Genomic DNA, 288,358 nt, shown 5'->3' with positions numbered 1-288,358 from the left:
GCATGCAAAATCAAAAGATATTCCAAATGCAAACTGTTACGTAAGTTTACCCTCACAATAACTCAGTTATATTAAATATTCGTAAACTGTCCGATTACAATTCCACAATACACTGCTTTGCCAATTAACTATAACAATATATTCCTAAATTAGCATTTATACGCAACAGTCCACAGTAAAATAATTGATTAAAATTAGTTGAATAGATACATAATCGTGAATAAAAATAAAGCGGGTAGAACGTACCAGTTTGCTGCCGTAGAACCTCCTCGTTCACAATGTTGCGTCAGCCACTGTAACGCTAGGTCACGCTAGGGTAGGGTCGCGGGTCAATGAAACCTCAAGTTACTTAATAAATAACTATATTGTCCGTTCCTCACAGCACTGGGTAGATGAGCGCACTGAGAATAACACTGGCCTGACTAGAGTCCGGTAACGGAGGCGCCAAGTAAGAGGTTGCAGTGACCAGGTAGCACCACGTCAGCTAGGCATGGCTCCAGCGAGTTCCGTGACTGTCTGTAGTACGGCAACTCCAGCCCTTACGCTGGTACTTCGGTGTCGTGTAAATGATCCCCAGCGGGAAAACACTCGACACTAAAATTAATAAAATAAGTATACGCGACACCACATGCAACGTGTCGAATAACGGAATTTTTAATTGCAAGTAACACGCGCTCCCCGTTCGATGGCTAGGAGCGGTCTGAAGCCAGAGAAAACCGAATGCCGCTCGCCGGCGGCGCTCGCGCATCATCGGAGTAGCTCGTTAGCGTTAGGGATCCGCTCTCGTCCGCGTACTGCAGCGCGCGGCGATTAAAACCTTTAGCGCTTTAAGTAAATAACGTGGTTCCGTATTAAGATTAAGTTAACGCGTACTCTGAGAGTGCGACGTTACAACACCTAGTTTAAATCTATTAAATCATTGGTTATGACTGGAACCAATTCCATGTTCATACTGGGCTGCTCAATAGGAGCAGAATTGTCTGCCAAATTCTTGGCAGAAATGTCAAGTAAATATGATAGCGATAAAGCTATTTGTCTTTTGTAATAATTTGAAAGGCAACACTTGCCTTTAGTCAAAAACACCATAGGCATATGGTATTTACTAACAAAATTGTTAGTGTCAATTATGCTAAACTTACTACTATATGTACAAAGATTATATAGAGATATATTTAACTTATGGCTAGTGGTATTTTCTGCCTCTGACATTTGCTCACAATAGGGGAATGTGAAAAAAATAATTTCATGCACTGCAAGCGAGTTTAACTGTTCAAAGTATTTAATTAAATTATTTTTGTTCACATTACCCCTATTCCCCATAAGAATAAGCAGTGTTGTCTTAGAATTAATATTACTGTCATTTAAAATTTGTTTTAAGATATTTTCAAAGCTACTGTGAGGCAGACAATTGCTGATTGTACTAAGTCCCTTTAGGTAAAAGCTTAAAAATGAGCTCATATTGCTTCCAATTTCATCAGAATACATAATAACATTAGGTTTAGGTGTGCTTTGTTGTGTAGTGTGGAAGGAGCTATTATCATTTACATGCTGTTGTGGTAAACCGTCACACAGGCTTAGGTCGAGTAAACTGGTCGACGAATGTTCAGTCACTGCACATGACTGGGCATTGGTCAGTGACTCAAACCGTTCTGAATTAAGCTTAATCTGGGATATTAAATCATCCATGGCCAAAGAATATTCATTAATCACCTTTTTAGAACTCTCATTTATTTTTTCTAAGGATTCTATGGAATCCTCCAAACTCTGAATTTTTAATTTTAAAGTCTGTGTGTCGGTTTCATATTGCAATTGACTATTTTCTAACTGGGCAGAATATAAATCTAACTTATCCACTAAATTAACATTAATTTTACAAAATCTCAATTTTTTAAAAAACAATTTATTTATTTTTGACAAGTTTCGGTTTTTTTTTATTAGTCTATTTAATTTAATATATTTCTTTAGTTTGTTCCCGCTGCAATTTACTAACCTTGGTGTGGTAGTATCATAGGCTAAATCTGTAGGGGCCACAAGGTTTTCAATTGGTGCGGCAACCAACTGAGAGTCGGGCCGGACCAGTTCTTCGAACAAGCTCTGAGAGTGTGCCACTGCTGCATTGTGTTGGGCCTCCTGTAGCTCATAGATTTGTTCGTGGGCGTCGTGCAGTGCTCTCTCCAATGAGTTGATGTCCTTCAGGGCCTGCTCATACGCAGCACTACACTCAGTGAACCTGTCAACCGTCTCCTGAAGCCGGGCCCGCTCTGAATTTACATTATTGTAGTCAGTTTCTAATGAGCAAAGTTCCTTTTTAAGCTTATCATTGCTATTAAGTACTAATAATAGTTCCTTCTCACTGTCTTCCCTTTCACTGAGCAATTGAGCACAAGATTCCTTGGATATTTTCAACTCCAGCAAGGTAAGTTGGAGTTTATCAGTCTCCTGCTGGCGAGCCGCTGCGGCTGCTCTGCGGGTAAGCATTGTAGACAGTTTTGCAATTGAAATTAAACCCAAAAATAAACAAGGAATCGCTCACTCAAGCTAAGTGATATTTAGGTACGTACTTACGTGAAATAGTGACGATTGACTGTATCTACACTGCGTTCTAACCCTGTACAATGATCAACGCTTTATTATAAACACACTTAGTAAATATTTGTGATAAAAAAAAACCCAGAAAGGAATCCTAGGCGAAAGCAGGTTTCAAATTTATAACCTGTAACGGCTACAAATCTGAGATATTACAAGACACTAGTAAACGACACTAAAGCACTTCACTTATTATGTATACATAAAACTTAATGTTAAAACTATTTGATTCACACTTTTAATGCTTAATATTACATGAAATATCATTAAAATTAAAATAATTACAAGGGACCTAGCAAAATCAGCTGCTTATCGTTTGACGGCCGGGGTTGCCATCAATTTTTTTATCAGGTAGGGTTTCATGCAGTTGGCCACCGGACTATATTGAAATGACGACATGGCTGACTTGTGCTGTTAATGTAGTTCAAAACTCTTTAAAGGTACTCTAAGCTGAATAAATTTTGAATAAAACCTGTAAATATACTTCAGCTCCTGAAACAGCGGTTTGAACCCCATTACCCGAATTATGATATAAGCGCGCTGTTACAGCAGCATTGTTGCCAAATGGTTATTGGATTGCTTTACTAGGCTTTTATAGCAACAGAGAAGAGAGTTGAGTAACAGTTGCATTAAAGCGCCTTATTCAGACAATTAGCTATTCTATAGCTGTTATATGATTTTTATAGAACAATTATGCTGAGTAAAAGTGATTAAGTAGCACTAACTCAGCATTTATTAAAAGGTGGAATAAAAGTGCTAAAATATAGTGCTATAAACGTTAATACGACATGATTATAGCACTAATTAGCGAAAATTGCTAAATAGTCGAGTTAACTGCTATTATACGATATATTGGTGTTTCAACAACCGTAACTCGGCTGTTATACGATTACAGGCTGAGTAAATCAATTCTTATACGACTATTTTGCTAGTTGGTACGTAGGGTTAATAGGTGCTTGTTAAATGAGGCGTGTCCAGTTATTGCCCCAGCTATAAGCCGGAGCTGTGGTCTCTTCAGCTGTCGAAGCCTCCGCGACAGATTGGGGTTGAGTGTCGGGAGGGCTTCCTTCGCCTGCCTGCAGGTGCCTAGGTTAGACCAGTATTGTTGGTGTTTTACCTTGGTGTTGTGTCGCAGCGTGTTCCGGAGCCAGGCATATGGCAGAGGGAGGATTGGCTCAGGTCCTGCCACCTTCAGTTCCGAGCCTCCTCTCGCCAAGATGTCGGCTGCATCGTTACCTCGTGAGTTGCTGTGTCCTTTGATCCACTGCAGAGTTACGCCATTGGTGGTACATACCTCTGACAGAGCTTTGTGACATTCGTAAATTAGCCCTGAAGTGAAAGTGTAACTTTGTAGAGCTTGTAGTACTGATCGACTATCAGCACCTCTAGCACAACTGGCCGCGACAGGCGCGAGAAGAGACAGGTCGGCGCGACTTGGCGGCTTGTCGCGTGTTGGCAGCACAACTCACGCGCGAGAGCCGCGACAATCTCGCGATCAGGTGTCACTGTCAGAAAATGACAACGATCGCGACTTTGAACTAAAATCCGTAGCACAACTGCCTATTTTGAGACAAAATATTCTCTCGGCTTTATGTCAATCCGCGAGTCGAAGTCTACGCGACTTTATAACGCGACTCGCTCTCGCGGGTGGTTTGCTTATACTTTTTTAACTGAACTCATGATAATTATAACTTAAAAACAAGTTTCATATATTATGTAATAATATAATTTGTATAATTACTTATTGCCCTAAGGGATAAGGAAGTATGGAACAATCACTAAATGCGCTTTACGCACTCTTATATCGATTATGCACGGTGATACCTACAAGTACCACAACACACCCATCATGTTTACAACTTTAATTTCAAACAGCTAGCTTGTAGGTACTCAATTAAGTAAATAGGTACATATGTAGGATTTTTTAAATTTCAATTCAGGTTCGTAAGTTTGTAAAAGTAATCCTAAGACTTCCTTACACAAAACTTTCATCAACCTAACAACGGAGCCCGCTTGCTTGTACATAAACGAAGCCGATGAGGTGGGTAGGTACAAATGTTCAAAACAAACTATCCAACTTATTAAGTAAGCCATAGTCTTAGTAGTAGTATTTAGGATCACGGTTAGATGTCTAATTTCAACAATCTCTTACTATTTAGGTACCGTTTGGAACCTTCCTCGACTTCAACAAAACATACCTACATGTGGCCTGTGCCCGCTGCATCGTACTGTAACAGAATGATGTAATACGTGGCTGTAACAGGATCATGTCCGGCTCAAAATCATGCTTTGTATGAAATATTATCAGTCATCACCCACTAAACCATTCCGTCCCCTGCCAACACCATACCGTATGACGTGACTGGACCGACCCGACCAACAATATTTTGAAGGAGTCGTTACGCTCATGTCATAGTCTGCGTAGCATAGGTACGGTTATCATATGGTCTACCATATTGAAACTCCTCTAGATCATACCCGCGTTCTAGATGTTTCACTTCATGTTTGACAGGGCCTGATACGATCATGCTATGATACGTTGCTGTCAGCATTAGGTATGAAGTGGGCCTTGGGGAGCTAATCATGGCTTCTAGGAGTTGTAGGTACCTACCTACTTTATGTTTGTTTAATTTCAGTTAAAAAATACAGGAGTGAAAAAAAAAGCAATATTTAAATTAATAGTATATTGCTTTGCCTTATATATTCTTGCAATATTCGACTTCTTATTATTAAACCTAATATATTATTAACATCTAGAACCACAATAGAGAAATTGTAAGAATCTTCTTTATTACCCTTGAAAAGTATTTTCTCTCTTCCTTTTTATTCGACATGCGGCGTAGGACAATTAAATAAATATCACCCTGGAAAGAAAATTGGTTTGTAAACAAAAAAATTTAATATGGTCGTGACTTCATCGAGGACTATGAAATAAGCTTTTCATATCAATTTGTCAAATCATAAACAGTTACACAGTACACACACATGCCATCCATTATTGGATGTTTAACACAATAAACATTTTTCATTTTCATTTTCATTTTCATTGGCACAATATTTGCTTATGAAAGCAGAAAAATATAAATGATCGTATTAGATTCATAATTGTTACATATTTGCTGTAACTTATTTTTAAAATGTGTTTTTCATTTAAAAGACACATCAAGATTGTTTACCTTATTTCTAATGCTAAAAAAAATGAACTATAGATAGGTACGCCATAACCATTATGGTTATTATAATAGTTCACTTCCTCGGTGGTGTTCTTAAAGCTAAAGCGCTTCTCACATCTTAGTGACTTTAGAAACGGACAGCTCCGCGTTTGAAACCTACAAGCTTGCCTAGTGTGTTTCTTTTCCTGACTCTCCACTTCGGGTCCCGTTGGCACATTCCTGTTAACAATATTTTCCTTTGGGTGCTGGGATATCAATCGTGTCTAGGATAATGCTGGACTTATTCTGAAAAAAAAACACAATTTACAACAGGAATATGAGAACCAAACCAATAATAGCAATTCCATTAATTATAGTTATTTACAAAAATATTTTATTTAAAAGGTTTATTAAACAGAAATTAATAAACTATATATTATATATTTTAAGGAATATTATCAAAATTTAGTATATAAGGCTCTATTACTTACATTTTTTTCATATTTTTTCTCGTAATTAAATGTTGACAAAATTTGAAAGTTCCTTGACTTTGACAGGAAAAACTTAACCATCGACAATAAACTAGATTTTTTACCACCAAAGAACGAATGAAATAGCGCAACCCTGTTTCCGATTCAGTGTTGTCACATGTAAATAGCATTTATGTTTAGACTTTGATTCCATCGGGGAACACTGATGAGTCGCGCCGCGACTTTGAGTTCTCTACGCGGCTGTTGCAGTCGCGGGTACAAGTTGTGCTACGGAAATCGACAGATTTGACAGCCGCGGGAATGTCGACTCGAGTCGCGGTCTAAGTCGCGGATGCAAGATGTGCTAGAGGTGCAGAGTGTATGCGGATGGGGTAGTCCATTACTTCCCTTGAGACGATTGCGTGTGCTGCCATTATAATGCCCATACATTCCGCCTGGAAGACTGTGTTATGGGCACCAAGTGGTGTCGAGATGTGTATGTTTAGGTCTTCTGAGAAAACCCCAGCGCCAGTGCCTGACCTTGTTTTTGATCCGTCCGTGAAGATTCTCAGCTCCCTTGGGTTGAGTCCTTCATGGGGTTCTTCGTGTAATTGTATTTCGTATTTCTTGTCGAAGACGAACTGCTTGGGTATCCTGTCAGTCACCGCTTCTATAAACGGTTCCTTACCTATGGCCTCGTAGAGGATTTCGGTGTGTGGCAGCCTAGGCGGTCTCCAGAGATTAGATTTTTTGAGACGTACCGCCGCAGCCAGCGCTTTTTGTTGTATAAAGAGGTGCAGCGGCGGGAGGCCCAGTAAGGCTTCCAGGGCCGCGGTTGGTGTTGTCCTCATGCAGCCCGTTGTCGCCATACAGGCCAACCTCTGGAGTCGTTGTAGTCTAGCCTCAACAATGGATAGTTTGGTGCGTGGCCACCATACTATCGCACCGTAGCTTATTATTGGTTAAAGTGAACTGTTGCTCGTTGGTGTCCTGAATATGACGCGTAGGAGAACTCAGACCTTTCCTCAAGACAAGACAACCATTTATAGTTGGATTGAACCCTACCCTGAATTGATGTACGAGTCGACGCGACGTTTGATATACTGTACGAAATGTGGAAATAACTTTGGATGTAGACAAAGTTCAGTTAAAAGACACATTGAAGGGCCTTTGCACAACAGATCATCCGACAATGACCCTAAACACTTTTACAATGATTTGATAGAATTTCTTATTCTCTGCAACATACCATGGCAACAAATAGAAAATCCGGCATTTGTAAATTTTTTACAAAAGTATATATGCTGCACTTGTGCTAAGATGCCTTTTTCAAAATTACCTAGCGAGAGAACAATCAGAAGAAATCTCGACAAGTTTTATGAAGGCAAGATGACTATTATACACAGTGAAGTGAAAAATGAAAAATTGTGGATATCACTGGATGAAACCACGGACTTTCTTGGAAGATACATTGTTCATTTTATAGTAAAGCCTCTGAATTCAAGTACTTCAAAGAAGACATACTTGCTAGCGTGTAAAATGTTGGATGTGGTAAATGGTGAAAGCATTGCAAATTTTGTAACTGATTGTTTAAAAAACTTATGGGGCGAATCTTATGAAAATAACATTCATATTCATATTCATATTCAATTCTTTATTGCAGATAACAGATGATCCATATTAAATTAAAATAATTAAAATTACGTACACAATAATAAAACAATAAATAGGTACACTTAAAAATGATTAAAATAATAAAATTAAAAATTAAAGTATTCAGTCTTACACAAAAAATAAAAGGTACATTTTGGAATTACAAACACAAAATAAATAATAATAATAGTTAAAATTCAGTCAATTATTTACATGCAAACTATTCCAGTGTCTCGCTATGGGGGAGTCCAAACAGCTAGCGATCACACTCAGAATGCCGTTGTTACTCCCACGCACACGGCGCATGATGGAGGCGACCCGCTTTCGAACAATGGCATGGAAGCCGTCTACTCGCATTTCCGCAAACATGCCCGATGCGCTGCAGCACCTGGGCAGTCCCAACAGCATCCTGAGCGTGTTATTATATTGCACCCTTAAGGCACTGACTGCCCGCTGAGTATAGTTCACCCACAGGCAGCACGAATAAAAAGACTGGCAAAACGCCTTAAACAAAGTAATTTTAACTTCATTACTGCATCGCGCAAACCTGCGGGCCAACATATTCCCCCGAACAGCCAGCGCCCTACGCTCCCTCTCAATGTCCAGGTCATCCGAGAGACACTCCGTGACCCAGTGACCCAAGTACTTAAATTTAGCGGTTCTTTTTAGTGGTACTCCATTCAACATAATATTCGGGACCCTATCCACTTTAAAACCGCGCGACTGAAATACGAGTACCTCACTCTTCGTCGTGTTGTACTTAAATCCATGAGCCACCGCGTACCTCTCACATTTTCCAAGCAGCCTACTAACTGCACACGCAGAGGGCCCCAACAGCACCATATCGTCGGCATAGCTAATATTGTTCACCATTTTACCTGCCACACAACAGCCAACCCTGGTGCTGCTGAGATCCCCTATCAAGGCGTTCACATACAGATTGAAGAGTCGAGGAGATGATAATCCACCCTGCCTCACTCCACACTTCAAACTGTACTCCTCCGATAATGCATCTGCCCATCTTACGACATTCACCTGGTTCTTGTACCAATAATCAAAAATACCGATCACTTCATCTGGCAGGTTTGTTTCTGATCTTAGTTTATGCCACAGAAGCTCATAGGACACCATATCAAAAGCTTTAGATAAGTCCAAGAAACACGCGTATACTGGAGTTTTTCTCTCAGTATAGTACCGGACAGTATGCTTGAGACTTAAAATAGCTGCATCAGTCGACAGCCCAGGCTGAAAACCAAACTGAGCATCATGCAATTTAACATATTTACTAAGCTGTCGATCAAGCAGACCGTCCAGTACCTTGGCAATGGTAGTAGCTAGTGATATGGGCCTATAGTTGGAACTATCCGAATAGTCACCGGTTTTATTTTTGATTATTGGCACCACCACCGTTTTCATACACTCGTCCGGTAAGTAAGAGTGCCGTATACACAACGTATAAAACATGGACAATACGCGCGGCAGATGTACACCGGCATGTTTAAGGTGCTCAATACTTATGCTATCGTGACCCGGTGATCTCCCCTTCGACATACTACGTATGACAGAGGCGACCTCACCAGCTGAAAAGGCAATAAGTGGGCCCGACGTGCACCTCAAACCTGTCCGAACGGTAGGAGACGTGATATGCAGTGGTTCAACTTTAAAGCTATCTTTAAACATATTAGCTATTTCCACCGGCCCACTGATACCATTAACATTGAGCGGGGCGCGCGGCTTAGGGTTGAGGCTATTAGTCTGCTTCCAGAAATTGCGGAAGTCCTTTTTAGCGTGTTGCTCTGCCAGAATATCCATCCTTATCTGTTCGGCATTGTCCTGGCACCACTTCAGCCTTGATTTAAATATACGCTTTGACTCCACCATGCGAGCGTAAAAAGGCCCACAAGACGGTTTCCCATACATCAACCAACACTGAAAATGGTGCCTGGCATCCCTATGAGCCAGATAAACATGTTTATTCCAGCCAACCACACCACGCTTCCGTCTAGGCGTCCCGCAACTACTCTCCACAGCCGCAAACCTCAGAGACTCAACAATATCCAAATAGAGACGATCAATTATGGCTCTGTGATTAACGTCACTACACAACCTATCGCAACAGTTAGACAGTTCATGCGGAAAGTCAATCTCGCGAAGTTTTGCGTTACACAGGCCAATATACTTTTCGATTTGCGCAGCATTCCTAACCCCCCACCGCACCTTATCAAACACAGGTATCCTAGGAGCAAGATGGGGTCTCAAGACATCTATGTCGCACTCAACCTGCAACGCTAGGTGATCAGACCACGTCGTGCCATAATGCACCCGTACTCCAGTTACCGATTGCTCCGCTGCCTGGGTAACCAGACAGTGATCGAGCCAGCGAGTACTGCCATGGGCATCGCTAATAAACGTAAACGTACCAGAGCTTACTCCTAGTCTGTCTATATCCGCACAAAGCCACAATTGATCATCACAAAATTTTAACATTTCACGGCCGAACAAACTGTCTGGATGCGCATTATAATCTCCCAACATGTATACAGATGAAACCTGACTATTCTCCACAATGGCATTCATCTCACTTAAACAATCCGTAAATTCTATTAAATTCTCTGCCGAGTTTACTGGCATATAAACAGAGAATACTAGGAAAGACCGGTTTCGAACTTTTACATTAATAGCCGCAAGACGAGAACTCACACAGTGGACGACCGAAACAGAGTCAAACGCACTCTTTCTCCATAGAAGTGCGACCCCTCCAAACGGCCTCCCTTGTATTAAGCCAACGGAGGTGTCCATGGCCGACGAACCTATGTAACCAAAATCATCATCAATGGTTCCTAGAAATGGTAAACTGTGAGAAAAAAGCCAGGTCTCTTGCAATGCCAAAATATCCACCTTCTGACATAACAATCTGATGTAGTCCACCGAGCGAGTAACCGACTTACAGTTATAACTAACTAAGGTACATATTGACTTATTCATAATAAAAACTTAAAAAATAATAATATTCACTATCGATTTATCTTAACAAATGTCTTGTTATATTCTCACTACATTGAAAATGTCCTTTGCATTTGTTCAGATAGTGTCGCGTATATGCTGAAAGCGGGGCGAATTTTAAAATCAGTTTATCCCAAAATGAAGCATGTGACGTGTTTGGCTCATGCTCTCCATCGGGTTGCGGAACAAAACTTTGATCGCAAACATAAAAAAATATTTTTGAAATCCCCAAGTAGGGTGAAACTATTAAAAGAAATGTACCCAGACCTTCCTTTGCCTCCTGCACCTGTCATAACCAGATGGGGCACTTGGCTTTCCGCAGTGTCGTACTTTGTCAAATATTTCAATGAGATAAATAATGTTTTACAACGTTTAAACGCTCGTGATGCAGTATCGATAAAAAAAGCAAAAGATATCTTAAAGAAGCAGAACACAAGAAGGGATTTAATTTATATTCATGAAAATTTTCAAATAATCGAAATTGCCTTAACAAGACTACAACATCGCGATACCACAATTGTTGATACCTTAGAAATATTTGACGAAGTTCGCACATTAGTTAATTGGAGTTCCAACTTAATTATACAAGCCAAATTAGAGGCGGTCATGATGCGTAATCCTGATTTAGATAAAGTTAGTAATTATGCAGATAATATTTCGAATGAATCCGCAACCATTGAAGAATATTTGTATAAATTCGCTCCACTTACATCAGTAGAAGTAGAAAGAAGTTTTTCAGCATATAAGTGGATTTTAGATGTTAAGAGAAACAGATTAAAAATAGAAAACATAGAAAAAATTATGATCTGTTATTATAATTTTATACGAACAAATGAAAAATAAATAGTAAAGTACTGTTGATTTATACATTATATATTAATGTTAATTCTTGTTAAATTATTGCATTCGTTTATAATTTAAATACATTATAAGTTTTTATTGTACGAACATTTGATAAAAATTATGATCATTTTACTATGTGATTATATACCTATTTTGAACTTGATGTCGTTTTATTTAATGGTAAAAATCATTCATCTTCCTGTGTGGAATACCTTTATGTACTACAATCGGAAATACTGACTTCCTAAAAAGACCGAAATCTCGGGGCATATCCATGTTAACATAATGATTGAGGTCATTGACACCGTGCGACACGGGTCGTGCCGATCACTGGTAATGAGCAAATAACGTCAAGCTTGCAATAAAATAGGAATTATTATCATCTTTCGAAATCCTCATAAAAAATAAGCTAAAACTAGGAAATCTGCAATCCGTTGCTACTTAGTAAAAATAACGATTTATGTAACTCTGGATACAGAAATAAAAAAACGCCTATTCAGTATTTGCTGAAGGCCTAAAAGAAAGAGATGGAAAATGGTTATCTCCCTTTTTAAGGATATCATTGAGTTGATAAAGGTTCAAAGAAAATAAAATATTGCAGGTTGAAGTTTAATCAATTTATTAAAATAATTTTGTTTTACAATAGGAGCTCGAATTCTTTTTCCCCGGCTCGTATGCACGCCCAACTAGCAAATCTATGTGCTATAAAAGTTGAGAGCACGTTTTTATTTTCGCTTTTTGGTGCTATAAACGGTGTAAAAACAGTCGAGTAAAAGTCCTGTAAGCGTTTACTCAACGCGAAAAGGCGCACTTATACAGACTAAAAGTGTTATAAAAATCGAGTAAGCGCTGTATAAGAAGCAAATCGATGCTGTAAGAGTTGAGTAAAAGTGGATAAAAGCACTTCTAGTGTTTTAATAGCAACGATAGTGCTTTTACTCGACTATTTGTTCTATAAACATTAGCAATTTACTATTACTCAGTAAAAGTGTTCTATAAAAGCAGCCGCACTGCTTTTTCTCAGCAAAAATGTTTCGTAAAGGTAGCCGGATTGCTTTTACTCGGCATTTTAAATGTGTAAGAGTGCAGTAAATGCTTTTATTCAACTAATATGTGCTAAAAACGATCTCAGGTAAGCGATTATATTTCAATTATTTGATTAAGTTTGAGGCCTAATCGTCTTCACGTGTCTAATAAAACAAAAAGGTACTAAAGTATTTTTTACTGCTGTCATCCATGACATTTATTTTTACCGTGATTGTGTACATAAGTTTTTACTGTCTGTAAGTACACGTAATACAGTAAAACCCAGCGCGAAAAATACTTTATTGATAAAACCAAAGGCACTGGTTCATATATATTCATGAGCCGCCTATATTCTTAAATTTCAATAAAAAAATATTAATAAAAATAAGTAAAAATTTGCTTACACGATCTAGTTTCTGTTATATCTCATTAATTCGACTATAAGTCGAGTAACTGCGTTTACTGCTACACTTATAGCACATGATGTCGCCATGTTTATGGATTTATAGTCTGATGGCCGACTGCATGAAACCCTACCTGATAAAAAAATTGAAAAATCCTACTCTGTAGGGGTAGCTGACTTTTAGCAGCTTCAACTGCTCTTGGTCGGCCGTGGCTTAACTTGGCAAATTTTGCGCAAATGGCAAAAAAGTGGTACAAATATTCATCAAAAAAACAAAAGTGGTCAGCTACATCCTGTGTTGGCAGGTTCCTGTGTCCGACCGAATTTGTGGTACCAAGTGAGCTACAATTTACCTCATCGAAAAATAGAATGTCACTTGTATGGTAGGATAGCTGCCATTGACTTTTTTTTTAATGCGGACGGACTGAAAACGCTGTCAGGCTAAGGTGAGGCCGACCAAGACATATGTCAACAAATTTATTGTAGGTATTACAATCTGTTGTTTTGATTCTATTTTTCGATGAGGTAAATTGTAGCTGTCACGTGGTACCACAAATTCGGTCGGACACAAGAACCTGCCAACACAGGATGTAGCTGACCAGTTTTGTTTTGCTGTCCTCAAAGGCAGCTATCCTACCATGCAAGTTTCATTCTATTATACGATGGGGTTTTTTTTATGAATTTTTGACCACTATTTTGCCATTAGCGCAAAATTTTCCAAATTAAGCCGCGGCCGACCAAGAACAGTTGATGCTACTAAAAGTCAGCTACCCCTACAGAGTAGGATTATTCTATTTTTTTGTCAGGTAGGGTTTCATGCAGTTGGCCACCGGACTATATTGAAACGTCAACATGGCTGACTTGTGCTGTTAATGTAGTTCAAAACTCTTTAAAAGTACTCTAAGCTGAATACATTTTGAATAAAACCTGTAAATAACACTTCAGCTCCTATAACAGCGGTTTGAACCCCATTACCCGAATTATGATATAAGCGCGCTGTTACAGCAGCATTGTTGCCAAATGGTTATTTGATTGCTTTTAATAGGCTTTTATAACAACAGAGAAGACAGTTAAGTAACAGTTGTATTAAAGCGCCTTATTCAGACAATTAGCTAATCTATAGCTGTTATATGATTTTAATAGAACAATTATGCTGAATAAAAGTGATTTAGTAGCGCTAACTCAGCATTTATTAAAAGGTGGAATAAAAGTGCTAAAAGATAGTGCTATAAACGTTTATACGACATGATTATAGCACTAATTAGCGAAAATTGCTAAATAGTCGAGTTAACCGCTATTATACGATATATTGGTGCTTCAACAACCGTAACTCGGCTGTTATACGATTACAGGCTGAGTAAATCAATTCTTATACGACTATTTTGCTAGTTGGGCGCTTGGCACCGTCTTGTAAAACTTCAAGTTAATTTTCTTAAATAAATTTCGGATATGTTTCGTGCTGCCTCGAACATGCCGCCGTAGTTCCTCTTGGGACGCTATTGGCTTGGAGTAAAATTTATCTTTTAAGTATCCCCAATAATGGGTTTATAATTTTTTTCATTGGGGATGCTTAAAATGCTTAAAAGATAAAGTTTACTCCAAGCCAATAAGGTCCCAAGAGGAACTACAGCGGCGTATGTTCGAGGCAGCACGAAACATATCCGAAATTAACTTGAAGTTTTACAAGACGGTGCCAAGCGTGCATACGAGCCGGGGAAAAACAATTCGAGCTCCTATTGTAAAATAAAATTATTTTAATAAATTGATTATACTACAACCTGCAGTATTTTATTTTCTTTGAACCTTTATCAAATCAATGATATCCTTAAAAAGGGAGATAACCATTTTCCATCTCTTTCTTTTAGGCATTCGGCAAATACTGAATAGGCATTTTTTAGGGTTCCGTACCTCAAAAGGAAAAAACGGAACCCTTATAGGATCACTCGTGCGTCTGTCTGTCTGTCTGTCTGTCTGTCTGTCTGTCCGTCTGTCACAGCCGATTTTCTCCGGAACTACTGGACCAATCAAGTTGAAATTTGGTACACATATGTAAGTTTGTGACCCGAATACGGACATGTAACGTAAACAAATGAATTTTAAACATGGGGGCCACTTTTGGGGGGTAAATGAAAAAATGAAAAAAAAAATTTTTCAAACTATATCATGTTACATATCAAATGAAAGAGCTTATTGTAAGGATTTTTATAATTTTCGAATCAACAGTTTAGAAGTTATTCAAGAAAATAGGCAAAAAATGACCATTCCCCCCCCCTTATCTCCGAAACTACTAGGTCTAAAATTTTGAAAAAAATACATAAAATAGGTCTATACCTATAAATGACAGGAAAACCTATTAGAAATGTACAGTCAAGCGTGAGTCGGACTTAATTACAGTTTTTAATCCGACCCCTACGGATTTTTTAAAGAGATTTCACTCACGTTTCACATAAAAAATACATTGTTAACAGTGCCGGATTACTTAGAGTAGTAGTTTTCTTAGAGTAATTGGTGATAATTTTTTGATAAGATAATCATTTTAAATATTTAACGGTCTTACCTACTTACGAGTAATTGTAAGGTCAAATTAAAAAAAAATTTAAATTGAGAGCTAGCTTAAAGTTTTTTATACTCGTCGACTTTAATGGTTGAATTAATAAAGACTTTGTAACCAATAAGCAAAACAAGCACGTGCTTAGGGCACCACGTTCAGGAGGGGCACCAAAATGCCAGGTTGAAAAAGGTGAACAAATTTTAAAATTAGGGACAGACACATCGTTTTTACCACACGATTTTTTTTAGCTGTCCAAAAGCTAATTTGCAAAAATAATGGCGCGTAATTCTTTGGGAAACAATCGGTAGCAGTAGAAGAGTCGTGATTACATGTATAGATTCGATTTCAACCCACTCTTTTGCGGTTCGGCGTTAGGTCTTATGCGAGGCCTTCTGCCTTAATTACACTTGGGCGTGGATCCAAATCCAAGCTTTCCTCTTTCGCAGCTAGGCCTACTGCCTTTCTCACACTTCGCCAATTCAATTCCAAGCTCTGCTTTCTTGCATATTTTATGCATGAAAACAACCTCGAATATCGAAGCCTAAGAAATATCGAGCCCTATGCGAAGCTAGGCTGATAGAAAACTGTCCCATCCCTTCTCTGTATGAAATCCTGGATTCGCGCCTGGTTGGGACTAAAAGTAAAATTGCGTTTGTATATCGAAAAATTTTCGCGCTCGCTTCGCTCGCGTTTTCAATAACTTTATAAGGTATGATAAAGGTGACATTCGGGTGGCGACTGCAGCAACATTACTCTGTTGCAACGTTACTGCTGCAGTACTGTCAACTTCCGTGATAAAATGATGTGACTGATTTCCATACTAAAAGTAAAAATTTACAACTGTCTATCATATTGCGTTTTTATATCGAAAAATTTCCGCGCTCGCTTCGCTCGCGTTTCTGTTACTTTCTAAGCTATGATAAAGGTGACATTCGGGTGGCGACTGCAACAGCATTAGGTACTCTGTTGCAACATTACTGCTGCGGCACTGTCAATTTTCGTGATAAAATGATGTGACTGATTTCCATTCTCAGCTGTAACGCGGCAATGAACTTCTCTCAATTTACCAAAAAATTAATGTAATCTTGATGACCCGAGGGAGAGGGGGCACCTAGAAAACCTTAGGGCATCAACATATCTTAATCCGGCACTGATTGTTAAAAATTGTGTAATATACGGAACCCTTGGAACGCGAGTCCGACTCGCACTTGGCCGGTTTTTTTATTTCTGTAAGTATCCAGAGTTACATAAATCGTTATTTTTACTAAGTAGCAACGGATTGCAGATTTCCTAGTTTTAGCTTATTTTTTATGAGGATTTCGAAAGATGATAATAATTCCTATTTTATTGCAGGAAGGTACATGTGTCATACCAGTTTTGAATCTGCATAACATACTCAATAGCTTGAAGTTATTTGCTCATTACTTTACTAGTAATTTTTTTTCACGACAGGTGGTCAAATTCGAAATTAATGTTTCGCTGTGAATTTAATTCAAGATTAAATAAGTACTTTTTTGCATTTTACATTGTTTATCGATAAAATACCTATTCTGTTATCTTAATTAACTATTCATGATGCCGTACACATAAAAAAAATTAACTTTGAGGCCTTTCCGAGTGCACACTGGCACTAACAATGTTAAAAACGGTCAAAATTCATGAAAAACCTTAATTTGGCAATAACTCGAAAACCGTGCCACTTTTATGGGGTCATGTTAAGTTGGTTTGGGTCCTCTTGATCTACCTGCTCTACCTCCAGTGTCACTGTGACGTGTCACTTATGGGACACCCTGTATAATTTTTTGGAAACCTAATAATTTAACTAAATTGTCCCCTCATGGCTTGTGGTATGTAATCATGAGAAATTCTTTGTACTAGAAAAACAAAGTTTGTAAAGTTTTGTGCTTAAAATAAAAATTATATCTTTAGAATAAAACCCAGCTAAAAAAGGAATCCCACATAAAGCCATATTAGAAATATTTAAACATAAAGAAGTAAAAGGTAAATAATATCTAATTCCCCCCATATAACGAATATCTTGAATATTATTCATTATATGAATAACTACACCAGCACATATAAATAATAAAGCCTTAAATATAGCATGAGTTAATAAATGAAAAAATGCTAAATCTGGTAAACCTATTCTTAAAATTCTTATTATTAACCCTAATTGTCTTAATGTAGATAATGCAATTTTTTTTTTTAATCAAACTCATAGTTTGCTGTGATTCCAGCTATAAATATAGTTAAACCAGATAATAATAATAAAATTTTAATATAAATAAATCTAATAATAAATTATTAAACCGAATTAATAAATAAATCCCAGCTGTAACTAATGTAGATGAATGAACTAAAGCTGAAACAGGAGTAGGAGCAGCTATAGCTGCAGGTAATCAAGATCTAAAAGGAATTTGAGATCTTTTAGTTATAGCAGCTAAAATAATCATAATCCCAACTATTTTTATAGAAAAATCATTAGATATAAAATTTAAATAAAAAATATAACTCAACTCCCATAATTTATTATTCCAGAAATATAAATTTAAATACAAACATCACCAACTCGATTAGAGAGAGCTGTTAACATACCAGCATTATAGGATTTTACATTTTGATAATAAATAACTAAACAATAAGATACTAATCCTAAACCATCCCACCCTAAAAAACTTCTAATTATATTTGGACTTATAATTAATAAAATTATAGAAAATACAAATAATAAAACTAAAATAATAAAACGATTTAAATTTTTCTCAGAAGATATATATCTCTTTCTATAAAAAATTACAACAGAAGAAATTAAAGAAACAAATATCATAAATAATAAAGATATTCAATCTAATAAAATTGATATAACAATCATATTAGAATTAAAAGAAATAACCTCCCACTCTAAAAAAGAATTATATTATTATAAATAAACTATAAATAAAAAATTTATTATACTAAAAAAATAAAAAAAATAAAAATTAAAAAACAATTTTTTTTTTGAATAACTTAAAATTAATATGTTCATATTTTTGATACCACAAATCAATATTTTATTTAAAATATTTAAGTAAAATCAAATTATACTGTAATCAATTTTTATAATTTAAATATTTAAAGGTAATCAATGTAAAAGTAATATTAAATATTCCCGAGATACCCCCGTATAAAAACTATAAATTCCACAATAATATTTACCATGTTGAGTATAAGAATATAAATATAATCTATATCCGGCTCTAAAAAAAGAAATTAATATCAAAAAAATTATGGAAAATTAACATCATCTAACTAATCTATTAATTAATATAATTTCCCCATTAAATTTAATGATGGGGGAGCAGCTATATTACTCGATATTAATAAAAATCACCATAATCTTATTGAAGGAATAAAATTTATTATCCCCTTATTAATAAATAATCTTCGTCTATGTAAGCGCTCATAATTAATATTATTAGCTAAACAAAATATCCCAGAGGAACATAAACCATGCCCAATTATTAACACATAAGAACCTATAAATCCTCAATAACTTATTGTTATAATCCCGCCGATAACTATTCTTATATGAGCTACTGATGAACACGCAATTAAGGATTTAATCAAATCAACCTGACAAAAACAATTTAATCTAACATAAAATCCCCCTAATAAACTAATAATAACTCAAATAAAATTAAACTTTAAACCTACTTGTTGTAAAAAAACTATAACTCGTAATAATCCATAACCACCCAATTTTAATATAATCCCAGCTAAAATTATTGATCCAGATACAGGAGCTTCTACATGAGCTTTTGGTAATCATAAATGAACAAAATATATGGGTGTTTTAACTAAAAAAGCCATAATCATTCTAAAATAAAGTAAATATATGTTTAAATTTTAAAATTTTAAAAAATTAATTATAATATAATTTTCCCTATTAAAAATAAAAAAAAATCCCTAATAATAAAGGTAATGAAGCAAATAAAGTATAAAATAATAAATAAAAACCAGCTTGAATCCGTTCAGGTTGATAGCCCCATCCCATAATTAATAATAATGTTGGAATACTTGGAATTAATCTCCCCTCAAAAAATAAATAAAATATAAATAAATTTATCACTGAAAAAGTTATATATAATATAATTAATAAAAAAATAATATTAAATAAAAAAAAATAACATAAAATTTTACCTTAAATAAATTTTCTCTTGCTATTAATATTAAACCACAAATTCAAATTCTTAATTAAATAAAACCAAAAGAAATTATATCACATCCAAATATATAACTTAAATTTCTGTAATTATATAATCTTATTGTTAAATTTATAAATAAAAATATTATAACAAATAAAAATATTTGAACCAATCAAAATATATTTTTTATAAAACATAAAGGAATCATAAAAATTATTATAAATAAATTTTTTTACCATTTTTATAATAAATTAAATCTTTGAAAATAATCATTTCCATGAGTTCGAATTATAGAAACTAAAATCGATAGACCTAAAGCCCCCTCACAAACTGCAAAAACTAAAAATACTATTAATATATATAAATTATAATTTATAAATCTTAAAACTATTAATATAAATAAAAAAATTCTTAAAACTATAAATTCTAAACTTAATAAATGTTTATGTTTAGACACAAAAATTAAATTCCCAATAACAAACATAAAAATAATTACTAATAAAATATTATATATTTTCATTAGTAAGTTTTGTTTTTATAGTTTAAAAAAAACATTGGTCTTGTAAATCAAAAATAAGATTTTTCTTTGAAAACTTCAAAGAAAAAGAAAACTCTTTATCAATAATCTCCAAAATTATTATTTTAATTAAACTACTCTTTGAAATCATATTTTTATCCCTATCAATAATATTATTATCATTATTTATATTTTTTTTAATACATCCATTATCTATAGGATTATTAATCTTAATCAAAACAGTACTTACTTGTTTGTTAACAGGAATATTAATTAACACTTATTGATTTTCCTATATCTTATTTTTAACTTTTTTAGGGGGATTATTAGTACTATTTATTTATGTTTCAAGAATTGCCTCTAATGAACTTTTTAAAAATATATTTTTTCTTATTAAACTTATTTTTATTAGTTTAATCTTAATTTTAATAATTAGTTTTTTTGTCATTAAAATTAAATTGAATAAATATTTCCTTTAATGATGAAATAAATAACTTCTTTAATAACAATTTATTTTTTAATAATGAAAATAAAATTAGATTATCTAAACTATATAATAATCAAACATTTTTAATAATAATAATATTAATTATTTATCTTTTTATTACCCTAGTAGCAGTTGTAAAGATCACTAAAATTTTTTTTGGGCCTTTACGATCCTCAATATAATATTTCAACTAATGATAAGTAATTATAAGCCTTTACGAAAAACTCACCCCATTCTTAAAATTATTAATGGATCACTAATTGATTTACCATCACCATCTAATATTTCAACATGATGAAATTTTGGATCTTTACTAGGATTATGCTTAATAATTCAAATTTTAACTGGATTATTTTTAACAATATATTATACTGCTAATATTGAAATAGCATTTTTTAGTGTAAACTATATTTGTCGAAATGTAAATTATGGTTAATTAATCCGAACTTTACATGCTAATGGAGCATCATTTTTTTTATTTGCGTTTATCTCCATATCGGACGAGGAATTTACTATGAATCATTTAACTTAAAATATACTTGAATGGTAGGGGTAATTATCTTATTTTTATTAATAGGAACAGCTTTTATAGGTTATGTACTACCTTGGGGACAAATATCATTCTGAGGAGCAACAGTTATTACAAATTTACAATCAGCAATTCCATACTTAGGGAATATATTAGTAAATTGAATTTGAGGTGGATTTGCTGTTGATAATGCAACATTAACACATTCCCCGATTCTGGCCCCACCTCTCAGTGGTCCCCCATCCTGACCCCAAGGCCGATCCACCGCCCCTGCTGAACCAAAAAAAAAATTAGCCCCCCATTTGAATTGATTGCGCTAGGTCTCAGCAGCGCCCGGCGCCTCCTTCGAGTACTTACGAAATACGCTAATTAAACAATACACCTTGCTCACCACGGTAACAATAGGCTTATCGACCCTTTTCTATTCTTAGATCTCGACTCGGGCGCGTTATTATGTTACCGGGCATACTACCTGGCTGGACCCTCCTTACCTTCACCCACCGACGTCTCCATTCATGGCTTCTGTATGTGTGTAATAGTGTGTATACTGTAGGTGTTTGTGATACGTATTAGCGATAGGTATTTGCAATAGGTGTTAGCGATAGGTATTTGCAAAAGGTACTTATTTGCGATGCATTATCTTATTATCTTACAACCTCTTGGAGCTATTTCGATTTAGAAGGAATACAGTTCTAACCTAACCTAACCTAATTAGAATTTACACAAGTAATCCGTCGGTAGCCTAAACTAACCTAAACCTTCTTTTACCAAACCTAACTTGACCAAACCTAACTAAAATCAACCTAACTTCTCATTTCAAACTAACCTGCTTTCACCTAGTCTTCGTTCAAGTTATGTTTTAACCTAAATACCTAAACTTACCTATCCAAACTAAAGCATCCTACATACTTACATATCGTATACATACTTACCTATATTGTGCATATTGTATTGTGTTATTTTATTTAGTTTTACCTATTTCTAACTCATTATTTTTGTCTGCGATAAATGCAATTCAACCTAATGTAGCCTTTTTTATTCTTAAACTATTCTATCTTCTTAAACTTAGTATGTAATTATACTTCGCGCCTCGTCCTCGAGATTAGTAACTGAAGATATATATATACATGTAGTTACGCCGGTAGGTGTCACCACTCTGCACTTAGTTTGGAGTTATTTTTTAAATTTTTATTTTTTAATAAGTGGGTATGCCTAGAATCCACCTCCTGACCGCCAGCGCTCCGTCCCTTCATACGCTTTCTAGTGCTCGACCACTCAAGTCACTTCTTAAATTAAATAAGTTTCTTGTTCGTGGAGTCTCGCAAAATGCCGAAACGTAAACGTGTTAAGAAATACGAAGACGACATTGATCATCTACTGCGTAAAGTTCGAAAATTAAAACGTAAAATACGACATAGTGAAAGTGATTCGTCACACAGTGGTTCCAATGAGGAATTTATACCACAAGAAACAGGTAAGTCTTTTTAATTTTCGCTTGTGCAAGGTTATTAAACCTAGGTATATGTGCACTCAGATTTATCCATTGGGGATAAATCAAAGTACAAATTGCATCGGTTGGCGTTCAGTTCATTGAATAGAATAGAATAGAATAGATTTATTCGTAAGCACAAACAATCGGAACAGTACATAGTATAAAAGAAAACACAAAATAAGATTAAAGTGCCACGAAATGGCCCCATCTCAGCATGTTGCTGGTGGCTTCCAGCGCTGATCTTCCGATGAGACCATCAAGTGAGAAGAATCACGGAAGGTAACAGACAAGAAGAAAAAAGACAGAAATAACATACAGTAAACAGTTAGTTAAATAAGAAAAAAGTTACACAGCAAGAAGATACAACATAACGACTATTTACAATTAAGATTAATTAATACAAAAACAAGCATCGTGCTCTAAATCGCTGTATCGATCCGGTCCGACCATATCTTGGCTGAGCATTACAGCTGTATATACTACTAGCGCCAACGGTGGCTACACTAACTAAAAAGCAATGTCAGACCAAACCAATATCGAGCGTTCATGAAATCTACGTTAAAAAATCTTGTAAGATTAGCTTATTAGCAAAACAGCATTGTAGGATGACGAATTTACGAAAATGTACGAAATACTAACATAACAGCACTCTACTAAGTATGGCGTAAAGGAATGATGAACCCTTGTCAGGCCAAAGGAACAAAACACTTGAGGTAAGCATAAGTAAAATTACAAACTACAGGCAGCTGGTATCAAGTCTGTAGGCTTCTTGGCTACGTTGGTGATTAAGTAAATACAGTTTAATCTTTGACTTAAAGCTATGAATACTTTGCAGGTTTCTCAAAGGCGGAGGTATATTGTTCCAGACTTTCGACGCGGCATAGCGAAAACTTCCCCGAAACGCTGCTGTGGCATGGCGTGGCATTAACAATTGAATTCCACAGTTACGGCGTTCGCGGAGCTTAATACAAGAAAGCTTATTGAAGAGATAAGGCGGAGTACCATATTTAAGCACACCAAAGAGCAGACAAGCCAAATGAAGTTTACGACGGTGTTGCATCTTGAGGATCTTATGGCTGTTCAGAAATGGTGTCACGTGAGCTCTCAACGGAATATTGAAACAGAAGCGAGCACAGGCATTTTGAACACGTTGAATGAGTCTCTTTGTCTTTGCAAGAAGTCTAGGCCCAAACACTACATCCACATAGTTTAATTTTGATAGGACAAGTGATTCAACTAGTTGACAGCGGAGGTTTTCGCTTAAATATGGCCGAATTTTATATAAAACTTTAAGCTTGTAAAAACAACTCCTAATGGCCTCGGAGACATGCTTCTCATAACGTAGTCCACAATCCATTATGAGACCTAAATTACGCGCTTCATACACCCTCTCAACCGGTGTATTCATTAGCGTAACATCCGTTGATATACTGACACCAGCCAGTTGTTGCCTGCTGCCAAATACTAGGTATTTAGTTTTATTTGGATTAAGCAACAGGCAGTTTTCTGTGGCCCATGATGCTATTGAGGTGAGATCTTGGTTTAATTTCTCTATAGCACTGTCAATGTCAGCTGGCTTACATGATATATACACTTGTATGTCGTCTGCATATATATGGTATTTGCAATGTGTGATGTGGGACCCTATATCTGCGGAGTATAATATGAACAGGAGTGGGCCGATCACCGATCCCTGCGGAACTCCTCTTGTTATATCAGCTTTTTCGGATAAAAATGAAGATCCGTCACTGCAACATACTTTCACAATTTGTGATCGATTATGTAAATAGCTTTCAAACCACTTTACAGTTTTGTGATCAAATCCGTAAAAACTCAATTTGGAAAGAAGCAGATTTATATTCAGACAATCAAATGCTCTTGAGAAATCGAGGAGGACTAAAATAGTGCACATTCCTTTGTCTTGAGCATCCAAAATGTTATCAGAGACATCGAGTAATGCGGTCACAGTGCTACGTCCCTTCCGAAAACCTGATTGGACATCTGGTAGGATGTTATTGTTTTCTAAGTAGGCGGTTAGCTGTAAGCATACTACTTTTTCCATTATTTTGGACAGACAAGGTAGTATACTTATAGGCCTAAGGTCTGAAAGCACAGATGGGTTCGATACTTTAGGCAAGGGAGTCACGACTGCTAACTTCCAGATATCTGGAAAGGTAGATGTAAGAATGGAGGTATTTATTAGGCTTGTAATGAAATCAATTGTGTGTGGAAAAGTCATAGTAAGCATGTTTAGATTTATCCCGTCAATTTATCCCATTGGGGACTGATACCTAACTAAATATATGATCTATTAAAAAATTAAGATATTGACTGTATAAAACCACAATACGAGTTCATACTTGTACATACATCAATGCACTCCGATTAGCCGTTGGGGCTAAGTCGACGCATGGTATGACGGTTGGCGTACAATTCATTGGGAATTGTTACCTAACTTTAAGAAGGGATAACATGCGTTATCTGGTTCAGTTCAGATGATTAGAATATTAATAAGTAATAACATTTTTGAGTTTTATGAGTAAAAAATAAAGTCATAGATTTTGTAGGTACTTACTTACTTAATTATAGTACTTAGGTAATAGTTTATATATTTATAATATACCAGTACAGTTTACCTTAATTGTAGTCGTGAAGAGGTTCATAATTTGTTTTTAAAAAGTTTTAAATCAAGTATATGAATATGAAAGCAAACTAAGTAGGTATTGCTTTTGTTCTCAGCATCACCGGTTTTACGACCAGATGATTGGTTTCCGGAATACCCGGATTATGAACTGAACTACGGTCCATACAGTCAGAATGACCAATATAATGGCGCTGAGTATCAGGGAGACCCTATTGAGGCCAATAATAGTCCTATAGAGGAACCTCAGAATTCTGTTGGAAATTTGATAAAGCCTACTGAGGCTCAGCAAGGCGCTATACAGACCAACACACAGGCCGTGACAAATACAAGCGACAACGCCGTACCCGGCACGAGCTCCAACGCCATAGCCGGCACCAACTCCAGCGCCATAGCCGGCGCAAGCGCCATAGCCATACCAGGCACAAGCACGTCCACTGTTGAGCATGCCGATGATAATAAGGTCGCTGACATCAATGACATAATCGATTTGGACGATGATGTATTACAAATTCTGGGAGATGACCCCTCGTCGGCCACAATATATGGCAAAGAGGTACGTGCAGAAATAGCTACCCGTTTTACACATGTAGCCATAGAAGGGATAACTAAAGAAATCCGTAAAGACCTCCTTAGTAAATACCTAATACCTGCTAATTGCGTGAAAATAGGCGCGCCAAAGTTAAACCCTGAGATCAAAGCTGCCATCTCAGAAAATTTTGCTAAACGAGACAAAGGCATCGAGTCCAAGCAAAAGGAAATGGCTTGCGCAATATCTTGCCTTAGCGAAATAATTACATCGCAATTAAATTCGAAAGAGAAAAATAACGACCTGTTACAAAAACTTATAGACCTCGGTCGTATTTTGTGCGATTTACAATACGCAGACAGCGTAACCAGACGCAATTTTATACTTTTCTCATTGAAAAAAGATCTCAAAGACCATCTGGTGAATACCAAGATAGACACTTGCCTATTTGGCGAAAACTTGACGGAAACGCTTAAATCAGCGAAAGCCATGATTAAATCCGGCGGAGAGATAAAAGCTCCTGTTCCTAAGCAACCCGTAGCGCAATACAGGAGGGTGAAATCCAGTGTGTCGCGGCCTTTAAACCGCCGAGGCCCAGCGCCGCGCAGGCCGCCGCCGGGCCCGCCGCCGTCGGTTCCGACTCCGAGGGGTCGCGCGCCTGCTCCCCGCGCGCCGCCGCCCCAGCTCCCCCCGGCGCCGCCCGCGCGCTACTACAGGCCGTCGTACGCGCACCAGCCCCCGCCGCGTCACTACTACTAGAAACAGTTAAGTACGCCGGCCGTTTATCACTATTTTATAAACAGTGGGCGCTTATTACTAATGACCGCACCATACTTTCATGGATAGCGGGCTATAAAATCAATTTCTCAAGTACTGTTGTTCAACATTCTTTGCCCTCACTGCCAGAATATTCTGATGTAGAGAAGTCACATTTTGTAGATGCCATTAATAATCTCTTGCAAATAGGTGCTATATCCGAGTGTAATCCTTGTGACGGCCAATTTGTGTCCAGTATTTTTCTTGTGCCGAAGCCGAACGGAAAAATGCGTTTTATACTCAATCTAAAACAGTTAAATACATTTATTAAAACTGATCATTTCAAGCTCGAGGATTTGCGAACAGCTGTTAAGCTTTTAACTCCGGATTGCTTTATGGCTACGCTCGACTTGAAAGATGCGTATTTTTTAATAAAAATTCACGAGGAATCAAGAAAATACCTACGTTTTATCTATGAAAATAAGATGTACGAGTTCAACGTTTTACCGTTCGGCCTCAACACTGCGCCTTATATTTTTACAAAAATCACAAAACCTATTGTAAAACTACTACGTTCCGCAGGCCTCCTCTCTACCCTGTATCTCGATGATTGGTTACTTTTTGGTCAAAGTTACGAACAATGTCTAGAAAACATAAAATTAACAGCACAATTATTGACTTCTTTAGGCTTTATTATCAATCAAGAGAAAAGTATGCTTACGCCTATGACGTCGTGCAAATTCCTAGGAATGATTATCGACTCGCGTCGTTTGCGACTTAGCTTACCTTCTGAAAAACGAGCGCGCATAAAATCTGAGTTAGAACTGTTTTTAAGAATTAAACGTTGCAAGATTAGACAGCTAGCAAAACTCACCGGCCTACTAGTCTCCGCATGCCCGGCTATCGAGTACGGATGGTTGTACACGAAGGAACTGGAACGATGCAAGTTCCTTAACCTACAAGGCCACGATAATTATAATCGTACAATGAGTATACCCGAGTCAATCCTACCTGACATACATTGGTGGTTAATGAATATCGACAATTCCCATAGTTGCATTCGCACAGATAATTACCGAATTCAAATATTTTCTGACGCCTCAACTACGGGGTGGGGGGCAGCCTGTGGGGGTGATACGGCAAGCGGCCAATGGTCTAGTACTGAACGAGAAAATCATATCAACTATTTAGAGCTGCTTGCCGCATTTATTGCTTTAAAAATTTACGCACGTGATTTGTACAATTGCCAGATACTCCTTCGACTAGATAATACTACCGCGATAGCGTACATTAACCGAATGGGTGGTATACAATACCCTCACCTTACCCAGGTTACGAGGGAGTTCTGGCAATGGTGCGAACAAAGAAAGTTGTTTGTGTTTGCATCCTATATAAGATCCCGCGATAATATCATAGCCGATTACGAATCAAGGAGATCACATCCGGATATAGAATGGGAATTAGCCGATTGGGCTTTTAATCGGATAGTGTACAATTTCGGTTTACCGTTCATTGATTTATTCGCAAGTCGTATAAATAAGAAATGCGCAAAATACATTTCCTGGCACAAAGACCCTGATGCCTATGCGGTAGACTCGTTTACCGTAGCCTGGACAGACATGTTCTTTTACGCTTTCCCACCTTTTTCGGTTGTACTGAAAGCTCTTCGGAAGATTATTTCAGATAAAGCTACGGGTATCATGGTCGTACCTTTGTGGCCAACACAACCATGGTACCCTGTCTTTCAAAGTCTCCTTGCTAGCGAAGTCATAACATTTCAGCCATGTAGCAATGCTTTAATTTCTCATTCCAGTTCCCAACGAATACACAACTCGATTACCCTGGCTGCAGGGATATTGTGCGGGTCGCGCTATCGAGAAGAAGCCTACCACCATCCTCATTAGACATTATGATAGCTTCCCTATCCCCAAACACGATAAAACAATATGATGTTTGTCTTAAAAAGTGGTGGCAGTTTTGTAATAATAATTCAGTCGACCTATATGACGCGTCTATTCCGACAGTAGTCTATTTTTTGACCAATCTGTTTAATGAAGGTAGTCAATATGGTACATTAAACTCCTGTAGATCGGCCTTATCTTTAGTCTTAGGTCCGACATTATCAAATGATGACAGGCTTCAGAGATTCTTTAAAGGCGTTTTTCGTCTACGACCTCCGACGCCCAAGTACAATGCAACTTGGGATACCAATCTTGTATTAAATCATTTGAGCGATTGGTTTCCTAACGATAAACTAAACCTTGAAAGGCTTTCAAACAAAACGGTTACATTGCTGGCTCTCACTACTGCTCACAGAGTCCAAACAATCTCAAAAATTAATGTTAAAAACATTGAAATAACTTCTGAATGTATATCTATTAAAATTCCAGATATTTTAAAAACATCAAGACTTGGTTGTAAACAACCTATTATATATCTACCCTTTTTCCGCGAAAACCCTTCCATATGTCCAGCGGAAGCGCTTTCTTGCTACATGAATAAAACAAAGTCCTTACGAAAATCTGACAGCCTGTTCATCGCTACTAAAAAGCCACACAAGCCAGTAGGCTGCCAAACGCTCAGCCGATGGATCAAACCATGGTATAATAATATACTCCGCCTGGTACTCCATTCCCGTCTTTTCTAGGTCACCTAACTGACACGGGCCTACGTCATCATGCGACAGCGCTATATGATAATATGCGATAGCGCTATATATAGCGGCCATGTTGTTGTGACGAAGGCCCGTGTCACTCTGGGAATGGAAGACCATGTTTTATTAGACTATGGATCAAACGCACGCTGAGCGAGTGCGGGGGCGACACGGCGGCGTTCAGCGGGCACAGCACGCGGCACGCCGCCGTGTCGCACGCGCAAGCGCGAGGCGTCAGCGTCGACGCCATTCGAAACACCGCAGGGTGGAGCGGACAGTCCAATACTTTTGCAAAGTTTTACCAAAGGCCCATTTTAAATAGCGAAGACTGTCTGTCTCTGGCGCTTTCTGTATTAAATAAATAAATTATGAAAAAGATATCAAATCAAACTTATCCCGTATCGGTTGATTGTATAAAACTGCTAAGCTATTAGGAATATGTTTAGCAAAAAAGGATACTTGATTTTTCAAGGTTAATTACCTTTTTAATTGCCGAATAATTGTAGTAGCTAATAGTTATAGGATGAAAATTTTGTATAATTTAATAAACAACTTCTACGTCCTACAATATCTTATGTAGGCGTTTAATGTGATAATTGTACCAATTAGTATAATGACTAATTGCGACTTCAGTTTACACTTATGTGATTTATTTCTCGTTTATGTAATAAATGATTGCAATATAATGGTACTAAAAGTGTTTAAGATTAACATCCTGCCTATATTAGTACCTGATCCTATAGTTATAGTAACATATCTACAAATCTGTAGAATTTTTGGGTATCACATAAATACAATGACATTTTATAGTACTTATAAATTGTCTAATAATTATAATTATAAATATGTATATGTCATTGATTGATGATTTTTCGAAAAATATTACTCTCAAAGTCTACATGTATATATATCTTCAGTTACTAATCTCGAGGACGAGGCGCGAAGTATAATTAATGATTAAACGAACTTACCTGAAGTGAAGTTCTATCATAATTATACGAAGCGCCTCGTCCGAAGAGATTAGTAACATAGCTCCCTCCCACCCATCGCTTTGCTCATCCCCTTACTATCTTATATAAAATACATCAATCAATGTATGTACTACTATATATGAAAAATATTTCTCTCAACTTAATGAAGGGACGGAGCGCTGGCGGTCAGGAGGTGGATTCTAGTCATACCCACTTATTAAAAAATAAAAATTTAAAAAATAACTCCAAACTAAGTGCAGAGTGGTGACACCTACCGGCGTAACTACATGTATATATATCTTCAGTTACTAATCTCTTCGGACGAGGCGCTTCGTATAATTATGATAGAACTTCACTTCAGGTAAGTTCGTTTAATCATTAAGTATGTCTCATTATCTAATACTATATAGTTTGTTTTCACATACATTTTTATGTTCTTTGTAACACGATAGAAAGTAAACTCGTAGCTACTTGTTTCTTTGTATTATTAAAATAATAACGAGGCGTGTGAGGCATTTCTTGTGCACTTGTTTTCATTGTTATAACAGCTTAATTGCTTTAATGATAGACGTCTATTATATTTTATGCTGACAATGGATTATTATGTGGATATAATTTGGGTTTGAGTACAGGGAGCGTCTGTTTAGATGAACTTGTTGAGACATGTTACTTTGTATGATTTAAAAAAATAACGAGACGTGTCAACTGGTTTCAACATGATTTAGTCTAATACGTCGGCAATTCTTGTGTGTTGGTAATGTTGGTATTCATTGTTATAACAGCATAATTGCTTTATTGGTAGACATCTATTATATTTTATACTGACAATGGTTTTATTGTTTCCTATTATGCTTTTGAATTTGGGTTTTAGTAAAGAGAGCGTCTGTATTAGATGAACCTGTTGAGACATGATTTGAACGATACTGTATCCTGCTCACTATCACAGTATAAAAGCCGAAGAGAAATGGGTTTGAGTAAGTATTACTGTCGTGGCAGTCCTCTGTATCAGAGCTCCTTGTATCTACTGCAGTATATAGAAATATAGTGTTAATTCAACAGTGAAGTGTTTAAGTGTTTATAGAAAGACCCAACAATGGATGTAAGTATGTCTTTTATTACCGTAACTTACTTTGTTTTGTTTTCACTTGTGTTCTTTGTGTTTTAATTATCAAGATTGTAGACAGTGTGTAAATTATTGTTTTATATTGTTTCAGTTCACTGAAAATACTTTCAAGAACTATTACTACCCGGATGATAATAAAGAAGAATCAAGCGATGAAGAGGGTAGGCTTGGTTTCAAAGTTAAACAAGCCATCGCAAAGAAACGTTCAGGAAACAATATCGATAGCTTCTTTGAACGACCTAAAAAGCAGTCAAAAGTTGTGAAACGGTCTTCGAATGTGAGCAAAAGTTCACCAGACGGTGTTGCAAACTTGTCATACGGACAAGACGACGGGGCCTATGCATCACATTTGATTAAAATCGAGATATGCATAAAATCAAAAACGTCCCACCCATGGAACACTGGAAGCATGCGGACTTCAGATTGAAATATTTTGCGTTGGAAGACGATTTGGATCTACAAAATACGCGAAATATTATTTATAACATAACAAAGTAATTAGCTTCTAAGGACAGTAGTGTGAAATATTTTATAGATAATAAGAAACAGTGATAGTTATAATTATTAATGATAGTAGTAGCTTAATGATTGTGTTAACGTATTTCTCATTTTTTACCTCTCCTTAAGTACATTTTCCATGTAACAGATTATTTTTATTGTATCACATTACAACAAGTTTTAATTTAATACTTCTCATTTGTAAAGATTACAGTCCCCACTCTTAGAAATCTTATACCTGTAGTCAATTATTTAAATGAAAGAAAGCACTGTATGATTTCTCATTTCATAATGGACTCTTTGAGCAGTGATGTCTACGATCTTGAACTTATCAGACTCTGTGAAGAAATAGAAGAAAATGAAGATCTATGCGAGGCTGCCCGTCTTGTGAGCCAACCACATCGAGAGGCGTAAGTAAAAATATTCCTGTTCATACATGTTTATAACTCTTAACCAGTACCTGTTTAACAAAGGATGGGTTCCTAACTTGTTGTGACCTGAACTTATTGTTAGGATAAACGTGGGGTGGGAGAGTGCTGGTTATATAAGCGGGGTATCTCGAGTTCATATCATTCAGTGTTTTGGTGCCGTGCTTGTACTGTGATATCCTTTTCCATAATGGTGTTTACTTACTATCATATTGGTCTCACTTTGCCTCGTGATAAGATTGAGGAATTAAGTAAAGAATTTATTTTAGCATATTTTCATAGAAATATAAGAATGTGGTACATATCAAACAAATTACCTCACTCGTTACTGGAAGATTCTGATATTATACCGTATTATACACTATGTGATGGGCATATCAAAAATTCCAAGGGGAATACTCAGTCATCAGATGTGATTGATGGAGTTTTGATGATGCAGGCCTATTGTCAGCAGTGTCGAAAAGACTTACGTTAGTATATACAACCAACCATTTTAGTAATTATTTTTATTTTATCTGACATTAAGATATTTATGTTTATTATGTATTGTTATAGATCTTCTCAAATAGAACGGGGAGTAAAAAGGACAGCTGCAGTTTTGGAGACCGAAGAATTCTTGGTGAAGAAAAACCGTCCAGCAGCTGCTGAACCTGTAGCATCAACATCATCCGAACCAGTTCCCGATGTCATTGTGAGTACAAATAATAATCATGAAATTGAATGTTCTGTGTGTAATAAGTTTGTCTCTAAAAGATATTTTAAAAATCATTTAAATAGTAATCGTCACAAAAATAATGTTTTAAGGGCTGACATTGAATGGGTTAGTGTTCAGTTAATTGAAAATGCTTTTAAGAATAGGGTGGCCACTTACAGAATACCATTAAATGAAAATGTTCACCAACCATTTACTCTCGAATCCATTTTACTAGGAAATAAAGATAAAATCTTTGCATTATTGGATCGTTCCCTCACTGATCACCATGCTTTAAAAGTAAACTTTATTTTAAATGCGGATTTTACTCAAGAGAGCAAAGAAGTAAATAATACGTTTGATTTCCAATTATGTAACAATGTAGTTGATGTTAGCAGCGACAAAGATGAGATTTTCGAGTCAGTTGTGAAAGATATTGTGACGATTACACAATAAACAGTACGACGCAACTACCCGCTAGCTTCACTCCGTGGAGAAGTGTCATGGCAGGCGGGTGGCTGGCGGAGTGCACGAGCAATAACAGTTGTTTCATTTGATCACCCAGTACACAACGGAGCCTGGACGTCACAGATGGCGACGAGGGTAAAATACTACAAAAAAAAATTAAGGAAAGGAAAGGTAACGGTGGCGGAAAAAAAAAAAACAAACCTAAGGTATAGAAATCCTAACCTAATAGCTACCGTATTTGTCCATTTCCTCCCGAGCTGCCGATTGTATTCAGGTAATACAAAATTTTGGGCGAGGTGATATTCAGTGTAACGAGTGACGTACGGTTGTACATAATGCGAAAATATTAAAACCGCAACGATTTTGTTGGGCGGTACTTACGTAAGTAGGTTATGAAATTCCAAACTCACGTAAGAGGAGTATTAAAGGAACTAATGCAGAATTTAAATATTACTGTAAAAACTTAGATCTAGTACCTATACCTAATTTTATAGTTTTGTTTACAATCAATGTTAATAAAAACAATTATGTATATGCACAGTTGATTTTGTCGACTGTTTACATAAGAACAGTGGTTAACTTTACAACTATTATTGAGTAAATAATTGATGGTATGTAGCTCGGGAGGAATGTTTACTAAGCAAAGAAGAAATATACGCGTGCTTATTACACTAACTCTTTGACAATGGCTACTGTGCGTGAGCCTGGTTGCCAAATGTAAATCCAAAAGTGTAATCAATGCAAGATAGATCAATAATTGGGGTCACTACAAAAAATAATGTACTCATGTTACATTATTCCTATGATGTGGCACCGACGTATTAGCCATGAAATGACAGAAACGAATATGCTGATGGTTTGCGTGTTACAAATACAGATGGTACATGGTTTATTTTCTGACTCAAAATTGTATATTAGAATTCATATGATATAAAGGGTAAATAATCAAACTACCTTCGCGGAAATCATGATTATTATGAGTTGTGTATTTACCGTTCATACTTAAAATATACCGACCTATTTAGTCGTGTAATTAAATACTAAGATATTTTTACATGAGGGAACGTATAGAGAAACCTGCATATTAAGTCGGTATAGTTGTATACATTTTATGGACCTTATGTCCTAAAAGAAATATTGTTCGGTTAAAATAACCAGTTATAATCAATTGAAATGCTATTTATAGCACGATATGGGTATGAATCGATGTTAACTTAGTGTCGACTTAACATGTATTTATATATTCATAGGTATGTGCTGTTTATGATAATAAACAATGCTAGCAGGTAACGGACCAGTTAAATTATCAAGGACCGTTACGATGTCAAGTGAGTCAAGAACTATAGATAGCGTACTTAGACTGATGAATGCCGAGGGCTTTGTTATTGTTTTACTGTAGGAGTAGACACGTAAACTCAGCATCAAATGAATTGAGTAGTAAGTCGGAGTCGGACTAACAAGAAAATAAATTGCAAGAAGTAAACTGTACATCACATCTATGCTGCAGTAAGTAATAATTAGTAGGTTGAAACGTTCAACCGGTACTAACAAAACAAATAATTAGTAGGTTGAAACTTTCAACCAGTACTAGCAAAACAAATAATTAGTAGGTTGAAATGTTCAACTGGTACTAGCAAAACAAATAATTAGTAGGTTGAAACTTTCAACCAGTACTAGCAAAACAAATAATTAGTAGGTTGCAACTTTCAACCGGTACTAGCAAAACAAATAATTAGTAGGTTGAAACGTTCAACTGGTACTAGCAAAACAAATAATTAGTAGGTTGAAACGTTCAACTGGTACTAGCAAAACAAATAATTAGTAGGTTGCAACTTTCAACCGGTACTAGCAAAACAAATAATTAGTAGGTTGAAATGTTCAACTGGTACTAGCAAAACAAATAATTAGTAGGTTGAATCTTTCAACCGGTACTAGCAAAACAAATAATTAGTAGGTTGAAACGTTCAACTGGTACTAGCAAAACAAATAATGAGTAGGTTGAAACGTTCAACTGGTACTAGCAAAACAAATAAGTAGTAGGTTGAATCTTTCAACCGGTACTAGCAAAACAAATAATTAGTAGGTTGAAACGTTCAACTGGTACTAGCAAAACAAATAATTAGTAGGTTGAAATGTTCAACTGGTACTAGCAAAACAAATAATTAGTAGGTTGATTGTTCAACTGGTACTAGCAAAACAAATAATTAGTAGGTTGATTGTTCAACTGTTGCTAGCAAATCAAATAATTAGTAGGTTGGAACTTTCAACTGGTACTAGCAAAACAAATAATAAGTAGGTTGGAACTTTCAACTGGTACTAGCAAAACAAATAATTAGTAGGTTGGAACTTTCAACTGGTACTAGCAAAACAAATAATTAGTGGGTTGGAACTTTCAACTGGTACTAGCAAAACAAATAATCAGTAGGTTGGAACTTTCAACTGGTACTAGCAAAATAAATAAGTAGTAGGTTGAATGTTCAACTAGTACTAGCAAAACAAAAGAAATTATAAGCGAAATCATAACACTTACCTACGATACAAACAGAGAATAATTAGTAAGTTGAATGTTCAACTGGTACTAACAAACCAAAAGAGTCAAATGTACCTAGTAACTAGTCTAGTAGACGCGATAGTGGTGGTTGGTACTAACGATAGGACCTTTTGTTATAGGTCGTCCAAATTAGTACGACATAGTACTTAAAAGTAAACTGACGCGATATAGTGTTGGTTGGTACTAACGATAGTATCTTGTTTTAGGTCATCCAAAATGTCCTAGATACCACCATTAGACGGATTCTTTAGCCCACCAAAACTTAATAGGGAGGCAAAATAGTCATAAATTGACATTATGTTAGTATAGAGTGACCTCCTATTATGTAATGTATTTATTGAATTCGAAATTATATAATAAGCAGTTTAGTGCCTCTGCCTACTGTTCCAGTTAACTTAAGGCGTAGGTATAGATGGATGGCCTCGGGAATAGGCATATCTACTAATGTAGATTCAGGATAGATTTCAATTATACAAAAAAAAAATACGCCGGTTGGAAAACATTTCCTGTAAAGTATTACAATTTAATCTTCTTCTAACCTATACCCGTATCATAAATTTACTGCATTTTGCAGATGTTCGTATGGGTAAGAACTTACTGTATCAGCTTAAATAAAAACGAACAAAGTATATATAAAAATATATTATACGACGACTTAGACGGTATTCCGGTTAAAGATTGTTGTAGCAATCCTGTTGGAACAGTTAGAAGACAGGTTAAATTATAGTTTAAGAGAAACAAGCAGGTGACCAGGATAAGAGTAATAATGCATTCTGCGTAAGTAGCCGTGGAAATTGTGGAACACAGAGGCATGCCTAAACTGCCCAAATAAAACCTATAAATAGATGAGGATATACAATTCTTCAAAATCGTATATGACCCAGATTTCATATAATAAATCCCAATTCCTATCTATTTTAGAGCCGGAATACATGATTCTATAGAATAATAATCAGGGCAAAGCTCAATTACAAACCCAAGTACAACAGGTACAGGTATAGACGCTGGGCCTGTCATAATACATCATGTCATGTAGTACCTAAAGTCAATGCTGTAAAAACTGAAGTGGCGATGCGGGGAGCCTTACACGGTGAGGAAGCACTGCTTACTTAACTAAACTACGAAACTATACCCAAGGCAACCATGACTAAGGTACTAACAGAAAAAACTCTAGTGACCAGCAGTTAACCTAATGTCTTGTAAATAGACATACGATTTTTGTCGGTTAACAGTGTAGATGACGAAGTCCCTTTTTAACTACCTAGGTAGTAGGTACACCTACTCAGATGAAGACGAGTGATGTGTGTGATGTGATGACTAATTATAATTAAGTGTAATTAAAAAGGCATTTTACCGGAAAATATATTTCCATATTTCAGTCACATGCATAAACTTACAATAATTAAGGATGCCAAAACGCTTAGGTATGCGGTTGAGACAATACATACATTAGAAATTATACATAGTCTCAGAACCGATACATTAAATCAAAACAGAAACAAATAACTAACTGTAGCTTGAATCACTTCATTGATCTACCCAAGAGTACACATTTATTGTACTAATTGAGCACTAAGACTCAAAAGACCAAAAACCTAGGTCTTATCATTTAGAAACGTTAAACGTAACGATAAAATGGTAAAGGACCTAAACATTCGAACTGTACTCTGATGTACTCAGTATTTCATGGGATCATGGTTAGAATAATGGAATTCCATTGGTTCGTTGGAAGATGTTTATTGAAATTAAATGACATACTTACCAATGGCAGGATATAGGAAGCAGACATACAAGGTGTATACCTATGTTTCAGGTTTATAAAATATGTTGCAAGTAATTGAAATAAACCGAAGAAAAGTGTATAAGTACAAATAATAATATTTATGTGACAGTCTGACAGTAATTATTGTGGAAATAATAATACAATACTTACTGGTCACAATTCAATTGAAAAATCAGCTTTCAATTAGTAAAGTGTTACGTTATTTTCATAACATAAATTGTAATTATGATTCTTCCCATAAGTAAGTTGCTAGAATAATATTACATTCGATATTATATTTGCTGTGTTACTTTTTGAGCAATAAAATGAATAAAATAAATATTTGGATTAATTGATGTCAAGATTATATTATTCAAGTATTATAATTAAAGAACGATAATTAGATATGTATGCAATGGGTGTGTAATGCTTAATATAATTATTAAAAAACTATCATACATTTGTTATAACGCCACTTGATATATTATTGTATGTTATAATGTAATTTTTATTATACGTTTCCTTTATTATATTGTGATTTCATCTGAACTGTCATTGATATAATGCCTAATGTAATATAATTTTCAAATAGTATATAGACATATTTTATAATGACATTTGTTATATTATATTTTTGTATAACGTAATACTTCATACAATGTTATCAAGTATAAATACATATATTGTATAAAATTTTTTGTCATATTTCATTTACTGATAACGTAAAGTTGTACATACTTTTTATAACTAGTACGCAGACTACTGCTTTTGCTAGCTATTTCATTCTAGGGAGGCCGCAGTTCTAACCTACCTAACCAACTTTTTCACGGTTTTCGTTCTGCGGGGGCCGCAGTTCAAACCTAACCTAAACCACTTTTTTTCCTAGAGTATTTTATTGTACGGAGGGTCAAAGTTCTAACCTAACCTAACCCTCCTTTTCTTAGGTAGTTATTCGTTTATGCGGAGTCGCTGTTCCAACCTAACCTAACCCATTTATGTCATGCAACTATTATGCCACATAAATAATTATGTGATGTCACTTGTTATAACAAATAATATGCTTTAGAGTATGTAATAATTATGGCATTGTATATTAGACGAAGTGTAAATATACCTTATGACCATTATACCAATAATAACATTATGTATACCGTTAATTAGGTATTACGGTAGTATGCCATTTATTACGTTATTCTAAATAACGATATATCAAACTATAATATATCAAAAGTAATTATAACAAATGTAATGCACCCGTATGCAATGCAATTAATAATAATAATGGTCAAATAGGCAGGTAAATCTTAGTAGGTACCTAACAAATTAATAATATATAAATTTATTTATATAGATTATTGTTTGCTTAACCTATTCACAAGTAAAACTAATCATACTTGACGTGGTACCTCTACAACGAATGTAACATTCCTACTTTATTTGACCTTGGATTATCTTCAAGTATTTTAAATTGCATTATAATTATATATTAACATCATACAAGACTAGTAAAACAGAGTCAATCAGTTATTGCCAATAAGTAACTAATGCCCAAGACGCTTGGCAAGCTTACAATGTTATTGTACCTAAATCATGAAATAGGTATTAATTAGGCAAATATTATATTGTATGCTAATGAAAATACCTGGAAATATGTAAGCATCAAAAGGAAAATGTAGTAATTAAGGCGTTTAAAGTAAATCTTTGAGTTATAAGCAATTGAATAAAAAACTCAAAACTGCAAATAGGAGAAGGAGAGGGACTGACACCTAAGAAGAAATTGTAAAAGTAAAATAATAGTTTTACAGATTTAAAGGCTTGCTAGTGTTGGAAAATATTTATTATTTAACTGTTGTAAAATGAATACATCCACACCTCGCCGAGTTTCTTACGCCGGTTCTTCTCGGGTCTGAGGTTAACCTTTCCGAACCGGTGGTAGTATACCTAGATTGGAAAAATAAATTAACCTAGCGAGTATAAGATAATACGATAAACTGAACTATTGTTGCATGATAAATATATAAGTAAAATAAATAAATCATTATAAAAAGGGAGAGATGTGACGATTACACAATAAACAGTACGACGCAACTACCCGCTAGCTTCACTCCGTGGAGAAGTGTCATGGCAGGCGGGTGGCTGGCGGAGTGCACGAGCAATAACAGTTGTTTCATTTGATCACCCAGTACACAACGGAGCCTGGACGTCACAGATATATTAACAAAATTATTTAACTTTGAGAGAAAAGACAGTGGATGGAGTTTAGTAAAATTTAACTATCTAGATGTCAATGTAAACAAATTTAATCCATTGCGTGGTTTTTCCTATATCGAATTACCAAGTGATGTTCAGAACAGAAAAGCAGTTATTAATGTAAATAAAAACTTTTTACAAAAAAAAGTAAACAGACTTCAAAAAGGATGAAATAAAATATTATCCTTTTTTAAGTCTATGCGTTACTACTGATATGTTTGAAGTCGGTACCAAGCCAAATTTTGAAGCATACCATGATTTTGGTGCGTTTCGATAAGGATGTACCTACGTTGGATTGCTTTACACGACGACAATGAACGTACTTTCTGTAGGTACAGTCGACGTTAAAAATATGCTTACACTTTTCGCCTTATTACAAAGGAGTAAGGTCATCATCATCATCAGCCAGAGGACGTCCACTGCTGGACATAGGCCTCCCCCAAAGAGTGCCACAATGACCGGTCTTGCGCCACCCGCATCCAGCGGAAAGGAGTAAGGTGCAAAAGTGTAAACATATCATTGACAACGACTGTACCTAAGAACACACCTCAGAACACACGATCAAACCTTCTTGGCGCATTCCGTACCATGTTTGTCGGCACATTAGTGTAAATCCAATGCATTTTTTCCCCGTCGTATTGTTTAAAGAGCATTTCTTACTAATGCTTGAACAGTCTATAGCACGCAAGTGTGGAATTGGGACTGAGTTATTTCCCGTTCCTTATCCAGAGGATCGACACCCACCATCTTTTCGTTGACTTCAAGGCTGCTTATGACAATGTGCACAGAGGTTTCCTGTACCAGGCCATGACAGAGATCGGCATCCCAACAAAGCTCGTGCGCCTGACAGAGATGACTCTAAGAAACTCTCAGAGCGTAATTAGAGTCCAAACAGAGTTATCAGAACCCTTCAGAACCAACGATGGCTTAAGACAAGGGGATGCGCTCTCATGCTTACTCTTTAACATTGCTCTCGACAAATGTATCCGCGACTCAAAGATCGAGACCAGTGGCACTATCTACCACAAATCCGTCCAAATTTTAGGGTACGCGGATGACCTCGACGTCATAGGAAGATCTCTACCTGCAATGGAGAGTGCATACCTTGCTCTTGAAAAATCAGCTGCGGAGGCCGGTCTCCAAGTGAACATGACCAAGACGAAGTACCTGAAAGCGTCAAAAGCGACAAAAGACCAACAAGCACTACTGCAAGGAATTAACATTGGCAATAACACCTTCGCTAGCGTCAATGAATTCGTATACCTGGGGTCCTTAGTAACCGATAACAACGATGTATCTTCAGAAATCAGCAGGAGAATAATGGCCGCTAACAAGTGCTACTTCGGCCTGCTAAGATACTTTCGCTCGAAACTTCTTTCAAGAAGCATAAAACTTCTTTTGTACAAAACCTTACTAAGGCCCATACTCACCTACGGTTCTGAATGTTGGGTGCTGAGCAAAAAAGACGAGAATTCCTTGTTGGTATTTGAGCGTAAAATACTAAGACGCATTTTCGGAGCTGTGATGGAGGATGAGATATGGCGAACGCGTTATAACCACAAGCTATACCAAATGTATAATGAGCCTAACGTCATTAAGACGATAAAGATCGGACGCCTGCGATGGGCAGGGCACGCCCAAGTAACACACAAGCAGGATAATAGAGTAAAATTATCATCTTATTCAAATTAAGATTGTATAAATTTTGTGTATAAGCGGTGGAAATTACTAAATTCGGAATAAGAAAATATGTGGGCCTAGTGGGGCCATAAATGCTGAATAAATTTTGCATAGTATTGATTTTGTATATTAAAGATGAATAATACTTATTTCTTACACAGTTAGTCAGACATTATTCAGCTTTAAGCATTTGTGGTTACTAAAAGCTGCATAATAGCAGCATTAGCAGTAATTAGCTGAATATATTCTGTGTTGTGAGATATTAAGCAGACAATATTAAGAAAAATGTGATAGTGGCTACTAAATGCTGAAAGAAAGCGTCGGTGGAGACTTTGAACTGTATAAAAGCGGTTGCAGTTTCTGTTTTAATGCTACTTTTTGAATAAAGGTGGACGCTATTACTGGAAGCTGTAATGAAATCCACATATTATGTGTTATCCAGCAGCTGCATATATGGGTTAATATGGCCTTTTATAGACATAAGACATTATTCAGAATAAAGCATTTGTGGTTACTAAAAGCTGCATAATAGCAGCATTAGCAGCAATTAGCTGTAATATATTCTGTGTTGTGAGATATTAAGCAGACAATATTAAGAAAAATGTGATAGTGGCTACTAAATGCTGAAAAGAAGCGTCGGTGGAGACTTTCAACTGTATAAAATCGGTTGCAGTTTCTGTTTTAATGCTAGTTTTTGAATAAAAGGTGGACGCTATTACTGGAAGCTGTAATGAAATCCACATATTATTTGTTATCCAGCAGCTGCATATATGGGTTAATATGGCTTTTTATAGACATAACGTCTGAATAATAAATACTAGAACAACACTTATACCTAAGTTATAGCGATTTTAGTACACATGTACTATCTTTTCTTGCTGAAACCTGAAAAATGAACGCATTGAGAAGTGTTATTCAAACTACTGCTTAACAACAAGTGCGCGGTGGTCATTTATTTCATTTATAACCAAAAAGCGTGATCAAAAACTGTGTCGTACAGACTTGTGTGATTTAAAAATAGTATAAAATGAATCCATTAAAATGGCAAAAAAAAAGAAGAACAGGAGGAATACGACGAAAATGCTTAAAAGAATATAATAAAATAATGACAACTTCAGTAGTACACTGTACACTACACACAAGTAGCCTAGCACAAGGTCAAGGTAATAGTTCTACTACAAGTGTCGAAGAGGGTTCCGTAGCTTTTTATAAAAAATGTGTTGACGGCAAGTGTGAAGCAAGTAGATGTGATTGTGAAAAGATTTGTCCGACTATGAGTGAAGCGCCATCATGCAGTGTTGAAGAGGGTTCCCTGATTTCAGAAAATGGATGTTGTATTGACGGCGAAAGTGTTTCTAGTAGTTATGATGAAAGTCAAGACAATATAACAGAATGGACGAAAAATACCATTTTATGCGATGATCTCCGACAATGGGCATTGAGCAAAAATATATCACATGTTGCTCTAAAGGACTTGTTATGTATCGTCAACAAAAGACTTCCCGGGGCTATCCCAAAAGATCCCAGAACTTTATTGCAAACGCCTCGAAAAATCGCCATTAAGAGTATAGAAGATGGAGAGTACTGGCATAATGGGCTCACTGAATCTTTAAAAAAATATGTTTGTTCACTGGCAGAAGTTCCAGAGGTCATTCAAATAAATTTAAATTTTGACGGCTTACCGATATTTAAGAGTTCAAAAAATGAATTTTGGCCAATCCTGTGCAACATATATGATAAACCAGAAATAGAACCTTTTGTAATTGGCCTTTATTACGGCCCCGGAAAGCCCAAGTGCTTAAATGAATATTTGGAGGATTTTGTGTCAGAGATGAATAATTTATTCCAAAATGGTGTTGAAATTCGTCAAAATGGCCGGGAGCATGTGGTACTTATAAAAATTAGATGCTTCATCTGTGACTCACCTGCAAGAGCTTTCATAACAGGTAAGTACGATTTTAGGATTATTCCCACTAATTACCACCAAGTTCTTACCAGTGGTAACTACTGGGAATTTTACTGGTAAAAGGTGGGAATTTTGATTCCCAGTAGTTACCACCAAAATATTGTTAGAATTCAATACTAATAAAAACAGTATAAATAGTATAGTATAAATGTAGCGTGCTGTAATAAATAATTATGTGTCAGTTAGTGATTCAGTAAACTGCTTTAAAAGTGATCAAAAATATTAAAACAGTTTTACCGGTATAAGTGTCAATACCCACCCACATACATACTGGTCAAAATCATAACCCTCCGCGTTGCCGTAGTCGGGTAAAAAACTAAAATAGAAGAGTCTCATTCTAGTTAAGTAGAAATTAACTTATTATCCGGACTAAATTTATCTTATTAACTGTAAATTGAATTACATATTTATACAAACGTACAAACAAATCAGTCAAAAACCGACAGAATTGATTTTGTTTTATTATTTACCGCTACTTCATTTCGTTCTATTATAGCACGACGCAACCTGGAATATGTAGGTATTCATAATTTGTACTCAGGCTAAATAACTAAAGGGCATGGTTGTTATTAAAACCGCTTAGGGCGCGCTTCGGATGGGCTAATTGCTCGGACTAACCAGCATAGGCTCGCATTCCAATTACGCTCGGGTAGTACATCGCTCGGTCATGTTACGCTGGTTGGCTCGAATGCTTAACACCCACGCTAGCGGGATGGTAATAACACTCTACCAGAGGGGCGTCAGGTACTATTCGTATACTTCTTTTTTTGTATTTAACTTTTATTCTTTTGGAAAATATATAATTATTTACACGTTCTTCCAATAAACATATTTTCCAAAACAATAAAAGTTCAATGCAAAAAAGAAGTGTACGAATAGTACCTGATGCCCCTCTGGTAGAGTGTTATTACCATCCCGCTAGCGTGGGTGTTTTAGCAAGCGAGCCAACCAGCGTAACATGACCGAGCGATGTACTACCCGAGCGTAATTGGAATGCGAGCCTATGCTGGTTAGTCCGAGCAATTAGCCTATCCGAAGCGCGCCCTAAGCGGTTTTAATAACAACCAAGCCCTTTAGTTATTTAGCCTGAGTACAAATTATGAATACCTACATATTCCAGGTTTGCGTCGTGTTATAATAGAACGAAATGAAGTAGCGGTAAATAATAAAACGAAATCAGTTCTGTCGGTTTTTGACTGATTTGTTTGTTCGTTTGTATAAATATGTATGACGGAGGCACGGGCGACGGCAGTGGGCATAGTACCTCAATGTATTACTTCACAGCTAAATCAGTATGCTACCTTTGGAGTACGTCCGACTTCTAGCGCGGTCCGATCAAGACTCCCCACCAGCGGCGGAGCCTCGCTGCTCCAGTCCTCCCGCCTCAACGTCAAGTTGGTCAACCTGCTTGACCAGTCTACCAACATAACGACAAAAATGCCAACTCGTGCCTACCTTCACCCAAGAGAAACCTCTTGACGTTCCAAAGCCTTCTACCTGTCATCTTAGTTCAACAATACGCCAATAGACGGCGTTACTCTCTACGTTATGAATTTCGTTACAACTTCCAAACAGCAAACATTGCTAGTAGTCAAACATTGCTAATCAATTGTATACAGGCGTCTAAAATAATGAACTATAATGCTGCAATACGTCCTTCTGGAGTCACGCCCCGACACGGCCGTCCTGCGGTTCACACGTCCCCGTGTGAGCGAGCCGTATCTGAAAAGGAAAATAAATTTGCAACAGTAATTGCTCTAAAACTCGGCCAACCTGACCATGTGAATAATAATAAAGAGTTGACCATGTCACAAAGTATTGTCTTTATTTTATGAAAGTAATGAACAAAAAGTATTCACATGAAAATAACGGACAACAGATAGTTCATTAACCTTAAAGTCCTTAAACATGATACAAAATTACAAGTCTATTTTCTCTCAAACTCTTTGCTTAACTGACCGATAATCCTGGGCAATACTCCAGGGTGACCGAACCACATGGACAACCCCGGAAGACGACCGACATTCCTGGACAATCCTGGGGTAACCGACAGCTACCTTGCCTTAGCTGGGTAACTCCGAGGACAACCCCAGGACGACCGACTTTCCTGGACAATCCTCAAGAACGACCGAAATCCATGGACAGTTCCTGAGGATGACCGACATTCCTGGACAATCTCTAAGGGTGACCGAACTCCATGGACAACCCCTGAAGACGACCGATATTCCTGGACAATCCTCCAGGGCGACCGAACCACATGGACAACCCCGGAAGACGACCGACATTCCTGGACAATCCTGGGGTAACCGACAGCCACCTTGCCTTAACCAGGTAACTCCGAGGATAACCCCAGGACGACTGACTTTCCTGGACAATCCTCAAGAACGACCGAAATCCATGGACAGTTCCTGAGGATGACCGATATTCCTGATCAATTCTCAAGGGCGACCGAAATCCATGGACAGCCCCTAAGAAAGACCAACACACATGAACAATCCTCAAGGACGACCGAACCTCCTGGTCAGCCCCTGAGTACAACAACAACTACAGAAACTCGCTCAGAAGTAAAGTTCTAAACAGAAGTAAAACATCTCAAAATAATCCCAACGAAATGTGAACTGCTCACCAGATTAATAAAGTATGATGCACGCGTCCAAAGGAAGTCCAACCCAAGCACGACGGCTGATGCTTTCCGCCTTGCAGTTGGCGTTGCTGCAGCAGATGGCGAGATGCACGATGTGGTTTATCGTAGCTGGCTGATACTGAAATCATCATTTGCACGGTATCAGTTCCATCGTGTAAGTAGATTAAAATTCAAGGATTACGAGCGTGCTCTAGAAGAGGATACTAAAACATGTTATCAATGGATACAGGACTTAATTCTTTTATTTCAAATTAAAAGTTAAACTTCATTGAGTGTGTTTTGTTTTACTCTATGTATAAACACGTGTTCCAAAAGTTAATAAAACTCTTAAAAAAAAATAACACGAAAAGTGACAGCTAATTAGTTTAGCAATTACACTCAAAATAAAAATCACTAATAAACAATTAGAACGAAACCTGTCCTTTTATTTCCAAATCTCCAGCACAGAAGATACTGCACAGCTGCTTCTGTGTCAGGGGCGTAATGGTGTCTGCAAGTTCGCTCGGCTCTGGCTGCAGGACACATTACCACGTGTCCAGATTATAGCATGTAGGTCCCCGAAACAAACCGGAAATACACCGCACTCCCAGCGCGTGGCTGTGTAAGCAATACACGAGACACGGGATCCCAACTTCTGATGACGGAGGCACGGGCGACGGCAGTGGGCATAGTACCTCAATGTATTACTTCACAGCTAAATCAGTATGCTACCTTTGGAGTACGTCCGACTTCTAGCGCGGTCCGATCAAGACTCCCCACCAGCGGCGGAGCCTCGCTGCTCCAGTCCTCCCGCCTCAACGTCAAGTTGGTCAACCTGCTTGACCAGTCTACCAACATAACGACAAAAATGCCAACTCGTGCCTACCTTCACCCAAGAGAAACCTCTTGACGTTCCAAAGCCTTCTACCTGTCATCTTAGTTCAACAATATGCCAATAGACGGCGTTACTCTCTACGTTATGAATTTCGTTACAACTTCCAAACAGCAAACATTGCTAGTAGTCAAACATTGCTAATCAATTGTATACAGGCGTCTAAAATAATGAACTATAATGCTGCAATACGTCCTTCTGGAGTCACGCCCCGACATGTAATTCAATTTACAGTTAATAAGATAAATTTAGTCCGGATGATAAGTTAATTTCTACTTTACTAGAAGGGTTATTCCCACTAGTTACCACCAAGTTGTTACCAGTGGTAACTACTGGGATTTTTTTTCCCACCTTTTACCACTGGTAACTACTGGGAATAAAAATTCCCAGTAGTTACCACCAAAATTTTGTTAGAGTTAAATACTAATAAAAACACTATAAATAGTGTAGTATACATATATAGAGTAATTTAATTAATAATTATAAGTCGATTAGTGTTTAGTAAACTCCCTTAAAAGTGACCAAAAATATTGAAACAGTTTAACCGGTACTAGTACAAAAACTATGATATATGTACTTAAGGATAAATTTAATAATCCATTTAGATGATTTTTCAAGTGATTTTATTAGGTAATTCAAAATAACTCTATTTATACTATTCATACCTACTGTTTTTATTAGAGTTTAACACTAACAAAGTGTTGGTGGTAACTACTGGGAATTTTTAGTTACCACTGGTAAAAGGTGGGAATTTTTATTCCCAGTAGTTACCACCAAAATATTGTTAAAATTCAATATTAATAAAAACAGTATAAATAGTATAGTATAAATGTAGCGTGCTGTAATAAATAATTATGTGTCAGTTAGTGATTCAGTAAACTGCTTTAAAAGTGATCAAAAATATTAAAACAGTTTTACCGGTATAAGTGTAAAAACTAAAATAGAAGAGTCTCATTCTAGTTGGGTTATTCCCACTAGTTACCACCAAGTTTTTATCAGTGGTAACTACTGGGAATTTTTTTCCCACCTTTTACCACTGGTAACTACTGGGAATAAAAATTCCCAGTAGTTACCACCAACACTTTGTTAGTGTTAAACACTAATAAAAAGAGTAGGTATGAATAGTATAAATAGAGTTATTTTGAATTACCTAATAAAATCACTTGAAAAATCATCTAAATGGATTATTAAATTTATCCTTAAGTACATATATCATAGTTTTTGTACTAGTACCGGTTAAACTGTTTCAATATTTTTGGTCACTTTTAAGGGAGTTTACTAAACACTAATCGACTTATAATTATTAATTAAATTACTCTATATATGTATACTACACTATTTATAATGTTTTTATTAGTATTTAACTCTAACAAAATTTTGGTGGTAACTACTGGGAATAAAAATTCCCAGTAGTTACCACTAACTCGGTTTAGTGGTAACTACTGGGAATTTTTATTCCCAGTAGTTACCAGTGGTAAAAGGTGGGAAAAAAATTCCCAGTAGTTACCACTAAACCGAGTTAGTGGTAACTACTGGGAATTTTTATTCCCAGTAGTTACCACCAAAATTTTGTTAGAGTTAAATACTAATAAAAACATTATAAATAGTGTAGTATACATATATAGAGTAATTTAATTAATAATTATAAGTCGATTAGTGTTTAGTAAACTCCCTTAAAAGTGACCAAAAATATTGAAACAGTTTAACCGGTACTAGTACAAAAACTATGATATATGTACTTAAGGATAAATTTAATAATCCATTTAGATGATTTTTCAAGTGATTTTATTAGGTAATTCAAAATAACTCTATTTATACTATTCATACCTACTCTTTTTATTAGTGTTTAACACTAACAAAGTGTTGGTGGTAACTACTGGGAATTTTTATTCCCAGTAGTTACCAGTGGTAAAAGGTGGGAAAAAAATTCCCAGTAGTTACCACTGATAAAAACTTGGTGGTAACTAGTGGGAATAACCCAACTAGAATGAGACTCTTCTATTTTAGTTTTTACACTTATACCGGTAAAACTGTTTTAATATTTTTGATCACTTTTAAAGCAGTTTACTGAATCACTAACTGACACATAATTATTTATTACAGCACGCTACATTTATACTATACTATTTATACTGTTTTTATTAATATTGAATTTTAACAATATTTTGGTGGTAACTACTGGGAATAAAAATTCCCACCTTTTACCAGTGGTAACTAAAAATTCCCAGTAGTTACCACCAACACTTTGTTAGTGTTAAACTCTAATAAAAACAGTAGGTATGAATAGTATAAATAGAGTTATTTTGAATTACCTAATAAAATCACTTGAAAAATCATCTAAATGGATTATTAAATTTATCCTTAAGTACATATATCATAGTTTTTGTACTAGTACCGGTTAAACTGTTTCAATATTTTTGGTCACTTTTAAGGGAGTTTACTAAACACTAATCGACTTATAATTATTAATTAAATTACTCTATATATGTATACTACACTATTTATAGTGTTTTTATTAGTATTTAACTCTAACAAAATTTTGGTGGTAACTACTGGGAATTTTTATTCCCAGTAGTTACCAGTGGTAAAAGGTGGGAAAAAAAATCCCAGTAGTTACCACTGGTAACAACTTGGTGGTAACTAGTGGGAATAACCCTTCTAGTAAAGTAGAAATTAACTTATCATCCGGACTAAATTTATCTTATTAACTGTAAATTGAATTACATGTCGGGGCGTGACTCCAGAAGGACGTATTGCAGCATTATAGTTCATTATTTTAGACGCCTGTATACAATTGATTAGCAATGTTTGACTACTAGCAATGTTTGCTGTTTGGAAGTTGTAACGAAATTCATAACGTAGAGAGTAACGCCGTCTATTGGCATATTGTTGAACTAAGATGACAGGTAGAAGGCTTTGGAACGTCAAGAGGTTTCTCTTGGGTGAAGGTAGGCACGAGTTGGCATTTTTGTCGTTATGTTGGTAGACTGGTCAAGCAGGTTGACCAACTTGACGTTGAGGCGGGAGGACTGGAGCAGCGAGGCTCCGCCGCTGGTGGGGAGTCTTGATCGGACCGCGCTAGAAGTCGGACGTACTCCAAAGGTAGCATACTGATTTAGCTGTGAAGTAATACATTGAGGTACTATGCCCACTGCCGTCGCCCGTGCCTCCGTCATCAGAAGTTGGGATCCCGTGTCTCGTGTATTGCTTACACAGCCACGCGCTGGGAGTGCGGTGTATTTCCGGTTTGTTTCGGGGACCTACATGCTATAATCTGGACACGTGGTAATGTGTCCTGCAGCCAGAGCCGAGCGAACTTGCAGACACCATTACGCCCCTGACACAGAAGCAGCTGTGCAGTATCTTCTGTGCTGGAGATTTGGAAATAAAAGGACAGGTTTCGTTCTAATTGTTTATTAGTGATTTTTATTTTGAGTGTAATTGCTAAACTAATTAGCTGTCACTTTTCGTGTTATTTTTTTTTAAGAGTTTTATTAACTTTTGGAACACGTGTTTATACATAGAGTAAAACAAAACACACTCAATGAAGTTTAACTTTTAATTTGAAATAAAAGAATTAAGTCCTGTATCCATTGATAACATGTTTTAGTATCCTCTTCTAGAGCACGCTCGTAATCCTTGAATTTTAATCTACTTACACGATGGAACTGATACCGTGCAAATGATGATTTCAGTATCAGCCAGCTACGATAAACCACATCGTGCATCTCGCCATCTGCTGCAGCAACGCCAACTGCAAGGCGGAAAGCATCAGCCGTCGTGCATGGGTTGGACTTCCTTTGGACGCGTGCATCATACTTTATTAATCTGGTGAGCAGTTCACATTTCGTTGGGATTATTTTGAGATGTTTTACTTCTGTTTAGAACTTTACTTCTGAGCGAGTTTCTGTAGTTGTTGTTGTACTCAGGGGCTGACCAGGAGGTTCGGTCGTCCTTGAGGATTGTTCATGTGTGTTGGTCTTTCTTAGGGGCTGTCCATGGATTTCGGTCGCCCTTGAGAATTGATCAGGAATATCGGTCATCCTCAGGAACTGTCCATGGATTTCGGTCGTTCTTGAGGATTGTCCAGGAAAGTCGGTCGTCCTGGGGTTATCCTCGGAGTTACCTGGTTAAGGCAAGGTGGCTGTCGGTTACCCCAGGATTGTCCAGGAATGTCGGTCGTCTTCCGGGGTTGTCCATGTGGTTCGGTCGCCCTGGAGGATTGTCCAGGAATATCGGTCGTCTTCAGGGGTTGTCCATGGAGTTCGGTCACCCTTAGAGATTGTCCAGGAATGTCGGTCATCCTCAGGAACTGTCCATGGATTTCGGTCGTTCTTGAGGATTGTCCAGGAAAGTCGGTCGTCCTGGGGTTGTCCTCGGAGTTACCTAGCTAAGGCAAGGTAGCTGTCGGTTACCCCAGGATTGTCCAGGAATGTCGGTCGTCTTCCGGGGTTGTCCATGTGGTTCGGTCACCCTGGAGTATTGCCCAGGATTATCGGTCAGTTAAGCAAAGAGTTTGAGAGAAAATAGACTTGTAATTTTGTATCATGTTTAAGGACTTTAAGGTTAATGAACTATCTGTTGTCCGTTATTTTCATGTGAATACTTTTTGTTCATTACTTTCATAAAATAAAGACAATACTTTGTGACATGGTCAACTCTTTATTATTATTCACATGGTCAGGTTGGCCGAGTTTTAGAGCAATTACTGTTGCAAATTTATTTTCCTTTTCAGATACGGCTCGCTCACACGGGGACGTGTGAACCGCAGGACGGCCGTGTCGGGGCGTGACTCCAGAAGGACGTATTGCAGCATTATAGTTCATTATTTTAGACGCCTGTATACAATTGATTAGCAATGTTTGACTACTAGCAATGTTTGCTGTTTGGAAGTTGTAACGAAATTCATAACGTAGAGAGTAACGCCGTCTATTGGCGTATTGTTGAACTAAGATGACAGGTAGAAGGCTTTGGAACGTCAAGAGGTTTCTCTTGGGTGAAGGTAGGCACGAGTTGGCATTTTTGTCGTTATGTTGGTAGACTGGTCAAGCAGGTTGACCAACTTGACGTTGAGGCGGGAGGACTGGAGCAGCGAGGCTCCGCCGCTGGTGGGGAGTCTTGATCGGACCGCGCTAGAAGTCGGACGTACTCCAAAGGTAGCATACTGATTTAGCTGTGAAGTAATACATTGAGGTACTATGCCCACTGCCGTCGCCCGTGCCTCCGTCATACATATTTATACAAACGAACAAACAAATCAGTCAAAAACCGACAGAACTGATTTCGTTTTATTATTTACCGCTACTTCATTTCGTTCTATTATAACACGACGCAAACCTGGAATATGTAGGTATTCATAATTTGTACTCAGGCTAAATAACTAAAGGGCTTGGTTGTTATTAAAACCGCTTAGGGCGCGCTTCGGATAGGCTAATTGCTCGGACTAACCAGCATAGGCTCGCATTCCAATTACGCTCGGGTAGTACATCGCTCGGTCATGTTACGCTGGTTGGCTCGCTTGCTAAAACACCCACGCTAGCGGGATGGTAATAACACTCTACCAGAGGGGCATCAGGTACTATTCGTACACTTCTTTTTTGCATTGAACTTTTATTGTTTTGGAAAATATGTTTATTGGAAGAACGTGTAAATAATTATATATTTTCCAAAAGAATAAAAGTTAAATACAAAAAAAGAAGTATACGAATAGTACCTGACGCCCCTCTGGTAGAGTGTTATTACCATCCCGCTAGCGTGGGTGTTAAGCATTCGAGCCAACCAGCGTAACATGACCGAGCGATGTACTACCCGAGCGTAATTGGAATGCGAGCCTATGCTGGTTAGTCCGAGCAATTAGCCCATCCGAAGCGCGCCCTAAGCGGTTTTAATAACAACCATGCCCTTTAGTTATTTAGCCTGAGTACAAATTATGAATACCTACATATTCCAGGTTGCGTCGTGCTATAATAGAACGAAATGAAGTAGCGGTAAATAATAAAACAAAATCAATTCTGTCGGTTTTTGACTGATTTGTTTGTACGTTTGTATAAATATGTAATTCAATTTACAGTTAATAAGATAAATTTAGTCCGGATAATAAGTTAATTTCTACTTAACTAGAATGAGACTCTTCTATTTTAGTTTTTTACCCGACTACGGCAACGCGGAGGGTTATGATTTTGACCAGTATGTATGTGGGTGGGTATTGACACTTATACCGGTAAAACTGTTTTAATATTTTTGATCACTTTTAAAGCAGTTTACTGAATCACTAACTGACACATAATTATTTATTACAGCACGCTACATTTATACTATACTATTTATACTGTTTTTATTAGTATTGAATTCTAACAATATTTTGGTGGTAACTACTGGGAATCAAAATTCCCACCTTTTACCAGTAAAATTCCCAGTAGTTACCACTGGTAAGAACTTGGTGGTAATTAGTGGGAATAATCCTAAAATCGTACTTACCTGTTATGAAAGCTCTTGCAGGTGAGTCACAGATGAAGCATCTAATTTTTATAAGTACCACATGCTCCCGGCCATTTTGACGAATTTCAACACCATTTTGGATTAAATTATTCATCTCTGACACAAAATCCTCCAAATATTCATTTAAGCACTTGGGCTTTCCGGGGCCGTAATAAAGGCCAATTACAAAAGGTTCTATTTCTGGTTTATCATATATGTTGCACAGGATTGGCCAAAATTCATTTTTTGAACTCTTAAATATCGGTAAGCCGTCAAAATTTAAATTTATTTGAATGACCTCTGGAACTTCTGCCAGTGAACAAACATATTTTTTTAAAGATTCAGTGAGCCCATTATGCCAGTACTCTCCATCTTCTATACTCTTAATGGCGATTTTTCGAGGCGTTTGCAATAAAGTTCTGGGATCTTTTGGGATAGCCCCGGGAAGTCTTTTGTTGACGATACATAACAAGTCCTTTAGAGCAACATGTGATATATTTTTGCTCAATGCCCATTGTCGGAGATCATCGCATAAAATGGTATTTTTCGTCCATTCTGTTATATTGTCTTGACTTTCATCATAACTACTAGAAACACTTTCGCCGTCAATACAACATCCATTTTCTGAAATCAGGGAACCCTCTTCAACACTGCATGATGGCGCTTCACTCATAGTCGGACAAATCTTTTCACAATCACATCTACTTGCTTCACACTTGCCGTCAACACATTTTTTATAAAAAGCTACGGAACCCTCTTCGACACTTGTAGTAGAACTATTACCTTGACCTTGTGCTAGGCTACTTGTGTGTAGTGTACTTAGGGCTTGCAAATATTCGAAACTTTCAGGTATTCGAATATTCGACTTTTTCTGACGACATATTCGAATATTCGAATAATTATTCGAATATTATAAAAAATAAGAAAAAGAACGAGAAATCGGTTTATTATCGTTTTATTCAAAAGCTTATTTCACATATTGCTAAAACTAATGATATTTTGCAGAAATCCACTTAATTGACTAGATTTTATCATCCTACTATGAGATGCCCACATTTATAAAAACAAGTAAAACGCCAAAATAAGACGTATTCAATATTTCTAGATAAAACTTTTATTATAAATGCGCCGTTGAGTGAAATAATATAACTTTAATCATCTAAACCAAACCTAGGTATGTAAGATATTTTTTAATACAGTTGCTCACAAAGTGCTACTTTACGTAGCTGTTTAGCGTGCGGAAAGTTGGTTATGTCGAACTAGTGCTTTTTACTTTTCCAATTTTTTAAATTTATACTTGTTCCAATTCACGACTACTTATTGATGAGTGTTAATATTAGTTTCCTTTAAACGTCGTAATCAGCATAAAAACCTACTGTTAATGTAAGAATATGAAAAATATACATATTTCATATTTTAATACTTACCTCTTCATCATTATAACACGTTTATTTTTTAATATTGAATATTGAAAATTCCGTTCTTAATAAGGTGTCTGAATGGAACGGAATAGCTGTATATTTAACTCTAACAAAATTTTGGTGGTAACTACTGGGAATAAAAATTCCCAGTAGTTACCACTAACTCGGTTTAGTGGTAACTACTGGGAATTTTTATTCCCAGTAGTTACCAGTGGTAAAAGGTGGGAAAAAAATTCCCAGTAGTTACCACTGGTAACAACTTGGTGGTAACTAGTGGGAATAACCCGAAGTTAAGAACCTATTATTAGAAAACTAAAACTTCAGCGTAGGAAGTAACTCAATTTAGTATTGTTTTCAATCTGACTCCACAAGACAGGCGTAGCCTAGTGTGGCAGTCATAGGTTAAGAATATCTTGTAAACTTTTTGGCAAATAAAACTATTTTTATTTTATATTTTATTTTATTTATTTATTATTAAATTAAAAAAAAAAACAACATGTAGGCCAAGCAATAAGAAGGTATAGAGGGAAATGCTAGGAACACAATTTTTGACTCCGTAACTTTGTTTGAACTATGTAGTTAGGCGGTGAAACGAATGTTTTCGTCCCTAAAAATTATAAATACTTAGCCCCCTAAGAAGTAACTTGGATTCGTCTTTTCTGCAACAAATGTGTTCCAATAACAGCCTTTTCAATGAATGCTTATAGATATACCCTATTTGAAATGTAATCAAAAAACCACGTGACTTGGTCATTCAACCAATCATTGCAACCTTTTGTGTCTGTAGTATTAATATTTTATTGGCTGAATGATCAAGTCACGTGTTTTTCTTGTTTACATTTATACCTATCCAAAAAGGGTCTATATATATTAAATGGAGGGGACAAGAATTGGCTTCATGCATTAAAAATATTTTTCAACTTTCAACGTTCAATAACAATACGAAATTAATCTATAAATATAAAATCCGAAATGTTTGCAACATTTTTGAAAATATATTCGAGCTTGAAACTGTTTACTAATTATTTTATTACAGGTTGTGCATTTAAGTTCTTTAAATAAAACAAATACTTATTTTCAAGATGTATTTTCATTTAATAACAAAGCCCGGTTGCTGAACCAAAACAAATTAACTCATTAACTTATCTCTTTTAGATTTGAAATGAATAAACTATCCCATTTTTTTTATTTGCTCAAAAATACTGTAAAACTAATACTTAATATGCCTTGCTGAGAATTAAAACGAATTTCTGGAATCAAACAGAACCATGCTCAAAAATTCTAATAATTTGCCACATTATTTGGCGTCTTTGAATAAGCGGTACATTGGAAAGTTCATGAGCCACAAACAAACCAAATGATGTATTTGCTTCTTTAAGGTAATCCGCGGATTCCAAAAATTCAATTTGAGTACCTACAGACATACAGCTTACAGATTTTTCTTTGGTGATTTCATTTTCACCATTTTTTGTTTGAATGTCTATATTTGTATTTTCTTCATTCTCGTTAGAGCTTGATTTATGTTGAGAATATAACTCATGGACATCCCAGTCTTGAGTATATTGTGTAAAAGGATCAATCGAATTTTCGGCACCACCTGAAAATATCATAAAAATATTATAATGCTTAAGATTATCAATAAACAGAATAACCTAGTACTGTATTTGTTTAATACATGATACCTGAGAGTTTTAGCATTCTAGGCACGTCTAATGCTAAAACTCTCAGGTCAAATAAACAAAAAAAAAGTTTATTAAACAAATACAGTTATTAGAAAGAAAGAAAATACATTTATTCACTGACGTGTTACAAAACCAGTTAAATTAAAACAAGATACAGGACAGATGGACGTTAAAAGGACCTCCCCAATCAGCGTAATGATATACGGTAAGCCAGCCGCAGCGCTGATTTTCAGTGGGGACCTACCTTATAATTAACTTAAAGCTAATAGGGTATACAAACAATAATAAAATTAAAAACAGACAACACATAGAGAGGAAAAAATAAACATAACAGTAACTAAATAAGTTTTTAGCAAAAATTTCATTTTTGGGTCAAGCTTTTATCGCTGACTGTACTTTTCTTACGACAGACAACTAATACTAATCGAGACAATTCTAAAAACCCCTAACACAATTAGCTTGCGTTATGTCATCACAGAGTTCCCATGGCCACCTCCCGTCTCCATCATCAGATCAGCTCGATGGTACCATAATATTGCATTGTCATCCGATTTATACATGCATGCAAAACTTTAGTTCAATCGGAAACCGGAAAGTGGATCAAATTTAATTTGCAAGATTTGATTACAGACAGACAGACAACGGTCAGGTGAAAGTAAATAAAAGCTTGTAAAAATTATGAGGCCTACCGCAATAAAACAAAACATAAAGTTGAAGATAGTAAAAATAAGAAAAAAAACAGCCGTATTCGAACAATGTGATACGTCAAATACTAGATATTGAAACGATATGGATTGGATATATCAGTGTCAAACAAGTGTCAAAAGTGACGTTTTTGTTTGAAGAAACGTGTATTTTGACACTCGTTTGACACTGACATATCCAATCCATATCGTTTCAATATCTAGTATTTGATGTATCTCATTGTTCGAATACGGCTGACAGTTATTAATTAAACGATAGAAGGTTGATTACTAAGAAGAATGACCAATAAAACATCAGTTTAACTGCCGTGTGTCTAGATTATTTACTTACCATCGTAAGATTTCTCCTTAATTGCTGGAACTGCATACAGGAGAGACTGTGATTCTTCTTTAATTTCTTTATTAGTAGTTAATACCGCATCTGCAAAATTATTTAAATAATAGTTTATAAACAGGCAGTCAAAAACTATAATATTTCTCCCCGACATTTAGCAATACAAGAGACTAAAAACTCTAAAATGAAATAATCACTGAAATGTCATTCTGGTCGAAATGGTTACAAGCATAAATATACATATAGATACAAATATAATTTATTACAATATGACGAGTATAATATAACATACAAAAATAGAATAGGTACAAAATAATATATAAACACACACACACAGGTCCCTGAACACGTGCCTATGGCGAAAATTTAAAGAATTAATGTAATGTAAAGCGTTTTACAATACATATTTTACTAATATCATGTAACTTAAATATGATACCTATCGCGTTTAGGTATAATATAAGTAAAAAGTAGGATTTAATATCGCCCGTGTAACATACCTACAATGTTTCTCATCAAACTAAGTGAGGATCGATGGTTTTTACTATTTGTATATAGAACCCTAATAGGCGTTAAGATTGAGAAAACAATAATATGTTAGTAGTACTAACATATTATTGCGAGCGAGATGCATAAAAAGTAAGTTACGGAGACGTTAGCGAATATGTCAATGTCAAGCTCGTGGTAAGGCTACTGATCGGGGGTAGTGTCAAACTCATGGTAAGGCTGTAGTTGCACTACATCAAATTGGTGGTTTTCGGAAGCAAATGCTCGAGTTACTTTAGAAAACACCGAAATCACTTTACACGTGCCTTTAAAAATTGAGGAGTTCCCTCAATTCCTCATGGATTCCATCATCAGACCAGAACTAAAAATAATACGGAAACACCTTGGAGGTAACTTCTTCCAAACAAAAAAAGAATTACTCAAATCGGATCACAGGTGCCGGAGTAATCGCTGAACATAGGTACTACATTAAAAATCATCATCATTATCATCAAAACAATCATCGTCATCAGGTCTACTTTATCAAATTGGTGGTTTTCGGAAGAAAATGCTCGAGTCGCTTAAGAAATCACCCAAATCACCATGCATTGAGGAGTTCCCTCAATTCCTCATGGATCCCATCATCAGAACAGAACCAAATTAATATGGGACCAACTTGGAGGTAGCTCCTTTCAAACAAAAAAGAATTACTCAAATCAGACTACGGATGTCGGAGTAATCGGTGAACGTACATAGAAAAAAAAAAAAAAAAGATAGCCACAACCGAATACAGAACCTCCTCCTTCTATGAAATTGAAGTCGGTTAAAAATAATGATCATGAATGTTTTAGATGGGCTGTATTGTCAGGCTTGTATCCACCTACAAGTCATCGTTCAAACACTGCGAAATCGTATATAGCGCATAAAAATAAATTAAATTTTAGAAATGTAACTTTCCCACTTAAGGTTGGAGATATTCAGAAATTTGAAAAAATGAATGATATAAGTATAAACGTTTTTGGTCTTGAATACAATTCGAAAAGTAAAAAACATGACGTAGTAGGCCCATTACACTTAACAAAGTGCAAAAAAGCTACCCACTTGAACTTATTGTACATATCCAAAGACAGTAAGGGGCATTATTGCTATATTAAAAATTTATCTAGGTTAGTATCTAAACAATTATCAAATACACAGCATGCTGCACATATTTGTGATGGTTGTTTGTCGAACTTTACAACTCGCGACAATTTAATGAATCATCAAAGAAACGATTGTTTCCATGTTTGTACACATTTACCTTCAGAACAGGATAAAAAGAAAAACTGGTTCAATGAAAACGTTTCCTCCAATATACTTACTTTCGATAATTATGAACGTAAATTAAGGGTACCTTTTGTTATTTATGCTGATTTCGAGGCCTTTCTAAGCCCGATTCAAACAGGTACAATTAATCCTACTACATCCTCAACAACAAATGTACAAAAACATGAGGTATATAGTTTTGGATACTACATTAAATGTTCTTATAATGATAAATTGTCAGTGTACAGAACATATAAAGGCAAAAATTGCACCCAGGAATTTATGAAGTATATGGAACAAGACTTAAAGGCCATTTGTAGGAGAAATACTTTTGTAAAAACTCCATTGCCTTTATCTAATGCAAATAATGTGCATATTGCTCAGAGTAGTACATGTTATATTTGTGATAAAAATTTAAACGAGGATTCAGTCATTTCCTATAATTACCATACTGGTCTTTATGAAGGAGTGGCACATACATTTTGTTCTGAAAAATACAGGGCACCTAATTTTGTACCTGTATTTTTCCATAATTTGTGTAACTATGATAGTCATTTTATAGTGCATGGGCTTGGTTTGGCGGAAGGCGACATTGAACTGATTCCAGAGAACAAAGAGAAATACATTTCATTTTCTAAGAGCTTACAAATAATCGCACAATTAAATTGAGATTTGTCGATTCACTTAAATTTATGTCCAGTAGTCTTGACAAATTGGCAAAAAACTTGTTGCCTGAACAATTTCATGAATTAAAATTGAATTTTTCATGCGAGGAGGATTTTAAACGCTTATTACGAAAGGGTGTCTATCCCTATGAACACATGTCATCATAAGATTCTTTAAACTTAACAGCTCTTCCCTCTAAAGATGATTTCTTTAGTTCCTTGTCTGATAGTCACATCTCAGAAGAGGATTATGATCACGCAAAAGATGTTTGGTCTCATTTTCAATGCAAAAATATGGGTGATTATTCTGATTTATATTTAAAAACTGATGTTCTATTACTAACTGATATATTTGAAAATTTTAGAAACCTTTGTCTTAACACGTATGGATTAGACCCCGCTCATTATTATACTGCTCCGGGATTAAGTTGGGATGCAATGTTAAGAACTACAAAAATAAAACTAGAACTCCTAACTTATTATCGATAAAATAGCTTTTATATCATAAAATATTCGAGGTGGCATATCACAATGTACGTATAGATACGCGAAGGCTAATAATATTTTTTTGGAAGATTATAATCAAAATATCCCATCGTCATTTCTTATGTATTTTGATGCAAATAACCTTTACGGGTGGGCTATGTCTCAATGTCTTCCTACCGGTAAATTTGAATGGGTAAATACAGATACTGACTTTAATATATCTTATGACGCTGATCATGGTTTAATTTTAGAAGTTGATCTCGAATACCCTAACGAGTTGCATGACTCTCATTCAGATTTGCCATTTTGTCCTGAAAACGTTTGTTTGGGTAATTCCAAAGAAAAAAAATTAATTCCTAATTTAAATAAAAAAACGAATTATGTCATTAATTATAGAAATCTAAAACAGTGTTTGAAGAATGGTTTGAAATTGAGTAAAATCCATCGCATTCTTAAATTTCAGCAGTCTATGTGGTTAAAAAGTTACATAGATTTGAACACCCACATGCGATCACAGGCATCATCCGATTTTGAAAAAGATTTCTTTAAATTCAGTGTTCGGTAAGACCATGGAAAATGTTGCAAAACGCGTAAATGTCAAATTATTAAATAACTGGGAAAATCGAGGAAAAACGCAGGGGGTTCAATCTTTGATAGCGAAACCTGAGTTCCATAGTTGATCCATATTCTCTGAGAATTTAGTGGCAGTTCAATTGAATAAAACTAAAATATTTTATAATAAACCGATTTATCTGGGATTTTGCGTATTAGATATATCGAAAACTTTGATGTATGACTTTCACTACAGCTACATGAAAACCAAATATCCAGACAATCTTAAGCTTCTTTATACAGATACTGATAGCTTAGTATATCAAATTTTCACGGAAAATTATTACGCAGATATAAAATCAGATCTTAATTTATATTTTGATACATCTGACTATCCTCCTAACAATAAATATGATTTGCCGTAAATAAATAAAAATCGATTAGGGTTTTTCAAAGATGAAAATAATGGTAGAATTTTAAAAGAGTTCGTAGGTCTGAGATCTAAAATGTATACTATAGATGTTGAAAAATATGACGAGAATGATGAGAAAACTGAAAAATACGGTGTTTTATCAAAAGCCAAAGGAGTCAATAAATGTGTTACAAAAAAATTTACTCTTGACAATTACAAAACGTGTATATTTAATAAAAATTTGCAACGCGCTCAAATGCTAAGATTTAAGTCTATAAAACATATAATATTCACTCAAAAAATAAATAAAATATCATTATCGCATGAAGATACAAAACGGTAATTATTAGAAAACCCTTCTGACACTCTAGCGTGGGGTCATTATAAAATACCGCAATAATGAAAAAGTTTCAAAGTTGTAATATAATCACACAGAACATTAGAATTCCAAATTATTGTTTGTACATTGTATATTTTTAAGGTATTACTTGTAAACATGTAAAAAAATTTTACGTAATCATTTTGTTTTTTTTTTGTGTACTATATCTGAGTTGTTTTAATAGTAATCATCTTTCTGAATATTACCATTTAAAGTCCATCCGTTAACATATCAACACTCACCCACACACATACACACATACACATAGATTACGATATTTAATAATGATTCATTTTTATCATCCTTTCACCACCATTGTCGCAGGTCCTAGTGGGTGTGGTAAAACGCAATTTGTTACAAACTTTTTGAATAACTCCAAAGAGATATGTAATGTTGAATTTGATGAAATTATTTGGTGTTTTAATGAAATGCAACCTCTCTACAATCTGGAAAATGTAAATTATAGTCAAGGAATACCAGATTTTTAAATTTTTGATGGGAAGAAACCTAAACTTCTTATTATAGATGATTTGATGAGAGAATCAGATGGACGAATCGTTAACATTTTTACGAAAGGTAGTCATCATATAAACTTAAGTGTTTTTTATATTACACAAAACGTATTTCATCAAGGTAGAGGTCAACGTGATATTTCATTGAATACAAGCTACATTGTATTTTTAAAAAATCCCAGGGATAAAACTCAAATACGCTACCTGTCACGACAAGTTTACCCAGAAAACTCAAAGTTTGTGGACGAAGCCTACAAAGATGCTACAAAGGAGGCTCATGGTTACCTCATGATTGACCTGAAACAAAATACAAATGACATATGCCGTTTTAAAACAAAAATATTTCCGTTTGATGGGCATTGCACAGTGTATGTACCTAAAAAGGTGTTTAAGTATGATAAAAATCACCATATTTTAGTCAGTTCTACATGATGCATGCAAGAGTAAACACATATAAACATTTACTTGAAGCATTGCAGTTGCTTAAACCCAAATATCGTACTGCGTTACTTAAATCTTGTGACGATGAAGAGATCAACATTATTTGTGAGTGCATTTATAACGTCCTAAATGGGAAAATTCGATTACAAAAAAAAGAAAAGACGAAACTAAAAAAATATAAAGATATTTTAAGAAAATTAGTTTCGAAAGGGAAACATAAAATAAGAAAAACTTTTATAGTTCAAAAAGGAGGTGCATTTCTACCTATTATTTTAGGTGCAGTTTTAAGTGCTTTAGTGAACTCTTTATCATAAACAAAATGGAAAACACAAAAAAATGTTATTAGTTGAATCAGATTTTATTGAAAGGCTGAAACGGAATGAGAGTCCACCCGAAAATTCCTCATCTCGGCTAGATGGAGAAATGCAAAAAATCCTTAAAAGTAAAATGAATGATCGCGAAAAGTGGACGTTATATTCTCAAGCATTACAAAGATTTCTACATTTTATTGAAACAGATCGAAAACCGTTTAGAATACCCATCGTGGTAGATCAAGTCATCAACGAAAGTAATGATATCATAAAAACAAAAGTGAACAAAAAGGAGGAGATTGAAAATAATGAGTCAGTTACAGATAATGTAACTGAAGCAGCCACACCGTCATCGTTTAATACACCACCTGGCGAAATAAATCAAGAACTAATGCCAATTAAATGAAAATGTGGCGTTACTTCACTCATAAGAATACATATAAATACACAAATATATTACAAGATCTTCTACATTCTTACAACCATAGCTATCATTCTAGCATTAAAATGCGCCCAGTTGATGTTAGCTCTAATAATATTATGACTGTTTGGTGTAATTTATATGATCGCAAAAAAGATAGGCAAATTTCATTAGAAACTAAAAAACTAAATGTAGGTGATCATGTTAGAATCACTAAATATAAGCATGTGTTTCAAAAAGGTTATGAAAGTAATTGGAGTGATGAAATATTTATTATTGATTCGATTATTAACAGATCGCCACGAGTTGTTCATACAATAAAGGATTTAGAAGGTGAACCCATCATTGGTACATTTTATTCTAAAGAATTACAAAAGGTAACTTACCTCCCCTCCAACGAGTATAAAATAGATAAAATAATACGCTCGCGTCGAGTTGCTGGCAGAAAGGAAATACTAGTTAAGTGGCAAGGTTATCCTAATAAATTTAATTCTTGGATACCTGAATCAAACTTAAAGAAAATATGAGTGAAAATATTTTTTATCTAACTTTGTTAAGTAATAGTTCATCAGATTACTACACGGATAACACGACTGCACATTTCTTAACTAAATTACCAAAGACCATTAAATTGGATGGAGAATGGGTGGTTGGAAGAATTTCAATATCCTTGTTCCATGTATAATGTTCAAGAGCACGAAAACATCATTTATTTAAAGAAACAGGTGTTATCACCCACCGATAAAACTACAAAAATAGTGGATATAAAAACTCATATACCAGCCACTACATATGATAATATAGATCATTTTCTTCAAGCGTTTAATGAAAACCCACAGTTAAAAAATAACGTAAAATTTCTATATGATGGATTAACAAAACTGGTTGGAATAGCAACAACAAATAAAGAAATAACATCTATCATTACAACTCCGATACTAAGTCTGCAATTGGGTTTTAAACCGAAAACAAATTTAAAACAAAATACATTAGGAAAAAGCCCTGCAAATTTATATTTAGGTTTACCATCTCAAATATTTGTTTATACTGATATAATACATCCACAAGTAGTCGGAGATGTTATTACTTCATTACTCAGAATAATACCTTTAGATCCAACTAAGTTCATTTATGGAGCTTATAAAACTCACATCTTCTCACCCGCTCATTATGTACCAGTTTTACGAAGAGAGTTCGATACCATTGAAATAGATATAAGAACAACGACTGGTGTCAGAGTACCATTTCAATTTGGATCTTCTTGCGTGAAGCTACACTTTCAACGAGTAAAATGATTTACAACAGATCGTCAGTCTCTTGTCCTTACGAACATTATTATTCACACCAAGCCGGCTCTGGGATAGGTATTGTCTATAAGGGAGTTCCATATCAACGAGGACATGGTATAGGCAGTTTTTTGGGTGGACTATTTAGAGCAGTTTAAAAACTATTGGAAAAGAAACCTTAGGGGCAGGGGTTGGTTTGTTATATGATATGGTAAATTCTCGTCCTATGGATAGTTCCATTCGATCACGATTTAAGGAAGCGAGCGATAACCTAAAAAGAAAGGCTGATGAAAAAATTGATTCTCTCATGTCAGGATCTGGGTATAAAATGTCGAATAAAAGAAGAGAACCGCTCATTACTCGAAAAGCATCGCGACGAAGAGGAAGTAGAAATAATAATAAAAATAACGATATATTTTCAAGTTAAATAATGTCATTTCTACACAGTCATTCATGTGAATGTGCAAAATCTGAATTAGATATATTTGCCCTTCCATCAACTCAAACAAGTATTGAAAGCGGACATTGGATTCATTACAAACCAATTTCATCTTTAAGTGATGATGGCCCCATTGAATTTCAAGTACCTGGATCAGGAGATGACTACATTGATCTATCACACACAATGTTACATATTACTGCTAAAGTATTGAATCAAGATGGGACAAAATTAAAAGCAGATGCCGGAGTTGGACCCACCAATAACTGGCTACATTCCCTTTTCAACCAACTTGATGTATATTTAAATCAAAAACTCATATCACCCCCAAACAATACATATGCTTACCGTGCTTATATGGAAAATCTTCTCAACTATGGACCGGCAGCCAAAAAAACCCATCTTACTTGTGGGTTATGGTATGAGGATACCCCAGATTTTATGGATACCTTTGACGCCAACAACAAAGGATTTCAGAAAAGACTAGAATTTATCAAAGAGAGTAAGGAAGTGGAAATGATTGGACATTTGCATGGCGATATATTTAACCAAGAGAAATTCTTGATAAATGGTGTTGAATTGTGTATTAAGTTAGTCCGATCAAAAGAATCGTTTAATTTAATTTGTCATCAAGATAAAAAACTTAAAGTACAAATAACAGATGCTAGTCTCATTGTTAGAAGAACAAAAATCAATCCTAGCGTTTTGTTAGCCCATCAAAAAGTATTGGCAACAACGACTGCGAAGTACCCCATTACGAGAGCAGAAGTTAAGGTTCTCACAATACCAATAGGGGTCCAGGGTAAAACATTGGATAATATATTTCTCGGACAAATTCCTAAACGGTGTATTATTGGATTTGTATCAAATTCATGTTTTAATGGAAATTTAGCTTTGAATCCATTTAATTTTCAAAATTATAATATGAATTCATTTAGTTTTGGTTGCAGCATCATCAAGACATAAATTGTTATTAATTAAGTAATTATGGATACTAATGAGATTCAATTTTGTATGAAGAAATTAAACCCACTTTTTGAATCAAATGTTTTTGCTGCTAACAAAATACCTATTTGGGTCGATCTACCTGTCTTTATTGTTAGTAATTTGGACCCTGACACGAAACCAGGCTCCAACTGAGTTGCCATACACATTGATGTTACTGGTATAGGAGAATATTTTGATTCCTTCGGACGGAAGCCTTCAGGTTACCATAACTTATTTTTAAAAAGAAACACCAGACAGTGGTTTTATAAAAATAAACCTCTTCAAAACCATTTTACTTCAGTTTGTGGTGAATATTGTCTAGTTTATTTGTATTTTAAATATCATGGAAAAACTATGACAGATATGCTAAGTTTGTTTTCTGATAATTCTGTATGTAATGACCTTATATTAAGGAATATGTTTAAAACATTTTTTGTGAAATAAAATAATACGTGTACTTAAATAAGATTTTTTATTTTTTCATATAATACAAAGACCTTTCTAAACCACACATTTTTTTTAAATTTTATTATTTACAAAATATTTCTTAACATTCTTTGTTACTTTAACGAGAAACGAGACGACCCAAAAAAATCTGTTACATGGAAAATGTACTTAAGGAGAGGTAAAAAATGAAAAATACGTTAACACAATCATTAAGCTACTACTATTATTTATAATTATAACTATCACTGTTTCTTATTATCTATAAAATATTTCACACTACTGTCCTTAGAAGCTAATTGATTTGTTATGTTATAAATAATATTTCGCGTATTTTGTAGCTCCAAATCGTCTTCCAACGCAAAATATTTCAATCTGAAGTCCGCATGCTTCCAGTGTTCCATGGGTGCGACGTTTTTGATTTTATGCATATCATATATCTCGATTTTAATCAAATGTGATGCATAGGCCCCGTCGTCTTGTCCGGATGACAAGTTTGCAACACCGTCTGGTGAACTTTTGCTCACATTTGAAGACCGTTTCACAACTTTAGACTGCTTTTTAGGTCGTTCAAAGAAGCTATCGATATTGTTTCCTGAACGTTTCTTTGCGATGGCTTGTTTAACTTTGAGACCAAGCGTACCCTCTTCATCGCTTGATTCGTCTTTATTATCATCCGGGTAGTAATAGTTCTTGAAAGTATTTGCAGTGAACTGAAACAATATAAAACAATAATTTACACACTGTCTACAATCTTGATAATTAAAACACAAAGAACACAAGTGAAAACAAAACAAAGTAAGTTACGGTAATAAAAGACATACTTACATCCATTGTTGGGTCTTTCTATAAACACTTAAACACTTCACTGTTGAATTAACACTATATTTCTATATACTGCAGTAGATACAAGGAGCTCTGATACAGGGGACTGCCACGGCAGTAACACTTACTCAAACCTATTTTTCTTCGGCTTTTATACTGTGATAGTGAGCAGGATACAGTATCGTTCAAATCATGTTTCAACAGGTTCATCTAATACAGACGCTCTCTTTACTAAAACCCAAATTCAAAAGCATAATAGGAAACAATAAATCCATTGTCAGTATAAAATATAATAGATGTTTACCAATAAAGCAATTATGCTGTTATAACAATGAATACCAACACACAAGAAATGCCGACGTATTAGACTAAATCATGTTGAAACCAGTTGACACGTCTCGTTATTTTTTTTAAATCATACAAAGTAACATGTCAGTATCAGTATCAGTATCAGTATATTTATTGCATCATCATGTTGTTTTTACAAGGTGTTCAGGTATTTTATATCTGGATCAAACATGAACCCTGTTAGGGCATAGCAATCTTATAACTATATCTTATATCTAATAATTTACATAATACCATTCTTGCATAAAAAAAATAAAAAATTCAACATATAGCATTAAAAATTGGTGCAAATCATATTTAAAAATTAATTTTCAATAATACATGTCTCAACAAGTTCATCTAAACAGACGCTCCCTGTACTCAAACCCAAATTATATCCACATAATAATCCATTGTCAGCATAAAATATAATAGACGTCTATCAATAAAGCAATTAAGCTGTTATACTTATAACAATGAAAACAAGTGCACAAGAAATGCCTCACACGCCTTGTTATTATTTTTATAATACAAAGAAACAAGTAGCTACGAGTTTACTTTCTATCGTGTTACAAAGAACATAAAAATGTATGTGAAAACAAACTATATAGTATTAGATAATGAGACATACTTACATACTAAGTTTAAGAAGATAGAATAGTTTAAGAATAAAAAAGGCTACATTAGGTTGAATTGCATTTATCGCAGACAAAAATAATGAGTTAGAAATAGGTAAAACTAAATAAAATAACACAATACAATATGCACAATATAGGTAAGTATGTATACGATATGTAGGATGCTTTAGTTTGGATAGGTAAGTTTAGGTATTTAGGTTAAAACATAACTTGAACGAAGACTAGGTGAAAGCAGGTTAGTTTGAAATGAGAAGTTAGGTTGATTTTAGTTAGGTTTGGTCAAGTTAGGTTTGGTAAAAGAAGGTTTAGGTTAGTTTAGGCTACCGACGGATTACTTGTGTAAATTCTAATTAGGTTAGGTTAGGTTAGAACTGTATTCCTTCTAAATCGAAATAGCTCCAAGAGGTTGTAAGATAATAAGATAATGCATCGCAAATAAGTACCTTTTGCAAATACCTATCGCTAATACCTATTGCAAATACCTATCGCTAATACGTATCACAAACACCTACAGTATACACACATACAGAAGCCATGAATGGAGACGTCGGTGGGTGAAGGTAAGGAGGGTCCAGCCAGGTAGTATGCCCGGTAACATAATAACGCGCCCGAGTCGAGATCTAAGAATAGAAAAGGGTCGATAAGCCTATTGTTACCGTGGTGAGCAAGGTGTATTGTTTAATTAGCGTATTTCGTAAGTACTCGAAGGAGGCGCCGGGCGATGCTGAGACCTAGCGCAATCAATTCAAATGGGGGGCTATTTGTTTTTTTTTTTAGGTTCAGCAGGGGCGGTGGATTGGCCCTGGGGTCAGGATTGGGGACCACTGAGAGGTGGGGCCAGAATCAGGGAATAGTTTCTACTCTCATACCTTCGAAAGTTAAATATGTTAGATTTAAAATTCATATCCAGGCTTTGACTAATCTACAGCCCCTACCTTTGCGGTCAGCTATCAATATTGGGCCTGCGTAGTCCGTGCCCGTGTTCAAAAACGGGTGATATAATTGGGCACGCGTTGCAGGCAAATTTCCCATTAGTTTGACATTTGACCCTGCAACACGTCACACAACTATCCACCGTTTTTCGCGCCAAGTTCCTACCGCCTAGAGGCCAATAAAGCTGCTTGACGCTATTGAGCAATAATTGAGGACCTGCGTGCAAAAATTGTAAGTGAAAAAATACAAATATTAATTTTGTGAGCCTATGCTTGCTACATAATATGATTGGAAATGCTTGACGTCATCGCTGTAATATGTGTTATCAAGTCTCCCGCCTACTCTTAACAGCTGATCCGTATCAACGTAAGGACTGAGAGGAAGCAGTCTATTTTTTGCGGGAAGACTTTTGCCTGATTTTAATGTGGCATATTCCTCTTCGATTCTTCATCGATTTTCGGGCCGAAGTTAATTCTGAACTTTGTAGAAAACCTGTCATTTTAGCCTTATTTTTTGAACAATTATTAATAAATCTCACGACATATGCTACGACTCGAACCAATTTAGAGAATTTGGAACCTCGATCGAGGAGGAGAGAAATGGAGACTTTTGAATGTCTATTGCCATACAATGTACCATTTCAGGTAAATCTGTAGGCAATGCAGGCTGCGACTTGGGCAAGGAAGGTGAATCCTGTTTAAGAAATTCGGGACCTGTCCACCAAAGGTCAGAGGTCGCAAGAAGCCTAGCATTTAAGCCTCGTGACGCTAAATCAGCGGGGTTTTCTTTTCAGGGCACGTAATGCCACGTGTGACCGGCAGTAACATCCTGTACCTCGCTCACTCGGTTGCGTACAAAAGGTTTAAGATTGGCGTGTGATGACGCTAACCACCCTAGGACTATCATTGAATCGCACCAAAATGTGCATTTATTAAATTTTATGGTGAGTGAGCTCAGTATCTTTGTAAACAGTCTTGCACCGAGCAACGCCCCAGATTATTCTAATCGGGGAATGGTCGTGGCTTTAATTGGGGCTATTTTATTTTTAGAGGCTAAAAGACGGACCGTAACTGTCCCTGTGCTATCCCTCGTCCTCACATACGCACAAGCACCGTACGCGGCTTCAGATGCGTCTGTGAATATATTTAATTCTATCTCTTCACTAGAATCGCCTAAAACCCAGCGCGGAACTCTAATTTCATTAAGAAATGGTAAAGTGGTTTCGAATTTACCCCATTGTGCTTTAAGGGTGGGCGGTATTTCCTGATCCCACGAGCACCGTTCTTGCCACAATTTTTGCAGCAATATTTTTGCTTCTAAGACACAAGGCCCTACTAAGCCTATCGGGTCAAATACCTGCGCGATTGACGAAAGTACGTGACGCTTTGTGACATTGTTACAAGTTTTTAAATTAATCGTAAAGAAAAGGGTGTCGGTGTCACATTGCCAATTTAGCCCTAATGTTTTAGATGGCACAGAAATGCTCACAAGTTTTAAATATTTAAATTATCTTTTGTACTATTTTGCGAACAATTATTTGTTTGTATGTGACCTTGCAACGCTTGCAATATTTCAACATTATTGGAACGCAATTTTCGCAAATTTAACTGACCTGATTTTAATGTGTCGATTACTCCCTTTCCCAACTGTATAGCATCATCGATGTTCGTGCTGCCGCTCAAGTAATCGTCCACATAAAAGTCATGTACGATCGATTGCTGTATGACTGAATCTGACGCGTCTAAACCTAACTGCTTTAAGCAGCGGCAAGCTAGAAAGGCAGCCGAAGCTGTGCCATATGTCACTGTGTTGAGAGAGTAACACTCAAGACGATCGGTCGGATTAAAACGCCATAAAATCTGCTGAAGGCATCTTTGTTCATGTGCAATTAGCATGTGACGGTACATCTTTTCGATGTCACCTGAAATTACATACTTATGTTGCCTATATCGTAACAAAATTGAAATTAAGTCATCCTGAATGGTGGGACCGACTCTCTATATTCCGTTCAAAGACACCCCTGATTTGGTGGGGGCTGACGCGTCAAAAACTACCCTTAATTTTGTGGTGAGACTATTCTCCCTTACCACCCTAAAATGTGCCAAGAAACACTCTACGCGGCTGTCGCTCGACTCGCGCGCAGTGCGGGACATGGGACCTAATTCGAGATATTCATTCATGAATGCGTTGTAATTCTGCCTAACATCGTGATCATGTTTTAACTTTCATTCTAAGGATAAGAAACGGCACTTAGCCATTTCATAAGAGTCGCCTAGAACCTCTGGCGATTCTTTAAGTGGCATGGTAACAACGAACCGCCCATCGTCAGTCCGCGTCGTGGTTTTATTAAAATGTTACTCGCAAATCCGCTCTTCAGGGGTGAAATTATGTATTGGTGAAACACTATCGAGCTCCGTGAAGCGCGCGAGCTGCTTGTTAATGTGATGAATCAAAGTCCTTCGTACAATCAATTGCCTTTATTTTACTCTAAGTTCCTACTTCAACACTTTCGACATTCTTAACTTAACAAGCAGTAAGCCTTCCTACTCAATGTTACCGGTTCAAGCGCCAAAGCGAGAATGCCCCTTCCATCTCATGGTAAGTTACATTTATACTTTTTCATCATTTGAATTGGCGGGTAGGAGAGTAGGGTCATTTTCGCGACTACCGACATATTAATTAACAAATATTCGGGTAAACACAAATCACATTTCTAATCACTACCCACTGAATGCCATAAGTTTAACATAACGCACACAAAATAATTATAATTTATTCTTGAAATCTTATGAAATATCACACTCGGCCATCCGACTGCGTGCTACCTCCGGTGCACGATCAACAATAATATCACACTCGGCCGTGTTGCCCGATGCCTTTTCAATCCTATTATAGTTAGACTAGTCTGTTTATACAATACCAATACTCTTCATTGTACACCAGAATACAATAAAATAATACAAAGAATTACAGCAACTCTAGTAGAGGTAAACTTCAAATTATTTAATTTACTCATGGTATCCGGTATTGCAGATGTAAACGGTATTCATTCTTCAGACTAGTATTACTATTACATAAAAAGGGATACCTATTTAAATACCTACTTATACTACTGATCATGTTAACGTTCACGAAATACATCGTCCACACTGTCAACCCCATACGATTAGTTATTTTAGCTTTACACGCAGGATTACAGACATTATTATCGGCACGTACTTATAGAATAAGCCCAAATTTCATTGCATTGATTTTAGTACTGTAACATACTTATAACAAACATGGCACGAGCAATACAATTTAGCCTGATATATCAGAATAAGAAGAAAGAGACAACTACCACAGTATGAGCCATAATAACCGACATCAATAATCAAATTTTTAGACCTTTTATGGTAAATGTAAGAACTGTTTATGGGTATAATGTTTTTGGGGAAGCTACGTAATTACATTAATGGCTTAATCAGGTTTGTAATTAACAGTTGCAATTATCTAATATTTTCTCTCTGAAATCAAACATTTTTTTTTTCAAATTACAATACTAGTTACATGCTTGATGACGTCCTCTACTGTAGGTCCTTCTTGAGCGTCGCCTTGACTCCCGCGGTCCTTCTTCGTGCGAGTCATCTGAGAGAGGCCCTCGTCGTCAGCGCCTGCTGTGGTGACGACATCTGTATTCAGGCTGTTCTCACGCTCGGCTGTCGCAGTCCACAGCGTCCTCTGTGGTAGATTCACCGTCGCTAACCTCCAGCGTCTACCGCGACTCTGCATCAGTCTTGCTCGTGACGGCAGTCTAGGTGATCTCGGGGTGTCAATATTGGAATCCATTTTACCCTGTAATTAAATTTCAGTGCGCTGCATGATTGGTTGTTAAACTTTCTTCTCACCCTACACTTATTTAAACTCATAATAAACTCTTTAAACTCAAATTATTTACACTCAAAATAAACTCTTTAAACTCAAAATAAACTCTTTAAACTCAAAATAAACTCTTTAAACTCAAAATAAACTCTTTAAACTCAAAAGAAACTCTTTAAACTCAAAAGAAACTCTTTAAACTCAAAATAAACTCTTTAAACTCAAAATAAACTCTTTAAACTCAAAATAAACTCTTTAAACTCAAAATAAACTCTTTAAACTCAAAATAAACTCTTTAAACTCAAAATAAACTCTTTAAACTGAAAATAAACTCTTTAAACTGAAAATAAACGCTTAAACTCTTTAAACTCAAAATAAACTCTTTAAACCCAAAATAAACTCTTTAACTCTTTAAACTCAAGATAAACTCTTTAAATTTTTAAACTCTTTAAGATCTCTGGCAGCACACTACATGGCCGCACTCATAAACAGCACACCTACATGGCTGTAGACTCTAGCAGCGCACTACATGGCCACATTCATAAACAGCTCTAGACTATTCAGACAATTCGTACTATATACTCGTATTAAACTCAAAATCGTATTAAGCTCAAACTCAAAATCGTATTAAGCTCAAACTCAAAATCGTATTAAGCTCAACCTCAAAATCGTATTAAGCTCAACCTCAAAATCGTATTAAGCTCAACCTCAAAATCGTATTAAGCTCAAACTCAAAATCGTATTAAGCTCAAACTCAAAATCGTATTAAACTCAAAATCGTATTAAACTCAAAATCGTATTAAACTCAAAATCGTATTAAACTCAAAATCGTATTAAACTCAAAATCGTATTAAACTCAAAATCGTATTAAACTCAAAATCGTATTAAACTCAAAATCGTATTAAACTCAAAATCGTATTAAACTCAAAATCGTATTAAACTCAAAATCGTATTAAACTCAAAATCGTATTAAACTCAAAATCGTATTAAACTCAAAATCGTATTAAACTCAAAATCGTATTAAACTCAAAATCGTATTAAACTCAAAATCGTATTGAACTCAAAATCGTGTTGAACTCAAAATCGTATTGAACTCAAAATCGTATTGAACTCAAAATCGTATTGAACTCAAAATCGTATTGAACTCAAAATCGTATTGAACTCAAAATCGTATTGAACTCAAAATCGTATTGAACTCAAAATCGTATTGAACTCAAAATCGTATTGAACTCAAAATCGTATTGAACTCAAAATCGTATTGAACTCAAAATCGTATTGAACTCAAAATCGTATTGAACTCAAAATCGTATTGAACTCAAAATCGTATTGAACTCAAAATAGTATTGAACTCAAAATAGTATTGAACTCAAAATCGTATTAGACTCAAAATCGTATTAGACTCAAAATCGTATTAGACTCAAAATCGTATCAGACTCAAAATCGTATCAGACTCAAAATCGTATTAGACTCAAAATCGTATTAGACTCAAACTCGTATTAGACGCAAACTCGTATTAGACTCAAAATCGTATTAGACTCAAAATCGTATTAGACTCAAAATCGTATTAGACTCATAATCGTATTAGACTCAAAATCGTATTAGACTCAAAATCGGATTAGACTCAAAATCGTATTAGACTCAAAATCGTATTAGACTCAAAATCGTATTAGACTCAAAATCGTATTAGACTCAAACTCGTATTAGACTCAAACTCGTATTAAATTCTCTGGTAGCACACTACATGGCTACACTCACAAACAGCACATCTACATGGCTGTAGACTCTAGCAGCACACTACATGGCCGCACTCATAAACAGCACATCTACATGGCTGTAAACATTAGACCCGGTTATATGATACCACCTACATGATATCTAGAACCCTAAGAGTCTGACTATTAGTACACCACATACATGGTGACTAACTACATGCTAACTACACCTTTACCCACCTACATATATAACTAAACATTAGACCCGGTTATATGATACCACCTATATGATATCTAGAACCATTAATGTCGGACTATAGTACACCACATACATGGTGACTAACTACACTTTTACCTACATACATAGGTAACTAAACATTAGACCCGGTTATATGATACCACCTACATGATATCTAGAACCATTAATGTCTGACTATAGTACATCACATACATGGTGACTAACTACATGCTAACTACACTTTTACCTACATACATAGGTAACTAAACATTAGACCCGGTTATATGATACCACCTACATGATATCTAGAACCATTAGTCTGACTATAGTACACCACATACATGGTGACATTGGTGACTAACTACATGCTAACTATACTTTTACCCACCTACATAGGTAACTAAACATTAGACCCGGTTATATTACCTACATGGTACACATACATAATAGCCAAATCAATATTGAAAGTTTAATTGTTGTTACCAAACCACGTAATTGTCGTTACACGGCACTTAAGAGCGCTCTTACAAGAAAAGTCGAAATAATGCAAAATTGATGATACTAGTCGACGAAATTCAGGACTTTGCGCTCATTATTAGAAACAATGAGTACTTGTTCCAGTAAAAGCGTCTTCTTATCTTTATAAATATCGTTGTAAATATTAGAAAAAGGACTTATTAAATTAGTAATGATTTTTTTTCTGATGGTCGTTTCCGAAAAACCCCGTGAAGCACTGAATGGCGAGCTCTTATTTGGAAATGTTGAGAATTTTACTCTGCTAAACCTGGCTATTTTGTGTTACTAATACCCTGTACTTTAGGCATATCAAACTATATTTTTCCTACATACCTTTGAGAAAGAGAAAATCAAAGTAAAACGAACTCGATTTTCTCTCCGAAACAAGTGTCAATTCCTACGAAAATCTACTTAATATCGAAGTCATTTTCATACTCAAGCAATCTGCAACGTTTGCTTATGCTGTTGGTATACATTAGTGTTTATGAAATTCTACTATAATTTTTTGGCAATTTTTTGAAAACTACTCTATATTACCGATGACGCGCGCTGCGCCAGCTCAGTGCCGCGGCAGAGCTTGTAGAGGCAGGACGTGTGTCGGTCGGCTCCGCACATTTTCAACGGCGACGACGAGGTTTTTTATCATTGTGTGCGGCGGGCGCCGTGTAAAACGCTATACTGTGTGCGTGTAAACCGCAACGAGAGACTTTGATCCTAGCACTGTTTTTATAGTATTATAATTTATAATGGTACAGTTTAATAAACTTCTATATGTATTTATTTGACTCAAGATAGTACTCAGGGTCTGATGATGGAGCCGGAAGGTGGTCACCGGTACCAATCAACCATGCAACTAAACCACTTCGTGTTTAGGCTCGTTTTATTCATCTCAACAAGATCTTTGACACAAGATAGTACTCAGGGTCTGATGATGGAGCCGGAAGGTGGTCACCGGTACCAATCAAACATGCAACTAAACCACTTCGTGTTTGGGCTCGTTTAATTCGGCTCAACAAGATCTTTGACTTAAGATAGTACTCAGGGTCTGATGATGGAGCCGGAAGGTGGTCACCAGTACCAATCAACAATGCAACTAAACCACTTCGTGTTTAGGCTCGTTTTATTCGTCTCAACAAGATCTTTGACTTAAGATAGTACTCAGGGTCTGATGATGGAGCCGGAAGGTGGTCACCGGTACCAATCAACCATGCAACTAAACCACTTCGTGTTTGGGCTCGTTTGATTCGTCTCAACAAGATCTTTGGCACAAGATAATACTCTGGGTCTGATGATGGAGCCGGAAGGTGGTCACCGGTACCAATCAACCATGCAACTAAACCACTTCGTGTTTAGGCTCGTTTGATTCGTCTCAACAAGATCTTTTGACACAAGATAGTACTCAGGGTCTGATGATGGAGCCGGCAGGTGGTCACCGGTACCAATCAACCATGCAACTAAACCACTTCGTGTTTAGGCTCGTTTGATTCGTCTCAACAAGACCTTGGACACAAGATAGTACTCAGGATCTGATGATGGAGCTGGAAGGTGGCCACGGGTACCAGTCTACCATGTAACTGAACCACTTCGTGTTTGGGCTCGTTTGATTTGTCGCAACAAGATCTTTGACACAAGGTAGTACTGAGGGTCTGATGATGGATCCGGAAGGTGGTGACCGGTACCAATCAACCATGCAACTAAACCACTTCGTGTTTGGCTTCGTTCGATTCGTCGCAACAAGATCTTTGACACAAGTTAGTACTCAGGGTCTGATGATGGAGCTGGACTGTGGCCACGGGTACCAGTCTACCATGTAACTGAACCACTTCGTGTTTGGGCTCGTTTGATTTGTCGCAACAAGATCTTTGACACAAGGTAGTACTGAGGGTATGATGATGGATCCGGAAGGTGGTCACCGGTACCAATCAACCATGCAACTACACCACTTCGTGTTTGGCTTCGTTCGATTCGTCGCAACAAGATCTTTGACACAAGTTAGTACTCAGGGTCTGATGATGGAGCTGGACTGTGGCCACGGGTACCAGTCTACCATGTAACTGAACCACTTCGTGTTTGGGCTCGTTTGATTCGTCGCAATAAGATGTTTGACACAAGATACTACTCAGGGTCTGATGATGGAGCTGATGATGATAGACAGGTACCCGTCGCCACCTTCGCGCTCCATCATCAGACCCTGAGTACTACCTTGTGTCAAAGATCTTGTTGAGATGAATAAAACGTGCCTAAACACGAAGTGGTTTAGTTGCATGGTTGATTGGTACCGGTGACCACCTTCCGGCTCCAACATCAGACCCTGAGTACTATCTTGTGTCAAAGATCTTATAGAAACGAATAAAACGAGCCTAAACACGAAGTGGTTTAGTGGCATGGTTGATTGGTACCGGTGACCACCTGCCGGCTCCATCATCAAACCCTGAGTACTATCTTGTGTCAAAGATCTTGTTGAGACGAATCAAACGAGCCTAAACACGAAGTGGTTTAGTTGCATGGTTGATTGGTACCGGTGACCACCTTCCGGCTCCATCATCAGACCCTGAGTATTATCTTGTGCCAAAGATCTTGTTGAGACGAATCAAACGAGCCCAAACACGAAGTTGTTTAGTTACATGATAGACTGGTACCCGTGGCCACCTTCCAGCTCCATCATCAGACCCTGTGTATCTTCAGTGTCAAATATCTTGTTGAGACGAATCAAACGAGCCTAATCATGTTACTACATGGTGGATTGGTATCCGTGACCACCTTAATCATCATCAGATCCTCAGTACCAGTTCGTTTTTAAACCCTCGTTGATACAAACTTTACAACCTATAGGTACCAAATGCAATGACGAAACATGTAAATAAGCGAGTAGGTAACTAGGTACCTATAATTTCTTTCGAGTAATATACCTTCATAAGTACGAGTATGGGGCTATTCATAAATTACGTCGTTTCAAATGGGAGGAGTGGGGGGGGGGGGTCTGGACATCGGATGATGGTAACATGACGTAGGAGGAAACAGATTCATCCGAAGCTTGATTTTTGGATGATTTGAGGGGTGGGGGGGGGGGTCAAAAATCGTCAAAAATAGATGACGTAATTTATGAACAGCCCCTATGTACATTTGCACTGCATTTAGTATTTTCGTACTTACCAAATAACAGTTTTAGAACTTTAAAAGTTAAGTACAGTTAGTGTTGTTGTGGTTGATTTCAATATGCTTCGCGAAGGATCAAGAATGTTTAATCCATCATTGTAGTGCGAGTGTGGTAGAAGGGATCGGCATACTGAGCTCGCACGGCCTGCCGCAGCGCGTAAAATACCTAAACTCGCTCAACGCCGAAATGTAATAGCGCTCTTAAGGTACATAGTAATCACTTAAGACACTCTTCATTCATTTCAAAACTAACCAGAGGCGGTTATCAAGCATGACTTGCTATTGGATCATTTAGCTCATACTAAATATACCTACTATTTAATAGATTAGGTTCAGTATTCGAAACTCAAATATAGGATGCACATATATGTAAACACTTTCATTTAACGACAGTACGTATTTCAACTAGATCTGCATAACAACCGAGAACTTCTGCATGTCTCTTCACAATATGGGCATATTAAAATTTAAAATCAGTTAAATAAAATTGTTCCTTTAACGACAATAAACGTACTTGCCTTTAATGGTACACGTACAGTACTTGTTTGTTTTGTAATTGCTAACGGATTCATTAAATATTTATCCAAATCGTATCCATTGTATTCAACTTTGCTAAACATTGATACTACACAAAAATAAAAATAACATCTTATGTACAGTGCAGTAGTAACTGCACTGTACATAATCGTAACATGACTCTTGTAAAAAGTTACCCGCAGAGTTATAAATTACGTAACAAGTCTACTTCGTTACTTCAACTTGACTATGATCGCGTATCTGCATATTATTAATCAGGTTTTGAGATTATAAGCATTACACAACTTAAAACTTACTACCATAACGTCAGAGTAAGTATATAAAATATGTATGTATATAAAATATGTATAATATATGTAGATATACTAGGTACTCACACGTTCTGGTCCTTTTATGGGCGCCGTGATCCCACTTCTGACTTGTGATGAATCAAAGTCCTTCGTACAATCAATTGCCTTTATTTTACTCTAAGTTCCTACTTCAACACTTTCGACATTCTTAACTTAACAAGCAGTAAGCCTTCCTACTCAATGTTACCGGTTCAAGCGCCAAAGCGAGAATGCCCCTTCCATCTCATGGTAAGTTACATTTATACTTTTTCATCATTTGAATTGGCGGGTAGGAGAGTAGGGTCATTTTCGCGACTACCGACATATTAATTAACAAATATTCGGGTAAACACAAATCACATTTCTAATCACTACCCACTGAATGCCATAAGTTTAACATAACGCACACAAAATAATTATAATTTATTCTTGAAATCTTATGAAATATCACATTAATATCAGTATCAAGTAATTCTGAAGCATGACAGAGAATGTGATGATTTTGATTGTTATTAAGGACCGCACCGGAAATTAACCAGCCTAATTTTGAGTCGTACAGCTTGGGTTGACGTTTCCCTAAATCGATTTTATTAGTACCTAGCACTTCCCAGAATACTTCCGCGCCTACCAACATGTCTATGACTGACGGAATGTTGAAAGTAGGATCGCATAGTTGAATATGCGACGGTAGTTGCAGGTTCTTTATGTCTATGTATGACATTGGTAACAAATCCTTTATGTGAGGAAGCACACGACAGCTAAGCTCCAACTCAAAGTCTCCTGCCATTGACTTTATGGTAACGTTGCAAGACTGTTTACTTTTAGATAGTAAGGTATTGTTAATACCTGTCACAGTGGAGCCCGTGTAGGAAACCGGAAGCTGCAGCTTATTGCGCAGCCTCTCGCTGATGAAGTTGGTCGAGCTGCAGTTGTCCAGCATGATCCGGACGACGTGCAGAGCGCCCTTGGCATCGCTGACCAAAGCTGTGGAAAGCAATGCAGAGGATTGTTGAGTCAAATTCATTTTTTCAGTAGTCAGAGCAGCTACCTCTACTGCGTCGCTATTAGTTTCGCTGTGAAGCAAAGTATTATGCCGCTCACTGCAATATTTACAACTAGACAGACGGCATTTGGATAACTGATGACCTGGTCTTAAGCATAACTGGCATACGCCTAGCTCATTGACTTTCTTTTGACGAAGGTCAATTGACAATTTTCGAAACGAGTCGCATGAAAACAGAAAATGATTCTGCGCACACATGGGGCAACTGTATTTTGTTTTATTTGCCTTATTATGAGTCTCAGCTGTGACAAAAAAAATCTTTTGTTTATCAGGGTGGCGATTAACCTTAACTGAACCCGATTTTGACTCCTCGAGCGTCTCCAATAAATCAGATCTATTCGAAATAAACGTGGTAAATTGTTCTAACGTCGGAGGATTGTCCAACGTATTTCTAAATTCTTCCCACTCGCGGCTGGTTACCGAATCTAATTTTGACGACATCATAAAAATAATGTTGTCGCCACGGCATTTTGGCAACACCACGTCGACGATCCTGGTAACGCTGCGCGTGACGTACATCCGGAGCTGTCAAACCCAACGTCATAAAAGGACAAGCACAAGGCGGGAGCGACCACTTGCCATCTAGCAGCCACCAGCGACGGAGTACTTGGTTACAAATGTATTGCTGATCTGAGTATAATTGTGTCATACCTATTTGCGATATCATTCACGGTCGTATTAAGTGTAATATGGTCTGCATATTATACTTAATACGATCAGTTTGTTTCTGTATTATTGTTAATTGGGTAAATAAATAAATGTATTAATGTTGTTTGGGTGTTTATTTCATCAGAAGTGAAGAGTAGCACCACGCCATGCCACGCCATCGGAAGAGGTCGAGGCGCCACGCAAAGAAGCGTGACACCAGCTCCAGCTCATCGACATCAAGCATATCGTCCAGCTCGTCATCTCGCTCTGCAAGTTCGAGCTCCAGCAGCGACCATGCCTCAAGAAAAAGAAGAAAACGTGGCCGTAAGGGATCGCCAACTGTGAGTCAAAACGTTGTCCTATCATCAGTTATTCCCGAATATGACCCTCTGGTAGACGACATAGACATGTGGCTAGGGCTTCCAATACCGGGATCCCGGGATCCCGAAATACCGGGATCCCGTCTGTTTAAACAGATTTTTCAATACCGGTATTTTTTAATGAAATACCGGGATCCCGGTATTTTCAAAAACAAGGAAAATGTGCCTATTATAACGTTTAAAATCTATTAAAATGGTCAAATTCGGCTGTATCAAGAAGATAACTTGCCAATTTAATTAAAAAAGATCATTTAATTGAAACAAGATCTGTGCATATGCGTTAGATAAATATTTGGTGATGAATTCTGATGTTCAGGATATATTAAGGGGCTACCCCACGCGAATGACCTTCGATCTGAATCCCTTAGTTTTCTAATGTTTTTTGTAGCTTATTATATTAACAACAACAGCTTGAAGCAATATATACTGCAAAACGTAATTCAAGACCAATAAAAGTAAGAAAATGTTGCCACTTTTTACTAGGTCGTCTTGTATTTATGCAAAAATAAGTATATAAAAGTACTTTTTTAAATCGCAGGAGTAAAATTACTAATAAATAAATTATCTCAGCGTGATTATTTATCAAAAGGAATTTACTATTTTACAAACAAATTTTTGCAGTGGCAACATTGTCTTACTTTTTTTGGTCTTGAATTACGTTTTGCAGTTTAGTATCCTATATTTACTTCAAAGTTCATCGCCTTCGAGATATTTGGCATCAAAGTTGAACAATTTTAGGCTAAAAACTGGTTTTCTGGCCAGAACTTTTGTGTTAATTAGTTTAAAATAAAAACCCTGGACACGTTTCTCGAGACGTCAAATACGAACCCAAATATTTAGATTTCGTACATGTAATTGTAAGATTCTTCACTGCAAACTAGATACGAAAAAAGTGTTTTTTTTTAGAAAAAATAGGAGATTCGATTCAAAACTTGTCAAAAATGTCGGGTAGCCCCTTAATATAATTAGTTCTTAAAATTTTATCAAAAAGTAGAAAGAAATTAATTGTAATGGCATACGAATTATTGGTGCCAAAGAATATTTATTGGCTGATTATTAGGTTGAACTAAAAATGTGACTTGTGAGTCAACAAGGCGGATAAAATGATTGCCAACCTGGAAGGATTCACATAATTATTGCAGATGGCGATTATTGTTTAATATCCTAAGCTAAGGACATACATATCTGGTGTAAAAGTGAGCCTTTAAAAAAAAACTCAAATTTTTTAAGCCATTTATAGTCAATACCGGGATCCCGGGATCCCGGTATTGATAAAGACAGTTTCGGTATTAATACCGGTATTGAAAGAAGTCCGGTATTTGGAAGCCCTACATGTGGCTAAATGTGGTTCAGGCTAACGCTCGTGCATTCGGTTGGTCGGATAATATGATTAAATACCAAGCGTTGCAAAAATTACGTAACTCTGCGAAAACGTGGTTAGATTCTCTTCAAAAAAATGAGACTCGGTGGACGTCATGGAAATGGCGACAATGGCGTAATACATTGTCGGATACATTTCAAACGAAACGGTGTATGTACAACTTGATTAAACAATTAGTTGACACAAAGCCCTTGCCTAATCAGTCTCTTTACGAGTTTTTTTTTTCAATAAAAGGGTAAAATTGACAGATTACAGCTAAGATTCAGTGAAAGAGATATTAATTCAATCATTGTCGGTTCGATTGGCGATAGCAGTATAAGTACGGCAGTTGAAGCAGGGAGCTTTAGATACTGTGAACATTTAGCTGCATTTTTGCACGGTAGAACGCACACCGCGACTGATAAGCCCCCTATTCAAAAGACCCATTCGTATACAGCACCTAAGCCTTCGTACCGTAACAGTGGCTCGTCAAGCCTTAATAGCAATGATAGGTCGGATCCTGCCGTCAAAATTGAGGCATCTTCTAGCAGTGGCAACCATTCAAATAACATAGCTTGTTATCGTTGCGGTGAATCAGGGCATAAAAGAAATACGTGTACTGTGAAAGATACTAGTCGTTGTAATTTGTGCAGTAAAATAGGTCATTTAGAAGCTGCATGCAAGTCTAAATTGAAACCTAAATCTGAAAAAGAAGTTGAGGTTAAAATGATTCATTCCGGTTCGCACTCAAAACACGGCAGATGTAATAAAACGATCCAAATTACAACCATTCAAAAATAAAACCTATTAGTTTAGTAGGGTTTAGAGATGAGGTTTCTTTCCAAGTCACCGAAGCAGTCGCGGCTAACTTGAAGGTAGACAATGTATGTAATTTCACGGAGAACAAAAGCATCATGTACACGCGTTCGGGAGATACTTTAACGTTTGATCCTGCACAGGTCTTAAGCGTAAATAGTGTAGACATTAGTTCGATTAGTGATCTATCTAGCGAGCATCAAACTATAGTAAATAATATTTTTTCAAGGTACCCTCAGTGTACATCGCAAGACATGACTAGCTTGGGCAAAACATCTTGTGTAGAATTGTCAATTGAACTGACGTCAAATAAGCCTGTTTGTCAACGGACATATAGGATGTCAGAAGCCGAGAAGGAAAAAACACGGGAACTTACAGACGAACTCTTAAAAAACGGTATCATTCGCCACAGCTGTTCTGCCTACGCTAGCCCGGCTTTGTTAGTAGATAAACCATCGGGAGAAAAACGGTTGTGTATTAGGGTGGGTCGATTTTGTAAAAATAATATTTTTAATGCTGGGTACGTTTAAAAAGTTGCGTTTTGGTCTGTTTAGCATCAGAAAAATAATCAAAAAAAAACCTATATAACTTTTAGCCCTCTACCATGGCTTCAATATTTCTAAATTATATATTTTTCGACGTTTTTATTTTTGTATCTAAAATGTGTCCGAAAGCTTTTTTATTTAATTTTATAGTTTATTCATTCATTGCGAGTATCGGAACGTACATTACAATGGTCTTTTTTTTAAATCATAGACAAAAGTAAGCTTTCTTGCGTCAAAACTGTCAACTCAATTTTCGCGTTACCCGCCAATTTGTTCATAAATTTGTCAAATAGTTGTTTTCATAACTCATTAATAGTTTTTAAGTAAAAATAAATAAAACCAAGTGAAAATCTTATTAAACATTTAGAAAACCCTATAATAATTCAACTTTATTCAAGTTTTGTTCATAAATATGAGTGCTAAGCAATCTACCGTCAAAACACGAAGTGAAGTTACTTGCCCTTTGTTTGGACCACCTTCAGATCTTAACGTGAAACTTTTACCGACGATATCAGACACTATTAAGTATATACTTATCGTAAGACACCGTATGCAAGATCTTAATTCCGGAAAACAACCGTCAATAACCCATGTTTTTGCTTGTGTGAGCTGCGACATCGAGAAGATCTGGGCTTCCGCTTCTATTCCTACTGTAAGTCCCAAGAGAATAAAGGAGTTGTTAAAAAAGTATTACGACGAATACTTAAAGGTAATACGGTACCCTAAAAGTAAAATAAACGACAACTATAGGGATAAGTTGACGAGCTTTAAAAACGGCTGTTTAACGCAACTTTTCGACATTGCAGCTTGCAAGTGCACGATTGTACTGAGGACCGATTATTGTTCCTGTGCTAAACAAAATAAAGTACCAGTCATCGAACAAAAATTTCTACTAGATCAACGATCTCACAGACAAATGATTATAGCTGGTGTAGACAAAATTCAGACTCAAAAAAATTGCTCAAAAATTGAAAGACAGCAAAAGTTGCAGAACCGTATGATGGATTTTTATAACTCTCAACCAGGTCTAAGCTCCAACCGAAAAATAGCACGTACTTCGCTTGCTTCACATACTGATTCGAATGCCATCATAGATACTCCATCTGTAATATCACTGCCGAAGACTGATACACCTTATAACACCCTAAGATTGCCAGAACTGGCGAAGACGTGTGATCGGTACGGAATTTCAAATCGATCCGGAGCTGCAATCGCAACTGCTGTGCTGCAAGACGTAGGACTTATATCTCACGACGACAAAAACTTAGTAGTGGATAAAAACAAACTATGGCGGGCTCGAAATAACGAAAGATGTAACTTGCAGGAGAATATGAGTCATGATCAATTGGAAGCGATTTATTTTGACGGCAGGAAGGACAAAACCTTGCTTATCGAAAATTCGAATGGTCGCTCCTATCGTAGACTTACTGTGGAAGAACATATATCGCTTATAAGTGAACCAGGCTCTTTATACTTAGGACACACGACACCACGAACAGGAACTGGCAAAGAAATTTGCAATTCAATCGTTGAATACTGTCAAAGCCACGAAATCGACTTAAATGAATTAAAATGTATAGGTTGTGATGGGACTGCCACGAATACTGGGTGGAAAGCAGGAGTTATTAGATTAACTGAGTTGAAGTTGCAAAAACCATTACAGTGGCTTGTATGCCAACTCCATGCCAATGAGTTGCCTTTACGACACTTATTTTGTCAGCTGGATGGAGGCACAAGTGGACCTAGAGAGTACTCGGGGCCCATAGGAAAAGCTCTAGAAACCTGTGATAAACTGCGTGTAAAAAAGTACGCAGCTATTACTAGTGGTATTACTGATATAGACCAAAATGTCCTAAAATCTTTAAGTACGGACCAAAAGTATTTGTACGAAATGTGTTGTGCTGTGTCGACGGGAACTTGTAGTGCAGAACTCGCAAATAGACAATCTGGAAAGATGGCTCATTCTCGTTGGCTTACCACAGCAAATCGTATATTACGATATTATATTGGATGTGAGAAACCGTCGAATAAATTGAAAATTCTAACAGAATACATTGTCAAAGTGTACGCACCGGTCTGGTTTGAAATAAAGAAAAAATCGTCGTGTATTTATGGAGCCCACCACGTATTTAATTTAATACGTTTAACTAGATCATTCGGTGACGATGTGAGGTCTATTATTGATCCAGTAATCCAGAGGAATGCTTTTTTTGCTCACCCTGAAAACATACTGGTGGCTATGATATCGGATGAGAGAAAATCTGTGAGAGAACTTGCTCTAAGAAAAATTTTACAAGCAAGACGACAGCCAATCACTGGTTCTGTCAGAGTGTTTAAATTGCCTCAGCTCAATTTTAATGCAACTGATTATATAGACATGATAATCTGGGCTGAGTGTCAAGTTACACCTCCGCCGATTATGAGCCATGTGTCTGAGGAGGATTTGCAGAAGATGATAGATGACGTCTCGCTAGCTCGAGATGTCGTTTTCTCTAAGTTTCCCTGTCACACGCAAGCAGTAGAACGGTGCATAAAACTTGTAACGGAAGCATCGATTACGGTGGCTTCAAAAAATGCACGGGATGGACTTATTCGGACCAAACTGAAATCCAGATCTGTAATGCCATCTTTTGACAATAAGGCACAATACAACTGCTAATTTAGTTAAAATTCAAGTTTTTCAACACTAAAACTTTCGACATTATGCATTTATTTTGTAACAAAAATGGCTTATTTATAAATAATTAGACTATGTTTTATACAATACATGTGGTTTTTATTATTTAGTACTACAAAAAAATATAAATAATCATACACGAAACTGACGTCGAATATTTCAATAATTTAAAACTTTGAGCAGCTGTAGAGGGCTAAATCATATAACGAATCAACATTTTTTTAACTGAATATAAGAGCTTAAACAAAATAGCAACTTTTTAGACCCCCCCAGGTACGATTTACGCAAAAAAATATTTTTTCATACAATATCGGCCCACCCTATTGTGTATAGATTATCGGCAATTAAATAAAATAACTGTTAAAGAAAAATATCCAATGCCTATGATAGATGATCTTATAGATCGGTTACGAGGATGTTAGTTTTACACATCCCTTGATTTAAAAAACGGGTATTATCAAATTGGGGTAAAACCAGAGGATGCGCATGTTAATTAATATTAATATTAATAGATAAAAAATAAAATGAATCATAAATCATGTTGTTTTATTTCAATAAACAAATGACTTCCATTAAATAAAAAGTATAGGATTTAAGGTAAGTAATTATATATTTTTTACACCTGTTTAAAAATAATTGTTCCATATAACTTTATACATCATCAATATTTAGCTAAATGGGGTTTTATGTCTATACACCTGGTTTTAAAACAACTTAAAAACAAAATTATTCATAGCTATTTTAAAACATAGAAAGAGTACGGAAGTATAATTTGTTTAAAAGAAGGAATATGATGAGAAGTTCAGAACCAGGTTTATACATATTAAAAAGTGGTTAATGGTTTAGGCATATAATCCCATAACTATATTTTTAACGGCTAATATGCTTAGCCCGTTTATTCGTAAATAGCACAGTACTGACAACTACAGAAAATAGCAATTTAAATTATTTACAGAAATAAGACAATTGCATAATAAAATAAGGCAGAATCATACCTGTTGTTTACTGGTAGCTTGCTGGGAGCGAACTGAACTGAAAGTGAGCTCTCTGGCCTTTTTATAACATTCAGAACAAAGAGCAACCAAGCTAGTTATCAGTAAAGCAACTATTTAGAAAACATTCTCTAAAACTTGACCGTAAATATTATTGTTCTCTTTCAAATCACATTAAATAATAATTTCCTTAGTTTTTATTATTTTACAATATCATAAACTTATACTTCGATTAATAATGACACTAAACCGAATATCAAAAGTTGACTATCAGTCGTTCTATTTACTATTATAAAAATAGGTTACATTTTGAAATGCAATTAGCACAACAATAATTTATTTTAGACATAGAAATTCGATAATTTATTTACATCCAGGAATCATAAGTATTCATAAAAACGTATTTTAAAAATAGTGTTTGTATTGTACAGATTCGAAATGTCAGGTAAAAAAATATCTATTTACCCACTTTTAATCATAACGTAATTTTGATAGAAAGTTATTGCTAATATAATCTATCACGGCCATACTGACAAGTACTTCGTTCTCGAAGTACACAATTAATCAATAATCTTAAACAAAAAAATATACCATCATAGGAGAGCGATTGATTAAAGATTAAAATATATTAACTTTGACCACTTGCCAGATATCTAGACATGTTTGTCCTTTTCACCCGCTGCTAATGAAATGGACAAACACCAAACAAATGGCCGACCAGCGGAGTGCTTTAACTGACTTAACACTTGCCAATCATCTCGACATGTCAATCTCATTCACTCGCTGCTAGTGAGACAGAAAAACATCGAATGAAAGGCCGACCAGCGAGTGTTAGATTTTTTTTACCACTCAATTACTTAATTAAATTTAATCAATCCTTTTAAATAATAGTGATTATGACTAGTCAACATTAATCTACACACACACAGATCAATATTTTATACATGTATCTTATTTATCTTGGTCATAGAAAGATAAATTACGTTGTTGCCTCATCGTCCAAGATTTTTTTTTTACCACTCAATTACTTAATTAACTTTAATCAATCCTTTTAAATAATAGCGATTATGACCAATCAACATTAATCTACACACACACAGATCAATATTTTATACATGTATCTTATTTATCTTGGTCATAGAAAGATAAATTACGTTGTTGCCTCATTGTCCAAAAATTCTCCTGGCCAATAACGTAATTTTTCTTTTGCAATTACAATATTTCTTAAAATTCCCAGACCTCTCAGAGCATAGCGATCATTAGGTAAAAGTGCAGTTATTTCATACGGTCCTTTAAAATTTAGGCATTAATTTATTATTACGTCTATGATCTTGATTAACATAAACCAAATCACCTACAGATAAAGTCAAATTGTTACGTCTAGTGGCATCGAACCTGTCTTTAAATTTTTTTGATATTTCTTCAAGACGTTGTGCTGCTAAAGCTCTATCGGCCTGTGTGTTAATAAGGGAAGCTGAGGGGTTCCCTTCTAATATATCATCTAAACGAGCTTGCAATGATGGGATATTGGCATCAATTCCTATGAGTAAATGAAGTGGGGAAAATCCAGTAGATTTTTGAACGGTAGTGTTTATTGATTGCTGGACTTTCCACAATTCGTTAGGCCAATCTGACAAATCGTTACAAATAGTACTTAGCATATCGGTTGCTGTAAAGACATATCGCTCAACCTGGCCATTACTCCTGGGAATTCCCGTAGCAATTAAATGATGCTCAATACGTAAATCTCTGAAAAGTGCTTGAATTTCACCAGATGTAAAATTTGTGCCGCGATCTGTTATTACAAAGGTAGGTGTCCTAAGAGTTGTGACTATTTCACGTATGATTGGTACTAATTCGCGAGCACTTAATGATTTTATGGGTTTCAGTAAACAAAATTTCGTAAATCCGTCAACAAGTAATAAAATATATTTATATCCTTCATTTGATTGTGGAAACGGACCTGTGCAGTCTAGGTGGACAGTGTGAAAAGGAATGGCAGTTTTTTTGATTGGGTGTAAAAAACCTTGCTTTGGGCCATGATGGCTTTTTCGTTCAACACAAACCAAACAATGTAGATATTTTCTAACAAAAGCTGCCATCCCTGGAAACCAAAAGTGCTCCCGAATTTTACCAATAGTCTTATCATATCCTAACCTGGCAGTGTTCATCGTGAAATAAACGAAGAATATTAAGAAGACTTCCTTTTGGTATATATAGTTTAGGTTCTTCATTTGGGCTATTTTTATAATGTAGCAGATTTCGTCTAACGATATATTGGGTTTGGTCTAGGTCGCCTGTTTGTACTCTATCTATTAAAGCTTGAGTATCGGGGTCTCTGTGCTGTGCTGTGCTGCCTCTAACCAAGACTCTGGATTATTGTTGGGGATTACATTAACAGTATTATTGAAGTCTAAATGTGAAGTGGGTTCATTAACAGGATTTCTGCTCAGAAAATCAACATGGCTAATAAATTTTCCTTTTTTGTACATAATTTCAAAATCAAAATCTTGTAAATATGTCCACCAACGTGCAATTCTAGGCGATAAATCTTTTTTGGACATGGTTGCTTTAATAGCATTACAGTCTGTAATTATTTTAAATTTGATTCCGAGAAGATAAACACGAAAATGTTTAAGGGCGTTATAGATCGCAAGGGTCTCTAAATCGTAGGAACAGTATTTTGACTCTACCGGTGTCGTTCGTTTACTAAAATAGGCAACAATTCTTGATTCTTTGTCAAGCTTTTGTATTAATATGGCTCCATATCCTAAAGAACTAGCATCAGTATAAAGTTCAGTGCATAAATTAGGGTCAAAAATAGATAATGGAGGAGATGATGTCAGTTGATCTATAACATATTTTCTAGCAGAATCCTGTTCAGGCCCCCAAAACCATTTTTGATTCTTTTTTGTCAACATAGTAATACAAGATGTCCGGCTAGCAAAATCGGGAATGAACTTCCGAAAATAACTTGCAAGCCCCATAAACTGGCGTACTTGCTTGACTGTACGAGGGATCGGAGAGTTCACTAACGCAGATATTTTCGCGTCACTCGGTCTAACTCCATGTTGCGATGACCCAAGTATTCAATATTATCAACGAAAAATTTACATTTTTCAGCGTTTATGGTAAATCCAGCCGAACTAAGGGTTGCTACTGTCTGCTCTAAATATTCTAGACCTTCTTCAATAGTCGTGAATGGTATAAGAATGTCGTCCATATATACAAGTAGGAAGTCCAAATGTTTCACTGCTTTTGATATTGCCCTTTGGAACACGGACGGACCATTACAAATTCCAAATGGCATTTTTAAGTACTCGCAATGTCCGTCCGGTGTTACAAATGCTGTGTATTTGACTGAATCAGGTGAGACTGGAATTTGATGAAACCCATTCTTCATATCTATCGAAATGAAATATTTGGCCTTCCCAAGCCTATTGATTTGATCCTCTATTAAAGGAAGAGGGTACCTGTCCTTATCAATAATTTTATTTAATGACCTATAATCAATACAAAGTCTATCACTTCCATCTTTTTTTCGTACCAAAAGAACTGGACTGGCATATGAGGAGTCACTTTCGCGAATGATTCCATTATCTAGCAAATTTTGTACTATCGCCTTAACTTTTTCTCGTTCGTGAGGGGACAATCGATATGGTCTATAATATACGTTAGTATTATTTTTTAATTGTATTTAGGTCTCCGTGCCTTCGCTTGAACCACATTATGAGATAACACCCTTGTAACTCAGCCCTAATCAAGCGAATTCATCAACTAGTAGCGCCATCTATCGCGCTACCCAAGTACTAATGTCACCCGGTTGCCAGCGCGCGGCTGCTTTCTCTTCAGTACGCTTTTGTAACTCAGCCGAGCAACACGTTTACAAAGCAAGTTTAAAAAGATCAAGAAATTTAAACCGTAAAAATATTTTGAAAACCTCCGACTTCGTGACATTCCGCTCGGTGCCCATGGCCCAGCGACGAGACGCAGTGACCTTCCTACAGGCACCGTCACAAAAAGTACACGGGTACTTACGCCTCATGGCCTCGTCCTGTGGGACAACAAGCGTCGTCCCGTGAGACGACATGGCGTCGTCCTGTGAGACGACATGGCGTCGTCCCGTGAGACGACATGGCGTCGTCCCGTGAGACGACATGGCGTCGTCCCGTGAGACGACATGGCGTCGTCCCGTGAGACGACATGGCGTCGTCCCGTGAGACGACAAGCGTCGCCCCGTGAAATGACATGGCGTCGTCCCATGAGACGACATGGCGTCGACCCGTGAGACGACGAGGCGTCGTCCCGTGAGACGACAAGGCGTTTTCCCGTGACATGACATGGCGTCGTCCTGTGGTATCGTCCTGACAGACGACATGGTATTGTCCTGACTGACGACATGGCAGCGTCTTGTAAGACGACGAGCATCGTCTCGTTAAAAGACCTTGTGACATTCCGCTCAGTGCCCGTGGCCCAGCGATGAGACTAAGTGAGCTCTTATAGCCATCACCATAAATAGAATACCTACGGGTATAAATGGCACACGGCGTCGTCCCGTTGGACGACAAGCGTCGTTGCGTGAGACGACATAGCGTAGTCCCGTGAGATGACATGACATCGTCCTGTGGGACATCAGGCGTCGTCCTGTAAAACGATAAGGCGTCATCCTGTGATACGACAGGCATCGCGATGAGTTACGTCATCATGTGAGAAGACATTGCGCCATCCTGTGGTATCGTCCCGTGAGAGGATATTGCGTCCCATAGGACTACATCGCATTGTTCCATAAGACTACATTTTGTCGTATCGTGAGACATTAATGCGTCGTCCTATGAGACGATATCGCATCGTCCTATGAAATGACATTGAAATGACGTTGTCTTGTTAAACAAAAACCGTTGTCTCATGGTCTACCATTAATACGGTAGCGGACATCTTATTGGTCGCTTTATCGTTCGATGTCTGCACGGTGGGCCTCGCATTTAAGATCTGCATGGTCATGAACCAATGCACGACTTAGTTAGTGGCGTGATCATCATTGTAGCCGACCAAATGGTGTGTCACCTTTTAGAACGACGAGCAGCAGAATTTCTATTAGCGGGTTTGGCGCGAAATTGATAACGAAATGCAGTTACAGTTATTGTCTCAACCTGCCAGGAAAAAGGAAGGTTTCCGTCTTGGTCGTGTACAAATGTTGGTCTGGGTCGATAACAAACAATTGCCGTGAGATAGCAAACAAATCAAAAATATACATTCTGAGGATCCTAAACTGTATGACTAACCGGCATGAAAAATAGCAGTTAAGAAACTGTGAAAAGGGAAAAGTACAAAGTGAAAAACCTTGTGTTATACTTTGCCCAACTAGATCCTATACCAAAAAGAGAGAGGGGGAGGCAAGAAAAATTGACGTTAGCCTTAAAGAAGGAAAGAAAACTAAAACTCTCTCTTCTGAATAGGAATGCCAATTCATTAACGGCTCTGTCATAGGCTAACAAGAGATATCTCTTTATTGCGGCTCTAAACCTGAAAAGAATAGAGTTTATGATACTCATATATATTAGTGAAAAATCATCGCACTAAATCCCTCTTTTGAATGATGAATGACTAGTCAGGTTGATAGTGTCTTTGGGAATACTGAAGCATCTCCTGTATACTCGCTAAATATTGACCATTAGCTAAAAAATTGCGGCCTGTTACAAAGAGAAATCTTTTACTTACTTTAAATCGTCTACTATGTAGCTGTGAAACCGAGACCACTGAACTAAGAGTAACACGTAGAAAACAGCAAGTACCTTCCATCGCATTCCGTCCAATAGACCGAACTGACAAAGGCATTTATAATGTAATTAGTGCTCTATTCACATCAGTCAGGTAGAAACTTGTGAAATTAGGTTCAAAATTCAAATAACAAGCTCCACTTCGGAAGATTATCTAAGCAGCGGGTTGTCAATCGACCTGCCGTTGGTATAACAATCATACATAATAAAACGTTGACCATAAACGTTACATAGTTCAATTTCAAAGGAAATTAACTCTTACTGGTAATATAGCTATCGGAAACAGACGGTATTTGTAGGAGGTGCTTTCACAGAATATCTAAAAGGACCAACTAGTAAAATATTAAATTAGTATGACAATCCGCATAGTTACCCATGATTGTTCAATAGGTGAAACATCGGTTTCTTTAGTGGTAAATGTTATGCCTATGTAGAAGATGAAGCTCCCCTTCAAGTTATGTAAATAAATAAAGAATTTATGAAAAGATTTTTCGGTAGTTTAGTTAGAGTGGAGTTACTGATTCTGTTTCGAAAAATCGCGAATTGAATTAGAGGTGAAGCCGCCTAAGAGAACTAAGCTGTCGAACCAATAGCCACGGTCCACGGCTTAGATCTAAACGATGATTGTTCAATTTCTCCAAATAGACAAATTAAAATGAAGTCACTTCAGAAACTTTGAAACCATGTGGACTGCGGGGCAAGCCAACGTACATACAAACGTACAACGTACGGAAACGTACACACATGCGTAATATGTAGAAAATATTTGCAGGCAGTCACCGATAGCAGATATCGGATTGTGAAAGAACACGGATCAGAAATATCCTTCTTTCGATTTCCAGATGAGAGGTTTCCTTTGCAGATAAGGAAGTACTCACGTGATTTTATAAAAGAACAACAACATACGGTGGTTCAGGAAAAAATGCAAGATCTAAGTGAAATATGATCCCAGTAGTGACTCATGACTACAAATATGTTCGCTGGTTAAATAGAGCCTGCAATTTACTCTGAAAATCAACACTAGTTCTGCTGTCATTGCCAGATCTAAGTACAATAAGCTTAGCTGAAAGGTAGTAGTCCAGGGTTTACAGCATACTGTTGTAACAGGTCTCGTAGGGCATGTAATTGGAAACGTCATCGTCAATGCAATCAATTAGAGTTCCAGGTGTAGTACCCTACAAAATCATCGTGTCTTGGTTATAGGGCAGATGCGCTGCTAATAGAATTACAGCATTAGTTGTGAAGACAACTACAATTCATATATTTATATATTCATTATAATATGCTTATATCATTAAATACAGTAAATATGAGATGTCAGTAGATATATATCAACGTTACGTCAGGCGTAGCTCACTCCGCGATTTCGTCGCGTCGCTACAAGTACATGCGGCCCACACCAATTTTGGTGTCTAGCACTAGTAGTTGCCGCGCACCGCTATGGAACGGACGCCTGCTCGCGCTTGCGCCACCTTGCGGTCATAATCTGTCGTAATAGTACATACTATTATTTATTGTATGGTTACGTCAAGGTAGTGACATGAATATAATATGTCGCAGAAAGGCCTAGATCATCAAATAATTGTTTATTTGTGGGCATCATGATGCCTAATTAACCCTAGGGTTCCCTCAAGGTCATCAAATGATACACAACTTGATTGCACGAAAGCCAATAAACAACATACAACGTCCTTGTATTGCTAAATTTCTAATCAAAAGTACCTACAAATTAATAATAATAATAATTCAGCCTATATACGTCCCACTACTGGGCACAGGCCTCTTCTCACTCGCGAGAGGGCTTGGGCTATAGTCCCCACTCTGGCCTAATGCGGATTGGGGCTTCAAAGTACAAATTAAGTAATCAAATTAATATTTGGTAATGAACGCGTCTACACGTGTTAAGGTTTGACAGGAATTGTGCCACAGCATATCCCGCGCGCGCCGGTGCTGGCGCAGCACTTGAGATTAGATGACATCATGAGACACCCGTGGTTTGTGCCACTGCAATGGTATAATGCCAAGAACTTACTGGTTCGGACCAATATACAAATAATAATGTTTTAATTTGTCTGGGTGTTACGAAAGTTCCGCAATTGGTTTGAAAAGGTTGCACTACAATTTAAAGTAGATAGGTCCACCTCCTCTACTCTTACTCAAAGAGTCTTTCATCGTCAGTCAAGAGGTTCTTACACTCTTATTAGAAGATCGTATGTATACGAAAGCATTAAAAACTCACAAATCGTGCTAAGTCTAACAATAAAGCACAATCCAGCGCACAAGCACAAGCGCGAACCATAAAATCTTCAATTTGGGAATCAGCTTGCCACCAGAAAGAAAGAACATTAAACAACCTACAATTACAAGCCTTTATTATAATTAGCCTAAAAATTATGGGTGAAGGCATTGGAATTATTCAAAGATTAAAAAATCTTCTAAAATATCCTACTTGGTAGACGGATCTTCAGTCTACGCACAACATCATGGTGAGATGCCATCCACAATAACTGGAGTTGTCAGCATCACTTTAAATTCATAATCATCGCCTCCATACGATTGTCACCTTCGTGTCAGTGATTCTGTTCATTCTTTACATTCGTTTGCATGACTGACAAGCATATAATATAAGCTTGGTTGACCCGGCACCAGCCTAATTGGCAAGTTTTCAGTTATCTGTGGGGAGTAATAAATTTAGCAGCATAATTGACACTTAAAATAGGTAGGAGCCCACTATTTCATATAAGAATTAATATCTATTCATGGCTTACTATTAATATGGTTGTTTTTAAAGCAACCCTCACCTAAAACTAATCAGTAAGGAAGGATGTATTATCGCCTCAGTTGAAACTACTGCTAGGTTGTTGAGAGTTGTTACTTGTTAGTAACGCATACATTAAATCATGAAGTGTTGTATTTTCTTCTTCACTTTCTGACGCTACTTTCAGGCAGAGGAGTACTTGATTCGAAATAAATCTCAATTGCTTCCACAAATAAGAACATCATGTTTATAATTTTTAACACATTTACGGAATAAGTTGTCCTTATGTAATGATAGCCCATTAAAAAATAAACCTGGTATACCTAGTCAATAACTATGTATTAATATCTAAATAATGTCAATATCGTATTGTAGTGGGTACCTATACAAACCTTTGGTTATTTGTCCACATTAAAAGTCATATTACATTACATCTGGCCTATGATGCAACTTACCAATTTACATTAAATTGTTGGAAAATACGATAAATCAGAGAGGACCCAAGCTTTTCCAATTAGTTACAAAATTTTTAAACAGTGGATGGGCCGGCAGTGCTTTATTTGTGTTAAGCAGTAGATAAGCAGTAGTAATATCATGACATCATACAACAAAACCTTTTTATCACCTAGTGGGCTATTGTAATGAAAGAATCAGGTAATTTGGACGGGTTTAATGTAAAACTCACTCGATGAGGTTCACGTTACCTGCATCAGAGCTACTACTTCAGATAGTGGTTACACTTAAATTTGTACGACCTACAAGTACCTTCTTGTCTTTAATTATGATTTTAGGGACAGTCTTTCAACTAATAGTCACACAGTTTTGTTTTATATAAAAAGTTAAGTAGTTTTATAGTCGCAATGGATAACTTATGTTGCCATTCAGTGCTAACAATTGTGTCGTCTATCGGTAATTACAAATAAGGAAAATCTAGTCAAGGTTTGACGTAAACAATCCTTTAATATATCAATACGGAATAAATTTCAAGCCCATATTCTTATCAAGTGATTTTTGCATAAATTTAAATATTATCTATCAGTCACAGTACGCCCGGGCCAGCGCCGGCAGAGGTTTAAACACGTCTCATAATGTGGTTCAAGCGAAGGCACGGAGACCTAAATAGAACCGTTTTTCCCCCGAAGGGTAAAAAACGGATATTTAGGTTCCTGCCGAAGCTTGAACCACACCTAAGGGCCTTGCCGGCTTATGTGGTACTGAAGAGAAAGCAGCCGCGCGCTGGCAACCGGGTGACATTAGTACTTGGGTAGCGCGATAGATGGCGCTACTAGTTGATGAATTCGCTTGATTAGGGCTGAGTTACAAGGGTGTTATCTCATAATGTGGTTCAAGCTTCGGCAGGAACCTAAATATCCGTTTTTTACCCTTCGGGGGAAAAACGGTTCTATTTTTAACTCGCCTGTATTAACACATCCATTATTATTTAAAATATTAGGGTACTTCGCAAAAATGCTTAAAATTCGTGTTTGTAATGTTATGTCTAAATTCTCGATTTTTGTCTTTAGTTCACTAATTCCACTATCGGAAATATTCTCAATAAAATTAACCTCTGGATTTGAACAACATCTACGGACAACTTTACTGTCATCAATATCTGCGATTATTTTAATGACAGAATATAGTAAAATATTTCTACGAATCAAAAAATCAAAACTTAAACTGTGATCCTGTACAACATAAGCGTCAAGTTCAAGACACAGATCTTCAAACTTTACAGGAATAGTAACTGTATCTACAGTCTCAACATTGCCATCACCAAGTCCGCTTATTATTGAGACGTGTGGTTTTATTTTTATTTTAAGATTCTCTGCAATAGAATGTTTAATAATGCTACAAGCTGCTCCTGTATCAATTAAAGTCTGCACAATTGTATCATAAATTGACGCTTTTGTTAACTTTAATTCTGCTCTAAAAAATTAATCTGACTAGTTTTTGAATCGGCAGTCTGGCTAGGATTTGATGTACTGGCATTACTGGCAAGAGAGGTACTGGTACGTTGATTTGGGTTTGTCGAAGCACGTGCTTTGAAAAAACATGTAGTTTCTGTGTGACCGATTTTCTTACAAAATTCACAAGATTTTTGTACTATTTTACTGCCTGAGGGCTCAGTTTTTACTTTTACATCAGGAATTTGATTTGTGTTTTTGTGGCACTGAGATTTTACATGACCGAACTTGCCACATGAGTAACATTGGACTATCGAATCACCACGAGAATCTAATTTGGGCCGTTTAAATCTATTGGGGCTGTTATTATTAGCATTGGACACGCTTTGCTCTAAGGGTCTTTTCTTGGGTTTAACATAAGCAGTGAAAAGGGAGATAAGCTCCGCTGTCGTTTTTGCGCCGCTATTGAGGGATGCCATTTTCACGTTAACGTCACTGATACCTCCGCAAACAATATCAATTATCTGACTCTCGGTAAACGCTATCTTGGTATTTCGCAGCAACCTAACCTTTTCTCTAGCATATTCACAGTAAGAATCTGCAACATCTGATGTATAAGCAACAGCTTTCGATAGTTTTTCAGCGAGGTTACGTTTTTCAGGATACAGATCAGTAAGGTCATTTTTGAAATTTTCCCAAGTACGTCCACCAGTCGGATTCCACGATTCAAACCAAGTTAAAGCAGAGCCCTTCAGGGCCTTACCGGCTTTTGCGACAGTCGCGATGCTACTCCATCCAAACTCCTTGGTGAGCTCAGCTATGTTGTTGCACCAGGTCTCTGCGCCATTGTCGGTTGTAGCTGGGTCGAAGACGGGTAGAGCCACGTCGTCATCTGGGCGGCGTTTGGAGACAGCATCCGCGATAGCTTTGATGAAAGATTTCAATTCTTCCGATTTCATCCTGAAACTTGTTTCAAAGTGTATTAGTACAAGGGTTCATTTTTCCAACACTTCTGATGTTAATTAATATTAATATTAATAGATAAAAAATAAAATGAATCATAAATCATGTTGTTTTATTTCAATAAACAAATGACTTCCATTAAATAAAAAGTATAGGATTTAAGGTAAATAATTATATATTTTTTAATATTTAGCTAAATGGGGTTTTATGTCTATACACCTGGTTTTAAAACAACTTAAAAACAAAATTATTCATAGCTATTTTAAAACATAGAAAGAGTACGGAAGTATAATTTGTTTAAAAGAAGGAATATGATGAGAAGTTCAGAACCAGGTTTATACATATTAAAAAGTGGTTAATGGTTTAGGCATATAATCCCATAACTATATTTTTAACGGCTAATATGCTTAGCCCGTTTATTCGTAAATAGCACAGTACTGACAACTACAGAAAATAGCAATTTAAATTATTTACAGAAATAAGACAATTGCATAATAAAATAAGGCAGAATCATACCTGTTGTTTACTGGTAGCTTGCTGGGAGCGAACTGAACTGAAAGTGAGCTCTCTGGCCTTTTTATAACATTCAGAACAAAGAGCAACCAAGCTAGTTATCAGTAAAGCAACTATTTAAAAAACATTCTCTAAAACTTGACCGTGAATATTATTGTTCTCTTTCAAATCACATTAAATAATAATTTCCTTAGTTTTTATTATTTTACAATATCATAAACTTATACTTCGATTAATAATGACACTAAACCGAATACCAAAAGTTGACTATCAGTCGTTCTATTTACTATTATAAAAATAGGTTACATTTTGAAATGCAATTAGCACAACAATAATTTATTTTAGACATAGAAATTCGATAATTTATTTACATCCAGGAATCATAAGTATTCATAAAAACGTATTTTAAAAATAGTATTTGTATTCATATTTAATTACACAAACGGGTCTACCGCGATATAATTTCATTGTTTTTACCTTTAATTCCGACGTTTCAGCTGAGTTGCACCAGCTGTGGTCACGGAAAGACTGACGTCCCAACAAATGTCAACGGAGATATTAATAAAACACCACTAAACTACCCGAAATTAGTTTATAAAAATGTTCGGGGTAGACAAAGAAATTGCAGCTACCCGTTAAAGTTTAATGTTTATTGTCCACGGCACGACACGCGACACTCACAGTATCCGTACACTAGTCCGAAGATATATCCGCTGGTTTCAACATTTGAATCACTGGTCCCCAAGTAGACGATAATTTGTACCCGTCCTCACGATTGAAAGTTTTAGGGTGTTTTTTAATTTCAATCGCCTCTCTCACGATCCGCGGATAATAGTGTCGCTCGTTGGAGAGGACTTTGGGTTTATGTAGCTCAATCCAGTGATTCGTTCCTGTTGTCAGCAAGTACTCAGCTATTGCGGATTTGTTTACATGGCGATTTTTAACAGCTGCTATGTGTTCCTTCACCCTCTCTTGAACGCTGCGCTTAGTTTGGCCAATGTACGCACTTCCACAACTGCATTCTATCTTGTAGACACCCGGATTCTGGTACGGAATGACAAAATGATAAAATGCAGATCGCCATGTAAACAAATCCGCAATAGCTGAGCACTTGCTGACAACAGGAACGAATCACTGGATTGAGCTACATAAACCCAAAGTCCTCTCCAACGAGCGACACTATTATCCGCGGATCGTGAGAGAGGCGATTGAAATTAAAAAACACCCTAAAAATTTCAATCGTGAGGACGGGTACAAATTATCGTCTACGTGGGGACCAGTGATTCAAATGTTGAAACCAGCGGATATATCTTCGGACCAGTGTACGGATACTGTGAGTGTTGCGTGTCGTACCGTGGACAATAAACATTAAACTTTAACGGGTAGCTGCAATTTATTTGCCTACCCCGAACATTTTTATATACTAATTTCGGGTAGTTTAGTGGTGTTTTATTAATATCTCCGTTGACATTTGTTGGGACGTCAGTCTTTCCGTGACCACAGCTTGTGCAACTCAGCTGAAACGTCGGAATTAAAGGTAAAAACAATGAAATTATATCGCGGTAGACCCGTTTGTGTAATTAAATATGTGTACAAAACGCGAGAGTTTAAAGTGTTATAGTATTTGTATTGTACAGATTCGAAATGTCAGGTAAAAAAATATCTATTTACCCACTTTTAATCATAACGTAATTTTGATAAAAAGTTATTGCTAATATAATCTATATTTAATTACACAAACGGGTCTACCGCGATATAATTTCATTGTTTTTACCTTTAATTCCGACGTTTCAGCTGAGTTGCACCAGCTGTGGTCACGGAAAGACTGACGTCCCAACAAATGTCAACGGAGATATTAATAAAACACCACTAAACTACCCGAAATTAGACCCGTTTGTGTAATTAAATATGTGTACAAAACGCGAGAGTTTAAAGTGTTATAATATAATCTATCACGCACAAACTTGCGTTTGTTACTAGTGACTCTCATTTTGAGTTTATTAGAATGCCGTTCGGGGTCTGCAATGGGCCTGCGGTATTTCAAAGGCTAATGAATACAATTTTGGGCGATTTGCGATTTGGAAAGGTTATATGTTATATGGAGGATCTACTAATAGCCACAGAAACGTTGGAGGAAAACATAGCTTGCCTAGAACACGTACTAGATTTGTTAGTAACTAACGGGTTAACTTTAAATTTAAAAAAGTGCTCATGTTTTCGTAATAATATTACATTTCTCGGATACGAAATATCTGAACATGGCATTCGGCCGAGTTCAAAAAAATTAAAGGCGTTAGGGTACTACCGAGGCGAATCGGATCATTTTTTGTTTGACGGTCAATAATTTTTTTTTTTAAGGTGATACTGTTTTTATTAATATTCAGTTGGATAAATTGTTTATTAATGAACGGAATCCAAGGTTCAGACATAAAATAAAACTTAAATATGATTTATGAAAAATAAAATACAAAACCTCGTAAAAAATCCGATTCGCCCCATTTTAAGGGGTAAAACGGATCAAAACAACTCTGTCCTGAAATCTTAATTAATAATGGTTAACAATGTTGATCATATGATTAAGAATCACAAAGGTCAAATAATTGAGATCAACTATCATTGGTATCTTTAATGTTGCATTTGACCATTATTTTGATTCCTCTTTTCCAGTTAAATTTTTTATCACGCCACCTACAGAAAGTGCAACATAATATCACTCCTATATGCCATTATATATATTAACAATAAATCCAAAACATGCTAATGGCCATTTACCAACAAAATCGAATAACTTAAATGAAAAAAAAAACAAAAACTGTAAACTTTTGCAAACCAAAACATGAAAAATCACACATATCCGATTCACCCCATATGAGAAAATTAGTTGTTGGTAACAAAAGACTACGTAGGGACAGCGGTCTCGTTAAAACCTTATTAGCAGCTGTAGTCATATTTTCTCCCGACCATTCCCCCTGATACCTCTTCTTTTTATACGTACGCACCATCTAAAACATGCGAACATAAAATAAGCCAAAAAAACGTCCAAAAACCTTGTTTTCTAATGTGATCCGAATCGCCCCCAATCAGATGATCCGAATAACCCCATATCATATGTTTTAATTATTTTCGTGTAACGGAAATATACCTTTAAATACAATAAAAACAAAATCAAATCAGGAAACACTATGCGCCATTAACAATAAGTAACAACAATTACAAACCTTTATCCTTTTGCGTTTACTTTTATCACGGACTGTATTTGCACATTTTTTACATCGGCGGTAAAATCACAATACACCTGTACGAGCCACTCATCGGGAAGTGTCACCGTGACCGACGCATGAGTCTTTTACAATGACTTTAACTGTGACGACATGCGTTAGGAACAGAGCAAACGCGGGACGCTGATTGACTGGCTGTAACTAACCGTGATCTTTCAAATTTTACAGAAATGCTTATTTTGATCCGATTTCCCCAGTGATCCGATTCGCCTCGGTCTACAAAGTAACACTTTTTTGCTAGTTTTTGTTAGATTTGTAACTAAGCTTGTTAGCCATTATAGTAATCAGTATTTATTTAGTTTAGTTTCTAAGATATTTGAATTAAAAGAAAATGATAATGTCACTTTTCCGTTTATTTTTGCTTAATGTCACATGACATCTTCGTAACATTGATTCAATATATGGAAAAGTGACACTATATCCAGTTATTTGAAATAACTTAACCTTTATTTCAATTAAAAAGCGCAAATAGAACCATTTTATATGGATGTCAATTAATATTAATTAAAGTAAACAACTTTCAGTCTCAAAAATTTTGCAAATTAGTCTGATATTTCTTTAAACTAGAGTACTCTTAGCTTGTTTGGCCATTTCGGCCATATTTTTACGATCAAAAATGGGGGGTGGGATGTAAGGGGTCCGAATGGCATGTTACGGATTCCAAGCCAGCCCAGGAGAAGCAGGTGGTTGCCCTGCTGAATACTGTACGAGCCTCTGGGGATCCATCAACCTACACTGGACCAGCAAGGCAGGCTTATGGCCAAAATCCCATGTCCAATCCAATGACATGTACGACTCATCGTTACGGCCCCACGTGCCCTGTAAAAGTGATGGTGCTAAGAATCCCCGGGCGAAGGATACCCACAAAATGATTTCAATGACCTATGCAAGAAAAAAGGACTCCAATACCAAGGACGAGCGTGTTACTAATCTGGAACACGCCGTGAATAAGTGGGGCGTTGTGGGATTGCCAGAAGTCCGACGAGAAGGTGTGAACCGTTTTCCATTTCAGAACAGCCGGCGGACCGTACGGAGTAGGCTTTCTCGTCAAAAATAAGTAGAAAGACAACATGTCGGGTTATGAAATTACTCCGACTGGGTGGCTGATTGTGTTGACACAAAGTCATACGTTAACCGCAATCAAAACCGTAGGTATTAGGAGATTATGACCTCCTAAACAATTCTTGCGATGGAAATTGAGAAACATGGACCGATGTCCTTGGTGATTTCAACGCTAAAGTCGAAGCAAGCACAGATTGGATAATGCCGACATAAGTAGGACCTCATGGCCTTGGCAGCAGAAACTGCCGTAGTTCTAGGCTTATTCTATTTGCCTTTGGCCAAAACATGAGCATAAGTAATTCTTTCTTTCTCAAAAAACCTTTAGATCGCTGGACCTGGACTTCACCTTGCCGAATATCACACATGAAAATGACTACTTACATCCCTTCATCTGAAAAAAGTTTAATTAGAGATTTAGGTACGTCCTATTAATAGGTTAAAATTCATTCCGACCACAAACCCGTGAGAGCATAAATAAAGTTTAAGACTAAAATCCACTATAAGCAAAAATATATTTCAGAAAAAGATGAAACATCTAAACAGAGACATTCTTATTTGTAACCGCGATCAGCCTGCCGGCCTAGCCAAGGTGACAATCGCTATCGCTTCGACAACGAAACGCTTTGTGTCTCTCTATCACTCTTTCATATTAGCGCAACAGTGACAGTTGCGTTTCGATCGCTACGAAGCGTAAGCGATTGGCATGTTGGCTACGCGGCCTGCCTAGCCAAGATGACAATCGCTATCGCCTCGACAACGAAACGCTTTATGTCTCTCTATCACTCTTCCATATTAGTGCGACAGTGACAGTTGCGTTAATCAGAAGTTCAAATTCAATAAAACAACATTATAAATAGTTTAGAAACAGCCAGAAACAAAATTAAAGCAACCCGGAAAAGCAACAAAAAAACTCACAAGCGACACATTAAATGTTTAGAATGTTCTAAAAATTGAATGTGTCAACGCTCTTCTGAAGGGGTACGAATTCTTCGTCATCATCTGAGGCAGGAGATAAATCTTTGTGGGATAATAATGTTCTATTACGGTGTACGTAAAGTATTACCTATGCATGCAATTTAAAGAGGAAATCACAAATCGAGATTATTTCGTGTATACAACATGTAAAAATCACTATCATTTAAAATGCACCAATAGATCACAATAACTTTTTGATCTGATGACAGCCGAGAGTAAATCCAGTTACCAATGTCTTTCCTGTAAAGTTAGACTCGTGTAACACAGCACTTACGCGGCACAGAAGTCCTCAACCGCACTGCGCGCGGGACTGTATAACAAAGCGAAAGCGTAAAGTGACACTGAATATATCAACTGAACACTCATCCGAGGAGCTGACCGAAGACGACGACTGTTTAGAGTCTACCTTGGCAAAGAATGAGCTAAACAGGAGCTTTAAAGAACTACGACTAAAACTATGTGATAAACGAACTTAAATAAAAAATAAACATACTAATCGTGAAACTGAACTCCGCGGAAATGGAGATAGAGCGGCTACTATTGGAAAATTTTATCCAGAGATAAATGATAATAATAATTAATATGTATTTTAAGTGTCACCTTATTAGAAATAAAATTGGAACATAAGTAGACAATCTCAAAAATAACATCTTATTTTTAAATGAAAAAGTATCGTAGGTTCTACACAGCACAGAAATAATATTATATTACAATAAATAAATACGTATTGGAGAATCTTACACATAGGTACCAACCTAGTTCCACAGTTAGTTCAATAGGGCTCGTGATGTGGCTATTAAGTATAATTATTATCTAATTAAAAATAGTGTTCTAGTATGTACCTACCCATAATACAAACCTTCATCATTCTCTTGCCCTTTTCCCATTTACTTGGGGTCGGCGCAGCATGTCTTTCTCTTCCACACCTCTCTGTCACCCGTCATCTCATCATTCACTTGCGTTCGTTTCATATCATCTCTCACACAGTCCATCCACCTTTTCCTCGGTTTTCCTTTCCTCGTACTTCCCTCCACATTCATTCGTAATACCTTTCTCGTCACATGACTTTCATCCCTCCGCATCACATGCCCGTACCACGCTAGGCGATTTGCCCTTACTTTTTCTGTTATGGGTGCAACTTTCAGGCTTCCTCTTATATACTCATTCCTTATCCTATCCATTCTCGTCACGCCACACATCCATCTTAACATTCTCATCTCCGCTACATGCAATCTCTTTTCATCCGTCACCTTTAGGGCCCAACACTCTGATCCATACATGACGACAGGTCTTATGATGGTTTTATAAATTTTACCCTTCAACCGAAGAGGCATTCGGGCGTCGCAAATGGTTCCCGTGACCTGTCGCCATTTCATCCATCCTGAGCTAATCCGGTTTTCACGTCACGGTCAATGTCGCCATCGCACTGTACGAGCGAACCGAGGTACTTAAATTCGGAGCAGACCGGCAATGTAACGCCATCGAGTTCAATGGCAGCAAAACCGGAGAGACCGCCAAAATCGCAGAACATGTGTTCTGTTTTAGATCTGCTGATCTTAAGGCCGTTCCCGTTCCCAAATGAAATATACAATCGAGCCTCCCCTCACGCAACCCGTCCCGCCCCTAGATACAATGACGATACAACAGCGCCACGCAAGAAGTAGCGACTTAAATTAACTAACAGGACACTGATTTGTAAAACGTATTACTAAATACTGAAAAAAAGCATGCTGCATCTCATAGATGGCGTTAAAGTTAAATTGGAAAAATAAATGAAACATAGTGCAAATTAAATATTCATTTTAATGAAGTCAACTCTTATTTCAATAATATTTAATTATAAGGGTAAATACAGTTTATATTTAAACAAATTAATGACTGCAAGTTTTCTATAATATCATTATTTATTAGGTATACTGTGCAGGTATATCATCGATATTTATTAAAAAATTAGGGCATACCGATACAAGTGCGAAAAATAGGTAATTCGCACATGTATCATACAACGTTTTACAGTACATAATATGGCCCTTTAAATTTTCGACATAGTTACGTAATGTGCTAATTATCGCACTAATGCTGTAAAGTAGCACCATATTGTAATAGTACTTACCTACATTACGTTTACAAGTGCGGCAAATAGGAAATTGAAACGAGTGGCGATAAATTCGAACACGACCGAAGGGAGTGTTTTGAATCGACACGAGTTGCGAATTACCTATTGGCACATGTATCGTACAACGTTTTACAGTACCTACAGTCCTACATACTAGGGTTTGCTCCCGGGAAATACCGGTACCGAAAGTACCGGGAATTCCCGGGAATTAGAGCCAAGCAAAGAACCGGGATTTCAAAATTAAATTCCCGGTACTTTCGGGATTTTCGGGACTAATATTTCCGGTACAATATTTGACTGTTTTCTGTTACTTAGCATGAAATATCATGTTTTTTAAAGAAATACATTATATAAATCCATTGCTGACGCTAATAATTTTACGACTGACCATATATTAAAGCAAAACAAAAATAGTCAATGGGTTTGACAATGCCAACAAAATAAAATAGCTTATTTTGAAACTATACGAGTGTTTCTACGATAAATAATTTTATACGAATAATTAGTTAGTTGTATACTAAATACGAGCAAAAACTAGAGAGAATTGTGTAATTAATAAAATATTTCTTTTAATTCGAATACGGTATAAGAAACTCTTATTGATAATATGAATGACATTTTAAAATTAATTAAAATATTATAGTGACATGTCCTCTCCTTGGTAAATTCTTAATTCTGGCTGCTACAACTTCTTGATCCTTCCTATTGATAATTTTATTACCACTTTTACCTACTCACATGCAATTTTGCACATTTATTCAAACCCCTTATCTTGTCTAGAATACAAAATTTTGTAAACGTAGCTCTAACAGTTATTCATAAATTAACGTTTTAAAACCGGCATTTTTGTGACTGACTGACTAATAGATCAAAAACCTAACCCACTTCGAGCTGACCTAGAAACTTGAAATTTGGCACCAAGGTAGACTATTAGGAGTTTATAGAGGGAACAATCTAAAAAATGAAAATTATTGATAATTTGATGAAGAAAAACATATATACTTATCGATAATAGGCTAGATGCCTAATTTTCATTTATGGTATCAATCGATCAGGTTTGTCTTTAGGATCAAAAGTCTATATGGGATCCATTGCATTAGAGGAATACAAAAGTCAGAAATGATAGTCAAAGTCCGACAGTCGTACTTCACTCGCGAAACGCCCCGAACAAAACGATATGTGACCGTGACGTCAAGGTCACAGAATCCATCTTGAAGTATGAACAAAACAAGAAAATTGCGATTTTGTCGGTGAAATATTGCGTTTATGTATATAGTTTCCATACAATCTTTTATTGGATAAAATGTGAGGAATCGAATCGAATGGTAACTAACTGCGACAATTCTTCGACCGACGGTTTTGTCAGGAAGCTCTTCTTCCACATTGAACGATATTTGTAACTGAAAATAAAATATATTGTATGTGTTAGCATTTACAATTTGTCACATCATGTACAGTCGACGTCAAAGATATGTACCTATTGCAGCTTACTCCTTAATAAGCTTTTGTAATAAGGTGAAAAATGAATACATATATTTGACGTCGACTGTACATATAAAGCACCGGTGGTAAAGAACCAACGAGAGAAATAGAAGTAAGACCCTGTATAATAGACTACGAATCCTGTGATAAATCAATTTACGATGGAATTCTGGCACACGAAGTTGAAACAATGTTATTCTAGCTAGGTAGTTAGTACAAAAGGTAAAATTGTTCTCTGCTCTACAATCAATAAGCATAATTAGCATGAATCACCTACCTCATGGGTATCTTCTTCCTCTAATATACTAGGAACCCGATAAGTGTCATCCACCTGTGCAATGCGTGGGTTCAAAATGTTTGAGCCGGTCGCCTCACTGTCAAAACCAAAATTAAATAAATGTATGATGTTTTACAGCACATATGGACTTTACCGCACTACCGCGATAATGCACACACACATTACGTAACTATGTCAAATATTTAAAGGGCTAGTAGTAGTAGTAAACTCTTTATTGTACAAAAAGACATATTAAAAATAACATACAATTAGCAAGAAGTACAAAGGCGAACTTATCCCTTTGAGGGATCTCTTCCAGTTAACCTATAGGGCTATATGTACTGTAAAACGTTGTACGATACATGTGAGAACAGGTAATACGCAACTCATGTCAACTATTTTTCGCACTATTTTTTATCATCAAGTGATGATGAACAATAACAGCCACATTTTGCCTCTCATTAAGCATCCGGACAAATCTGTCGGTCGAAGAATTGTAGCAGCCAGTCATTTCTTTACAACATCACTCAATTTATAAATTAGTCCATTATAATAAATAATAAATAAAAAAACCTTTTATTTCCCGTAAGGGGTCATCCATTAATTACGTCACACGAATTTCTAGGTTTTTTTACCCCTCCCCCCCCCCCTTGTCACATTTGGTCACATTTGGCAAACCCCTCCCCCCTAGTGTGACGTCACATTTTTTCTACGAAATCGCCAAATCGAATTAAGTAAGTACCTAAGTATTATTAATATTTTATCAAAATATTTTTGACGATATAAATATTAGTAATTTTATAACCCAAAACTGCTTAGGAAAGAAAATTAAAAGAATAAAAACGATTATCGTTTTAAAAACTTGTTATTTAAATGTACAGCGAATAAAATAATAAAAAAAAAATCGGTTACTGATGAAGTTAAAGTGACGTCACAAAGTTTGTGTCTCCCCCCTCCCCCATGTCACAATATGTCACATTTTCTTGACCCCCTCCCTCCCCCTAAACGTGTGACGTAATTAATGGATGACCCCTAATAGTACTAATAATTTATAAATTTGTTTCATTAGCGACTAACTAATAAAGAAAAGTATATATATATATATATATATATATATATATATATATATATATATATATATATATGTATTTAAATCTAATAGTTTTTTATGTCCTCTCTCTCTGTTTAGTTTTTTTTTTTAATATTTTTTTTTATTGGGATCCCTTTGGCAGGGTATAGGTCTCCTCCAATTTCTTCCACTTATCTCTGTTGTGTGCCACTTTAAGCCAGTTGTTTCCTGCTACCGTTTTTATTTCGTCCTCCCAGCGCTGCTGAGGTCGTCAATCAATCAATCAATCAATCAATTTATTTTGCTATAATAAGGGTTGGTTTACAGGTGTTATTACAATATTTTTATGCACATTCCTTAATTAGCCATAATCTATAGCATGCAAAATATTCACAATTATTTACATATGTACAATTTCAATTGAAACTTTACTAAATATTAAATAACATTATTTACCCAAATAATATTTTTCTAACATTACATTCAAATAATTATAGTTTACATTAATTTTGCAAGAAATCATTTAATTTATAAAATCTGCGTTCTAAAAGCCACTCACGCATTTTTTTATTAAATTGGCCATCGGGCACTTCTTTGAGCTGTTGTGGTATTTTATTGTAAATGTTTACACACATCACCGTACAATTCTTCCTAAATCGGCTTGTTTTTTGTTGTTTGTCCACCACAAGTCGGCTACCGTTTCTTGTGTTCCGTGGATATAAATCACTAGCAGTTTTAAAAAGTGTTCTGTGCTTTCTTACAAATTTAGACACTTCTTCAATATATAAACATGCAAGAGGTAGTATACCCAATTTAAAGAATAAAGGTTTACAAGTTTCCAACGGGCTAACTCCACACATAGCACGAATACATCTTTTTTGGGCAACAAAAGCTCTCTGGATGTCACCACTATTGCCCCAAAGAATCAAGCCATATCTTAATACAGATTCAACATATCCATTGTAGGCGGCCATAACTGTTTTGTGATCTGTAGTTTTTCTTAATCTACGAAGGACATATACAAATCTATTTATTTTATTACACACATTATTTATCTGGTCATTCCAATTTAAATTACTGTCAACAATTAATCCTAAAAATGTTGTAATGTCATTTTCTTTTAATTTATGTCCATTATAAAGTATGTCTAAATGCTGATTAGTATTATTAAAATTAATGAAATTGGTTTTATCTAAGTTAGTCTTTAAGTCGTCCCACGCTTCGTTTTCCATAAGGACCGGTCCATTTGGTACGTATGAGGGTAATTAGTCCATTACTATTTCATAAATTGATCATGGACCCGCGAAACGCAGCATTCCAGAAATGCAGTTATTTCGAAAAGTGAGACAGACTAATTTCAAAATTTTTATTTAGGTACCTATATTATAACAAGTGATGACAATGGAGAAAACTACTTGAAAGTAAATAAACCATTGTGCTGGTTACAGGTACAGTCGGCGTCAAATACTTTGTAGCAACAAAGTAGCCAAATAGTAACATCTAGCAAGTAACATAATAAAATTGCGGTTTATGACGTAAGTATTAAAAAAACTGCTTACTAGATCTCGTTCAAACCAATTTTCGGTGGAAGTTTGCATGGTAATGTACATCATATATATATTTTTTTGTTTTATCATTCTCTTATTTTAGAAGTTAAAGGACACACATTTTACCACTTTGGAGGTGGTCTCTCGCGCAAACTATTGAGTTTAGAAAAAAATTATATCAAAAACCTCAATATATTTTTTGAAGACCTATCCATAAATACCCCACACGTATGGGATTGATTAAAAAAAAAAATTTTGAGTTTCAGTTCTAAGTATGGGGAACCCCCAAAATGTATTGTTTTTTTCTATTTTTGTTGGAAAATCCAAGTTTCAACAGTACCTATAGTTCTTATAGTTTCAGAAAAAAGTGGCTGTATATACGGACGGACAGACAGACAGACATGACGAATCCTTAAGGGTTCCGTTTTTTGCCATTTGGCTACAGAACCCTAAAAATGCTCTATCACAGGTAAATGAGAAATTGAAAATGGAAATAATTGCCCAAGATTATTAGTTTTATTAAAATAAAAAATCGGTCAACACGCTCAAGAAAAGGAAATCATTTACTATTGTGTAGGGTAGGTATAATATAAAATAACTATCAGTTCATTAAAAAATACGTAAAAGAATAACGAAAGTACGGACAATCGGTAAATCCCGGGATTTTAATTTCCGGGACTTACTCAGGCAACCCTATTACATTCTATCAGTGTACATTTTTAGGGTTCCATACCCAAAGGGTAAAAACGGGACCCTATTACTAAGACTTCTCTGTCCGTCCGTCCGTCTGTCCGTCTGTCATCAGGCTGTATCTCATGAACCGTGGTAGCTAGACAGTTTAAATTTTCACAGATGATTGAATTTCTATCGCCGCTATAACAACAAATACTAAAAACAGAATAAAATAAATAGTTATGCAACAAACGTGATTTTTGCCATTTTTTGCATAATGGTACGGAACCCTGCGTGTGCGAGTCCAACTTGCACTTGGCCGGTTTTTTTAAATTAAGTACCTCTTGGAGAATATCAAATAACTGATGAGGGCAATGTATCTCGTACGATATTATTGATTGGCGACATTTTATTTAGTTTTCGGCGAACATTTGCTAAGTAGGTAGTACTAATAGCCATCTAGGAAAATAAGTACAAAATATGTCCAAATAATTGAGAATATCAATTCAAAGCATAAAAAGATATAAGCATCTGCACTGATAGGAAAACAGTAGGTATCTAAATCTAACTAAGGTCTTTTCGTACGCCGCCGCTGTGAGTAGGTAGGTATTTATCGCAACGCACGAAGTTACGCGCGACATAGGTACCTACATATGTGACGTTATCTATGAAAAGGGACCTTATTGTCGATGGCGCTTCCGCCATTATTAACGATGCTCTGATATAAATACCACGCCGTGCGACGCAGTGCGTCGTAAGCGCCATAGACAATAAAGTCCCTTTTCATAGATAATGCCACAATTAGAATTAGAACTTACTCGTTACTTTGAATGTCAGTGGTTGATGAAATCGGAGATTCCATTTCCATATTTTGCAGTCTGTAAATAAAGATAAATTGTAGTAGTGTATTGTGTTACGTAGGTAGGGCTAAAAAGCACAAGTCAAATAATTATACTCACTCGATAAAGATATCATGTTCGGCTGTGAAATTATCCAATTTTCTTCTTTTCCTAGAAAGACAAGAAAGAGTAAAAAGTTTAGACGCATGACAAATCACGAGCTGAGGTTCGAACCCTCGATAGGTGGATGGATTGCTAAAAGAACGCTTTATGCGTCTAATTGTGTGCGTTACATGTATCACTGTGTGCTCGTATTTATAGGAAGGCCCACTACACCGCAACCGCGTAACTACGACTCACGGAGACGCACACATAGACGGCAATGTTTTCTGTCTTTGCCGTGCAAGGCAGCGGCGCTAGTGCCGCGTGGTGTAAACGTCGCGAATCGCAATATCCTTTTAAGCTATTTAGATGATGAATTGATGACAATGTTTAACCGGTAGATGGAGCGATTATTAAATTCTAGAATGTTTTAAGTTATATGGATTACTAATTAGTACGATCAAGTATATATTAAATTAAGTAATAATTACGTATTTCACTGTGTAATAAATATACATTTTTACTTACGTTAGTTCCATTGTTTGTTGGAATCTTCCGAGTTGTCTTCTTTTTATTCAATTGCTTGTTAGCCATTATAACTTAAAGGTTTTGGTGCACACGGTATATCACTAGGACACACAACACAGCACAGTTTTTATAAGTAAATCTTATATTTGTTTTGGGGACACCTAGTACAGGTCCGTCTGGCACGAGCGCTCAGCCATCACTGTCTCATTTCGAAAGACGGACGGAGATAGAGCATGCAGGCCGGAGTCGATATTTTGTTACGATAGAATTAGTTGATGTTTATTTATTTTAAAAATATTGCCTCTAATTATCGTTTTTCTAAAGCTGTCAAATTACTGTTATAGTTATGATTGATTTTTCTCCTTTTTTTTTGTTTCATAGTGTAACATAGTAAAGAAACAAGTAAAGTTGGAGTATAAATTCGAATTGGAGGTTACTTTGGGAATAAATTGTATCGAGCGAAGTGTTATGAATCGTGTATCGAAAGCTGTGTTATTAAAGATAATATAATCAAGAATTATATTTATTTTTCCCACGTCTACAAATATCACCGTTTCTTAGAAAAATAGGATAATTATTGGGGTATTTTTACATTTCTGGCTCAGGGAACGGCCTTAAGGCCAACATTCTCCAATTTTTGCCGCCATTTCTCAAGTCTGCTCTGCACCTCGAGTTCGTTTTCACCAACAAGCACAATGTCATCGGCAAACAGCATACACCAGGGTGCCTCCTCCTGTATGTCCGACGTCAGAGCGTCCATAACAAGCAGGAAGAGGTAAGGGCTTAAAGCCGATCCCTGGTGCAAGCCTACCGTGACACTGAACTTGTCGGTGGTGCCAGCAGCTGACCGGACGCGTGTACAACATCGGTTGTACATTGACCGGATTAGCTCCACATACTTCCCAGGCACGCATTTCTCTTTCAGAGCCCACCACAAAACCTCTCGGGGTACTCGATCGTATGCTTTTTCGAGGTCAACAAACACCATATGCAGGTTCTTTTTGGCATGTCTGTATTTTTCGCACAGATGGCGAAGTGCAAAAATGGCGTCTGTTGTACCTCTCCCCGGCATAAACCCGAACTGGTTTTGTGTTATATCACTCTCATCTCTCAGGCGTCTCTCTATCACTTTTTCCCATATTTTCATGCTATGTGACATGAGCTTTATTCCTCTATAGTTGTTGCATTCCTGTACATCCCCTTTGTTTTTAAAAATGGGCACAAACCTTATTGAACAAATACAATAAGAACAGTGACATTCATTAACCACACCGTTATAAGTCTTATATACTTACCCGTTGTAGTGACTTTATGCTTAAAACGACATTTTTCATTTAAGGCGATATGATTCGACTCATCAACGAATCTGAGGGGGTGAGGTGCGCGGCAAACCGTGAAGCCCCGCCCGCGCGTCCCGCGACCCTCTCGCCGAGCTTGTGAGCGCGCGCCGCGCACGGTAAACATTGCAGACGGGTCACAGTATAATGATCTTATGATGGCAGTATTTTAACTAGACCGGGAAATGGTCACGTTTTAGAGTTTTTATTGTATATGTACGTATGTATTTTTTGCATTACGTATTTCTGATCATTTCATGTAGAATTATTATTTTTATATAGACATGTGTACTTATTATTGATCAGTAAGAACGTTTTAATTTCATGGCAGCGTGTTCGAGTTAAAGTACCTAAAGGAAAGTAACAATTTTAAAGGAGACGGTCAATTAAGGGTTCTATTTATAAAGGTTATTAACCTTAATCAACAATTTTACTTTACAGATTCCTTTAACTCAATAACGCTGCCGTGAAATTAAAACGTTGTTACTGATCAGTAGTACTTATTTATAAGCTCTAAAAACAAAAAAAAAAACAGTTTCAAAGTAAATTTCTGATAACTTTTTGGTCAGTGCAAGCCTTATGGTTTCGTCTTGGCAACATTTTACATGAAAATGTTTTTGGTGGGTCTCATTATCACAATTTCCAATAACCTAACTTAATAAATTATTGTTTACAATACCTATCGACTTTATACCTACTTTAATGATCACACAATTTTAACGAAACAATGTTTTCAAGAAAATAATTCAATTAAGTGCGAGTCAAACTCGCGCACCGATGGTACCTACATTTTATTAAGTACATTATATATATATTTTTTTTATTAAGTTGTAACTGACTCATCATCATCATCTCAGCCATAAGACGTCCACTGCTGAACATAGGCCTTCCCCTTGGACCTCCATTCCGGTCGGAAGCGACCCGCATCCAGCGTCTTCCGACGGCCTTAACAAGGTCGTCTGTCCATCTTGTGGGTGGACGTCCTACGCTGCGCTTGCTAGTCCGTGGTCTCCACTCGAGCACTTTTCGACACCATCGGCCATCTTCTCTGCGCGCAATGTGGCCTGCCCATATATATATATATATATATATATATATATATATATATACACGCTGAAATTTTTATCGTTTTGTTCCCGAAGCATAGAGGTTAGGTATCGATTATACAGTCAAATAAAATTGTCAAAAAAAATCTAGCTCTTCAAATGAAAAAAATAAGCAAGTGAAAAATCAGTTTCACGAAATGAGTAAAACACGTAGTAACACCGCTGACGTCACGTCGAAAAAGTCATAACCACCGCGTTGCCGCCTGCGCTAGGAACCGGCTATGTACCTAATCGTGGCGCCGCCGTACGAATGTTTAGTGGTATGTACGTAAGATTAAGGGTTACTGTTAGACTTGCTTTCAATCTTTCCTTCATACTTTTATGGGCTTAGGACCATCATAACCTAACCTACTTACCCTGTTGTATCGGTATTTTAACGTTTTAATAAAATAATACAATTAGAATCGGCTAGGCAGGTATAAGGTATTATGGCGTATTTAAAAGATTGAAATCAACGCGTATTTACAATAATTTTAATAATCAAGTACCTTCTTGGATTCGGTCGGTGAGTACCCTTAGTTTTTAGCTATGTACACAAATCACACTTCACGGTAACGCAATAATTGTTCAAAATGTTGTCCATTACGCTGAATGCAAATGTGTGCACGTCTTACTAAATTGTCTTTAAGCTTACGTAAAGTGTCTCTGTCACGTTTCACAGTCTCGAAAGCACGAATTATTTTTTGTCTCAGTTCATCGCGAGTTTGAGCTTCCTCGGTAAAAACCAGTCTTTGCACTTGCGACCACAAAAAAAAATCCATTGGCGTTAAATCCGGACTACGTGGAGGCCAGGCCACTGGTCCGCCGCGCCCAATCCAATGGTCTCCAAACTCTTCGTCCAGGTGCCTCCGCACTTCCAGCCGATAATGGGCCGGGCATCCATCGTGCTGATAAAAAATATCGCGTAAATAAGCGATGGGCACATCCTCCATTAGATTTGGATTATTTGGAATCACCTCCCTCAGCATTTCCAAATAATTGAGGCCATTCAAATTACCTTCAATGAAATAGGGTCCGATGATTGAATCGTTAATTATCCCAGCCCATACGTTAACACTGAATCTCACTTGATGGCACGATTCACGAATGCAGTGCGGATTATTAAACGCCCAAAAGTGTTCATTGTGTTGATTGTAGAGCCCCACACGTGTAAACGTAGATTCGTCCGTCCACAATACGTTTACGTTTTGATGCTCTAAAATCCACTGACAAAACGCTATCCTAGCAGACCCGTCTTTCTCGTACAAAGCATGCACTTTGCGAAAGTGAAACGGGTGCAGCCCTTCGGAGTTTAATATCTTCCAGACATAATACTGACTGACAGCAAATCTCCGAGCGGCCATACGTGTGCTTCTCATAGGGTGCCGCTCGAAGTATTCAATTATGTCTTCCTCGAGCTCCGCCGCGTAGTGTGGTCGACCGCGTGCCTGCGCGTGTGCAGGAGTACGGAGTTGGCCATGGTTCAGGAGCCGCTGCCTGACAGCCAAAAACGTATTAGGGGCCGGAATTTGTGGTTCGGCAATCCCCTGCGCACGTAAATGGTTCAAATTTTCAGGCTGCGCATACAGTATCCGGGCTTGGTTCATGTTGAAACCAGAACGTACGTAGGCATCCAGCATGGCAACGTATTCCACGTTGGAATACTCATAATTACGATCCATTTTTTTACACACAGAATCTTATACGAGTGAAATTCGTTAGCATTCGCTTGTAACAATAACATTTGACATTGACACCAAACATTGACTTATCAACTATTAGACCGATGACATCAAGTTGATTGGTGTCATCTCGTTACCTTATGGGCGTACTTCTTGAGATTAAAAAGGTAAGCATTACTTTTTACAAGTCCTGCTCAATTACCTCCATCTAGCTCTATCTGTGACACCAACCCTGGACAAAACCTCAACCGTTTTTCAAGTCTGATGACTCACACGACAGCTAATTTATGAATTAACATGGCGGTCATCGTTTTTGGGCGATTACGAAAAGTAAAGTTTTAAAAATTTTTTTGCGGTTTTTTAGGTCGAGGAAAAATAAGGTGATATTTTTTTTCCTCTAATCTGATAATTAGTTGATAATTTGAGATGAATTTTAAAAATGAGTCAAGTAGCCTATTGGTGACTAATTGCATCGCGACTGGTGTTTCGTGGGCGACGGGGCCGTGCAGGGGTGAACTGCGCAGGTGACGGCGGGACGTGCGGGGTGCGGGAGGGATAGCTCCTTAGAAAATCAGCACGAATGAAATCGCGGCGGCGGCGACGGTTTGAGGCGGCATTTTTCTGTGTTACTATTTATTCTCACGGCTTCGAGTTCTGTATTATTTTTTATTTATTTGGCAATTTTGAAACTAAGAGCTAGATTTTTTTTGACAATTTTATTTGGCTGTGTAATCGATACCTAACCACTACGCTTCGGGAACAAAACGATAAAAATTTCAGCGTGTATAACATTTTCAAGAAGTCTGGTCGCTTGTGGTGAAAAAAAAAATGTATGGAGAACAGAGTGGCCAACTTTCTTAAAAATAGTTTATCTAATACTGATTCTAAAATGGTATCACACATGCTATTTACATTTCTACAAATAAAGATATGGCCTAGATGGTGTTTAAAGTGAAGTATGGTGCTAACTAGTAAAAAAGACATAAAAGTGCGATTATCTCGAAAACCACGAAACTTTTACTAGACCTATAAGTGCATTTTCTGGACCAGCCTAAGCTGCCCTGTCGATGGTTAGAAGGTTGTCCATTAATTACTGGACACTCTGTATAGAGATGTAACTAACCCAACTGGCACTTGGCACTTTTTTTATCTGATAGTCAGCAAATGAGCCGCCTGATGGGAAGCGGTCATCTGATACTACTTTAAACACTAAAACGTCCATGCGTTATTGATTTAGTGTAATTTCCCCACAACAAATTAGCCTTTTGGCTGCACTTGGGCCGAGCACAAGCATAAACAGTAGCAGTAGGTACTAGGTACAAAGAAATCACGGAGCGACATAACCTCCTCGTTCAAAGCTACCACGATAGGCTCAGCTAGAAAGTCGTAGAGTAACTGACTGCAAATAAATATGGGAGCGATAGCTTGCACTCCGTGGTCCATAACAATCAAACAGATGGCGATGGCGTCGCATTCTTACGCCGCTAAGGATCCGATACAAGATAATTTTAGATATTAGACAAAACAAAAAACCTAAGGTAGGGAATAAACACATTAAAAAATGTTGGCTAACGGCGTATTGCATAGAGTATCATTCTATGGAACTTGCTAACTATGTAAACAAAAGTTACTAGTAAATTCATTCATTCATCAAGTTTGATTACATAGTTAGCAAGTTTCATAGAACGGTTACCGATACGACGGTTATGTCAATTACACAAACGTGCACGGTGCGTAACGGAATGGGTAAGTAATATATAATAATAATATAATTTTACACTAAACAAAATATCTGCAAACAAAAGATTATACGAGTATAGCGCCAACTGCGCGCCTCTGGGCTGTATCTTATTCTTTGAACCTCGTGGCGGTGCAGCGATACAAAATTCACGTACGATCGCAGTGAGCGGGGTAAGCGGGTGGTGCGGGTACAGAGCGCTTAGCTCCACCCAGACGCTCAAGGGCATTGGGCCTACCAATCGTCTTAATAATATTAACTAGATTTTGCCCTGTGCGCAGGGCCCTCAGGGCCCCGCGGTACGCGTGTTGTTTGCTGTTGGTGCTGTTGTTGACGTGTTGTTGTTGCTGTTGTTTGCGCTGTTGTAATTGCGTAGTAGCTTGTTTTCCAAAGGGAAAAGAAACAAAGTTGTACTTTTGCTAGGACAAACAGATCCGCGTGCGAGCACTTCATTCCTGTAGCTCGGTAGCAGTCCGGTTATGTGAGGGTCGCAGTTCTAACCTAACCTAACCCACTTTTCTGGTAGCAGTCCGTTTCTGTGAGGGTCGCAGTTCTAACCTAACCTAACCCACTTTTCTGGTAGCAGCCCGTTTCTGTGGGGTTCGCAGTTCTAACCTAACCTAACCCACTTTTCTGGTAGCAGTCTGTTCCTGTGAGGGTCGCAGTTCTAACCTAACTTAACCCACTTTTCTGGTAGCAGTCCGTTTCTGTGGGGTTCGCAGTTCTAACCTAACCTAACCCACTTTTCTGGTAGCAGTCCGTTCCTGTGAGGGTCGCAGTTCTAACCTAACCTAACCCACTTTTCTGGTAGCAGTCCGTTTCTGTGAGGGTCGCATTTCTAACCTAACCTAACCCACTTTTCTGGTAGCAGTCTGTTCCTGTGAGGGTCGCAGTTCTAACCTAACCTAACCCACATTGTTGGTAGCAGTCCATTCCTGCTGTTGTTATTGTTGTGTAGTAGTTTGTTTTCCAAAGGGAGAAATAAATAAAGTTGTACTTTTGATAGAAAGAAAAGATCCGCATGCGAGAACTTCATTCCCGCAGCTCGGCCTTCGGCCTCGCGTGCTTGGGAAATCGTAACTTTTCCTATTGGGTCGTGTTGCAGCTCCAACTTCCTCCTCACGTGTGACGCTTCGAACAAGACTAAAATACAACCAAGCGCAAGATGAACTGCCTGTAGGCACCTTGAACTCTCAATTATATTTAATTCATGTCGACCGTGGTCAAATATTAAAATTAGTGATATGTATTTAGTTCTTAAATAATTGGATTGCGATATGCCTATTAGGGTATTTTTTTCAATTATTTCAATTTGACATTTTATATTTATTTAAATTTATGATTATGATGATGAATTTGCACGCTTGACGGGCGTGGCGCGTTGCATGCGATCCAAAGCCGGGCGCCTTCGGCACCCTCATACTAAAAGCGTAACACTCTACATATATTGTAACATCCCCATACTGTATCAATCCAAATAAATAATTTGTGATTTTCAAAGGAGTCAAAGAGCACGAAGGAATATAATCATTTTACAGATCGGACGTAGGTATATCAGTAAAGGTGAAATACTGTAAATATATCATACTTACATACTCACAATTATATTATCTAGGAATATAATATTATTTACCTACATTGAAATTGGTTGCTGACCTAGTGAAAATACTGAAATATTTTAACTGTTGATGTAGGAAAGCTAGGCGCTTTCAAGCACCTCGTAAAGTATTAGATGCTTCTGTTATCAGAAAGTGTGTTTTTATAGCACTTAGTGACTTTTTTTTACGTTTCATATGCTTTGATTCCCATTGTTTGTAAATGGTAAAATCACGTGACCGCGCGGAACACACTGACGCAGGTCCGTCCTCTACAAGCGCTGCCGCGCGACTGAAGAGGGCGTAAGTGCGTTCGCGAGTGATGGCGGTTGCGGATTTAGTAGGTATTGAAACATAGAAATTATTTTAATGATGTTACCGAGACAAAGTGATCCAAACCATCTAGATTATCTTATTACCTATACATTTATGTAAAAAACAAGCCAATAAAGTTTGTATTGTAGCTCTGAGATTGATTTATTGTTAAAAAAAGGCGTAACTTTGGAATTTTTTTCTATCGAGCAAAGTTTATCTAATCATGTTTTTGAGATCCAAAACATATCTGCCAGATCCTTAAGTATAAGATATATTTTTTTCACAATTTTAAAACATTGTTTCTTATATTTCCGATGGATTCAAAAAACTGGTTCGCTTAGCTCCTACGGGAAAAGCACGCCTTAAGCACGCCAAGTGTCGCTATGGTAATAAGGTAATAAGAATAAAATAAGCTAGTAAATTGACACTACACAGATAATGACGATCGATCTGCTAAAACTCCTGTCAGCTAATTGAAACCACAATGTCACTTAAAGTAAAAAATCAGTACGTTTTTATTTTTATCCTGCATTATGGCTTCGAGTTTTAAGCAAAATCGTCATTACAGGTATAATGTCACTTTACTTATATAAAAACTTTAAAAAATGCAAAAGTACAAGTGTCATAAAAGGCAAAAGTACACAATTAATTTAAATTAAATTTCGATTTGGTTACCACATTGTAAGTTCAAAGTGACACTATAGGTAAAATGTCACTTTACTTATTTCAAAACGTTAAAAAATGCAAAAGTACAAGTGTCATTAAAAAGAAAAGTACACTATTGCTTTAAATTGAGTTTCGATTTTGATACCATATTATAAGTTCAAAGTGACATGGTACGTATAGGTACACTATGCCTTATGAAGATTGACGCACTTACCATTGAAACTCATAGAACACCGTCACTAAGCAAAAAATTACTACTTACTTCCCTTAAATGACATTATTCCAATGAGACACGCGCCTATTCCCTCTATTCGCCGTAACGACATTAGCGCCCTCTGGCGCTTCTAATAGAGCTAGGGCGATAGGTGTCTTCGTATTGCGTGCGTAACGATTATATGAGCTAGATGGCTCAAAAACCCCGTTTTTTGGATAATGACGTTATGTTTCTCAAGGAGCGAATAGTTCTAATTTTGCGTAAACAATAAATAAATATTGTACAATAAAAATACATGCAGTACCTACATAAACGAGCGGATCTATTAGTTTGTATGCATTTATTGGAATTTAGTGTGTTCGTGTGTGGATGTGTGTGTGTGGGTGTATGTGTGTAAGTGGGTGTGTCTGTGCGTGACTACCAGGAAAGTTGCTTTGCAATTTACGATTTGAAAACACGTCTGGAGGAGAAGAAAGGGTCAATGTTTTGGAACGATTTGTTATAGGTACGTGCGATTCTACTCAGGATAGAATTTTGGCCATAATTGGTACGATGACAGGGAATGTGCATAATATAATATGAATATGTAGTAAGACAGGATGGAAACACTAGAAACATACGCTATCTCGAGGAGGTAAACAATCTGTACCTGGTCCGCTTGATGGTTTCGAAGTTGTGCAGGGTAATTTGTGTTCAAAGATCTAGTTTTTAAAGTCGACAATCGCTTGGACACAGGGCCTAATAGGTACGTGACATCTAGGGTTGCCATATATTAGTCGGAACTGATCATGGGGGGGGGGGGTGTATCTGGTTGCTGCTGATTGGAGCTGGGGGTTTGGAGAGAGCCCTGTTCTAGAGCGCTATTAATTAATAAATAAATATTATAGGACATTTTTACACAATATATATAATATATAAATAAATACGGGACCGGGTTTACTAATATGTGGCCGAAAATTGTATGGCAAATTATCACTACCCAAACTATTTTTCCCATAGTATCATTTGGCAAAACTATCAGACGGCAGACCAATGTTTCGCATATATAACATGTCGCAAATGATTATTTACAATATTATTGTATGGCAAAATATTTAGTTGGTCATGTTTCAAAATGTCTTTTATTGTTATGTCGAATGTATTGATAGGCATAAATTATTTTTCGCCTAATATTGTGAATAACCTACCTATCTCTGGGAGCAGATTCGTTTTTAGGGTCACCAAAAAAAAATAACCCTAACCTACCTATCTCTGGGAGCAGATTCGTTTTTAGGGTCATCAAAAAAAAAATAACCCTAACCTACCTATCTCTGGGAGCAGATTCGTTTTTAGGGTCGCCAAAAAAAATAACCCTAACCGACCTATCTCTGGGAGCAGTTTCGTATTTAGGGTCATCAAAAAAAAAATAACCCTAACCTACCTATCTCTGGGAGCAGTTTCGTTTTACGGGTCATAAAAAAAAATAACCATAACCTACCTATCTCTGGGAGCAATTTAGTTTTTAGGGTCTTAAAAAAAATAACCATAACCTACCTATCTCTGGGAGCAGTTTCGTTTTACGGGTCATAAAAAAAATGCTAAATATAGTTGTGATCCAATAATAAGTATGCGAAATTTCAATTTGGGCAAACGTTATTTAACAATAAATAGTTAGGTATAATAAAACATTTGCTTAGTAACTATTTTTCTAAATAAATCGTGGTAAAATGAACATCTGCTAAATAAAATTGTGTTGAAATAAAAATTATGCTAAATAATAATATGCTAAGCATTGGTTTGCCAACTAAAAGTACTGCAATAAGTTGGTTGGGAAGTGAAATTAGGCGAAAAATATTTCGGCGAGATGGCAGTACACCACGGGACCGGTTGACAAAATACGGGACAAAAACGGGACCAGTAAAAATACGGGACGTGATACTCAAATACGGTGACAGTCCCGTATATACGGGACGTATGGCAACCCTAGTGATATCGGTATTCTGGCTAAAACAGACTTTCGTTAAGATTCGAGTCGAAGATGGGTACAGACGGCCTACCGCGAGCTTCCAAATTCGGTATTTCCCTATCTGCGTTCCTGTCATTCGATTCATGCAAGTGCAACTGAGATGAACATAGGTTTTCCTCAAATTTGGACTCACGCGGCATCCGGCCGGTATATGCAATCATTGTAAAAATGTACCGTTTTAGCATCGAGTGTCAACTATACTACTTATGTGGTTATTCAGTTGGCATACTAAACTCGTTAGCTATGTAAGGGTACTTACGCTCGAAGCATAAACATAACGCGTATTATCGACTGTTAATAAAGCAGACTTTGAGATATGATAATCGAACGAGCGAGCGAAGCGAAGTGAAGTTCTTACATTCAACTTGGAACACACGGCTGGCTAGGGGCACGTCCCGGCATTTCGATGTTTTTAAGCTGAACTATCAGAGGATAGTTTGATACACATAACTTAAGTAAATTTGTTCTAATCGAACGAGCGAGCGAAGCGAAGTGAAGTTCTTACATTCGAATTCGAACACGCGGCTGGCTAGGGGCACGTCCCGGCATTTCGATGTTTTTAAGCTGAACTATCAGAGGATAGTTTGATACACAATAACTTAAGTAAATTTGTTCTGATTTAAATGAAATTGGGTGAACGTATAGTTGAGGGCATTATATTTTAGTCATTAAATTTTGACCAGGCTCGAACAAGAGGTTATTGAGCTAGAAGAGCTTAAAATGTTAAAAAGCTATTTGTGAGGGGTCTTGCTATTCTGGTCTTTTTAATTGCAAGAAAGTATGGTCGAGTTTGGTATCAAATGAAAGTGCTCGGTTTACACATTTATAATATTGTTTTTTTAATTTAACATTTTAAAATAATTAGCAAGATAAAAAGCGGCTAAGTGCGAGTCGGACTCGCCCATGAAGGGTTCCGTAGCAGCAAGTAACATAATAAAATTGCGGTTTACGATTTATGACGTATTAAAAAAAAACTACTTACTAGATCTCGTTCAAACCAATTTTCGATGGAAGTTTGCATGGTATTTATCATTCTCTTATTTTAGAAGTTACAGGGGGGGGGGGACGACGACGACACACATTTTACGACGTTGGAAGTGTCTCTCGCGCACACTATTTAGTTTAGAAAAAAATTATATTAGAAACCTCAATATCATTTTTGAAGACCTATCCATCGATACCCCACACGTATGGGTTTGATAAAAAAATTTTTTTGAGTTTCAGTTCTAAGTATGAGAAACCCCCAAAATGTATTGTTTTTTTTTCTATTTTTGTGTGAAAATCTTAATGCGGTTCACAGAATACATCTACTTGCCAAGTTTCAACAGTATAGTTCTTATTGTTTCGGAAAAAAGTGGCTGTGACATACGGACGGACAGACAGACAGACATGACGAATCCATAAGGGTTCCGTTTTTTGCCATTTGGCTACGGAACCCTAAAAACGAAATAAAATTACTCAATGTCAAAATACTTTTGATCGTTCTTATCCCAGACATAAATACACTTTTTGTCTGAAACTGTATAATCACTGTAAAAGGTATACACCCACTTGCCAGAATTTCATTTGCCATAATTTCATTTGCCATAATAGTCAACAGTGTAGTGTGTGCTACGCCTTACCCTCACACGTAACATAGCCTAGACTATATAAGCTCGTACCCATGTTATTCTAGACATTATAGACGGTGTACTGCCATCTCGCCGAAATATTTTTCGCCTAATTTCACTTCCCAACCAACTTATTGCAGTACTTTTAGTTGGCAAACCAATGCTTAGCATATTATTATTTAGCATAATTTTTATTTCAACACAATTTTATTTAGCAGATGTTCATTTTACCACGATTTATTTAGAAAAATAGTTACTAAGCAATTGTTTTATTATACCTAACTATTTATTGTTAAATAACGTTTGCCCAAATTGAAATTTCGCATACTTATTATTGGATCACAACTATATTTAGCATTTTTTTTATGACCCGTAAAACGAAACTGCTCCCAGAGATAGGTAGGTTATGGTTATTTTTTTTAAGACCCTAAAAACTAAATTGCTCCCAGAGATAGGTAGGTTATGGTTATTTTTTTTTATGACCCGTAAAACGAAACTGCTCCCAGAGATAGGTAGGTTAGGGTTATTTTTTTTTGACGACCCTAAATACGAAACTGCTCCCAGAGATAGGTCGGTTAGGGTTATTTTTTTTGGCGACCCTAAAAACGAATCTGCTCCCAGAGATAGGTAGGTTAGGGTTATTTTTTTTTTGATGACCCTAAAAACGAATCTGCTCCCAGAGATAGGTAGGTTAGGGTTATTTTTTTTTGGTGACCCTAAAAACGAATCTGCTCCCAGAGATAGGTAGGTTATTCACAATATTAGGCGAAAAATAATTTATGCCTATCAATACATTCGACATAACAATAAAAGACATTTTGAAACATGACCAACTAAATATTTTGCCATACAATAATATTGTAAATAATCATTTGCGACATGTTATATATGCGAAACATTGGTCTGCCGTCTGATAGTTTTGCCAAATGATACTATGGGAAAAATAGTTTGGGTAGTGATAATTTGCCATACAATTTTCGGCCACATATTAGTAAACCATTATAGACCTATACTCCAACCAAATAGTTTCATTTAACGTCCAACACTACATGGCGACCCTGCCAGTGCGGCCTTGCGCTACACTGGCGGCGCGCCGCGCCAGCCAGTACACGTCGGGAAGAAAAGTAATAATATAAGTGATATAAAGGACATAATTATGTGAAAAATACTATAAGTAATAAAAAATTTAACATTCACAGTGAATGAGTTTGGCGGACTGCTAGAACTTTATTTTGTTATTGGTGTTATTAAAATTAGTGACTAAAGGACGCATTAAATAATATGAAGAAAAAAGTGATGACTATGTACTTAAATCAAAACATGTGAAAAAGTAAACAACTATTAGTGACTGAAAATAGTGAACATTTCTAACTAGTGAAAATATTGACGAGAACAACGTGACTTAAAATGGACAAAAAACAACCATTAAAAAAAGCGGGAAGCGTTAACGATGGCTGCAGCAGGGAGTTGATGGTGTCCTTGGCCTAGGGTGGCGCCAGGAGGACCAGAGACGCGTTTGATAGGTGTTGATTGGTAGATTGGTTGCGCCGTGTGAAAACAATAAAGTGACATTATGAAGTTTAGTGCCTTGCCGTGCTAAAGGGACATTTTATTACCTATTTTATTTGCTAATTCCTTTTTTTCCAGTAGTTAGTATCAATTGTTTTTTAACCTTGTGTTCGATTTTATACTCGTATTATATCAGAAGTTCGTAATGTCCGTATGTTAGTTTTTTTTTATGTCACGATAGGATAAATAACTGTTGTGGTAAGTAAGTAGGTATAACAAGCCGTATGATGACGAAACAATAATATATGTGCTTAAAAGATTGGTCTAGAATTATTCTAAAACAGAATTTAACTATGAATCTATATTTCATTACAGACTTGTTCATTTTAATTATATACAAATATAAGTATTGCATTTAATTTTATTCAATTTCATATTATAGTTAGAGACGTGACATACTTTTATCCCTTACAAATATGGCACGAGGCGGTGGCGCGTGCATTCCTTATAGAGAATGGCATGCGTCGTCTGTCATTACATCTCAAATTTCGTAGTCTTTCGTTTTCAGATTTAAAAATATAATAGTATGTCACAATAATAATATGTTCCGACTTTTAACCATATAAGCTCGTACCCATGTTATTCTAGACATTATATACCTATACTCCAACCAAATAGTTTCATTTAACGTCCAACACTACAACAGCCATTATATTGTTTCCCGTAATTACATATGCAATACTTATTGTTTACTATATTAGTCACGTGCCAGAAACTTTGTTTCCCATAAAATCAATTTCAATAATATCATTTGTCATCATCATTGTAAGCCATAATTATCACTAGCCATAGTATAATTTTTTTACAGAAACCAAATGCTACTAGAAAAATGGGTTAGGTTAGGTTTGAACTGCGACCCTTACAGAAAAATAATGCTACTGGAAAAGTGGGTTAGGTTAGGTTTGAACTGCGACCCTTACAGAAAAGAAATGCTACTGAAAAAGTGGGTTAGGTTAGGTTTGAACTGCGACCCTTACAAAAAAGAAATGCTACTGGAAAAGTGGGTTAGCTTAGGTTTGAACTGCGACCCTTACAGAAAAAAAATGCTATCAGAAAAGTGAGTTAGGTTAGGTTTGAATTGCGACCCTTACAGAAATCAAATGCTACTAGAAAAATGGGTTAGGTTAGGTTTGAACTGCGACCCTTACAGAAAAGAAATACTACTGGAAAAGTGGGTAAGGTGAGGTTAAATATTCTATTAAATAATATTATTACAATTAATAATATGGACAACAACACGTATGGCACTCGTACGTTCTGGAATCTAATAATCGGGTAAACAAAGAGTATGTCACATCATTTTTATGGTAAACAAACAATTCGGGCAAATGAAATTCGGGCAACTAAAATTCGGGCAAATAAAATTCGGGCATATGAATATTATTTTATATAATGTTCGGACAAACAATAGACAACCACTGTAAAATAATGCCTATTGTGCAATCCAAGATGGCAGCCATGCACTATGTCATAAAAGTCGTCATGGATGTCGTTTTGTAGGTTTTAGGGGGCCCCGATTTCGAAAATGATGACCATTTTGGATTCCAAAATGGCGGCCATGCACTATGTCATAAAAGTCGACATGGATATCGTTTTATAGGTTTTAGGGAGTGCGGATTTCGAAAATGATGACAATTTTGGAATCCAAGATGGCGGCTATGCACTATGACATAAAAGTCGTCATGGATGTTGTTTTATAGCTTTACGGGGGCCCCGATTTCGAAAATGATGACCATTTTGGAATCTAAAATAGCGGCAATGAAGTATGTCATAAAAGTCGTCATGGGTTGTCTATTGTTTGTCCGAAAATTATATAAAATAATACTCATATGCCCGAATTTTATTTTCCCGAATTTCATTTGCCCGAATTGTTTGTTTACCATAAAAATGATGTGACATACTCTTTGTTTACCCGATTATTAGATTCCAGAACGTACGAGTGCCATACGTGTTGTTGTCCATATTATTAATTGTAATAATATTATTTAATAGAATATTTAAACCTCACCTAACCCACTTTTCCAGTAGTATTTCTTTTCTGTAAGGGTCGCAGTTCAAACCTAACCTAACCCATTTTTCTAGTAGCATTTGGTTTCTGTAAGGGTCGCAATTCAAACCTAACCTAACCCACTTTTCTGATAGCATTTCTTTTCTGTAAGGGTCGCAGTTCAAACCTAACCTAACCTACTTTTCTAGTAGCATTTATTTTCTGTGTGGGGTGCAGTTCAAACCTAACCTAACCCACTTTTCCAATAGCATTTCTTTTCTGTAAGGGTCGCAGTTCAAACCTAACCTAACCCACTTTTCCAGTAGCATTACTTTTCTGTAAGGGTCGCAGTTCAAACCTAACCTAACCTACTTTTCTAGTAGCATTTATTTTCTGTGTGGGGTGCAGTTCAAACCTAACCTAACCCACTTTTCCAGTAGTATTTCTTTTCTGTAAGGGTCGCAGTTCAAACCTAACCTAACCCATTTTTCTAGTAGCATTTGGTTTCTGTAAGGGTCGCAATTCAAACCTAACCTAACCCACTTTTCTGATAGCATTTCTTTTCTGTAAGGGTCGCAGTTCAAACCTAACCTAACCTACTTTTCTAGTAGCATTTATTTTCTGTGTGGGGTGCAGTTCAAACCTAACCTAACCCACTTTTCCAATAGCATTTCTTTTCTGTAAGGGTCGCAGTTCAAACCTAACCTAACCCACTTTTCCAGTAGCATTACTTTTCTGTAAGGGTCGCAGTTCAAACCTAACCTAACCTACTTTTCTAGTAGCATTTATTTTCTGTGTGGGGTGCAGTTCAAACCTAACCTAACCCACTTTTCCAGTAGTATTTCTTTTCTGTAAGGGTCGCAGTTCAAACCTAACCTAACCCATTTTTCTAGTAGCATTTGGTTTCTGTAAGGGTCGCAGTTCAAACCTAACCTAACCCACTTTTCCAGTAGCATTACTTTTCTGTAAGGGTCGCAGTTCAAACCTAACCTAACCTACTTTTCTAGTAGCATTTATTTTCTGTGTGGGGTGCAGTTCAAACCTAACCTAACCCACTTTTCCAATAGCATTTCTTTTCTGTAAGGGTCGCAGTTCAAACCTTTTTTTTTTTTTTTTTTTTTTTTTGACGCAGGGGAAATGCATTTATGCATCCACCCCGGGCTGGAGAGGCCCATTGTGGGGGTGGTATGTGGGACTCGCTCCTCCCGTAACTCCCTCTGCTAATCAGAGGGAGGGGAGGAGAATACCCACTAAAACCCCTGCGGCGTTACCCTCTCTGCCGTTATAGGGGAGCACCGTGAGGTCACTAATATTCTACCACGATGCTCCCCCGGCCGCCCCGGCTGTTCACCGGGGGCACCCTCAGATTGGAGGAGGAGGGATTGTGTAACGCTACAACCCCTCCTCGAGCGTGTAGAGCTTTATTTACGGGTCCCCAGCCCGCAGCTCTACTGGGGAATCAAGGCATTGACGAATTGCCGCCGCCTGACTCCCCTCCGTCTTTGTCGTAGCGGATGCGCATCGGCTCTGTCCTCGCGCGCCCGCTCCGCTTCTTCCTTCTTTCTCATTACTTTTTCGGAAAAGTTATGGAACGCCGCCCAGGATCTCTCGCTGACTAGGATTCTTGCTACTATATTGTGCAGCGAGAGATCATCCACGTTCAGGGCCATTTCCAGCTCCCATCTCTCAGGAGCCCAGGTTGGGCATTCCACCATCGTGTGATAAGCAGTGTCATCATCGTACCCGCAATGGTGACAAACCGGCGAAGGTTCCCTCCTTATTGTGTACAGGTAATGACCGAAGCAGCCGTGTCCAGTCATTACCTGCACTTGTCTATACGTAAGAGTACCACTTTTTCGGTCTAGCCAGCTGTCAAAAGATGTGAGGAGCGCCGCTATGGTATACGTACCATAGGGCTCGTCCTCCAGCTGGCTTTTCCAACGATCCCTCGCTCTCTTCTTTTCCGCATCAAGCCGAGCCTCCAACTCCCTGGGAGCCAGACGCTCATCGGCGATGCGTAACTCCGTCCGCTGGTTGTACCTCTCGGCCAGGAGTCGGGCGTCAAGCTCCCACGGTATGGTGCCGGCGAGGGCGCAAGCGGCTGCGTGCCCTATTGTCTTGTACCCTCTTATGATGCGTTGCGCAATCACTCTCTGCGGCCTTCGGAGGAGGGCCCTCGTTTTGCTGTTAAGCCTCCCGGCCCATATAGGTGCCCCGTATAGTGCCATGCTGCGAACGACGTTCGCATATAGGCGTCGGCATGGAGCTTGGGGGCCTCCTACATTGGGCAATAGACGGCTCAGCGCCGAGGCGGCACCAACGAGCCGAGGAACCAGGTTGGCAAAATGTTCCTCGAACTCCCACTTGCTATCCAAGACTAGGCCCAAGTATTTGATGTGGGCCCTCAGGGGGACCGCCTCACCCCCTACTGGGATCACATCGTTGGGCCGCAGTTTCCAGCCTCTTCTTTTGAAGACCACGGCGTCAGTTTTATTGAGGGACACAGCAAGCCCTAGGAGGTTGATGCGTCCCACCGTGAGTTCGGTTGCGACAGCGGCTCTCCTCAAGGTTTCCTGGAACTGCTTTCCCCTCACGGCCACCATTGTGTCATCGGCATAACAAATGGTGACCATGCGGGGAAGCTGCTCTCCTCGTATTGCCCAGTCGAATCCGATGTTCCAGAGCAGGGGCCCCAGAACCGACCCCTGTGGAACACCACATTCCATCCGTCTTTCAAAGCGGTCGCCTCCCGATTCATAGAGCACTACCCTATCAGTAAGGTAGTGCTCCACGATCGTCCTTAGATAGAGAGGGACGCCGTGGTACCGGAGCGCCTCTTTTATAACTCCGTAAGGGAGAGAGCCAAATGCATTGGCAATGTCTAGAGACACTGCTATTGCTCCCTCCTTTTTCTCTGCTGCCAGATCGCTGAATTTCTTCAACGTGCCTACTGCGTCTATTGTAGACCGCCCCTCGCGGAACCCAAATTGCCGTTCACTAATGTTTGGGCCCGTGTCCTCCAGATGCTTAGTGATACGCTTTGCTATGATGCGCTCCAACATCTTTCCAGTTTCATCTAGGAGGACGATGGGGCGGTATCCCGAAGGAGAGTCAGCTGGACGACCCTCCTTTCGCAGCAGGCACAGCCTACCCTCCTTCCAGCAACGAGGGAAAATTCCCTCTTTGAGGCAGTCATCGAATAGCCCGCGAAGTCGGACTCCGAGGTGTTTCAATGCCAGGGAGAGGACTCTCCCTGACACACCATCCGGCCCAGGAGCCTTTTTGCCGGCTCTCATTCTGAAGACTGCTCCCATGATTTCCACGTCCGAGATTAAAGGGACATCCGGGAGGCCCTCCGGTTGTTCCACTGGGAGAGCCATGACGGGAGGCGTAAAGTCCGGTGCCACCGGGAAGAGGCCCTCAACAACTCTTCTTAGTAGTTCCGGCTCTAAGGAATCCATGGGTGGAGCATGTTTCATTTTGTTCCTCACAATTTTATAGGGTCGCCCCCATGGGTCCCTGTCTAAGGTTCTCAGGAATTCCTCTCGAGCCTCATCCTTCCGTTTGGCTATGGCCGTTCTTAATGCCCCTTTTGCAGCTACTAGGGCCTCCCGGAGTATCTCTTCCTCTGCCGCTGTGTGTTGTCGGCGCCTGCACCTTATGAATTTACGGCGTGCAGCATTGGCGGTTACTCTGAGGGCCGCAATTTCCTCCGACCACCAGTAGACCTGTTTTTTGCCAGTTGGTTTCTTTGCCCTCGACATGCCAGCATCGCACACCGTGGTGAGCGAGGTACGGAAGCAGGCTGCCCGTTCTTCAACCCCGAGGTCTACTGGCGGGGGAGCGCACCAAGCCTGTATCAATGCAGCCTCCTCAATCATCTCTTTATCTAGGCTAGCCAAGGACCACCTAGGGAAGCGGCCATTGGGACGACGCCTACCCGCTGTATGCGGTAGACCCTGTGGTGGAGCCGCTGGAGATGGAGAAATCCTCATCCTGATGTAGACGTGATCGGAGAGGGTCTCCACATTCTCTAGTACACGCCAGTCCTCAATTCGATTGGCGATAACAGGGGTTGCAAGAGTGACGTCCACAATGGACCCTCCCTGGTGTCGCACACATGTGTAAGCGTGACCTTGGTTTGAAACCACAAGCCCCATCGCTAGCACCCAATCCCTAAGGGTTTCGCCCCTCACGTCTGTAACAGGGGAACCCCAGGCTGCGCTTTTAGCATTGAGATCTCCCATTACGAGTACCGGGGTTGGCGCTAACCTCCTTATCAGCCCCCCCAGATCGTCTAAGTAACCCTCGAATTGCCATAGTGGCCTATTGGGGGAAAAATAAGTGCCGATTATTATAATATTTCCCCATTTGGCTGCCGCAATTCCTGGACCTTTATGAACGGCGATCAGGGGAGGATAGTCCCCGATAGCCGGTACCATAATGGCCACTTTCCGATCAGTTGCTCCTACCCAGTTGGGCTGAGGAGGAACACAATATGGTTCCGCTGCCACAGCCGCGCCAATGCCCCACTCTGCTATTACCTGCATAAGCAGGTCTTGGGCACGGGCGCAGTTGTTCAAGTTGGTCTGTAGGAGTTCGTAAGGGCGTGGCAACATTACACATCCATGTCTTGTCCCTCGTCAGCCCCATGGGCGGATCTCTGATCAGGCCCCTGGGGCCGGATGGGGTCTTTTCTACCCTTAGTCGGTGGGGGGCAGCACGCTTGGCCTCCCATGTAGTGTCCGGCTGGTTTTTTGGCCTGATGACATACCGCGCAGAATGGCGCCTCGGTACAGCCGGATGCCTTATGTCCCGGCTTGCTGCACCGGAAGCACGTGTTGCCTCTGTCTATTTGTGAGGGGCAAGTAGCGCGAGTGTGTCCCGTCCCCATGCACTTATAACAGCGGAACGGTGCTGGATCTAGGATCTGTACTTGTGCACTCGACCACCCCACAAGCAAACGCCCTCCCTCTACTATCTTTTTGGCGGCTGTCACCGGGCATTTAATGAGGGTCGATCCTGCCCCATTCAATCCGGTACGGATTGCACCGACCTTCACTTCGTCAAGTCTACAACCACCCTTCGTTGTTATTGCCTCGGCTACTGCCTCCGTGGTTGCAGATTCCATGAGTCCTGATATCCTCAAGCCAGCCATTTTAGTTGGCCGGTACACCCTCGCGTCGTCGCCAATAAGGCCCTCCAATTTCTCGCGCAGGATATCGGCCGCCCTGCCATTGTCGGTACCAGAAACCTCGATGATACGCGCCCCATCGGCCGTTTTTCTAACTTTGACATGGTCTATCCCCACCTCGGCTAGACCAAACGAGGTCGTCACCTTGGTTAGGATTCCCGCATATGTAGCCTCAGATTCTGGTTTGAGAGCCACTACTATGCCCGCCGTTGATGGAGCCACCAGTTTACGTGGCTTCGGCTTTGGTTTAACAGCCGGTTGGCCTGCTGCAGCTGTTGGTTTTTTAGCTTTCCTCTTTGCCTTACGGCCTACTACTTCCGTCCACGTCGGAGCAGCAGTCGTCGGTGATGGGGGCGGCACCGTCTGAGGGACCCTCTTCGCTCGGGGAGCGGGGGTGGGTTTTGTCGACCTTTCCGCAGGAAGGGGAGGTGCCACCCGGGGTACTACCTGCTTGGTAGCCGCTTGTTTCTTCCGCGGCAATTTGGTCCCTGGTGCAGCTCTGGCAGGGGGCATTAGCGTTGACCCCGACGATGCTACAGATTTATCTGCCGTTTTCCTGGGCCTTGCGGCAGGAACAGGGGCAGGGGCAGGCAACGGGGTCCAGGGATCATCCGGCAAATCAACCACGGGGGCTGTTGGAGAATCCGTCGCATCGGCAGCCTCAGATGCCTTTCTTCGGTCCGCCGCCAGTGGCGGGCGGACGATCGGCGCCGGAGGGAGGCGGCTCTTTATGTCGTCTAAGCGGGCATTAACCATATCCCCAATCGACTTGAATAGACTCGCCTCATATGCCCGAATTTTATTTTCCCGAATTTCATTTGCCCGAATTGTTTGTTTACCATAAAAATGATGTGACATACTCTTTGTTTACCCGATTATTAGATTCCAGAACGTACGAGTGCCATACGTGTTGTTGTCCATATTATTAATTGTAATAATATTATTTAATAGAATATTTAAACCTCACCTAACCCACTTTTCCAGTAGTATTTCTTTTCTGTAAGGGTCGCAGTTCAAACCTAACCTAACCCATTTTTCTAGTAGCATTTGATTTCTGTAAGGGTCGCAGTTCAAACCTAACCTAACCCACTTTTCCAGTAGCATTACTTTTCTGTAAGGGTCGCAGTTCAAACCTAACCTAACCTACTTTTCTAGTAGCATTTATTTTCTGTGTGGGGTGCAGTTCAAACCTAACCTAACCCACTTTTCCAGTAGTATTTCTTTTCTGTAAGGGTCGCAGTTCAAACCTAACCTAACCCATTTTTCTAGTAGCATTTGGTTTCTGTAAGGGTCGCAACTCGCAATTCAAACCTAACCTAACCCACTTTTCTGAAAGCATTTCTTTTCTGTAAGGGTCGCAGTTCTAACCTAACCTAACCTACTTTTCTAGTAGCATTTCTTTTCTGTGTGGGGTGCAGTTCAAACCTAACCTAACCCACTTTTCCAATAGCATTTCTTTTCTGTAAGGGTCGCAGTTCAAACCTAACCTAACCCACTTTTCCAGTAGCATTACTTTTCTGTAAGGGTCGCAGTTCAAACCTAACCTAACCCATATGGTTTCTGTAAAAAAAATATATTATGGCTAGTGATAATTATGGCTTACAATGACGATGACAAATGATATTATTGAAATTGATTTTATGGGAAACAAAGTTTCTGGCACGTGACTAATATAGTAAACAATAAGTATTGCATATGTAATTATGGGAAACAATATAATGGCTGTTGACTATTATGGCAAATGAAATTCTGGCAAGTGGGTGTATACCGTCGTCATGGATGTCGTTTTATAGGTTTTAGGGGGCGCAGATTTCGAAAATGATGACCATTTTGGAATCCAAGATGGCGGCCACGCATGTCATAAAAGTCGCCATGGATGTTGTTTTATAGGTTTTTGGAGGCGCAGATTTCGAAAATGATGACCATTTTGGAATCCAAAATGGCGGCCATGCAGTATGTCATAAAAGTCGTCATGGATGTCGTTTTATAGGCCATGGTCATCATTTTCGAAATCTGCACACCTGTTTCAAATAAGGTATAGATGCGTCCTAGTAAGTCAACGACATCTATATCTACTCGATACCTTTGGGTTCAATTGGCATAAAGGACATTCTGGCGAAAATGAGTTACATATACAGTTTTGTTCAGAATTCCAAGCGCTTTCGTTCTGTATAGTTAAAATTTCGATATCTCTTAAAAAATTGCCTTTACGACCCAATTTTTTACTACGATTTTGCAAACAGCTTAGCTCAGGGGGCGTAAATGACCAGTTATAAATTACATGTTCAAAGATGTTATCGTAAAGGTTACCGCTAAATATAATTATACTTCCTATCCAAATCCAAGACAACAATATAATTTACTGAGCAGCAGTACATGGAATCATGCCGTCCTTGTCACACATTTTAGAGATATAATATTTAAAAAACAAGTTCGCACTGTCCCTCTCACTCGCTACACTATCATCCCCCGCCATCCCACTCCGACACCGCTCCTCAGATACCCGTCATTACATGTTTTTGTGTTAGTCCGAGTCACACGTATTTTCGCCAAAATAGTTGTCGTGAATAGCTAGGAGTCTTGTTATGTTTCAGTTTTAATCTTTTAGTATTTTAAGTTTTACTATTTGTACTTTTGTGCGTATATCATGTTTTACTTGTGTTCGTATATTATGTTAATGAATTGCGTGGAATGTATGTATCTAGTTATAAGTCTAGGATCCATGTTCTTTTCATACGTGTTAATTATTAATGAGATTGGCAAAAATATACATTACTGACTCTGCATGATACACCCACTAGTTGAAAAAGGTACCAAACGGCCTTGTGTTTTACTATATAAGCCGGAGCCGTTTGTAGCTTATTCAGAGATATCAGAGACATCAAGAGAGCTACCTGCCTGAACACTCTCCAGTAAATAAACAAATATATGTGTTTTCATTTCACACAACACATATACCGGTAAATGGAGGTATAGCGGACTTCGAGACAACAGCGGCCAGCAGCGTTCCAGTTTGCCGAGTTTCTACACTTCACCCCCTACCCCCTCATCACGTCAAGTTACAGTCTACGCTCCACAGTTTGGTCCTTTTGAAGCCGGATGAAGATAGAAACACGTACGCGCTGAGTTTCAAGCAAACATAGCTTAACTCAGACAGCAAGAAAGAAAAACGTACGCGCTGAGTTTCAAGCGAACGTTGCTTAACTCAGACGGCAAGAAAGAATAAAGTACGCGCTGAGTTTCAAGCGAACGTTGCTTAACTCAGACGGCAAGACAGAATAAAGGACGCGCTGAGCCTAGAAGTTCGCTTCGGTTTAGACCCAAACCCTATACCTTTCCGTAACCCATTTACCGGCTTGCCGGACGGATCGTGCAGCGTTGTAGGTTTACCTCCGCTCACGTGTCCTGGCAACTTTCGTTGCATGTGTCACATGGTTGATACCCACACACTGCTTTCGAACGTTCTAGGCATTGCACTTTGCCATTGCGGGAGATTCAGTGCCACGAGGGATCCACGCTTCCGTCCGGCACTGACGTTGCGCTCGGTAACGTCAGACATAGGCGTAGGCAGGTATATAGTTAGGGACCCGCCGCGTGTGTAAAGTGAAGTGGTTCCAGCCAGAAAGATGTCCGAAAAGGAAGCAAGGAGCCTTCGCCCACGCACCAAGGGCCCGCCTGCGCCCGCACCAAACATGGACACCCCTACCCCCTCGTCCGGTAAGATTACGTCCGGCGAGAAAAATACATGGAGCAAGGGCACCAGTGGCAACCCGAATACTACCGGTGGAAACGAGTCGGTACACTCGGAAGCGTTAAATGACACGGTAGTAGTTCGTAGTAGGTCGAATACGCTAGTGAATAAAGACACCGATGCGCCGCCGCCGCCGTCGCGGGCGCCGTCTAATCGCGAATTAAAGAATCGCAAATCGGTTAGGGAACGCGATAAGAAATTGTCCTTGCTAATGGCCGAGCTCGAGGTTCATGAAGCCCGTCTAGCCGTTGCTAAGACCGAGTCCGACACTGCAAATTTACGGCTACAGGTTGCGCAATTGAAGGCGCAGTCTCGCGGCAGCAGTGACGTGACCGTCGAAGCTACTAAGACAGAGTCCGACACTGCAAATTTACGGCCGCAGGTTGCGCAACTGAAGGCGCAGTCTGTTGGCAGCAGTGACGCGACCGTCGAAGAACGGACTAGAAGTTGGGTAGAACGACAAGCTAGGTTACAGCGCGAGGTCGCGAAAGAAAACGTTAAATTCCCGCCGCCGAAAGAGACCGCGCAGCCGCCGCCGCGTGCAGCCGCCGACAGGGCTAGCAGACCGCCCCCGCGCGTTTTAGAGGTACCGCACGGTACCTACGCGCCAATGTACCATAAACCGCCGGAATTACCTACATTCGGCGGAGATATCACCGAGTGGATATCATTTAGGGCAGAGTTCGAGGATACGGCGCCCATGTTTAGTGACGTCAATAACGTGAGTCGGATTAGACGCGCACTTAAGGGCGAGGCTCGGACAGCCGTAAAATCAATAATGTACACGGTTCAGGATCCGTACGAAATAATGGAAGCGCTAGAACGGCAGTTCGGCGACCCTGAGGAGATTGTGCTTACGGAAATTTATAACGTCAAACGCATGCCGCGTTTATTCGAAGACAATTCGAATATAGCCTCATTCGCCGCGCACGTTGCGAATGTCGTCGCCACCATTCGATCGTTGCGTCAAGAACAGTATTTGCACGCGCCTGAACTCGTGAATAAAATCGTGGATAAGTTGAATCTGATAGTGCGCTATGAATGGGCCAAATATAGGCAGTCTAACGTAGAATCACCCGGGTTAGTTGCGATATCCGAGTTTCTTAACGAAATTAGCACTGCGGCCAAGCGCGTAAACCGACATAAGCCGTCTAACCGATCACGGAATGCAGTGAATGCGGTTTCCTCTGCGCACGAACCGAGAAGATCGAGCCAAGCTCTCTCTGAGTCTCGTGCCCCCGCGTTCTACCGTGATACGTCTAATAGATCGCGAAACGCAGTAAACGCTGTGCGCGAACCCGGTCGATTGAGCAACGCTCTCGCTAGGTCCGGCGCCCCCGCGTACTCTCGCGACGTTAGTTCGGATTCGGAGTCAGATTACCACGAAACGTACACGCGTGATACGGGAAATAGATCGCGTACTAGTAAATCAACTATAGCTCAAGTAAAGCGCCGCGATGGTAATTTAAAAAAGCCAGCGTCAACCGGAGCTAAGCCCAAGCGACAGATATCGTCTGTCTCTGTCTCGCGCGATGCGTGCGCCATATGTAAGAACGGCAAAGAACACAAAGTTAGTGAGTGTTCGAAATTTTTGGCCGCGACTATATCTGAGCGATGGGACTTGGCAAAGGTTGCTAAATTGTGCTTTAGATGTTTAGGCGCGAATCACCCTGTGCGTTTTAAATGTAAATATGTCGCGTGTGGCATGAGTCAGTGCGAAGCCGGACATAATAAACTATTACACGGATTAAGCGCGGCCGCATCCGCGAACGGTAATAGTGTCCCGGCGGCACCTGCAGTACTCAATGTTAGGCTGCCGCAGACGTGTCTTAAAGTCATCCCTGAAGAGGTGTCGGAACCGTTAGGTACCGTCCAAACCCTCGCGCTATTTGACGAAGGCGCGGCAATGGCTTTGATGATACACGAAACTGCGGACAGCATCGCACCTGCGGTACAGTTTGAAGGGCACGCAAAGCCTAATACCGCGGAAGACGAGGCCTTACAACTTGCGAAACGACATTCTGAGATAGAATCATTAGGCGTTTCGCAGAAGTCACCTCGGGCCGACCCCGGCCAACGTGCGCTAGATTTGTTAGAAGCCACCTGAGAAGATACCGGGGGAGCAAAGGTATCACTCGGGCTTACTGTGGCGATCAGATGACGAGAAACTCCCCGATAACCGAGCGCAAGCATTGTAACAGCCGTACAGTCTAGAACGAAAGCTAGACCACGATGCGAAACTTAAAGCCGAATACGCAAAGCATATGTTGCTTGACAAAGGTTACGCGGAGAAAATGGACTCGCCGCCGCCCCCCGAGGCACCCCGGACGTGGCCTCTGGCGCACTTCCCAACTTTTCAGCCGCAAAGCGGGAAAGCGCGATTAGTTTGGGACACGGCAGCCACAGCTTACGGACGTTCGTTTAACAGCGCGCTGTTGGCTGGCCCCGACCTGTTAGAGTCTTTACAGATCGAAATAATTGAGCAAGATCGCGATACGTTACGTTTCGTTTGGTGGACAGGGATCGATTGGGACTCGCCTATACCCGTCTCACTCGCACCCGCGTGGCGATCGTTCATTATTAATAACGTACGATTAGTTCGCGCCACCGCTAGTGTTCTGGTTGCCGCCGAGGTTTTCAAAGCCGCATTGCTAGCTAAGAAAACAGATATAGAGATAAATAAGGGGCATTTAGATTTAGCAGAGATATTGCTAATCCGACGGAGTCAACATGCTGCACTTCCAGAGGAAATCAAGCTTCTGGAAACTGGGCGGCCACTCCTGAAGAAATCTCCGCTACATAAAATAGCTGTACAACTTGACAAAAACGGAATCATCGTACTAAATGCTAGAATCGATAAAGACACGCACATGCCTGTCTTGCATGCGAAAGAAGATTTCGTCAAGTTACTAGTACACCATTTTCATGCTTTTTTTAATCACGGCAACCACGCAACCGTCATCAACGAGTTGAAACAAAGGTACTACATTATCGGGCTGCGCGGTAGCATTCGCTACATAACGAATAAATGCCAATGGTGCAGAACTTATGGCGGAACGCCAATCAAGGTTCCCATAGGCGACCTGCCGCCCGAAAGGCTAAAAGCGAATCAACAGCCGTTTACCGCTGCAGCCGTAGACCTGTTTGGCCCTATGCATATAACTATAGGCCGCCGCCGCGAGAAAAGATGGGGTGTATTATACACATGCCTCACGACTCGCGCTGTACATCTGGAGCTTGCCGCCTCACTTTCGGCATCCTCCATGATACTGTCGCTACGCCGAATGATAGCGCCACGCGGCACGCCTACAGTTCTCTATTCCGACAACGCCACCAACTTCCACGGCGCGGAACGAGAACTGGCAGAGGCCAAAAAGACGCTGCCCGACAGTCTCAAGCCCTTTTTGACCGAGCGAGCCATACAATGGAAGAAAATTCCACCCGGCAACCCCTCCGCTGGCGGTGCCTGGGAACGGCTCGTGGGCAGCGTAAAAACCGCACTAAAAGTAGTACTGAAAGAAAGAGCACCCCACGAAGAAGTTCTACATACTTTATTGTTAGAATCAGAGCACATAGTTAATTCCAGACCACTGACACCAGTGAATCCAGACTTAGACATCGAAGCCCTGACGCCGAATCACTTTCTTATCGGTCGATCAAGCTCCATGTCACCACTGGGCGTCTTCACAGACGCAACTATGTCACTCTCTTCGTGGAAAACAGCGCAAACGCTAGCCGACCAATTTTGGAGGCGCTGGCAGCGTGAATACTGACCCAGCCTCCTCCCTAGGCCCGGTGCTCATCAAGATATAAAGAAACTGCATGAAGGCGACGTAGTCATCGTAGCGGATAGCTCCATGCCACGAGGAACGTGGCCCAGAGGCGTAATCGCCCAGCTATTTCCTGGCCCAGATGGCTATGTGAGAGTGGCCATTGTTCGCACACGCGCAGGTGACGTCCGCCGCCCAGTTTCTAGGCTAATACTCATACACTCCTCCCATGCAGACGGTGTTGACACACGTGGGGGAGACTGTCGTGAATAGCTAGGTGTCTTGTTATGTTTCAGTTTTAATCTTTTAGTATTTTAAGTTTTACTATTTGTACTTTTGTGCGTATATCATGTTTTACTTGTGTTCGTATATTATGTTAATGAATTGCGTGGAATGTATGTATCTAGTTATAAGTCTAGGATCCATGTTATTTTCATACGTGTTAATTATTAATGAGATTGGCAAAAATATATGTGATATTTCATAAGATTTCAAGAATAAATTATAATTATTTTGTGTGCGTTATGTTAAACTTATGGCATTCAGTGGGTAGTGATTAGAAATGTGATTTGTGTTTACCCGAATATTTGTTAATTAATATGTCGGTAGTCGCGAAAATGACCCTACTCTCCTACCCGCCAATTCAAATGATGAAAAAGTATAAATGTAACTTACCATGAGATGGAAGGGGCATTCTCGCTTTGGCGCTTGAACCGGTAACATTGAGTAGGAAGGCTTACTGCTTGTTAAGTTAAGAATGTCGAAAGTGTTGAAGTAGGAACTTAGAGTAAAATAAAGGCAATTGATTGTACGAAGGACTTTGATTCATCACAAGTCAGAAGTGGTAACACGGCGCCCATAAAAGGACCAGAACGTGTGAGTACCTAGTATACATACATATTTTATATACTTACTCTGACGTTATGGTAGTAAGTTTTAAGTTGTGTAATGCTTATAATCTCAAAACCTGATTAATAATATGCAGATACGCGATCATAGTCAAGTTGAAGTAACGAAGTAGACTTGTTACGTAATTTATAACTCTGCGGGTAACTTTTTACAAGAGTCATGTTACGATTATGTACAGTGCAGTTACTACTGCACTGTACATAAGATGTTATTTTTATTTTTGTGTAGTATCAATGTTTAGCAAAGTTGAATACAATGGATACGATTTGGATAAATATTTAATGAATCCGTTAGCAATTACAAAACAAACAAGTACTGTACGTGTACCATTAAAGGCAAGTACGTTTATTGTCGTTAAAGGAACAATTTTATTTAACTGATTTTAAATTTTAGTGGTTTTAAATTTTAATATGCCCATATTGTGAAGAGACATGCAGAAGTTCTCGGTTGTTATGCAGATCTAGTTGAAATACGTACTGTCGTTAAATGAAAGTGTTTACATATATGTGCATCCTATATTTGAGTTTCGAATACTGAACCTAATCTATTAAATAGTAGGTATATTTAGTATGAGCTAAATGATCCAATAGCAAGTCATGCTTGATAACCGCCTCTGGTTAGTTTTGAAATGAATGAAGAGTGTCTTAAGTGATTACTATGTACCTTAAGTGCCGTGTAACGACAATTACGTGGTTTGGTAACAACAATTAAACTTTCAATATTGATTTGGCTATTATGTATGTGTACCATGTAGGTAATATAACCGGGTCTAATGTTTAGTTACCTATGTAGGTGGGTAAAAGTATAGTTAGCATGTAGTTAGTCACCAATGTCACCATGTATGTGGTGTACTATAGTCAGACTCTAATGGTTCTAGATATCATGTAGGTGGTATCATATAACCGGGTCTAATGTTTAGTTACCTATGTATGTAGGTAAAAGTGTAGTTAGCATGTAGTTAGTCACCATGTATGTGATGTACTATAGTCAGACATTAATGGTTCTAGATATCATGTAGGTGGTATCATATAACCGGGTCTAATGTTTAGTTACCTATGTATGTAGGTAAAAGTGTAGTTAGTCACCATGTATGTGGTGTACTATAGTCCGACATTAATGGTTCTAGATATCATATAGGTGGTATCATATAACCGGGTCTAATGTTTAGTTATATATGTAGGTGGGTAAAGGTGTAGTTAGCATGTAGTTAGTCACCATGTATGTGGTGTACTAATAGTCAGACTCTTAGGGTTCTAGATATCATGTAGGTGGTATCATATAACCGGGTCTAATGTTTACAGCCATGTAGATGTGCTGTTTATGAGTGCGGCCATGTAGTGTGCTGCTAGAGTCTACAGCCATGTAGATGTGCTGTTTGTGAGTGTAGCCATGTAGTGTGCTACCAGAGAATTTAATACGAGTTTGAGTCTAATACGAGTTTGAGTCAAATACGAGTTTGAGTCTTATACGAGTTTGAGTCTAATACGATTTTGAGTCTAATACGATTTTGAGTCTAATACGATTTTGAGTCTAATCCGATTTTGAGTCTAATACGATTTTGAGTCTAATACGATTATGAGTCTAATACGATTATGAGTCTAATACGATTTTGAGTCTAATACGATTTTGAGTCTAATACGATTTTGAGTCTAATACGAGTTTGCGTCTAATACGAGTTTGAGTCTAATACGATTTTGAGTCTAATACGATTTTGAGTCTGATACGATTTTGAGTTCAATACGATTTTGAGTTCAATACGATTTTGAGTTCAATACGATTTTGAGTTCAATACGATTTTGAGTTCAATACGATTTTGAGTTCAATACGATTTTGAGTTCAATACGATTTTGAGTTCAATACGATTTTGAGTTCAATACGATTTTGAGTTCAATACGATTTTGAGTTCAATACGATTTTGAGTTTAATACGATTTTGAGTTTAATACGATTTTGAGTTTAATACGATTTTGAGTTTAATACGATTTTGAGTTTAATACGATTTTGAGTTTAATACGATTTTGAGTTTAATACGATTTTGAGTTTAATACGATTTTGAGTTTAATACGATTTTGAGTTTAATACGATTTTGAGTTTAATACGATTTTGAGTTTAATACGATTTTGAGTTTAATACGATTTTGAGTTTAATACGATTTTGAGTTTAATACGATTTTGAGTTTAATACGATTTTGAGTTTAATACGATTTTGAGTTTAATACGATTTTGAGTTTGAGCTTAATACGATTTTGAGTTTGAGCTTAATACGATTTTGAGGTTGAGCTTAATACGATTTTGAGGTTGAGCTTAATACGATTTTGAGGTTGAGCTTAATACGATTTTGAGGTTGAGCTTAATACGATTTTGAGTTTGAGCTTAATACGATTTTGAGTTTGAGCTTAATACGATTTTGAGTTTGAGCTTAATATGAGTTTGAGTTTAATACGAGTATATACTTAGTACGAATTGTCTGAATAGTCTAGAGCTGTTTATGAATGTGGCCATGTAGTGCGCTGCTAGAGTCTACAGCCATGTAGGTGTGCTGTTTATGAGTGCGGCCATGTAGTGTGCTGCCAGAGATCTTAAAGAGTTTAAAAATTTAAAGAGTTTATCTTGAGTTTAAAGAGTTAAAGAGTTTATTTTGGGTTTAAAGAGTTTATTTTGAGTTTAAAGAGTTTAAGTGTTTATTTTCAGTTTAAAGAGTTTATTTTGGGTTTAAAGAGTTTATTTTGGGTTTAAAGAGTTTATTTTGAGTTTAAAGAGTTTATTTTGAGTTTAAAGAGTTTATTTTGAGTTTAAAGAGTTTATTTTGAGTTTAAAGAGTTTCTTTTGAGTTTAAAGAGTTTATTTTGAGTTTAAAGAGTTTATTTTGAGTTTAAAGAGTTTATTTTGAGTTTAAAGAGTTTATTTTGAGTTTAAAGAGTTTATTTTGAGTTTAAAGAGTTTATTTTGAGTTTAAAGAGTTTATTTTGAGTTTAAAGAGTTTATTTTGAGTTTAAAGAGTTTATTTTGAGTTTAAAGAGTTTATTTTGAGTTTAAAGAGTTTATTTTGAGTGTAAATAATTTGAGTTTAAAGAGTTTATTATGAGTTTAAATAAGTGTAGGGTAAGAAGAAAGTTTAACAACCAATCATGCAGCGCACTGAAATTTAATTACAGGGTAAAATGGATTCCAATATTGACACCCCGAGATCACCTAGACTGCCGTCACGAGCAAGACTGATGCAGAGTCGCGGTAGACGCTGGAGGTTAGCGACGGTGAATCTACCACAGAGGACGCTGTGGACTGCGACAGCCGAGCGTGAGAACAGCCTGAATACAGATGTCGTCACCACAGCAGGCGCTGACGACGAGGGCCTCTCTCAGATGACTCGCACGAAGAAGGACCGCGGGAGTCAAGGCGACGCTCAAGAAGGACCTACAGTAGAGGACGTCATCAAGCATGTAACTAGTATTGTAATTTGAAAAAAAAAATGTTTGATTTCAGAGAGAAAATATTAGATAATTGCAACTGTTAATCACAAACCTGATTAAGCCATTAATGTAATTACGTAGCTTCCCCAAAAACATTATACCCATAAACAGTTCTTACATTTACCATAAAAGGTCTAAAAATTTGATTATTGATGTCGGTTATTATGGCTCATACTGTGGTAGTTGTCTCTTTCTTCTTATTCTGATATATCAGGCTAAATTGTATTGCTCGTGCCATGTTTGTTATAAGTATGTTACAGTACTAAAATCAATGCAATGAAATTTGTGCTTATTCTATAAGTACGTGCCGATAATAATGTCTGTAATCCTGCGTGTAAAGCTAAAATAACTAATCGTATGGGGTTGACAGTGTGGACGATGTATTTCGTGAACGTTAACATGATCAGTAGTATAAGTAGGTATTTAAATAGGTATCCCTTTTTATGTAATAGTAATACTAGTCTGAAGAATGAATACCGTTTACATCTGCAATACCGGATACCATGAGTAAATTAAATAATTTGAAGTTTACCTCTACTAGAGTTGCTGTAATTTTTTGTATTATTTTATTGTATTCTGGTGTACAATGAAGAGTATTGGTATTGTATAAACAGACTAGTCTAACTATAATAGGATTGAAAAGGCATCGGGCAACACGGCCGAGTGTGATATTATTGTTGATCGTGCACCGGAGGTAGCACGCAGTCGGATGGCCGAGTGTGATATTTCATAAGATTTCAAGAATAAATTATAATTATTTTGTGTGCGTTATGTTAAACTTATGGCATTCAGTGGGTAGTGATTAGAAATGTGATTTGTGTTTACCCGAATATTTGTTAATTAATATGTCGGTAGTCGCGAAAATGACCCTACTCTCCTACCCGCCAATTCAAATGATGAAAAAGTATAAATGTAACTTACCATGAGATGGAAGGGGCATTCTCGCTTTGGCGCTTGAACCGGTAACATTGAGTAGGAAGGCTTACTGCTTGTTAAGTTAAGAATGTCGAAAGTGTTGAAGTAGGAACTTAGAGTAAAATAAAGGCAATTGATTGTACGAAGGACTTTGATTCATCACATATACATTACTGACTCTGCATGATACACCCACTAGTTGAAAAAGGTACCAAACGGCCTTGTGTTTTACTATATAAGCCGGAGCCGTTATGTCAGCCGTCGCAGCCGGAAGGCGGGCACGGCCACTCATACCTCTCTATTAATATAGAGGTATCGAATGATATCCGGAGCCGTTTGTAGCTTATTCAGAGATATCAGAGACATCAAGAGAGCTACCTGCCTGAACACTCTCCAGTAAATAAACAAATATATGTGTTTTCATTTCACACAACACATATACCGGTAAATGGAGGTATAGCGGACTTCGAGACAACAGCGGCCAGCAGCGTTCCAGTTTGCCGAGTTTCTACACTTCACCCCCTACCCCCTCATCACGTCAAGTTACAGTCTACGCTCCACAATAGTGTTCCTCTAAATATCTGTGTGTGTGTTTCGATTGATGAAGTTAGGGTGAGTAATTTTAATATGTCTATTGAGCGCTGAATGATAATAATTATAGAATTAAAACATTATTTGTACTGCCGGCCGCCGCCGTACCCCCGAGCGAAAAATGAATGTTTTTTCGGCACGGCAAGTCTAGTCTCGTTTACAATTCTTGACATGGCTGGTATACTTTAATTTGTAATCGTATTTTCATTTAGCCTGATAAACTCATTACCTAAGAAATCAACTAAGTAAGTAATCTTTGCGTTCGTACGAAATCACTTGTTACAACTACCTTCTTTTTAGAATAAAATAAGTACGGAGCTATAAATAAATCACAAAATGACCTTTAACCCAGTTATATGACTAATCCAAAATCCAAAGGTTATAGTAATATGTAGATATTACTTACATTTCATGTTTTGAATAAATAAAAAATCGTGCAAGTGCGAGTCGGACTCGCGCACGAAGGGTTCCGTACCATATAAAAAAAAACAAAAAAAAAGCAAAAAAAAAACGGTCACCCATCCAAGTACTGACCACTCCCGACGTTGCTTAACTTTGGTCAAAAATCACGTTTGTTGTAGTATACAAAACCATATCTGAATTGAATAAACTTTATATAGGTATTTATACGTACTACGTATAGATAAAATTTTTTGAACTGATCTTGTTCACTTACCTGTACTAACAATGGAATTGTTCTATTACAATCCTATTATCTGCTTTTGTTCTCGTAGGCGCCAACCAATTTACTTACAAAATAAGTTAGAAGTACATTGCATGTATATTGAATTCTAAACCTTATTTCTTGTTGAATGGGGTTAAAATGGTCTAAAAAGATAATATCATATTCAATCTTTTGGAAAGTCACATGCACCTTAGCCACGACAGGGACGTATTCTGGTGTTAAATAAAATATGTAGAAAGATAAAAATGTATAATTATTATACATATTAGTTAATGTCCACTTGCACTCGCATTGACCCACGGTCGCCACATAATTATTAGCAAGTCCAGTAAAACGTAGCCAGGGTCGTTAAAATCACAAGGTCATATCATAATGTGTCCCACAATTTGATAACGGGCAAGTTATTTTTTTTTTTTATTGGTGTCTCGCTCGCTCTTTTATTACAATAGTAGTTAGGTATACGTCAGAAAAAATTACCACTAAATAACATTCCGACATAAACAGATAAAATGCGAGTACGACCCTGGCGGTACATCTGTTATCTCTAAATGCAAAACGTGTGAAGTGTTATTCTTACCTTCAAAGCATTTTTATCCTTATGATAAGACTATAGAGCCGATAATATAATGAAATTTTATGGAATCTCATAGCTGTTTTTCTACTGAGTGCATTTTTTTGAGTGTCGATGGTTGTTAAATGCAAAAAAAGTTAGGTTAGCCATTATTTAGTTAGTGTATTTTGTAATCTATTGTTTAAAGAAATAGAGTAGTTAATCTATACTAACATTTTAAGGCGGTTATAATCTGCTTTTACTACGAGGTGATTATCCTAATTTGTGGTTTACCACTCAATGGTATTGTATTCTTGAGACTCTTTGAGTAAACTAGATCAGATCGTTTGATTCACACTTATAATCGTTTCAAGAAAACGGCCCTTACCATGTCCGATCTACCCTACCGTGTAATAAAAAAGATAGGTAACAATATTAATCCTTGCCGATTGGTAATAAGTGCTTTTGATGCTTTTGAACGGTAGCAAATGTGTCTTTTTCTACTAATCGACTATAATTCTTGAATTAAGATTTCTTATACCAAACTGCAATTGAGTATTTTTAATGTATGGGCTCCCAACTCAACTATAATATTCATTTCGATACAGTTTAGTCAACTATAATGAAATTGACCAATCACAGCCCGCCGCGATCAAGAGGACGAAAATAAACCATAGCTCAAATTAATAATGGGTTCCGTCTATTTGGCATAACTTCCGTGACCCGAAACGCATCTGGCATAACCTATTTGGCAGAAATATTTTTCGACGAATGTTAAATTTGCAGAAAGCTTCAGTTTGTATAATATGCAATAGCCCGAATGTTTCCAAGTCCGAATCTTAAATAGACTACTACTATCATGGCCGAATTTTGATACGAATAATTTTATTTTGCATTTGTTTAAATGTCCGAAATGTGATTTTCATAATCTATTTAGCATAATAGGATTTAGGCGAATATTTACATCGAAGAAAACGTATTTAGATTCTTTCTATTTGGTTTAACTTGTATGACCTAAAACCCATCTGTCATAAGCTACATTTGGCAGAATGTTTTTCGACGAATGTTAAAATTAAAGAAAGCGTCAGATTGTATAAAATCCAAGTCTAATTTATATTTAACAATGCATAAAACACCTAAATATGTAGCTGACTGACTTATTAACGCAGAGCCGTAACTAAAAGCTCTGCCTACGGTTATAATTCGTAAAAAAAAAAAACATTATTATTGTATTGTATTGTAACTTTGGGTGGGAACATATTATTGGCATTTTGGATGTATACATATTTTTAGCTCACAAAACAAACGAAAACAAACTGTTGCCAGAAAAGTGGGTTAGGTTAGGTTAAAACTGCGTCCCCCAAGAAAACGAACTGTTGTCTGAAAAGTGGGTTAGGTTAGGTTAGAACTGCGACCCCAAGAAAACGAACTGTTGCCAGAAAAGTGGGTTAGGTTAGGTTAGAACTGCGACCCCACGAAAACAAACTGTTGCCTGAAAAGTGGGTTAGCTTAGGTTAGAACTGGAACCACACGAAAACGATCTGTTGCCTGAAAAGTGGGTTAGGTTAGGTTAGAACTGCGACCCCACGAAAAAAAACTGTTGCCAGAAAAGTGGGTTAGGTTAGGTTAGAACTGCGACCCCACGAAAACAAACTGTTGCCAGAAAAGTGGGTTAGGTTAGGTTAGAACTGCGACCCCACGAAAACAAACTGTTGCCAGAAATGAAATTATGAGAAAATAATAGTTGCGAATTGGGAAAAATTTGGCGAATTAATTTCCGCCAAAAAATATTCGGCCTACAACATATATGATTCTTGCAAGTATGCAAAACATTTCTATGCCATAAGATTTTATGCTTGTAGTACTTTATGCTTAATGGCGAATTATGCAAAAAACAAATGATTACAATAGTACATTATTGTCGAGGTTCGGAAGTAGCTACTTGCAGGCTGAGGATTCGTTTTAAACGGACGACCTTGGGAGTCCGTTTAATTGAATCCGAAGCCAGCAAGTAGCCTTCCAGCCGAGTCATATATAGTGCTTTTCTCAAAAATGGTGCAAGAAATATAAATATCATAGAAATATTTTACAAAAGCAACTTTCTTACGTATATATTTTCACAGAAAAAAGTAGAAACAATTGAAAAAATTAGCTTTGCCGCCTTTTTATTTTTTTAATAAAAAACAGAAGTGTATTTTTCTGCCGAAAATACGCCAACCTATTTGAGACAGCTAAATAGTCGCGGTACTAATCATCTGTTTGGCTGTTTAATGGGCCTGTGCCTTCATTTGATATGGCCATTTCAACTTTTAAAAAGTTTGGAACTCGACAAATAATGGAATTTGTATGCAACATTGCAGTCCCAAAATCGAGACTGCAATGTTTTTAACTTTTTAATTTTTGACTGACCATAAACTACGCGCTTCGCAACCTATTTTTTAAACGGCAAAGTCGACTTTGCCGTCCATTTTTGAGAAAATAAAATTATGCGAAATGAAACAGATACCAGGTCTCGATTCGGACATTAAATTTATGCCAAAAGATACTTCGATCAATAAAAAATATGCGTAGAGTATGTATGCGCAACAATCCAGTACCAAGTGAGTTTATGCTAACAGTATGTTATGCTTAAAGGTATTATGCACAATAGAATTATTACAAAAAAAAATATGCCAAAGATAGGGGAACCATTAATAATTTTAGGTTGTATAGTAGAAACAATTGGTTCATAAGTCAGAAACGCGCATGTGACACCCTTAATATAGCAACATCCATAGACTACGAAAACCACTTAGGGCCACTTGCACCATTCACTAACCCGGGGTTAACCGGTTAAACCTGGAGTTACCATGGTTAGCAGTACAATTTGGCACTGGGTTAACGGTTTAACCGGTTAACCCCGGGTTACAGGGATGGTGCAAGTGGCGCTTAGTGTTGCTTGTTAGTCTCCATAGGCTACGGTGGCCAAAATCGAGAAAACAACTGTCTAAAAATTGAATTTAGCGCGGAGCAAGTACCAGGGCCTCATGAGTTACGACAAGGTGTCGTTGACCAGCCCGCCGTAGGGCGCGGGGCGCGGCGGCCGGGTCGCGTACCAGTATGAAGGTATCGCAGCTGCTCGCGAATCTTAGCTGTATACTTTTGGCTTGGTTTATTTGTATGATTCTACTAGTTTAAAGTATTATTTTTGTTGACTAGTAGAAAATAGTAGATTGTACAACAAGGGCATAAAGTGACCCATTTTTACCCGAGGCAATTTTTTGGTCTGAGCGAAGCGAAGACCAAACTAGTAGACGAGGGTAAAAATGGACATTTATGCCCTTGTTGTACACTCTGCTTTTCACTTCGATTGCGAGGAAAATATACAAAAAATCAAATATTTTAGGTTATTTTAACGTATTTATTCAAGACTAAATAGTACATTGTAGGAGAGGACGGAAAACCGCTAAAAGATGGACGAGTGAGTTTGAGGGCCGACACGTTAGTGGAGGCCCTCGAATAATACGAGTCCATCTTTAGCGTTTCCGGCTGAGGCATTACATAGTGCTTTTCACGACTACTGCGAGGAAATAAGAAAACATTTGCATAACTATAAGTACTAGCCCGCCATTTCTCTGGTAGCAAATTACTAGCCACTGCCTGTGCTGTCTCTTGAATTTCGGTAGGCGTCAGCGTAAGAATATCATTTTTTTCACTAGAAGAACTCATTTTTATAGCGAGCGTAGATACGTGTTTCTTACATTTTTTAGTCAAACACCATTTACACTATCCAATTCAGTGAGTATTTTCCGATCCCGCCTTTTTTACTTTTTTATCACTTTTAAGAGGCGTTTTTCTGTTGTTTGCTTCAAACCGACTCTAAACTTAGAAGCATTTTTGCTAAAAAACCACAAACAGCTACAAAAGTAAAAAACGCCTTAAGCGTGAATCGAATGAACTGACTGAATGAATGAATGGTTTGACATTTCGTTTTTTTTTTAACAAGAAATTGGTCCTATAAATAACCTAATTTTATTTTTGAAGGAAAAAGTTGCGCCAAAAAAATACCTTTTATTGATTTTTATGTTTTAAATGATATTCATTGCTGTAGCGAACTGTCACCAATGACAGATGATGATAACAATGAAACATTGTAGTAGTGGTGGTTCAGGTGCTACAGCTATTGCCTACTTTCCAGCTTGGTTTTAGACCATCTATTGCCACATTTCCGAACAGTGGCGTGAAAAAGAAAATTGTTCTTGGGCCGGTCGGAGGCGCGGGGCACGCCGATCGGGAGAGCGCCGGTCGGGGGCGCGCCGGCAGGGCTGGCAGTTTGTATGGCAGAATTTGGACTTTATTGCTAAGTCCATAAGGGTCGTATTAGATGATTTTACTTTATGCTCTAGAGCATAAAATGCGATTTTATGTCGTCTACGCACGACATAAAGGTGCACTTTTTGAGCATGAGAAGTGAAAAGTATTGTATACAATAGTGATATAATCAAGCTTTTCAATCTCGTACCTTACTTAGGCAACTCAGCAAGCTTCGTTGCCTAAACACGGTACTCGACTGAAAAACTCTCTATTATATCACGATTGTATAAAATACTATTGTGCAAATATACATATTCTGTAACCAACAAGTTTAATTACCATCTTATGAATCATTTCATTTCATCATTTTACATTTATATGTAAAATGAAAAATTTCATTAAATACACAATATACAAGATACTTGAAGAATAGTTTGACCGACTGTTTAAAGTGTTTAATGCCAGTAACCGATGTATACAACCAGCACGCGCTATGCGTGCTCCAATACCGACATAGTGAATGGATCGTAAGGATTAAAACGGATTAGGTACTTCCTTTAATCGCACATCGCGGTATCGTCGAGTCTTGGGTCCAGTCGGTGTGGTCGCCTCCCTTTGCTCATCAGTTAATCTCCTGCTTTGTGATGACTAGACATTCTTGATTGACAGTATTAAGTACCAATGCTATAATATGCTAAACATCACATAGCCAGTTATTAGTTACTTTCTACAATAGTACCTACTCTATAACGGAGGCGTACCAAGTGTGAAAAAGTTTATCTTTGTACGTGTAAACCTCATGAATGTGCTTACATATTTTTTTTTTTATACACTTGCACATAGAGATGGGTAGTGAGTAAATACTCACGGGTAAATAGTGTAAATACCGAGTAAATACTCAGTATTTACTCAATATACCCGTATTTACTCGTTTATACCCAAATTGGTGGGTATAAACTATTTAGAGTGCTGAAAGGGGCATATAAATTTGAAATATGGAATATTATGTATGGAATATTATTATTTTTGTATTATGGAAGCCGCTACTGGATTAAGTACTCAAAATTGTAAGAAATGTATTTTTAAGAGGGGCTCTCCATACATGTAACTAATTGTCACGAAAAAAAAATCAGAAGCCACCAACGTATTGCACATCATTAAATTGGTCTTTAAAAATAACTGGAATGATTCTAAGAACATTTTTGGATAAATTGAATATTTTTGGAAAAAAACCGTTTCGAAAGGCCAAAATAATGTTTATCTCTCTATAATTTTAGAACCAAAGTTCAGAAAAAATATGAAAATATATCGGGAGATTAGCCGTATAATAGAGTACAAAAAACAATATTTTGAACATCATCGGTTGAGCATTTTTGAGTTTTCTTTAAAAAAACCCTTAATAAAAGGTCGTAAGTGCCGCGTAAACACGAAATTTGCGCGTCATGCAGTTATCTAGAACATCGATAGAATTGAAGTACCATAGTTTTAAAGTTCTTCTAACCTTCTTATTTAAAACAAAATTGTTAACTATGCATTATCACAATTTGCCTCTCACTAATAATTACCTTTTTTTCCTAAATTAAGCGTAGTATATGCTTTTTATTTTATAGATATTGTTAATACTCGTTAGCACTCTTCAATAAAAGACAATTTTGTTCTTAAATCTCACTTTTTGAATATTTTATAAGCAATCGCTTTGACCCACCTAAATGAGTATATACGGGTATTTATCGGGTGCTTTGAGTAAATACCGAGTAAATACTCAGTATTTACTCACCCCTACCCATCTCTACTTGCACATTATCAACTCAATGTAATTTTAGAATGAAATAAATCATGGACAGAGTATAGGTACTTGATTAGTGTAATATTATGGACTACGTCCAATAATAATACTGCGCTAGTACAATAGCGTCGAGGATCGTTAATCCATGCGTAAATCGTATCGGAAATATAAGTAAAACCTTCTAATGACAACTGGGATTCAGAATTTGGTAGTTTAAGTAGAGTGAGTACTTTACAAGCTTAGGTATACCGTATACTATGCAACAAGATGATCATCAAACAGGTAGGTACTCGGTATTAAACGTGTTACCAAATAAAAGTCAATGACAAAAGGAGAGTTTATAATATTGCACATTAATTTACACGTATATATTAAAATTCATATCACATAAATATTTAGTTAAAAACGACAAAATTTATCCCACTTTAATAGTGAAAAGGCTATCATTACTCCACAATCATTGTGTTGAGAGCTCCGCCTTCACAGCGTTGAGGTTATATTTGCCCCACTTTAATAGTGAAGAGGCTATCTTTACTCCACATTAATTGTGTCGAGAACTCCGCTTCCAGAGCGTTGAGGGTAAATTTGCCCCACTTTAATAGTGAAGAAGCCATCATTACTCCACAATAATTGTGTCGAGAGCTCCGCTTTAACAGCGTTGAGGCTAAATTTGCCCAACTTTAATAGTGAAGTGGCTATCTTTACTCCACATTATTTGTGTCGAGAACTCCGCTTTAACAGCGTTGAGGGTAACTTTGCCCCGCTTTAATAGTGAAGAGGCCATCATTACTCCACAATAATTGTGTCGAGAGCTCCGCTTTAACAGCGTTGAGGCTAAATTTGCCCCACTTTAATAGTGAAGTGGCTATCTTTACTCCACATTAATTGTGTCGAGAACTCCGCTTTAACAGCGTTGAGGGTAACTTTGCCCCACTTTAATAGTGAGGAGGCTATATTTACTCCACAGTAATTGTGTCGAGAGCTCTGCTTTCACAGCGTCGAGGTTAAATTTGCCCCGCATTAATAGTGACGAGGCTATCTTTACTCCACATTTATTGTGTTGAAGATTTATGATGATTATTGCGTAATATCGAAAACTACATAATAATGATTGACTCGCTCTTCGATAGCTTCGGTCATTTGGCTCATCGGTCGCTTCGCTCTTCGGTCGCTTCGCTCTTCGGATGCTACGCTCTTCGGTCGCTTCGCCCTTCGGATGCTACGATCTTCAGCCGCTACGCTCTTCGACCACTTCGTTCTTCAGTCACTTCGTTCTTCAGTCACTTCGTTCTTCGGTCTTTACGCTCTTCGATATGTTTGGTCTGCAGACGCTTTGCTCGTTGTAAACTGAGTCAAAGATATATAACGTTGCTCCACTGTAACAGTGTTGATGCCAATGTAATGTACTTGTCATAGTCTGTATCCAGATATTTATGTTGACTCCACTTTAATAGTGATGATGTGGCTTTACGTATGTGAAATACAGAGGAGATTTTAGTTATGTTGAAGTAATTTAATTGGTATTAATGCAGCCTTAAATCCTGTTAACAAAATGTACACAAACAGTGCTGTATGACGAGTGAACAATATATGGAAAGAGATATATGTAACCCTTTAAACGATTTTGCATTCAATATTTGACCTGCAGTCAAATATATACCATCTCAACGAGCCCGATTTACCTACTCGTAGCAAATCCAGTACGATTTGCTTACTGGTTATCTCGGCTCTAAACTTCAGGGGACCGTCGTTGCCGCAACTAACAAGGGCTGCGCCGTGGTTGATGCATACATCCCACGACGCGAAATCAACGCTGGAAACCTCAGCTGAAAACCAATATGCACAATTGTACAACCATGGAACCAGAGTTAAATGCTGTAACCTGTTACATGAATCGCTTTCGCTAAATAGCTAGATTGACAATCGCAATAAAGGATTGATATCCACAAAAATAAACAATAATAAAATTAAATATTGTCATTAATTTAAATGCTCTAGGTTGTCATATTGTCTATATTTCTACCGATTTATTAAATAGAACTTGTGTTTAAAAATAACTCCTATCTGTGTTTTTCTAATTATTGTTGGTTGTGTAGGTATCACAAGAATACTGTGCACGCTGCACAGTCTTATTGTAACGTTAAAAAATGTTACTATAAGTCATGGTCTAATAAAACATATATTATTATACCATGCTATAAGTTACTCCTTGAAAGTTAAATTTCAAGTAAATGCCTTATATTTCGTCCACAAATATAATACCATAATTTAACACCTACCTACACTACAATCTACCAAAGTTTACTTACCACTTGTATCACGTGTAGTCGTCATCGGTCAGATACGTAAGATACGTAAAGAAAGACGACTTATTTATTAATAAAGGTAGTCTATCTATATATATTATTTAGTTATTTACATATTGTTTGAGAATGTGACTGTCTCATTTCAATCAAGGACAGAGAGAATCATACTTACTATCTTTGTCTTACACTAGTACTAGTACCCAAGAGAAAAGGATGAGTATAGTTTTCCTGGTTGTTACTGACTGACAAATTGGTTTGACCAACTATATAAATCTATATTTTAAAGCTGAATTATAATTGAAAATTTGAAAATGATAAGTTTCAAAACAACACCTACAGGATTTTCTACTACTCGTTGTCCGGACTTAGTCTAAAAGTATAGAAACTTGATTTCAATGACAACCTTGCAATGAAGAAAAATCTCCTTTACCCACATTTATAAGCTGTGTATAGAAGAGGGTATTTATTGTTGTATTGAATATTAATTGCAAAGTGTCATAAAGTTATATTTTAGTGTCTATACTTAAAAAGACACGCATTCATAGTTAAATCATAACGCATAAAATAATTACATCCAGTGAGTGGTTGGAAAAATCTAAATGATACAAAACGGCTTATTTATAAGTATAGTGTCTGACAGAAAGCACACATCCTCAACCGTTGAAGTTATTATAATCTTGAAAATTAAAATATTGTATACTCGTATTTTAATGAAATTGAAATATCAATAAATGGGTGCAATATTGATTCAGAGCTAACTAAAGATTGAACACACCTTTCAATGGCGTCATGGTTTAAGTACATAAAAATTAAAATTAAAATTCATTTATTTCGAGTAACGAGGACTCATAATCACAATAATATACAATTACATTAAAATTACATTAAACAAAATAAATAACATTAACATACACTATATATTCTAAATACTACTCACAGCACAACAAAAATTATTTTAAAACATGCCGGTCGCAACAATGCCGCATGTAGGGGCAGTCGACTCTGTCGGCAATCATGGCCAGGACGGCATTGGGGCTAGCTCGCACCCTACGGACCAAGGCGGCACCGCGCGCGCGCATGCTCGCGGAGAAACACGCCGTGCGCGCCTCCGCGAACATGCTCGACGCGCTGCAGTAGCGAGGCAGCCCCATCAGCGCCCTGAACGCATTGTTAAACTGCACACGGAGGGTGTTGTAGGCTTTCTGAGTGTAGTTCGCCCACAGGCTGCACGTGTACAGAGACGTGCAGTATGCTCTAAAAAGCGTTACTTTCACGTCCCAGGAACACCTTGCAAACCTCCGGGCGATCATGTTAGCTCTAACACATAAAGCCCTCCGCTCACGCTCGATGTCAGCACTGTCCTTGAGGTCGGTCGTAACGATATGGCCAAGATATTTAAATTGTTGTACTCTTTCCAGAGGTACGCCATTCAGATATATAGGGGGCACGTCCAATACTCGTTTAGACCCAACCTCAAAGACCATATACTGGCTTTTAACGGCATTGTACATTAAACCGTGGTCACTAACGTACTCCTCACAGGTTTTAAGTAAGGTGCGAAGGCCACACATTGACGCGCTCAGCAGGACCATATCGTCTGCATAACTCAAGTTATTTACGCAAATACCATCCACATGACAGCCGATATGCCGACTGCTGAGCTCGACAATAAGTGCATTCATGTACAAGTTGAAGAGTGAGGGAGACGTTAGACCTCCCTGTCTCACACCACACTCCAGCCTGTACTCCTCCGACATCTCTCCTGCCCATCTGACGCTGTTGACCTGGTGTCCGTACCAGTGCCTGAAAATGTTAACTAGTTCCTGAGGCAAATTAATGCTCTCAAGCTTTCTCCATAAACGCTCGTAGGACACCATGTCAAACGCTTTGGATAAATCCAAAAAACAAGCGTAGACAGGGGTTTTACGGTCCGTGTAGTATCTGATGACATGCTTAAGCGACAGTATTGCACTTTCAGTAGACAACCGAGGTCTGAAACCAAATTGGTTATCATGGAGAGAAAGGTGTACATAAGCAATGGCAAAATTACATTTAAACAACTTACCAATAGGTATTACAATGTAACCAAAGTAAGTTTTATACCTACTTTTTTGTTTTTTACTTTCACCACAAAGGAATATTGATTCAAGTAATTTAAGAATAATAATTAAAGTTAATTAATGACGCCCATCATTATAATATAATATTATTATGATATATATATGTCGGGGCTTAATGTAGGTTTAGGTATTCAGGAATGGCTAGATGCACTAGGTGGTACATCCGTAGGGCGTAGATATTTAACGCGAGTACAAGTACGCGAGGCGTAATGCAGTCTCTATTGCTACTGTCCGACCAGATTGAGATTCAATCCCAGAGTGACGCCAGCCTGCAGCCTGGCGATCCCACTTACTCTAGTCCACAAAAACCATAAGCTAATTAATTATCAAACAGAGCAATTTCCGAGAACACATTCAGACGTTACAAAAACCCCTGACGCCTTTAATATGCTCTCAAGCCTCTTGAAGAGACATCTTTATTACCCACGTCGCTTACAAGTGTTTTTGATAAATCGTAAGTATGTCATGTAAGCGCTCATTATTTGAATTTACCAATTATAACGCCTGCGCGTCGACACGGCGATCCTGACTGTCACACGTCCTCGTGTGCAATGAGCCATTTAATAGTCATCATGACAACTCAGCAAATTTTAATCCAACTTTACCGTTCGGCTATTCTGCCACTAATATCACTACAGATCACTAAGATCCATTCGGCTATTAACATCACTACAGATCACTATGATCCATTCGGCTATTAATATCACTACAGATCCGACCTAACTTTCGACGAACGATCGGCGAAGATTCGACCTAACTAAGTAACGAAGGTTATTCTGCCACGAATATCGTTAAGAGTACAAACATAAATAATCAATAAAATGCTCGAATCGAATGAACTCTATCACAAATACAAAGCAACAAGCAACAAAGAATAGTTTGAGTATACTTATTTTCTTATGATATGATATGATATGATATTTATTTATTTCATAATATTACATTGCATTATAAATTATTATGTTAATATATAAGAATTAATATTATGATCGTCAAAAGTACATTATTAAATACGGGATATTCTAACAAACAATACATAGTTTAAGGTCTCATGAATTCGTCCATACAATATATTGTATTTCCTAGCAGTATTTGCTTTAGTTGGGACTGAAATTCCGACACACTGGCTATGTCTTTCACACGTTTAGGTAACTTTTCATAAAGGGATGGTCCCATCACCCTTGGATCTTTTGTACATAGGGCCAGCCTTTTACGAATATTCGTGAGGCGATGAGCGTTTCGTGTGTTATAATTGTGGACTTCATCGGCTCGTTTGAATGTTTTCAAGTTTCGCTTCACATTCATCACTGTATCATGTATATACATCGAGCATACAGTTAATATTCTTTTTGATTTAAACAAATCTCGGCAAGACGTATTTCTGGGAACACCCGCTACGATACGAAGAGCTTTTTTTTGTAAAATTAGCACTCTTTTACTATCCGATGAGTTACCCCAAAGGATAACGCCGTAGGATATAATGGAATGTATATAGGCATAATACACCTGCAGGAGTGTTTTTGGCGACACCAGTCTGCTAAGCTCACGCAGTGCATATATAGAGGTAGCCAACTTGTTGCATACTAGCTCGACGTGAGGCTTCCATGAAAGCGTGTTATCAAGTTGGAAACCCAAGAACCTTACGAGCCTAACAACCTGGATGTCTCCACACAAAGTCAGTTGTGGGTAGTTGACGGTGCGACCACTCAAGAGGATGCATTTTGTTTTCTCAGTGTTCAATTTGAGACCGTTTGAGTTAAACCAAGCTTGCAACTGTTCAATGACTAGATTTAGCTTAAACTCAAGTTCAATGTATGTCTTGCCAGTCACCACGACACTTGTGTCATCGGCAAATTGTATTATTTGGCCTTCTGTGACAGCTCTAGGCAAGTCGTTGACAAAAATTAGGAAGAGAACATTTCCCAGGGCTGAGCCTTGGGGCACTCCTACGGTGACACAAGCCGGTGAAGACCTAAATTTTTCATTTGGACTTTGTACCTCTACGACTTGCGACCTACCCTCTAAAAATGTAGATAGCAGATTGTATGCTTTGTTTTTTATGCCCAGCTTGTCTAGTTTAATTTTAAGTAGGCTATGGTTGACTGAATCGAAAGCTTTCGATAGATCACACAGTAATCCGGCCACTTTTAATCCCTCATTCATAGATGCCACCACCTTATTGACTAGCTGCAGAGAGGCTGAGGTTGTAGATTGCTCCTTCCTGTAGGCGTATTGTTGGGGCGAAAGAATGGAATTATTCTCGAGATAGCGAGTTATAGAAGATGCTAATATCGACTCGATAATTTTAGAAATTGTCGGCACTATCGTAATTGGGCGGTAGTTATTAGGCAAACGCGCATCACCTGAACCTTTATATATAGGACATACCCGTGATCTTTTTAGTATTTCGGGATAGTGGCCAGACGAAAACATTTCTTGTATTAGGCAACATATAACTGGTAACAAAGGTTCCCAGTATTCTGCGATCAGACTCCCGGTAATTCCAAACAGGTCAGGGCTATTTTTATTGGATAGTTTTGTTCTGATCGTATTAATAATCAAGGTAGGGCTAATGTGTGGTAATTCGTAACGGCAACTTGTTTCATCACCCATGTATTTTAATGCGCTACTTTCATTCGGCGGAAATAATGCTGAAAATTGCTGTCCGACGCCTAGAAAATATTGGTTAAACGTATCGGGTACTTCTTTTTCGTCTATAGGGCCCAAATCATTTTTAAGTTGAATACGTTTATAGTTATGAGTTAACTTATTAGACTCTTCCTTAATTATTGTCCAAACCTCTTTTTTAATATTTTTGCTTTTTTGTAATCTAGTTGACATTACTTCTTTTTTGGTGTTGATGACAAGATTTTGAAATTTAATTTTGTGATTTTTGATGCATTCTTTTAATAAGGTTTCATGTGGGTAATTTTTCAACAACTCACAGTACCCTATTATTTCTTGTTGACAATTTGCAATTTCACGTGTAAGCCACCTACATTGATTGTTTTTCGGTTTAACTTTTTTAATCTTCATCGGAAAATGTGTGTCATATTTGTTAAAGATTGTTGAAATTACTTTAGTTATTTTGCCATTCAAATCCATGGAACCCTTGTGAATTAGCTTGTTCCAATCATGGTATTCGAGTGACTGACGGAATAGTCTCTTAGTTTCGTTGTTTATAATTCTTGTTCGAATAGTTAAGTAGGGAGTTTTACTAACGAAATTTGGTACATGACAAGTTACCAGTTGCGCGAGGTGGTCGCCGATGCCAGTGGTGAGGGAGGCGGCGGACACCGTGCCGGGGGCGAGCGAGGTCGCGGCGGCGTCTATGGACGAGCTCGACCCACCGCAGATGCGAGTGGGGAAATCTATAATGTTACGTAATCGGAAACAATTTAGAACATCACAAAGTCTTTTATACTTAGAACATGGTGCCAGCGCGTCGAGATTCCAGTCACCCACTAATAATATGTTACAATATTTCTTTGTCACAAACGTCAGAATACTATTTATAATTCGTAAAAATATATCGAAGTCACCATTATTGGTTCTGTATAACCCTATGACTAAAATATTACATGAGGTCAATAAAACCGCAGTACAATCACAATGAAATTCCTGTGTGAGCGAAGATATGTCTACGCGTTTAAAAGGTACGTCATCTCGGACAAAAGTTATCACTCCGCCATGTAGGCGCTTTTTACGGCAAAAACTATCGGCCAGCGAGTAACCGTCAAGGCGCACACACGGTATTTCATTGTTTTTCAACCAAGTCTCTGAACATACTATAAGTTCGGGGTTTGTATTTTTTACACTGCAAGTTAATGTAGGTAATTTGTTTTTTATGCATTGCACATTTTGGTGCATTATTTTTATAACATTGCTACTCGAAGTATTTGTATTTACGTATTTGCGCTGCGGAATCAAAACATTAGCGCGCAGTGACGTATCTTGCATTTTACGTTGTGGCCACGAAGTTGGCGGCATTACTCGGCGAACGCGTCGTTCGCCCGGAGCTGTGACGAAACCACTCGCTTATTTGAGTACCTGGCGGCCATATTTCGGAGTTCATAAAGTAGTCATATTTTGTAGACGGTACTGCGATGGAGAAGGACGCGTAATGATTATGCTTCAGTTTTATTTGATCAACAATGTAATCATCTGAAGGGTTTTTCTTCTTCATGAATCGCAATAAACTGTCGGCAGTAGTATCGGCTCGAAAGAAACATGCGTGGAGACGTTTTATTTGCTCCACAGTTTTAAGATCTGGATCTACAGAACCATTGCCTTTTATGACAGTCCTCGTTGATCGGGTTCTTTTCTTTTTGCGGTTAGTATGTTTTTTCCATTCGGATTTGGCGCCATTCTTTTCCTTCTGAGCTGTTTCCATATCGGATGTTGCATATGTTTCTGCATCCGAGTCAAGGTTCATGTTTTCCGGTGTTTTCGTGGCCACACCGGGCGTCAGTTGTTGTTCGTCGGGAGTATTCGGTGACGAGTCAGCGGCTGGCATCGCTAACGGCGAGCCTGCGGGCGCGACGTCGTTGTTTAGTTTGCGCTGAGCGCTTGATAAAGCGGCCGCTTTAAGACGGGCTTGGCGCACAGGGCGCTGCAGCGCTTTAGGCTCCGGCGCTTGCGCACTAATCGTTGTAACTTCACTGTATGTCCGCGATGTGGGGGTAGACGGAGTGTTAACTTTTACAATGGATGTCAACTCACTAATTCGCTTTGTTTGTAGCAAAATTGTATCATTTTGTGCACTAATTCGTTGTTCCAAGCCGCTGATTCTTTCTGTCAACACTTTAACTTGCTTGAGCGTTTCTTGGATGTGTTTTTCCACTGTGTTTGGTGCCATTGTAAATTTTAAAACGAGTTAACAACACGGAGTGATTTATGTCCGTCTACCTCAACCCGCGGGGGGAGGTCATACTTATAAGAACATCATCAATATCATTTAAATTACGTTGATCAAAACAACACCTCGTTGTTACAACATTTATGTGACTTCTCAAATAGCACTATGGCCCACACCTGAGCACCACCACTGCAAGTCTACAGGCACCAAGGCTTGTACTTAATGTCACTGTCTCTCATAGTCATTGTCACACGGCACACGTGCCGTAACCACATGGTCCACCGACCACGTCCGTCACAAAGCTGTCATGTCTCACTGTCTCAATACCTGTGGCACTACGGCCACAACATATGTGACACACCTTGTCACGTCACAACACGTGTGGTACACCGACCACGTCCATCGCAAGTCACAAAGAGGTCATGTCTCAACTATCACATATCAGCTCTCAACAGTCTTAATACCTGTAGCACATTGGCCACAACACACGTGACACACATTGTCACATCACAACACTAATGGTCCACTGACCACAGCAGCACTCAGGCCACTTCCAAAGTGATACACCGATCACTCCAACGGTTCCACACAGGAACCCAAACCATGCCACACAAGGCATCAACACCACCACGGGTGTCATCATCATCCCTAACACTATGTACCATCACCTGTGGTCGCCGCGCAGCCTCCTTTACCAAACACATTTTCACTAAATATGCGTGAGAATATATCTGATTCGGGTATGTGACCTACGATCGACCGACAAGCTAAACACAAAGTGATGCACCTACATAAGTCACTAAAGTCATCAATACTCAAATTACTCTTAGTTCTCACTTTCTAAAATAACTTTGCATTGAAGTCACATAAACCAACTGAATTTCAGTTCCAATATTCAGCCATCCAAATTATTCAAAGAATATACATTCTTATGCGTCGACAACGGCTATAACTGACTATTCTTTGTTACTTGGTCTCAGCAAAAAAAAAAAATACAGAGCATTTACTAGCAGCTCAAACCAGGAATCGAACCTGTAATATTCACTTTAGATTAGCATTTTCAATGTCTCGAAAACTTTATTTCCGTACCATTAAAAATGTAACCAGAAAACGCAAAAAGTTCATTGTCTCAAAAAAATTAACAGCTATTCATATTATTGGAAAGTGCTGATTTAGAAGTTTTTAGAACCTAAATAAAGAAATATCACGGCATTTCATTCGTTGTTAAAATTCACAAAGTTTTTTTTTAATAGTTAGGTATTGATTAAATGTACCTACCACTTATAATGTTTTTAACATTTTTATACTAACAACGTTATTGATTAATGATCTGAAAGTAACGATGTTTTTGTTCATGTTTTTGCCGTCTCTCCAAAAGCGTATTCTGTAATTTTTTTTTTGTTGCCAAACAACGTTATCAAACAACGTCAATTGGTGTCATCTTGACGACCAAAAAAAAAACTCGACCCAAATCATTGGGTACTTTAAAAGACAAACAACACTTGTACAAGTTGTGCAACATTCGGCCATAAACAAAAAAAAATCATCAGGTAGGCACCCGGAATGGACCCATTTAACTAGGAGTTCAACGCTGTATTTCACTGATTCATCGCCAAAATACTTTAGACTTTATTTTAATCGATAATAAGACTTGTATTCTTCACAGAAATGGGCGTAAATCTTACGTCTCGTAATTTATCGGTTGTAATACTTTGACTATACGTCGATAAGTAATGTGTTGTAACAGTTGTAAGACATGCCTAGACCAAAATAATCAGATTGAAGGCTTCAATCTCAATTTACGTACTTACATCTTTCATTGAAAACCAGGTGACTAAGTAGCAGATTATTATTTATGAATTCTCCAGTCGCCATAAAAACAATTACCTTACAAAGGTTACTAATCGAATAACTTAAATCCATACATTGACATTACAAGATCGCATTGCTCTTGCATCATGCTTCCGTATTATTCGAGTTTATCAAAACCAAAATACCAGTCAGATACTTAAGAATGGACCAAACTCTTTTTATCGATAACTATGCAAGCTAAAGTCCATAAAATGATGGATGGGTGGACAATCAACTGTTCAGTCGAAACATTCAAAACAATATCAAACTAAGTAAGCTCTATTTCCTTTAAAAATCAATTTTCAACCAATATCCGTTAATTTAAACAACAACTAAATCATTATTTAGTTTGCTACGAAATGTCTCTTTATACCGTAGTAACTAGGTATTACTCGCTTAAAATTAAGCATTGCATTATGAATTAATGGATTAAACGAGAAACTAACTTTAATGTTTCTTTTAGTTTTTAAAGTAGGTATACTAAAAACGGATTCCACAACAGGCTATAAAAAGCAACAATTTCGTAATTTGAAAATACTCGCTTTTAAATACCTCATTCAAAATTCTAGTTTAGAAATAGACAAAATATTAGTAGGTAATCAGGGATCTCATATTATCTCGATAGTGTTAGCCCAACTACTAGTATCTAATAAAAACAATAAAAATGTTTCATCGTTCACTACAAAAAATGGTACAGGATCGAGGACAAATAGAAACCGGTAGGTACGTAACAACAGGCGGACTCATCGCCAAACAGCGATCTCCTAAGTATGTCATGTAAGCGCTCATTATTTGAATTTACCAATTATAACGCCTGCGCGTCGACATATATATCTAAATAAAATTACATTTGTAGGTAGATACATAATTACAAATTTTTGGTATAAATTAGTATGTACCTCCTATGAGACACCGTTGTTCTCTTCAGCTGAAATCAGTAATATCAGTAACGGTATACGTAACTTACTGATTTGATATCGATATTTCATTTTATTTTCGCATCTGTATTTAGATACAAGGCTCTGAACATCTGCTCACTAAATTATATTGTTGTCTTGGATTTGGATAGGAAGTATAATTAATAATCAAACGAACTTACCTGTGAAGTTTGATTACAATTATACGAGTATCCAAATCCAAGACAACAAAGTCCCGCCCCCCAACCCCGAAAATTAAAATAAAATAGTCTCCGTGCATAACACAAAAAGATTCACTCTAAAATAATGACGGGTATCTGAGGAGCGGTGTCGGAGTGGAATGGCGGGGGATGATAGCGTAGCGAGTGAGAGGGACAGTGCGAACTTGTTTTTTAAATATTGTATCTCTAAAATGTGTGACAAGGACGGCATGATTCCATGTACTGCTGCTCAGTAAATTATATTGTTGTCTTGGATTTGAATACTCGTATAATTGTAATCAAACTTCACAGGTAAGTTCGTTTGATTATTAAATATTGTTGTAAATGACTCACATGTCTTTTGTCGTCCTTAAAGCCCTTCATTTGTCTTGATGATTTTTCATATCGTATGGTCAAGATAGTCATAAAGGACATATTTTAGTATTGATATTATTTTACTTGCCCTTTACAACCCGCCCTAAAAATGATTTTACCATAAGTATATGAAGCGAACTAGGTTGTAAAGGACTTTTCTAATATTTGTGTCTTTTACTACCACAAATTAGTTTCTAAACTCTAAATTCAAAACAAATAACATGGACGTAGCGGTGTATAATAAATAAATAAATAAATATTATAGGACATTTTTTACACAAATTGTCCAAGCCCCACGGTAAGCTCAAGAAGGCTTGTGTTGTGGGTACTCAGACAACGATATATATATATATATATATATATATATATATATATATATATATATATATATATATATATAATATATAAATCCTTAAATACATAGAAAACAACCATGACTCAGAAACATATCACACAGACACAGATATCTGTATCATCATACAAATAAATGCCCTTACCAGGATTCGAACCCGGGACCATCGGCTTCGTAGGCAGGGTCACTACCCACTAGGCCAGACCGGTCGTCAAATAATATCAAATAAATAGTTTCCTGGGACCTTTATTACTATAATGTAATCGATACCTTTGGGTTCAATTGGCGTAAAGGACATTTTGGCGAAAATTTGTTATATACCATATATATACATTATATGGTATATAATTAATTTTCGCCAAAATGTCCTTTACGCCAATTGAACCCAAAGGTATCAAATTAGTTTGTCCTTAAATTTGAAAGCATTTACGCTAAGAGTTTTTTCCGCAGTTATCTATATTCATGGGCGTAAAGGTCTATAATTATATAAGAGTTTTATGGGTCCTTTATTACTAAAATGTAATGTTTGCCCTTCAAATTAGAAACCTCAGCTCATATTAAATATATTAAAAACGGGTCACTCACGTATTTTAAGTCGAAAAACGCTCGACATGTTTCCCCGCGTGAGTGACCTGTTTTTATTAATATATTTAATATGTCCGTGTCTCACGGAAGTTTTGTTATTAAAACCTCAGCTCAGGTATTTTCAGCAACTATCGTTATTTTACTCGCAGTGGAATCTCTTATAGTCCTGCGACAACGTACTAGCCTGTGCATAATATACTCTGTACCTTTCCGATTCGCATTTTTTGTTGATTAGGAGAACGAGACAGGTGTATCAGCGACTGCCCATCGCCTCGCTATCCCGATTCTCATCAGACATGCAGCTTGACCGGGCGCAGGGTTATGTTATGCCTGTTATTATTCGTCCCTGAGCAGTGGAAGTGGTTGTTTGTGTATAATTTAATTATTTCTGTCATTGCATGAGCTCGGCTACAATAACTGGTTGAAATAAAGAAAAAAACTTCGTTTCAAGCACTTTAGAAAGTTTGAAACGTATATGGACGAAGAAGTAATTCATACTTAATGACCAAATCGGTTTTTATTAATTCGTTTACTTAATTATTTAATAATCGTTTTAAAAGAAGATATTTTTAAGTGTTTTAAATTAGAAATTATTGCAGCTAAATGTAACGGGGACTAAATAATACAGAAATTACTACTTAAATAGGAATTAATAGTTTTTTCGATTTAATATCTTCTGGTATCGTATTTTGAAAGGTTCCCCTATCTTTGGCATATTTTTTTTTGTAATAATTCTATTGTGCATAATACCTTTAGGCATAACATACTGTTAGCATAAACTCACTTGGTACTGGATTGTTGCGCATACATGCTCTACGCATAATTTTTATTGATCGAAGTATCTTTTGGCATAAATTTAATGTCCGAATCGAGACCTGGTATCTGTTTCATTTCGCATAATTTTATTTGTAATAATTTGTTTTTGCATAATTCGCCATTAAGCATAAAGTACTACAAGCATAAAATCTTATGGCATAGCAATGTTTTGCATACTTGCAAGAATCATATATGTTGTAGGCCGAATATTTTTGGCGGAAATTAATTCGCCAAATTTTTCCCAATTCGCAAGTTCTATTATTTTCTCATAATTTCATTTCTGGCAACAGTTTGTTTTCGTGGGGTCGCAGTTCTAACCTAACCTAACCCACTTTTCTGGCAACAGTTTGTTTTCGTGGAGTCGCAGTTCTAACCTAACCTAACCCACTTTTCAGGCAACAGTTTGTTTTCGTGGGGTCGCAGTTCTAACCTAACCTAACCCACTTTTCAGGCAACAGTTTGTTTTCGTGGGGTCGCAGTTCTAACCTAACCTAACCTACTTTTCAGGCAACAGTTTATTTTCGTGGGGTCGCAGTTCTAACCTAACCTAACCCACTTTTCTGACAACAGTTTGTTTTCGTGGGGTCGCAATTCTAACCTAACCTAACCCACTTCTCAGGCAACAGTTCGTTTTCGTGGGGTTCCAATTCTAACCTAACCTAACCCGCTTTTCAGGCAACAGTTTGTTTTCGTGGGGTCGCAGTTCTAACCTAACCTAACCCACTTTTCTGGCAACAGTTCGTTTTCTTGGGGATCGCAGTTCTAACCTAACCTAACCCACTTTTCAGACAACAGTTCGTTTTCTTGGGGGACGCAGTTTTAACCTAACCTAACCCACTTTTCTGGCAACAGTTTGTTTTCATTTGTTTTGTGAGCTAAAAATATGTATACATCCAAAATGCCAATAATATGTTCCCACCCAAAGTTACAGTACAATACAATAATAATGTTTTTTTTTACGAATTATAAACGTAGGCAGAGCTTTTAGTTACGGCTCTGCGTTAATGAGTCAGTCAGCCACATATTTAGGTGTTTTATGCATTGTTAAATATAAATTAGACTTGGATTTTATACAATCTGACGCTTTCTTTAATTTTAACATTCGTCGAAAAACATTCTGCCAAATGTAGCTTATGACAGATGGGTTTTAGGTCATACAAGTTATACCAAATAGAAAGAATCTAAATACGTTTTCTTCGATGTAAATATTCGCCTAAATCCTATTATGCTAAACAGATTATGAAAATCACATTTCGGACATTTAAACAAATGCAAAATAAAATTATTCGTATCAAAATTCGGTCATGATAGTAGTCGTCTATTTAAGATTCGGACTTGGAAACATTCGGGCTATTGCATATTATACAAACTAAAGCTTTCTGCAAATTTAACATTCGTCGAAAAATATTTCTGCCAAATAGGTTATGCCAGATGCGTTTCGGGTCACGGAAGTTATGCCAAATAGACGGAACCCATTTTGAAATAAGACATCTTGACATATTGAAACAATATTATTACTTATTATAACTTACTTTAAAGAATTATAGTCTTATATTCACTAAGTAAACGTCCAAATGATTGATACGCTAATTCTAATCATCGCTAGCCGATCTAATGCTTCCCTTGTTATGATTAAAAGCTTTTATGTTATAATATAAAGCGGCTGGTGTTAAGCACTGGGACATTTACTTTACCCTAATTCCCGAATATTAGCTTATATATTTGGTTAAAAATATTGTTTTCTTTATTATTACTATATTGTCAGAACAATATTAATTACAACTGTAATCGGGATATACCTAGCATAATTAACTACCGTTTGATACATTTTTAAGCTCCGTAACTGTAAACTATGCTGAAAACAGTTAACATGTGTACGGTGGTTGGTAACGAATACACCCCGAATTTAGAATAAAAAAGTCTGAGTATGTCACTTACGACCCCCTCCTAAAAAAGATTCACTAATTTATCAAAAATTTCATGGTCGTAAAGGACATTCTTAATGTTTTTGACCAATTTTAAGGGACATTAACTTCTTTCGTATTTAATTTATAGATATGATCGCTAATTTAGCTTAAAGAGACTCACATTTTGAGTACTTTTCTAATACACATCAAAAATATAGCTCGATAAACAAAAAAAATATATCAACATTAAACAAAAAATCGCAGTTTTTCGCGTCTCCTGAAAAGTGGCATTTTGTCCTTTACGCCAATTGAACCCAAAGGTATCGTACTATCGAAATATACTTTTCATAGTAGTAGTACGAAATGTAATCTGAAAGGAATCAAGTAATGCATTCCTGTAATGAGGAATCGACATTGATTCCAATTACTAGTAATAGGGATGTTGACATGAATCGCGAATATATAACTGTTAGTTTGGAGGTTAAGGGGGCAGGAAGATAAACAAACGTGCTCGCTTATAGAAGTCCTGTATTCGACTGACGGTCGGCCGTTGGACGCAGCCAACGGTACTTAGCCTATACTTATAGATAGCTATAACATCCCTCCACCCTTAGTCTAAAAATATTTCTTATAATTAACTACGTTGCGGGGCCGTTTAGATGGCTCATGAGATGGTCGGTCAGAAACACTCGTAGAAACTGGCGCCGCGGTATTCTGCGCCGGCGACGGCGGGGGCGCGCCGACCTGGAGCGGCGGCGGTGCCTCGGCGTCCTGGGGGAGCGCAGTAGAGCGAAGGGGCGACTTGACTCGAGGCATTGGTGGCGGCCAAAGTCAAACCCTCTTCGCAGTCAGCCCAGTTGTCGGAGGCGACAGAGTCAGGTGCTGCCGGCGCATGCACCGTCGAGGTGGATTCGGACTGAAGTTGCTGACTGGAATCCGAAGACGTAGGTGACAAAATGATGGCCGGCATATCCATCTCATTCAGTGAAAGTTGACCATTATTACCACTCTCTCTTTCGCGCCAATTCTCAACGTTCTCCCCTTTATACTTCAAAAGTTGATTTGAGTGTTTTTTTAACACAGTATTGCAATCGAGTAAACTAACTAGGTATACAGTAGCACCGAGTTTTTTTACTATAACACCTTTCACCCAGCTCGTTTTCTGAGCTTTATAGACTTTAACTAAAACTAATTCTTTATCTAAGAACTCCACCACACGGTTACCAACATAACTAATAGCCTGCGAGCACTGTTTTTGTTTTACAACTTCGTCGAGTGTTGCGTTCAGAGGAGGTGGTTGTTTACATTTTAAAAAGTCTAATCTGCTACGTAGTTTGGTTCCGAATAAGATTTCGGCAGGTGATTTTCCTGTTGTACTGTGAATGGAGCTTCTATAATTGAACAAAAATTCATTTAATTTACACGGCAAATCTCTTTTGTTATAACCGGATACAATGATGCCCTTAATAGCATTTTTAACAATTTTTACCAAGGATTCCGCTTGTCCATTACTTATAGGGTTGTACGCCGGTGAAGTTACATGTGATATGCCATTTAAACTACAAAAATCCCTAAACTGAGTGGAAACAAAAGAACTCGCGTTATCCGAACATATTGTATGAATTAAACCAAATCTCGACATAACATCGCACAGCTTTTCAATCACGACTTGAGTACTCGACCCCGAAGATATGTCATAATATTCTACCCATTTGGAGTAGGCATCGACAATTATTAGGTAAAGTTTGTTATTTATAGGTCCTAGCATATCAACATGTACGCGATACCAAGGCTGGGGAGGGTACTCCCAGCAGGCAAGGGGCGCGCGGGGAGGGGCGGGCCTCAGCCCGGCGCAAATGCTGCAGCTGGCAACAAAACATTCGATATCAGCTGACATGCCTGGCCACCAAAACCGGTTGCGCGCTTCTAACTTCATTTTAGTACTACCTAAATGACCCTTATGCAGTTCTGAGATTATTTGTTTCCGACAGTTTGTTGGAATCACAACCTTGTGCCCACGTACTAAGCATGAGTTTTCTAATGATAGTTCGTGTCTGCAACTGTAGTACGGTGTTAAGCGCTTATCGCTATTCTTTTGTGGCCATCCATTTAGCACGCTATGTATAACATCTGATAATAATGGATCAGATTTAGTATAACATATTATGTCATCTAGGCTTAAAAAACGAACACCGTCGTAAACAAAATTAATATAAGTTGCTTTATCTAACAATTCATCGTCATGGTTAGTGCATGTCTCTGTGGCACTAGTCGTGGCACGACTCAAAAAATCAGCTGTGTTGTGGGCACTGCTTACGTATTCTATCTTAAAGTTATATGAGGCTAGAAATATAGCGTAGCGTTGCAACCTGTTAGCTGTGACTTCCGGTATGCCTTTGTTTGGGTTAAAAATTGATAGGAGTGGCTTATGGTCAGTTCTCAATACAAAAGGGGTGGATCGGCCGTACAAGTACTGATGGTACTTACGAATACCATAGATAATAGAAGTAGCTTCTTTTTGTATCTGACTATACGATTTTTCAGCTGAGGTGAGTGAACGAGACGCATATGAAAATGGTCTTTCAGGGCAGCCTTTTTCTTTTTGGGATAAAATGGCTGCCAAGCCAGTTGGTGACGCGTCAACTGTCAAAAACAAATCTGCATCTGGGTTGAAGTGTGCTAAAACTTCATCGGATGCCAGTATATTTTTTATGTTCGTTACCGCCGTCTCATGTTTGGCCTCCCATGACCACGGGGTGTTATTTTGCAATAAAGAGTGCAAAGGTTGCAAGATGGATGCGGCATTTTTGACAAACGATCTATAATAATTTACTAGTCCAAGAAAAGACTTCAATTCTGTTACGTTAGAAGGAGTTTTCGCCTCTAAAATGGATTTTATTTTATCAGGCGATTTATGGAGTCCGTTACGATCGATTATAAATCCTAAATAAGTAACGGAGTCCTGGAACAGGGAACATTTGCTACTTTGTAGCACTAAGCCTGCATCCTGCAAACGTTTGCATACTTCTTGCAGCCTATGCAAATGCTGATCATGATTTTCCCCAGTGACCAAAATGTCGTCCTGGAACAAAAGGACCCCCGGTATACCGGACAGGAGGCTTTCAATTGTACGTTGAAAAATAGCCGCTGAACTAGACAAGCCAAAAACAAGGCGCGTGTACTTATATAAACCCTTATGAGTGTTTATGCATGTTAACATCTGTGACTCGTCGCTAAGCACTAACTGATTATAGGCACGGGATAAATCCAGCTTTGAAAATTGCTGCCCGCCGTGCAGTTTCGCAAACAACTCTTCAATTCTAGGGAGGGGATACTTCTCAACTTCTAATTGCTTATTTAGGGAAACCGAGTAATCTGCACATATTCTAATTTTGCCGTCCTTTTTGAGCACAGGTACTATGGGACTCGCGTATTCGGAGTAGCTCACGGGTACCAAAATTCCAAGGTTTACCAGCCGGTCTATCTCACTTTCAACCATGTCACGGAGGGCAAAAGGTATTGTTCGAGCTTTATAAAAAATTGGTCTCGAGTTAGGTTTTAGGCTAAGGGTGACAGCTACACCTTTACAACACCCTAATTCCTCAGAAAATAGACCTGGGTATTTACTGGCTAACTCACTTAAGACCGTGTGTGTGCTAGAGGAGCTATGTGATTTTATAGACGATATTTGGAGATTAAATCGCGAAAAGAAATCACGACCTAAGAGAGGAGCGCGACGACCACTAACGATATGAACATTTATGTTATTTGTGATATATATGTCCTTGCCTATAAGTAATAGGCAAGGACACTACGCCTACAGTTTCAATAGGGTCCTTATTATAGGAAGTTAAATTGGAGTTACATGGCCCAATCGGCTCAGTGAAGTGTTTATAATAGGTGTGTTCCGACAAAACCGTAACAGCGGCACCTGTATCTATTTCAAATCGTAAGTTGACTCCATTCACAAGTACTGTCTCATACATAGGCTCACCTTTTAAAGATTTAATATTATGTAAGGCTCGCTTACCGTCATCGCCGACCTCTTCCTCCTCTGGGCAACACTCGATAAAGTTGACTTTCGCACTACTTTTTTGACACATCCTACGCAAATGTCCCCGCTGACCACACGTTTTGCACCTGTACTTCGTAAACTTGCAAGTACTCGAACCGTGACCTTTGTACCCGCACGCCGGGCACACGTTGTCGCGCTGAGCTGGCCCCGGCGCGCGCGCTGATGACGACGCCGCTATCTTTAGTACAGCCTGCTCCTGCACAGTTGTATTCATCCCTGCGTTCGCTACTGTCTGGGATGAACCCTGCCGAGCACACCGTATAGCTTCTGCTAGCTCCAACGCTTTGTTCAGCGTGAGGTCCACTAACGGCTTGGTGAAAAGCTTGTCCCGCTCCGGGCCTGGCTGCATGCCGAGGACAAATCGATCACGAAGAGTCTCGTTCAAGACTGATGTCGAAAACCCACAATGAGCGGCGAGCCGACGGACTCGCGCCGCCCATTCTGATAAGCCTTCGTTGGCTTGCTGCGCCGCGGAATGAAATTTAAACCTCTCCGCGAACCCGCACTTAACAGTTTCGAGATGATCGTTCAGGAGTTTAACAACGGCGTCGTAGTCTAGAGTTGTCACATCACTTGGAAGGGCTAAATCACGCACTAACTTATAACTGTTTTCGCATAGACTACTTAATAAAACCGCGCGACGCTTAACTTTCGATTTATCTTCCGTATCGTCCAAACTATTTGCTAAAAACCACTGCTCGAGTCGATCTTTGTAAGTCGACCATTCTTGTACTTCATGGTTGAATGTAGTGAGCGACCCGATGGTAACTTTAGCCATATTTAATTCGTGCACACGCGGTGTGCGACCCATCGTCGCCAGTGTTAGTTTGGAGGTTAAGGGGGCAGGAAGATAAACAAACGTGCTCGCTTATAGAAGTCCTGTATTCGACTGACGGTCGGCCGTTGGACGCAGCCAACGGTACTTAGCCTATACTTATAGATAGCTATAACAATAACATGTTGTGTTTTTACCATAGCAGGGAATATTAGAATGCTGAAAATCATATTTTGCAAGTGTAAATATGCGTAAGAAATTCATTAAAAATATTTATAATAATGCCCAATATCACGTGACTGCAAACGCCAAACGGAGCGCGTTACGTCACGGCCTGTAAAGTCCCACAGACAAGTCGTCAAACCTGACTGTAATCCATACGACTTCACCAAAGAATTTGGATGTTCAAAAACTGTATGTATTTTTTATTTCGACATTAGACATTTATTACGTACAAAAGAAATTATTACATGATATAAATACTACAGCTTTTAATCTACGCTAGGACTGACATTTTGGCAGCCAGTTTGTTTATTTATGAGTTAGTCACGTAATCAAGATCACGTGACAGATTGGAGCGTTTAGGCTCGAACTTTAAACACTAAACTAATTGAGCTTTATTTTGTATTTAAAATTAATGAATATAAAATTTTAATATATTTTTTGTAATAATTACGTGTCTATAAAATGAATGCAGTTCTAAAAAAATGTCAACATCCCTATTGTAATATTCGAAAAATTGATTCCTGATTCCTCAAATGGAATTGTACTTAGTAAATAAATAAAATAAATATTCGGGACATCGTACACAGATCAACTTAGCCCCAAACTAAGCATAGCTTGTTGTTGACTTACTAGGACGCATCTATACCTTATAAATTTGAAACAGGTGTGCAGATTTCGAAAATGATAACCATGACATAAAACGACATCCATGACGACTTTTATGACATACTGCATGGCCGCCATTTTGGATTCTAAAATTGTCATCATTTTCGAAATCGGGGCCCCCTAAAGCCTACAAAACGACATCCATGACGACTTTTATGACATACTGCATGGCCGCCATTTTGGATTCCAAAATGGTCATCATTTTCGAAATCTGCGCCCCCAAAAACCTATAAAACTACATCCATGGCGACTTTTATGAAATGCGTGGCCGCCATCTTGGATTCCAAAATGGTCATCATTTTCGAAATCTGCGCCCCCTAAAACCTATAAAACGACGTCCATGACGACACGAACAACAAGAGAAATCTACTTTCACGCGTTGCAGACGGCCTTCAAGATAGCTATGAAACGAATCAATGACTGAAGGAGAAATGTTAAGATAACGCATTACGACAAGTAAGACATCAAAATCAACTTACTCCAGTAAAGATACGCTTACGTTAAACATTAATTAGTAATAGGCAATTTTTTTTTTATTCCTGTTCTTTAGATCATTTTAAGATACTTTATTTTCGAATCCAAAAAACTTTCTGTCCGGAAGTAGGTAAAAAAAAATAGTTAAAAAAAAGAGCCGTTCTTGTTTGTTAAAAATAGTAATAGTATTTTTAGTTCGTAAACGTGACGAAAATAATATTTATAATGAGTCGACAATGGAATCAGTCAAAATATTAACACGGAAAATAACTCATTCAATAAATGGCGGGGCCTCACGGATATACGTCGTGACTTGATATAAAAAAAAAGTAATAATTAGGTCTTTGATTGAATTACCATAAAACTACCTCATTAAGCTATTTATCCGAGAATCCGACATCAATATTATTTGTATCACTTGTATATATATTTACGCCTTAAACATGCTAGAAAAAATGGTTATAGATATAATTTCTTGCAGACTTTGTTCTGATAACGTTCAAAGTGATATTCAATACATAATCACACAAAAATATGGTCAATGTAATAAATATGTGCATTTTATCAAATTCGCTAAATGAAACTACCAAATTTGAACTCTTTGCGCTAATGCTAAGGATTACATTTCCTTGCGGCGCGCGGGGACAGTTTCAATGCGGGCGGTGGCGGGAGTTCGTGCCAAGGACGCGTGGATAGTATGTAGGTAAGTATGTACTTACCTACAAGTTGCTACAAGTGACAGGCCAATTCGAACGTGCGCGGGCGTCTCGCTCGCACCAAATATTTGTGCGGCCAAGTCTGAGCAAAATGAACGCGCGCGTGAATGATAGCTGATTAAAAATAACTGATATCATATCCAATATTATTGGTTGATGTTCAAATTATATTCGTAATTATATACGTCAATTATGACCCACTACAAAAATAAAAATTGCGCATGACTATCTATCGTTCTTATTTAATTTCAGAATGGCATAGTGTGGAGTGGCATTATAAAAGGAATACTTATTATCGTAGTCATTTGACAGTTTTGGTGACACTTTCACATTCTGTCACAGCGAAGTGTGTAGGCCCACTCTTTAATTTGATATTAACGTCTATCCAACAACTTTGTCAGTAGAAAAAGGCGCGAAATTCAAATTTTCTATGAGACAATAACCCTTCGCGCCTAAGCGTCTGTAGACTTTTTTTTTCAACAAACGTATTATATTGACTATTTCGTGCTCTTTCAATTCATAGTTTACGTTCCATAATAAGTATAACATAGTAAGTTCCATAATAAGTATAACATAGTATAATAAGAGTCGACGTGAAATATATGTTTACACTTTTGCACCTTACTCCTTTGCAATGAGGCGAAAAGTACGGCTTTAAAATGACAGCGTTTTACACAAAAATAAAACGCTAATTAAATAACTTACCATATTCGGAACCTAAGAATAAATAATATTGAGAGTGGCAACACTGTCGTAGGGGGCTATTCATAAATTTAAGTCATTTCAAATTTGGGGGGGGGGGGTCTGGACATCGGATGATGGTAGCATGACGCAGGTGGAAACGGTGTCATTCGAAGCATGATTTTTTGATGATTTTATGGGGGGGGGGGGGGCGACAAAAATCGTCAAAAATAGATGACGTTATGTATGGACAGCCCCTAGGTCGTATTGTCTTTTTCTAGCATATACCTCCCTCTCTACCCCACACTCCTACCACACAGGCAGGTTGCTTTGTCAGTTATACAAGACAAATTTTCAAGTCATTGTCTCAATATTATACATATTTGCACCATGCAGGATTAAAAATTTAGGTTCCGAATAGAGATGCACCGGATATTCGGTTACTATCCGGTATCCTATCTCGCCCTTATTTTAATATCCGGACGGATACCGGATACTAAAATAAGGGTACTAAATAACTATGCTTGATATCGGAATATAATCGTACTCGATTATTAGTTTAAAACAATTTAAACGTTCCATTCACTAGCTCGCGCACTAATTTCGTACCTAGTGATAGACCTATATACCGCGCGAAAGTTCATTACGAAACAGGCCAAAACTTCCACAATGCGCACCTGAAAAACCTGAATATTTCCGCCGGCCGAATATTCGGCGGCTGAATACTGAATATTCGGCCTATGGTCAGGCCGTACCTTCCGTATCCTGTATGCGGCCAAACAACTATCCGTTGCATCTGTAGTTCCGAATATGATAAGTTATTTAATTAGCGTTTTATTTTTGTGTAAATGCTGTCATTAAACAGCTGTACCGATATTCGGAACCTAAGAATAATATTGAAACATGTTTGTTATCGCCTGGTGGTGGGAAGACGCCAAACCAATGTGATTATACATATCCTATGATATACTTATTATGTGTATGTAATATAATTATATTATGAGTGTTTAATTAATAATGTAGTACGTACACCCTTTATTGTAACACCTGTGAGGAGAGAGATATTTAGTAAAGTATACAATTTGATAGGTACATTTTGTAAAATTAACATTTATTGTATTTATTTATTAATTCAAATAACAAATTGCACCTTACAGCTAATGCCAAAGCAGCACAATTTGGAACACATTAACAGTTTTTATTTGCTAGATAATTTAACGGACAACTATAGTACATTGTAGGAGAGGACGGAAAACCGCTAAAAGATGGACGAGTGAGTTTGAGGGCCGACACGTTGGTGGAGGCCCTCGAATAATACGACTCCATCTTTAGCGTTTCCGGCCGAGGCATTACATAGTGCTTTTCACGACTACTGCGAGGAAATAAGGAAACATTTGGATAACTATAAGTACTAGCCCGCGATTTCTCTGGTAGCAAATTACTAGCCACTGCCTGTGCTGTCTCTTGAATTTCGGTAGGCGTCAGCGTAAGAATATCATTTTCTTCACTATAGCTAGTTTGTTAGTGCACGACACCTTGCACTTTGTGACTATGCGCTGAAACTTGGCACAGTTGATACTTAGCTGGTCATGAGCAGATACAGACCGGGATACCTCGAGAGCCACGTCTCATTTAGTGGGGGGGGGGGGGGGGAAGTTCGACGCCGCCGCGCTTCACTTGGAGCAACATTTCTCTAAAACTATACCTATTAGGGAATGTAATATATCATTTTCGGATAAATTAAGGATGAGGAATCTAGTTTTGGAACAAAAACAATGCACTTTCTAACAAAAAAAAGCATAAAGTAGAAAAGACTAAAAAACGTATTTTTGATTTTTTCATAATTACCATTTTTTTTTTAAGTATAGCAGGAATCTGAAAACAAAAAATACAGTCGTAAAGCTACACTTATTACGTTTAAGAAAATATATAGTTTAATATACAAAACTGTTGATAAATGGGAGTTAAAAAATAATATTAAGCGTGGGCCAGAGTGATCTCAATACATAATATTATGAATGTGGGAAAGTTACTTATAATTTGTTCTACAATCGTTTATTTTTTAATAATTTCGTAAATAACTCGTAAACGGTAGCCCACAGCAAAACAATATCTTTTACGTAAATAATCTGTTTAAGATTTCTTATAAAATAAGTGCTCCTTTTTTTCGCTAAGGTCAATATTAAAAAAAATATTGAAGGGAGAAAATAAATACTAAGGTCCTCTTTTTTAGTCATTCGTAAATAACTCGTAAAGGATGTCCAATAGCAAAAAATATTTTAACACAAGAATAATTAGCATAAAATTTCCTACAAAAAAGGTTATTCAAACTTTTTCGCTAGGATCAATATTTAAAAAGGGGACCTTAGAATTTATTTTCTCTCTTTAATATCGTTTTTAATATTGATCCTAGCGAAAAAGTTCGAATGACCTTTTTTGTAGGAAATTTTATGTAAATTATTCATGTACTAAAAATTGTTTTGCTATTGGCCTTCGTTTACGAGTTATTTACGAATGACTAAAAAAGGGGACCTAAGTATTTATTTTCTCCCTTCAATATTTTTTTTAATATTGATGGTACCGAAAAACAGTAGTACTTATTTTATAAGAAATCTGAAACAGATTATTTACGTAAAAGATATTTTTTGCTGTGGGCTACCGTTTACGAGTTATTTACGAAAAACAAGAAAAATAAACGATTGTAGAACAAATTATAAGTAACTTTCCCACATTCATCATATTTTGTATTGAGATCACTCTGACCCACGCTTAATATTATTTTTTATCTCCCATTTATCAACAGTTTTGTATATTAAACTATATATTTTCTTAAACGTAATAAGTGTAGCTTTACGACTGTATTTTTTGTTTTCAGATTCCTGCTATACTTTTAAAAAAAAATGGTAATTATGAAAAAATCAAAAATACGTTTTTTAGTCTTTTCTACTTTATGCTTTTTTTTGTTAGAAAGTGCATTGTTTTTGTTCCAAAACTAGATTCCTCATCCTTAATTTATCCGAAAATGATATATTACATTCCCTAATAGGTATAGTTTTAGAGAAATGTTGCTCCAAGTGAAGCGCGGCGGCGTCGAACTTCCCCCCCTCCCCCCCACTAAATGAGACGTGGCTCTCGAGGTCTCCCGGTCTGTATCTGCTCAAGACCAGCTAAGAATCAACTGTGCCAAGTTTCAGCGCATAGTCTCAAAGTGCAAGGTCCCCATACAACGGTGTGCAGTAACAAAGCAGCTACTAGAAGAACTCATTTTTATAGCGAGCGTAGATACGTGTTTCTTATATTTTATAGTACTATCCAATTCAGTGAGAATTTTCCGATCCCGCCTTTTTTCTTTTTTATCACATTTAAGAGGCGTTTTTATGTTGTTTGCTTCAAACGGACTCTAAACTTAGAAGCGTTTTTGCTAAAAAAAACCACAAACAGCTACAAAAGTAAAAAACGCCTTAAGCGTGAATCGAATGAACTGACTGAATGAATGAATAGTTTGACATTTCGTTTATTTTTAAACAAGAAATTGGTCCTATAAATAACCTAAATTTATTTTTGAAGGAAAAAGTTGCGCCAAAAAAGACCTTTTATTGATTTTTATGTTTTAAATTATACTCATTGCTGTAGCGAACTGTCACCAATGACAGATGATGATAATAATGAAACATTGTACACTCGCGTGCAAAAGTATTGCATCACTTTGCATTTTTTCGTCCGCATCCAATATATTTGTAAACTGGTTAATTTCTCTAAATTATTTTAATGTAATCATGTTCCTTGAAGTTTTAGCTTTACGAAAAGTAAAAAAACATGGAAATCGGCCCAGTATTTTTCAAATTATCGGCATTTTCCCGATTTGTGAGCGGTTTCACGTTATCACGCGCACGAGTTGCGTTACCCTTGACCCTTATAAAACGGGGGTAGAGAAGGGGTTGTTATCAGTCACTTATCAGAAGTCGATCGTTACATATCTCCGCGTATTTTCCCGTGAAAAAGACCTGGAAAAATGGAAACCACTGAAGCTGAAGTCCGCCAAATCATCCAGCCCCTGCAAGCGGGGCGTAGCCAACGTTCAGTAGCTGCCGAGCTGAATTTAAGCCAATCTGCAGTTTGCAGAGTTTACCAGAGGTTCCAGGGGACTGGATCCTTTACTTCAAGACCAAGAAGCGGCCGCAGAGAGTGTACATCAGAGAGGGACGACCGCTTCTTTGTCACAACATCTCTCCGAGATCGACACCGGACCAGCATTGCCATCCAGCAGCGTCTGCGTGAGGTACGAGGAGTGGCTGCCAGTGAGTAGACAATAAGAAGAAGACTTAAGAAAGCGAACTTGACACCCAGGAGGCCCGCAGCGGTGCCCAGATTGCTGGCGCGACACCGTACAGCCTAAAGAGAGTTTACTGAAAATCACAAGGACTGGACCATTGAGCAATGAACCCCAGTTCTCTTCTTGAAAGAGTGCAGAATGTGTTTGAATGGATGTGACCGAAAAGGAAGAGTCTACAGAAGGCCAGAAGAACAGTTCGCTCAATGTTTCTTCTCCGAAAGGGTCGCCTATGGCGGTGGATCCGTAATGTTCTGGGGCGGCATTTCCTACGACGGGCGGACAGAACTGGTTTTCGTGCCTGGCGGGGGCCGTGACAGTGGATTGACCGCTGCCAAGTACATCACTGATATCCTGGAGGAACATGTTGTTCCTTATGCCGGTATTTTTGATGAGGGGTTCATCCTAATGCAGGATAATGTCCCGTGTCATACCGCTAGGGCCACCGCAGCCTACCTTCTCGAAGTGGGCATCGACACAATGGACTGGCCAGCGATGAGCCCGGACCTTAACCCCATTGAACACGTGTGGGACTACCTAAAAAGGAGGGTTCGAAAGCGGAATCCTGCCCTGGTCAATGTTGAGGAGTTGAAGGGAGCCTTGCTGGAGGAGTGGGACGCTATTCCTCATGATCACATTAGAAAATTAATTACGTCTATGAAAAACCACTTGGTTTGTGAAAGGAGGCCTGTAGGTGGCAATACCAAGTATTAATTTAATAATAATAAACGATATTGTATTAAAAAAATGACTTTTATTCTCAAGTTTCCGGATTTATTTTTGGAGCATTATGCGACTACTTTCAGTTTTATGATTTTTTATAGTCTTCAGATTCGAAATTTCATTGAATTTACCATTTTTCTAATGCGTTACATTATAAGCTTTCAGTTGATACCAAAATTTTCAGAATCGGGTATAGAATTACAAAGATATTGAGTGCGGACGAAAAAATGCAAAGTGATGCAATACTTTTGCACGCGAGTGTAGTAGTGGTGGTTCAAGTGCTACAGCTATTGCCTACTTTCCAGCTTGGTTTTAGACCATCTATTGCCACATTTCCGAACAGTGGCGTGAAAAATTTAATTATTTATTTCACACCAGCTCGGAAAGGCTTACTTTGCACTTCAAAGACTGAGAGCAAAGTTTCATTTTATTCACAAGTGAGGCAAAGGAATCAAATGCAAATTTTGAGTTGTTTTCTTATGTTTGCTGGTAGAATTGACTTTTAAATCATAAATATTTAATAAAATTCATTTGTATTTGATTTTGTATGATATTTTTACATTTAATATTTGCTTCGGGTTGGTGTGGTGAAACATTTTGTGTTTCACTTGGGGCAAATTTTGTTTAACCCTCGTGCTTTGAAACCCTCGCAACGCTCAAGATTCCATGTTTCGAATGTTTTACTTGCTCAAGTATCAATATTAGCACGAGCGGTTAAACAACAACTTTGCCCCCTTGTAAAATAAATAACTATTTCAATATAGTCAGCTAAACTGAGGTACAAATTCAAAAACTCACCAGCAGTTTAGCTTCACGACCTTCCAGATGGAAAAACAGCATGCCAATGACTTGAAAATTTGCCTTGTATAACTGACAAAGCAACCTGCCTGTGTGGTGGGAGTGTAGGAGCGAGGGACGTATATGCTAGAAAAGGGCAATACGACCTACGATAGTGTTGCCACTCTCAATTAGAAATGCAATGGATAGTTGTTTGGTCGGATACCGGATATTCGGCCCGACCGTCGGCCAAATATTCGGTATCCGACCGCCGAATCTTCGGCCGGCGGAACAATAAAAAAAATAAAAAATCATTTATTTCAGACCTTGGTTCATACACTTACACCAAAAAACTAATTAACTACAAACTAAATTTAACAATACCTACATTTCGGTTTTTAGGTGCGCATTGTGCAGGTTTTAACCTGTTTCGTGGTGAACATTGGCGCGGACTCATTTCTATGTTCGAAATGAGTAGGTACCTACGCGTGCAAGTGAGTGGATGTTTAAATTGTTTTGAAATAATAAACGAGTAATGTACAATATGACCGTGACTGTTTCTTAAATCCAATTTGTTTACTCTGAAATCAAGCAAAGTTACTATCCGGTATCCGGCCGGGTATATTATTCTGAGGTTCCAAATATCGGTACAGTTGTTAAATTGTTGCTTAATTTGGAGATTGACCCCAATTTCATTTCTGATCAAATCGGTCGATTTGATCATCCCGCCTGGACTTCACTTAACAGCCGTAACACATTACCGCGCCGTTCAGGGTCACGGTGCGCCAAACCATAGCCTGATGTCATGTAATATGTCGCTCCTACACTCCCACCACACAGGCAGGTTGCTTTGTCAGTTATACAAGGCAAATTTTCAAGTCATTGGCATGCTGTTTTTCCATCTGGAAGGTCGTGAAGCTAAACTGCTGGTGAGTTTTTGAATTTGTACCTCAGTTTAGCTGACTATATTGAAATAGTTATTTATTTTACAAGGGGGCAAAGTTGTTGTTTAACCGCTCGTGCTAATATTGATACTTGAGCAAGTAAAACATTCGAAACATGGAATCTTGAGCGTTGCGAGGGTTTCAAAGCACGAGGGTTAAACAAAATTTGCCCCAAGTGAAACACAAAATGTTTCACCACACCAACCCGAAGCAAATATTAAATGTAAAAATATCATACAAAATCAAATACAAATGAATTTTATTAAATATTTATGATTTAAAAGTCAATTCTACCAGCAAACATAAGAAAACAACTCAAAATTTGCATTTGATTCCTTTGCCTCACTTGTGAATAAAATGAAACTTTGCTCTCAGTCTTTGAAGTGCAAAGTAAGCCTTTCCGAGCTGGTGTGAAATAAATAATTAAATTTTTCACGCCACTGTTCGGAAATGTGGCAATAGATGGTCTAAAACCAAGCTGGAAAGTAGGCAATAGCTGTAGCACTTGAACCACCACTACTACACTCGCGTGCAAAAGTATTGCATCACTTTGCATTTTTTCGTCCGCACTCAATATCTTTGTAATTCTATACCCGATTCTGAAAATTTTGGTATCAACTGAAAGCTTATAATGTAACGCATTAGAAAAATGGTAAATTCAATGAAATTTCGAATCTGAAGACTATAAAAAATCATAAAACTGAAAGTAGTCGCATAATGCTCCAAAAATAAATCCGGAAACTTGAGACTTGTCAAGTGTCATATAACCGCTTCAAGTCTGCCGACGATTGTTTTTGTAAGTTAGGTTGTCTCATAAATGTCTGGAATTGCTTCGTAAATAACACCTGTTTGTTATTATATCTATGTGTCAAGAGCTCCCAACATACATCATAGTTTTCGGCGGTTATTTGTAGATGTTGTACAAGTTTTTCCGCTTCCCCCTTCAATTTTCCTTTTAAATGCTGCATTTTCTGCGCCTTTGATAACGCAGGATTGTTATGAATAGCCACGTTATATAATTCCTTGAAAGTAGGCCATTGTGTATAGTTTCCAAAAAATTGAGGGATTTCCAGCTTAGGCAAAGTTAACTGTTGGTGAATAGACGATGAAAGTTTACTATTAAGACTCTTCTTTACTCGCTCATATTTCAGCTCATGGAGCATATAATTGTCGTAATAGTCGATGTCAGTGCCGTTTGTAATACTGTCAATTTGCAAATGAACATTCTCTACGGCAGTCCATCGCGTTTGCAACAATTTTAACTTATCCTCAATTTCCCATTTTTCATTTACCGTGTCAATTTTAATACTTTCCACGTACCTTTTTAGCGCTCTGAAATTCGCATTCTGAAGCTGCTTATGTTCCATCAATTTTGTGTCCTCTCCGAGAAACTTCTTGGTGTCAAAAATCACTTCTGCCGCTGTCTTCTCTTTCTCGTCCTTGGCAGCGGCCGTCACTTGCTCCTCGACGTTGATCGTCTTTATGTCACTCGTTCCAGCCTCAGTATCAACAGATGCGGGCATGTTGCTAGCTTGCAGGGCCTTCCGAGTCCCCGCGTACCAGGTCGAAACTACATCGAAGATATTCTCGGTGAAATATTGATGGCTTTTGTCATGTTCCTTCTGTAGTTGAGCGTCATTCTCTACGCACTCTAACCACAGATTCTCCAATTTCTCTAATCGGTCTGTCAGATACTTAGAAGTCTTCCTGATCGCGGAGTCCTTCTTGAAATTTGCCTGTATCCTTTTGATCTCCTCCAAAATCACCGCTTGCCGCGCGATTAATCCGGTTCGAAGGACCAAAATTATGTAAGATGAATGTCAATATCGAATGCCAATGAATTGTCAAGGAATGTCAAATTATGTCAAATGTAAGGAGAGGTGCCGAAACACCAACGAAAAGATGTCAAATATAAGAAGCGAGTTTTTACTGCAAGGTTAGAAATTACAATGAATACAATATGTTGATCTTATTAATAATTACAGCTAGGTTGAGTGGGAAATTGCGATGCGTGTGCAAGATGACGCTCTACTTTTTGGGCAAAGTACAGATGCATCGTTTGCACGGAGATGTTGTTTTGGGTCAGATCAAAGTGCACATGCATAGCTGCAGAAAATGTACATCTTTGTACACATATCCTTAATAGCTCTATTTCCCCTGGCATTTTTCCTTCTGCTTGGAAAGATGCTGATATCATCCCCCTTCCCAAAAAGTCCAATCCATCTTCTTTCTCAGACTATAGACACATATCTATTCTTCCTTTTCTCTCTAAGGTTCTTGAGCGGCTAGTACATCAGCAGCTTACGTCCTTCTTAAACGTGTATGAGCTCATGAACCCTTACCAGTCTGGTTTTCGTCCCGGTCACAGTACAGTCACAGTCCTTGTCAAGATTACTGATGATATTCGGGCCGGAATGGACAACCGTAGACTCACTGTACTATCGCTGTCAATACCCTGGGGGGTCAATGTTACTCTACGTCCGTAAGAAGTACCTTAGATAGCCCTACACGTGATCCCTGGGTGGTGCTAAAAGAGTAACAAACTTGGCAGCTGCACTGTCCCATCAGGACCTCGCAGTGCTCACTGGACTCCTTCATATGCTTTCTCACTACTACCCTCCGAGAAGATGCCAATTAAAGCTGCTATAACGAATACGCCACAGAACAAATCGACAATGGATATAGGACCTTATGTCCGAGTCTGTTCCTTGAACATAGAAAGGATAAGTTTATCAAAAACAGAGTGCATGCAAAAAATCCTGTTCGACCAGGATATCGACGTTGCCCTTATACAGGAAACACACGCCAAAGATGCCACTGAGTTGTCACGCAGAGGAGCACTCCAGGACATGATATGATTGCTGCTACAGACCATGGTCATTACGGTACGGCTATGAGATATAAGATACTTGTGAGGAGGTTGCGGAGCGTAGGACGGGCAGAATCGGGGCACTAAATAGTATAAATGATAACTACCAGTGTAGATTAAGTAGTGAACCCCTTTATTGGTAAAGCGTCCTATTTTATACAAGTAGATTGTCGCTGATACAAGCAATATGCGTTTATGTCGCAGTAAACCAAACTGTTACTGCTAAACACGGAAAGTGGACATTTGCCACATTACACCTCCCCCGAAAGTTCCTCTCACCGCCGGGGTGGCAGAAGAAAAAATTTAAACGCATGTTACTTGTTTACAATTTTTTCTGAAATCAATAAAAAAAAATTAATTAATTTATATAAATGCAAACAAACTTTATTTAGCTTGATTTTATGTGTCGTAGGTGTCGTAGTCCTTAAAAAAAATCGTTGTCTTTTAATAAGAAAATAATATCTCCACTTGTTATCATCTCTCAAACGTTAAAATATTGAGTAACAAAGTTTTTTTTTCCAAACGGTACATAGATAGGAGTATTTTTAGGAGTTATAGGCACATTCGTATTATGTGACCTCTTAGCTAGAGCACTAGTCCTTCGTACTTGATCATAGTGTGATATACAGTATCCTCCGTGAAAGTTGTAGGAGACTTATTGTCTTAATGTATTTGTGTCTCTAGGTACAGGCAGAGCCGTACAGCCTGGCCTGATATGCCGATATTATATTAGTTAGTCACGGGTACGCACGGGAGCGTAGCCCATTGTTGACGTTTTATAGGGTGACCATGCCCTCGGGCAACCAATCCCACGTATAGTTATGAATATAGGGTGACCATGCCCTGGGTAACCATTCCCATTGATTTTGTTAGGAGTATAGGACTCCGTCTTAATTCGGCATTAGTTATTTTTATTACGAGATTTATAGGGTACCGTAACTATAAACAGCGAGAGTGAATATTTTAAAGTCAAATACCAAATGTTTTTAAATGTTTTACAGTTGAAGAGTTAATGTTTTAAAGAAGAAGATAGTTAATCAATATTTTAACGTTTGAGAGATGATAACAAGTGGAGATATTATTTTCTTATTAAAAGACAACGATTTTTTTTAAGGACTACGACACCTACGACACATAAAATCAAGCTAAATAAAGTTTGTTTGCATTTATATAAATTAATTAATTTTTTTTTATTGATTTCAGAAAAAATTGTAAACAAGTAACATGCGTTTAAATTTTTTCTTCTGCCACCCCGGCGGTGAGAGGAACTTTCGGGGGAGGTGTAATGTGGCAAATGTCCACTTTCCGTGTTTAGCAGTAACAGTTTGGTTTACTGCGACATAAACGCATATTGCTTGTATCAGCGACAATCTACTTGTATAAAATAGGACGCTTTACCAATAAAGGGGTTCACTACTTAATCTACACTGGTAGTTATCATTTATACTATTTAGTGCCCCGATTCTGCCCGTCCTACGCTCCGCAACCTCCTCACAAGTATCTTATATCTCATAGCCGTACCGTAATGACCATGGTCTGTAGCAGCAATCATATCATGTCCTGGAGTGCTCCTCTGCGTGACAACTCAGTGGCATCTTTGGCGTGTGTTTCCTGTATAAGGGCAACGTCGATATCCTGGTCGAACAGGATTTTTTGCATGCACTCTGTTTTTGATAAACTTATCCTTTCTATGTTCAAGGAACAGACTCGGACATAAGGTCCTATATCCATTGTCGATTTGTTCTGTGGCGTATTCGTTATAGCAGCTTTAATTGGCATCTTCTCGGAGGGTAGTAGTGAGAAAGCATATGAAGGAGTCCAGTGAGCACTGCGAGGTCCTGATGGGACAGTGCAGCTGCCAAGTTTGTTACTCTTTTAGCACCACCCAGGGATCACGTGTAGGGCTATCTAAGGTACTTCTTACGGACGTAGAGTAACATTGACCCCCCAGGGTATTGACAGCGATAGTACAGTGAGTCTACGGTTGTCCATTCCGGCCCGAATATCATCAGTAATCTTGACAAGGACTGTGACTGTACTGTGACCGGGACGAAAACCAGACTGGTAAGGGTTCATGAGCTCATACACGTTTAAGAAGGACGTAAGCTGCTGATGTACTAGCCGCTCAAGAACCTTAGAGAGAAAAGGAAGAATAGATATGTGTCTATAGTCTGAGAAAGAAGATGGATTGGACTTTTTGGGAAGGGGGATGATATCAGCATCTTTCCAAGCAGAAGGAAAAATGCCAGGGGAAATAGAGCTATTAAGGATATGTGTACAAAGATGTACATTTTCTGCAGCTATGCATGTGCACTTTGATCTGACCCAAAACAACATCTCCGTGCAAACGATGCATCTGTACTTTGCCCAAAAAGTAGAGCGTCATCTTGCACACGCATCGCAATTTCCCACTCAACCTAGCTGTAATTATTAATAAGATCAACATATTGTATTCATTGTAATTTCTAACCTTGCAGTAAAAACTCGCTTCTTATATTTGACATCTTTTCGTTGGTGTTTCGGCACCTCTCCTTACATTTGACATAATTTGACATTCCTTGACAATTCATTGGCATTCGATATTGACATTCATCTTACATAATTTTGGTCCTTCGAACCGGATTAATCGCGCGGCAAGCGGTGATTTTGGAGGAGATCAAAAGGATACAGGCAAATTTCAAGAAGGACTCCGCGATCAGGAAGACTTCTAAGTATCTGACAGACCGATTAGAGAAATTGGAGAATCTGTGGTTAGAGTGCGTAGAGAATGACGCTCAACTACAGAAGGAACATGACAAAAGCCATCAATATTTCACCGAGAATATCTTCGATGTAGTTTCGACCTGGTACGCGGGGACTCGGAAGGCCCTGCAAGCTAGCAACATGCCCGCATCTGTTGATACTGAGGCTGGAACGAGTGACATAAAGACGATCAACGTCGAGGAGCAAGTGACGGCCGCTGCCAAGGACGAGAAAGAGAAGACAGCGGCAGAAGTGATTTTTGACACCAAGAAGTTTCTCGGAGAGGACACAAAATTGATGGAACATAAGCAGCTTCAGAATGCGAATTTCAGAGCGCTAAAAAGGTACGTGGAAAGTATTAAAATTGACACGGTAAATGAAAAATGGGAAATTGAGGATAAGTTAAAATTGTTGCAAACGCGATGGACTGCCGTAGAGAATGTTCATTTGCAAATTGACAGTATTACAAACGGCACTGACATCGACTATTACGACAATTATATGCTCCATGAGCTGAAATATGAGCGAGTAAAGAAGAGTCTTAATAGTAAACTTTCATCGTCTATTCACCAACAGTTAACTTTGCCTAAGCTGGAAATCCCTCAATTTTTTGGAAACTATACACAATGGCCTACTTTCAAGGAATTATATAACGTGGCTATTCATAACAATCCTGCGTTATCAAAGGCGCAGAAAATGCAGCATTTAAAAGGAAAATTGAAGGGGGAAGCGGAAAAACTTGTACAACATCTACAAATAACCGCCGAAAACTATGATGTATGTTGGGAGCTCTTGACACATAGATATAATAACAAACAGGTGTTATTTACGAAGCAATTCCAGACATTTATGAGACAACCTAACTTACAAAAACAATCGTCGGCAGACTTGAAGCGGTTATATGACACTAGCATGGAAACAATACACGCGATCCATAACTTGGGCGTAGATACGGCAAGTTGCGATCCAGTCCTTGTCCATATACTATGCGAAAAATTGGATACTGACACATACTCCGATTACATGGAAATGAGAGCACATCCCCGCGAATTGCCCTCCCTTGACGAATTCATGGGTTTCATAGAAGCGAAATTCACGGCCCTCGAACCTTTGACAAAGCGCAAATCTGACACCAGTCCGGCCAAACCAGCGCAACCGGCTTACCGACAATCGCATACTTTTAATAAATACACAAAATCCACAAACCAATCGTCAAAGGGCCCGATGAACTCAAATTATCATTCCAACTATCACGTATCTACCAATAAAATTAAATGCTCATTATGCAATGATGATCACGCGCTATTTCAATGCAAACGCTTTCTCAGCATGACACCAAATGAGCAATTAAAGCATGTTACTAAGTCCAACATATGCAAAAATTGCTTATATGTCCATACAAAGAATTATTGCAAATCTGAGAAACGTTGTAAGGAGTGCAATGAACCGCACAATACGATGATACATAAGGCCTTTGCGAACCAGCCGTCATCGTCGTCATCTCCTGCCGTACCATCACAGAGACAGGCGCAAAACAGCTTCGTCGTTGGCAGTGATGAAGATTCTTTATTACCTACAGCGCTAATACAGGTGGCCGACGAAAATGGGAATTACCACACGCTTCGGGCACTGATAGACCAGGGGAGTGAAATCACATTAATTACCGAAAACGCAGTACAAACGCTGGGTCTGCAAAGACAAGCACTAGCAGGGAACATAACGGGCGTTGGAACCTTATCCAACAAAAGCAGGGGTAAAGTACACTTGAAATGTAAGTCGTTACATAACGATTTCGAATTCTCTACGGATGCACTAATACTGACACGCGTGGTCCGCGATCTACCCAGTACAACATTTGCAAAAAAGAACTGGGGACACATTGACAACATTACGTTAGCAGACCCGCAATACAACATTTCTCATCAAATCGACCTTTTACTAAATGTGCAAGTGTACTCCAAAGTAGTAATGAACGGCCTCTTGAAAGGCGAAACAGGCCCCATAGCACAGCAGACGCAACTAGGATGGATACTTTCAGGCGTCGTCAAATCATACAACTGTCACGTGGTTATCAATGACACAGAGGATTTAGCAAAATATTGGGAGGTAGAGGACATCACTGACAATAAAAATCAATTGACATCACAGGAAGAGTACTGCGAAAACTTTTATGCAACCACCACTCGCCGATTGGAAAACGGGAAGTATGAGGTCCGACTACCGATGAAAGAAAATTTTGCACAACATTTGGGAGAATCGAAACCACAAGCAATAGCACAATTTCGACAGCTTGAAAGGAAATTAATGAAGGATGAGAACTTGTCGGCAGGTTACAAAAAATTCATAGATGAATACCTGGAAATGGGACACATGAAAGAATGTTCCGCAGTGGTCAACCCTCAATGTCATCTGAGTCATCATGCTGTGCACAAGAGCGATTCACTAACCACAAAGCTTCGCGTCGTGTTCAATGGATCCCAAAGGACCTCCTCGGGACAGAGCCTGAATGATCTAATGGAATGTGGACCCAAATTACACCAAGATTTGCAAACACTCCTTCTCCAATGGAGACGATACAAATTTGTTATGACTACCGACTGTGAAAAAATGTATAGAATGATCCTGGTTCACGAAAAAGATCAGCATCTCCAGAAAATCATATGGCGAGATAACCCGAACCAGCCATTAAAAGAATACCAACTTACAACTGTGACATACGGCCAAAAGGCTGCCCCATTTCTAGCCCTAAGGACTCTAAAACAACTGGCCATCGACGATGCAGAAAAATACCCCTTAGCGGCAAACGTCATAAATAACGAAATTTATGTCGATGACGTTTTGACAGGAAGTGACAATTTAGATCAGGCTCTAGAAATCCAAAATCAATTGATATGCATACTTAAAGGAGCCGGATTTAACTTAAGGAAGTGGATGAGCAATACGCAAGCATTGCTAGAAAATATCCCGGACGACAGCATTAGTCCCACCGTCATCGATTTCAACAATGCCCATGCGACTAAAACGCTCGGATTACAATGGCATCCCGCACGTGACACTTTCTCGTTTAAAAACACGTTCAATGACAAACCCAAGGGGAAACTTACAAAACGCATTATACTATCGGAAATTTCAAAAATATACGACCCCTTAGGATTCCTGACCCCCTTGACAATAAAGGCTAAAATACTGTTTCAATCTATATGGCAATCTAACTGCAACTGGGATGATACAGTATCCGAACAAGTACAAAATGATTGGTACAAATTTACCACTGACATACGTGACATAGAAACCATAGAAATACCACGATGGTTGGGTGACATGACACACGATTTCGAGATACACGGATTTTGCGATTCGTCAGAAAAGGCTTACGCATGCTGCATCTACGTCCGTACGGCAGACGTGCAGAACAAACCCGTCGTAACTCTTATCGCCGCTAAATCCCGATTAGCCCCCATAAGCCAAAGTCAAAAACAGACTTTGCCCCGACTAGAACTTTGTGCCACGGTACTTTTATCACAACTCATGAAAAAGGTGATTCAAGCTCTTAAGTGGGAGTGCTTACCTGACAACACATTTGCATGGTCAGACTCTATGATTACGCTAAGCTGGCTCAAGGGCGACCCTACGAAATGGAAAACGTTCGTCAGCAACAGAGTCAAACAAGTGCTCGACGTTATTCCTAGCGCGCATTGGAACCACGTCAAATCAGAAGATAACGCCGCAGATTGCGCCACAAGAGGTCTTAGCGTATCTAACTTGAAAGCCCACTCGCTTTGGTGGCAAGGTCCAGAATGGTTAAAAAATTTTGACAAAACCTCGCTTGACAACAAGATACCCGCGACAGATTGTGAAGTCAAACCAAAACAAGCGAATGTTGTGCAATCAGAGCCACCGTCGCTAATAATGGAATTACTAAGCCGACATAGCAACATGACTCATATCACTCGAGTCTTAGCATGGATTTTGCGCTTTATTGCAATAACACGAATGCGGACTATGAAAGCTAAGCTATTCTACTTAACAGTGGCCGAGTTACTAACTGCAGAAAAGGTCATTGTCAAGCATATTCAGCACTACGACTTCCCCGACGAAATAAGGAAGTTACGTGCAACCAAAACTGTCAGTACGAAAAGTAACATTTTAAAACTCAATCCGTTCTTAGATGACAATGATGTCCTGAGAGTAGGAGGCCGGCTGAACAACTCCTCTCTCCATGACTACACGAAACATCCAATGATTATTGCAAAAAATAGCAGATTGACAGAATTATTAGTAAAACGAGCACACTTAGAAAACCTTCATGGTGGTCCTAAATTAACCCTAGTGCACCTACGCGACAAATACTGGATTGTAGGGGGATACCAAGCAGTCAAAAAATATTTCCACCAGTGCGTTACGTGTCGGAGATTCAACGCCGCACAACAACAACAAATTATGGCAGACCTACCTCGACCGAGAGTGACACCATCCCGCCCCTTCTTACACACGGGAATAGATTTTACAGGATTTGTTGACATTAAAGCAAACAAGGGCAGAGGGATAAAGACACTGAAGGCCTACATAGCCGTATTTGTCTGTCTTGCAACAAAAGCAGTACACCTAGAATTGGTATCAGAACTCAGCAGCAGTGCATTCTTGGCAGCATTCCGCCGGTTTTGTGCGAGACGTGGAGCACCAAAAGACATGTACAGCGACAATGGGACCAATTTTGTAGCCGCTAATCGGCAACTGCAAAAAGAACATAAGGAAATATTACAAAGCATGGATACAACAGTAATAAACTGTCTTACTGACAAGGGCACAACCTGGCACTTTAACGCCCCCGCTTGGCCTTCAGCAGGCGGCCTATGGGAGGCAAGTGTTAAAAGTACTAAATACCATTTAAAAAGGGTAATTGGGGAGCAAAAATTGACTTACGAGGAATTTTCGACTTTGCTGCACCAAATTGAAGCATGTCTTAACTCCAGACCATTGTGCCCCCTGACTGAAAATATTGAAGATCTGAAGTGCCTCACACCGGGTCACTTCCTAATCGTGGGAGACGCCCACCTGACAATCCCTGAACCCATCGATTCGGACTATGACCTAAGAAAGAGATGGCAACTAGTACAAAAAATAACCCGTGACTTTTGGTTGGTTTGGTCTAGAGAATATTTACAACAATTACAGTCGAGAAATAAATGGCAAAAGCCAACCGACGATCTACAGTTGAACGATATTGTGTGCATTCGAAGCAATCAACCTGTTGGACGATGGGCTTTAGGCCGAGTTATTGACACCCACCCTGGAAAAGATGGACACACGAGAGTGGTCACCCTAAAAACAGAAAACGCCATCATGAAGCGGCCCATTGTGCAACTCGTACCACTTATCACTAATTCAAATGACAATACAAGAAATGACAACGATAACCACTCGTCGCCCCCCTCTATCAATGCAAATCCCTCCTCGAGATCCCGCAAGACGTCCTGGATGTCACTTTTATGTTACTCTCTATTGCTAATGATGACACTATTCACTCCTGTTACTCAAGCCGATGCAAGAACCTTCAAAATAACTTCATTGGACTCTGATCGAACATTATATTTCGACAGGATATCTGACATGCAAGAAATCAAAGATGATTGGAAAATCGTTCTATATTATAACATGACAAATTACTGGCAAAATATAGACGCGTTGAATAGATATGTGACACAGATTAAACGCTCGATACGGCCCGAGATTTTAGAACAATTTCATATTATTGTTAATCAGCTAGACCAAGACATGCGAGAACTACGCTACTACAACACGTTACTCAAAAATCAACCTATGGAAAATCCTCGGTACAGGCGAGGGCTAGCTGACGGAGTGGGTTACCTTGCAAACTCCCTATTTGGGGTATTGGATCAACGTTTCGCCGAAAAATATGAAAATGACATCCAAATGACACGAAACAACGAACAACATTTACTACAACTAATAAAAAATCAGACTAGCATAATCGAAGCTGAAGGCAATATATTAAAGCGCAACGAACATACTATGAGCAAGCAATTTAAAATTCTTACTGAGCACCTAAACAGATTATCAACGGAATCAACACATGTTTATACTCAACACGAAAATGCATTGTACATTATGACATCTTCTATGGCAGCGAACGGAATCCTTCAACATCTGAAAAACATACAGCAAACCGTTATAAATACATTAACTAATATGTATCACGGACAAGTCGACGTCCATCTTCTATCTCCAAACCAATTGCAAATTGAATTAAATAAAATAGCTCGCCACCTAGCCAGCAAATTAGCCCTTCCTGAGATTCATGACAATATACGCAACTTATACAAGTTACTTAAAATTCAAGCTCGCATAACCGACCAATATCTTATAATGGAAGTCAAAATCCCCTTACTAAGCGACGAAGTATATGAAATTGACCGATTAATAAGTGTCCCGCAACACGCATCACGTGACAACATCATACAGGTCATTCCCGGAACCGAACTAATTGCATTTAACATTAATCAAGACACGTTCATCCCAATGGAACGCACTGACATCAACACATGCCTCCAAATGAACGAACAAAAGTTACTATGTCACTTGAACAATCCCATCTATGACGTACAACAAGGCAAATCTATTTGTAACACAGAAATCCTAAATCATCACAAGAAATATGACTCCTATTGCCACACGGAAACAAAACCCTGCGCCGACAGATGGTACAAATTGCATAAACAAAACACATGGCTATTCGCCTGCTGCGAAGAATGCTTAGTTCGCATTTTATGCCCAGACGGCCTGGCGACGAAAGCACTTCATAACAACGGACTGATTCAGCTCGGTCAAGGTTGTGTATTGAAAGGTGACACTTTTATGCTATATGCCAACAAAGATTATATCGAGAAAACACTTATTGACTTAGAACCTCATAATATCTTATTAGAATTATCCCCCCTTAATAATGTACTGAATACATCAATCATTCACATGACATTCAATAATGAAACGCATGAACAAGAATTCCAACACCTTCATCGTGAGATACAACTGCTTAAGTCCCAATCCAGATTTGAAGAGATGTCCTCTCATGACCGATACCAATACATTACCATCGGAACATCATTAATCATCAGCATACCCATACTCGTCATTATTTTGTACGTATACTACAAATACCGAACGGGAACCTGGAGATTGGAACGGCAGCAACCGCTTGACAAAAAAGAAACAAGTGATAGTGAAAAAAGTGAATGTGGGTATAGTGAACCAGTACCAAGTGCGCGAAAACATACAACCGCCCCGACTGAGGTGGTTTTTGACTCAAGTACGAACCTTTAAGTGCCTACCTATAGTTAATAATTAAATCATTCAATTTGTGTTTAAATGTACTCAAACCTTATTTGTTTTATATTTGACTCTAGATTTACATATTACCTAGATTTTACATGCATGTATTTTAACTTATGCTACGGGTAAGCGGTGAGAATAAATAAAACTGTAGTTTTTAAAATAACGAACTAAATTTATTCTCCCTTAACTTCCGCCGCAAGCACACGAATACGTCGTAGGGTAGGGTACGTTCTAGGCCGGTACTGATTTTGCTCCGAGGACAGTTCCACCACGCAAGTACTCCCCTGAAGCTGCCGGTGCCACTGCGGGTTGGGAGATGGACGAGCTGAGGGACGTCAGCTGGGGCCGCTCTTGAACTGCCGGGCTGTCTTCACGGCTACGGTTCTAGCCGTAACTAGGCTCCCTGGAATTTATTTCCATTGTGTAAAGGAAAGTTCTTAATATGTCTCCGCTGACTGTACCCGGCACGGCAAGAAGCAAAGCAGGAAGCAGTACTGCGTGATGATGATGGTGAAAGTTTGGTGATGTGCGGAATGGTACAGTCAGACGGAGTTTACACTTTGCACTGATGTTATGTTTAAAAGAACAAGTTATAAAACAAAACTGAGTATAGGATCTAACGGTCAAATTTTGAATTTAAAAAATTACTGGAAATTAACTAACTCATAGACTTTAAATAAACACAATTTAGCAATTAAAACGAGATGAAATAAGAGTGGAATGATTGCAAGAGTACCTAAATTAAGTGGCAAGCAAAATCACACAAAGAAATAGCATAGCGAAATAGCCGTTAGAAATAACATTCAAATCTACCTGCTTAGAATAAGCGTAAGAAATGTTCAACACTTACCCAAAGGGGATTTTAAACACTAAAAAATAATTCCATTTGCACTAAATGAGTGCAGGAACGGAATGAATAAATACAATCGAACAAATTAATTCTCGCCGGGCACGACAGACGTCGCTGCGCGAGGGCAAGCGAGCGTGCGCCGGCGACGAAAGCTAGATCTGTCCTGACTCTGATCGACTCGCGCGCGGGCCCGCGCGGAGAGAGGGTCCGCGGGACGGGGACGCCGCTAGCCGGTTTACTTCGAACAAAAGAGTGTTGCACGAAGTACAGTGAGTCGCAATAAGAAGGAACAGTTTTGTAAACATAATATTAAAGTGTTATAAGTTATTTATCAATCTAATTTAATTTTATAAATGTAACCTAGGTTACGTAACGTATCTACGTTACACTTATATAGTTCGACCTGACTTCTGTTTGTTATTAACTTAGCGCCCCTTTTCTGAGTCGCCACTATGTACAAAGATGTACATTTTCTGCAGCTATGCATGTGCACTTTGATCTGACCCAAAACAACATCTCCGTGCAAACGATGCATCTGTACTTTGCCCAAAAAGTAGAGCGTCATCTTGCACACGCATCGCAATTTCCCACTCAACCTAGCTGTAATTATTAATAAGATCAACATATTGTATTCATTGTAATTTCTAACCTTGCAGTAAAAACTCGCTTCTTATATTTGACATCTTTTCGTTGGTGTTTCGGCACCTCTCCTTACATTTGACATAATTTGACATTCCTTGACAATTCATTGGCATTCGATATTGACATTCATCTTACAATATGAGTAGGGACTAAGAGATCAAGAAGAGGAAGAATCATTTTCCGGCTAATACTGTCAACTCCTACGGCATTGGACGAAATGGCTAATACGTTTTTCTTAACATCTCCCTCAGTCAATTGAGTAAGTGCAAAAGGAGGATAGTCAGGAGCAGAGAAATTCGAAAGATGGTCGAGAGTTTTAGTTTTAACTGGCCCGGAGAAGGTAGCAGAAGTTGAGAAGTGTTGGTTAAGCTGAAGTAAGTCTAGATCTTTGCTAACGGAAGGTTGAGAAGACTTCCCAACTCCTACTGACCTTAGGAACTTCCAGACTTTAGCTGGCTCGGCTCCCCATTCTCTACTGCACTGTGAAAGTGACGCCTTTGGGCATCACGAAACACAGTACTGCATCTATTTCGAAGAGCATGGTACCTAGCTTTATTCTTTTCACAGGGGTTACCCTTAAACTTCGATTTGGCCAAGTTTTTCCTAACTATAAGACGCCTGATGTCTTCGGTAAGCCAGGGGGCGGGGATGTGCTTCATCTTGACTGGGCGTACGGGAGCGTGTATATCATAAAGCTTAATAAAATTAAGGTATCGTTAAAGAGAGCCACCTTGTCACTAACCCTATCAGAAAGCAGTATCGAGCTCCAGTCATTAAGCAAGGCATCTTCACGGAGCTTATAAAGACTCATCCTACCAAAATTGCGCTGCAGGAGAACTTTCGGCTTATGTTTAGGTGGACGAATTTTATAAGATAGAAATAACAAATCGTGGTAGGAAAAAGCATCAGCACAAAATTGAGTAAATCCCCCAAAATGATCGGGAGAAGAGACGAGGGCGAGATCCAGAAGCGATGGAGAAGAATTTGGAAAATAATGTGTTGGACCTGACGGCATGATAACCATATTACAGGCCTCAACAAGTGCTTTGAGAGAATTAGAGCGAAAATCATTTTTGAGCAAGCACGTGTTGAAATCGCCCATTATAATATGATGATCGTAAGATGGCATTAGGTCCTCCAGAAATTTCTCAAAAGAAGCAAAATAGTTAACGTGCAGAGAGGGTGAGTAAAAAACACCGAGAAGAATTTTATAGTGCGATAAGCTCAATTCAAGAAATAAATACTCTGCGGTATCAGAAGATAATGATTCAGTGGACATGCCCACAATGGAATACGGAATGTGCGAACGTAGATAGATCGCAACCCCACCACCGCCCCTGCCAGAGCGATCATTGCGTATGAGACAAAAACCAGGAAGGGAGTAACTGGTGGAGGGTAAGCAAGGCTTGAGCCAAGCCTCAGACACAAGAATAGCATCGATCTTGCTCTCCTCGAAAGTTAATAAAAAGTCATTGAAATGAGCGGGAATGCTTTGCGCGTTGAAGAGTACAATATTAAAGTTTTTTGGAAAGTCAGAAAGTTGTTGGTTGAGTTGGCCATGAAGAGAGGGAGGAAGACTATGAAAACTATCGTTAGATGAAACAGAGACAAAATCGCTAAAATCGCTTTGATCATTGATATACATACGGGACATTACCTTTTATAAATAAATAAAAATAATAATTATTATAAATAAATGTACAACGCTTAAAAATACTACTTTTGAAAATCCGGCTACCAGCCAGCAGTATCTTATATGTCGGAGCGTGACTCCAGAAGGACGTATTGCAGCGTTACAGTTCATAGTTAGTTAAAGACTTCTGTATAAAGTCGATTAGCAATGTTTGGCTACGTATTACTGGGTTGTAACGAAATTAATAAAGTTGCGTAAAGAGTACTCGTAACGCCCTCTATTGGCGTGTTGTTGAACTAAGATGACAGGTAGAAGGCTTTGGAACGTCAAGAGGTTTCTCTTGGGTGAACGTAGGCACCAGTTGGCAGTTTTGTCGTTATGTTGGTAGACCGGTCGAGCAGGTTTGCCTACTTGACTTAAAGGCGGGAGCGGGGAGGCTCCTGAAGCAGAGTTGATCGGACCGCGCTAGAGATCGGACGTTAGCCAACCTCGTGCCTAATGCGCCACGTTCCTGAAGGCTTATACCTTATTTTTTAACCATTTAGCTAAGTGTTTTATTCCAAGTGTTATTTTGATTTCTTACGTGTGATTAGAAGCTTACCTTTGTAAAATAAAGAGAAGAAGTGTTGTTTTGAAAAGATGTGTCCCACCGAGTTTGTTGCCGGTCCCATATTGGGATACCCTTCTCCAATTGAGAAGGAATTAAATCTTCTCGGGTCAGATGTGTACGGTTGGAGCCGGCCTAGCTTGATTTGAATAAAGACTTGAACGATTTTATGCGATCCTTTTATTTTGAGTGCAATCCAAATACATCCCAATAACGACTAGATATTTTATTAGGCACTAGTATGGTTAACAAGTCCGAAAGTTTATTTCATGCACTGGTAGCATACTGGTTTAGCTGTGAAGTAATACATTGAGATACTACGCCCACCCGACATCCTGTGTACAACCCCTGTGCCTCCGTCATATACAATTTTTAGCACAAAAATGAAAAATATACTTAGCAAAACACATCCTATACATCCATCCTATACATCTACTTGTCAACGATAATTGTCAATGATTACTGGATACAGGCAATATCCGTTGTCACAACTGCCTGCCTGCTTACAGAATAATAATAATAAGCCCGCAGGGCAGCTTGTGGCGGGCTGTTGGGGAGTAACGACCCCACGGACCCGAGTGCTTCCGAGAGTCGGTCAGGGTCTCCGTCTCCGGCGTGTCTTCGTCGGTTGGAGTGGACCCCAAGGGGACCCGCAGGACTCTCAGCTCTGGCTTTCCTTCATTGGCCGTCCAGAGAGTCGTCGCTAGAGCTATATGCTCCAGGGGTGGAAGTGACAGATGCATAAGACGCGAGTTGACACAGTGACTGGTAACAGCCACTGGGTAGAAAGCGGCGCACACCTCTCGACACCCCTGAGCCGCTCACACCGATGTTGCGGAGGTCGTCTTCGCGACGGCAGTTTCAGGGGCCCATCTAGTCAGCGGCAAGTCACCGCCTGCCTCGATAACTTGTGAAAACATTGTTATGGCAGGTGTCCGACCTCTCTACAATAGCCCAGCCTCATTGTCCACCCAAACTTCAATCTATAGACCGGTATACTGTTCACTTTTTCTACAATAGTCCCAATGCCTGCTGAGACCGTTTCATGTGTGTCTATTGTTGCACCTGTGAACGAGTTCCAGCAGGCGTTCTACATGACATTAAAGCTCTCCAAGGGGCCTCTACGTGTTGGATCTATATCCCCACGCAAGCCTATCAAAAGACCGGGATTTATAGGCCCGTGAAGTCCAAAATGGAGTACAAATAATAATGATAATAACCCCGCGGGGGCAGCTTGTGGCGAGCTGACGGTGAGCACTTTCATCTGGCCCTCGCCTCTGTGCTTGCCTTCACCGGCCGGCCAGAGTGGAGTCGCAAGAGCGGGACCTATGCTCCAGGTTGGAGTGTAAAATGTCATAACGCCGGCGGCCTGCTGAACGGATTACCGGGATCTGGCTACCGCAGACTCACCTCTCGACAACCTCATAGCCACTCCAAAGTGTTGCCCTGTAGTCGCACTGTGCGTGCGGCCATTGCGGGGCCCACTCAATGAGTTGGCGAGTCACCACCTGTCTTTTACAATTTTGAGACCAATTGTCACGGCAGGTATCCGCTAGTCTCCTCCCATAGCCCATTATCCAGTCCATCTAACTTGCATATCAATAGCCTATGACCTTAGATCCCATCGCAGCGCAAAAGTGCTGCAGTGCAATAGTCTTTGCACCTGGCGGGAACCATCTCCGGATGTATCATATTGTGCACTTGGGGATGGTATCTTCCAAGTGTATCCCTTGCTTTTAGATTAAATTGTCTTAAAGGGCCTCTGCGCTGTTGGCTTCGGCCCCACGTACGCCTCCCAAAGGTCCGAGACCCCATGGTCCCGAGATAAGGAAAAGACACACAATAATAATAAAAACGGAACGTAATTATAACACTGGTAACACTGATCATTCAAGCGTCACGCGTCACTTGCTTGTAGGACTGGCGCGTGAGTCACGCGTCAGTCCTACAAGCAAGTGACATTGACAGTTTGTTATGGTTAAGCTAATTAAATTGAAGTGAAGTTAACAGCAAAAATAGATTTAAACCGACTAATGTGAAGAATTCGTTAGGTAAATAAAAAATAGACGAGGGTATATACGTTACAAAAGATAACACGACCAAGGACAGGAGTTAAAGCAAGACAACTAAATTATACTAAAGACATTTAAAGAAAAATATATTAATAACGATTTGCCGGTTTTCTCGACCTCTTGCCCGGCTCACCTGGCTGTTCCCATATAACCATTCCAGTCGCAGAATCACAAAGTGGTAACTAAATGTCAGATGTGTCGTAACAGAGTCCACACAATGTGTCTAGAATTGTTTCGAAACAAAGTGTCGTCGCCGTGTCTACACTTTTCCGTAACAAGGTGTCGACACATTTGTGTGCACTTTGCGTGCGGTTTGCGACTAAATCTGACAGCAAATTTGTGACAGCAAATGTCAATATAAAATACCTCTTGAAAACCAAGGTTTGTCAAACTACTATTAGTGTCTCGTGTGCTCGTAATTCTAGTAAGTCATCATGGGCAATGCAAATGATAATAATCGACCGAAACCATATAAACACCCAACACCCGTCAACCTTTTACAGAAAAGTTTTTAAAGAAATTCAATAAGCTACTTAGGTCAGGCAACGAATGCTCTAAAAGTTGTAGAGGGAAATGCTCGGAACACAATTTTTGACTCCGTAACTCGGTTTGACAAGTTAGGAGGTGAACATATCAAAAGTCCCCGGCCGTAGCCCTTGAGCGGGGGGGAGAGAGGGGGCTTTGAAGGTCCCATTTTCCCGTTTTTCGATTATATCTCGGAAACTATGCATCTCAGCGACATGGCCACTTATACAAAATGAAAGTTAATTTAATTTGTTACAAGTTTATTCAGTCAATTTTTTCGATATGTTGAATAGTTTTTGAGATATCCGCTCTTGAAAGTTTATTTAGGGCTCTCAATTTTATCTTGATATATCTATATCAGTGAAGGTGCTAGGCCGTGTTTGGTATCGTTTTCGTATAAATCTGGGGTGCTGAATCCATTTAAGATATCACATTGACACCATTCCACAAAATAAAAATAAATCTTTTTAGGGTTCCGTACCTCAAAAGGAAAAAAACGGAACCCTTATAGGATCACTCGTGCGTCTGTATGTATGTCCGTCTGAATACACAAAATAGTTCTTTACCTATAGACGACAGGAAAACCTATTAGAAATGTGCAGTCAAGCGCGAGTCGGACTTAATGTACGGAACCCTTAATACGCGAGTCCGACTCGCACTTGGCCGGTTTTTTGAAACTCTTCTTGACGCTTAACCGCTGAACCGATTTCGTTGAAATTTGGTATAGAAATAGTTTGCGTCCCGGAACAGGACATAGGATAGATCTTATAACCAAAATCATCTTTTGAAGGTGTGAAAAGTGGCGTGGAAATTTGTACGGGAAATCAATAACCGCTGAACCGATTTATATGAAATTTGGGATGGTCTACATCTTTGATTTAGTTAAAAATGATGAAAAAACATGACTTCAAACCTAAACTTAAACAGTATTAACTTCAAGAAGTCAATTCTGAATTCCCCCCTACACCTCATTTCACACCTTTAAAGGATGATTTTTGAGATAACTTATTATATCCTGTCTCGGGACTCAAAATATATGTGTACCAAATTTAAATTAAAACTGTTCAGCAGTTTAAGCGTGAAGAGGAGTTTAAAAGAAAGTATTTTAATAAGTTTATATGTTTTTACTTCGGAATGGTGTCAATGTGATACCTTAACTAAATTTGGTACTGCGAATTTATACGAAAACGATACCAAAGATGGCCTCGTAGCTTTACTGTTGTAGAAGTCAAAATAAAATTGAGAGCCCTAAATTCTTATTACTTGGCCAAACTTGTGTAGAAGGAAAAGGTAAAATAAAAGTCTTCGGCAGGAATATAATATAAGTAAGACACAAATATATATTTTTTTTGCGTTACTATTTCATTCATCAAATATAAACATACCTTGATTATACTATTCTAGTGAGATCCTCATAGATAAACAAAAACATTTACTTAAAAAATTACAAGGTCGAAATGTCACGGAACTTGTGAGAGTAATATGTGAAAAATAAAAACTTTTATGACAAAAAAAATCTGGACACAATTTAAGAATCACCCAATTGCGTCGAGGAATCATCTGTATATTTGCTTGTTTCATTAACTCCTCGCTTCTTTTTTGTCCTTTGTATTCTGTAGCAATTTGTTAGATCTGAAAATAAAGATAACTTGCGTCGTCACGGATGTCGATTTATAGGTTTTAGGGAGTGCAGAATTCGAAAACGATGATCATTTTATAATCCAAGATGGCGGCTACGTATTTTGTCATAAAAGTAGAATCCAAAATGGTTATCATTTTCTAAATCTGCGCCCCCCAAAACCTATAAAACGACACCCATGACGACTTTTATGACATAGTGCATGGCCGCCATTTTGGATTTCAAAATGGTCATCATTTTCGAAATCTGCGCCCCCTAAAACCTATAAAACGACATCCATGACGACTTTTATGACATAGTGCATGGCCGCCATCTTGGAATCCAAAATGGTCATCATTTTCGAAATCTGCGCCCCCTAAAACCTATAAAACGACACCCATGACGACTTTTATGGCATAGTGCATGGCCGCCATTTTGGATTCCAAAATGGTCATCATTTTCAAAATTGGGGCCCCCTAAAACGTATAAAACGACATCCATGACGACTTTTATGACACAGTGCATGGCCGCCATTTCGGATTCCAAAATGGTCATTATTTTCGAAATCGGCACTCCCTAAAACCTATATATCGACACCCATCTCGACTTTTATGACAAAGTGTTTTGCTACCATCTGCATGCAAGACATTTCTATTATTTTTACGTACAAAAATGGCCCCCTGTCAACTTACAATCGAGATTTAATCGATAATTTATTCGATTAATATTCAGATTAATTCAATTTCAATCTATGTTAGGTCAACTAAACTAATCGCGATTAAAATTTGAGAATTAACTTTTTTTATTCCATTAATTAGTCGAATAAACAGTTAATCGATTAATGCCCATCTCTGACCACGGAATTTTTACACTTTGAGAATATCTGAAAACAAATCAACACAAGGAGCCATTTTGCAAATCCAGTAACATAGTAACTTTGTTATTACTTTTGACAGCGCGTGTCATGTGTCAACACAGAGTCGACACAAAGTCGAAACATTGCAACTTTGTGACTGCAATATTTCTCAGCCTTAAACCATATTTATACATCATAATTAACAAGTTTCGTAGTATGTAAAGCGTTATTTCTGTTATTTAAGTATAGTATACGCATCGAAGTACTAAAAATGCTTCAAATAATATAGTTATGATCACAGGCACTGAGAAGTAAACAATTTCATTTCCGGCTAAACTAAAACAATGTGGTGGCGCGTTGATTATATTACACTTAGTTTATCAAATCACTCGAGCAGTTTAATTCCCCATAATAATTTAAGTCCTATTGTAATATAAATGCAAACAATATATAATTACGTCTTGTAATCCGTTTTAGAGATGGCGTATTAATGTCACTTATTTTTATTTAAGTATTTTTCCATCTGACAGTTTCCATTTGACAGGAACAAAATGAACGAATGAACGAATGATTTTGGCATAAAGTAGTCGCAAACCCGAAACAATGTGTGCACACGGCGACCACACTTTATGTCACTTTGTGTCATGTGTCGACCCTTCCCCATTTCTGGTAACTGTGTCGACACGGCGACGACTCTGCGACTGGAATTGTGACCGAAACAGACGGTGTCGACACAAGATGTGTCAACACCGCGTCGTAACGGCGACTGGAAATGGTTGTATGGGTTGATCTACCGCAAGCCCGACTGCACCGTCAACTCCAACAGCAGGCCCGGCTTTAGGCGATTGTGTGACCTGGATCTTGTCGAGGTCGGCTCGAGATGTAACACAGCGACGATCGCCATCCTTGACCAGGACGTACACGCTGCCTTTTCGCGTGTAGCAGTTTCGAACTCCGAAACGCTCCCTGGCCATCATGAAGACGTTGTGCCGCGACTTGGTCAGGAATTCGGAGATGATGACACCACCAGTCCCTTTCAAAGCAGTTTTTGCAGCCCAAATGGCATTGCGGTCAGAAAAGTCTCTGAACCCTACCAGAATGCATCTGGTCTTATTGCTAAGTGGACGACCCATACGGTGGCTTCGAGCAATCTTGACAGCAATCAAATCTGTCTTGAGATGCAAGCAAGTCAAGCAAGTCAAGTTCAGCAAGTCCAGAATCCGCGCTGAAGAGTCCTCTTTGTCCGCATCTGCCACCCCATGAAATAGTAGGATCTTGCACCTGGACCGCATCTCCATGCAGTCCACTTGCTGGCTCAGGAACTCAACCTGTTGCTGCAAGGTCTCGATAGCCTTCAGTATGAATGCTCGGAAAACACTGAACTGCGTAGCAACAGATGACACTGTGGGACTCTCCGGGTTAGCCTTCTCAATCTGGCCCTGAAACTCTGCCATCCTTGCGTTGAATGAGGCTCCCAACTTCGCTATTGAGGTCTTGATGGATTCCATTGTAGTTTTGTGGTGAAGTGACAGTGTTATTTAATCAAAGAAAGTGAAATGGAAGAAGATAACTGCTGGTAGGTAGGACTGATCAACAAGTCATTAATTAAATTCAAAATTTAGGCAATAAAATATACTTTTACTATTTAAAATAAATATTAATATATGATGATGTGTGTTTGAGTTTCTATGCCTACCCACACCCACATACTCACATACTCATATACCTACTTAATATAATGTTTAAAGATATTTCATAGACGTCAACTGTAGTCCGGGTGTTTAACATAGACTTAATCTTCTTGTCCAGAAGTTCACGTGTTACGACAGGAAAAGTGAATGTCGGTATATCAGAGCCATCCAAGTGCCTACTGACGTACTGTTTGGATAATGACTCATCGCTGTTTATCACGTATTTCGAAGCTATGTTTAGAAAGTACGAATTAAATGCATTTGGGATTTCTTCATAAGACATGTAAGCGGTCCCGTCAGGTTTTATTATAAGTTGTGATTTAAGAATACACGTATGGTCTAACACAGCTTGTTAACGCGGGTAAACTCGTTCGTCCGAGCGCTAGTAACAGCCCGTTCGACTAGTTAGGGTGCGTCACAGCATCACTGATTAAGCTTTATAAATCAGTCAAGAATACACGTACGGTCTAACGCAGCTTGTTAACTCGGGTAAACTCCTTCGTCCGAGGCTCGGAAACCGAGCGCTAGTAACAGCCCGTTCGACTAGTTAGGGTGCGTCACAGCATCACAGATGCAGACCAATTCGAACGTGCACCTGACATCAAACTAATATTTGACTCATATTGGAATCATATCAGTTAGCTGTCATTCGCGCGTTCATTTCGCTCAGACTCCGCACACGCATTAGTGCCAGGGGGCAGGGTGCCGCGCGAATAATAGCTAATGAATCATATTGGAATCCTTCTCTTTAGGAATGGAAGAAAAAAGCAGATGATTGGATACAATTACAATACGACACTTTTCCGACAACCCTGCTATGGCCAGAATATAATTGGAACTGACGAGTTGCAACAGCAAACCGGAATGAAAAACGCGCGAGAACTGCATGAAGGAGGACTTAAAATGTACCCATTCATGTGTCTGTGAAACGAACTGTCTTGACACAAAAGACGCGAAATTAAACTGTGGTATCATGTAATAGATTGAATAATATCTACAGTTTACTTCTTATTTTTCAAGATCAGGGAACATTGAGTGGTTGGCACTAACTATGCTTCTATGCAAATGCGAGGCTCCGTGATGTTAGCAGCAATCTTTCCAAGGTCCCTTTTGCACTGAACGACACATTTTTTTCAGATAACATATTATGTACGTTTTTTTTAATCTTTATTATTGGATCCACAACAATAAACAAGACATTTAGTCGGTCTCCAGAGTGTGTACTTCGGTTGTTGTCGATATCGATGCCGATGTTAGTAAAAAGATATTCACCGGCGCGAGAATCGCGAGATGTTATATTTTTTTTAGGCAATTTATTTTTAGTACATGTAAGTAAATGTTGTATTTTTTTAATTTGCATTAAATAGGCTTTATCCTCATATTGTTTATGTGTAAAAAGCAGTTTAATTTTTACAATAAATTAAAATAAAAAAACAGAATTGAAAAATTGTATTTTTTGTGATTTTTTTTAATTATTTTAACAAAATGCAGTTTATTATACCGGAAATGAGTTCTACGTTATTGATTTATCCGAAATTGATACCAAACATGACCTATTAGCTACACAGGGATTGTTAGAATTTTTAGAATGAAGCAGGCGGAGCGGTACTTTAACTCCCCCTCTTTAGGCGGGTGAAGAAAAATTTTTCCTTGCATCAATTCCTACAGTTCTGAAAGCTTTTTCTAATCAATATTTAGGGTTTACAGATGCCCACGGTACGATTATCCGGAGCGCCCTAATTGAGCCCTTCAGGAAATTAATGACCCTAGGGTCAATGTCTAGAACGCTATACCGACAAAGTCGTACAGTCGGGAGGATGTATAAATTACATTTCGTTAGTTAGTTCATGATTAAGAACAAAGAAATCCGGAGAATTTCCTGTGAGCTGTGTAAAATAAGCTCAATCTATAGTTTTTTTTAAAACAATCGATATAAATGTAACTTAGAAAATCCTACACAACTCGAAAATTCGATGATTTGGTCAAAATATAAATCTTTACTTATATGGAAACTATCACCAACGGGATACAATGAGATCTATTTATTATGACGTATTTTTTGTTTTATGTTGCGTAAAAAACTAGTTTACTTAAACGTACACTCCAGATCAAAATATTTCTACAATCGTCCGTTTATTTAACACACTTTACCAAAAAAATTTTGGAAATAAAACAAGTGCTTTGTGAGAAATTAAAATAAATAACAAATAAATTAGAGACTGCTATTTTAAAAACGCCGCCACTTTTGCGCGGACATGCGTAGAACAGATAACGTACCTGTTAGATAGAGCATATGAAGCGATTCTGGTTTTATACATATTATATATTGGTACTCCTTAAACTATATCGCCTGACTACGCACTTGCATAATTCGGTTATTGTATTTAAGTAATGAAAAAATCAATAATAATCTAAATCATGGGACAAACATAGGTTGATGTAGGGCACAACAGTATAGTGCGGTTAGCAGGCTAATGGTAACATTTCATTTCTGACTGCAGCTGCACTACTAGTACTGAACGCGTCGCTGTTATTGTCAATTTCCATAGTAAAATGAACAGTAATGCAGCTGTCGTTGGAAATGGACTGTCACCTTAATACATAATATACATATTTAATTTCGACAATTCACTTCGAGGTTTTTGTAAGGTTGTGCTAAATGCGTCTCTTTCTTCCTCAACATGGCATGTCACATGAAAGAGCATATGTTATGCAAGTAAACAATGCGAGGTCTATATGTGGTAGTCTATATAACCCGGGCTTTGTGCGTGACGCGGCAGTGGCACACGTTCCGACGCGTTACGATGCTGTGAGTGTGTGAATAAAAGGGAGGGGTATATTTTCGTTGTTTGGATACCGTTTGTATGATCATGATGACATTCTTGACCGGCCGATTAATATGCGTTTATTTTAATGTACCGGGTGTTTCCTGTAACACGACACGAGCAAATAATTAAACCATATATTGTACTCCTCAAACGATATACCTTTTGACTAACTACTTTTAAAAATTATGAAAACTTTAGATTTTCTCTTTTTTCATACAAATTAAATAATATATTCAATGTACGCTGTCATCACTATCAGAGTGTTTGACATTGCTTATCATGCCTTAAAAATAACAAAATTTGCAATATATTGCATCTGAGAATAAACTGATGTGTAATAAAAACTAATAGATAAGTTATTTTTAAGTTCCTGAACAAATGTCAATCAGTTTGAGGAGTAAAGCCTACAGTTTAATTTCAATATTGCTCCTGGTATACGAAACACCCGGTATATTACAAACATTTGCGATATATAGGTTCATGGATTTTTCTGTAAATATTCGTAAATGTCGTTTACGAAAATTTTGAGGGTGCAGATTTCAAAATTGATGACAATTTTGGAATCCAATATCTGCCATATTGGAAATCGCAATCCACTGCTACGCAATCTACCTATTGCAAATTTTATACCTGCCGCTGCCGTATGCACTTATTCGTAAAAGTCATTTATCTCATTTCCGAAATTGTTGGGGATGCAGATTTCAAAAATAATGTCCGTTAAGGAATCTAAGATGGCGGTCTTGTACTTTTTCATACGAGTCGTGATGATACTTGTTTCCAAATTTTTTGAGGATGCAGATTTTAAAAACAATGTTCATTTTGGAACCAAGACGGCGCATCTGCACTTTTTCATACAAGTGATAATATATGTTTTAAATTTTTTTCGGGATGCAGACTTAAAAACAATGTTCGTTTTGGAACCAAGATGGCGGCTATGCAATTTTCGTAAAAGTCGTCATGGTACTCATTTTCGAATTTTTGCGGGTGGGTGAATCAACTTTTAAATGTCCACATGATGAATTTTTTTTTTGTTATTGTCCATATTTATGGGTGAATCAACTTTTAAATGTCCACATGATGAAATTATGTATTTTTTTTCTTATTGTCCATATTTATCTATCTCTTGTTTATGATTATGTATAAAGCAGAGCTGTTTCTTTAAGAATTTAGTGATATTGACGAAAAAAATTCACCAGCCCAAATCTGCCCTGTCCCCTGGACTATCCAAAAGTATTTTTAGTCAAATTAGACATCAATTATTGTTTATCAATTATTTTACTTACATTAATTAAACAATGCAGTATAATTTTTTATCTTTATAAAAATAGTCCTCTGGACAACTCTTATTTTACATAATCGGAACTTTTTATCTAAACGCGAAATAGTTACAGTAATGAAAGAAAATTGCTCCTGCTACTTTGTTTTATATTGTGTTATTGGTGCTACAAATAATATGAACTGCGCTCGAATTTAAAACGAAAAAAATAAAGATTTTTCAATTTAGGGGCAACTAAGTTGTCCCATAGACATATCTGGTTGTCCAATGGAAATATTAATAATAAACCTTAAAGAACCCTCTTTAAATGACACAAATTTAATAAAATATCAGAAAGCACTAACAATATAGGTACGTTAGTGCTTTCTGATACTTTATTGAATTTGTTTCAGACCCTATAAAAAATCTTATCACATCGTTTTTGTCCAAGGGACAACCAAAATGTCCTATGGAGCAGGGATGTTGCGGATGCAGATTTTTTGACATCCGCGGATGCGGATGCGGATATTTAAAGCCTCACATCCGCGGATGCGGATGCGGATGTCAAGATTTGGTACTTAAAAAACGTCAAATATTACATTTTTAGCATTTTTTATTTAAAAAAACGAAACGTTTAGTATTTGAGCAAGAATAGGCGTGTTTTATTTAATAAACAGTAACTTGGCCGACTTTTCGGGATCTAGACGATTTTGTTATATATAATGACGAAATTACCTAGCACTTACGCCGCCGGCACCGCCGCTAATACGTTCCTGTTACCGACTTGGCCGACATCCGCATCGATTTTATGCGGATGCGGATGCAGATGCGGATGTTGAAATAATGCGGATGTTCCGCGGATGCGGATGCGGATGCGAATATTCGCAACATCCCTGCTATGGAGTACCACTTCCGTTGTCCAAGTGACTAGTTGTCTGAGGGACTTATCTGTGACTTTGAGGCGTATAATAAATACTAAAGATTTTTTGTGTTTATTTCACCCTTACGGTAAAATATATGTAAAATAGTATCTGGTACAATACAATTTATTGTAATATGTTAAGTATTTATGTATTTGTGCCAGTGATTCAATGGACTTATAATAAAGCCACCATCACTCTCCGACAGTACTCGACTGACTGACGCCGCGAGTTTCGTGTTATCAAAATGGGTAGGCCTATCTGCTTATCAGAAATTTGAACTTGTCGTCAAGTATCTTGCTACGTTATCTATATTTAGATTTTATAACTAATTTATGGTTGTCCAGTGGCCTGCATGGCGAAGATAATTCAAGGGACAAAATATAAACGCAAGAAATTCATAAACCGTTAATCGGTATGTTTTATTGATGATACTTAAATATCCATAAAAAGCGGCTAAGTGCGAGCCGGACTCGCCCATGAAGGGTTCCGTAGCAGCAAATAACATAATAAAATTGCGTGTTACGATATATGTTGTATTAAAAAAAAACGACTTACTAGATCTCGTTCAAACCAATTTTCGGTGGAAGTTTGCTTGGCAATGTACATCATATATTTTTTTTAGTTTTATCATTCCCTTATTTTATTAGTTACAGGGGGGGGGGGGGGGGGGGGACACACATTTTACCACTTTGGAAGTGTCTGTCGCGCAAACTATTCAGTTTAGAAAAAAATTATATTAGAAACCTCAATATCATTATTGAAGACCTATCCATATATACCCCACACGTATGGGTTTGATGGAAAAAAATGGCACGCATTTAACGGGTCAACTAATTAATCGAATTTGGGTAGTTTGAAAAAATAGAAATGGGTACTAAAATTAATAGTTTGACAACAAAAACGGAGCCTTAAAATATATCAATATGAGTTGTGTTTTAATGCCGTTACAGCTTTTGATTATTTTTAGGCAGGTACCAAGTATTTATTTGGCAACTGAATTATTATATTGGAGACCATTTATGAAGCATATTTTAAAAAGAAAACGGCTATCTATTACTTCAAAAATGAAGTTCTTTTAAAATATTTTGTTGGTCATTACACGGTCAACCTAACACGCTCCTCCTCGCTTTGCTCGTCGTCGCACCTATCTGTTGACTCTAGTAGAACACAGTGGTAACTATTAAAATTAGTAATTTAATATTTAAAGATCTAATGGTATAATGGCCATTAGGCGTGTCATGATTAGAAATTTCAACTATTAAGTATACTGACCATTACGTTTTGGAAAATTAATTTGAGGTGTTTTGTGTAAAGAGTTCATTAAATTTAGCCGCTTTCGTGTTAAAATACTACCTAGCTGAAACGACATGGTCAGTTATGACTATAGTTGATTACTTAGGTGTGAACAACTAGATGACAATTAAATTATATGATCGCTTTACAATATTAGTTGCCAATTTATTATTTTAGTCGCCAACCTATCACTTTAAGTTCCCTATAATTTTTTTGGGTGGCTTGATTTTGCTGCCTGCTTATATTTGAGGCTAATATATATTTTTTGGCGCTAAAATATTAATGCACAGCCAAATTATATTATTATATGCCCAATGAAAGTTCCTGTTTAATATTTTAGTTGCCCGGTTAATAATAAGCCGAATAAAATTTCTTGAGTTTCAGTTCTAAGTATGGGGACCCCCAAAAATTATTGTTTTTTTTCTATTTTTGTGTGAAAATCTTAATGCGGTTCACAGAATACATCTACGTACCAAGGTTCAACAGTATAGTTCTTACAGTTTCGGAAAAAACTGGCTGTGACAGGGGACGGACCGACAGACAGACATGACGAATCTACATATAAGGGTTCCGTTTTTTGCCATTTGGCTACGGAACCCTAAAAATGATTATGTGTATTAATATCAATTCCGCAACAGTATTTTTTCATGATACAAAGTTTTATGGTGCGCTGTTGCAAGGGGACAATCTGTCCTACTATGGAAAACCAACTTTTGGTCTTTTGGACAACCAATAAAAAACGGGTATATTGTAAAACAACGCGAAATGTTTTGTAATAAAATGTTAGATAATATTAATAGGAACATAACGGAATACTAAAAAAACTCATACTCTTATATAGACTCAAACAATCGTTTTTGCCACTAGAACTTTTGTCTGATCATGATGATTTTTTACGAAAAATTGCGTATCTTGGATTCCAAAACGGACATTGTTTTTAAAAGCTTGCATCCCCTAAATATGTATTTGTAAAGAGTATCAACACGACTTAAATGAAAAAGTGCATGACCGCCATCTTGGATTCCAAAACGGACATTATTTTTGAAATCTGCATCTCCGACAATTTCGGAAACAAGTTTTGAAATCCGCACCCGATATTTTTTTTAAATAGTTCTCGTTTTAAAAATCTGCACCCAAGAACATCCAGACAACGACTATCATGATAGCCATTTTGTTAAAGGTCTTGGATTCTAAGTCAATATTTACAAAAAGGTTTATCTAGCTTGCATTACGGTCGAAACCAGATCGTCAAAGATGGTCGTTCTTACAGCGTGATAAAGCGGTGTCCGTCACTTTGTGTGTGAAAAGTGACAGATATTTTATCACTTGAATAAAGATGGATAAAGCCATCCATAATGCACCGGTAGTATCGAGTAGGTAAAGGTTAAATGCAATACTAATTCTACTAAATAAACGGAGCCCATATTTTTCGCCACCCTGTATATAACTAGCGTTTGCTAACTCCTAAGATACCTACATCCTGAGTCGACGCGTTACTCTGCGGTCGCATGTTTTGAGTTATCGCCATTGCCTCCCCTCCCCTCCCGCCCCGCGCCGATCATTTAAATAATTTAAGGATAACCATTTTTACAATTGTGTCGAACGCTCAGTGTATTAATAGGGGATACTTTGACGCTGTGATAACATTCAGTACAGGCTTTATGGTGCATTAAAAAAAAATACTGTAGAATTAGTGCGCGTGGGCTAAAATTCGTTATAATTGTTTAAAAAATAGTAAAAGCAAAATCCCCTGGATTTTCTTTTTTTTATATTGAGTAAAATAATTGGCGTAACAATATAGTGGAAAATCACCAAGTGTTTAATTAATGTTGTATAGTAATTATTTATTTTAAACATTTTTATTGCTCGTGACGTATGCACCACTAAAAAAGTGGGGGATATTTTACTTACAGAGTAAAATATTTAGTTTTGCTCTTTGAATAAAAAATCACTACTGTACAATTTAATGTTTACATCTTATTAAAAACTAAATTTTAAAAAATTTTTTTTCGAAAAATCTCAATATATTTTTTTGAGATAACTTTACACATACATTCACACAATAGTGTTCTATAATATTCCAAACACAAATATACTGTAGGACATAATGTGATGTTCTCGAACAATTCAAAGTTTGTTCCCCGGCCTACTTAGGCTCCAGAGGCCTCCGAGGGCTCCCGATTTAAATCGACTTACTTTGATATAAGGAACACCTGTACCAAGTTTCATGCTTTAGTCAAGAAAAGTAAGGTTCTGCACTAAAAACCCATACTATTTTGGAGAAAATGGGCTGTGACAGACGGACAGACAGACAGACAGACAGACGCACGAGTGATCCTATAAGGGTTCCGTTTTTTCCTTTTGAGGTACGGAACCCTAAAAAACAGGATGTTCAACCATAAGTTCCTTTAGCTAACAAGTATCGGTGACTAAAGGGTGTCTGTTAAAAGACAGCCCCACGTTGGGCGCCACTGTTACAACTATTATTTTTAGGCTCCTAAAATATAATATTTTTATAAAGAAAACAAGACACTTTAGTTACAAACTTTTATTTTAAAAAGAAAATGTAATTAATCAAAATAATAAGTTAGCTAGGTTCGGGAGCGCTGAAATAGTCTCTAATATTAAACTTATTTTATTCCTCCTCCTTGCGTCGCTATCCTCAGTGCTGAGGGTCGTGACCTCCCTTCTGAATCACCTTCTCTCTCACAATTTCTCTCCATCTGGTTCTGTCCTTGGCGGTGTGGAGAGCCATGTGGACTGTGGAGTCAAGAGTGGTGCGGATCTGGTCGGATTAACGTATTGGACTGCGTCCACGTCCAGGCCTTTTCCCATCCACTTTGCCGGTCACAAAAAGCTTTTCGAGGCTGCCACCGTCTTTCCTTGCTATATGTCCGAAGTACTCAAGGACTCTGCGTAGACATTCGGATGACAGCCGCGACGAGATCTTGAGTTCTCGCAGTATGGAGACGTTAGTCCGAAACAGAGATGGGCAAAATACATTCGAATGACGAATAACGAATAAGAATGACCAAATCATTCGCGAATGACGAATAAGTTTTTCGAATGATTATTCATACTAAATTCATTCGCGGATAAATCATTCGCGAATAATTTATTCGGCGAATAAATTATTCGCGAATGAAAAAGTCCACGAATAAATCATTCGCGAATAAAAGTGTTCGAATAGTTGCAGTGCCGGCCAATAATATATAGTAACCTTTGTGTGTTTTTGTATGAACTTGTATAGAGTAAACAATACAGAATAGTTTGTAGATTGCATATTTAACTAGTCATTTAATACAAATTATGATGAATACTGAAATGTAATACTGTGAATTACAATAGGAGACTCAGCATATCTATTACTAAAAAAGGTGTTATAAAAAACCGGTCATATGCGAGACGGACTCGCACACGAAGGGTTCCGTACCATTACGCAAAAAACGGCAAAAAAACACGTTTAATGTAAGGGAGCTGCACTTAAATATTTATTATATTCTGTTTTTAGTATTTGTTGTTATTGCGGCAACAGAAATACATCATCTGTGATGATTTAAACTGTCTAGCTATCACTGTTCATGAGATACAGCCTGGTGACAGACAGACGGACAGACTGTGGATACGGACAGTGAGGTCTTAGTAAAAGGGTCCCGTTTTTACCCTTTGGGTACGGAACCCTAAAAAGGAAGTTGACATTAAAACAAAAAACCTCTATGAAACATTACATGAGACCAATTTTTCTCATCGCTCGTACAAAAAAATACTACTAGACTACCTAAAGTAGTGAGATACACGTCACTCACAAATATAAACTAAAAGTTATACCGTAGAAACATGGAAGTGATATATTATTGGCCGGTACTGTAGCTTACAAAATAAGTATTCAGCACTTTTCTATCCCAATAATTTTAAAAAAGCCAACCTTGTTTATGGGAAGTCTCGAAAGATTTGGTTCACATTTAATATTTAGATACTTAATGTTTTCCTGATATTGTTTATGTTGATCAGGTGATACAGACGGACTGAAATCCGACTGCAATCTGCATGGAAACTGCAGTTAGCGTGCAGTTCCCATACAAATTGCAGTCGGGATGCAGTCCGTCTATACTTAACATCAAAAATATAGCAATGAAACACACATTATTCAAACTTCTTTTAATAAATATTAACATAATATTACACATTACAGTACACAAAAATCATATTACACATTTTTTAAATTCGTTTTTAAAACAACTCGTTCTTCAAACAAATGGTCTGAGAGCCTATTTGATTTGGGGAGGTTTATCATTGTCGCATATGAAAATACACGTTCAACAGACGCCGATGAAGGCAGTGGTGTATTGTACTTTTTGAAGATCTTTTTGATTTCATCACAGCGGTTTAAAACTGCCATAGTGCAATCGCGCTCGGCAAAGAACTGAGTCATCATTACTTCAGCTCGTGATTTAGGAGTATTTTTTTGTTGAACTTCACGTGCGCTTATTTCGGTCGCATCATCTGAGTCAGAATCGAAATCAAAAAAATGGATTTTCCGGGTTTGTAATAAGTTCTTCTGCGCCATTTTTGTCATTTAATTCTGTAATCTCTTTTGTTATTACATTTTTAAAAATCGTTTTGATCCTTTCTTGAGTGTGCGGTGTGATACAAGGAAACCACTTGTTTTTAAATCGTGGGTATGACAAAGCCGCAACTGATGCACGTTCGGCAACACCAGTGGAAATGTTAAAAACTCTTCAAATCTCTTTTCCACACTTTCTGTATAACAATTGACAAGCTCATCGCAAAATTTCAAAGAACTATTTCGTAGTTTCTGTAACTTCTTTCTCAAAGCCATCAAACACGGTAATAAAAGCCCGTAGTATACATTGGTCTCTCCCTGTAAAATATCCAGAGCTTCGGCGATTGGTGCCGAGCATACAATATATTCCTTTATATATTCAATTTCGTGGTCACTGATGAAATTTGTTAAGCTTAAAGCTCTGTGTAGTAATATATTTTTGTCTTTTATAGAATATATTTGTTTCATGGCATCGTATAAACTATTCCATCTAGTGACGCCAGGCTTGCTGAGTGTATGGCCTAGAACATCTTGGATTATCTCTGCTGTTTTTGGACGTCCTGCGGCATTCCATAACACGTTGCATTTCTCAATGGCTTTATGATGGATTTCGGATAAAGCTGAGTTGTTGCTTTTTTTAAGAAGCCGATTGACATCGCTTACTGCACACAGATTAAGCGTATGTGCTGCACATCTGAGATGCGAAGGCAATATAATATTTTGCTCTTCGGAATTTTCGTGTAGTCCATTTGAATCGTCTTTCTTCAGAGTCATAATCTTCCATTGATTCGATAGATAAACCAAACTCTTTAAACGCTTTTACGAAGTTAGAACCATTATCCGTCACAGTTGCTACGATTTTATCTGTGCTCAAACCAAAATCCGTATGCACTTCCTCCAATAACATGGCAATACGTTCGTAGTTGTGAACGCCAGCAAATCGACGACAGGCTAACGTTTTTGATTTTCTGTTTAACTCAGAGTCAAGCCAATGGACAGTCATTCCAAAAAAACTCCTTTTTCGGCATGACCATATGTCTACAACGGTGCAAACGTTTTCAGCTCCTTCCAATTCCAACTTTATGCGTGACATTTCCTGCGATTGGGATTCTGTGATTTTGCGGCTTATTGATCTTCGACTGATTAAATTTAATCCGTGCCTTTTAATTTCCAAATTATTTAACATTATTGCAAAACACGGATCTTCTACTACATTCAGAGGAATCATCGAATGAACGAAGAAGTTTCGAAGATCTTTTTCAAAGTTTGCTTGATTAATCTGATTTGAGCAGGATGACTCTTCGCTCGAGAATGTGTCGTTTCGTTTACGGCATCTCTTCTGTTCTGCGTATGCATGGTAGTCTGCAACAGTTTCCTCGCCGTGTTTTCTTTTAAGGTGACTAATATAATTCGATGTTGAACTGGAAAGTCCTTTTATTTTGTCAATTTTTGGTAAACACTTTACACAGGTCGCTTTAACACTTTTTTCATTTAGAGTCCCGGAATCAACTTGAAAAAAATTACCATCTAGTATGGTCAAGGACGACAAGGACGATTTTGTTTGATCTGCTGGTACTGTACCACTTTTTTCACTTAAGTCCGTAGAGTTTAAAGAGCTATCGCTACTACACTTATCGTCATCGTCATTAACTTCACTCATTTTTATAAAAGTGCAAGTGTAGCCTTTGTATCACAGTGATGAGCGAAATAATATGCAGTGACTGGCTTAGACTGAAGTATGCGAACGACTAAACAATTACTAAGTTACTAACAAATAATAATTAACATAAGTAAACTCTATAGTACACAACTGATAAGAAAGTTGAGTTACGTGGTTTTGTCGCTCTTTCATATATCGGTCTCTTTCTAGTTAGCTACCTGCGATATAATCCCTTGACCCTAAAATACGCTCGAGTTGCTTATCGATGGCAAATCTGAGCGTGTACTAAAATATCATTCGTGGTATTTATTCGAATAAAATAACGAATAATTCATTTAATATTCGAAAATGTTGACGAATGATTTATTCGCGAATAAATTATTCGCGAATAATTCCACAACGAATGATTGATTATTCGAATAATTATTTAGATGAAAAATAATTCGAATAATGCCCAACTCTGGTCCGAAATGCTGTCCAGGGGATACGAAGCATCTTTCTCCAGCACCACATCCCGAAAGCGTCAATGCGTTTGCGGTCAGCAGCTTTCAACGTCAACGTCTCAGCGCCATACGTAAAGATTGAGAAGACTAGAGCCCGTACCATTTTGGTTTTAGTTTTTACGGAAATGCTGCGATCTTTCCAGATATTTCCAAGCTGAGACATGGCGCTCTTGGCCATGCCAATTCTTCTGCGTACTTCCTTCTCGCACGAACCATTGTTGCTGATGTTGGAGCCTAGGTAGATAAAATTGTCCACTGTCTGGAGGCCCAACGCACCAGTGAGTGCCAACTTCCCAGTTCTATCCACCACCATGACCTTGGTTTTGGACCTGTTTACGGAAAGTCCCATCTCCTCGCTAATCCGCTCCATCCGGTTTAGAAGTGCAACCATCCGACTCATTTGCTGCTAGCAGAGTAGTGTCATCGGCGTAGCGCAAGTTGGTGATTTTTACACCACCAACTGCGATGCCTCCTTCCCAGTTCTCGCAGGTACGTCTCATAACGTGCTCTCCATAGGCGTTGAACAGAATGGGCGATAAAATGCATCCCTGCCGAACTCCTTGGTGAAATTTAAAGGGCTTTGAGGTCGTTTTATCGACTCTTACGACTCCTTGACTTGAGCCATATAGGGTGCGAAGTAGGGCGGTGAGATGATGTGGTACTCCAAGATCTTGTAGGACTTTCCATAAACAACTCCAGTTGACACAGTCGAACGCTTTGCTGTAGTCGACGAAACACATTATCACTGGCGTATCAAACTCGTATGCCTTTTCAACGAGCTGCCTGACATTGAGAATCTGCTCCCGAGTGCCCCTGCCCTTCACAAAACCCGCTTGCTCCTGCGGGATTTGCCAATCCAGGTAGTAGCGGATGCGATTGTTGATAATGTGGAGCAAGATTTTGCTGGCATGTGATATGAGGGACAAGGTTCGATAATTGCTGCAGTTCTTGGTTGACCCTTTCTTGTGCAGCGGTAGTATAACGGATTCCGACCAATCCTGCGGCCAATCACCGTATTGCCAGACATGTGAGCAGATCTTGAATAGTGTCGCTACACCCAGGTCCCCCATAGCTTTAAGTACTTCAGATGTTATTTGATCGCTTCCTGGCGCCTTCTTCTTCTTTAGAGACTGCAGAGCAGTAGATATTTCTGAGCGAAGGATCATGGGTTCCAGTTCTAGCTCCTGCCAGTCCGGGATAGTGCCAGGCGTTGAATGGGCATCTGTGTACAACTGCTCACAGTAGGCACGCCATCTCTCGGCAATGCGGTCGAGCTCGTGTAGTACAGTGCCATCGGCATCCTCTATGACCCACGATTTAGCTTTGAACTGCTTGGAAAGGGCTCTAACTTTCTTAAAAAGGTCAGCAGTTTGTAGCTTGTTGGAATGTATCTCGATGTCGCTGCATATACCCTCAATGAAGTTGTTCTTGTCGTGACGACAACTCGCTTGGATAGCTCTGCTAAGCTCGGAGTATTCAGCCATTATTGCACGATCTTGCAGGCCTCTATTTTTTAAGTCCTTCCTACGCTGAATGAGCTCCCACGAATAATCGGAAATCCAACACTTTTTCTTCTGCTCTGGCTTCTTCGTCTTAGAGACCTGGTCCAGCGCGTCATTGATATGACCTTTCAGGTGTTTCCACAGTATGTCAGCGTTAGCGTCTTCATGCGTAGGACAATCCTTGAGTTTCGTCTCCAACGCCTTACGCAAGATCAGTTGTTCAGAAGGATCCAAGCTTCTGGGTTTCGGTGGTTGACGTCTAGGCGCCTTTAAGCGCAGCGAGAAATTGGCTACGAGTAAATTATGGTCAGAGCCACACTCTGCGCCGGGTTAGGTCGAAAATGAAAAAATATTTATTCGCTAACAAGCAATCTTTGACAAAATACAGGTTGGTGCACCTTTTTAAGTATAAAAATACCTGTGTTAAGGAACACCGCTCTTCCTTAGTGATTAACTACAAGCTAAAAGAAAAACTATGATAATAAGTTTAATAACAATAAAGTAAATTAAATTAAACTAAACAATTTAATAAGTTAACTATGTAACAATAAAACTAACATGTGAGTAGCAGAGCAACTAATGTAATTTTAATAGTTTAAGAGTCACTAATGTAAAAGTGTGTGTGTGTGTGTGTGTGTGTGTGTGTGTGTGTGTGTGTGTGTATGTGTTAAGGGAATAGTTAGGTTGATTGAATTATATTAGATTATGTTTTAAGTAGTTTTTCTATTTCGTCGTAGTTTTTAGTCGTAGGTATTAGAGACAGGGTAATAAAACGTAGACTTATGTATCCGTAAGATTACATTAAGCATATATAATTTTCTTACAGATAAAAGGCCACATAGGTCATACAAATCAACGGTTGGAAACCTATAAGGCTTAAAGTACATGACTTTTATCAGTGCTCTTTGAGCTCTTTCAAGTTGTAAAAACTTTGTTTTAGTGGCTCCACCCCATACTGAAACACAGTAAGAAAGGATCGACTGAGCTAGGACAATATAAATTTGATTTAAAAGTTTTGAGGTCGCAGCATATCTTAGGCATTTAAAGGTCCAAATAAGTTTCCGAATTCGGGACATCATTAGTTCCGCATGAGAGTGCCAAGTAAGTCCATCATAACCCCTAAATATTTTATATGATCCACATTTTCAATGGGAGGGCAAGAGCAAAGTGTTGAATCGATGTCAGTGCAATTATGGATTCTGAGTGTGAAAGTAGGGTCGGGTTGAGTTCTACAGTCATGGGTGAAACAGATGCAGTTTGTTTTGTCTCTATTTAAGGTAAGGAGGTTGGCTTGTAGCCAGCGGGCAATCTTATTAAGGCCGATTTCTGCAGATGTACGCACTTCTTCCCAATTATCTCCATAAAACACAACAGCCGTATCGTCCGCATACGAAAAGATAGAGCCATTGTCGATAGGCATGTCGCAAAGTTGGTTTATATAGATTAAAAAGAGCGTTGGGCCTAGGACACTCCCCTGCGGAACTCCGAATTTTACGTCGCACTCGTCACTTACATATTTCCCGACTTTCACTTTCTGTTTTCGATTTCGAAGGTAAGAACTCAGTAAAGAGAGCGGTATATCTCTAATTCCTATACCTTCCAGAGTGTTTATAAGAGTGGGAATAGAAACCGTATCGAAGGCCTTTTTTAAGTCGAGGAATACAGTTAAACACTTTCGTTTCTTATCTACTTTTTGAACTATTAGAGAGGAAAGAGCTGTAACTGCATCCTCGGTGGAAAGACCTTTTCTGAAACCAAATTGATGTGACGATAGAATGTTAAATTTATTGAGATAATTAATTAATCTGTTATTTATGAGTTTTTCTAATATTTTTGATAAGACTGGTAGAACAGATATCGGCCTATAGTTCGATACTAAATTTCTATTCCCACCTTTATACACTGGGGTGACAATCGCATTTTTAAGAGAGTCTGGAAATACTCCCAGTTTAAAGCATAGGTTTACAAGGTGAGTAATTATGGGGACCAGAGTCTTGCTCGCTAATTTGAGGAATTTTGTAGGTATATTATCCCAGCCAGGGGCGCTTGTTGATTTTAGGTTAGATAGAATAATAAATACTTCATTAGGATTAGTATCAAAAAGCACAAATGAGTTAGTACTAGAGCTTAAAAGGTTACTAGAGCAGTTATACGAAAAGTTATTACTGGACATAATGTCCTCTGCAAGTAATTTACCGACATCAGAGAAGTAGTTGTTGATGGAATTTACTGAAGTGGTTGGGCAGTTGCCATTATTGTCTAATAATTCTGAGTTGTCATTCATATTTTGTTTTCTATGGGTTATTTTATTGACTTCTTTCCATAGAGTTTTAGAGTTTTTGCTCGCTTTAGTTAAGTTTTCTCTGTCATACGTTTCAGTTTTTTAATTAGAGCGTTGCAAAAAATTCTGTACCGTCTGTATGTAGTTTTTAGCGTAATGTTTTCCGGGTTAGATCGGAGTTTCTTTTGTATATTATTCCTGTTCCTAATGCATCGTAGTATGCCAACAGTTATCCAGGGTTTGATTATACGATTGTTTCTTGGAACCAGTGTAGTTATTGTGTTTTCTGAAAGGCAGGTTTGAATTTTGTTTACAATAAGATCTAAAAGATAATTAGGATCAGTTAAAGAGTACAAAAAATCTAGGTTATCTTCAGATAGGCATTTGACTGCATTTTCAAAATTAATACTAGTATTTGTCTTTTTAGGGGCTGAGTGGGCATTGTACTTGCTAAGGTTAAATAGAGTCATAGCGTGATCTGTGATTGTAGAGTCCAGCTAGATATGAGCGCCGCGCCGGCGCGCCGCCGCCGCCGACAAAATTTTCGCGCCGCCGCCGCCGACGCTGCGCTATCGGCGTGGCATCGGCGTGACCTTGTTAGATAGTACTACTTTCAGAATCAGAAATATATATTTTATTTAGTTTAGATCTTTAACAGCGCCAGTCTGAATAGCTTATAGATATTCAAAAGGTATTGTAAGTTGTAACTTATTGTATAATAAATAACTAAATAATTATAGGTCCATATAATTAAAAAATATTGATGGTAAATTCAAACTTTTCTGTTTGGTAACCGCGCTAGTACTGTTAGGGCAACGAAATGACTAATTTTGCCAGCTGGCTAGCTCATCCGTCATCATCTCGGCCATAAGATAAGACGTCCACTGCTGAACATAGGCCTCCCCCTTGGACCTCCATACGTACCGGTTGGAAGCGACCCGCATCCAGCGTCTTCCGGTGACATTAATACGGTCGTCTGTCCATCTTGTGGGTGGACGTCCTACGCTGCGCTTGCTAGTCCGTGGTCTCCACTCGAGCACTTTTCGACCCCATCGGCCATCTTCTCTGCGTGCTCATCCGTCATTCACCGCGAATTTAATCATTGCAAGCATGGATTGAATGTCTTTAAAAGGGGTTAATTTCAGATATTAAGTGTTTTCACGCCCAAAGGTCCGGCCGTTGGCTTCGCACGGAATCACGGAAGGGCCTCGGAAACAGAATCTGGTCTCATATAAGCTTGGCCATTGTTCAAATTTCAAGCTTTGCTTTCTCGCAGCCCAATCTTTGGCCTCGCATCGCTCGCATAGAAGTAAAACGCTATCTGAACCTCCAAGTTTTCGGCCCTGTTTGGAGCCTAACTTTCGGCCTCACTTTTAAAATAAATGCTTGGTCATTAGATCTTCTCCGATCTTAGCTTCACTGCAGCACGGCCTTTAACCTCGCACCAATGCACCTGCAGGAAAGCTCCAGGTCTTTAACACTATGGCCTCGGTCTTTATCGGCCTTCGGACTTGCTTACACTGGACCTATAGTTCAATTCCAAGCTCTGCTCTCTTGCAGCTTGGCCTTCGGCCTCGCACAGAGGCGCGCCGTAATCGGCGCTCCGGGCATTCGGCCGTCAGCCAAGCTCACACTTGGCATTACCTGCAGCTTCTGGCCTCGCATGGGAAGGCGTCGGAAACAGGTCTTCGGTGTTAGGTGGAGCTCGGCCCTGGACCTCACTTTTTGACATAAATCTGTTTTTTGGGTCGTAATTGGTTAATGACGGAGCTTGATTTTCCTCACTTCGGCTCTTTGGACTGTCGACCAGACGTTTCCCTGATACAGTCAATCCGCTACTTTTTACTAAGCACAAAAGATAAGGGCCTCGCAAAGATCTTCCGGCCAGGGCCTCGCCAAGATTAAGACCACCTCTGATGCCGCGCGATACTGTTCATACTTTATAAAACTTTTTTCGTACCTTTATTGAATAAATTTTGCTTGAAATTGAAAAATGCACTTATTTTATAACTTCCTTACAGCAAAAACATGTTAACGGGTAAAATTTTGGTTTGAATTCGTTTTTCATTAATCAAAGGTGTTTCAAGGCCACGCCGCCGATTCGCCGCCGCCGCCGACCGGTTTTGACCGGCGCGCCGCCGCCGGCTAAATGCCTATCGGCGCTCATATCTAAGTCCAGCACAAGTACAGTCATTTTTAAATTTTCATCGCCAGGTTTGATCATCACATGATCAAGGCATGATCTGCCTCTAGTAGGTAGAGTATGACCGCCATGACCGGGGAGTATACCGTGCATTGCCAACATATTTAAATAATTTAGTCTGTTTGTAGTAGCATGTGACGGTTCATTGGGGTTACTAATAAGATTTATATTTAGGTCACCTGTGATAATAATATTTTTACACGTTTTTATACGCTCAAGGTGTGAGTTTAGGGAGTGTATAAAGTTGTCAGCGTTATGATTTGATGGTGACCGATAAATTCCTAATATTTTTTTTGTTTTTGGTCGATATTTCGAGACATGATGCGTGAGTGAGTTGTATTTCATTAACTTTTACCTTAAGAGAATTGTTTACGTAGGCTATAACACCATCGTTCTGATTCAGATGATGAGTGGTGAAAAACGTTTGGTAGTTGCTCAGTGTTGGAAGGGGTTTATCTGGGTGCAATCGACATTCACTTAGAATTATAATATCTATATTGTGTTTTATCTGTGAAAGAGTTACAGTAAGGTTATCAAAATTACAAAAAATACTTCTAATATTTTGCGAAACAATTGAGAGTTCTGTGTGGTGAAAGTTAATGTGTTGCGTAATTTCATGACATTTACATTCAGCACTTTCTGCAAGAAGAAAATGGTCCACTTGATTAATTATAGAAAGAGTGTTACTCATTAAAAATGTAATATTTAAAACTGTACGGGTAGCAATCACATATGTATAATGAATAATTTTGATTATGTAACGGCAATGGATAATTTGAAAACTGTTGGATGCGCTGTTTTTTTAGAGTGGTATATATTTCGATGATTTTATAATTAAAAGCTAATATAATTGGTGTGTAGACAGGTGTGTTAGAAGTGTAAGTGGCGGTGTGAATCGTAGTGAGTTGTTTATATATCATGTCTAGTGTAATTACACAAGTTAAATCTAGCAGAAGCAAAAACGTAATCCAGATATACATTGCTAAAATACATTTAAAATAACAATTACACAAAGAGAGCCTAGGTGCTAGTCACGACTGAAAAAGCCGCTGTATCTGCATCTCATTTGTAATGAGAATTACGGGTGATGTTTTGTTTTTCCGAACGAACACTTTCCCGAATGCTGTCCAGCAGAACTCGTAACTCTTTGACCGAGCTAAATCACGTGCAAGAAATCGTAGGCGGGACGCTTTAGCTGTCAGGTGCTCCGTGACGAAGATGGGAGTGTCAAGTGAAGTGTGGCCAAGATGTTTAGCACTTAACTTATTATTTTTGTTTGCTGTGTTATAATCTTTACATTTTGATAAAAGGTCTGTTTTTTTAATGAGTGATACCATCTCTATTATAATAGGGGAGTTCTGTTTGTCACTTTGCCGGTTGCGCACCCTGTATATGTCCGAGATATCTGTGGGCTCAACTTTATATCCTATGTTTTGAGATAGCTGGGTCACCATATTAACTAGGTCTCCTCTAGTCTCCTCCAATTTAGGCGCATTTTTGATTTCTATGCATTTCTTACGCGCGTCGCGCGACAGGTCTTCAATTTTCTCTTCTAGGAGATTTATATAATCCTTGTCCGCCCGCCGGTCCTTTTCCAGATTTTCTATTTTCTTTTTTAATTCTTCATTTTGTGCGGACAAAAAACTTATAGAGTTTTCAATTTTTGCGTTAGATTCCTTTATTTCTAGAAGTGTCGGATTTATTTTTTTCAGCTCTTTTTCCTGTGAAATCTTGAGGTCATTAATCATCTTTCTCATTTCATCTCTAAATTCATTAAGTTCGGTCCGGGGACTCTCTCTTTGCCTTTTGTTTCCGCGCTGTTTGGTGAAATTAGGCGGCGTTTGCTTGCCTTTACTATTATGGATGTCCATGTCCGAGGATCCGGCTTCACTATCCGACATTATTCGTCCGCACGTACTAGGGGTGTATGAAAGTATAAGAGGTTTACGTTGCACACGGGTAGTCGGGTACACGAGTGTACGTAGCGCGGATAGCGAATAGCAGACGGAGGGGGCGTGGTCTGTTGCGTGTGTGCGGCTTGCGCGCGCGCCACTTACTACCTGTATATGTGTGCGTGTACCAGGGCAGCAGCTACGAGGCACAGCAGCGGGAACTCTTCACGCGCAGTGATAACACTTACTGTGATTTATGCACTCCTAATTTTATGACTGAATTATTTCGAATTTAAATTATTTGATTTATGCAATTAAAAGTTGTACGTGTACTAGATGCGTGTACACCATGTGGCGGTCCGAGGGGATGAGGGTGATGCTGGAAGTACGTGTTCATAATACTGAGATTTCTGTCTATGCAGAACTCAATCAGTTTTTTACCCCGTTCATTCCTTGTGCCAAGTCCAAATTTCCCAACTGTGCTTCTGATATGATCATCAGCAACCGACACCAACAGTACTACCGACTTTGGCATTCCAATCACCAAGAATCAATTTAATTTCCCGACCAGGAATCGAATTCAACGTTTCCTCCAGTTCCCCATAAAAGCCTTCAATTACGTCATCTTGTGCAATTGCCGTTGGTGCGTATATTTGTACAATATTCAGCACACATGGTTTGGTGTTCAGCTTTATTGTCAATATTCTATCCGACACGGGGTTATAGCCGAGGACATATTTATCCATGTGCGGTGGCAATATGATTCCGACTCCATTCCTACTCGAATCTTCACAGCCCGAGAAGTACATTGTATTTCCTGTCGCAGTGGTGAAGTGGCCATTACCACGCATGTGAGTTTCACTGACGCCAAGTATGGAGATGTTATGTGATTGCATTTCCTTCTCTACGATGGTCAGCTTACCCGCCATTAGCAGACCACGGACGTTCCAAGCGCCAATACGACGATGGGTTCGTATTGAGGTCATCTCGCTCTTAGATGTTGAGACACCGACAGTAGCATCTCTTCCTTCTGAAGCCTGTCGATTCACTCCAGGGGAAGCTTCGGTCGCCAATTTCACACCATCCAGCCCGGGTACTGGGTGGCGCCGAGGGTTAGTCGGGTAGCCCAACATACTCACTCTCTCTGTATTTGATTCCATAAGGGGGGTTTTCATGGGAATTTGAGCGCGGTGGGTTCCCACGTCCTTCCGCGTCAGTCTTTCAGAGGGTATTTAGATCCTCACGGTCACTGGATACCGCCCCGTTGACACTAGGTCCTCTTAGGGTTGTCGGGTTATTTACCGCCGCCCGATACTCGGCGTTGACTGTTTTACGGCGTGGGTATGTCTCCTCCACACCAACCCTCCTCCTTTCGCATTCGGGCTTGGGACCGACAATGGCGGAGCTAAGGAAGAAGAGAGCAAATGTTTAGCGGCTACAATACTTATGGCTGAGCAGGCTGTACGCAATAAAGTTACTTCTTAAACATGCAATGAAATAATAATAAAAATTGATGATGATGATTGTTTCATATCCTAATCTGATAGGTTATTCAGTGCGTGGGGTTCATAAGGGGAACGAAAATTTTATTATTTTTGCGCTACGACGCACGGTTTAAGAGCATTATAAAGTATTTTTAGTTTTTTTTTATCTTTTTTTTTTAGTTTTTAGGGTTCCGTACCTCAAAAGGAAAAAACGGAACCCTTATAGGATCACTCCTGCGTCTGTCTGTCTGTCTGTCTGTCTGTCTGTCTGTCCGTCTGTCACAGCCGATTTTCTCCGGAACTACTGGACCAATCAAGTTGAAATTTGGTACACATATGTAAGTTTGTGACCCGAATACGGACATTAGGGTGATTCACTTTTGTATGGAGAAAAAAAGTTGTAATATTTTTCCTGACTTTGCTCACCAATGGAGTCTCCCCACACTAAAAACTATCTATTTCAATTTTCAAAAGAATCGAATAACGTTTAGAGGTTGCACAAGTTGAAAAGGTAGAGTGAGAACCCCATACATTGCGTGAAAATGAACTATGTTCTAAAATGACAAAATATAATGAACCGATACTGAAATCGAATGAGAAAACTGAATTTTGCGTCTAAAACACGATAAAAGCACTTTTCCTTTGGAAAAAGGTGGAAAAACTGAAAAATCTTAATTGGAACATTTATCGAGTAATAAAAATCCAAGTTTACTACTAATTTTAAAATTTATTTATATGTAGAAGGTTCAGTATCACACTACTCTCCGCTTTGATGATAGCCGCTTAAACCATTTTCTACCCTCCGATGTACAGTCGTTGGTTATTTGAAAAATCTTTGTTGATGATGTGCAACCTCTAAATGTTGACCAATTTTAATTTTTTTTAACGTATAATATTGTTTTATCAGTTAGAACAAGAATTCGAGCAAAGTCAGACGAAAATCGAAAATTCGGAAAAATGAAACACCCTAACGGACATGTAACGTAAACAAATGAATTTCAAATATTTTTTTTTTATAATTTTCGAATCAACAGTTTAGAAGTTATTCAAGAAAATAGGCAAAAAATGACCATTCCCCCCCCCCCCCCCCTTATCTCCGAAACTACTAGGTCTAAAATTTTGAAAAAAAATACATAAAATAGGTCTATACCTATAAATGACAGGAAAACCTATTAGAAATGTACAGTCAAGCGTGAGTCGGACTTAATTACAGTTTTTAATCCGACCCCTATGGATTTTTTAAAGAGAGTTCACTCACGTTTCACATAAAAAATACATTGTTAACAGTGCCGGATTACTTAGAGTAGTAGTTTTCTTAGAGTAATTGGTGATAATTTTCTGATAAGATAATCATTTTAAATATTTAACGGTCTTACCTACTTACGAGTAATTGTAAGGTCAAATTAAAAAAAATGTTAAATTGAGAGCTAGCTTAAAGTTTTTTATACTCGTCGACTTTAATGGTTGAATTAATAAAGACTTTGTAACCAATAAGCAAAACAAGCACGTGCTTAGGGCACCACGTTCAGGAGGGGCACCAAAATGCCAGGTTGAAAAAGGTGAACAAATTTTAAAATTAGGGACAGACACATCGTTTTTACCACACGATTTTTTTTAGCTGTCCAAAAGCTAATTTGCAAAAATAATGGCGCGTAATTCTTTGGGAAACAATCGGTAGCAGTAGAAGAGTCGTGATTACATGTATAGATTCGATTTCAACCCACTCTTTTGCGGTTCGGCGTTAGGTCTTATGCGAGGCCTTCTGCCTTAATTACACTTGGGCGTGGATCCAAATCCAAGCTTTCCTCTTTCGCAGCTAGGCCTACTGCCTTTCTCACACTTCGCCAATTCAATTCCAAGCTCTGCTTTCTTGCATATTTTATGCATGAAAACAACCTCGAATATCGAAGCCTAAGAAATATCGAGCCCTATGCGAAGCTAGGCTGATAGAAAACTGTCCCATCCCTTCTCTGTATGAAATCCTGGATTCGCGCCTGGTTGGGACTAAAAGTAAAATTGCGTTTGTATATCGAAAAATTTTCGCGCTCGCTTCGCTCGCGTTTTCAATAACTTTATAAGGTATGATAAAGGTGACATTCGGGTGGCGACTGCAGCAACATTACTCTGTTGCAACGTTACTGCTGCAGTACTGTCAACTTCCGTGATAAAATTCCGTGACGACCGGTCTGGCCTAGTGGATAGTGACCCTGTCTGCTAAGCCGATGGTCCTGGGTTCGAATCCCAGTAAGGGCATTTATTTGTGTGATGAACACTAATATTTGTTCCTGAGTCATGGTTGTTTTCTATGTATATAAGTATGTATTTATCTATACAAGTATGTATATCGTCGCCTAGTACCCATAGTACAAGCTTTGCTTAGTTTGGGGCTAGGTTTGATCTGTGTAAGATGTCCCCTAATATTTATTTTATTTATTTATTTAAAATGATGTGACTGATTTCCATACTAAAAGTAAAAATTTACAACTGTCTATCATATTGCGTTTTTATATCGAAAAATTTCCGCGCTCGCTTCGCTCGCGTTTCTATTACTTTCTAAGCTATGATAAAGGTGACATTCGGGTGGCGACTGCAACAGCATTAGGTACTCTTTTGCAACATTACTGCTGCGGCACTGTCAATTTTCGTGATAAAATGATGTGACTGATTTCCATTCTCAGCTGTAACGCGGCAATGAACTTCTCTCAATTTACCAAAAAATGAATGTAATCTTGATGACCCGAGGGAGAGGGGGCACCTAGAAAACCTTAGGGCATCAACATATCTTAATCCGGCACTGATTGTTAAAAATTGTGTAATATACGGAACCCTTGGAACGCGAGTCCGACTCGCACTTGGCCGGTTTTTTTTTATATTAATTAGGGGTTTCTTACAGAGGAACGAACATTTTATTATTTTTGCGCTACGATGCATGGTTTAGAAGATACAGCCCTATATTATTATTTTTTGCTTTTTTTTCTTTTACAGAAGCATTTTTTTCATTTCACAGATATTTGTGACACACCATCGTGGCATTCAGCCATTAAAGTAGTAACACACTATCGCACCGCTTTAAAAAAACAACTATAGGCAGTTTATGCTTTAGTAGTAGTAGTAGTAGTAAACTCTTTATTGTACAAAAAGACATATTAAAAATAACATACAATTAGTAAGAAGTACAAAGGCGAACTTATCCCTTTGAGGGATCTCTTCCAGTTAACCTTTGAGTAGATGAGAGGAGAAAGTGAAAAGAGGGTGACAAATGCAGCAAAATGTACAACAAGGTACCAGAAAGATAAAGGATATAAATACATACAAAATTTATAGGATAAACATACATATATTACACAAAAAGGAATGGGGACGATATAAAGCAACTATACAATAGAAATATAGACAAATTAATCAGTCAGATCAGATAACCATAGTTTCTTTAACCTCTCCTTGAACGACGCAACCGATTGTGCCTGCCTGAGCGAAACAGGCAGCTCATTCCACAGCTTCACTGGACGCCACAGACCAACCCCTATAGACCGAGCTTATAGGACGACTCGCGGTCACCGCCCGTATGGTGTATAGGTCAAATATAAGATTGTTCGCGCGCCGCTCCGATCAGTTGCGCCCAACGTAACGACCTGTTAGCAGTGTGCACGAGTCTAAGAAAATAAATCGTAAACTATTGAATTCATTGGGAAATCATGGGATATTGCAGCGTAAAATGGTGTGGCAAGTCATCTAAGACATCTACTTACGAAACAGATGGAATAACATCCCACAGGAAAGTCAAATTCATTATTTCATTGAATAATGTTTCTTGTCCGCGGGGTTCATTTTATACTGGTCAGTAAGCAGAGGCGAAGTATGTCCGTCCCTTTTCGTCAACATGAAAATGCAATGCGCTATCCCTTTCCCTTTCGACTAGTGATGTGACGATGATGGTTTTTCAGTTGCGGAAACTTCGTGCTTCGTCATACCGTATTGTACCATTTTAGACATAATATATAGGTAATATGTTGTGTAAGTTTTTTAGAATCCTCTAGGCCAGCGGAGCAGTTAGGCCGCATGTCACGAGATGGACCTGATGATGAACTTCAAAGAAGTGCGAGGGCACTCGGTGTTGGTTTGTGATAGACATATGTTGTATGGGTTTTTTAGAATCCTCTAGGTGAGCAGTTAGCTCTCATGTCACGAGATGGACCTGATGATGAACTCCAAAGAAGTGCGAGGGAACTCGGTGTTGGTTTGTGATAGACATATGTTGTATGAGTTTTTTAGAATCCTCTAGGTGAGCAGTTAGGTCTCATGTCACGAGATGGACCTGATGATGAACTTCAAAGAAGTGCGAGGGAACTCGGTGTTGGTTTGTGATAGACATATGTTGTATGGGTTTTTTAGAATCCTGTAGGTGAGCAGTTAGGTCTCATGTCTCGAGATGGACCTGATGATGAACTTCAAATAAGTGCGAGAGAACTCGGAGTTGATTTGTAATAGGCATATGTGATTGGTCCATTTGAATATGTTTTCAATACAACCTTCTATGACCTTAATAAAACGGACAAAAGAAAATAATTGTATGAGATTTCGGCGACACTTTTTTCTCGTATTAAAAGAGATTGCGATTCTGAGTGGAAATAATATAAAAATTCTAAACTTTAAAATTCATGTTCTGGGTACTTTAAGCAGAAATGCCCTAATATTATGTTAAGTAAAAATTTCAGGTACATTGTTAAATTACTTAATGAAATATTAAATTAATCAATATAATTATTAAGTAAGAGTACTCTAAGTATACTAAATTGGTAACAATTTTACCACAATAAATTTCGGTATCACTGGTAGCAGTACCCACTACCTGTAATGAACATGTCCCATCCCTACGCTTGCACGTGTCAGCGCGCCATGTTTGAAACGACCAATCGCAACGCCGTGAGCACCCCTCCCGCACCTCACAGTTTGGTGATTTGCGTCGGGAACAAAATGGCCAATATTAGGTTTCTAGAGGCGGTGTTCTGTGCTGGACGCACTGCGAAGGACTTGTTGTATCCTCGAGATTTGTGAGGAGGGATGGCAAGTGATAAATTCGCGCTCGAACGCAGACTTTATGGTTTATGGTACAATTTCTTTTTTTTTTTATCTTTATAGGGCTGTATCTCCTAAGCTGTGCGTCGCAGCGCAAAAATAATTAAATGTTCGTTCCTCTGTAAGAAACCCTTAATTAATATTTAGAAAAAAAACAACAAGAAAAAAAATATAACAAAAACAACTTTATAATGCTGTATCTCCTAAACCGTACGTCGTAGCGCAAAAATAATCAAATTTTCGTTCCCCTTCAGGAAACCTCTTAATAACATTTAAAAAAACACAAGAAAAGAAAAAAAAGAAAAAAAAAATATTTATAGGGCTGTATCTCCTAAACCATGCGTCGTAGCGCAAAAATAATAAAATGTTCGTTTCTCTGTAAGAAACCCTTAGTTAATATAAACAAGTGCGAGTCGGACTCGCAAACGAAGGGTTCCGTACCATTATCTATAAAAACGGTCACCCATCCAAGTACTGACCCCGCCCGACGTTGCTTAACTTCGGTCAAAAATCACGTTTGTTGTATGGGAGCCCCACTTAAATCTTTATTTTATTCTGTTTTTAGTATTTGTTGTTATACCGGCAACAGAAATACATCATCTGTGAAAATTTCAACTGTCTAGCTATCACGGTTCGTGAGATACAGCCTGGTGACAGACAGACGGACGGACAACGGAGTCTTAGTAATAGGGTCCCGTTTTACCCTTTGGGTACGGAACCCTAAAAACGAACACAAAAAAGAAAAAAAATAACAAAAAAAAATTATAATGCTGTATCTCCTAAACCGTACGTCGTAGCGCAAAAATAATCAAATTTTCGTTCCCCTTTAGGAAACCCCTTAATAACATTTAAAAAACACAAAGAAAAAAAAAAGAAAAAAAAATATTTATAGGGCTGTATCTCCTAAACCATGCGTCGTAGCGCAAAAATAATAAAATATTCGTTTCTCTGTAAGAAACCCTTAATTAATATTAAAAAAACACAAGAAAAGAAAAAAAAAAAAGCAAAAAAAAAATTTATAGGGCTGTATCTCCTAAACCATGCGTCGTAGCGCAAAAATAATAAAATGTTCGTTCCTCTGTAAGAAACCCCTAATACAAAAAAAAAAACAAAAAAAAAGATAAAAAAAAACTAAAAATACTTTATAATGCTCTTAAACCGTGCGTCGTAGCGCAAAAATAATAAAATTTTCGTTCCCCTTATGAACCCCACGCACTGAATAACCTATCACATTAGGACATGAAACAATCATCATCATCAATTTTTATTATTATTTCATTGCATGTTTAAGAAAAGCACTATACATACCTCGGCGTGAAAAGGGGTTGTTGGCCTCATAACTATGCGGCCTCACTATGTTCGGCCGTCTATATGCATTCGGCCGGCAACCCCATACTTCCCAGCCTCTAGTAATGTACTATAATATTATAGTAGTTTATGTGACTGCTACATAATGTTAAACAATTGTTAATAAAGAAATAACACCCCATGTCCTGAGCGAGTCATTTTTATTTCAACACAGCTACGCCTACTATTTATTAATAGCAAAAGCCTAAAAATGCAATTATTGCTTAACTACTTACGCCGATATGTCATTTGAGAGTAAAATCAAATAAGGGGTACTTTATGAGGGTTAAATTAGAATAAGGAAAACCATATCAAAATCAAATGCACATTTATTAAACTATAAACTTTATAATCACGATAATTGAAACCATAATGCACAATAATAGTTAAATCTAGAAAACCTAGCTTCCAAAGTGATGAGTACTAAATACTAGAATACCTAGGTATTCTAGTGTTACTGGCAATATGAAGGAACACTAAATTAAAGGGATTCTCAACAATTTAAACCACACAACTGAACCATTAAACAATGACTACTTTGAATTCAAATTATAACTCGTAACCCTATTCGAAATAGAACACTATTAAATAATAAAGCCAATCACTATCGTTAACGGCCAACTGCAAAACGCTATAATCTAAATTAAAGATTAACTTTAAGCGCAAACGCGACCGTTATTTAAATACAATAAGGAAAGCAACCGAAAGCCGTTAGATATTAATTGTAAAATCATCAAGCAGCAAAATCTACCAGACACAGGTAACAACTATAATGACTAAATCTAGTACTTATCTTTTAGCACTATCCGTAACCAATCACTTTACACTTCTGTTTTCTATGAAGATTCAAAGCGTAATGAACTAATGACCACGTCGGTCTACATTTTCCAACGGCTGGATAACGAACTCCCCTCCAATAATCTGGTTACAGTTGCCTCGGCCAATCACGTTGCGAGATGCCCGTGGCGTGATTGGTACGAACGCCGCCGATTGGTCCATTTTGGCGGGAATGCTGGCGCCATTGTTGTGACGAACGAGCGCCCTCTTGCGGCCACGATGTGAATGAAGTAGTTTGACGTGTTGATGGCAGTGACGTTGCTCCATTGACGCAACCGTCGCGCCATCTATAGGCTGTTTGAGAGACTCTTGTACGGCCGTTATTGACACTCGTCCATCCTGACGACTTTGCGACTCTGCAAAGGAAGGAAAAAAAAAACAAAAATTATCTGATTTTTTTTATCACTAACAGATATAGTATAAATTATGTATGTAAAAACCATATTTTTCTTTTTAATTTATCCACTTAATTTTCCATCAATTATTCCATAATAATCCATATAGATTTCCATTCTTAAACCATAATCAGTCCATTAATAGCCAATATTTACATCCAATATTAAACCATTTCATCCAAAAACGATTCCATGTTTATCATATAAATCAATAAATAACCATATATTATTTTCCTTCATATATTTTTACTAGTTTCATATTTATCCAAGTCTTTTAATCTCAAATAAATAAAAATATCAAAGACCAAGTTATCCTTCTAGCAAATCAATTAATTCCTCTGTACTATCTACCCGACTTTCATCAGAACTGCTTTCTGGCACATCAGTCTCCCTCTGAAATCTCTTTATTGAATCCGAAGATACTAAAGCTTCAAATCGCTTATAGCCCTTTACTCCTTTAAGCGAAGTAATTACGTACCTATCGTTACCTGCCACTTTTGTGATTTTATACGGTCCACTAAATTTTTCTTTCAGTTTCCGCCTCACGTTGATGTTTCTATCGGCCGCGCCTTTCCACAGTACTAAATCATTTACCTTATATTTCGTTGGTCGTTTCCGCTTTGCATTGAAATATTTTTGCATGACCTCTGACGTTTTTTTAAGATTACCTGATGCAGCGCACCGAGTTTGCTCCGCAGTCTGTTCATCGTCGAAGGAATTTCCTGCTATTCCTTGCATCTGCTGCGGCTTGCGCTAAACATTAATTTGAAAGGAGTAAACCCAGTAGATGAGCTCTGTAGATTGTTCATACCCCAAGTAACATCAGACAGCTTCATATCCCAGTCTCTCTCGTTATCCACGCTGGTGTTTAATGAGTCTAATAATGTGCGGTTATACCTTTCAACCTGCCCGTTAGCACGAGGACACGCTACTGCATTAATGATGTGTTTGATAAAGTTGTCCAAACAGAATTGTTTGAAACTTTTGCTCTTAAAACATGAACCACTGTCGGATATTATTCGTTTCGGATATCCAAACGAACAAAATATATTAGATAGAGAACTTATTACCTCTCGAGCTCTCGTGGTTTTCACAGGAACTGCCCAAGTGAATTTTGTGAAGGAGTCGACAACCATTAGCAAATAAGAGTTACCTGCACGGCTCTTGCAGAACGGTCCCAGATGATCGATGTGCACTGTATGCAGTGGTTCTGAGATCTTCTCAATCGGGTGAAGCTCACCTTAAGCTCGCCCATACTGACTCCTCTTGTACAGACAATCTAGACAGGCGTTTACATACTTACGAATAAATCTAGTCATACCAGGGAACCAAAAGGTGTCCTTTATGATCTGTTCACAGCGTTTTAACCCGGGATGTCCAATACAGTCGTGAAATTTTCGCAACACGTTCCACCTCCCGTACTTAGGTACAACCAACTTTTCTTTACCACCTGCAGCTACTCTATACAACCGCTCTTCTTTTAACTTATAATTGTTTTTAATATCGGGCTCGGCCTCACCTGATTCCAGTTTGGTTCTGATGATACGAATCTTTTCATCCTGATTTTGAAGACAGACAATCCAATCAAAGACATCAATAGTGTTGATATCAATTACTTGCGAAGGAGGTTCAACCGGACTTCTGCTGAGTGCGTCTACGTGGCTATGGGACTTACCAGGTTTATGTTCTACTTCCATGTCGTATTCCTGAATTAGTAACCACCATCGTGCTATCCTCGGTGTTAAATCCTTTTTCTGGAAGGTGTAACGCACTGCAGAGCAATCTGTGACCACTTTAAAATGGTTACCTACCAGGTAAATTCGAAACCGTCTTAAAGACTCCACGACTGCCAAGGTTTCGAGCTCGTAAGAATGATACATCGATTCTTCTTTGCTCGTTTTACGACTGAAATAGGATATAGGTTTTAAATTACCGTCTTGTTTTTGAAGGAGAATACCAGCTAATCCTCTGCTACTGGCATCTGTATGTACCTCGATGTCACCTTCTCGGCGAAAGAGAGAGAGAAGGGGACGGGTTGTTAATACCTTCTTTAACTCCTGGAAAGCCTTTTGTTGTTGTGGACCCCACTCCCAGCCAACATTTTTCTGCAGCAACCGGTATAAATCGTAAGCAATACCTGCATAGTTTTGGACAAACTTTCTGAAGTAACTGGTGAGGCCCAGGAACATTCGCAGCTCATGAATGTTAGTCGGCTCCTTATACGCCAACACTGCCTCAATTTTTTTACTACCTGGTCTGATACCTTCCTCACAGATTTTATAGCCCAAGTAATCAATTTTCGTTTGCAAAAAGAAGCATTTCTCCAGATTTAAAGTTAACCCTGCATCTTTAATAATTTGCAATACTACCTTCAAAAGATCAAGATCTTCCTCTATGAAGTTTGTAGGGAGTAGCACATCCTTATATATAAACGCGAGCGGCTTTGACGGTAGAAACAAATTAAATTATGCTCAATCGAAAGAGCTTGAAAAAATATCACTTTTGAATCGAGAACATATATCCGCAAAATTCGTATTGTCGCGTATTTTGCATTTAAAAGTGAAAAAATTTCGACAAACAATACTAAAGGCTCAATTTGTTGGTTGACATTTGACAGCTATGCGTTGCGTTTAGAAACTGCAAACATGCTTACAAGTTAGGTTGGTCGTTTTTTTTTTAATAAAAAGCAAGACGAATATTACTGTTTATTTGATGACTTTCCGGTATGTATAATGGTTATTATTTGCATTAAGTTTCGTTTCATATGGATATGTATACCGGTATAATTATTACATAAATTTGTTTTTAAGCCAGAACGTGCGATAGTCTGTTACGGCTTTTAAGACGATAGCAACACTGCCTAGACGTCAACGACGGCTGTTATTCGAAAATACTTTATCCGGTACTCCAGACGTGATAAAAACCTGTTAAATAGTGTATTGTGTGTGTTAACAATAAAAAATAGTCACCGAACATAGTGCAAAGTGCAAACGCCATCGTAACGTAACGAGATTTGAACTTCAAAGCGTTCCATGGGTGTATTGTGTTTAGTATAAACATCGGTCTCTCAGTTGTATTTTAATATTTCAGAATGATTCCAAATATTCTTACATGTCAAGGCACTACTAGCTACCTGGAAATGCAAGTGAAAGCAACCTTGAAGCAGCTGTGATAAACTAATAAGTGAGCGAGATGAAAATGACGTTGTTCAAAGAAACTTTGAGTTAAGTGCCAGCTGACTGTAACTCACTCTAATTAATTACATTGCCAGTGTGAATCAGTGCAAAAAGCTACAGTGTATTGTGGACATATTTAATAACTGTGCTTTAGACTATGAATCAAATTTGAGGTGTATCGGTGAATTGGAAAGTCAACTGCATAAAGCTAATAAGTTATCTCCGGAGTCAATGTAAGTTGAATATAAGATTAAATATAATAAGATATATAGATAGTATATATGTCGCAGTCAAAAGTGTGAACTGGTCAAAAGAACTTTTAACCGACAAAAACAGGCAAAACTGCTTTTGACTGAGCATGTTGGTCAAAAGTAGTTTTACCTGAAAATCATTGGTTAATAGTAATTGTGTTGTGACTGTTACTATCAGTCAAAAGTACTCGCAGAGATAGGTAGGTTAGGGTTATTTTTTTGCTACGCCCAAAAAACGAAACTGTTCCCAGAGATAGGTAGGTTAGGGTTATTTTTTTTTTGCTACGCCCTAAAAACGAAACTACTGCCAAAAATAGGTATGATTTTCAGGTAAAACTACTTTTGACCAACATGCTCAGTCAAAAGCAGTTTTGCCTGTTTTTGTCGGTTAAAAGTTCTTTGGCCAGTTCACACTTTTGACTGCAACAGGTTGGGCTGGACATATGGCAAGGGAAGGTAAAGATAAGTGGGATAGAGAGGAAGCGGAATGGTATCCTAGAGATGGAAAAAGGAGAGAAGGGAGACCAATAATGAGGTGGTCGGATGACATAAAGAAGCATGCGGGACCTAATTGGATAGGGACGGCAAGGGATAGAGAGCTGTGGAGAGAGCTGGGGGAGGCCTATGCCAAGAAGGCAGACTGAAATAATTATTAAAAAGCAATGACATAAAAATTATTTAATAAAGTTACTAAGGAAAAAATATTGAAACTAATTGATATAAATGAAATGTGAATTTATTTAAATGTAATATGTGCTGAAATTTAATTTTTTGGTCAATAAAGCTATTCTATTCTAATTTGACAGGTGACAACAAAATAAATATTAATTCCTGCTAAAATTTCAGAGTCATAGTGAAGCGTAGTACATAGTACCAAAACAAGGTTGATTTTTAGGGTTCTGTAGCCAAAGGGTAAAAACGGGACCCCTATTACGAGGACTCCAATATGTTATTAGATCAAAACAAATTATTTTCAGAAAATACTTAATTTAGGCTTAGGGATGGCGAATAAGTATACTTGGAAAAATTCGACCTATGCCGCCGTGGGTGGCCCGGTGGCAGAATGGCACAGGCACCTGCTGCAATAGCAGAGGACGCTGCTTTGATTCCAGCCTAGGGCACTGGAGGCCTTGGTCACTTTTTAGGGTTGCGTACCCATAGGGTAAAAAGGGGACCCTATTAAATATTAAGACTCTGCTGTCCGTCTGTCTGTCACCAGGCTGTATCTCAAGATCTCATGAACCGTGATAACTAGATTAACTAGACAGTTTCAATTTTCACAAATGATGTATTTCTGTTGCCGCTATAACAACAAATACTAAAAACAAATTAAAGAAATATTTAAGCGGGGCCAATGCAATGCTAGGCTGGATATGACTGATGAAATGAGTAAATTTTTATTAATATGTTATAATATGACATGTTGGTGGCAAACAAGCATACAAGGCTGTTAATGCCGATGGTAAGTGGGAGTTTAGACTAGACCTCTGCTTCTCCAAGGGACTCACATTGCTGACCGAGTAAATTTTTATTAATATGTTTTAATATGACATGTTGGTGGCAAACAAGCATACAAGGCTGTTAATGCCAATGGTAAGTGGGAGTTTAGACTAGACCTCTGCTTCTCCAAGGGACTCACATTGCTGACCGAGTAAATTTTTATTAATATGTTTTAATATGACATGTTGGTGGCAAACAAGCATACAAGGCTGTTAATGCCGATGGTAAGTGGGAGTTTAGACTAGACCTCTGCTTCTCCAAGGGACTCACATTCCTGACCGAGTAAATTTTTATTAATATGTTTTAACATGGCATGTTGGTGGCAAACAAGCATACAACTCATACAAGGCTGTTAATGCCGATGGTAAGTGGGAGTTTAGACTAGACCTCTGATTCTCCAAGGGACTCACATTGTTGACCGAGTAAATTTTTATTAATATGTTTTAATATGACATGTTGGTGGCAAACAAGAATACAAGGCTGTTAATGCCGATGGTAAGTGGGAGTTTAGATTAGACCTCTGCTTCTCCAAGGGACTCACATTGTTGACCGAGTAAATTTTTATTAATATGTTTAATATGACATGTTGGTGGCAAACAAGAATACAAGGCTGTTAATGCCGATGGTAAGTGGGGGTTTAGACTAGACCTCTGCTTCTCCAAGGGACTCACATTACTGACCGGTTACAAATCTATTACACTCATACTAGGGTTCCGTACCTGAAGGGTAACTAAAAAACGGGAACCTATTAGCGATTCCGACTCGCACTTGGCCGGTTTTTCTTAGTAGGTATATGACATTTATTTCAGTTTTACTTCATTGTCCGTCTGTCTGTCTGTCTGTCTGTCTGTCACCAGGCTGTATCTCATGAACCGTGATAGGCCTAGGCAGTTGAAATTTTCACAGATGATGTATTTCTGTTACCGCTATAACAACAAATACTAAAAAGTATGGAACCCTTCGTGCGCGAGCACTTGCCCGGTTTGACATTTCAGGCTCCGTCACACAGGCGCGTTTCGCGTGCGGCGCGTGAGCGGGGCGCGCCGCTTTTTCATATAAAACGCTTAGGCCCGGCTCTGAAATCGCGCCGGTGTGACGGAACCTTTATTTCAGTTTACTCCACTGTCCCTCTGTCACCAGGCTGTATCTCATGAACCGTGATAGCTAGACAGTTGAAATTTTCACACATGATGTATTTCTGTTGCCGCTATAACAACAAATCTTAAAAAGTGTTCCGTTCTTGATGGGTGAGTCCGACTCGCACTTATTCAGTTTTTTTTTTTGTAAACGAATTTAATATTAACGGATAGGCATTAATATTAAAGAATGAAATAGTAGTGATAATTTCCATACTTTCACTTTAGTGCCATGAAGGGTAGGTACAAAAGGGTTCCCTCTTTTGAGATTGGAAAGTGGGCTAGGTTATAAATGCGGCCTTCACAGAACCGATCTGCGACCAGAAAAGTGGGTCAGGTTAGAACTGTGATCCTTATAGAACCAAACTGCAACCAGAAGTAAGTTAGGTTAGAACTGCGACCCTTACAGAACCGAACTGCTACCAGAAAAGCGGATTAGGTTTTTTTAATTACATATTTGTTTTTAGATATATCGGAATAGTAAATTTTTCGAGTTATGATTGTATGTTACGGATTTAAAGTTTTCTGAGATGAGATAGGTTTGTAACCGCCTTGATGAAGGTATGAAGTCTAAAAGTAAATAATTACTTAATTCAAAATGAGTATTACCTATTACTATTATTTATTTTACCCGAGCGAAGCCGGGTTTTCATCTAGTCATCAATATACGGCAAAACCTTGTCATGACGCAGAGTTGAAAATATACGATCCATCAACCGCTGGAATACTGCAGGAGAATTCGCGAGACCAAATGGCATACGGAGAAATTCGTAATGCCCCTCAGGTGTCACAAAACCAGTTTTATGAATAGAGTCTTTAGCTACCGGAATCTGATAAAACCCTTGAGACAAATCGAGGCTTGTAAAATACTTCTTACCACCAAGCTTTTCGATGTGCTCCTCTATAACCGGCAGGGGATATTTGCCTTTTACTGTAATACTGTTAAGTTTCCTGAAGTCAACACAAAGACGAAAGTCGCCATTTTTCTTACGTACCAGAATAATTGGGCTCGCGTAATTGGAGGTAGATTCCCTAATGATTCCATTAGACAACATGTCCTCAATCTTCTCCCTCATTATGGTCTTCTCAGAATAAGATAACCTATAAGGCCTATAACATACCGGCTTATCGGAATTTAACTCAATGTTAAGCTCGACCTTGTTAGTTACTCCCAATTCACGCGTGTCTTCTGAAAAACAATCCGAAAACTCTTGCAAAATTTGACTCAATTGATTTAAAACAGATGGATCCTCAATCCCGCATTTCGCATCGCATCTTACTAACATCTACTTTCATTATCGGATTTTCAGAGACATTTGTTTCTTGAGGAGCAGATACGGACGTTTCTTCTGCTACATGCCCCCTAACTAGCAACTGTCCCTTTTTGAAAACCAAGGGATTTGTACTTTGATTTATAACTAAAACAGAACTAACCGGAGTACAGTAAAGAGAAGAGGGAATGCTGTACTCCACATCATTATAATTACAAGAACGAGCATCTACAAACAATACGGTGGAATCTTGAAGAACCTCGTTACTACCAGTTTCCACAAATTGAGCCGTATTTGCAGGAATAACTGTATCTGAGGAACAGACCAATCTCACCTTGGAAACTTCTGCATCTGCACTAATTGAACTTATGTGGACTACCTCCTCGTTGGTGGGCTCCTGCTTGCTCCTCTCGAAGGTAACCGTTGATCCTTGAATAACTAACCTGTACAGATCATTATTAAGAACTGGCTGACCTATAAAGACATCGGCTCCTTTCAGGGGAATGTTGACCACCAATGCTTCAGATTTAACGTTAACTCCGTCGATAATGAGCTCTACTGACACTTTACCACAACAGTTGACGTGTGGCCCGTAAAGCCCATTAATGAACATGTTGCATGGCTGTAAATTGAGATTCAGTTTACGAGAGCACTCCAATGTAATCACATTCCGACGGGCCCCCGAGTCTAAATACACTCTTACCTCATGACCATTTAAATTGATGTTCTTATAATAGCAATCATTTACCTGGGAGTCAACAAGATTCACCGAAGCCTTCCGGAAACACTGCTCCGTCTTGTGGTTTGTCTTCCCGCAGACGTCACATTTAACAGCATTGGGATTCTTCGGACAGGACCGCAAGACGTGACCTGCTTCTTTGCACAAAAAGCAGGTGACCGATGGTTTGTTTGATGATGATGTAGGCTTCTGTTCCCCTGCGATCGCTTCCTTTGACGCACTTGGAGCGTTGAAGTCTTTGCCACGCGTTGGATATTGTCGGTTTGGAGGTCCCTTTTTCTCATCGTTCATACACAAGAACTGAGAGTATAACTCACCAGGGGTTCTGTAGTTACCTGCTCTAGCTGAGATTTTTAAGTGAAATGGTAGCCCTTCAATCAAACATGACACAGCCTTGTCACCCGTGATTTCGCATTTCGTTAACATGTTACATTTAGAGTAAAAATAGTGTGTCATTGTCTCAGTGAATAATTTCTTTCTATTGATCATTTCCTTAAGAGCCTCAGCATAATCCAAGTTTTGAGGAAAAGCCTCAAGAATCCGTTCCTTCCATTCTGTTAAGTTGTTTTAGAACGCAGCCATTGTTTTTTTTTTTTAATCCGCCACCTCTGGCGCCTTTTTGATTGTCATCTGTCTAATGCTGTGAAATATACCGTTAAGTAAAAAGTACAATCTTTCTTTCATAAAATCACGAATAAAAACCACGGAATCCTTCATGGTAGCATAGCGTGGTTGCTAATCAGCGGAAGTGATCAGTAGTTGAAGGAAAATCCGAAGTATTTCAAGAGTATATTGTTCGTACAGTACAGCGATACAGTCGCCGGGTATATCGACTGCAGATCGTCGTAATACAACGAAACAGCAATTATACCGATATCTGGACGTCAAGATGGGCACAAACTTGTTCAATTTAGAGAAATTGACCGGCCGTGACAACTATGCAACTTGGAAATTTAGTATGAAGACGTATTTGGAGCATGAAGATCTTTGGGAGTCCGTGCAACCTAGTGACCCAAACAAAGCGGTAGATGCTAAAAAGGACATGAAAGCCAAAGCTAAGTTGATTCTCCTGTTGGATCCGCAGAATTATATTCATGTACAAGATTGCACTTCGGCAAAACAAGTGTGGGAAAACTTACAAAAGGCCTTTGATGACAAAGGGCTGACAAGGAAAGTAGGCTTGCTTAAGGACCTGGTGAACACATCTTTAGAGTCAAGTAATAGTGTTGAAGACTATATTAGTAAAATAATGACAACCGCTCACAAACTTCGCAATATTGGGTTTGTTGTTAATGAAGAATGGCTCGGCACACTAATGCTAGCTGGTCTACCAGAAGTCTACATGCCCATGATAATGGGGCTTGAAAGTTCAGGTGTGGCAATTACCGCTGATCTTGTGAAAACAAAACTTTTACAAGAAATTAAATCAACAGATTCGGGCGCTGCCTTATACACAAACTTTAAGAAGACTAAGCAGGACCATCAGCCTGTCAAACCTAAGGGTCCCAGATGTTACAGCTGCAACAAGCATGGCCATTATGCTAAATTCTGTAAGAATCCTAAGAAAACTACACACAAACAGCAGAAGAGTGGAGATAGTACAAATTTTGTGGCAGCGTTTTCGGCATCATTAGGAGGAGAAAGCAACAATAATTGGTTTATAGACTCAGGTGCCTCCATGACTATGACAGCTAGAAAAGACCTAATGTATAACATTGGCAAGCCACCAGTAACATCAATCACTGTGGGTAACAAAGCAACATTACCTGTATTGGGAGCCGGGTGTGTTGATGTGAAGTTGAGTAAAGGAGGGATTCTTCAACTGAAAAATGTCTTGTATACTCCTGGACTTGGTCCTAATTTGATATCAGTGAGTAGCATAACAAAGAATGGTTATGAAGTGAGATTTTTTGAAAAAGGGTGTCATGTTCTGAATGCGGAAGGAAAAATCATTTGCTCAGGAACGCAGATGAATAGACTACCTGCTAGATACAGCCAATACCTCTGAAACGGCACAATTTTCTACAGCCAGAGGTGATGTTGACAATACCTTTTTATGGCATTTAAGAATGGCTCATTTAAATGTATCTGATGTCAACAAGCTGCCTATTGCTGCCGAGGGTGTGACTATTGAAACAAAAAGTGACAATATCAGATGTACTCATTGTGCAGAAGGAAAACAGACAAGACTGCCATTCAACAAGGTGGGTTCCAGAGCCACACAGCCCCTTGAGCTCATACATTCTGACTTATGTGGGCCGATGGAACACCTATCAGTCTCAGGTATGAAATATTTCATCACTTTTGTTGATGATTACACTCGTATGTTCCATGTATACTTTTTGAAAGATAAATTGAATATTTTAGAGGTATTTAAAGATTTTAAGGCTAGAGTTGAACTACAGCTAGAAAGAAAATTAAGATGATTCGCACAGATGGAGGCAAAGAGTACTGCAATAATCAGTTTGAAAAATATTTACGTAGTAATGGTATTATCCATCAGACTACAACACCGTATACAGCTGAACACAACGGATTAGCAGAACGCGGGAACCGCACACTTGTTGAACGGGCAAGATGTATGTTGTTTTATGCCAAACTAGAGCCGAGGTATTGGGCCGAGGCCATAGCCACAGCAGCCTATATCACAAACCGCTCAGCATCTAGGAGCCTGGAAGGTAAAACTCCATATGAAATGTGGTATGGGCGTAAACCTAACCTGTCCCATATTAGAATATTTGGCACGGAGGCCATGGTCCATATACCCAAGCAGAAGAGACAAAAATGGGACAAGAAATCGACAAAGTTGATTCTAGTGGGATACTGTGAGAACTCAAAAGGATACCGGCTATTAGACCCAACCAGTAGAAAAATCATCAAAAGCAGAGATGTTATTTTTCATGAAAATTATCAAAATAACATGTTTTATGAAAACACTGTTTCAGTTGATCTCCAAGGAGAAGAAGACCTGTCATCAGTCAGCTCCAGTAGTTCCTCTGACAAGGAGGAGAGCCCAGTGACCAGTGATGACAGCTCGAAAGGTAACACCGCAGCTCATTTGAGTCCGACAAATTCCGACGGTACACCAGGCAGCAAAGGTAAGGCTATAAAGCCTGTAAAAGATAATAACAGTGAAGATTCTAATAGTGAATATCAGACTGATACGGATGATCTTGATGAAACCTACTATCCCCCGGTAAATACAAGTTTATCGCAAAGTCAGGACAAGAAAATGACTCTAAGGCCCCGCAAGAATGCAAATGAGAATACTCTGTTCTGTTTATACACTAATTTGTCCGATCCACAGTCAGTAGAATAAGCCATGTCGTCTCCACATGCCGCTGAATGGAAAAAGGCCATGGACGAAGAGTACAGTTCCCTGATGAAGAACAACACATGGAGCTTGACTGATCTTCCTACCAATAAGAAGGCCTTACCTTCGAAATGGGTATTCAAAACTAAAACTGACCAGGCTGGAGAGGTTACACGTTTCAAGGCCAGACTTGTCATAAAAGGATTCGCTCAAAAGAAAGGGATTGACTACGAGGAGATTTACTCACCAGTAGTAAGGTATACAACCATACGCTACCTATTTGCTCTAGCAGCAAAATATAGCATGGATATTGATCAGATGGATGCTGTCTCTGCATTTCTACAGGGAGAGATAGATACTGATATTTACATGGTACAACCGGAACTATATGTACAAGGATCTCAAGTATGCTGTTTACATAAGTCTATATACGGTCTAAAGCAGGCTAGCCGCTTATGGAATATGAAACTAAACTGTGTACTACAAAATATTGGAATGCAGCAGTCTAAGACAGATCCATGTGTTTATTTCAATGAAGAGAGGAATACTTTCATTGCAGTATGGGTCGATGACCTACTTATTTTTACATCTCAACAAAATGTCAAGGATATGTTGAAGAAGAAGTTGATGAAACATTTTGAGATGAAAGATCTAGGAAAAGCTAGCCAGTGCCTAGGATTCAACATCACAAGACAAGGAGATACAGTTATGTTGGATCAGAAAAAGTATATTAATGAGATACTAGATAGATTCGGTATGTCAGAGTGCAAGGCTGTAAAATCGCCTATAGAGCCTGCCATCAAGTTTAGCCAAGATGCAGAGCCAGACAATAAGTATCCATACCGACAAGTTATTGGCTGTCTTCTCTACGTAGCTCAAGCCACAAGACCTGATATCTCATTTGCAGTCAATGCACTAAGTCGATACAATGCAGAGCCGAATACTGAACATGTGACTGCAGTTAAGAGACTGTTGAGGTACTTGCAAGGCACCAAGGATCTCAGACTGAGCTATACCAAGAATGGTGACTCAATCATCACAGGATATTGCGATGCAGATTGGGCTGCAGATGTGGTAGACCGCAAATCCTGCACGGGCTACATCTTTATGTTACAGGGCGGTGCCATTTCCTGGTCGTCGCGTAAGCAGCAGACTGTGGCCCTGTCGACAGCCGAAGCAGAGTACATGGCGATGTCCTCGGCCACTCAGGAGGCGCTATGGTTGAGACAACTTAGCGCAGAGCTTGGCCAATGTCTGAACGAGCCCCTCACCATTTTCAGTGATAACCAAAGTGCGATAAAACTTTCTTTAAATGATTGTTATTTGCCCAGGTCAAGACACATTGATATACGTTATCATTTTCTTAAAGAACATGTTTGTAATTCTAAGATAAAATTTTGTTACTGTAAGGGTGATAAAATGTTAGCCGACATTTTAACAAAAGGTGTAACCACCAATAAGATGTCATATTGTTTAGCAAGAATAGGCTTGCGTTCTAGGGGTGGGTGTTAAGTTGTTTTAGAACGCAGCCATTGTTTTTTTTTTTTAATCCGCCACCTCTGGCGCCTTTTTGATTGTCATCTGTCTAATGCTGTGAAATATACCGTTAAGTAAAAAGTACAATCTTTCTTTCATAAAATCACGAATAAAAACCACGGAATCCTTCACATTCAAGCCATGTCATTTCGTAACTCCGCAGAGCATTATGCCACATTTTTGCTAAACCCGACAGGCGAGACTGCATATAATAGCTTTTAACACTATCCGACCAACCATGAATTGCGCCGAGTTGTTCAATTTTGTTGAGCCATTGTTGCGCTGGTAGCTCCGACTTCTCAGGATCAAACTCCGGGATGATGTCAGGTTTCACCATTACACCATAATAATTTGGATTGATCCTACCAGGTTCATCCAGCGCAGCAGGCCGTTCACGATCCACAGATTCTCGCGGCCGCCATGGAGCTCAACGCCTTGGTGTACGCTCACAACTGCGCCTGCGAGTACTGCTGCTGCGTTCTCTTCGTTCCAGTCGCGTGTTGTCCCACCGCACCGGGCTACGGGACCTGCTCCTACTACGTGAATCCATATCCCACTTCTGAAAATGTTAAACAATTGTTAATAAAGAAATAACACCCCATGTCCTGAGCGAGTCATTTTTATTTCAACACAGCTACGCCTACTATTTATTAATAGCAAAAGCCTAAAAATGCAATTATTGCTTAACTACTTACGCCGATATGTCATTTGAGAGTAAAATCAAATAAGGGGTACTTTATGAGGATTAAATTAGAATAAGGAAAACCATATCAAAATCAAATGCACATTTATTAAACTATAAACTTTATAATCACGATAATTGAAACCATAATGCACAATAATAGTTAAATCTAGAAAACCTAGCTTCCAAAGTGATGAGTACTAAATACTAGAATACCTAGGTATTCTAGTGTTACTGGCAATATGAAGGAACACTAAATTAAAGGGATTCTCAACAATTTAAACCACACAACTGAACCATTAAACAATGACTACTTTGAATTCAAATTATAACTCGTAACCCTATTCGAAATAGAACACTATTAAATAATAAAGCCAATCACTATCGTTAACGGCTAACTGCAAAACGCTATAATCTAAATTAAAGATTAACTTTAAGCGCAAACGCGACCGTTATTTAAATACAATAAGGAAAGCAACCGAAAGCCGTTAGATATTAATTGTAAAATCATCAAGCAGCAAAATCTACCAGACACAGGTAACAACTATAATGACTAAATCTAGTACTTATCTTTTAGCACTATCCGTAACCAATCACTTTACACTTCTGTTTTCTATGAAGATTCAAAGCGTAATGACCACGTCGGTCTACATTTTCCAACGGCTGGATAACGAACTCCCCTCCAATAATCTGGTTACAGTTGCCTCGGCCAATCACGTTGCGAGATGCCCGTGGCGTGATTGGTACGAACGCCGCCGATTGGTCCATTTTGGCGGGAATGCTGGCGCCATTGTTGTGACGAACGAGCGCCCTCTTGCGGCCACGATGTGAATGAAGTAGTTTGACGTGTTGATGGCAGTGACGTTGCTCCATTGACGCAACCGTCGCGCCATCTATAGGCTGTTTGAGAGACTCTTGTACGGCCGTTATTGACAATAATGAAAGGCATTAAAATACGAGTGTGGGTTTATGAAACGAATGAAATGAGTTTCATAATAGTATCACACGAGTGTTTTAATGTCTAATTATGTACAGTTACATACATTGCTTTATCTACACACATATTATAAACTTTCTATGATATATTCACTAACCTTATATTACAGCCGACATTGGGGCACTTTCCTCTCTGGGGGAACTCGCGGATATGAGCTGGCGTCTTCGAAATATCTTTATCGCACATTTTACACGAAACTTTTGTTATAGTTACTTTAAAAACGACAAAACAAATTATTTTTTACTTACAAACTAATTAAATAGTAGATTGTACAACAAGGGCATAAAGTGACCCATTTTTACCCGAGGCAATAGTAGACGAGGGTAAAAATGGACATTTATGCCCTTGTTGTACACTCTGCTTTTCACTTCGATTGCGAGGAAAATATACAAAAAATCAAATATTTTAGGTTATTTTAACGTATTTATTCAAGACTAAAGAAAATTGTTCTTGGGCCGGTCGGAGGCGCGGGGCACGCCGATCGGGAGAGCGCCGGTCGGGGGCGCGCCGGCAGGGCTGGCAGTTTGTATGGCAGAATTTGGACTTTATTGCTTAGTCAATAAGGGTCGTAATAGATGATTTTACTTTATGCTCTAGAGCATAAAATGCGATTTTATGTCGTCTACGCACGACATAAAGGTGCACTTTTTGAGCATGAGAAGTGAAAAGATAAATTGTACGTCAAATGGCGGCAAATGAAAACTTTTTTGACGCATGTCACGCATCCGTAGTTTTTTTTTATTCAGAGACAAACTAGAGTCGGGGTCGATTACCATATCGTCCGATACCAACTTACAAGCGAGATTTGTCAATATTGTATGCAATTGTCATTTGATTTCGAATAAAACTTTAACTTGAACTTTAAATTGAAATGATAAACAATAACAAACTGTATATTTAAGTAGGTAACGATAATTAACGATAAAATAGGTATAATTGAACTTTTGAAAGTAACTTCTGTATATTAGTTAGTATAATTTATGCACTCATTGATAACTTTGTTATTTAATGATAACTTTGTTTTCCGCTTACTGCTCCTACACCAGCTATCTTAGATTAAAAATTGTTTTTCTCAAAAATCGACGGCAAAGTCGACTTTGACGTTTAAAAAATTGGTCGCGAAGCGCGTAGTTTATGGTCAGTCAAATATTAAAAAGTTAAAAACATTGCAGTCTCGATTTTGGGACTGCAATGTTGCATACAAATTCCATTATTTGTCGTGTTCTAAACTTTTTAAAAGTTGAAATGGCCATATCAAATAAAGACACAGGCCCATTAAACAGCCAAAGAGATGATTAGTACTTATAATTATAATGTTGGTACCGCGACTATTTAGCTGTCTCAAATAGGTTGGCGTATTTTAGGCAAAAAAATACACTTCTATTTATAAATTAAAAAAATAAAAAGGCGGCAAAGCTAATTTTTTCAATTGTTTCTACTTTTTTCTGTGAAAATATATACGTAAGAACGTTGATTCTGTAAAATATTTCTATTATATGTCGAATACCGATGGTCCTAAAAGGCGGTGGGCTCGTGGGGGTAGTATTATGATATATGATAATGTATTACTTCACAGCTAAACCAGTATGCTACCATTGCTACCAGTGCATGAAATAAACATTAGGACTCGTTAACCATACTAGTGCCTACTATACTTCAGTACTAAGCTATTTTTAACTCTAGGGAGCGATATGAAAGTAAAAGAAACCGTTTAAATCTTTATTCAAGTCAAACTAGGCCGGCTTCAACCCTACATATCTTACCTGAGAAGATTTAGCCCTATATGGGACCGGCAACAAACTCAAAGGGACAAATCTTTTCAAAACAAGTTAAAACAACACATAACACATCATTTCTTTATTTCAGAAAAGTAAGCTTCTAATGAAACATAAGAAATCAAAATAACACTTGAAATAAAACACTAAGCTAAATGGTTAAAGAACGCGGGATTCTATAAGCTATCAGAATAATCCTTCAGGTATAAACCTTCAGGAACGTAGCGAGTTAGGCACGAGGTTGGCTAACGAGTACGTCCGATCTCTAGCGCGGTCCGATAAAGAAGAACTACCAGCGGCGGAGCCTCTCCGCTCCCGCCTCAGTCAAGTTGGCAAACCTGCTCGACCAGTCTACCAACATACCGACAAAAACGCCAACTCGTGCCTACGCTCACTCGAGAGAAACCTCTCGACGTTCCAAAGCCTTCTACCTGTCATCTCAGTTCAACAACACGCCAATAGATGGCGTTACTCTCTACGCAACTTTATTTCAACAATGCGCCAATAGACGGAGTTACTCTCTACACAACTTTATTTATTTTGTTACAACCAAATAATACGTAGCTCAACATTGCTAATCGATTTTATACAGGCGTCTAAAATAATGAACTATAACGCTGCAATACGTCTTTCTGGTGTCAGGGTCCGACACGGCCGTCCTGCGCTACACACGTCCTCGTGTGTGGGTGTATGCATTTGATTCTGTAACAAAATACTCAGCACAGTATCTCATCGCTCGGTCATTCCTGACCAACAATTTGGGTCTCACTCAAATTACTATTAAAATCAAACTTTGTTATCAATCCAACCAGAAAAAATGATTGTTCAAAATTACTTTAACAATCCTCAATTCTCTAGTCAAAAATAGTCCATCGAGCAACGACTTAATAAAAATAATCAGTAATCATCGCCGCTATCTAGCGGATACACTCCATTAATCATCGCCTCCATCTGGCGGATACTCTAAAATTTATGTGAAAACAGAAGAATCTCAAACATCAAAAACACAAATCACAACAGCTCTAATTCATTGCTCGACAGTATCACTACTATTGTCATCAATATCAAATTACGGGGAAATTATCTGGCATTAAAAAAAATATTTTGGTCAAATGTGATAATAATCATTGTAGGACATCTTAAAATAAATAGCACTCTGACTTAATAATGCCAATTTTACTCATATGAATGCAGTACATAAACAAAACAACACCAGTCCTTCGGTGCATTGCCAGTCCTTCAGCAGATACCAGACCCTCGTCAGAAGTCTCAGCCGCGTAAGTGCTACTCCTCGCAAAGAGCATTCTGCACATAAAAAGCAGACCACGTGCACCTCTTACATGCTCTGGCACTTCTGATGCGGTCACTAAACAATACCCAGTCCATCTAAAGCAAAACATTAGTGCCCAGTCCATCGAAAGCAAAACAGTAGTGCCCAGTCCATCGGGCGTGCCTTCAGTCCATCGAAAGCAAAACAGTAGTGCCCAGTCCATCGGGCTTGCATTCAGTACATCGAAAGCAAAACAGTAGTGCCCAGTCCATCGGGCTTGCCTTCAGTCCATCGAAAGCAAAACAGTAGTGCCCAGTCCATCGGGCTTGCCTTCAGTCCATCGAAAGCATGACAGTATTGCCCAGTCCATCGGGCGTACTTTCAGTCCTTCGAAAGTACAAGCTTTCAGTCCATCGAAAGCAAAAACAATGTTAAGAGTGAATTCCAAAAAGAAAATAAAAACGGTTCTTTAAATCATGTTACTCAGAACCATTGGTACTATCAGCGTCAACTGATCAACTGAAACTGAACATCACTGATCAAAATCACTAAAGATAGCTTTTTACTTTAGCTTTAACAACAGAAACTCAGCTTTCTACTTTAGCTTTAACAACAGAAACTCGCTCAAAACTTCTATGCAGAAGTAAATCCTCTCAAAATAATCCCAACAAAATGGGAACTGCTCACCAGATTAATAAAGCATGATGCACGCGTCCCAGTCAAAGGTGGTGGTGAAGTCCAACCCAAGCACGAAGGCTGATGCTTTCCGCCTTGCAGTTGCCGTTGCTGCGGCAGATGGCGAGATGCACGATGTAGTTTAACATAGCTGGCTGTTACTGAAATCATCATTAGCACGGCATCAGGTTTATCATGTAAGCAGGATAAACTCAAAGGTTTATTAAATGCAATGTAGCAGACACAAAAAAACATGTTTCCAATGTATACGGGACTTCAAAAATCTCAGAATAAAATTTAAACTTCAACGAGTGCGTTTTATTTCATTCTATGAACAAACAAACATGTGTTCCAAAAATAAGTAACACGGTAAAATGGGCCAATACGAAAAGTGACAGCTAATTAGTTACGTTAGACTGTTATGCTCAAGTTATGGCTTCGCCATTACACTGAAAATAAAATTCACTAATAAACAATTGGAACGAAACCTGTCCTTTTATTTCCAAATCTCCAGAACAGACGATACTGCACAGCTGCTTCTGTCTTACAGGTGTGAGGTGTTTGGCGTCTGTAAGTTGGCCCTGCTCAGGTTGCAGCACACTGTAACATTAATTTTCATATACGTAGCTCATGCTTTCATAGTATGCACGATTTGTGATCTATCACGGCATTACGGGCAATGATTTGTAGCAATTTTACTAATTACTAAACAGGATTACAGGAGGAATTACAGGATAAATTTCTAACGGTGCATTTTATTTTCAAAAAAAAATATTTTTGAGGGTAGAAGCACAAGTGAGCGATGAAATAATATCACGTCGTGATAGCCGATATTTGGTTGTAATTAACAACATGGATTTCACTTCAAAATAATTCAAGATCACTTAGATTTAAATGGATTATAAAAATTAATTGCAAAGAAACGTAACGATCCCAGAGATGACGTCACGTAACGACCGCTATGCTCGACTGCCTCAATCACAATTTTATTCACAATTTCACAATCATTCTCACCAAATAACAATGAATTACACTCACCTTTCAATCAAGGTTAGACACGTGAGCTTACCATTACCACGTGTCCAGATTATGGAATGTAGGTCACCAGAAATACACCACGCTCCCAGGTGGCTGTGTAAGCAATACATGATACCTTGACAATCCCACTTCTGATGTCGAATACCGATGGTCCTAAAAGGCGGTGGGCGCGTGGGGGTAGTACGATAATGTATTACTTCACAGCTAAACCAGTATGCTACCATTGCTACCAGTGCATGAAATAAACATTAGGACTCGTTAACCATACTAGTGCCTACTATACTTCAGTACTAAGCTATTTTTAACTCTAGGGAGCGATATGAAAGTAAAAGAAACCGTTTAAATCTTTATTCAAGTCAAACTAGGCCGGCTTCAACCCTACATATCTGACCTGAGAAGATTTAGCCCTATATGGGACCGGCAACAAACTCAGAGGGACAAATCTTTTCAAAACAAGTTAAAACAACACATAACACATCATTTCTTTATTTCACAAAAGTAAGCTTCTAATGAAACCTAAGAAATCAAAATAACACTTGAAATAAAACACTTAGCTAAATGGTTAAAGAACGCGGGATTCTATAAGCTATCAGAATAATCCTTCAGGTATAAACCTTCAGGCACGTAGCGAGTTAGGCACGAGGTTGGCTAACGAGTACGTCCGATCTCTAGCGCGGTCCGATCAAGAAGAACTACCCGCGGCGGAGCCTCTCCGCTCCCGCCTCAGTCAAGTTGGCAAACCTGCTCGACCAGTCTACCAACATACCGACAAAAATGCCAACTCGTGCCTACGCTCACTCGAGAGAAACCTCTCGACGTTCCAAAGCCTTCTACCTGTCATCTCAGTTCAACAACACGCCAATAGATGGCGTTACTCTCTACGCAACTTTATTTCAACAATGCGCCAATAGACGGAGTTACTCTCTACACAACTTTATTTATTTTGTTACAACCAAATAATACGTAGCTCAAAATTGCTAATCGATTTTATACAGGCGTCTAAAATAATGAACTATAACGCTGCAATACGTCTTTCTGTGGCCTATTTTATAAAGCTACAAGTTACAATTTACAAGCGGAAGTCTCGTTCTAACACATAGGGTTAGAAAGAGACTTCCGCTTGTAAATTGTAACTTGTAGCTTTATAAAATAGGCCACTGGTGTCAGGGTCCGACATATATTTATATTTCTTGCACCATTTTTGAGAAAAGCACTATATATGACTCGGCTGGAAGGCTACTTGCTGGCTTCGGATTCAATTAAACGGACTCCCAAGGTCGTCCGTTTAATACGAATCCTCAGCCTGCAAGTAGCTACTTCCGAGCCTCGACAATAATGTACTGTTGTACATGTACAACAAGAGATCAAAGTTTGATATTTTTTCGAGTGCTTATTTTGAGTCCTGTGCAAGCGAAAGATTCTATAATAATTTAGAATCTTGAGCGTAGTAAGGGACTCAAAAGCGCACGAGATGTAAATAACTTTGATCTCGTGTAGTACACACAACTTTTCACCGGAGCAGTGAGAAGATTACCTATTAGAGCCTCTACCATGACTTGGCAGAGTATTTCTCACTTACTTTCAGTGAATAAACGTGCCGTATGTTTCTTTACGGTCTAATGTGCCTAACTTCACTCCACTCCAAACGATGCTGTCCCTTTCTAAGTATACTAAAAACAGAGCAAGAGTTATATCGGAGTTTTGTACAGCGCCTCTAGGTTTCACTTAAAGAACTAAATATCAAAATTGACACATTTTCTCACGTCTATGCCGTCTACGTAATTTACTTTCTATGCATCTCGCTCTCGCATATTAGTGCAAGTGAGATGTACAGAAAGTGTATTATGGGTGCGAGTCCTTTAAGCCAAATAAGTAACCATAGGGTATTATACTGTGTTTAAAATAAATTATTTTACACCATGCATGAAATAAAGCACCAGATAATTATTAGAAAAACACAGATAGGAGTTATTTTTAAACACAAGTTCTATTTAATAAATCGGATAGAAATATAAAAAGTAGGCGTGACGTCACGATGTAATGTTTCATATAAAGTCCATATTTACAAATCGTTTTGACAGTTCTATAAAAGTAACTGATTTGACTAGTAGGAAAATACCCTATTCTTCGACATCATTTGGCGGTTCGTGATCTCGGCCGCCATTACGCTTTGTATTGTACTTGACAAACAACTGTTAACTGAGGTTATTGGAAATACGGGTCGTGTGAGAAACTTGGTATGGCGGCCAGGCATTATTTTGCTTGGAATATGCTTGCGACGGCCGAGCGTGAAGACGAAAGACGGCAGCAAGGAAGATTCCAAGCAAACATACGAGACATAGTTTTTGAAAACCCGCTTCAAAATATAAGTGATGCAAACTTTATAAAAGACTACCGTCTACACAAAGAGGCATTCACTGACCTATGCGATGTATTGTCCCAAGAAACCGACTTGAAAGGGTCACAAAGAGTGTCTCTTCAAGCTAAGGTAAGCATGTTTCATAATACGTATATATGTACTTGATTTGCATTCTACGATAGGTTAAGTTTTAATCAACAATAAAACAACTTTTGCAGGTTTTATGTGCATTATTATTTTTTGCACATGGCAGCTACCAGAGGGTAACAGGTAAGGCGCACCACTTCTCTCAAGAGGCGGCCAGCGTCTACATTGAAGAAGTGACGAAGGCGCTAAACCACCCCAACGTGTTAAATAAATATATTAAATTTCCGTGCACACGAGAAGATCGGAATGCCATTAAACAAAGGTACAGAATAAGATATAGAACAAAACGAAAGGTTAGCCAGGATGCACCCACAGGAGCACTGCTTACGTCTTGGGGTTAAATGCCCTTTCACCGCCGCTTTTTCTAAGTAAGAACAGTGAAGGGGTTGTCATGTTGGTAATAGGACCTGTAACCCTTTATTTACGATTGTTATAGTGTAGGCGTAATAGTTCTGTCATTCTTTATTTACATTCTCTAATAGGTACCTTGTAGAAAAGCCCTTATAGCCCTAAACAATTTTTTTACAGTTTCTACAGTATATATGGTATCCCGGGAGTGATTGGGTGCTTAGATTGCAGCCATTTTAAAATTTTCACCCCCGACAAGGGAGAAGAACATTTATACTTCTGCCGGAAACATTATCATTCGATTAATGTACAAATGGTATGTTTATTATGTAAGATTAGTGTCGTAGGGTTTGTCATATTACATCAAAATCAAAATAAATACATATTGACTTCTTCAACCCCTCAACTTCATGAGGAGCAATCGAAGCATATATACGTTTTTGAATTGAATTTGTTATATGTTATCTTTAACGAATTCGATTTGTGCTCTTTATGATAATATATGCTTCAGAATTATTATTTTGCGATTGTGTATGTGTGTGTGTGACAGACACTGAACTCTTTCCGTTCCATCGACCGTCTTTAAGTAGCGTACGATAGTTCGTTTTTTTTAGCATTACAAAAAACTTGAAAGAAGGTAAGCGATCTAGACATGTCCATGGTATAATAATATACTCCGCCTGGTACCGTATTCCGAGATTCGCGTATGACCTAACTGACACGGGCCTACGTCATCATGCTGTTTACAGGTTCTCAAACTTTAAAATGTGGGAGAATTTTAACCAACGGTGAAAATTATTTTAACGGTATTAATTTTAAGTTATTCATGTAGAAACATAGTAAAATAAAACAAATCTAATGTAATAAATTAACCTTTATTTATCTATACAAGACAAAAGTTTAAAAAACTAATTTACAGTTACACATTAATTACCAAGCTTACGACGTGAAAAGTTTGGAAAACACTGCGACTGCTGACACTGAGCGAGAAGGAAATAACAATTAACACGCGTTCGACAAGGATGACGGTCAGGGCATGAAGTTATCTAGATCCGAATTGTCAAATGTGACAGCGCTATCCTGTGTTGCCAGTAATGTAAACAGAATTACCCGAACGTCTGAAATTTCTTTCGTGAATCGGAAGATATTGCTAACGAATAATTAAAAATGACGTGTTATTGTAAAATTTAAGATAAAATACATTATAAATGAAAATTATAAAATTATAAAGAAATATTTTAACTTATTAACCATAGCTATAATGTACCCATGTAACATGTTATGTTGAAATAAAGTGGCAATGTTATTGTGACGTAGCCCCGTGTCACTCTGGGAATAGAAGACCATGTTTTATTAGACCATGGACATGTCTTTTAAATGAAAAACGCTTTTTAAAAATCAATATAGTCGACGCGGCGAATGATGATCCGTATGACAGTCCTTGGAATAGCTTTGGATAGACCTAATAGACGATAAAAACGTATTTATATTACATAATTGTTATATTTCTAAATAAAAAAGTAGGTAGGTACCTATCAAAAAAGTCTAGAAACATTTGATATTGATATTCACTCCATACAAAAATGAACTGTCATAGGGATCATCATTCGCCGCGTCGACTATAACTATTACTTATGAAAGCAAAAGAATATAAATAAATGATCGTATTAGATTCATAATTGTTACATATTTGCCGTAACTTATTTTTAAAATGTGTTTTTCAATTAAAAGACACATCAAGATTGTTTACCTTATTTCTAATGCTAAAAAAAACGAACTATAGCATATGTTCAAACATAAGGGTGTGGCCAGACATGCAGGGACTCGCCGAGTGCCGAGCCGATTATTTCATACATTCTTCAGTTCTTTTTTTTTTCTTTGATATAAGCGGCTCGACACTCGGCGAGTCCCTGCATGTCTGGTTGCACTTTAAGGGTAAGACAAGAGGAGACAGCATGTAGTAGCAGTACAAAAGTAAAAAAGGTGAAATTACATTTCTGAAAAACTCGATCCTATTAGTACTGTACTTAATACTAAATAAAATTACGAAAATTTTACTTTTAAATAGACATCTCTCCTTTTTAGATATGTGACCATGAATGTAGAATATTAGCTGTAAATGCTAAGTATGGAGGAGCTGCCCACGATAGCTTCATTTGGGAAAATAGTAACATTAACGATCACATGCAACTATTGCACACGCGCAATGAAATTGTTTGGCTTCTGGGTAAGGCGCTATTAATTACAATACAACGTAATATTAAATATGTAGGTACCTATAGGTAACGATGTTGGTACAGCGATATTCTATTCTATGTTAACAGGTGATTCAGGGTATCCTCAACGGCCATGGTTAATGACACCCTATGTAGACGCAAACCCGGACTCTGCAGAGGAGATTTACAACGCCGCACACACTACTGCTAGAGTTTTGATTGAAAACACTTTTGGGCGTTTGAAAAATCGTTGGCGTTGTTTGCACCAGGAGAGGGCGTTGCACTACAGGCCAGAGAAGTGTTCGCGGATCATATTAGCATGTTGTGTATTGCATAACCTTGCTATACAACATAACGTGCCGTTTCCCGAAGAAGTGTCATCTGCAGAACCTCAAGGTTTTTTATAAAAAACATAATTAAGATAGATTGAGTAGGGAATGCTCCCGGTACTGAGTTTGTATGGCGAGAACCTGGAATTCCCGGTTCCGGTACTGTATTTGTATAGAAAGCCAGTACCGGGAGCACTCCATGAATATAATAGTACTTATATAATTATTAAATATATACGGTAACTATACAAAGTCTATTATTTTTCAGAATTATTCGAACGAGAGGAATTGGTAACAGAAAATGCAGCTAGTGAATTATTGATGGGAAGAGCAATGCGCGATCAATTGGCCAGGCGCCTTGCCGAACAACGCGGCCATCATGTATAAAACCCTTTGACCGCCGTTGGCATGTATACAAGACAACGATAGAACGATACACTGGTGCCACTGTCTTGTAAACAAGACAAATATTCAACTGCTCGGTAAATGTGGAAAAATTATAAATTATATTTTTTTTACACTTATGTTAATGTTTTAGGACTTTGTTTTAAAAAAAAAACATTTAAAGCTGCTATATAAATCCATTCTTTTATAATAAGGCTATCAAAATAATTGCTCCAGATTTCAACGTTTTTCATGTTCCTCGTCGCCGTTGTCTTGTATACAAGACAGCTAGGGATGGGAATGTTAACTCGATATGAGAATATTCAAAATAAATATCAAATCGCAAATCTGCTTTTATTTAAGAATTTGAACACTTGTTAAATGCCAATTGGTGGTAACTAGTAACTAGAATAGGTACGTAAAACGAGACGAGAGAGACAGGCATAACTATAGCTGAAGTTCAGGGAGCTTCTCAGCTGTTGATAGTAGAGTCAGTCAAGTAAATCTGACCTTGTGGTTTATTTGCAGAACAAAAGATTCATTTTAAGATGATAGTGTAGTGGGGAGTCATACCCTGCAGTGACCGCTTCGCACAAGAATGGTACAGGCGGACGCTAGGACTAGTCAGTGTCGCCTAACTATGAGATTTGAAACTGACGAAAAATTGTCATGGTATAAGGGAGGATGTAATACGGGAACTGAGAAGCTCATCTAAGGAACATGTCGAATGTGAAACATGTATTCCCGAACATTTCCGATATTATTGTTTTTCACTCATTGATAATTCAATTAACCCACGTGTAATTTTCCCCAATGCAGTTCCGGTACTTACATTTTATATTATCGACACACGATGCGCGGCTCTACCGTTACGCTTATAAAGTTTACGTACCGACAAGCGCTTACGCCGTTGACCTAGAGACTATTATTACTTAACCTTTTCGACGCCGTGTCAAATACAAAAGCTGTCACTCAGACGCCACGTCATCGAAGTGACAAAACTGAAATTAAACTTTATACATATGCATGTAGGTCTATGTTGTTCTGTGGTCTGTGGCCGATTAATCGGTCTTTGGCGTTGAACCTGCGGTGCGGATATATCGGTCACTGGCGTCCAAAAGGTTAATCCGCGCGGAAAAAGTCCTTGTCGGTCTGCACTGCGGGCAGTCCATGCGCGCCGTTGTCTTGTTTAAAAGACTTCTCGTACAGCCTAGTGCGGTGATAATACGTCATGAATATTGATTAGTGGTTGTTTTTAATGATAAAGACCTTGATCATTTTTGGCATTTTCGAAATAAATTAAAGTTGGTTAAGAACAAAGCCAAACTGAGAAGATTTTTACCATAAATTGTAAATATCGATATCACTATTTGCAATCCCTAAACTTTTTATTAGTTGTTTACTTAAAATTTGCTCTGGCGTGTGAGTGAGCGTCTTTGCGGACTAGGTCCGGCGGCCAAAAGGTTAAAGGGCCATATGTACTGTAAAACGTTGTACGATACACGTGCGAATAGGTAATTCGCAACTCGTGTCGATTTAAAACACTCCCTTCGGTCGTGTTTTAATTTATCGCCACTCGTTTCGAATTTCCTCTTTTCCGCACTTGTATCGTAAATAACTATTTCAGGTGTTAAGGCGGGATTTCACCAGTGCGGCTCTGTGCGGCACAGGCATTTTTGTACTGAATATGCTTGTGCCGCACAGAACACTGGTGGAATCCCGCTTTTATACTTGGGGGTATGTTTGTACCTAATTACGGTCCCATTAGGTACGATAACGGAATTCTTGTTTGAAATGAATAAGTAAAATATAGTAAAGGCATAATATATAACGTTATTTATTCTCTAGAATATCTGCTATTCTATTGACAACAGCTGTAAAATTTCCAAATAACTCCATCCACCGTTCCTCATTCCTCCTCCTATGTATCTCAGTTTCTCGCTGAAAAGCACGCCATTCGGTGTCAGATCTGACAAAGGCTTGCCTCGCTATTTCTGACTGTGTCTGAGTGCGGGTTCTCCTCTGCGCAGGAGAATTAGAATTTTGAACACCACGTCTTCGCCGCCGACGTGGCGGGGTTGGCAGGGGCGTAGGGCTCTGGGGCGAGCGGTGGCCAGCGGCATTGGCGCCAGCAACAGCTACGCGTGGCGTGAGCGGGCTGGGCGAGGGACTCCCCGACAAGCGGTTTGCGGCGGCGTCGGCAGCTGTCCTGACCACTACGCGTGGCGTGAGTGGCACAGGCGGGAGGCTTTGCGGCATGTGCTGCCTGGCATTTGCAGAAGTAGACACATGCTGGGCTGTAAAAGAAGCAGACCAAATATATTTACTTTTAGCACCATTTTTTATCTTTTTAGAATAGTTATTTGCGATACAAGTGCGGAAAAGAGGAAATTCGAAACGAGTGGCGATAAATTAAAACACGACCGAAGGGAGTGTTTTAAATCGACACGAGTTGCAAATTACCTTTTCGCACGTGTATCGTACAACGTTTTACAGTACATATGGCCCTTTAAACTTTTGACATACGCACGAAAAGTGCTATTTTACGCACTAGTGCGGGAAAATAGGACCATATGTACTGTAAAGGCATTTTTTTTTCTTTAATACACATACATAAAAATATGAGCAGCATAATATGGAATTATCTTACACAGAATAAACTATAAGATAGGTAACTTCAATTGCCATCTGGTATTCCAATTAATCCATTGGGGAATCTAAGATGCTAGTGTTTTTCTTTTAGCTGATATAATAGATATAGCTTGCCACCATCACGGATAGTATTAGCACCGGCAACCGACTGAGTTCTGAGCTCTGCGATCCTGCCAAAGCTATCCAGTCCATTCAGGGCTAGTAAATACAAAACAAAAATATAAATATATCAAATTTTTCAGAAATTACAAAAAGGAAAAATAAGTCATTATGACATATACGTATAGTACATAGATGAAATATATACTTAGGCAGATTTTATGTATGCTTACTCTGCAGCACACACTGACTGGCACCAGCACTAGAAATTGTCAGAGTTCTGTCACTATTCATATGTAGTCCATCTTCCTGTCCGTGGAGGGCTATAGTGGAAATAAAACAGTACATGTATACGTTTTATACACATTTATAGAAATTACAGAAGAAATGTAACATTTAAATGAGATGATAGCATTAGACTCTACTATAGTATTTTTCAAACTGGGAAGGTACGTTGATGGGTGTCATCTCCATACTATGTATACCCTAAAAATGCCAAATGTCGCAAAATAGTATTAATTCACATCTATCCGCGTACCCTTCCAGTATGAAACATACTATACTTACTCTGGTTCACTTCACTAGCCACAAGAAGACCTGGAAGATATGTGGATTGAGCCGAGGTTCCCGGTTGATTCCAGTTATCTGCAATAAGAATAACACTGCATTATAATACTGTGTTGTGTGTGTCCAAAAAAGAGTATAATATTAAACCCACTGGAAAATAATTGTAATATTGACGGACTGTCCTCCTCTGTCTCTTCGATAAAAATGCCAAATGTCGCAAAATAGTATTAATTGACATCTATCCGCGTACCCTTCCAGTATGAAACATACTATACTTACTCTGGTTCGCTTCACTAGCCACAAGAAGACCTGGAAGATACGTGGATTGAGCCGAGGTTCCCGGTTGATTCCAGTTATCTGCAATAAGAATAACACTGCATTATAATACTGTGTTGTGTGTGTCCAAAAAAGAGTATAATATTAAACTCACTGGGAAATAATTGTAATATTGATGGACTGTCCTCCTCTGTCTCTTCGATTACCACGTCGACTAAATCATTCTGTAAAATTAAGATTGCTATCAGACATGAAATACCAATTTATATAATTACCTACATTTAGATACACATAATTATTGGGACCGTGAACGATGGCAGCGCTGCTTAGCGTTCGCAACGTTGAGGGCAACTGTCAAATAATGAGCGCAACAAAATAATTAGTACATTGTGCAACATTGGGCGTAAGTTAAATATTGCAAACGAGAGTATAGTTAAATCGCGACGGCTTGCCGGAGCGATTTATAGACTCGAGTTTGCAATATTATTACGCCCCGAGTAAAACACAATGTTTTTCATCACACTTGCGATACGAAAATTAAGTTTTAAGAAAAAAAACTGTTAATTATGGCACTAGAAACTTCATAACTCCCTAAGGAAAACGCTTTTTCTATAACTCCCGCTAAACCTGCGTGCAATTCCACATTTACTGAGCAAGTGTGATGAAAAATATTATGTTACTTCGCTTATAACAATGTGTTGTGACACAGACGACTAGACGACAGACAACCCTACGTGTCAAAAGTATGCTTTTGACGGGCTTTCAATAACTAATATTACAATCACCTAATGTTGGTACACTGTAATAGCGATATACTATTTTATTAACATCCAAGCAAAACTAGATAAAATGTTTACCCGTTACGTTGTTAAGTCTGGAATAATACTATATGATAATATGATATACAAGGCTAATATTTAGCTCGGTGTTGAAAATATACTTGGTCAAGCAGATATTGTCAGTAGAAAACGGCGGCAAATTTGAAAAATGTAGGCGCGAAGGGATATCGTCCCATACAAAATTTGAATTTCGCGCCTTTTTTTACTGACAAGGTTTGCTTGACCAGCTTTATATAAAATTTAATATTAGGGCTCATACTAACGAGCGCTTTTTCAACGCGCGTTAAAAAAGCGATTGAATCTGTCCGCACTCTAGATTCGATTTAACGAACAAGGCTTAAAGTCGAAAATCCAACAACGCTTGATAAAAAGCGCCACCGCTGTCGTGTGAATAAATACACATGTATCCATTTGTGTCATTCAAACGCTTTTTTAACGCGCGTTGTAAAAGCGCTCGTGCTAATGTGGCCTTACTGTTTCGTCCAGTATTATTGCAGTTTACCACACAACAGCTATCGTGATCCATTTTTAGGGTTCCGTACCCAAAGGGTAAAAACGGAACCCTATTACTAAGACTCCGCTGTCCGTCCGTCCGTCCGTCCGTTCGTCTGTCACCAGGCTGTTTCTCATGAACCGTGATAGCTAGGCAGTTGAAATTTTCACAGATGATGTATTTCTGTTGCCGCTGTAACAACAAATACTAAAAAGTACGGAACCCTCGGTGGGCGAGCCCGACTCGCACTTGTCCGGTTTTTATCGTAAGTATGATTTAAAGAACAAAATAACTGAGAAGTATGGGAATTGACAGAAACACTTTACACGATGGGCCAGCGCCGGCCACTCCAAGGGACGCATTTATGCGTGATATTGCTATCTCATTCTATCGCATGGCTGCGTCCTATCGTGTAGAGGAGCCAACCATAATTGCCATTTTTGGCCACATCAAGCGCTGCGATCATTTCGGCTTCCCCCACCACCCGCTTTGCACGGAGCCAATACTAAAACTTTTTTATGTCGTTATGGAATGTGGAATGTCATGTAAATTATGGAACTCGCACCCCTAAGTCTTTGCCAAAGATTGTCAGAGGGTTTAGGTCATTTATATTTTAATCTACCAACATGCGTGATCTATGACGACTCAAAATCATGCAGATTGAATAGTCGATGAAATTAAAAATTAATCACCCGTTACCTCTATTCCAACCTCAGGAATTTCTTCCATCCCTGTTGCGGCTCGGATGCCCATAATCGACAGGACCCGCTCCTCTAGGTCAGTCAATTTTAGTTTAGATGCTGGACCGCCGCCAGTTTTTCGAACGGACCGGTATATTTTTGCCATTTTCTTTTTGGTGTTGTTTTTCAAATCGCACCAGACCTTACACCATACATTCAAAATAAAAAAATGTTAAGTTAATCAAAACATGTAAGCAATAAAAACATTACTTATTAGAAAGTAAGTTGTTATGAAAAAAGGAAAATATAATTACAGAGCCATTATACATACTTTTCGCCATTTATCAATGGTCTTGGATTCTCCTATCGCTTCAGAATTTAAAGTTGCCTGTAGACGCTTCCACAGGCGAACATTTTCAGCCTTTCCTTGTAGACCGTCTGTCGGCTTACATAGGTCGCCGTTTCTATAAGGAGAGAAAAGACACTGAACTACAATCCGCAACTCCAATAAATTTATCATCGTAAAGACGGATTTGTACATACATACCTTTCCATGAATTCTACGAGGAGTTGGAATTGCGTTGCACTTGTCCGCATTTTTCTTTTTGTTACAACAACGTTTATATTTTAAAGAGTTTTCCGGAGAAATGGCAGCTTTCTTTGTTAGCAACATTGAAAAACGAACTAAAGGTTCCATTTTTAAAATATTTTAAAATCATTAGAATATTTACTGCAGAGGCCGTGAAGTAAGGGATTGCGGACGAGATTGCGGCAGGATAAAGCGCGTCTTGCAATCCCTGTTCCGGCCAAGGATTGTATAGTGCTTTTCTCAAATAATGTAAGAAAATATTATAATTAAAATAACTACTAAGTAATCAAGTAATAAAAATGTTTAAATTGCCGCCTATTTATTTTTTAGACTTGACATTTGAAAAAGCTATTCGAGCACCATGTTTAACCGCCGCTTATAAATATAGTACCATACATTTGGTTTTTTGATAATTATCGTTTTTTCTTTCGCCGTCTTGCAAAGCCGAGCGGCGCAATACGAAGAAAAACGCAAGATTCATATGAAACGCTATGGTGCACCAACTAGCGCTCTCAGCGCGTCCAAGAAACATTCGTCTCGTGTAGTCAACGTGCAATCTGAACGTATCCCTTCGTGTTCGTTCCTCGACCAATCGCAGCGCCGCGCCGTACGTGAACGCCGAGAGAACGCAACACAGCGATAACGCGACGACGCGATCCGTTTCGTGTTTGAACAATTTAATTTGTTAATAGCACAGTTAGATAGCATCATAAATGTTATCCGACTCGGGACAATCCTCCTCAAGTGAGCGCTACCAGCAGCAGCCCAAATGGCGTAAGTGTCAAGTCGGAGAACCTCAAACTGCCTCGGGTCGTCATAAAAACATCCACAGGTAAATACACAGAATATTACGAATTTATAAACATGTTCACAGCCATGATCGATAAGTGTACTTCTTTTTCAGCAGTGCAGAAGCTGTATTATCTTAAAGGTTTTTTAAGTGATGAACCGCTCGATTTAATAAAAAATCTTCCATTAGAAGACAACAGCTACCCAGAAGCACTGCGCTTATTGAAGGAACGATACGATAATAAAGTTCGAATTACGCAAGAACATATTAATACACTGCTAGATATGCCTACAATCACGCGATCTAATGTAACTAATTTACGAAATTTTATTTCAGTTTTCAAACAGCATCTTGCTGCTCTGCAAAACCTGGGTGAGCCTGTAGATAAGTGGGATGCCATAATTATCTGCATCCTATCTAAAAAGATCGACCTGCCTACCTACAGAGTATTTCAACTGGAGCGAAATAACAATGTGTCGCCCACGGTAAAGGAATTCCTAGGATACGTTGAAAAACGTGCCCTAGCATTTGAAAACACTGACGTGCAGAAGAGGCCTTCGCAGAGCTTTGTCAGCCACCCTGTGGCTGCACAAGCAAAGCTGTCAGCGCATCAGCCTCAATGTTTATACTGTAAGTGTGCACACAGATTATATAATTGCCTGAGTTTTAATTTAGCTTCCATTCATAAACGCATGGAGTTCGCTTTAACAAACAATTTATGCAAAATCTGTTTGTCGCAACACAAGCACAAATGTAAATTTCATTTTCAGTGTGAGGTATGCAAGCTACAGCATAACAGCTTGTTGCATCAAGACGAGTCTCCTACTCCTGTAACCTTGTCTGCAACATCGAATCTAACCCATATTCTCTTGCCTTCAGCTCGTGCATGTGAAACTAATTACCAAGTCAGGGTTAGCTATATATTGCAAGGCTTTATTAGATGGTTGTTCACAGGCATCGTTCATTACACAGAAGATTGTGGATAAATTGGGATTACCGATGCAAAATACTAATTCTAAAATAACTGGTATCAATAATGCCAAGCATGCGATTGACAAATGTATAAACCTTGATGTGCATTCTGCTGTTTATCCATTCAAAACAAATGTCAATTGCAAGGTTGTTGATAAAATAACAACAAAGTTGCCACAGATTCCTATTAACAAGTCACACATTACATTGCCTACTAACTGCAAACTAGCCGATGATAATTTTAATAAGCGTGGTGATGTGGATTTGCTGCTAGATGCTGGTGTCTTCTTTCAGATTCTTCTGACGCAGACGAAGAATAATGGAGACCAGCAAACAAACAGCCTATCGTGACTGCGGGCAGTGCAAGTACTTCCGCATCGAGCTTTACAACCTCGAGTGCTGCAGCTTCGAGTACTTCAATCACTACGCCATGAGGCCCTACACTAGTGCAGACATCATTTGGCGTGATCATCGGTGGTCGAATGCAGCTACCTGCAAGAAAAAAATCCAAACAGGTAATATCTTTGCTTTGTAGAGAATGCAATCCAAGCGACCTGTCAAGTGCATTTGGGGAAACTGAAAAGGTGCCTGAGATTTTCTTAGATAAAATACCAGAGCAAGACTATTGCGAAAAGCCTTTTAGGGAATCTACAAAGCTAGCAGATGATAAATATGAGGTCTCACTGCCCAATAAGGTCCCTTTAGAGCAAATCAACTCTGAGTTAGGAAAATCTTTTCACTTAGAACTCAATGGATTTCTCATTCTAGAAAAAAGAGGTTGCATGTGCCACAGAATCAAGCTCTTTTCACAAAATATCATGATGGGCATGGGCAATTAATCCTGCATAATGAAGATTGTATATTTTCAGAATATTCACCTGTGCCCACCGAGTTGCCTGAACTGAAAGCTGATCATACCAGTGCTCTGTGCCTTACAACCACAGCGCACCACCCTGATCTCTGAAATAATAAAAAAGTTCTCTACTATAGCAAAAATGACTCGTGTTCTTGCATATATCCTTAGGTTTTGCAATAATGTCAAACCGACTTCTCAGAACCTTAAGGGCTTCTTAACCATAGTCGAACTCAACAAGACCCTCATGTTAATAGTCAAACATGAGCAAGCTCAATTATTTTCAGTTGACTTAAAGATGCTGCAATCTCACAAGCAAGTTAAACGTAATTTAAGGCTACTGACTCCCTTCCTTGATAGCGAAGGCATTATGCAAACTGGTGGTCGACTGCAAAACGCGTCGCTTGCTCATACTGTGCAGCATCTTGCAATATTGCCAAAACAGTCTGCATTAAGAAACTTGATTATAAGAAATGAGCATATAATATATAATAATATATGTATAATATAAACATATTATGTTTACTAGATACAGGACAAAATGTAATCTTATGTTATTCATAACAAAGGCACTGTATAATAGAAAGTTTAACTACTGTAAAAAAGATTATACATAAATGTGTAATGTGTTTCAGACTGAATGCCGTTGCCACAACTCACCTGATGTGTTTCATGCCTACACCACGGTTCACTGCTTCGTGCGAGTTCGGTATTCGTAGTTTAATCATAATGCGTAGTGACAATTCACCTCCTCTCGAGTAGCCCATGGCGAGGGTAACTAACTTGTTCCCGGGGAAGGACGGCATAGTACGCGCAGTTGAGTGACCCTTGGTAAAGCGGTCATATTCACAATAGGTCCATTACAAAAATATGTGTACTGCCTATAGAATATAACTTAGCCTAATCTTTAGTTTTTAATAAGTGTCTAAAGTGCCTATTACAAAGGTATACATATGTATGTAAAGCCTGACAACAGTTTATTTGACCCTCGCCATTTTGCGGATTTTCAATGGTACTAATTTCTTTTACTGGCAACAAGTCCTCTTTGATAACGAACGTTGGATGTCATCGAATGTCACCGATGTAAACAAACGGAAAATATCTACGAATATATTCAAATATAAACGGTTTTATTACAAAAATGCCAAAAAGAATTACCAAAGATGCGAAAAAAATTGTAGTGAATGCAATCAAATACTTACAGCTTAAAAAAGACGAAGGATTACATAGCATTCCAATAAACAATGTTTTAAAGTTGGTTGTTGACATGACCGGTATTGACATTTTATAGTGCGGTTTTATTGAACTGATTAGTTGTTTGGTTTAAACTTTAATATTTCATTTAAGGTTTATGTAGATCGACGATAAAAATCCTATAACCGAATTGGAGACTGAACGTTTTATAATCGAGGTTGGTGGTCCTGAAAGCGACACATCTGATGAAAATCAGACTTCGTCAGAGTCAGAAAACGAAGAATATATAAATACTGAATATTTAGAATCAGATTTTGACGAATAGGTAAATTGACAGAACTGAATTCTCTGTGAGCAATGTTTTGACATTATACGAGTATCAACATGAAGCCAATGCCCACTACCCCGACTATACATGACGTACGCACATAATGTTATTGCCATACGTAAGCTGTTTGAAGCGACACTATCTCAGGGTTAAATTAACTGTTGTCAGGCTTTATTTAAGAGCTTACACATATTTATTTATTCTGTTAAGATTTGTGTTGATTAACCATCAGTTGTTTCTTTAAAAATAAGTAATAAGTATATAATTTAATTATTGTAGTGACTCCTGTTAAATGTTGCTCATGTTAACATACGCATTTAAATTTATTTAATCTCGTGGCGCAATAATGTTAGCAACATTGAAAAACGAACTAAAGGTTCCATATTTAAAATCATAAGAATATTGTTATTTTCGTTGCCATAGCGGCACTTCATCAATTTCTTTCCTATAACAATGTACGTTTCGTGGTTTACTCAATAAAACTAAATGTTTCCTACTGAAGATCTTTAAATTACAAACCTACAGTCCACAACTCTCCACCTATGAAGGCCATGGCCTTTTCATTCATAGAACGTAGTGCTTATATACCCATTCCTTGGCGGTCTCGAAGCCAACATTTAAAATTCAAAATAATATCATAACGTAAAGTCAGTAACATGCCAGCAGCAAGTGAGGTTTGCAATTATACATGCTACTTTTGGCTACATAAATAAAATTATTATGTTGAAAATAGTACAAACTTAAGAAGAAATCTGTATTAAAATAGGTCTCCTACTGCTAAGTAACGTTGTCTAATGCGTACGACCTTAATAGCGATCAAAATTTTATGGTAAATGATGTCGATTTTAACACTTTCAGTGCCAAGCGTCCCATTTCCAATACAAAAACGGTGGGTTCATCCACGCAGCGGGTTCTTGGCAGTGAATGTGTTTAAACCTAATTTAAATTTTCAGATTTTGAACCACCAGCAAAAGTTTTAGAAGAAAGTTTTATATTTCCTGTTGCTAAACTGAGACATGAAAACCCATAACCACACAGCAAAACTTGAACATCGGAAAATAATCTATAGTAAAGAAAAATAAATAAACTCAGAACATTTGTATGTTTCATTTTATTTAAGATAATTACACTTCCTAATAAAAAATACGTAGGAATTATTTCAAAAACAATAGGTCTTGCGGTAAGTATGTGTTACTATGTGTTATGTGCACTCAGCATCATGCCTATCTACCGCTCCTTGTATTGACTTAAATTTATAAGTAACTTCCACATGCATACGAACGATGAACAATCTTCTTGTACATGCGCTGGATGCCATCCGGGTTTTTATGGAAATGTGGTTTTCAATCATAAGTTTTTGCCTAAAAGCAAAAACTGTAGAACTTAACAGTAGAAATAGGAAAATATGATGTCAAGTATAACTCATTACCTTTGTACTAAATCAGCCTTTTTTCGAGCTATTAATTGATTTATCCGTTAAAGCTTTGCTTGAAGTTCACGTACTGTTATAAATTAATACATATTACGTTGAAAATTACATGGATAGTCGTGAAAAATCTGTGTATTTGTTGTGTTTAAAAGTTGACAGAAATGTCACGTTGGAAACGCACGTATTTTTCGATAACATCTGTCACGTTTACTCGCGTAAAGTATTTACGCAGAATAATTCTGGCTCAGTTTTCATTATACAATTAGAAAGAGAGCGTTTTAGGTGTGAAGTTAGGCAAGTATGGAAAACTCGCGTAAAAACGTTTATAACTCATGGTACCAATTGAAATTTTTAGTTCTTTAAGTAACCGGTAGAGGCGCTGTACAATTACTCCATACATTTTCCTTAACTTTCACGTTATCGACTGTCATTCACGGAACTCATGGTAGAGCTTTAGATAACTTGAAATATGTAATCCTTCTTCGGCATCACTCATGTTTTCTTAAGATATACTAACAATTAAGTTTAATTACCGCAATCGAACACAAAAACAAAAACAAAACGTAATAAATTTCAGTAAAATAATATGGAAATAACGAACATCAACTGACACTTCAATCGACAACTTTTTTTTGTAAAAAAAACTTTGTAAGATACGGTCCAAATTGCGGATTCGTACTATTGTCAATTATAGTAGAAATTCTTAAAAGTAAAATAATTAATTTTGCGTGATAATCTGTGTATTTTTTTGAGTTCATTATTTTAATTGTACAATAAAATACCTAAAATATCAGTTTTTTATCAAATCTTAAACTTTATTATTATTAATTAACTACTAAGAATTCATACTCGTACGACTCGTACGTGGTTTGGAACGATGCGTTCTGGCGTTTTTCGGGGGACTATTATAAAGCGTCAATATACCTTTGAATGTCGTTTGAACTTTTTTTTTTTGTTTCTTTTTGCTAACGGTGTGAAAGGGACAGAGATACCCAAGAACCCAAGTGTTTCGAACTTGTATTAGACCCCGCATGTTGAAATGACATTTGTATATAAAGGTCACTTGAATGTCATTTTGTCTCAGTCAGTGAGCAAAATCGCATTTGGCTCACTGTTTTTAAGAAGCAACGTTCGAGCTGCTGAGGTGAAAAATAAAATCCACAAATTCAAACGGGAGATTGCTCCCGATAGAATTACGGGAAGCCTGTCCCAGCTTTCTTTTGGCAAAAAGCAGCACAAGAATATCTCTCTCGGCAGACATTCTGAGGGAATGATAGATAGAACGACGGGGTTACCAGATTCCGAACTGGGCTCATGCGAACAATACATGACTTGACAGTAAAACAATTTCTTTATTTTTTTGTTTCCTTCTCCTTCGCTTAAAAATAAATTAATACAATCGCGTAGACGAATAAAATAATATTTGAAAACAAATTTATGTTAAGTACGACATACGACCTACGGAATTATTTTTAGAGCTAGCAATTCGGGCCACGTTGTAGCTAGGGTTCTAAGTGACAAAAAAGGTCGAACCTTTTTTTTCTTGATTAAAGCATGAAACTTGGCACAGTTATTCCTTATATCAAAACAAGCCGATTTGGATCGGTAGCTCACAGGAGCCCCCCCTCTGGGGCCCGAGAGGGGGGGTCAATGTACCGCTCCGCCCGGCTTCATTCTAAAAATTCTAACAGGCCCCGTTTAGCTAATAGGTCATATTTGGTATCAATTTCGGATAAATCAATAACGTAGAATTCATTTCTGGTATAAAAAAATGCTTTTTATAGAATTAAAAAAAAAAAACACGTAATCTCTAATTTTTCAAGTGTAATTTTTGTTTTTTATTTATTGTCAAAATTAAACTGCCTGGTTTTTCTACATACAAAAAATATGAGAATAAAGCCTATTTAAATCAGATTTTAAAAACATAACTTTTACTTACGTTTATTGAAAGAAAATTGCATAAAAAAAACTTATATCGTTTCGCGCCGGTGAATATATTTTTACCGACATCGGCATCGATATAGACAACATTCGAAGTACACACTCTGGAGACCGATTAAATGTATTGTTTATTGTTGTAGATCCTATTATAAAGATAGAAAAGCATACAAATATTTTTTTTAATGTGTCGTTCAGTGAAAAAAGGGGCCTTGGAAAAATGATCACAGAGCCTCGCGTTTATTTATTTATTTTTATTTATTTATTAACATAAAAGTATACAGCTTATACAAATACAATGTCCCACAAAACAGTTTACACGGTTTGACTGTGGGATCTTGCAGTCTCTACTCTCTTATATTACATTAAAGTTTACATCTGTCATTACTAATAATGCTCAACAATTACTAAACGCGATTTACGAGGTAACTACGCAGCTTTTTACCAAATTTTACTTTATTGGCTTCCTGTCTGATGTCAGAGGGCAGGCTGTTGAGTATGTAGGGAAGGCTTTTATGAAGACATCTATCGCCGTAGTAATTAGTAACCCTCGGCACAACAAACTTGCCCGCAGACACCGACCTGGTTCCACAAACATCGTTACGGTATAACTGGGTATGCTCTCGACTGCCATGATTGTTGTACAAAATTAAATATTTATGCTTAAGGCTCACCGGAAGAATATTACATACTTTAAACAAATTTCTATAGTCTTTTGTATAGAAATAGTTGTTTGTTTTGTCAGTTTGTATAGAAGCATACTCGTATTTAGTTAGTGCCAACCACTCCATGGACTCCATGGTCCCTGTTCTCAATTAATAAGAAGTAAACTGTAAGTATTATTTAATCTACTTACTTATTACATTATACCACACTTTAATTTTGCGTCATGTGTAGTAATACAGTTCCTTCCCCAGACACATGAATTGGGTACATTTCCACATTCACGTATACATATATGTCAGTTTCAACCATATTCTGGCCACAGCAACTTGTCATAACAGTTTGGAAACAGTCGTCTGCTATGCTTCCATTCCCAAGAAGACGGACTGAGCAAGTTTAAAGAGGAACTAACGTCTGACCCCGTGGTCTGACCCCAAACATATACCTTATCATATCCTAATAAGGCTGCTTCTGTTTTACTAGTCGATTCATGTACAGAATTATTTGGGGCATTTTTTAATTATTTAGCAACGGTGTACTGCCATCTCGCCGAAATATTTTTCGCCTAATTTCACTTCCCAACCAACTTATTGCAGTACTTTTAGTTGGCAAACCAATGCTTAGCATATTATTATTTAGCATAATTTTTATTTCAACACAATTTTATTTAGCAGATGTTCATTTTACCACGATTTATTTAGAAAAATAGTTACTAAGCAAATGTTTTATTATACCTAACTATTTATTGTTAAATAACGTTTGCCCAAATTGAAATTTCGCATACTTATTATTGGATCACAACTATATTTAGCATTTTTTTTATGACCCGTAAAACGAAACTGCTCCCAGAGATAGGTAGGTTATGGTTATTTTTTTGAAGACCCTAAAAACTAAATTGCTCCCAGAGATAGGTAGGTTATGGTTATTTTTTTTTATGACCCGTAAAACGAAACTGCTCCCAGAGATAGGTAGGTTAGGGTTATTTTTTTTTTGATGACCCTAAATACGAAACTGCTCCCAGAGATAGGTCGGTTAGGGTTATTTTTTTTGGCGACCCTAAAAACGAATCTGCTCCCAGAGATAGGTAGGTTAGGGTTATTTTTTTTTTGATGACCCTAAAAACGAATCTGCTCCCAGAGATAGGTAGGTTAGGGTTATTTTTTTTTGGTGACCCTAAAAACGAATCTGCTCCCAGAGATAGGTAGGTTATTCACAATATTAGGCGAAAAATAATTTATGCCTATCAATACATTCGACATAACAATAAAAGACATTTTGAAACATGACCATCTAAATATTTTGCCATACAATAATATTGTAAATAATCATTTGCGACATGTTATATATGCGAAACATTGGTCTGCCGTCTGATAGTTTTGCCAAATGATACTATGGGAAAAATAGTTTGGGTAGTGATAATTTGCCATACAATTTTCGGCCACATATTAGTAAACCATTTAGCAACGGCTTTATCTGTAAGGTATTCACTTTACAAGGCTATTTCACCTATTATCATATAAAGCCATAATAAACTTTTGACGAATGTTATTTATTTACTGTTCTTGCCCCACCCTGTAGGAGCTTGAATCCTTGTATCGGCCAGGCTAAAAAGGGTCCATGCTTAGATCTCACTTTTATACCTACACCTTACTTAAATGAGGAACCCGGCTTCAAATCCTAGAAGGCATTTATTTTTGTGTTTATCGTGAATACTTGTTCCTGAATTACCTATGGATGTTTTGAGTGTATGTATCAAATATATATATTATATATATCATCTAGTCTCCACATCACAAGTCTTATTGTGCTTACAGTATTACAAGGCCGATCGAGAGAATGCTTGGAATACGAGTACGACTTTTGGTTTTTCAGGGCCCGATAGAAACAAATTAGAGTTTATTTACCATGACGGTAAGCTTCACTTATATAACCACCGATCTTTTAGTGAAACTCATTTCTTTACCACTAGGTAAACCATTTTGAGACACTGTGTTGACAAAACTCCGAAGAGTTAAAAGTCCTTATTTATGCCATCGCGAAATTGTGTAGAGAAACATGTCACAAGTAATGTTCCTCGTGAGATTCCGAATACTCCAAGAACCATGAAGAGTCCGATTCATTTAATATGATGACCCTAGTTGCAGATGCTGTAAAACAGTCATTGCAAGATATTGATACGCACAGTAGACACAGACGTTGTAGTCATAGCTAGACTAGATTCATGCGTGCGAATATTTCCCCAATTACTTACTTCTTATTCATTGAGAACAGGGACCATGGAGTCCATGGAGTGGTTGGAACTAACTATGCTTCTATACAAACGCGAGGCTCTAGAATAAATTTTATCAAGGCCCCTTTTTCACTAAACGACACAATTTTTTTTTTAATCGAATTCTATTATTTCTAAGCGGCCGGCGGCCGCGCGTTCTATGCACGCGCTCTGCCCGGGCCACCAGAACCGATCACGCGCTGCTGCCTTCATTTAAGCGACACCTAAATGGCCTCGATGCAAATCCGTTATAACTTGGCTTCTTAGGGTTTGCGGAACTATTCATCTAACGCCCCTCATTACGCAACCGTTTTCCACTGAGAGTTCGATCCTACGGTCAAAATATGGTTTAATCGCTTTATCTTTTATTTTATTTGGCCATCCGTTTAAAACATAACCTACTACTCGTGATAAAACAGTGTCTGTTTCTGTAGCGCGGCGTACGTCACAAACGGAAGCTGGCGGCGAACCGGTTTCTGCTACGAAATGAATATAGGATGCGCGATCAGTTTCGGCCGCCGCTGGCGCGACCGCCTCGCCGCTTCGCTCAGATTGCAATGATGACGTCACCGCCATGGAGCGACTAAGAAAATCTGCCGTGTTGTGTGCACTGCTAACGTACTCGATAGTGTAATTATATGCGGCCAAAAATAGGGCATACCGCTGAAGTCTATTTGCGGTTACTTCCGGTATCCCTTTTGCGGGATTAAAAATTAATAAAAGGGGCTTATGGTCCGTTCGTAAAATAAATGGTGTTGCTCTGCCATACAAGTGTATTGGTGGTATTTCATGATACCGAAAACGATTGCAGTTGCCTCTTTTTCAATTTGACTATAACGTTTTTCCGCGGCATTTAAACTTCTAGACATAAAGGATATGGGTTGCTCAACTCCATCATCCCCCAATTGCGATAAAATGGACCCAAGTCCAAAGGGTGACGCATCCACTGTCAAAATGATTCGTGCATCCGGGTTAAAATGCGCAAGCGTGTTATCCGCTGCCAGTGCATTTTTTATAGCAACAAACGCGTCCTCCTGCTCCTGAAGCCACTGCCATTTAACATTTTTAGGGTTCCGTACCTCAAAAGGAAAAAACGGAACCCTTATAGGATCACTCGTGCGTCTGTCTGTCTGTCTGTCTGTCTGTCTGTCTGTCTGTCTGTCCGTCTGTCACAGCCGATTTTCTCCGGAACTACTGGACCAATCAAGTTGAAATTTGGTACACATATGTAAGTTTGTGACCCGAATACGGACATGTAACGTAAACAAATGAATTTTAAACATGGGGGCCACTTTTGGGGGGTAAATGAAAAAATGAAAAAAAAAATTTTTCAAACTATATCATGTTACATATCAAATGAAAGAGCTTATTGTAAGGATTTCAAATAATTTTTTTTTATAATTTTCGAATCAACAGTTTAGAAGTTATTCAAGAAAATAGGCAAAAAATGACCATTCCCCCCCCCCCCCCTTATCTCCGAAACTACTAGGTCTAAAATTTTGAAAAAAATACATAAAATAGGTCTATACCTATAAATGACAGGAAAACCTATTAGAAATGTACAGTCAAGCGTGAGTCGGACTTAATTACAGTTTTTAATCCGACCCCTACGGATTTTTTAAAGAGAGTTCACTCACGTTTCACATAAAAAATACATTGTTAGAGTAATTGGTGATAATTTTCTGATAAGATAATCATTTTAAATATTTAACGGTCTTACCTACTTACGAATAATTGTAAGGTCAAATTAAAAAAAATGTTAAATTGAGAGCTAGCTTAAAGTTTTTTATACTCGTCGACTTTAATGGTTGAATTAATAAAGACTTTGTAACCAATAAGCAAAACAAGCACGTGCTTAGGGCACCACGTTCAGGAGGGGCACCAAAATGCCAGGTTGAAAAAGGTGAACAAATTTTAAAATTAGGGACAGACACATCGTTTTTACCACACGATTTTTTTTAGCTGTCCAAAAGCTAATTTGCAAAAATAATGGCGCGTAATTCTTTGGGAAACAATCGGTAGCAGTAGAAGAGTCGTGATTACATGTATAGATTCGATTTCAACCCACTCTTTTGCGGTTCGGCGTTAGGTCTTATGCGAGGCCTTCTGCCTTAATTACACTTGGGCGTGGATCCAAATCCAAGCTTTCCTCTTTCGCAGCTAGGCCTACTGCCTTTCTCACACTTCGCCAATTCAATTCCAAGCTCTGCTTTCTTGCATATTTTATGCATGAAAACAACCTCGAATATCGAAGCCTAAGAAATATCGAGCCCTATGCGAAGCTAGGCTGATAGAAAACTGTCCCATCCCTTCTCTGTATGAAATCCTGGATTCGCGCCTGGTTGGGACTAAAAGTAAAATTGCGTTTGTATATCGAAAAATTTTCGCGCTCGCTTCGCTCGCGTTTTCAATAACTTTATAAGGTATGATAAAGGTGACATTCGGGTGGCGACTGCAGCAACATTACTCTGTTGCAACGTTACTGCTGCAGTACTGTCAACTTCCGTGATAAAATGATGTGACTGATTTCCATACTAAAAGTAAAAATTTACAACTGTCTATCATATTGCGTTTTTATATCGAAAAATTTCCGCGCTCGCTTCGCTCGCGTTTCTATTACTTTCTAAGCTATGATAAAGGTGACATTCGGGTGGCGACTGCAACAGCATTAGGTACTCTTTTGCAACATTACTGCTGCGGCACTGTCAATTTTCGTGATAAAATGATGTGACTGATTTCCATTCTCAGCTGTAACGCGGCAATGAACTTCTCTCAATTTACCAAAAAATTAATGTAATCTTGATGACCCGAGGGAGAGGGGGCACCTAGAAAACCTTAGGGCATCAACATATCTTAATCCGGCACTGATTGTTAAAAATTGTGTAATATACGGAACCCTTGGAACGCGAGTCCGACTCGCACTTGGCCGGTTTTTTTTTGTAGCAGTTCATGTAACGGATGTAAGATAGTAGATGCGTTTTTTATGAATCCCGTATAGTAGTTCACCAACCCTAAAAAATATTTCAATTCAGTAACATAGATATGTACCAAGATTGGTTGTTTCGCATTTAAGATTGCTTTTACTTTTTCAGGTGACTTATGTAATCCGTGCCTGTCGATTATATAACCTAGGTAAGATACGGAATCTTGAAAGAAACTACATTTTTCCTTTTTAAGAACTAATCCCGCGTTCTCAAGTCGCTTAAATACTTCCCGTAGTCTAGCAATGTGCTCATCCTTAGTTTTTCCCGTAATCAGAATATCGTCCAGAAATTGGAGTACACCATCTATTCCCGATAGAATTTTCTCTAAGGTGCGCTGAAAAATAGACGGAGCACTGGCTAATCCAAAAATTAATCGCTTATACATGTATAACCCTTTGTGTGTATTGATGTAGGTCAGAGGTTGTGAGTCGGGGTGCAATTTAATCTTGTTATACGCTCCCGATAAGTCTAACTTCGTGAATTGCAGACCGCCGTGAAGTTTCGAACATAACTCGTCAATACGTTGTAACACTCTCCCACCTCTCTCCTCAACTAACCCTAATTTACCCCTACTTAGCTAAACCTAGACCTACCTAAAATACTAAAAATTCCAATAAGAAAATCCAAAATTTTAAATAACCTTTAAAATACCGCAAACCGTATCTACCTTGACTAATTATTATAAAATAATGCAAATAACCTGAATAAATTCTAATTAAATAAGTTAATATCTTGAATTGGATCAGTAGATTGGCCAAATGATCGTTAGTGTTTATGTAGAACCCTTCGTCGTAACCGTTAATAGTAACCGAAATCCTTCTCGCATAATAGGAAACAGTTATGAATAATACACCTAAAAATCCTAATAATGTCAGATAATTATTAAACCATGAATTATGTCAAGAGTATTAAGAAATTTCATTGCAGGTTATAGTAATGTTTGACTTAATCAGATTAAGTCTGTAATAAGATGTAATCAATAAGTTAATAGTAAGTATGTCATAATCAAGTAAGTCTGTAGAATGTCATAGTTAAATTGTCAGTAAAGTATGTCATAGTAAGTAAAGTCTGTCAAATGTCATAGTCAGTTGGTCAAAGTACAACTACTAATAAATGTCACAATATTTTGTTTTTGGGGTATAGATATCGCCCCGCCTCCGCGACACCCGTGATCATCATCCAGTTGCAGGTCAGAATCCCCGCCCCAGTTCTGAAGGAACTATATTGTGGTCCAGAAGGGACATCTTTTAATAATGACAGGCCTATTCCATCATTCGACCATGTCATTATTTTGTGACATTTTTCGTCAACAATGAGAGGACATTCAAAGGGACAATTTAACATAACAAAATACTGGTAGTAGAGCAGCTGTATTTGATCCACTCAAATTCTCCAGAATACTGTAATTTTGTAGTATACGTATTTTAATATTCAATGAAATGATATTATCCAAACTTTAATTGTAGTCATTTTGAATCACACTTTCGGACCAAAATAATCTACGATCGTGCATCTGCCTTGATCTGAGCCTGGATAAATCACTCATTGAAATAAGGTTTTATATGATAATATATGACCTTATATTTTTAAAGGTCAAGTGTTAAAATCACAGATAATCTGCAGAAAACAGAATGTAATCGTCATACAAACTGCTAAGGGACAGGCAAAACAAATATTTCTTTTATAAGCAAACTGATTCTACAATACTACATTATATTGTGGTTATTTACTTTAGTTTTTCCCACAATATATTTCTACCAGTAGCGTTGCAAGGCCAAAATATATACAGTCATGTCATAAGTCAATATGTCAAGTTTGTCAATAAGTCATAAATAAATATATGTAATAAAATCCTAACAAACCCTAACCCCAAACTACATCCTAGCTATCTCTAATCTGAATTTAACCCATAAACCCATAATAATGAACAACAAATGCAATAAAATAGCCATAAATGTATCGAAAAGGAACCTAGCTACCTACTGTAAATATCTAATGGCTTTGATATATTAAAATTATAAATCTAGATCAATCCTACAAAATCCCTAGACCTGATAAATAAAAACCCTAACCTAACAGCTAATCTATCCAACTATTCTACCGATATATTTGAAAACTAGCATCCCGGGATGCACATTTAATTTACTCGCGTAATTACTCGATGTGCAATGAGTAATTTCTATGCTATAGCTAACTAAGACGAGTGGAGACACCTCGTTTTAGACCTAAAAATCCTATTTCTCCGTGTGCTAGCCATACTTCCACACAGTGGATTGGGACAGCAGAAGTAAGGCCGGAAAGGGGTAATATAAAAGTGAATATATAAGTATATAGATACGGGATAATTGGACTAGAACCTGGCTTTTTTAAGAAGTCTAGATGACAACCCAAATTTTCCAGATCCTAGGGGGTGACCCTGTCTTAATAAATGCAGGAACTGCCAGGTCCCCACCTGGGTTTTATCAAAAACACCGCAAGTTAGTAATTTGGACTATAGTTGACACCGTGAGGTTACCCGTCCAACTCACTAACCCCCCAACACTATGTTGGATCGGAACTAGTTCTCTCTACCCCATAAGAAAGATACGAAATAACTCACGAAACTAAATTTAAATTAATATATAGAGTATTCCAACCAAGTTCATTTCAGTCCTAAATATCACTAAAATAAACCAGGCCAAAACACTACACATATTAAACACAAACTAATTAATTTTCACTGGAAACAACTCAAGACTTTACAATCTTTAAGACTCTATTGAATTATAACTTAGACTTCACTTAGTATATTATAAATCTACGTCCTCTAGCGATATGTGGTCTCGTATGAAGTGGCTAAAAGGCATTAAGTCAAACAGGGCTTATACAGATAGTGAAAAGATCGACGATCTACTGCACAGCTTAGCGCCTGATTATGTGTTACCGGCAGCCCCAAGTTTTAAGTCTAAGAACTTCCATCTAAGTGCCGAGATTTCACGCCAAGAACTTGACAGCTGCATGAAATCAAAGGATACCGCCCCAGGATGTGACGATATTTCTTATTCTATGTTAAAGTATTTACCCGATTGTGGCAAAGAAATCTTATTGCGTCTGTACAACATATTCTTTGAGAGTGGCTATGTTCCGTATCAGTGGCGAGATATTAGGGTAGTGCCCATTCCGAAACCTGGTCGTAACC

General features: G+C 38.1%; 4 protein-coding genes, 2 long non-coding RNA genes and 2 pseudogenes across 6 annotated transcripts; 4 read left to right on the top strand and 4 right to left on the bottom strand.

The window, feature by feature from the left end:
- Positions 1-20,417: 20,417 nt before the first annotated feature.
- LOC134805803 (NADH-ubiquinone oxidoreductase chain 6-like) lies at positions 20,418-21,493 on the top strand (the record flags this gene model as incomplete). The annotated part of the gene is given in 2 exon segments (XM_063779016.1): positions 20,418-20,863; positions 20,865-21,493. Coding segments are annotated over 2 exon segments (639 nt in total), but the record flags the coding sequence as incomplete, so codon positions are not given.
- On the top strand, positions 21,069-21,652 carry LOC134805802 (cytochrome b-like; annotated as a pseudogene).
- A 104,610-nt stretch (positions 21,653-126,262) lies between these two features.
- LOC134805821 (uncharacterized) lies at positions 126,263-216,189 on the bottom strand. Its single transcript, XR_010146400.1, has 2 exons — positions 215,819-216,189; positions 126,263-126,598 (listed from the first exon to the last, which is right to left on the bottom strand). It is a non-coding gene; the product is annotated as an uncharacterized LOC134805821 (long non-coding RNA).
- On the bottom strand, positions 209,433-210,216 carry LOC134805822 (uncharacterized). Its single transcript, XM_063779033.1, has one exon. The coding sequence runs from the start codon at positions 210,195-210,197 to the stop codon at positions 209,433-209,435; it is 765 nt and encodes a 254-aa protein (XP_063635103.1). The 5' UTR covers positions 210,198-210,216.
- A 3,152-nt stretch (positions 216,190-219,341) lies between the features above and the next one.
- Positions 219,342-232,417, bottom strand: LOC134805811 (uncharacterized; annotated as a pseudogene).
- An 18,072-nt stretch (positions 232,418-250,489) lies between these two features.
- On the top strand, positions 250,490-251,815 carry LOC134805812 (uncharacterized). Its single transcript, XM_063779025.1, has 2 exons — positions 250,490-250,779; positions 251,442-251,815. Exons 1-2 carry the CDS (start codon positions 250,566-250,568, stop codon positions 251,813-251,815), a joined length of 588 nt encoding a protein of 195 aa, XP_063635095.1. The 5' UTR covers positions 250,490-250,565.
- Positions 251,816-262,051: 10,236 nt separating this feature from the next.
- LOC134805810 (putative nuclease HARBI1) lies at positions 262,052-265,259 on the top strand. Its single transcript, XM_063779024.1, has 5 exons — positions 262,052-262,270; positions 262,360-262,550; positions 262,817-262,952; positions 264,722-264,863; positions 264,961-265,259. Exons 1-5 carry the CDS (start codon positions 262,052-262,054, stop codon positions 265,257-265,259), a joined length of 987 nt encoding a protein of 328 aa, XP_063635094.1.
- A 3,067-nt stretch (positions 265,260-268,326) lies between these two features.
- LOC134805824 (uncharacterized) lies at positions 268,327-269,837 on the bottom strand. The gene is made up of 4 exons (XR_010146402.1): positions 269,314-269,837; positions 269,163-269,240; positions 268,550-268,639; positions 268,327-268,415 (listed from the first exon to the last, which is right to left on the bottom strand). It is a non-coding gene; the product is annotated as an uncharacterized LOC134805824 (long non-coding RNA).
- Between the last annotated feature and the right edge of the window lie 18,521 nt (positions 269,838-288,358).

Source organism: Cydia splendana, unplaced genomic scaffold, assembly GCF_910591565.1.
Source record: "Cydia splendana unplaced genomic scaffold, ilCydSple1.2 scaffold_66_ctg1, whole genome shotgun sequence".
In the NCBI taxonomy this organism is placed as follows: Eukaryota; Metazoa; Arthropoda; class Insecta; order Lepidoptera; family Tortricidae; genus Cydia; species Cydia splendana.
This window is presented reverse-complemented; position numbering and strand designations above follow the sequence as displayed.

What these genes read in the sequence shown, in the direction of transcription:
- LOC134805822 (XM_063779033.1), bottom strand. Translation starts at nt 210,197, where the DNA reads ATGGAATCCATCAAGACCTCAATAGCGAAGTTGGGAGCCTCATTCAAC.
- LOC134805812 (XM_063779025.1), top strand. Translation starts at nt 250,566, where the DNA reads ATGGCTCATTTAAATGTATCTGATGTCAACAAGCTGCCTATTGCTGCC. An exon ending in GGAACACCTATCAGTCTCAG is followed by an intron (nt 250,780 to 251,441) that starts GTATGAAATATT and finishes ACACTGTTTCAG; the next exon opens with TTGATCTCCAAGGAGAAGAA.
- LOC134805810 (XM_063779024.1), top strand. Translation starts at nt 262,052, where the DNA reads ATGCTTGCGACGGCCGAGCGTGAAGACGAAAGACGGCAGCAAGGAAGA. An exon ending in ATTCGATTAATGTACAAATG is followed by an intron (nt 262,953 to 264,721) that starts GTATGTTTATTA and finishes TCTCCTTTTTAG; the next exon opens with ATATGTGACCATGAATGTAG. An exon ending in TGAAATTGTTTGGCTTCTGG is followed by an intron (nt 264,864 to 264,960) that starts GTAAGGCGCTAT and finishes CTATGTTAACAG; the next exon opens with GTGATTCAGGGTATCCTCAA.